This window comes from Cupressus sempervirens, chromosome 11 (genome assembly GCF_028749045.1).
Source record: "Cupressus sempervirens isolate cs-2001-9-10 chromosome 11, ASM2874904v1, whole genome shotgun sequence".
Taxonomy (NCBI): Eukaryota; Viridiplantae; Streptophyta; class Pinopsida; order Cupressales; family Cupressaceae; genus Cupressus; species Cupressus sempervirens.
The window spans coordinates 360983741-361272098 of record NC_143128.1 but is presented as its reverse complement, the minus strand read 5'-3'; the positions used below and the strand labels follow the sequence as shown (position 1 = coordinate 361272098).

The window sequence follows — 288358 nt, the reverse complement described above, 5'->3', positions numbered from 1 at the left end:
TGCATCCATCGGGATGACTTACAGAAGTCAAATGGGAGAGGCACTACATTACCTTTATCTTAATAATCCTTGTTTCTTCTATTGTCACTGTCATCTCTTCTACCTTTATACTTGCTTTCCCTTCTTTCATCCTTGTCTTCTCTATTAGGACACCTTGCAGAAATATGGCCAACTTTGTTACATGAAAAATATATTATAGGAAGTTTACCTTTGAATTTTCCTTTGCCTCATTGAAGTCTTCTAGCCATTAATGCTTCAAGCTCATCAAGATCATCATCAAAGATATTAGTATCACTATTCACACACTTTCCTTTTCCTTTCTTCTTAATAACCAATTGAGATTTGAAAGTTGATTCAATGGTAGTAAAAGTAAAATTAGCAAAATTTGACAATACAAAAGTAGTAAGTCTTCCAACTAATCCTTCCAAAGTCATATTATTACCAAGGGCATATCCCAGTTCTTGTATTCCAGAGACTCTAATAGCATATATGGGAAGTAGGGTTCTCAGTACCTTGCTAATCATAGTTTCATCATCAATATTTTTAATGGAACCTCTTATAGAATTTACCAACTTCTTTGACTCTTCCACAATATTGAGAAATAATTTCACCTTTTGTTATTCTCATCTCATCAAAATTTTCTCTCAAGCTTTCTAATTTTTCTCTTAAAACATTTATGTCTCCTCCATGGGTAGTTTGTAGTGTATCTCACATTTTCTTGGTTTTATTGCACTCCTTTATGTCATCAAAATTAGTATAGCTTAGGGCTGATGAAATCTCCAACATTTCATCATTGTGTTCTTGGTTCTCTTTCAACTATTGAGTTGTCAAAGGTTTTGGTATCTCTACATATGCATATTCCACATAGTGTATTTTTCCTTCTCCAATTCCTATCAAATTTTCATCAAACTTTGTCATGCAAGGAACTTCTTGTTCAACCTTGGCATTTCCTTTTTGTACATCTTGATCTTTGGCTTCAAGTACCTTCAAACTTTTCTTTACAATCACCTCATCTTTGATACCAATTATTAGAATGATTTAGAATAAGTGAATTAGTTATCCTTGGGTCTAGATGTACCAATTAAACTATTAATCACTTCAAATAATTTAGATTTAACCGTTAAGTAGCTTGGTCTCTATAGTAAATAATCAATGACATAAAACTTGTAGTCCAATGTCCTAATAGTAACAAACTTGCAAAAAATAAATAATCAGTGACATAAAACTTGTGGCCCAAATTCTTTATAGTAATAAACTTTTAGAATGTACAATATTAACAATAAAACATCTCAAACAGCATTCACACAAGTATGACACCAGGATTTGATGTGGAAACCCAATTTGGGGAAAACTACTAGTAATATGCTACCAATTTTCACTCTTCTAAAGTGAGCTCTATGAGGAGACAACCATGTTAAAGGTTGTAAAATACATAGTTAAATGTGACCATGTTAATGGATTTAATCACCTTTTTAGAAGTGATATGGTTAGAGGACTTTAGAACATTCCATCAAAATGTCACCTTGATTAAAGGATTTAAAAATGACTGTTAGGTCAACCTCAATTAAAGGATTTCAAAACTAATACAATGGTTAGAAAGTAATAGTAGGTTGATCTAAATAAATACAACTCACTTTTCAAATATAGATCATAATACAATTCATATTCTGATCCACCACTTGACTTCCATTATTCATCTTTGTCTCTAATCTTCTTGGAAATCCTTCAAGTGATCACACTCCACCTCTCCATAACTCTTCTCAACCTCCTACTTAAGTTCACCAATCAATAACATCAACAAACATCTACTTTTTCAACCTTGTTAGGTTACCCTTATGCCTTAAATAGGTAGCTATAATCTTTTGTCACTTAAACACCACCGTAGATTTTAAGGTTAGATCAGATTCAATACATACAATGAATATATCCACCATTTCATTATTTCTTTTCCCTTATAGACACTTCTCCAAACTTCTCTTTGAATCTATGCCTAGAAACACTCAAACATGATTTCCCTTGAATTAAATGCTCTAGGTCATCCATCCTTATCTTCAAAATGCTTTCTATATTCCAAGAATTCAACTACATTAGCTAGAAATCACTCACATACTATAAAAAATGTTGTCACTCAACCAACACTATCTTCTAACACTCGATTATCACTAGATTGCTTAGTCAATGCTAACTATTATGCTTGACACACTTTCTGACACTTGGTCAATACTTATGTTTGGTCAACATTATATTCTTCCCAGCTTATACTATTAGTTGGTCAACATTGACATCACCCAACATATACTTATAGTTCCTTAATCTTCTACTATTTTTCTCGATCAAGCCTATGCATTTGGTCTTTAGTTTATATAACTTGTAGGCTTCAATACCACTATCTTCTCCAATTAGGTTATGATTAAACAATCGCAATATCTTTTCTCAAGGTCTAGTTGATCAAATGCCCATTATAGTTTCACATAACTCAACCTTTCATCTAGGTCCTTTTGTTATCTCCTCTTCTCAAATCCTCTTCATCAATCATCTTGATATGGCACTCTACTCATATAGAAACAATCTTACCAATAAGGCTTGACATTAATGACAATATACCAATTGTTCCCATTGTACTTCTAACACTTGTACATATGTTTTTATGTCGGTTGAGATTTGGAGATAGTTCATATTGGGCATACTCTTGGGATTTGGAATGGTTTATGAGTTTGATCTTCTTGTGAGAGGATTACATCCATGATTAGTTATATCATATGGTTTGGGTGTTGTTGTGGCTTCTTGGTTGGGGTTTATGAAGGATATCTTACTTGCCACTATTTACATTTAGAGGTGTGTCTAGAAGGACATGATATAGGTTATGATTTGTATGGTTTCTCTTTGGTCTTGGTTAACTTCCTAGATGTTTGGTTTCAATTACATTAGATTTCAGATTGGAGATTATGATTGTTGGTTTGTGTTCATGTATTTTATGTAAGAGATGACATTTTTATTCATATATCTCTTTCCTTTTTGGTTGTGGATAACTTGGGAGAGTTTTGGAGACTTGTTATGAGATTTATCCTTGCAAGTTATTGGTTTATATGTTGTGGATGTCCTTCTTGTTGGTCTCAAAAATGGTTTTGACATTTGAGTGTCAACACACTTAACCAATTTCACTATACATGCCAAGTACACTATGTATGTTGAGCTATAGTATGTGTCGAGCCTAAATTTCAATAGGTGTCGAGTGACTTCAAGTGCCAAGTAAGAAATAGATGTCGAGTGATATATAGGTGTCAAGTCATAGTTGATGTTAAGCAAGTCAGAGTGCTTCATATGCCGAGTGAGCCAGAATCATACATGTGCCAAGCAAGATAGAATGCAAGAGATGCCAAGCAAAGTAGGATAGTATATGTGTTGAACATGAGTAGTCCAGTATGTGTCGAGTAACCTAGAATCAGCATATGAGTTTGTGCCCTCACAAACTCATATGTAAACCATTTTTTTGGAGCTGACATAGAAGGATTTCAAAGGATAACAAGGATAAGGATGAATCTTTTACATTTCCTATGTAATCAGCATTCAGCCAATTAGAAAAATGGAGAAGGCATGCAACCAATGAGAAAAATGCAAGGAATGAGTGAGAATTCAAGATTCAATTTGGATCATAGATCCATACCTAACCCTAAGTCTTCACAATCTTTAAAAGGAAGACAAAAACCCTATTATATGTGTGGAAAATAACAATGAATGGGTAAACTATAGAAAAATTTAGTGTGAAAATGTGAGACTTAGAGGAACAAAGCAACAATTACATATCCAGTTGATCAGAACAAAGCAAGGGATACAAACATAAATCAGATCCAACAAGTATCACATCAAAATGAGCAGACCAAGTGCCTAAAATTAGCAATTGAATATTGTAAACAATCAAGTCAAAGGTTTCTAATACTCTCTAGCAATTGTATTAGATAGTGAAAACCCTATGTTTATAGGTTAGCTTAATAGCTATTTTGTAGATCCTTTGAAGAGGTGACTAAATCCTTTAGCAGGGTGACAATTCATGTAAAGTGTTTGTAAATCCTTTAACTAGGTCACTATTAACACAGTGTAAAGCCTTTAACAGGGTAGTTCTTTAATAGGGAAAATCATCAAAAGTGGTCAAACAATTATTGCTATAGTGATTTTGTGGGTATCATCCCCACCCCAGTTTTACCTTCTTATTCCTGGAGGGTTTCTAGGTTACCAAATTCCTAGTGTCATGTGTTGATGCATAATTTTATTTCATGTTTGCTTAAATTTTTATATGCATATAGTTTACTTTCAATTATGTGTTGAAAAGGATTTTAAAGGATAAAAACTAGTTACTTCTAATTCTCCCCCCCTCTCAAAAGTACTCTTCCCATTTTGAATATTTCAACAATTAGTATCAGAGCACTAGGTTCTCACAAGGAGAAGCCTAACAGCTTAGAGAAAAGATCTAAAGATGGAAGTCTTCAAACTTGGTAAGATCATAGACAATCAGGTGATTGATGTCCATCTCGCTCTGAATAAATTGGAGGAAGCCAGAGAAGAATTAAGAAAGTCCTTAAAAAGAAGGAATGATATAGCCATAGCTGAAAATGACATACACTACAAGGAGGTTGATGCCACACAAGTGTTTTCAAATGGAGATTCCAAGGAATTTGATGCAGCAATAGCTGAACTGATGGAGAAAAATAGAGCGCAAGCTGAAGAAATCAAAATACTCAAGCTTGAACAAGAATCACAAGCCATAATGTTTTGTGAAGTGACTGAACAAAAGAAGAGAACCATTGAAGACAAGGCCATGATAGAAGATGACAAGAGAAATCTTACCAATAGATTGGAGGAAAAGAAAATTGAGTTTGAAAGAATCTCAAACATGCAGCTGGACACCTTAAGTCACATGATGAATGCTTATCATGAAGTCAGCATGAAGGACATTGAGATCTCCACTCTAAGAATGTATAATAAATAATTATTGAATGAGTTGAAGAGAGAAAAGGAGATAACAGAGAGCTTCAACAAATCAAGTGAATCCATCAAGCACTTTGAACAATTGCTGAAATCACCAAGATCCAATAATGACATTTTAGGACTTGGTTACACTAGCATTGAGCAAGGAGAATCATCCAAGACTACAGAAGAAAAGAGTAACAAAGGTAAGAACACTAAACCTACTTGTCATTTCTATGGTAAAAATGAACATACCTCTAATGTGTGCAGGAGCAAGAATGGTCATTAGAATGATAAGCCTAAGAAAGTAAGCTTTTGTCACAAGTGCAAAAAGCAAGGAAATCAAACACATGAATGTAGAACCAACGCCCTGAGGACACCAAGATTTGATGGTCACTATTACAACTACAAAAAGTATGGACATAGAGCTTTTGAGTGTAGATCAAAGCCTATGTGGACACCTAATCAGCCTACAAGGAGAAACAACCATGCAAACCACCACAACTAGGATTACAATACCAGGCAAAACTATCATTACTATCAAGAGTATGGACACATTCTTGAAAATTGCATAAGGAAACATTTTAGAGGGAATTACAATAGGTGGTTAAGCCAAACCACATATTTCAGTTGCTTGAATACTGGACATATCAACGGGTGACCGCAAGAAATTGGGTTGCAATTTTGCGGAAGTCAGATCCATGAAATTGTACTTCTTAGATACGGGTACCCAATTTTTAAAAAATCAGGTACCCATTTCTAAAATTAAGCTTCGGGAACTCGAGCCTAATTTCAAAAATCGGGTACCCGATATTTAAAAGTGGATCGGGTGCCCGAGGTGCTCAAATATCGGGCGCCCAATTACTTTTAAAAATTGGGTACCTGATTTGTAAGACTTTATTTAAACCCATTTTTTGGCATTTTAAAGTTATTTTCATGACCTCAAAAACGATAGCCTGATTAGAGACGCATACAAGAGCCCAATTTTGAGCCCTACCGACCACCCCCTTGCTGCTAGTTTTCGATATACCAGGTATTTTAATATGTTGTGTACTATTTTACTTTATTTTTTTCAATTTTCAATTTAATATGTATGTTAATTTATTATTTTTTTCATTTTTAATATACGTAAAAATTTATATTTGCATTGTTAATGAGTAGATGTTTAAATTTTTGTATTTGTTAATTAAAATATAGTTTCGTAAATGTTTATTTAAAAAATTATTATTTTAGATGTTTTGAAATGTATTTAATTTATGTATTTATTACAATGTTGAATGATTAGATTAGATGTATATTCACTGTTTAAACATGTAATTTTACAAATAAATATAACCTCGACCTAGAACCATATAACCTCGACCTTGTTTTAACTATAACTTCGACCTAAATTCATTGTTTAAACTATAATCTCAACCTAATCATATAGTTATGTACAATAAAACCCTAAACATATATAACTAAGTACTTAATCACATAACAACCCGCCAAGGGATCCAAACAAAAAACTTCTAGTATTTAAAATGATTTTACTTCAATTATATTGTACTTTGTTTCATGGATCAAAAATGGATGATGTAAACTATTTTATAAATGTATATTCTTTCAGCCTTTCATAACCTGTGACATGTATAGTGGATGATTGTGCATTCTGAATTAATTTGCCACGTGGCATTCAGAACAAATGTATATAAATTATTTAAATGGATTGAACTAAAGTAGTTAATATTCTTTCATGTGGATGTGCTATTTATTTTACTTTTAGTACTTATAATTATTTAAAAATGAAATGTAAATGTGCTCATTAAGGAATGCAATCTCTTATGTTTTTTATAAATGTAAATTATTGTATGTATGTTATTGCTTGCTTAGTAAAACTTTTGATTATTTCTTTGGATCCCTTGGCTGGGCATCATTTAGGATTAACTATAATGTCAATTTGTATTGAATTTAACTCTAATCATAACCCTTACTATCATCTTAACCTTAATCTTAATTTGCAAAAACCTACACCAGGTAATATATAAATAATTAAATAACTTTCCTATCTTACCTTGAGTACTAATTTTATAAATGTCAAATCCTAAAATTGTAACCTTATTTATGATTTAAACTCAATTATCCTAGAGGAGCATCATATCTACATCTACATGTCATGTACATGTGAATCTAAAAACATTTGTACATATCTAATTACATCATTTATTGCATAGGAAGGATTTAAAATTTTCATTATATATATATATGATATATATATATATATATATATATATATATATATATATATATATATATATATATATATATATATATATATATATATATATCATATCAAAAGAATCATATAGAAATATGTCATTTACAACATGTCCATCATATCAAAATATCAAAAAATGAGTGATATCAAAGCATTATATCTTAATATTTAACACTAAAATAAACTAACCCCTGGGTTAACCATAAATCAAATTGAATATATCAAACTAGATTGAAAGGTAACCCTGGCCCTTAACTAATTAATATTATATTTATAAACCAAATTGAATTAAACCATGATCATAAACCTAATTATATATCCCAACTTAATAGTAGAAACCTTGAATTTAACCTTAAATCATTTCCCCAGCCATTAACAAAATTGAACCATTACCCTAAGATTGAACCAAGTTAAACGTTGACCTTAAAACTAAACCAAATCACCCTAAACTAGAACTCAATAATATATTCAACACTTTAAAAAAAAATTCAAACCTAATTTTTTTGAATTAATGTTGGTTTTTTAATCTAAAAGCTCTAACTATAATTCTATATCTAAAACCAAATTTAGCACTTTAAAACTTAATTCAATTTATTAACTCTTGTCCTAATTGAAACCTAAGCATGTAAACCTAATCAAACAGTACAAATCAAATTGAACCCTAATCCTAAAACTAATTAAACATTGATATCAAGGTCTCAAAATGATACATCATAAAAAAATTAGAAGAGACTTGAATGAATCAGGCATCTAATTAAGTAACCCTCCCTCACCATCAAGAGGTGGAGGTGTCCACATCAGTGCAAGTAGGAGCCTGAACTACACCCTTGGATGCCCAAGAATATATCTAAAGAAGTGAATAACATGTCTTTCCACTGGATGCCTAAACCTTTATATCCTAAGTGAGTATTCATCATGTAATATCTAATTAGGAGGGTATTGAAGCACTCTAACACCCCAATCCCTAACTAGATAATTATGTTAGGGTGGACTAATTTCTATTTATCTTGGGTTGGAAGTGCCTAAAAGTTTTTTTTGGAGACTGGAGATTCCCCTATTTGTTTCCTATTTTCCTGTATGGGTAGCCTAAATGTTTATTGCCTTTGCAGAATGGAAGGCCACATAACAAAATATTGCCTTATTCTATAAGAAGAAATACCCACCCCCTAGTGATATATAGTAAGCTCTTTTTCCTAAAATTACTATCAATTTTTTTGGTTAGAAGACGATGATAGTTCAAAATGATTTAGAAGATAGGGATAAAATGAGAACCATCATTCCTAGAATGAAGATGCATTATTCCTTGATAAACCCATTTCTATCATAAATCAGCTCCATCCAAAAAATTAGTAATGAGAAATCCCTATGTCACGTAATCAATGGAGGGCTCATAAAATTGATCAAGTGATCAATAGAGGGCTCATAAAATCCATAGGTCAAGTAATCAATGGAGGGCTCATAAAATTGATCCCCAAGGGGAGATAAGAATCTCATTGAAAATAAGATATAGGACACTCCTAAATACATATCATATCAAATTATTGCCAAGGTCTTAGCGTCTAGACTAGAAGATATCCTACCCAAGATCATTAACCCTACACAAAAGTGTTTTGTTAAGGATATTTATGAATATTGGAGAACTTGATAACCTATTGGAAGACTTTGGATTGAGAAACATTTACAGGATAGAGTGTAGGCATGCTCAAGTAATTAATAATGAAAATGTCTACAAAAGGGTGGAATGGAGTTTCACTATGATGATGTTGCAAGCCCATGATTCCATCCAATATTATGTCAAATGGTGTCCTCTCTTATGATTGGTGTCAGTGTTTTAATAAAGAAATTAATGGGGTTAGATCATAATTTTTAGGACTCTCTAGATCAATTATGCAAGGGTGTCCTCTTGCATCCTCTTTATTTTTTATTGTTGTTGACTCATTACATTATCTCCTTAGAGATAACCAGTTGTCTCTAAAAGTTAGAGGATCTACTCTCCAAATAATTAATAAGTATCTGACGTATAGTTTTTTGATAATATTTGTATTCTTTTTAAGCTAGAAGAGTGCAACATAAGTCATTTAATGATCAAATTGTACCTCTTTTCTTTGTATCGGGTAGTAAGATTTATGTCTCTACATCTATCTTATTGGGGCTAAATATTGAGTCCCCTTCCTTGTGTAGTAAATATGGTATTGGATGGAGATTTCATAATTAAGTGGTTAGGTAACTAGGGATTCCATTTGTAGTAAACCCTAACATATAAATGAAATGTGTCTTTATATCAACAAGAAAATCTTTGGAAAACTCAACAACTAGAACTCTAATTATCTCACTTTGGTTGGTAGAATTCAAGTAAATTAAAAGAATCTCTCCTCATATTGGGTGTAAGTTTCTCTTCTTCCTACTCATTTTATTTAAATCAGTTCGGTATTCTATATATATCTATTGGAAACATTTTGTGGTCACATGGAAAAGGAAATATGAAGAATCGTGCTACCAGGAGTAGTTCACATAAAGAAAAGAGATTAGTAAGTTGGAATGAAAACTTTAAGGAAGTTCAAGGGATTAATTTGGCAATAAAATGGATAGCCAAAGCTTCATAAGGTAATGAATTATGAATTATGATTAGAATTAGGATTATTATATGGTTAGGGATAGGGTTCACATGTATTAGTTCATTACCTGACATGATCTACACTTATAGTTTGCATTAAAAAGTGGATAATATTTAGGATTCAAACTACAATCATAAATATTTTTTAATGAAATCATAATTCTATCTCTAAGCTTTCATTCTAATTGTAACCTTAACTCTCATCCTAACACCATCTATTATATATCCTATAAACAATAAGACCATAATAAATATCTGAAACCTAAATATAATTCTAACTAAAACCATAATCCTAGGTAAGTTCCCTAAAATTAAAGGACCATAATCATTATAATAATCTTAAGCTTAGCCATCATGAAAACCGTTAACATAACAAAATTGTAAACCATAATCTTAACTTTGTTTCATCCTGAGATGAACATATATTCCATAATGAGTTCATATAATCCCCCAATGTCACAAAATAAGTGTACATGAAAGCAAAATTAGCTTGGTGGTTCTTTTTTTAAGAAAATAAACCTTGAACTAACCTAGATATATTTTTTTGGACTATTATTTTATGATTAGACTTAAAAATTTGGTATTTAATGTTTAATTTGACTTAAGTGTTTAACTTTATTTATTTAATTGATATGATTTTAATAAAGATATGTGCATTTATATAGATCTAGGCAAGATAAATTTTAGATTTAAATTATATTAAATAGTAATTTTGTCATGTTTTATGTTTTATGTTGTTTAAACATATATGTAGATTATATTTGATGGACCCACCGCCACCTCCTCCCCCTCCCATACCCCCGCCTCCACCCTCTCCATCTCCACCTCCACCTCCACCTCCACCTCCACCCACACCTCCACCACCCACCGTAGATGAGCTACATGAGACCATGAGGCATAACCTCAACAACCTCATGTGTGATATAGAGTCTATCTGACATGAGAGACACCCCCCCCCCCCCCCTCACCTACTATATCTTGTAGATAGCATGCAAGGCGTGATTGACTCCATCCATCATTTTGATTCAAACATTGATTCATTTAGATCATGGAGGGAAAGCATGTGTGCCTTCTACTTTGACGGCTAATCATACAAAGAGGTTTATAAGCTACATATAGGTAAAGGGAATTTTCAACATTATTTTGTAAACCCTAAGATGGGTGAAGCAATTAGTGATAAGAAGCCTCGCATGGTGTACACATCCATGTATAGCAGCACATTTTTGGGAGCGATGGTGGATGGTATTTGACCATCCACCACACGCTAACCATGAGGTGCCCATGTACTTAGGAATTTATGGGCTAAGTTTGAGATGTTGGAAATGATTGAAAAGATCATGAGGAAAATTGTTGGAATGATCATATGGAACTGGTAAAGAATGTTCTCAATCATTGTTTTGTCATTGATGTCAAACTTGCTACTTGCAGGAATGACAATTGCTTTAGTGATCCAAATACTATCAATTGGTTGATTGACAAGGAGGAGGCAATCAATAAGATGTAACTAGAACACCTAGAGAAAGGTTGAAGTTATGATGTTGGAATGAAGTCCAAGGATCAGCTAAGTCATTGATGAAAAAGTGTATTGATGGCATACTCTAAGACATAGAGAATAGGCACATTGAAACATATCAAAGATGTAAAGTTTTAGCTAAGTCATTTGTAAAGACTAACTGAGATCATTAAGGATCTGAACATATTCCTAGTTGAAGCCGAGCAAGTGCCAAGTGTCAAACAGAATTAAGTGCCGAGCAGAATCAAGCGCCAAGCAGAATCAAGTGCCGAGTAGAATCAAGTGTCGAGCAGATACAAGTGCTGAGTAACAAAAATATGCTGAGCATTAGTAAACCAATAGTGCTGAGTTGCTGCATTATTTCAAAAATTGAAGATTCGCCAGATCTAAGCCGACAAGGTTGTTATCTAGAAATTTGTGAATTAAATGGAAGATAAGAATGATGAGCTGGTGGCACAGAACACCATGTAGAATATTTTTGGAGAATACAACTGGACTCTAGAAAAAAATTTCTAAATAAGAGCAAGATATGAGGTAGATACATTGTATCCTACCTAATCCATTTGAAACCCTAAAGTTGGAAAGGGAGAACCGAGCGGCAAAGGAAAACCAAATTTCTATTTAAGGAATCATAAGGTCATGAAGAGATAGAGAAGAGGTCAAGCATGAAAGCATAAAGTGCTAAAGGAGGTGCTAAGGAGGAAGAAAGCACAATTACTCTGCTTCAACAGATGACCACAGATATGGATGCATTGGTATGATGAGTAAGAAGACTCAAGGAGACAAAGCTTGAGATGACAAGCTCTAAGAAATGAAGTGATTAAATGCCAACCAAAAGGACTGAACTGAAGAGTGATCTGAAATTTGTAAAGTATGTTGTAAGTTGTATCAGATCAACAATCCATTAGTGTTACTCTCTATCAATTGTAACAGATAGTTTAAATCTTATGGACTTAGGTTGGTTTAATAGCCATGTTGTAAATCCTTTAACAGGGTGACATTCCAAGTGCATGTTCTAAAGTCCTTTGATCAGGCCCATTCCTAACAGTATGGTGAAATCCTCTAACAAGGTCACATTTAATAGTGTGTTGTAAGCCTTTAACAAGGTAGGCTTTTAACAGGGCATCACTTTAGAAGAGTGAAAATCAAGTAACATGTTACTGGTGGTTTTTTCCAAATTGGGTTTCCACGTAAATCACTGTGTCATGTGTTGATCTTGCATGTTGATTTGTTGTAACTTGCTAAGATGGTTGATTTGAGTTTGGATGGATGAAAAGTTTATAGACTCATTATAAGTTGTGAAAAAGTATTATTAGGGCATTTGGACCTTGAATAACTAATTCACCCCCCCCCCCCCCCCCCCCACTCTCAGTTATTCTAAAGAATTCTAACAATTGGTATCAGAGTCAAACTGTTGATTCAGTTTAAAGGGACTATAAGCAGGAAAGATCAAAATGCCTAAGAGAGAAGTCCCCAAGCTCAACAAAGACAACTTTATTGCATGGACAAGTTTGATGAAGCTACATCTTGGATCCATAGGAGATTATGCCCAAAATTCAATTTTTATTGAACATGTTGATCCAACTGGTACTCTTATTGCAGAAGATTTGAAAAATAAATAGGAACACAATCAGACAATGCTGGAAATTGCCTCTACACTCAACTATGCTGAATTTGATGATATCAAAGAATGTGACACTACATTCAAAATGTGGAAAGCCCTATCAAACATCTATGGAGGAGATCAAAATGTCGAAAGAGCAAAAAGAGAAAGCCTCAGAGGAAAGTTTGATGATATGAAAATTGAGAAAAATAAGAATGTTGCTTAGTATGGCGCAAGAATAAAGGAAGTGGTAAGTGCAATAAGATGTTTGAGTGGTCAATTAGATGAATATATTGTTAATAGTAAGTTTTTAAGAACCTTTCTCCCTATCTATGCTATTAGAGTATCATCAATACAAGAACTAAGATGTGTACCACGAAACAATCTAATTTTTGAAGGAATAGTGGGTAGACTCACTGCATTTGAGCTATCTAAATTTGACAACTACAGACTTGAGAATATTGAATCTGTTTTCAAAGCCAAGCTATCACTAAAAGATGTTGAACAGGTGAAATCAAAGAAGGGAAGAAAGATGAATTATGTATCCAATAACAGTAGCACTGATGAGGAAGATGTGGAACAATTGAAAGCTTTGCTAGTTAGAAGATTTCACAGAGGCAAAGGAAAATTCAAAGGTAAGATGCCTATCATTTGTTTCAATTTTAATGAAGTAGGACATATTGCTGCAAGGTGTACATAGAAAAAGGATTACAAGGATGGCAACAAATACAAATATAGAAGAGAAGATGATAAGAGAGATTACAAAGACAAAGGCAAGAAGTGTCATATTGCTGAAGAGAATTCTGATGATAATGATGATGAAGTTGTTTATGTAGCCATGAAGGACCAATCTGATGAAGAAGAACCTACATCACTGGTAACATGTATGAACAAAAATGACAGATGGATCATAGACAGTGGATGCTCACATCACATGACAGGAGACAAAAGTATGTTTGTTAACTTTACTCAGTATGATGGAAATAGTGTTAGATTTGGTAATGATGCTCCATGTCAAATAAAAGGAAAAGGTTCCATTAAGCTTACAGAACAAACTTCATGTGATAATGCATACTATGTTGAAGGATTAAACTAAAATTTGCTAAGTGTCTCACAATTAGGCAATATAGGATGCAAAGTAGAATTTGGAAACAAAACTGCAAAAATCTATGGTACCAATGGTAAATTGATAGGAAAAAGAGATCAAACAAGAAGTAATCTGTTTTACCTTGATATGGATGATGTTTCTTATTTTGTTGCAAAATTTGATGATGAATGGTTATGGCATAGAAGGCTATGTCATGTCAACTTTGACAATCTGGTCAATATTAGTAAAATGAAGAAAGTCAGAGGTTTACCAAAATTGAAGAAGCCTGATAATATCATGTGCAAACAATGTTAGCTAGGAAAGATGACAAAGTCAAGTTTCAAAAGCACAAACTATACATCTAAAGAAGTACTTGAGTTAGTTCATACTGACTTATGTGGTCCAATGGAAGTACAAAGCTATAGAGGAGATAAGTACATAATGTTGTTTGTTGATGACTATTCCATAATGATGATTGTTATGTTCTTAAAACAAAAATTTGATGCTTTTCAAATGTTTAAGTGGTATGTGGCTAGAGTTGAAAAGGAAACAGGAAAAAGCTTGGAATGCTTGAGATCAGACAGAGGTGGTGAATTCACATCAAATGAATTTGAGATATTTTGTAATGACAAAGGAATCAAAAGAAAAACATTATCTCCTAGAACTCCCCCACAGAATGGAATTGCTAAAAGAAGAAATAGATTTGTGATTGACTGTGCCAGAACATTAATGATGGAAAAGACTGTTGCTCTAAAATAATGGAGAGAAGTTGTAAGTGTAGTTGTTCATACACTGAACCGAGTACAAGTCAAGAAAGGTACAAATACAACACCTTTTGAATTATAGTATGGTCATTCACCCAATGTAAAACATTTCAAAGTATTTGGTTGCAAATGCTTTATTCTTAAAGATGCTAGAAATGAAAAATTTGATGCAAAAAGTGATGAAGGCACATTCCTTGGTTACTCCACTAGAAGTAAAGCATATAAGTGTTTGAATACTAACACTAACAAAATTGTGGAAAGTGCAAATGTAAACTTTGATGAGCATACAAAAGTCCAAGCTAAAGAACCAAAGAGAATGAATGAATACAGAACCTTTGTGTATTCTTATGAAGGAATGCCTGTTGATGAGGATGTTGTCAATCAAATTGAAACTCAACAAAAAAATTCAGTCTCAGCCGAGTCACAACCAGTAAATGTCGAGTTACATTCAGAGGCTGAGTTGCAGAATGAAGGAAATGAACAATCTAATACTGAAGTCAGTACACATGAAATAAATGAAGAACAACCTGACAACTCAGTGCATAGTGACCCTGAATCAGAAAATCAAACATGGAAACAAGGACAGAACCAAGATTATCCAAATATGTAAAAAGACATCACCCTGCTGAACAGATTATTGGTGACAAAGATGCAAGACCAATAACAAGGAACAGACTAAGACATGAATCATGTCTAATTAGCAAATCTGAACCTAAAATAGTATATGGTGCATTACAAGATGATAACTAGTATAAAGCTATGGAAGAAGAAATTGATCAAATAAAGAAGAAAAAAACTTGGAGTTTGGTTCCCAAACCAGTTGACAAGAATGTGATTGACACCAAGTGGGTCTTCAGAAACAAGCTAGATGAGAATGGTGAGATTACTAGAAACAAAGCTAGACTAGTATGCAAGGGTTATGCTCAAGAAGAAGGACTAGACTATGGGGAAACATTTGCCCCTGTTGCTAGAATGGAAGGAGTAAGAACTTTATTAGATGGATGTAAAGTATGCTTTTTTAAATGGTATACTAGAAGAAGAAGTCTACATTGAACAACTAGAGGGATTTTTTGATGAGAACAACAAGGATATGGTTTGTAAACTACATAAAGCACTCTGTGGTCTGAAACAAGCACCTAGAGCATGGTATGAGAGACTTCACAAGTATCTAGTGCAAATAGGATTTGAAAGAACTAATGATAACAGCAACATGTACATAAAATCAGACGAAGGTAAGGATATTATTGTATCTGAAATCTTTGTGGATGACATAGTGTTTGGAGGAAAGGAAGTGCTTTGCAAAGGCTTTGCTGACAAAATGAAACATGAGTTTGAAATGTCTATGTTTGGAGAGATCAAATTTTTTGTTGGATTGCAAGTACATCAACTAAAACATGGTATATTTGTTACACAATCAAAGTACATCAAAGAGATACTTAAAACATTTGGATTGGAGGAGTCCAAACCAGTCAGCACACCAATGACAACAGGAAATAAGCTATCCAAAAATGATGAATCAGCTGAAGTCAATCAAACAATGTACAAATCCATGATTGGAAAACTATAATATGTTGTACATAGCAGACCAGACATAGCATTAGTAGTTGGAATAGTGGCTAGATTCTCTGCTAATCCCAAAGAAAATCATCTCATAGTAGTAAAAAGAATAATGAGATATCTTAAAGGAACTGATAACTTTGGTCTATACTACAAAAAGAATGAAAATTTTGAACTCAATGCATATACAGATGCAAATTGGGGAGGCAACATTGATGATAGAAAAAGCACAAGTGGAGGTGCATTATTTTTAAATAAAAGGCTAGTTACTTGGAATAGCAAGAAACAAACATGCACATCCCAGTCCACTGTAGAATCAGAGTATGTGGTAGCTGTAGTCAATTGCACAAACATTGTGTGGCTCACACATCTATTGATAGGAATGAAAGAAGAGGTAACAAAATCTATGATATTGTATTGTGATAATACAAGTGCTATAAACATATCCAAAAATCCAATAATGCATGCAAAAACTAAGCATATTGCAATCAAGTATCATTATGTCAGAGAATTGGTAGAAGACAAACAAATGAAGTTGGAATACATTCACATAAAGGAACAAACTGTAGATATCTTCACCAAACCATTGCCCAAGGATGCTTATGAATATCTTAGAGGCAAGTTGGGGGTAATACCCGTAACTCAAGTAGTTTAAAGCAACAAGGATGCTACCTTGCATCAACAAGAACAAATCATTGAAATATCAGAAGAATGATACAGAGGATGACAGCAGGAGCAGAAACTCCAAATTAGTCACAAGCATGGTGATAGAGGGAGAAGACATCAAGAAGCCAAAGCTTATACTTCGCATGTTAAAGATGTTACATCTTTGGCATTTATGTCAAAGAGGGAGAAATATGCAGAAACCTGATCAATACAAAGCAAGAGGGAGATAAATATGAAAGAGGGAGATATATGAGATTAGTAGTAAGGATGCAAGCAGCCAAGAAAAGTAGCAGATAACGTATACAATTTGGATGGTAACTAAGTTGATCAATTGATCAGTTTGGTTTTGCCATCAATGCCAAAGAGGGAGATTGTTAGAAATGATTGAAAAGATCATGAGAAAAATTGTTGGAATGATCATATGGAACTAGTAAAGAATTTTCTCAATCATTGTTTTGTCATTGATGTCAAACTTGCTACTTGTAGGAATGAAAATTGTTTTATTGATCCAAATACTATCAATTGGTTGATTGACAAGGAGGAGGTGTTAGAAATGGAAAAAGAAATATGTAAATAAGCAATACCAGGAAAGAATCTAAGTGAGTTAATGCATGAAAAGATATTACCATAAAATAGGAGAGAGAAAGCTTCAAGCTCCAACACCATGAGACAAGATATTTGGAAAGGGGAAAGCAAAGAAAACCCCTTGTGACATTATGAATGAGGCATGAAAATCCTAAGAAGGAAGAGAGAGAGAGAGAGAGAGAGAGAGAGAGAGAGAGAGAGAGAGAGAGAGAGAGAGAGAGAGAGAGAGAGAGAGAGAGCAATTGCTCATACAATAATTGAGAAGAGGAGGAAACCTCATTAGAAATGAGAGAGAAGGGTCATCTCTTAAATAGAGATGAGAGAGAGGAGTTAGAATGTAACTCCCATGTCTATTAATGCCACCATTCATAAGTGTGTGAGGCCAAGTGTGAGATTCCTCTTAAGGAAGAATAATCTAAATTACAAATTACAATATATATTTGTCCTCACATATTCCACTAGATGACAAAATAAGATGTAGTGGAAAAAGGACAAAAAAAAAATATATTAGGATACCTTGGCTTATATCCTAATATATTATAACAATAAATAAAGAAGGTCTAACCTTGGTTTATAAACACACCAAGGAAAGATTACAATTTCTAACACCCCCCTTTAATCTTTACTTGGGGTAATTATATCAAGGGGTATTAAACCCACAATTTACAAAAAATCTACAACTTAATCTTCAATATGAAGTAATTTGATTGTCTTCAAGCCATATGGTACATTTGCAGATCCAAGAGAATTACAAGAGTCCTTTGAATGTGATCAAGTGGAAGCATAGACACATCTTCATATGTGAAAAATCGAGAAGGTTCCTTGATGGATCACCTGAAAAAAAAATAGAGAACAAAAAAAACAAGACAACTATCCACAAGTAGAATTACATTGAATGGTCAAGTTAGTAAAATAATGAAGTTATAATAATTTAATCAAGGAGGAATAAGAGAGATGAGAATAAATGAATGTGTTCACCAACATGCAATGGAGTTAACATGATATCTAAAATAAGTCATAAGCTCAAAAATGATCATAATATGGGTCAAAATGACCAATCTTTATGCAATAAATCTCTCATGAAAGAAACATACTAATGCACAAATGACCACAGACAAGGCCAACTAATGAAACCCACATCAACATTGCGTCAATCACATGGATATAGACAGTCCACTAATGAGTCATCCCACTACAGGTGAATGGGTCATGACTCCATCACCTACATGACCCACGATCTAGGCAATAAAGTATGCAGAACATTATCACATTGTATATTTATCAAATAAATATAAGAGAGACAAAAACAAATAAGTAGAACATGTGCCTCAAGCACCAAATAATTCAAGTTATAGTTTTTCTGAGAATTATAGCTGAAGTGGACCAACGGAAGAGTTTATGAGGAGTAACAACATATTGCCTTCAAATAAGAAATCCATCATGGACAAGCAACATCATTGCCATGAGGAAAAAGATCAACATGGGTCAAAACAACTTTCTCAAATAGAGTCTCCAATATAGGAGTGCTCCAAGATATGGTAGCCTCATCACCTATACACTCAAAAATGAGCAAAGTGTAGGAAGTCATACCATGACTAAATCAAAACTAGGAGCATACACCAAGGAGATAAAGAGATTGAAATGGGAAATCCCCATAAAATATCATCCTCACATTGAGGAACAAAGTGGAACAAATGGAGGGAAACTCCATTGAAGTAAGTGTACACCAATTATAGGTTGGAGGGATACTCCACGGGCCAGATAAGGCAACTACGAGTCAGTTTAAAACTATCGGGTCCACCATAATTAACCTTGATAAATTGGCTCCCGATGCAACTTACAAAAAATATCATATAAATCAATAGTATAAAACCATAAAGTGCCAACATGGGCATGGAACGATGCTATAAAAGCATAAAACTGCAACCATGTGTAGATAGATCAATTAAATCAAATCATTAAATAATGAAGGCAATAGTGTAAGATACTCATAAACCTTAATAATTTGAGATAAAAAGAAGTATTTGGAAGAGCAATAAGCATAAATTATTAGATATCAAAAACTCCATGCAAAGCGAACATAAGTGTGGATACAGAAAGGATCAAGAAAAATTTTGTTTGAACAATTATAATTTAGTAAAAACAATGACTTTGATTTCTTTTGATCAATCATTAACAAAAAAAATACTCCCTTTGTTTAAACGAATTATCAAAAAATTATTATTATTTTTTTGTAATAAAACACTCTTCTAATTTAAATTTTAAAAAAATACTATTAAATTTCTAAATTAATGATAATTACAAATATTTAAAAGTAATAAAAATTAAACTAAAAAAATTGGCATTACAAAAGACTGTGAAAACAGACAGATGGACGCATCAAGAACAAAGGTTTTAAAAAAACTAAAGCATCTCCAATAATATAATCCAAGTGCCATTTTCTAGCAGGTGAGATAAGGTTATGATTTAAAGCCATGGAAACAAGAAAAATCCTCACATATAATTCTGAACTCAGATTGATAGAGCAGAACCAAAAATAGTGCCTCTGACAAAGGAATCAAAAGTAATATTCTAAACAAAGATGTGGCAGACATTATATGACAACTGTAGGTGATGTGCAGAGAATAATGTCCTCCAAAGCATGATAAATGAAAACACTTGTCAACCACAAACTTGAAATAACAAAATTAGAACTCTTCTAATGCAAAGCGAAAGCCAAATCATACAGTGAAATAAGCCAGTAAATACACGGCAATCAAAGACAGATTAGAAGAGATAAAAAAAATTCAAAGCAGACGAGTTAAATGTAATCCTGCCCGATGTAAATAGGTGTAAGGGATATGCACAACATAGCAAGCGAGGAGGCCATAGATATAGATGACAGGCTTTCTAAGATGCACATAATAAACTCTATTTGTAATGCCAGACTACAATGATCTAATAGATATTATGTAGTCTGTGTATTTGTTTATATTTGTGGTTTTTTTGCTATAAAAAAAAAAAATTCTTAATTCACCTCTTTTGGGATCAATGATCGTTGCATAAACTATGTAAACTAGGCCAAATGTCATTACAATCTCGAAGACAAGAGCATTCCCTTCGCCTATACCATGAGACAGTCTGAACGCTCTTGTATGCAGGCTGCCTGTTGTGAAGCGAAGCAACAAGCAAGCAACGACTACTCCAAGAAGCTGTGCAATCCAATACAAAATAGCTCTAAGCAAGGTCATATTTCCTCCAACAAGAGCACCAAAGGTTATAGCAGGGTTGACATGGCCGCCAGAAATATTGGCCGTGATCACAATGGCAACAAATAGATCTATGCCGTGAGCTAGCGCAATTGCAACTAGACCAGCGGCATTGTATCTGCACCTTCAGTAATTTTACGGAAAGCCATGACGGCGCCTTCTCTAGCAAAGACAAATATAAGAGTCGAAATAAACTCTACCATGGCAGCTCTCAAAGTGTGAAATAAGAGATTGAGATCACGATTAGCCTTTCTAATATTGTAGAACTCAAGGTGGAATATGACAAAGAGATAAGGGAGAATCGCGATAGAATTCAAAGAGAATTTGCCACTACTCCCACTTCCTCTTCAGTCCTGGACATCATCATGCGCTACGAGATGGACAGCAATGGCGAGCCACTCACTCCGACATCGGCCTGGGGGAGATCAGGGGTTCAAGGATAAAAAATGAGCAGTTGAGGGGGGGTCTCTGGCGGCGAGAGGCACCGAGTTCAAACATCCTAGAAATCCCACCATGGCCATGAACGAATGTGATGCAGAAGCTCGCAGCCTCGAAACGGGTTGTTCCTTTCCAAGTTCTGAATAAAACTAAATACCCAAATGCATACAAAATAGCAAAAAACTGCTATAGAGAAGAGAAGAACATTAAAAAATGGCTAGCGGGATGCACAATGAAAAGATGAAAAAAAATCAATAGAAAAGAAAATTATTATTATTATCAACAATATATCAAAACCTGCACAAATTAGAGCAAACAGAAGTTAATCGGGTTTGGCGGTAAACCAGCCAAACCGAAAAAGAAAGAAAAAAAAACAATTTCTTCCAACTTAAGAAGATTAAAAAAGAAATTAGTGAAATCTCTCTCAAGAGTCTCCTTCGAATCGTACCTTCATGCAAACACTCAAAAAACAAAGATTAAATCGCTCTGATACCATGTTAGAAATGGAAAAAGAAATATGTAAATAAGCAATACCAAGAAAGAATCTAAGTGAGTTAATGCATGAAAAGATATTACCATAAAATAGGAGAGAGAAAGCTTTAAGCTCCAACACCATGAGACAAGATATTTGGAAAGGGGAAAGCAAAGAAAACCCCTTGTGACATTATGAATGAGGCATGAAAAGCCTAAGAAGGAAGAGAGAGAGAGAGAGAGAGAGAGAGAGAGAGAGAGAGAGAGAGAGAGCAATTGCTCATACAATAATTGAGAAGAGGAGGAAACCTCATTAGAAATGAGAGAGAGGAGTTAGAATGTAACTCCCATGTCTATGAATGCCACCATTCATAAGTGTGTGAGGCCAAGTGTGAGATTCCTCTTAAGGAGGAATAATCTAAATTACAAATTACAATATATATATTTGTCCTCACATATTCCACTAGATGACAAAATAAGATGTAGTGGAAAAATGACAAAAAAGAAATATATTAGGATACCTTGGCTTATATCCTAATATATTATAACAATAAATAAAGGAGGTCTAACCTTGGTTTATAAACACACCAAGGAAAGATTACAATTTCTAACAGGAGGCAATCAATAAGATGTAACTAGAACACCTAGAGAAACGTTGAAGTTATGATGTTGGAATGAAGTCCAAGGATCAGCTAAGTCCTTGATGAAAAAGTGTATTGATGACATACTCTAAGACACAGAGAATAGGCACATTGAAACATATCAAAAATGTAAGGTTTTAGCTAAGTCATTTATAAAGACTAACTGAGATCATTAAAGAGCCAAATAGATTCCTTGTTGAAGCTGAGCAAGTGCCAAGTACCGAACAGAATCAAGTGCCAAGTAACATAGAGATGTCGAGCATCAGTAAACCAATAGTGTCGAGTTGCTGCATTATTTCAAAAATCGAAGATTCACCAAATCTAAGCCGACAAGGTTGTTATCTAGAAATCTATGAATTAAATGGAAGATAAGAATGATGAGCTGGTGGCATAGAACATCATGTAGAAGATTTTTTAAGAATACAACTGGACTCTAGATGAAGTTTTCTAGATAAGAGCAAGATATGGGGTAGATACATTGTATCCTACCTAATCCATTTGAAACCCTAAAGTTGGAAAGGGAGAATCGAGCGACAAAGGCAAACCAGATTTCTATTTAAGGAATCATAAGGTCATGAAGAGATAGAGAAGAGGTCAAGCATGAAAGCATAAAGTACTAAAGGAGGTGCTAAGGAGGAAGAAAGCACAGTTACTCTGCTTCAACAGATGACCACAGATATGGATGCATTGGTATGATGAGTAAGAAGACTCAAAAAGATGAAGCTTGAGATGACAAGCTGTAAGAACTGAAGTGATTAAAAGCCAAGCAAAAGGACTAAACTGAAGAGTGATCTAAAATCTACAAAGTATGTTGTAAGTTGTATCAGATCAACAATCTATTATTGTTACTCTCTAGCAATTGTAACAGATAGTTTAAATCCTATGGACTTAGGTTGGTTTAATAGCCATGTTGTAAATCCTTTAACAAGGTGAAATTCCAAGTGAATGTTCTAAAGTCCTTTGATCAGGCCCATTCCTAATAGTATGGTGAAATCCTCTAACAAGGTCACATTTAACAGTGTGTTGTAAGCCTTTAATAGGGCAGGCTTTTAACAGGGCATCACTTTAGAAGAGTGAAAATCAAGTAGCATGTTACTGGTGGTTTTTCTCAAATTGGGTTTCCACATAAATCATTGTGTCATGTGTTGATCTTGCATGTTTTATTATTGCATGTTGATTTTCTATAACTTGTTAAGATGGTTGATTTAAGTTTGGATGGATGAATAGTTTTTAGACTCATTATAAGTTGTGAAAAAGTATTATTAGGGCATTTGGACCTTGAATAACTGATTCTAAAGAATTCTAACATGAGATGGGTTTGAAACTCAACTATTTTGATATGAAAGCATTTCAGGGGGTTGGTAGAGGGATGCCTCAGGATAGGCCTGGGGCAAAGCTGAGTGATAGAACGAGAAACCACAAGCGAGCTAAGCCCCTTATACCTCTTCCTGCATTTGTTGTGCCTGCTCCTCACCATCATCAAGCAGTTTCATCTGCTTTTACCCATTTGAGTGCCCTTTCGGACAGTTTAGTACAGCAGTGGATGCAGGCAATACATGCTTCTCCACTTGGACATGTTTGTACTAGTTGTGGAGGCTTATGCACAGGCCCCTAGAGAAATCCTAGTGCAGCACATGATGGCCATTATGATGAGGGTGCAGATTTTGATGATGATGTATACTCTACCCATGGTGAGGTAGTGACAAGATAGACGTGTCATCATTTTTTGACCTCATGCAGCAGGGAGAACCTGGAGAGAGTCAAGAGCAGTAGGTAAAATTTTAATTTTAATATAAATATAAAGTACACATAATTATTTACTTTCTACATACATGTGTAATTGTATTAACTATATTAATTTGTACTTTTGAAATAACAGAGAATGGATGATACTGTTCCTCCTATGACGCAATATAGCCTTTTTTTGAGACCTACAGACATTGGCATCCCTTATACGGTATGCACTTTGAATTACACTGTAAAAATATACATTCAAATTTGAATTTAATAACATGTGCTCATATGTTCTTTTTATCTGATTTTGTAGGGATTGTCTGCATCTACACAGATTGATGTTAGTACAAGTCCTACTCCAGTTACCATTGAGGCATAGCCTCAAATACATGCGGTATGAAATTTTGATTGAAGACAAATAATTTGTATTATTTTTATGTATGTACATTATTATTAACTTATAATCTAAACAATTTTGACTCACATGTATATATATTTTATGTGTTTTGATTTTATGAACAGGAGCCATATCATACTCATCCATATAGGCCTTGGTATAGTCTATTTTTGACTCCATCTCATGATTATCGTGCTAGCATACTTGTAGACACATCTGTGACATTGGCTACCACTCAGGTATGATATATATATTATATATACATGTTAAATTTATAGTGTATAAAAAATGTAGTGTAAAAATTATGTACTTTGTAATTATTCATGTATATTTAATTTTGACTAAACATTTATGTATCCATAATTTTAGGACTACGTCACCATGAGTGTTGCTAAGAGCACAGGACTTAGCCAGATGGAGGTACCTACATCATCATTTGAGGTCAGTATTGTGATTTATGTACATAATGTATAGTTCATTATGCTCTAAAATCAAATTTAAAAAATGTATGTATTGTAAATTATAGGACTTCACCACTACTGCATTTGGTAGTTTTGGCAGTGCACCTCCTCCCGTCTCATGTGGTATTTATTTTATTATGTAGTGAATATTTAATTTATTTTCAAGCTAGATTTTGAGATCGATTTCAATTAAGCATGTACATGATGAGACGTGCCTCATGTTACACAGGGTGATCCATCTACCTCACAGGGTGTCCGACATGACAAGACAGCTCATATTACACATGATGATCCATCTTAGTCCTCTTTGCATGGAGTAAAGAGGACATTCGATCAAATAGATTATGTCTTGTTGGAAACTATAGATTGTGTTTTTATGATGTATATTATTTATGATGTATACACTTTGTGTTAGGATAGTTAAAACTGTATGTTAGACCATGTATTTTTTCACTTCATAGATCATGTTATGATGTATGTTAGACCATGTACTATTTTTTTATGACTTCTTATCATGCTTGTGTATGTAGTATATATTATTATGTTTCACCATGTTTTAAGTATATTCAAACCATTTTATTTATTCTGACATATTTTATTCATGAACATATGACACATTTTGTAAGTATATATGCAAGATGAACAATAATTTTAACTATCTATAGAGCATTATTGGATAAATATCACATCAAATTTATGCATTGAGATTTATACAAATAAAATTGACCTACTAGATTAAAAAATGTATTGATAACGTACCTAACAATGTATCATAAGTGATCTTAATGTGTTATTTGGTAATGTAAGACTCATTATCACCTAATAAGACCTATTATGTGGTAGTAAACATATGAATACCTATCATAACCTATAACAGACATAATGACCTATTAGGACTCCTATGTCCCCTTAAGACACACATGTATGGATAACGTACCTAACAATGTATCATAAGTGATCTTAATGTGTTGTTTGGTAATGCAAGACTCATTATCACCTAATAAGACCTATTATGTGGTAGTAAACATATGAATACCTATCATAACCTATAATAGACATAATGACCTATTAGGACTCTCATGTCCCCTTAAGACACACATGTATGGATAACGTACCTAACAATGTATCATAAGTGATATTAATGTGTTGTTTGGTAATGTAAGAGTCATTATTACCTAATAAGACCTATTATGTGGTAGTAAACATATGAATACCTATCATAACCTATAATAGACATAATGACCTATTAGGACTCATATGTCCCCTTAAGACACACATGTATGGATAACGTACCTAACAATGTATTATAAGTGATCTTAATGTGTTGTTTGGTAATGTAAGACTCATTATCACCTAATAATACCTACTATGTGCTAGTAAACATATAAAGACTTATTAAAATGTATAGAAAGTATTATGACCTATTAGGACTCCCATGTCCCCTTAAGACACACATGTATGGATAATGTACCTAACAATTTATCATAAGTGATCTTAATGTGTTGTTTGGTAATGTAAGATATAATCAATACAATGAATACAATGAGTAATGATCTTTAAATTATCATGTGCAAGTGACTTGTTTTTAATATTCCAATCAATAGTAATTTGAAACTTCAAAAAAACATTAATTTAAACATGCTTGAATGTAAAAGTAATGGAACAAAATAGGAGGTCATTACTTAAATGGACAATTAATTTATAATTTATCAAGTGCATGCCTTTAACTTTCAAATAGAAGTAAACTCTCATTTTTGAATTAGTTTGTACAACATATTTCACAATATATATAAGACAATGTCAATGATATATTTATAGTTCAGTGAACTCAAAACATAAAATTGGTTCAACACATCTCTTCAAATGAGGTCCTATAAAATAAAAATGTAAAGAAAAAATGCACATGTTAATAAACACATAAATTAATATTCAAGGTATCTAAACTATGTAAATATACATGTGTAATTTGTATGTACTTACTATGTGAAATTGCACAAGATGTTGATGTTCAATCCACTTTAACATTTAAATTTGCATAAATTGTAATTGAGACTTGAATAAGAGGTATATAAGTTCTCTAAATTGGTATTGACAACACAAACATACATGTAATTAAATTATATAAGTACATATATATATATATATATATATATATATATATATATATATATATATATATATATATATAATACAATAATGAAAAAACTTATATGTGTTTGATTTAAATGTAGTCATCCTACTATACCATCTACATCCTCTCTCTTTTGCAATGCATCTATGATTGTCTCATTCTCGTCCATTGAAATTGTCCATAATACCTTATTGGCAGGTCTCCCTTTGTATCTTTCTAATTTGATATTTGTTTCCACAACCAAATGAGAATAGTGTAAAATCTTCTTTTCGGTTTGGTAGTCTTCAAATGCTAGCAAACCATTTTTTCTTGTTAGGTATCTATGTAGCTAGGGGCCAGCTACAACGATAGACCCGATTGGATACTCAAAACCATCATCGTCTACTTGATGACATGTTAATTTTTTCTTAGGTTCCACACATCTAGCTAGCCAATACTCAGTATGTTCATCATTATCACTAGGTGCAATAACAACATAAACATGTCCTAAAAAATAAGATAAAGTATAGAAACACTTTAATCACATGAGTGTACATATGCAAATTATATAAATTGAAGCATGAGATCACAAAAAAATCTAATTAAATTGTGCATACCAGGTTCTATGAGGTCTGAAATACGATCATAGTCTTCTGATGCAAAAGTAACATTCTGGCCTTCATTTACTACATCATCTTCAAAATGCATGTCAGTAGGTGCTAATGATCTTTGTTGCCAATCTTCAACCCATTCTGTATTTTCACATTCTTCCCATTCACCTGCAAGACAAAATTGACAAAAACAAGCAAGCTCCCTAGTCCATATAGTCCAAGTGTTAGAATCTGAACTCCTAAATGAATGTCATTTAGTTGACCCACTAATTGTATCACAATCATATCTTGAAGGGATATTATTTTCTTCAACTAGGTAGAAGAAATGTTTGATTATAGAGTTCTAATTTGATCTCGTATATAAATATTTGTTACGCCATTCGACAATCTCATGTGCATTTTTGAATTTATCTTTTTTCTCAAATTTTAATTGCTCTCTACTAAGGGCTCTCTTCACGCATGCACCAACACCATCATGTTCTCCTTTACCATGTCCAGCCTCAAAAAAACTCCACACATGTTGGATGTTAGTTTGCCTATGTGTCCTACTCAACCAATAGAACATTCTAGCATTCTTGAATTGTCCTATACAATTATTTGACCATATCCAATGTTGTGTCATTTGAATTTGTCTCTCTTTTAAATTATTATAAAAGACCTTGAAACAATATTGGACAAACTCAGATGAATGGAGTTTATTATCACTTAAATAAAAATGGTACTCTCTCAATATTTTTCGATCCTCCTCTGTACTATCAGGTGCATGCCTATAAACTATATGAACATAAATTGTTACTTGCACTAAATTGTAATATTGTGGTTGTACCTCTTCTTGTGGTGCAAGCGTGTAGTTCTCTGCAAAGTCAACAATTGAAAGTATAGTACCAATTGGAAATGTATTCTTACATATGCAAAATTGTCCATCAAGCCATCTAGAATATTGAGAGTGTTTAACATATTTTGGTATGATCACACTCTTAAACTCATCCATAAATGCATGACAACTAACTTTATATGTAACTAGATCACACCTTCTTCCAATCTTTCCATCCTTCAACAGATATTCAATAGTTTTGAATCTTTTTACCTCAACTAATTGTTGTCCAAAAGTAGTCAAAGCATTTTCATGCAACCATTCATCTAACAAAGAAAGATTGCCGCACATATCACATGTACTAGAAAGACATGCATTGAAAAGAAAGTATTGATCATTATGTGGCTTACAAAACAAACCTGATATGAAATCTTTTATAGTTTGAGGTGGTATTTTTATACCACATTCTTGCAACATTTCTTTACTATGCATGGTACCACGTATAGATCAAAATACATCATAATGGTAACGAAATTGAATATGAGTTTTACAACAACATGTGATTCTTGCCTTGTTAATCCTTACATACCATGGTTTACACTTTTCAAAAGATCTTTGACTAATGGTAATATTTAATACCTTACCATCTACAAATTTTTTAAACAATTTAGTTTGAGTCATGTCCAAAAGGTGTTTAGGATGTGGATCACGTATTTTTGACCCAATTCTCAATTTAAGAACATCTCTTGAATTAGGTGATACTCTTGTATTATCATGCCAAAAAATTTCAATCAAACTTTTGACTTCACTAGTAAGTTTCATATCACATCTTGGGAGTCTACCACTAGAAGTCCATAAAATATTTGTTGGATCACATTCAAAGTTAGACCTTCTCTTTATATCTCTTTCTAAAGTCTTACGATTCACATTAAGATATCCGCTTATGTTGCTAATCAATCTTTTGTCAGATGTTGATTTGTTAACTAAAGCTATTGTTATTGCTCGTCGTGTTGCATTCTTATCTTTAGACCGACTTCTCTTTTTGATAACATCAAAGGCACTAGCAAAAATGGATATAACTTGTTTTAAAGACTCATTTTTATTCTTCGATTTTGCATACATTCCCAACCTTCTCATTACTTTTCGCATTTTAGACATTTTAGTTAGTTGCAACATTAGCTGACATTGAAACCCAAATTTCTTATTATAAAAAAAATGCCTATACAATCCATTAGCATGTGTCCTAATTTGTCTCCATGAAACCAATCCCTCAAAATTATCTAACACATCATTAGGAATATGAAAATTATGTTCAAACACTGTACTATCATCCTAACATGATTTTTTAGTAGTTGGTGTTTCTATGTCTACATTCATGCAATTTTTATTTTCAAACACTTTACTATTTTCACTGTTATTTGGGATTTGAATATCATTTTCAAATTTTCTTGATATTTCTTTCGGGGTAGGCATTTCAATTGGAGTGTTTTGTGCATGATCGTTTGACAATTTCTTCTCATGAAAAAAATTTGAATCGTTTAAATCGTAACCTGCTTTTAAAAAATCACCAATTTCATCACGAGAGAAAATTTAAGGGTTTGGAGACACACCTGTATTGAATGCATGATTAGAATGTGCACTTGAATTTTTTTGTATTGGGTTCTCTTCTTTGACCTCTTCATCCATCGTGGTATCCTCAATGTCTTTCTCCTTTGAAACATTGTTCAAGTCTCTAATTCTCTATCTTCTCTCTTGTTGACGTCGTGCTTCATTCTCTTTATTTGCTGCAATCTCCTCATCTGTCAGAACTTTTGCTTTCTTCTTTCTTCATTGTTTTGATCCCATGTTTGCACCAATTTTGAATTTGAATCAGTAGCTTGCAAATTGTATAAGAGGACAAGAAAACAGAATAAGCATGACAGAATTCGTTGTTGCAGATCGAAACTGTTATTCAATCATTTCAATCATTGAAACTTGGTCTATGGGGCAACTCTTGGGGCCCAACGGGTACATTAGAAATGGGTACCCAATTTTTTAAAAATCGGGTGCCCGTTTATAAATCAGGTACCCGATTTGTAAGCAATCAGGTACAATGGTTGAAAGCAATTAAGCACTCAATTTTTGAATTACAAATTGGGTGCTCGATTCTTGAGACATGAGCGGAAATTTGGTATGGCTCCCAATTTTTGCATGGGGTTTTACCTTGGGGAAAGGCATGGCATAGGCTTGGTCCCACCAAGCCATGCCTTTATGATCCCTTTTTTTTCTAATGCATTTAATCGACAATTTTTGGCATTGTCGTAATTTTTTTATAGTTGTTCCCATCAAATTTTTCGATGAAACAAAAATCTATTATAGGTCTTACTGTTCTAATTTCAAAAATGTAAATTTTATAGAGTTATTAGTTTATTTTCTATTTTTCCATTATTTATTAATCAAAACTATTTCCTAAACATTGAAAAGTGGCATTCACTAAAACTTTAATAAATTTTTTATTTTATAATTTTTCTTAAATTAATTTATATGTCATCAATCTACATACAATTCTTTTGATGTTAAAAAAAAAATTGAAAAAAGTGAGAATTTGATCAAATTATGTGGTCCGTACACGAGAGGTTTTAAAATTTACCTTTATAGCCAATTAATAATTAATAATAATAAAATTATTCAATTAAAAATTAAGGAAAAATATCGTCATCAATATTAGGTGTATTAGGTAACTCCCTTTAAAAGGATTTGTGAAAATTCATTTATTTGTGTCAAATTATGGTGTCCATACACGAGCATGGTATGGTCCTTAAACAGGCATTTTGAAAAAGTAGTTTTGAAAGATCCATACCAAAAAAATACTCTATCATATGGGTACACAAATAAATTAAATATTCAAAAACTAGATTCCGAACACTAAAAATTTTATTTCTGGAGTTTTTAAATATTCAATCACTAAATACCTCAAATTTTGACATCAATTGACAAAATATTTCAAAAACAGGAAAAACACTTCCACTTTTTGGCCAAAAGTGAGACCCAACTTCTTGCACTGACTCCAATAGGTATTGCCCAACAAGGGCCAAGGCACCCAAGTCAGAAGTCAACAAGGGTAAAGAGAAAGTTGATGTGGAACACATCAGGGTAGAGATGAAAAGGACATGGCAAAGAAGGGATGGATCAAGCACATCCAATGGAGGGATCACTTCACCCAAAAGGTCAAGTGGTCACACTTCATCCAACTAAGAAAAAGAAATATGTATGGGACTGGTATGCAAAGTTGTATCCTACATTAGTCCCAAAGAACAAAGTAGAACTACAAAAAAGAAATCAGCATGAGAAAAGATGCCAAGTCAAAATTTTGAAGAAGCTGTTGAGTTACCCTTGGATGCTTAACAAAGCTCCATTACATGTTGAGTTGCCAGTAGCATAGTTGATGCTGAGTTGAATTATGTTGAAACTTTTAAGTGTCGAGTTTACATCTATATGCATTATGCAATAAATGCTAGGTTTTGAATCATATAAGGTTGAATTTTGCTCATCTTTACACCATTCGAACACAGAGCAAAGACAAGAAGAGCGAAGAAGTGATCAAGCAGCAACCTAACATCCATTTGCATAGATTTCAATAGCAATTCAGCACAAACTCATTGATTTAAAGGTATTTATTAGGTGCCGAGCTACACAGTGTTAAAATTTTATTACATATTTAAACCCTAGTTTGGTAAAATGGCATCAAGCTCTAAGAACCCCAAAGGAAAAGAGATTCATGAGGTTCAATTAGTCAGCAATGAGGTCAAACAACCTCAATTCAAACCCATTCCTAATGTTGCATCTAAGAATGACCCAGCCAGTGCTTTATCTGTTAGCTCATCCAAAGTAGTCATGGAGCAAGATGTGAGAAAGTGTTATAACTACAAAATTGGTTCCATAGGTGATCTTGAAATCTTCCAAGCCTATGAAAAGTTATGTGATAATAGGATACTAAAAGATGAATTCCAAATAGTTGAGAAAAAGGGTTTGACAAATGCCCTAGTTTTTCTCACAGTGTTTAAGACTGAATGGATTCACATTGTTTTGAGTCAAATTCATGATGGTTGTCTATGGCTCAAGATAGGACCTATTAAGATTACCAAAAGGATAGTACATAGAATTATGAGATTCCCAACCCTAGATCAGCCAAAGACCTTGAGAAGCGATAGAAGGGAGGTTATTGAGAAGAATATAAGAGCCAAATGGAACAATAGGGGAATCATCATTGACACTGTAACAAAACCCCCACTTGACTTTGTAGTTAGAGTGATTTCACACAAATTCTACTAATCAAGTAGAGTGAATAACATACCCTATATAGATGTTGATGTAGCTTACAAGTTGGTAAAGAAAGGTCATACCTATGATCTAGTAGAACTAATGCTTTAGCAAATAAATGAAAATTTGGGAGTTATAAGAAGATCCAAGGGAGCACAATGCAAATTTGTATCAGTATTAGTCTGCATATTCTTCTATGTGATGGAATAATTCCCTTCAGTTGGGAAGGTAAATTGGAATTCCAACAAGTCCTCAATCGCACAAATCAATGAGTTCATTGATCAGATGGGAGATAATTTTGAGGCTCAGATGACTAGCTATTTTGAAGACTTTAAGAAGTCCATGAAGCAAACAACGAGAATACTAGTTTCATTGGTAGAGAAACATGTCAATGACATATGCTTTTTGGTTGACATTGACTACATTCAAACTATAGTGCCAAGAGTAAGATGGCTTAGGCCACTAGGTTATGAGTTGGATGTGGAGCAAGCCTCAGCTGCAATCACTATCCTACTTGTAGAAGATATTGACAAAGCTACCAAACTATTTGGCACATATGATGTGGTCAAGTCAAGGGTTGAGAAAAACTTGAAGATAGCCTCTATAGTGAAGAGGAAAGGTAAATTAGTAAGGAAAATCAAGAAGAAATTCAGGGCAAATATTGAAGGAGAAGCAGATGGTGAAGAAGAAGAAGAAGGTGAAAGTGAAGAAGAAGAAGAACAAGGGAAATGCCCGATGGATTTGACACAAGGCCTAGGAGAAGATAAAGAGGAAGGTGTTGAAGAAGAAGAAGCTAAGGAAGCACCTACTCAAGTCGAGCAAAAGAAGAGAGAGGCTAAAACTTAGCTTGTAGCTTAGCCAAAGGCCAAGAAGGCAGCAAAGCCCACTCAAGCAAAACCAAAGAAACCTATAACAAGGGCTACTACAAGGGCAACAACACAAAAGGCCAAAGAGGAAGCAAAAGAGAAAAATAAGGCCACTAAATAGACTGGTGAAGTGTAGAGAAAGAGAAGAAAATATGTAGCACAACCAGATTATGATGAGGAGTGAACAAAGTTAGTGGACAATAGCCAATTTAGAGTAGTAAGTTATCCTCCTAAGTCTACAATTGATAAACTTTGTGAAGAGATTAGGAATGCAAATTTAAATGATTTAAAGACTCTTGATTTTAATAAGTTTAGTAGAGAAGAGCAAAATAAAGTAGAGGAATCTGTGTATGCCATGATGGTAGAATTCAAAAACACACCTCTAGAACTTGACAATACCATGCCCAAGGAACTATATGAGATAGTTGAAAATAAATGGCATTATTGTCTGAAAATGGAGGAGGAGATTAGAGAATCTACCTTAGCCCAAGTGATGCTTGACCTAACAAAAGGTCAAATAATAAAGAAAAATAGAAAACATAGTGGTAAATGTACACCTAAATACAGAGCCTTTAGCATCCTTCAAAACAAGATTGAGGATGTAGTGAGAAAATCCACATCATTGTGGAAGTCAATTTACAAGGTGACTGATGACAAAGATGAAGAGGCAAAGCTAGTACCAAGGAGAAGGTAGAGGCAAAGGAAATAGAGAAGCAAGAAGAAGAAAAGAAAAAGAAAGGTGAGGAAGAAAAAGGAGAGGAAGAGAATAAAGAGAAAGAAGAGGAGGAATCAACTAAGGGAGAAGACATGGCAATAGCTTTGCCCAAGAGTAGCAAAAGGAACAAAGTGTGCAAGACACACAAATGCCACCTCCTAGTCCTCCTCATGTATCCATTACACCTATAGAAACTATAATAGTGAAGGATGTTACTGACACATCATGTCAAAACATTAATCCCCTAACTACAGAGGATCTCTCCAAGATCCTTCACCAATCTACTTTACAAGCACAGTTATGCACAAACCCCGTATTGGTGAGTGTAGATGAGCTATAGAAGGCAGTAGCAAAACCACAAAGAGAAAAGGTGAAACCAAAGGAGCCACCTTTCACCTATATAACTACTTGAACTAAAATTTTGATGCTTCCACCACCACCTCCACCAAGTGCAACAAATGATAATGTTTAGATGTCGACTGCAGAAAAAGGGGAAGACACAAGAACATTAGGATAGACTTCTTCATCTGATCCTAGTGTATAGATAATAGGTACACCCCCAAAAATTATGATTGTTCAAAGTAAATTAGAAGAGGAAAAGGAGGAAACAAAATATGAGGAGCAAGCTACAATCCAAACATTGATCGATTACTAAAAACTGGCACTCCTACACAAACTCTTCAAAAATTGACCACTAAAACGATATCATTGCAAGTCCAAACACCAAGTTTGAGCTCTATAAAGGTTGCCAGGATATTTCACTATGGAGATCCTGAGCTAGATGAAGAGATTATTATACCTCCTTATGACTCCAAGACCCATAACTATTGAGCAGATAACTGAGATGCAGAATGCACTAGATAGGCGAAAAAGGTAGGAGATACTCAAAAAAGAATATAAACACAAGCAAGCATTGAATGACATTAAGGACATCTTCATGGATGCCTTCAGCTTGCAGTCACTAGAAGAATCAAAGCCCATAATGGAGCAACTATTAGATATAGTTGACCAAGTGACCAATGAAGACCAAGATACTAATGCTAAACTCATGGAATGGTTAGAAAGAAAATTTCAAGGGAAGGTAAATAAAAAGATATCAGGTGATATAGCACTAGCACAGGTAGAGTTGGCTAAGAAACTTGAAAAATTCAAAACTATAATTAAGAACACTTTCTCATTATACAACAAATTATGTGATTTTTCCAACTTCACACAAGAAACTAGCCAATGTATATTGAGCTTGGAGAAAAAGCTTAAGATTTCTAACATGCAGTTACCCTTAAATCCAACTTAAAGTGAGAAGCATTTTGCACAATCACTTCACACTCAAAGGGAGTTAGTTGTACTCATAGCAGAGGAAGCCAATATAAAGGCTAAATTGATGCAAATTCAATCCTCTATCACCCAACATTTGGAAGTCCTCCACAAGGAGCAAGTATATGTAGAGACAATTCTAAAGAAAGATCCTAATCTTTCTACACTTGATAGACTCATACACCTTGCTGCAGAGATTTTCATCCAACACAAATCACTAGACATTGCTTTGGAGAATTGGGATGTAGCTCTGAAAATAATAATGGAGGTAAATAGTAACTTTTTGGCTAAGTATGGAATTACTCCTTATAACCCTTTGACATTAGTGTCAAAAGGGGGGAGATATAAGGGAGATATAATGTATATATTGATGAAGATATAACTAAGGGGGAGAATACTATAAATTTTGATTGCATTCTTTCATTAAGAAAAGTTTGTAGATAGCCAAAAGGGGGAGATAAGTAATAAGAAAAAGTGAGGGGGAGATACAAAATTTTGGCAATCATATGGAAGATAGCTCTATTCCATATAAGATCTGATACAAAATGCAGGAATTCCATAGCTTTGATAGATCAGATATAGAACATAGGTACAGAATATAGGTACAAGGCAAAAGATAAAGAGTATTAGGCACATCAACATAGAATTTTGGTTTCAAGAATTAATAAGGCACAATCATCTCAAGGGGAGTTATAAGGTATATTGTTCCTTACAAAATTTTGAACAAATTTTGAAATTTTTGCATATATACCGAGCAGAATGAAAAATGTATTCATAAGGTCAATTTAATAATGCATAGTTAAGTGTTTTTGACACTCATGTAAAAGGGGGAGATTGTTGGTCTTAGAATGGTTTTGACATTCGAGTGTCAACACACTTAACCAATTTCACTATACATGCCAAGTACACTATGTATGCTTAGCTATAGTATGTGCCAAGCCAAAATTTCAACAGGTGCCAAGTGACTTCAGGCGTCAAGTAAGCAATAGATGTCTAGTGATATATAGGTGTCAAGTTGATGCCAAGCAAGTTAAAGTGCTTCATATTCTGAGTGAGCCAAAATCATACATGTGTCGAGCAAGATAGAATGCAATAGATGCCAAGCAAAGCAGGATAGTATATGTTTCGAGCACCAGTAGTCCAGTATGTGCCGAGTAACACAGAATCAACATATTAGTTTGTGCCCTCACAAACTCAGATGTAAACCATTTTTTTGGAGCTGACATAGAAGGATTTCAAAGGATAACAGGGACAAGGATGAATCTTTTACATTTCCTATGCAATCAACATGCAACCAATTAGAAAAATGGAGAAGGCATGCAACCAATGAGAAAAATGCAAGGAATGAGTGAGAATTCAAGATTCAATATGGATCGTAGATCCATACCTAACCCTAAGTCTTCACAATCTTAAAAGAAAGATGAAAACCTCATTGTGTGTGTGGAAGAGAATAGTGTATGGGTGAACTATAGTGAATTTTAGTGTGAAAGTGTGAAAGACTTAGAGGAATAGAGCAACAATTACATATATAGTTGATTAGAACAAAGCAAGGGATACATAACAGATATTAGATCAAGCAAGGATCACATTAGAATGAGCAAATCAAGTGCCTAAAATTAATAATTAAAGATTGCAAGTAATTAGGTCAAAGGTTTCTAATACTCTCTAACAATTGTATTAGATAGTGAAAACCCTATGTTTATAGGTTAGCTTAATAGCTATTTTGTAGATCCTTTGAAGAGGTGACTAAATCCTTTAACAGGTGACACTTCATGTAAAGTGTTTGTAAATCCTTTAACTAGGTCACTATTGACACAATGTAAAGCCTTTAACAAGGCAAGCCTTTCATAGGGTAGATCATCAAAAGTGGTCAAACAATTATTGCTATAGTAATTTTGTGGGTATCATCCCCACCCCAATTTTACCTTCTTATTCCTGGAGGGTTTCTAGGTTACCAAATTCCTGGTGTCATGTGTTGATGCATACTTTTATTTCATGTTTTCTTAAATGTTTATATGCATGCATTTTACTTTCAATTAAGTGTTCAAAAGGATTTAAAAGAATAAAAACTAGTTACTTCTAATTCACCCCCCCTCTCAAAAGTACTCTTCCCATTTTGAATATTTCAATAGATATTATGTGGATTTAATTCTATGAGATGTTGTAAGTGGACTAGTCATCAATTTGACATTATCTATCGTAGTGATATCTTCTTGGTGTATATGTGGTAGGTATTGCACTTAAGGCTTGTGATTACAAGTTATAGATTGGATATGTTGATTATGTGAGATTCACTTGGTATACCTTTAGATGCATGGATAGTTAGATGGGTTGGCACTTGTTGTGGATGTTATTTCATCTATGGATTTTTTTTACAACTACAAATACATATGTTCACCTTTAGATTGGGTGTTGTTGATTGGCATTTTCATTCGGTCAAAATGTTATGATTATTATGTAACAAGTTGGGTGGATTTCTCTATGGATGGCTTCTATATATGTTTGGTGGCAGTGGCATAATAGGTGGTGGGATCACTCATGTTTAATATGTTGAATATTTTGATTTTTTTTGGGTACCAAGATGGATCACATGGTGTACTTTGATCCATGATAGTGTATGTGGTTATGATGGATTATTTACTTGACCATTTATGTGACTATAGATTGACCCTATGCAATGTATACAACCAATGGAAGATAGTTCAGATTATGTTTGGTGCACACAATGCATAATAATGTTTAAATTGTAGTATTTTATTATATTATGTAATATTGTACCTATATAGATGTGCAACATGGAGAGACTCCCATGGAATATTCTTGATGAGTTGTATGTAACATTGTGATAATATTTGATGTAATTATTTAGTACTGGGGAAAAAGAATTAAATCTCCAATATTAAATGTGGTTCAATGGAGGTTTGGTAGCACATGATTTACGCAATACCACTTGGTGGTTTTGCTGGAGCTTGCTACTATAAAAGCAACCATAGGGGTATTTGTAGAAGCAAGGCAAGAAAGAAAAGTTAAGAATGACAAGGTGAGACATGTTAGCTAAGGGAGTATTTGTGGAGGTTGGAAGCATGGCATGGGATTTGTGGATTCATGCTTGTTCACATGGATTTCTTGGTTGTGGCTATGGTTTTAAAGACTTCCATGGTTTTATTGCAATGTTATTCTGCGAAATAATACATGGTGATGGATGCTTTTGGAGGCTGGTTTTTTTCCCTCAATGAGGGTTTCCTAAGATATATCTTGTGTCACATTTTTGTGGGTATATTGTATATTATCTTGCATGTAGATTCTTAGTACTTATTTATTTCAGATTATGTGGAAATGGTTATATTTTAGGCAATAAGTTTTCTTACAAAAAGATCATATCCCTCATAATTCTATCCCACAAACATGAAAGCATAGAGAGAGAGAGAGAGAGAGAGAGAGAGAGGGATTATATTGCTCAATAAGGTTTGTGTGTCTTACTATGAATCACAAAAAATAAAAAAATAAAAGAAGGATTAAATGGTCTAGAAAGTTTGCATTAGAGATTATATTTCTCAATAATGTTTGAGTGTCTTACTAAGAATCACAAAAAAAAAGGATCAAATGGTCTAGTGGGTTTTTATGCCCAATAGTCATTCTCATACACCTGTCATAAGCTTTTGCATGCATGTGTATGCATGTTTCCACTTGTGGATCAATTCCTTTGTATCACCGCATAGTGTAAATATGTCTCTGCTCCCCATGAATGGACAAGGGCATGTTATCCATAGAGATATATGTATGAAAATGTGTTTCCCATAGGATGGAAAAGTATTATTGATGCTCATTAGGGATTGGTATGTTGCACTGTAAAAGTAAAAATGCATAAAAATTAAACTATAGTAAAAGGATGGTGTATGTATGCATCCTCCTTGCAATGCCATTTAGTCATAAACATCATAAGGAAGAGAATCAAGGATATCTACTTCTAGCAACAAGGAGATATCGTTTAAATGATAATGTATGCCACATTCATAGCAAAGATAATTGACTCTTGTAAGATAACAAATATATACATATATTATTAAAGGATATGTCACTTATGTGAAGAGACCCTTGAAAGGAATTTATATTGTTAGCAAGACATATACCTTCAAGAGGAGTTCCATGGACAAAATAAGTTCAAGACAAAAGAGGGGAAGAATAAGAATGCACCTATTTAGCCCCTTGTGTCCAAGTGGATTATGGATCCTTGGATGAAGGATGAAAAACTTGAAATCATATGATAAGGGAAAATATTTATAATGAACACAACTTTACAAATAGAAAATAGGCTATGATAAATAAATAAAATGCACCTCTTGTATATAAGAGAGAGTTGTGATCAGGACACAATTCCTTGCAGGAAATAATGTCACATGATAAACATATTCTACTATACTATAGAAAGTCTATCCTTAGAGAAAATAGAGAAAGACTAGACAAACACTCTTTGCTCCCAAGGATGAGAAAATTATGAGAAGTCCATGGAAGATTATATTAAAAAAATTGTAAGATATAATGATGAACTATAACTAGAAACCACAATCCAGTTGTGCACAAAAAAAATACCCTATATCAAATAAGATGTATAATAGAATAATTAAACATCATAGAGAAACATAAGGAAAGAAACATCACATGATATGAAATTCCAAACACCATAATATGATATAAAAGATATCACATATGAAGTAAAGTATACCTGATCATTAATGACAAACATTACAATCCAAGATATAGAATGAATTGTTAGACAATGACAATCATATATTGCATAAAACAAAACCTTAAATACCCAAAGAAGGTAATGTGTTGTAAAATAATGAAAATATATAGAGAAATGAAAGGATACCATGTTATACCTAATTTAGTGAACATGAGAGGAACAATGAAGAGATAATAGATTCTTGAGAGAAAAGAGAAAGAAAATCAAATATATGCCCTAATTAAGAGATCCTTCATAACAAAGATGTGCTTATAAAAATAAGATTGCACTCAGGATTTAAATCCTTACATAACACAATAAATAAATGTAAGAGAGAATTTTATAAGAGAATGTAGGTTCATAAAGGATATTGGATGCATTGAAAAAAAGACGATGGGAATGGTGTATCTCTCCACGTGGTTTCAATTTATACTAGACATGTCATTTCAAGAAAATATAAGATTGCACTTGAGTTGTTAATCTATGTAACACAACAAATGAATTCAAGAAAACATTCCATCATATAAATAATAGCAAGTCACAAAATGAGAAAAAATGGGTCCTTTAATAGATCAAAAAAAAATGAAATAGGTAACTTCCCCTTCATGTGAGAAGACAAGGGAAATGACTATTATGTTACTCAAAAAGTAGGACAATGAGCATACAAAGGATAGGATAAAAATGTCGCGTAGGGAGGAACAACATAGTACGGATGTAGATATATTAATTAGAGTGATCATGAAAAAGATATCATTCATCATTATAATTTATTCAAAACAAGTCATAAGTAATGAATTCTTTATAAGGAAATAATGATATTGACTTGTCTTATGAATGTTATGAAGCATGGAAAAAGATCTTTTTGTGGTTCCACAATGCATGTCTCATTTCTCCTAGAAATAGGGACCCCCTAGTAAAGTTTTGTCTCCTAGACCCCCTAGTCTAGGACTTGGATCATTTTGGGACTCCCCCAAGAGTCTGGGTCAAGCCTTTGTCTCTAACTGATAAACTTAGGGTGTCATAATTTGAAAAAAATTGGAAAATTCTAGTTATTTTTGTACATGAATGCACACTAGCGCACTTAGCATACATGTGAACCTATCCATGCTTGTAGTAGTCAATACTTTGGTGGTATCTATCATAAGCCTCCCTAATAGGACCTCCTTGATTTGATAATCTTTAGGAGTCAAATCCTCAATGTCAGCATGTGGAGGAGGGATTGCTAGGTGTCCAAGCAAGTCCTAATCTTGGTTCTTCATAATGAAGGCTAGTGTTTGTGCATCACCCATAGGTGGCTCAAGCTTCTTGATGGATTTTACTAGCTCATCCATTCCCTCCTCAATAGTTACATTCAGCTACTTATTCTATCAAACCATGACCTCCCTCTTCAGCCAAAAAGGTGTAGTGCCCATTGGAGACATATATTTGACTAAAGAGGGATCCCTTTCCCTTATCCATCCTCTCTAAAGTCTTTTCTCATTGAGAGATATCACCAATCTAAGTATTTGTACCTACTTGGGCTAAGGTCCCAACCTTGGTATCATGAGGAGTTTGTTGCAGTTCCTCATGTATTTTCCCCTCCTCTGATACTTTATCAGCTTGCATTTTTTGGGGCTCTTCTTCCTCCTCTACCTGTTCTTCTAAGTCTGTCATGAGAGGAAGTGGTGTTGCTGAGCTTTTATCTAGGAATAAAAAATCTTGAGATGGTAGTGGTGGTAGGTGAAAAGGTCCTTGAGGTAGAGGCGATAATTGGTTCCACTCCTCTCATAGGGATTGACTTACCCAAAAATTGGAACATTGCCATGCTAAACCAATTCTAGTCTATTTGATCAATCCTAAGTCCTATTTTAATAGAAAATTCTTATTCTAATAATTGCTACTTGACCTAAGTGCCAAATGCATAAAATCCCTAATCTTTATTAATTATACTCTTTATTTAATTCCTAAGTATTGACTCAAATTAGCTACATTAAACCTACTAATTATGTTTAATTTAATTATAAGTCTTCATACTTTAATTAAATTAAAATTACCTTTTTTGCTAATGTAAAAGGGAATAAAATGTATTTTATTTAATAAGACATGTCCTCATTTTAATTTATTGAGTTTAATTATTCAATTAATTAAGAATTTTCATTTATGAGGTCATATTCTATTTTATTAAATTAAATATACTCTCCAAATTCTCTCTTCAATTCAAAAATGGAAACTCTAAGTGAACTGGAATTGGAAATGGAATTAATTTAGTTAACTCTTTCTGACATTCAGAAGAGAATCAATTAACTCTCCATGACACTTAGAATTGAATCAGTTAACTCCATTTACACAAGGAAGTTTCCACTACAACTGAATCTCATTTCCAATCTCGATCATCCATCCAAATTGATCTCAATCGTTGATCAATTCTAGGTTCTATTTAAAGAGCCTTCAATTCCTCATTACAGAGGTTGATAATTGATAGTATCAAACTTATGTTGAATTAACCACTCAAGCATTACTTTCATAGCATTGTTATTCTAGCATAATAATCTCATTCTAGCTTTAAAATGCATACATTTAGTATAATTTTCTCCCTTTTATTTCTAGATTAATTGCATTCATTTAGCTTTAAATTTTTATATCATCTAGCTTAAATAAATCCTTCATTCTAGATGTATGGTTGCTAGCTTCTCATTCTAAGAGCAATAGCATAATCAATCTAGTTAAAAGGCAACAGATCGAATTGTTGGACATCTTAGATGAACAATCTCATGTTTATTCCAGGATGATCTCTCAGATAAGGATCATGTTGAAGTGTGTGTAAATATTGAGGCCCACATTTCTTGCATACATATTTGGTGTCAACCGTTCAAACAAAAACTTAGAAAAATGCATCCTCATGTTTCATTACTTGTCAAAGTTGAACTGGAAAAGCTTCTAAAAGTTGGTTTCATCCATGCTATTGATTATGATGAATGGATATCAAACATTGTTCTAGTCTCCAATTATGACAAATCTATCAAAGTTTTGACAAATTTTTGAGATCTAAACTTAGCATCTCCGAAGGATGATTTTCCAATCCCCAAAATTGATATTGATAATGGATATGATAGTATGATATGAAATGTACTTACTCATGGACGAATTTTCTGGTTATAATCAGATCAAAATTGCACCAAAAGATTAGGAAAAGACTTCTTTCACTTGTGCATGGGGAACCTTTTGTTATAATGTGATGCCATTTGGTCTGAAAAATGTTGGTACCATGTATCAAAGGGTAGTTACTATAATTTTTCATGATATGATGCATAAGACCATAGAGGAAAATGTTGATGATACCTTGGTTAAGAACATAAAATGCAACACTCACCTTCAAGATTTGGGAATCATCCTAGATCATATGGATAAATTCAGTCTGAGACTTAATCCCAAGAAATGTGCATTTGGTGTAGCATCTAGAAAACTACTTGGGTACATTGTCTTGGCAAAAGGAATCAAGGTCGATCCAAAGAAAGTTCAAGCAATCATGGACATGCCTCCACCCTGTAATATCATTCAAATGAGGGGCTTACAAGGAAGACTTCAATCCATTTGCAGATTCATCTCACAGCTGGTGGATAGCTCACAACCTTTTACCAAGACTCTACATAAAGGCATGAAATACAACTGGAGCCAAGATTGTGATCAGAGACTAACACAGATAAAGCAATACCTTGCTAATCCACCGATCTTTTTGCCTCCTATCTATTGGAAGCCTCTTGTTTTGTACATCTCAACAATAGAGTCATCTCTTGGTATCTTGCTAGCTCAAGATGACAATTATAATAAGGAAAGAGCTATCTGCTATCTTAGTCACACACTAATTTCTTATGAAATGAATTATAGTATCATTGAGAAGGATTTCTTGGTAGTCATCTTTGCTTCCCAAAAGTTGAGACACTACATGCTCACTCATACTACGTGACTGGTTGCTAAAATTGATCCACTGAAGTACTTGCTTAGCAAGGCAACTCTTACAGGAAGGTTAGCTAAGTGGTTCATGATACTAAGAGAGTTTGAAATTCAATATGTTGAGATAAAGGATATTAAAAGACAAGAGATCATGGATTAATTAACAAAAGCACCAATGCAAAGTCTTCTTCAACTAAACATTGACTTCCTTGATGAATCAATTCTAATGCTCATACACCAAACTTGGGTGATGTTCTTTGAAAGCTCCTTCACACAACAGGGATCCGATGTCAAGCTCTTATTCATAATACCATAGAGATATTCATTGACTAAGGTGTACAAGATTTTATTTTCTTGTACAAACAACATTGTAGAATATGAAGAACTAATTAATAGCATGAAGATTGTAGTTGAATGAAGAGTGGATAATTAAATATCTTTGGTGATTCATACCTCATAATCAACTAGGTCAATGATGCGTACCAGACAAGGGATGAGAAATTGATCTTGTATAAATGTATGGTGGATGACCTAAAGAAATACTTTGCTCATATCGCTTTTCAACAAATTCCTCAGGCAGACAAAAAAGTGGTTGATGCAATGACTACTCTTGCTTCCATGTTACAAATGCTAGAGAATGATCTTCGACATGAGTTCCTAGTGGAAATGTGACTCTAGCCTACCTATAATTCCCTTGAATCTCAGATGATTTGTTCTCCCACTACCACCATATATACTCTTATCTATGTCACCAAAAAATTCCAGACAATCTAACCTGGAATGAAAAATGTCACCTTATCTACAATACTTCACAATATGTTATTATTACTAATAGCTATTTTAGGAGAGGTCTTGATAGAACACTCCTTAGGTGTCTAGAACTCAATGAGTCCAAACATGCATTAATTGATGTACATGAAGGCATTTGTACTCACTCTAATAGCTTGACACTAGCTTGTAAACTTATTAGAGGTAGTTACTATTGGCCGAATATGGAGCAATAGGCAATCAAATATGCCAAGTCCTACAAACAATGCCAGCTCCATGGAAATCTAATTCATGCTCCATCTAGGGAGTTGATTCCATCTATCACATTGTGGCCATTCCAACAATGAGCCTTTGATCTTGTGGGTCAAATTCACCTGTCTTCTTCAAATGGACAGAAGTTCATCATTACAACTATAAACTACTTCACTAAGTGGGTAGAGGTAGTCCCTCTCTATAGTAAATGGAAAAATTGTAGCTCTATTCATTATGAATTACATCATATGCAAGTATTGTGTACCTTCCTCCATTATTACTAACAATGTAGGACAGTTTAAAAATAAGGATCTTAATGAGTTGTGCAAAAAGTTCAAAATTGCATAACATTGGGCTTCTATTTATTACCCCTGGCGTAATGGGAAAGTGGAGGCATCCAACAAGACAATCCTTAAGATCTTGCATCGCACAATTAACAATTCTGGAAGGGACTAGTACCTTCAAATTAATCTATCTTTAAGGGTTTACAAAACAAGTATCAGAACTCCAATGGGTACAATGCCCTTTGCTTTGGTATATGGAGCGGATGTTGTGCTTTCAATTGAGGTTGAGATTCCTACTTTGAGAATCTCCATGAAGGGCATCATTATTGATCATGACTATAGAATATCTCATCTTCAAGAGCTAGAATTGTTGGATGAATGTTGGCAAGTGTTGTATGATCATCTTCAAGCTTATCAGCAGTGTATGTCTAGAAGCTACAATAAGAAGGTTAAGCCACGTGACTTTCAACTAGGTGATCTCGTTCTAAGAGAAAACCCCAAGAATCAACAACAACGGGTACAAAAAAAGAAGTTTGAACCCAACTGGCTTGGTCCATACATAGTTACTACAGTGTTTGGATCTAGTGCTTACCAACTTTCTACAGTCAAGGGAAAAGCACTCAAGGAGCTCATCAACACTCTCCATCTAAAGTGGTTCTATAGCTAATCTAATTCCAAAAGCTCTTTTTATATACTTAAAAGTCTTGAAAAAATCATTATCTTGGTGAAAACCTAGCAAAAGGAACCTTGGTAATACCAAAAACATTTGAAAAATCAAAAAATACAAAAAAATTTGAAAAAGAAAAAAAGTGTCATTGATGAAAACCTAGCAAACAGGCATCATGGTAGCAAAAAATGATGTTTTCCAAGAAGGTGAAAACCTGGTAAATAGGCATCTCTTGTTTCTAATGCTACATCTCATAGCACATCTTCTGATTTCCTGTATAGTTGCTTGCCTACTTTAGTTTGCTGCTTTCACTCATGTATCCATGGATTGAATCTTTTCATAGCTTGAGGGAAACACCCTACAGTGTCATAGGAATCTCTTTCACAATAGTCACCAGTTGTTCTAACTACATCTACCTAATGTTACTAGTGTCACTTTTGAGATTCCTCTCATGGAAGATCTCTTTCACAATAGTCACCAGTTGTCATAACTGCATCTACTACTATCACTAGTGTCACTTTTGAGATTCCTCTCATAGAAGATCTCTTTCATGAAAATACAAGTTGTTGTAGCTACATTTTCCTACTATCATTTGTATCACTTTTAAGATTCCTCTCGTGGAAGATCTCTCTCATAATAGTCACTAGTTGTCCTAACTATGTCTATCTATTATTGCTAGTGTTACTTTTGAGATTCCTCTCATGGAAAATCTCTTTCATGATAGTTACTAGTTGTCCTAACTATGTCTGCCTACTATCGCTAGTGTCACTTTTGAGATTCCTCTCATGGAAGATCTCTTTCACAATAGTCACCAGTTGTTCTAATTGCATCTGCCTACTGCCACTAGTGTCACTTTTAAGATTCCTCTCATGGAAGAACTCTTTTATGATAGTCACCAGTTGTTCTAATTGCATCTTCCTACTATTACTTGTGTCACTATTAAGATTCCTCTCATAGAAAATCTCTTAAGCTTTAGTCACTAGTTTTTCTAACTCTGTCTACCTATTTTTGCTTGTGTCACTTTTGAGATTCCTCTCACGAACGATCTCTCATGTCAATCACCAATTGTCTTAATTGTGTCTATCTACGATCACTCATTTTTCTACTAAGGTTCTTCTTATTGAAGATTCCTCTTTGACTTCAATCACTAGTTATTCTAACTATGTCTATCTACTTTTTTCACCCTATTAAGGATATTTATTTCATATCTATTCTAAATATTGACACTTGACATCAATCCTACAACACAAAACAATGAACTCAAAATGATGAATTTTTTTGGGATATGTTGAGCTTTTCTTTGTTTGTTTTGCTTTTTATTTTTCATGTCTCTTTTAACAACTCAATGATGTCACTTTCAAGAAGAGAAGCAAGGATTGGGGGAATGATCTTTTCTTTTCTTTTTGTTTGATGGTTTAGTTCCAATGACCTTAAGCATCCATATAAAAGGAGTGCCCACTATAAGAGCCTTTATCTTGTATGGGATGACTGTGTGTACCTCGACTCATTTTATATGGACTCTTTACTAAGGTTGGTTCTCCTCCTTTCTTGTTTGAGTGAATTCTCTGTGCTAGAGTAAATACTGATACTCATCCTGCTAAGTGAATGTATGGGTCACTATGAGTATACCTAGCACACTTTTGTCTTAGGTTACGAATGCAAGGGTCATTACAGATAGAATAGTTACTGATTACTTAGCATAAGAAGGATCTCTCATGTATCTAGTGTGTCTGCATGCAAGAAACATTCTAGTCATCCTAGCATTATGCTCTAATGCTTATGTTTTCTTGCTACATTAAAAGGGACAAATGTTCTGGTCATTCTGGCTTTCTGTGCCTCAAATGCTTACAGTTAATCTCGACAAAACTAGAACATATGTCATATTCATATTCCCATGATTGCAATGTCAATGGGAATTGTATGACATTTGGGATTTAGCTAAATGCTTAGTGATTATAATTTTTGAAGCTTGGTAACCAAACTTAGGGTTGCATCTAGCATAGGGCTACATTGTATAAGAAAATGGTTCGATCATTGATTTACTTGCATCCTTTTAATGAAGGATTGTTGGTTTCTTCAAAGCATCACATTTCTTCATGACTCCACAAGTGTTTGGTTCTTTGGTTCATCCTCTCAATCTTCATGTAATACCTATCACTATTAACAAAATGAAACACTACATAAGATGTTAGTTCATTTACATTTTGTATTTCATACATTCTATCATGATTCATCTCATCTACACTACATTCATACATCATATCAAATTTGCATTCATAATCATAGCATTAACATCTCATGTACAATAAACTATAAAGAGATAAAGATGACACATGCAAAGGTACTCAAATCAAAAATCTTGTTTATATGTGTGAAGTCATCTATGTACATCACTGCAAGACTATACACTACTCGAGAATTGTCAATCTCAATATGATACAAAATGGTCTTGGCACACCAATCAATATAGCCAAAGAAAAATTGGAAGAAAGTAATCTAACTCTATCCCTCTCCCTCCTCTCTAGCTAGTAGAGGAGGAGGAGGAGGCATATATGGTCTTGTTAGAGGCTGTGCACCTCCTAATTCTCACACATATTGGGAAAATTAGGGCACCTTCTCTACCTCATCCGTTATTACTGCAACTTACACCACATAGTCATATGTTACTCTCACTAACTACAATCGAATCTCATCCTGATGTTGTTATGATCTGGGAGCCTTGTGCTCTAGCTACTCTTGTAATCTACAGATCTCTTGATCCTACTCTTCTATCTGGATATCCCTCACAACAAGTTGCATATGCATCTCTCCCAACTAGTGTTGTGTTGTCCTTACATGCTCTTGGGATCTCCCTAGGGCATCCTTGGTCTATACCAAGATATCCCCACCCTGTGGCTCAATAGTAGGCTAATTCTACATCTCATCTCCCACTACCTACTCTACCTACTGGCTTGGATACTCTTTTGTGTGAGGCCTCTATGTGTCTCCTCTGATGGCTCCTAGGGATCCCATCTCAACTTGAGGACATTTGTGTTTTGTCCCACTGCAACCAGCATCTGGATCTAATCTCATCTATTGAGGAGGAATAAAAATTGGTCAAGTCCTTTATCTCGGTCTCTTCTATTATAGAAATTGTGGTGGCGGTTGTGGTGCTTGCACTGGCTATATGGGTATGGCCATCCCCACTAGGTTTGTGTATCAAGGGAAGCGATGACTCACAAAGTGTGCCTAGTATGCTAGCATCATCCCCCCATTTGCTATAGCTGGCATATATTTCCACTAGGTGACCACTAGGTTACACACATTGATCATTGATCAACCCTAGTCTAATCTAGCTAACCACCAATGATCTAGGTCTATGAAAAATTGTGCATATGAGAAATACTCTTACAAGATGTCCTACAGTCAACCATACTATCACTAGACTCATGTCAATGTGAATCTCTCAATGATCTACACAGAGTGACCAATTAGTGGTTGAGATGAAAATATGTATCCCAGCTCTATAGGTGCATCATCCCATGCCTTTGTCTCTCTCCATGTTTTCCACGCCACTACTACTAGGTCATCTAGCTAACCTATCCACTGCTCAGTCTTCCCTAGAGTTATCTAGGTCAATTGGCCTTGATATCTACATATGTATGGCTCTATGGGTTGTCTCTCATCTACAAAAATGGGTCTCATCATGGGAAAATGCTCCCATGCCCACATCTAAAGAACATAGACCCCGACTACCATGCTCTTCCTCTCATGATAAATGGTCTCATGCATCTCATGGAAAATATGAGTGAGCATGCACTGACCCCATCTGTATCACTTGGGTATCTCTAGCATCAACTGCAAAATTCAACCCCATCTACACTCTAAACCATGCTAACCACTGTCAAGCATCAGAAAACAACTAATGAATATGCTCAATACTATTGCTAACCTATGGGTGGGACCATAGATATACACTAGCTCATCCCAAGTGATGGATCTACCCATGGTAAGATCCTCCTTAAAAATGACCCTTAGTGCCTCTGTACCTATCTATGGAATTTTCATACACTACTAATAGCCCATGGAATAGTATGCAAAGAATTCTATAGATGTCCTCTGGTTTTTTAGTCATCTCTCCCTAGGGTAGATGGAATGTGTTCATTTACAAATAGAAATGCTCAACCAGTGTTGTCAATAGGTCATGATTCACCAGCAATGAGGGAATCTAGCAAAGATATGAAAGACCTAGAGCATCAATGTGTGCCATATCTACCTCATCTAGTTGTCTAATGAGTGCACCATAAGGGGGATAGTGTGATCTAAATGTGACATCTAGAAAGCTAACCTGCAACCACAAAAACAACATGCAAATGATCAGTCTCAAATAGGCAAAAATGACAAATGAAAGCACAAAATATCAACAAGAAAATCAATTTTCAAACATTAAATTTTGCAATTTACACCAGATTTTCATGTGAGCTTTCATATTCTCATGCGATATTTCACATCTTCGCATGAGGAAACACACTCTTGTCTGAGAAAATTCTAAATACTAAGTGAATAAACAACCCAGTTTAGGATTTCTCACACGAGAGATGGGTATCTTCCACATGAGGAAACCCACAACACCCGATGAAGAAGTACTGGCTCGATATTTCTTCGTGTGAGGAACAACATCCTCACATGAAAACTAACATGACAATATTGAAAACACCATTAAAAAATGCTAAAAACACTCAAAATATGTGAAATTTCAAATGCGAAGCGAGATTATCAATGACTCATCGGAGGTCCATAGTGCACTAGTCGGTTGTGTCATCTAAAGTGCTCAAATTAATGCTTACGCATGGAAACCACCATCTTTCTCCTTAGAGCTCTCTTCTTCACAAAAGACAAATGCACAAATGAATTGAAAATGACCCTTTTGGGCCTTATATAGATTTTGACCTAATTTTTCAAAGTGCACTGATTGGCATGCAAATCACCCCTGGCTAATTTGGCTGCTCTGAACTCATTTTTGGGATCAAATTCAAAATATAACACACTTAAATAGCTCAAAATCACATTTTAAAATTTTGGGACTGATGCAATCGAACACTTATGCAGTCCATTTTTTGATACTTTGTGAATCTTGGAATATTTTTAAATAACATTTTCTTCAAATTTTCTAAAATTTCTAGAAAAATCAACTTAAGTCAACTCTAGTCAAATCTAGTCAAACTTGGTGTTTTGGACCTCATAATCACTCTGAATTGACTCCATGATTTTCTTCAGATCCTTCTAATCTCTTATATATTCTTCTAAACCTTGGGTTTCTTCAATATCTCTTAATATACAACTCTGCATCACTATTTTGGTGTGTCATTTTTTGATTTTTCTCCCAAAGGGGGCAGGATGATTACATCATTGAATCTTTCAAAGATGATTTCAACTCAATTTGAATCTTATGTTCTCATCATTTGGGTCATCTTTTTCCCCTCTATCTAGCATCTACGTGATATGTCTCATCTTTTGATTAGCTGATCATATCTTATAGCAATCCTTATCAAAGTTTGATGGACAGGTATTGGGATAGTCTAACCATGACTCCTGAGGATCAAGCCTCATTCTAGGGATGATTCTACGACTCATGATAGGTCTTCTTATCTCTTCCATGGACCATTATTCAGGTGTTCTATCTAGATTTTGGGGGATTAAGCTCTATTCTGGAGATAATTCCAAATTCTTGCTAAGGATTAAGCATCATTCTAGAGATAATCCTAACTCTTCCAGAGAATTAAGCCTCATTCTGGGGACAATTCTAATCTCTTACTTTTGATCACTATTCAATGAACAAGTATCGGGATAGTCTAACCCTGATTCCTAAGGATTAAGCATTGTTCTGAGAATAATTCTATAAATCATGATTAATCTTGTCATCTTCTAATGGACAGGTATCAAAATAGTCTAACCCCGACTCCTAAGAATTGAGTCTCATTCGGGGAACAATTTTGTGAAGTTTGACAATCTTGGTTCCATCATTTTTGGTATCTAGGTGTTCTATCAAGATTCCCTAAGGTTAAGCTTCATTCAGGAGATAACCTTTAAAAGCTCATCAATTTTGGTATCTAGGTGTTCTATCTAGATTCCCTAAGGTTAAGCTTCAATCTGGAGATAACCTTAAAAAGCTTATCAATTTCGATGTCTAGGTGTTCTATCTAGATTCCCTAAGGTTAAGCTTCATTTTAGAGATAACCTTAAATATCTTATCAATTGGTTTTTGTGTTATCAATTTCAAAACCAATCTCATCACATATCAGTATCTAGGTGTTCTATCTGGAACCCCTAAGGTTAAGCTTGACTCTAGAGATAACCTTAAAAAGCTTATCAATTGGTCTATGTATCATCAATCTCAGAACTAATCTCATTTCTTGATCTATGCTTCATGCTTTTGATTTCTTTGAATCAAACGTGCTACTCACACATTTATTCAAAGAGGGGCAAATTTAATACCCCAAAATTGGAACATTGCCATGCTAAACCAATCCTGGTCTATTTGATCAATCCTAAGTCCTATTTTACTAGGTAATTCTAACTCTGAGAATTGCTACTTGATTTAAGTGTCAAATGCAAAAAATCCCTAATTTGTATTAATTATACTCTTTATTTAATTCCTAAGTATTGACTCAAATTAACTACATTAAACCTACTAATTAAGTTTAATTTAATTATAAGTCTTCATACTTTAATTAAATTAAAATTACCTTTTAGCTAAAGTATAAGGGAATTAAATGTATTTGATTTAATAAGACATATCCTCATTTTAATTTATTAAATTTAATTATTCAATATATTGAAAGAATATCTATTTATGAGGTCATATTCTATTTTATTAAATTAAATACACTCTCCAAATTCTCTCTTCAGTTTCGAACTAGAAATGGAATTAATTCAGTTAACTCTTTCTAACATTCAAAAGAGATCCAATTAACTCTCCATGACACTCAGAATTGAATCAATTAACTCCATCGACTAACTCCATCGACACAAGGAGGTTTCCACTCCAACTAAATCTCATTTCCAATCTCAACTACCCATCCAAATTGATCTAAGTCGTTGATCAATTCTAGGATTATATTTAAGGAGCCTTCAAATCCTCATTAAAGAGGTTGATAATTGATAGTATCGAACTTATGCTAAATTAACCACTCAAGCATTTACTTTCATAGCATTCTTATTCTAGCATAATAATCTCATTCTAACTTTAAAATGTATACATTTCGTATAATTTTCTCCCTTTTATTTCTAGATTAATTTCATATATTTAGGTTTAAATTTGAATATCATCTAGCTTAAATAAATCCTTCATTCTAGATTTCAAGTTGCTAGCTTCTCATTCTAAGAGCAGTAGCATAATCAATCTAGTTAGAAGGCAATAGATTGAACTGTTGGACATCTCAGATGAACAATCCCATGTTTATTTTGGGATGATATCTTGGATAAGGATCATGTTGAAGTGTGTGTGAAGATTGAGGCCCACATTTCCTGCATACATCCCCCACCATCTCAGTGCCTATCAACATGAAATCAAAATCTAAGAGGTTAAAGAAATCTATCTCTTGACCCTCCATGTCTGCGATCCACTATTGTTGTTCATCCTTTGAGTAATAACCTGAATAGGTTCTTTTGGCATAGATGGTAGTGTTGTAGTGGAGCTTCTTCTTCTTTCCTTTTCTATGACCCTAGCCAAGTGAGTCCTCTAACTCAAGGGGACATATTCAATTTGTTCCCCTTCTTCTTCTGCTTCAACTTTGGGAATGGTTCCAAGCACCTATGGGGGAGGAGTTCTATTTTTCTTCAATCTTCTCCTACATGTCCTTCCCATAGTGGGCTCAACACTGACCTTTTTAGTAGCTGAGGGGGAAGCTTCTTCCTCTTGACCTACCGATGGGACCCTCTATTCTTCATCTTATTGTTCTAGTTCCTGTTCTTGTCCTTTTGGAGACACTTGCTTAGTCTCTTGGACTTGAGCTGTTGACTCATCTTGAGGCTCTGCTTGTTCAAGATTTTTTTGTGGTTATTGAGGTAGCTAGGCATGAGTTATTTTCTTCTTACCCTTTTCTCCTCTCTTCCTTTTCAATCCTCTATCTACTTCAAAATACTCAACTTCCCATTCATATTGATGAACCATTTTTCGCCTCACTAAGGATTGAGCCAGGAAAGTTGGTAGTGTAACCTTTACACCTTTGCCTTTGATAGGCAGTATTATGGCTTTTAGATGAATAGCATGTGGAACTAGATCAAGTTTGAAAGGCTTCTTGATCCATTCCTTCATTAGTTGGACTATGTGGTGAGCTCTATTGTTGATCTTTGCATTCTCATCCCTACCAATCTTTGCATTCATGATAGGCCTATCATATATTTTGTCACAATTGTACAATGGATTCAAGACATCTTTAGTGTCTTTCTCAATAGCATTGAGCGAGATCTTCACTTTCAAGGCCTTCCCTACTAGATATAGAGTCATTCTACAATAATCCCTTGTTTGAATATCATAGTTGTCTATTGCATTCACCCAATGGTCTACAAATTGCTTCCCTATCAAATGCATGACCATCCCTATGTTGTCAAAATAAGGGCGAGGAGAATTGTACTCTTCTAAGAAATAATGATCCCATTCTCAATCAAAGGTCATGATGTCTTTCTTTTGCTTGACCTTGAAAGCACCAATGTCTTCTCATGCTATTTCCTCACTCTGTCATATGTAGATGTGATTTGCATGGCTTCTTTGGGTTCACTTGTGTGCTTGTGACCCTAAGGTATATGAATGTTTTGAACTGAATGTAGTAGGCATCGATCTCTATGATTTTGGTTGCTACCTCTATTAACGTCTATTTTCCATAATCACCCTCTATGAATTAGATGATTGTGAGTACAAAGCTATCATTCACTATCCTATACTCTTTTCTTTTATCTGAAAGCTTCTTTTTCACTAGCTAAGGATATACCACATAGGGCCATGCATTAGCATCTTGCATGCTACCCTTTTTGTAAAATCCTAGGTAGTCAAATGTTTTGGCTACCAATAAGTACACCAAATATAATATCATGTAGAATTTGGGCTCAGCCTTAACAACTACCAACTACTCGTCTAGGTTATCACTCAGCATTGTGGCCTAGTCAATTGCTATCATAGCCATTTGGATGGTTTCTATGAAATGAACCACCCAAATATTGAGATGTCTAGCTACTAGTAGACCCATGAATTTGCGTAAAAGCATAGTGGAATATCCCACGTCATCCTTCATGTATCTCCAAGTCATGTCTACTTTGCTAACTCTGTGGCCCACTAGTGTTCTATCAATAAAAAATGATGACTAGATTATATCTTTGGCTTCCTTCTCCTGATCTTGATACCATATTTTTGCTCCTTCATAAGATATGTGCACATATTGATCGGCTCTGGGCAAGTGGAATACTTTATCAATGTTTTGAGGTCAAAGGTTTATGATGAGAGCCATGATGATTTCTAAAGATTGGAAAGAAGTAGGATGTGATGTTGCATTGACCAACCCTGATCGAATGAGTGCTGACACCATTGCAGATCTTTCTCTTCACTAATTGCAGATGGTGAGGAAGGTGTTCTAGTCAATATTCCCAACTTGGTGTCTCTAATCTCAACATGTCCATCCTAGAAGTGAGATTTCCTTAGTGTACCTTGACATTTGAACACTACAAGTCTGGAAGTAATCTTTTCTACAAGTGAGTATGATGAATTCATCATTTTATCTACACAAGGAAGGAGACATTAGTTCAAAGAGCTAAAAATATAGCCCAAAACAAACCCTAATTGACAAAAAACCTAGCCAAAAATACTTGAAAAATAATCAAAAAAGAGTCCAATCCTCCCATAAGCCCTAATATGAAAAATAGCACACCTAGCACACCCTTACAAGTGTGTTAAGTGCATCATATGACATTTTGGGATCATTTTAGCATAGTTGCGCACATGCGCACCTTGGTGAGGTGAGCACATGCATGGTGCAATGCTTTGAAAGGGGGGGACTTAACTCCTTTTTATTTTTATGTACTAAGGGTGAACACATGCAAATCTTGATGGGGTGCACATGTGCACACTCTTATGTGCATGAGGGTGTGTGCACCCTTATCGTGTGCTTGAGGGTGTATTGAAAAAAAGGGTGTGCATGTATACACCTTGGAGGGTGTGCACATGTGCACCTTTTCTTAGGCTTAGTTTTTCTATCTTTAGTTTCCAAAAGTTGTGCATGTGCACACCTTTTCTTGACTTAGTGTCTTTGGTTCATTTTAGGGTGTCTTTTAGATTTTAAGTGAACAAAGGTGTGCACATCCATGCCTTGAGGAGGTGCACATGTGTGTACCTTTGGTGTTTAACATTTTTTCTTGCAGGGACAAGTGCAACTTGCAAGGGAGCAGAGGTGTGGTTTCCAATGAAGTGCAGAGAGAAGTGAGGCAAAGGTGGAGGGGGACTAAAAATATATAGACCTGGGCCTGGGGTGTGCATCCTCTAGAGGTACACACATGTGCAAGTGCACATTTGAGCATCTTCAAAGGGAAAATGAGTGCACACCTATGCATTCAATGCACCTACGCACCTTGGATAGGTGTGCATATGTGCTAAGTGCACTAGTGTGCATTCATGCACCAAAATACTTATAATTTTCCAATTTTTTCCAGTTCTAACACCCCAAGTTTACCAATCAGAGACAGAGGCTTGACCCAGACTCTTGGCGGATCCCAAAATGACCCAAGTCCCAGACTAGGGGGTCTGGAAGACAAAAATTTACTAGGGGGTCCCCATTTCTAGGAGAAATGGGGTGTGCCTTGTGAAACCACAAAAGGTCTTTTAGGTGTAAGTAAATTTAAATGTAAATAGAAGAATTCAATATGCATACACTCATCAAATAAATAAATAAATAAATTTCAAAGTCAAGGATCTCACTTTTTCTATAGAATGTTGTTGAGAGATCTTAGGTTTCCCAATTATTTTGAAGAAAAATAGGCTACCCATATGAGGTGGAATAGGGTCAATGTGATTAATATCCTCATGATGCATAGTTGGATTTGTAAAAATAAGGTCATAATGACCATCTTTTTCAACAAGACCTAAATTGATTTAATATGTGCCTATAAAGGAACAAGAAAAAACATCAAGGATGTGGTCTTTTATTTCTTAGGCACTCTTAGGAGAAGGAAAAAATAACCCATCAAGGCCTCATATATAAAAGGAATAATGAAATTCATAAGAAGTGCTTGATCATAGGAGCAATACTCATGCTATCATCTAGTTGTATAAAAGTTCTCTCATAAGGAAGGAAGTAATTTGTGTCCTTATCTAAGGGTTCATTGCAAATAGTAGAATCATCCAAGGATGAAAGGAGGTACACATTGGGGGAGGAAAGATAACAACTCAAAGAAGATTTATAAGGGAGACACTAGTCAATATCCTTATCCAAGGGCTCAATCCAAATAGTAGCACTATCAGGGTTAGCAACACCATGATGTACTAAAGGTTTATCAACAACATGTTTGAAAATATTATCGTTAGGAGGGGGATGATAATCAATGGAAGGAAAAATGAAGTGTCATTATATGCCTAAAATTTAGTGTCTTGAAGATCATAAAGAAAACTTGAAACAAAACAACCCCATTGAAATGAAATCTAATAACTATGAAAGTAATGTTTTTGTATTTTTATAGACATTTAAACAAAACGTAGTGCAATATAAGAACATAGGATGTAATTTTTTTATTCAAGTAATTTCACATATATATTAAAGGAACATAATGCACAAGGAGATCTAACTAGATGCACAAAGAATCAATCTAACACCACAAAGAAAAGGTCACTAGTCATGTTCACCAAAAATTTTAGTCGTGCAATGGAAGCACTTAAATAATATGTTAAATATAAGATTTCCACTTTACACTAACATTCAATACAAGAAAAATGTGGGCTTATAAATATAACTTTGAAATAACCCAAGTAAGATTAGAAAAATCCAAATAGATGAAGGGGTACCAATACTAAACCCTAATTATATCAAGAAAATAGGAAAGAAAGTCCTCTATTGTGCAATGTAAATTTATTGAAGATGTGTGATGTGAAATTGGATTGATTGACTTAATGAAAACTGCAAGATAGGTATAGGTGCTAAATATATGTAATAAGCCCAATTAAATTATGAAAATAGGTTTAAGCTAAAAGATGAAACAAATTATGGAGTAATTACCTTGAAATGTGTAAGGGAATATATCTTTTTGTTCCAAATATTGTGGATCTAAAACTTTTACTCAATTTCTGATTATGGATCTATAATTATGACAGAAAATCCAAAAATGTTATTTTTCTCAAACCTCCAAGAATAGGTCCTAGGAAGTTTGAGAAAAACTTAATGAAGATGGAGATTTTCTTATGAAACTAAATAAAAATGTACCAAACTTCTTTAGAAAGGTCTCATAATTTTGACATCCTACTCATGTACATAGTAAAACTTGGTTTTTGTTTTGGTTTGATGAGGGCTTTCCTTGGTCAAGCCCTAGATTGAGTAATCAACCTTGTAATTGAGATGTAAAAGTATTGATAAAGTAAATGATAGTATGTAGAAAAATTGAATATATCAAATGAATGATACAATTACCTTTGTAGATGCAATTAAATTTGATATATGCTCAAGTATGTGAGAGAAATATCCTTGGCTCAAAGAAACCAAAAGGAAATCATAGAATCAAAACCTCATGAATAGGAATTTATATGACATGCCATGATGAAGGATGAAAAATATTTAATGATTGGATGACAGATCTCCTCCTTAGAAGCCAAACTCTAGTACCACCTTGAAGGAAGAAGCTTGATGCAAGAAGGAATGCTTGCTCTTCTGAATACTTGAAAAATCCTTTATTTTTGTCTCATGTATGCGTGTGTGATTGATTGTGTGTGTATATGGATGAAAATAAAATTCCCAATTCTCCTTAAACACTAGTTTTTAGGATATAAACAAAGTATGTTGATTTGGGAGAAAGATTAAACAATTTAGAAACCTAAGACACTTAGAGTCTTATAATTAAAAATCATCAAAGAAGAGGTCAACCTCGGTAAACCTATTCTTGAGGAAGTCTAAAAATAGAGGTCCTTGAGGTCTCAAAGAAAGTGCAAAAATATTCAGAAAATAATGACGATATCAAAAGATATGACCAAAAAGATGGTAAAATAACACCTAAAGGGTCATTCTGAAAAATGAGAGATGACCTAGAAATATGACAAAGATTAGAGCCAAAGAAAGAGACCAAAACTACACTAAGGAGGGCTAAAAGGTCTCAAAATGAAGTGCTTCCATTTTAAGATGGCACATCGCTTCACAAAAAATGTTGCACAATATTATTGCCTCTAAATAACTTTTTACTTGGGATAATTTACTCAATATACCCATAACATATTCAATTCTATACAATTATAATAAATAACCATATTTAAATTTTTAATTAAAAACTATCACCTGCTATTGGACTTCAATAAAAATATTATTTCTAATACATGTTTCTACATAATGACAAATAATACTAAATGATATTTTTAAAGCTTAAATTTAAAATTTCATTCTTTGTTTGCTTATGTAGAAGGTAAAAAAAATCAACGACTTCTATGATATGTGTGTGTACATATGTACATACATGCATATATATGTATATATATGTATATATGTTTGTATATATGTACATATACATATATACATACTTACATACATGCATATATTTCAATCTTTTATAATCAATTATTTTTTGATGAATAGTCCCTTTTTATTAAAGTATAATATTAAAATACATATTAAACAAAAGGCCAAGAGATATGGAATCACCATGTGAGAGACATACAACCCAAGGCAAGAAAAAAAGAACATAAATCATTTATTTATTTTTCAAATGCTATAGCAATATCATATTTTTATCTTAAATAATATTCAAACAAATACCAATTTAATGGAGCTCCTTCAGACTTCTTTACACCTTCTAGAGGTCTTAGACAAGGAGACCCCCTCTCACCTATTCTTTTCATCATTTTGGTTAAATGTATTAGTAGGCTTATTGAGCGTAAAAAGAAAGATGGAAGTCTGAAGGGGATCAAGCCTTCATCAAAATGTCATCCTTTCTCCCACCAGCAATTTGTGGAAAATACAATAATGGGGGGGGGGGGAGGCTTCTATTAAGGAGGCTAAGGCTATGAAGGAGATCCTTGATATTTACACTAAAGGGTTGGGACAGCTGATTAATTGGGATAAGAGCTTGATATTATTTGTTAATACTCCAGAAGCCAGATAGATAAAAATTGCTAGGATCCTTGGCTACAGAGTGGGAAAGCTTCCCTCTACCTATCTAGGGCTCCCTTTAGGCTCTTCTCCCCCTGACTCTTCTTGGAATGGGATATTGGATAGATTCAATAAAAAGTTTTTTGATTGGAAAGGTGCTTTTCTCAGCTAGGCAGGTAAACATCAGCTGGTCAAGTCTACTCTATAGAACCTACCTATGTATGCTTTAAGCTTGTTTGGGATTCCAGTGAGATTTGCTGAGAAAATGGAAAAAATTCAAAGAGACTTTCTTTGGACTAGCCTTTAAGGGAGAAAAAGGTATCCTCTTGTTGCTTGAGAGAATGTTTGTCTTCCAAACAGGTATGAAGGTCTTGGCATAAGTAAGTTAACCCATCTCAATAAGGCTCTCCTAGCTAAGCAAATATGGCGTATTTTCAATAGCACTGGTGAATGGAGGGATATCCTAGTAAATAAATACATTAGAAGGCCTTCTCTTCATTTTATTTTAAACAATGAGGACATCCCTAAAGGATTGATCATTTGGAATGGTATTCTGAAGGCCTGGGATCTGGAAAGGGCCAAAGTTTCTTAGAAGTTGGGCAATGGGGAGGATATTCAATTCTGGTTTGATAGTCGGTTATTTCAAGGTCCCCTTATTAAAAATCCTATTTATATATTTTGGGTGAATGAATGTACACGACAATTTGGGTTTAAAGTAAACAATTATAGGATTGGCCAAGGATGGAGATGGAGAAATCTCTCCCTCATATCTGAGGATCTGAAACTGATTATGATAGTGTTAAACTCTATGGTTCCAAGTAACAAAAGAGATGAAATGATTTGGGGGGATAATCCCAATGGTAGTTATTCTATTACTTCAGGCTATAACTCTCTTTGGTGTTTAAGGGAGAAACCCCCTTGGGTGCATGCTTGGCTCCCTGGTCTTATCCCAAAGATTAATATATTTTATTGGCTAGCCCTTCAGAATAAAATTATCACTCAAGATAATCTTATAAAGAGAGGACATGTTATGCCTAATAGATGTATTTAATGTAAAAACCAGCTGGAGTCAGGAAACCATCTATTCATTCATTGTGTTTACTCTAGAGAGGTTTGGGAGTTCCTAACCTAGGCTTTTGAGATTTCCTGGTGTATGCCAAACAATCTTCTGGATATTTTCACCTAATGGAAAAGTCTATTTAAATCTTCTGCTTTGCAGGAACTAAGCACCTAGATTCTACCTCACTTTTGCTGGAGCATTTGGAAGGAAAGGAACAACAGAATTTTTAGAGATAGAGAGGAGCCAATTCTAGTTTTTGGGAGGAAGATTTATTAAATCATAAAGCAAAACTATCAAGTTAAGGGGGGAGTTATTGAAGTTGGTGGCAGAAAGATGGAGAAGGAAAAATATAGGAAGCTAGATGGCTTCTTCCCCCAGATGGATGGTACAAATCCAACTTCGACGGTGCCTCTAAAGGAAATCCAGGTCTCTTGAGAAGTGGTGGAATAATAAGAAATAATTTTCGTGAGGGAGTCGCAGCTTTTTCTCTTCCATTGGGAATCCAAACCAATCATTTTTTTGAAGCTAGAGCTACGTGCCATGTGGTTAATCTGGCTTTTGAAGTTGGAATAACTAAAATTTGGTTAGAAGGGGACTCTAATAATATAATTAATTGCATAAATAGAAAAACTCTTCCTTCTTAGTTGATTGCCAATATAATTGAAGAGACACGTGATACTCTTGCAAAATTTGAAACTATCCATGTCACACATGTGTTCAAAGAAGTGAATCTAGTTGTGAATTGGTTTGCCAATAAAGGTGTGGCATCTAACAAGTTGATTACATGGCAGTCAAGAAAAAATATTTCAGTGGAAGCCAAGACCCTTATCGACTTGGAAAAAATTTAGGGGTGTATGGTGGAGATCTAATTGTAATTATGACTATTAAAGGAATTTGGGGAATGAGTACAAGTCATAAAGGTTTTTTTGGATACTACAAGTAGTTGAGTTTATATTTGTCTTTTCAACACGTTTTGTGGGTCAAAATTTTCATTTACTACTTGTGTTTTTGTAAGGTGAATTATTTTGGTGCTCTTCAAAAGAAATATGACAAAAAAATTTCTGTGAAGGAGTTGTAGAGCTCAGAGTATATGAGAATTGTAGGAGCTAAAAGTTAAGAGATGGTGGGAGAACACTACAAAAAGGAGCCAGTGGGGGAAGTCGAGAAATGGAGAAACAGGGGTAAAGTTTGGAGAAAGTTGGAAAAGGGAGGGGTTGCAAGTTACATTGCAAAACTTCATGGGTTTGATCCTGAGGTCACCAATAGCATGGTGAATTCATGGAAAGATGGCAAGGTAAAGGTGAATGGTGTCTCATTTATGATCACAGAGAAAGTTATCACTACAGTTACTAAGATTCCAATGGAGGGTTTCAAGTTTTACAAGGATAAAAACCTCTCAACCAATGCAGTGAAGGATTTTGTGAAGAGCACTAAAGAAATGAATGAACTAGTTAAAAGTGAGACTTTTTATGTTACAAAATCCATCAAGAAGATCTGAAGGTATGTTTGCATGCTGTCATTGAATATATTACTCTGGACCCTAGGTTTGATCGAGTAAGAACCCATAATTTTTTTCTTCTTAATCATTTTTGCCATTATAGTAAAATTTCTTTCCCTTACTATTTATTTACCTCCATAAGTAAGGCAATTTCTAGTTTTAAGAAGAAACCTACTGTCAACCCTGCTCTACATGAGGGATTGTTACTGCTAATCCATGAGCACTTTCATGCTCGGATGGTTAGCAAAAATCCCTCACTGGAAGCAGATGCTAACAATGGTAGCTCTAGCTACTCTTCTAATTCTGATGACATTTAGAGCATAAGCTCAGAGGGGGAGGGGAATATTTCTTTTAATAAGAAAATTAAGGGTCAAGTTAAGAAGTTTCCCTCTGGTATAACCCCAAGAAGAAAGAGTCCTAGGGATCATGGCCAAATCTTTGGAAAAGATGAAATGGATTATAATGAGGATGAGGAGGACATGAATTTTGATGACAAGGGCAAGGAGAAGGAAGAGGAGAATATGGAAGAACATGCAGCGAAGAAATGGAAGAGGGATGATGTGGATGATGAGAGGGTTTCAAATTAGGGGTTGGATGTTACAATTCTCCCTCTCTCCCCTATTCATCCTCAAACCCATCCCAAGGAGAAGGAAAAGGCTGATACTAGTGGTAAAGAGGGGGAAGTGCTTGTCAAAAATAGGAGAAAATCTTGGAGGAATTTCAATGTTAGGACTACAATGATGGGTATTTTTAAAGAATTTATGAATCCTTAGATTCTGGTGGATAATCAGGAATAGCCCTGGCTTGAAGAACTCTTTGACCCTACTATTTTGGCTATCACTGATAATGCTATGGAGACGGGAATGAACCTTTTGAACAATGCTCATAATAGCATGATTGATAATTTTAGATCAATCAAGTGGCTTTACCATGAGCTGGAAGAGGTCAGAGAGAAGGTTGGTCAGTTGGAGGGTAACAAGAAGAATATAGAAAATGAGAACCAGGAGGATTAGGAGGAAAGAGTCAATTTGGCTGAGAGGAGAATTAAGAATCTAGAAAATTACAATCATAACTTGGCTAGTTAGATGATTTCTCTCCTTAATTCAATCAATGAAAACATTCTCTCCTTAATCGGTGTGCTCAAAGACAAAGGTTTTTTGGTGGGTGAGGACGGAAAGGATAGAGGCAGAACCAGGTTTGATGAAGACATGGCCATTGATATCACCTTTACCAGTTTGGACCAGGATATGCAAAAAACCTAGGAGAAAATGGTCGAGGAGCACCAGAAGATTTATGATGCTACCCAGGTCATGCAGGATCTCAAGAGGAAGAATGAAGAGTAGCCCTCTTGTTCTATCCTTTTGTTTTTTGATGTATCTTTTCTGGCTTTTGCTTTGTTCTTGTTAGAATTCTTTAAAATAACTGAGAGGGGGGGGGGGGGGTGAATCAGTTATTCAAGGTCCAAATGCCCTAATAATACTTTTTCACAAATTACAGTGAATCCATAAACTTTTTATCCATCCAAGCTTAAATCAATCATCTTAGCAAATTACAGTAAATTAATATGCAGGGATAAAACATGCAAGATCAACACATGACAATGATTTATGTGGAAACCCAATTTGGGAAAAATCACCAGTAACATGCTACTTGATTTTCCCTCTTCTAAAGTGATGCCCTGTTAAAGGCTTACAACACACTGTTAAATGTGACCTTGTTAGAGGATTTCACCATACTGTTAGGAATGAACCTAATCAAAGGACTTTAGAACATTCACTTGGAATGTCACCCTGTTAAAGGATTTACAACATGGCTATTAAACCAACCTAAGTCCATAAGATTTAAACTAACTGTTACAATTGTGAGAAAGTAACAATAATAGTTTTTTGATCTGATACAACTTACAACATATCTTGTATATTTTAGATCACAATTCAGCTCAATCCTTTTCTTGGCTTTAATCACTTCAGCTCTGACAGCTTGTCATCTCAAGCTTCATCTCCTTGAGTCTTCTTACTCATCATACCAATGCAATCATCTCTGTGGTCATCTGTTGAAGTAGAGTAACTGTGCTTTTTTACTCCTTAGCACCTCCTTCAGCACTTTATGCTTTCATGCTTGACCTCTCTTCTCTCTTAGCTTTGTGACCTTGTTATTCCTTAAATAGAAATTTGGATTGCCTTTTCCACTTGATTCTCCCTCTCCAACTTTAGGGTTTCATATGGATTAGGTAGGATTCAATGTATCTACCTCATATCTTGCTCTTTTCTAGAAACTTTGTCTAGAGTCCAGTTGTATTCTCCAAAAAAAAAATGTTCTACATGGTGTTCTGTGCCATCAGCTCATCACTCTTATCTTCTATTTAATTCACATAATTCAAGATAACAACCTTGTCGGCTCAGATCTGACGAATCTTCAATTTTTGAAATAATGCAGCAACTTGGCACTATTGGTTTACTAATGCTCGGCATCTCTGTGTTACTTAGCACTTGCATTTTCTCGACACTTGTTTCTTCTCGGCACTTATTTCTACTCGACATCTGAAGTTCACTCGGCACTTACTAAAGTTGAACTTGCTCGGCTTCAACTAGGAATCTGTTCAGCACTTACTAGCTTGCTCGGCTCTCTCTCTCTAATGAACTTAGTTAGGCTTTACAAATGACTTAGCTAAGACCTTGCATCTTTGATATGTTTCAGTGTGCCCATTTTTTGTGTCTTAGAGTATGTCATCAATACACTTTTTCATCAATGGCTTAGCTAATCCTTGTACTTCATTACAACATCATAACTTCAACCTTTGTCTAGGTGTTCTGGTTACATCTTATTGACTGCCTCCTCCTTGTCAATCAACCATTTGATAGTGTTTGGATCACTAAAGCAATTGTCATTCCTGCAAGTAGCAAGTTTGACATCAATGAAAAAACAATGATTGAGAACATTCCTTACCAGTTCCATTACTTTTTATATATGATCATTTCCAACAATCTCCCTCATGATCTTTTCAATCATTTCCAACAGTTCTATTAAAGATAGTTCATTTTTCTGGCCTTTTCGTTGGCCTCTATTGTTGGCTGGGCCTTGTGCTTATTATTAACTATTAGACTTTTTTTTTTTTGGCTAGGCTTCTATTTCTTATTTTTAGCCATGTTTATGAAGCTACTTTTGGGTTTCAGGGTCCCTGTAAAACCTATTTATCTTATCAAAAACAAGTGTACCTCTAATGAAATTATTACTAGAATCAAGGAAAGTAGGGAAATAACTATGATCTACAAAAAATAATACAATGGATTACAAATTATAATGTATACTTCAAAAAATCAATTGAAGTCTAAGTAGCTCTTTTTTTCAACATTAAGACATTTCACTCTATTCGAGCAATTTTGCATTAATAGACCATATCTAATTCCAAAGCTAAAAGGATATGAAGACCAACCAAATACTTCCTTTTATTTAACTTCAACTTACCTAAAAATATAATAATTATAAAACAAACTTAAATCTCTAGAACGTCCAATTTGAGTACTTAAATCTAATACAATTTTAAATTATTGAAGATGTCTAACAATAAAAACTAACATAACTTAGTATTAAAAATAAAGTATAACTGTTTGGGATAGGGATTTGGCTCGATTTGTGAGAGCTTCCTATTATGAAGCATGAAGTCAAGTCTCCACACAATCCACATGTTACTAGAGGATGTGTTGTGTTGATTTCATTAGTCATTTTAAAATGTTTATCTGACACATTGTATTTTATAAGGGGTGTATACCCATTCCAATAGTTTAAAATAAAGTATAACTATTTCTATTTACACTTCTATCACATAATAACACATTAATTTGTTATAATACATTGCCCATATCTTGCGTGTATTTGACAATATAATATCTTATACAACTATATGTGTCATGTTATTTGTTAGAAATATTAATCTTTCCTTGGTTGTATTTAATTTGGGATATTCTAAGGATCCCTAAATGTAGTTTGTCTTATTGTACACATGTGGAGGACATTTCATTTACTTGTCCTCTAGTTCACATGTGAAGACAACTCATTTTATAATTTCTTTAATTAAGGAATTTAGTCTATCCTCCTTAAGAGGATCTTGACACTTTGCACACACTTATTATGAATGTGGCATTCATAGAAATGGGAGTTACACATGCAACTCCTTTCTCATCTCTTTAAAAGAGATGCTTCTTTCTCTTTTTTCAACACACATCACCTTGATGTTATTGAATTGAGCTATTTTGCTCCACCTCTCTCTCTCTCTCTCTCTCTCTCTCTCTCTCTCTCTCTCTCTCTCTCTCTCTCTCTCTCTCTCTATCTCTCTAGGCATTTGCTTTCATTCATAATACTCAGAAGGGGTTTTCTTTGCTTTCCCCTTTCAAATCCTTGTCTCCATTGTTGATTTACTTTGGTGTATGCTCTTGGATCTTGTTGATCTCATGGTAACATTATTTCTCTCTTAACTCACTTGGATTGTTTTCTTTGTCTTACTCTAGTTTATCATTTCTTACATGGTATCAGAGCTTGGTTACTCGTCCTTGTTTTGAGTTTTAGTGTTGAAGGTTGTCATTCATTGGAGCACACTTTATTTGGAGACATTATTGAGAGAATAAATTTTGGTTGTGATTTCTAGCTCATTCTAACATCTTGTGTGCAGGTTTTTAAAATTATTTTTATCATTTCTTTTCTTAACCCTCTTTGGAAGGCTTGCCGCCAAAGGGTATTTCCATTAAAAAAATAAAAAAAAATTCTTATATTTTAACAAGAAGGATTTATCATTCTTATTTTCATAACATTTTTTTCATTATTATAGTGTGCATATTTAAAATTAAAATATATATTACTTCCCTAATATTTTCATTGCAGAGAACACTTCAATAATCCTAACTATGATTATATTTTTATTTGACTTACACTACTAGGTTAAATCTATTTTCATATATCTTTTTTAAAAAATTAATTAAACAAATTTCTCTTATCTATAACCTTTCTTTTTAAATATTTACTCTTTAATAATTTTCTTTTAGAAATTACATTCAAATATGAACTCCTCTCTTTTTAGAATATTTCCTTTCTTTTCCCTATTGTTTTCTCTGCTCAATCTCATCTATCTAAGATTGGGTCTGTGTTCTTGTTCCGGTGTTTGATTTTTTTGAAAGCTTAGTGCTCTTGCTTGGTGTTGTGCTTGCACTTGCTATCTCCAAGCTAGGTGTCATGCTTGCGCCTACTTTCTCCAAGCCTCCCTATGACTTTCTCACCCTTTGTTTCTTTTCTTTATTTTTTTTTGTTCTGCCCTCCTTCCACCTCCCTTCTCATGCCTTGCTCTTTGTTCTTTTGTTGTTGTTGGAGCCTCACATAGACATGCTCTCTCTTGTGGTTGTTTTCTTTCCCATGCATGTTCTCTCTACCCTATTGATGCCCTCCTTCCATCTCCCTCCTCTTCCTTGGTGTTGTTTTCTTTACCTTCATGTTGTGCCTCTTTACTACTATGGTTGCTACTCCATTTCACCAATTGTGCCTTCATTTCACCAACTACGGCCCAAGCCTCCATTTCCTTGTTGGTCATGTGCTCTCTCATCTTTCCTTTGTTGTGGCTTTACCGTTTCTCTTCTGTTGTGATATTCTTCGTTTGCTTCCTCTAGTTTTTGTGCCTTCCCCTGCCTACCTATTGTTCCACCCTCATCTCTTTGCATTGGCAACTATTACACAAAGCTTGGTCAACTTTATTCTTTTTGGTTGTATTAGGAAAAATTTCTTTATCCATTTACTTAGTTGGATTTGTCTGCATTTAGGTTTTTTATTAATCATTCCATTTTAATTTTCTATCTTAAGTTTCTTGATAGTTATTTTTTTGCTCATTTAATTATTTCATATCGTTTCTTCATCAATTTTTATTCCTTATGTTGTAGGAGAACTCTTTTACTAAAACCTTTTTTTGTAAGGTTCTTCATCATTGCTTTATTTATTTTTCTAGCTCTTAACTTATTATTACAGAGCTTTTATTTAATGCTTCTTTTAACTTCATGTTCAATTGTTATTTCAATAACTCAGTTTTCTTATTTCTACATTTTTTTAACTAAGTATTCATATTATGCTCTCTTGATTCTTTTAAGTATTCCCACAAGGGGATTTTTCTAAGTATTCTTGTTCATTTATAGTTATATTTCCATTAGGGGGACACATTTTGTCCATAAAAATGTCAACCTTAATTCTTGAAATCAAACTTAATAGTTCTAAGTACCATTCATAGAAAACACATATTTCATTCATTTTTCATTTTAGACAAATGTTAGACATAGCCCTTGATCCTTCTATTGAACCTGGTTCAGCAGCTATCCAAGATGAAAAAGATAGTTGGAAAATTAAAAATGAAGAAGCTTTAGGTTTATTGGTATTTTTATCATTCCTGATTTATATGTATTAATTACAAATTGTTCCAAATCTCATGAAGCCTGGACAATTCTACAAACCACTTATGATAGTGCAAATGAATCCTGCAAAATACAGTTGCAGGATCAACTTGAAGACCTTAGGTATATAGACTTCAAAACCATGGATGAATTTTTGTTAAAATTTTTTGCTATTAAAAGTCATTTAGTTGGTTTAGGCGTTCAGTTAGCTAACAGTTGTTTGATTCATATTATTTTTAAAAAGTGTCTTCCTAGATAGTTTCGGTAATTTATAACTAATATACATACTCAGCTTGCAATTCCTACTTTAACTGGTCAATTGATGTATGTCATTATTCAAAACTTATTATGATAGGAAGAAGCTAAGCTAATTCAGTTTAGTAATCTTAAATCAAGTGAACATGTGTTTATGTCTAGGGATTCAAATAATAACTTTTGTTCAAATAATAATAATCATCATCATAATAATAACAACTCTAATCATTCAAATAATAAATCTAATGTCAAACATAATAATAATAACAATAATCATAATAACAACCATAATAATTCCAATAATAATAATAATCAAAGGAACCATTCAAATTCCAAACCTCATTGTACTTATTGTGGCAAAGATGGTCATGTTGTTAATAATTATTTTAAAAAGAAAAAGATAAGCAACCTATCAATAACCATAATCAAAATTCTCTTCCATCTCGTCATGCTTTTACTGTTAGTTACAATTTTTCTAAATAATTAGAATGGATTATTGATACGGGTGCTTCTCAACATATTACATCTCATAAAAAATTGTTTGACTCTTTGCAACTCGATCCTTCTAATATTCCAATTCAATTAGCTGATAATAATAGTTGTGAAGTTGAAGGATTTGGTAATGTTAGTGTTCCAAATGAAAAATCACATGATGTTCTTTATGTTCCTGATTTGAAATGCAATCTTCTTTCTGTTGTTAAATTATGTCAAGATTATAAAGTTGAATTTCATAAGGACATGCACTTTTTTATTGATCTCAACACTAATGAAGTTGTTGCTAATGCTAAGTTAGGCCATGATAACTTATTTAAATTTTTTGGGCTTACCTCTTTAAGACACTCTTTGCATGAAAATATTGCTTTTAATATGGAGCATGAAAGACTTACTAATTTGAATATTGATTGTATCTCATCTAATATGGTTGAAAATTTACCTCCTATTGGTCTGTCTAAGATTGCATGTACTGGGTGCATGAGTGAAAACATGCAAAATACCAAAGGTTATGAAGCTTATAATCCTATTACTAACAAAGTACAAATAACACAAAATGTTTTTATTGCAAAAAATGATGTGCATGATTCTTCCAATGCTCAAAATGAACAATTTAGAGGAAGCAAAATTATGTTAGTGGAGGACCAACCTCCTTCTCTAAACCATACTCCTTATATATCTACCTTTATACCTCTTATTATTTCTTATGTTGATAATGGTAATAATGCCAATGTTAATGCAAATGATACATTCATACATCATGACTCTTCTTCTAGTAATAAATCTATTAAGAGAAAAACTAAATGGTTTCAAAAATTACTTAGTAAAAGAGATCAATTTCTAGAATGGGTGGACTTCAACCTAGGAGGATTAATTTCTACAAATATGATTTGATGTTTTATCTTACGAATTATAATGATCATAATTCATCATCTTTGGCATTTCTCTCTAGTATGTTGTAAAGCCTAGAAATTATGTTCTATTAACTATTGACTTTTTGTGACTTTGGTATGATCTTAATTGTATTTGTATGATTTCATACCATGATATTTTAGGTATATTTATTTGTGTATATATATGGGGGCCCACATATACATCCTAATAAATATACAAATTATTGTGTCTTTTGTGACTTGTTAATTATGAGTACATTCTTATATATTTCACATATGTAAGTGTTTTTTTTCAATCATTTGTATTCCTTGGGATTATGGGTTATTATACACTATTTCCTTCAACAATTCTTTTGTTCTATTGATTGGCACATAGGTGTAGTTTATGCTTTTCTAGCATCATTCTATTCCCATGTTGGCACTTTATGGTTTATACCATTTATTCTTGGAGTTTCCCTCCAATTTTAGTTAATCTGATCCATCTTGAAGGAATTTTACTCTTATTTGAAGGCAATCTATTGTTAATACTCATACTCCTTCCCCTTGGTATCTTTGAAATCATGATGTATAATGTTTCTCATACTTCATTGCTTAAATCATGAGTCATGCAGGTTATGGATTGATCACCCATTAACTTGTAGTAAAATGACTTATTAGTGGATTGTCTATATCCATGTGATTGATTGATGCATTGCTAATGTTGGGTTCATTAGTTGACCTTGTCTATTTTCATTTGTGCTTTGTATATTCCTTTCTTGAGAGCTTTGATAACATATTAGTTCTTAGAAGAATATGATTTATATTGATTACTTACATTTATATTTATCACTCTATTCCAATTTACTCTATGTGAGTTTACTTATACTTACAAATTTTCTAACTTGACTATAAGATAAAATTCTCCTCGTGGATAGTTTCCTTGTTTCTTGTTTCCATGTTTCAAGTAATACATCATGGCACATATGAGACCTCTTGAAGATGTATCACACTTGAAGGACTATCCACTTCTCTTGGCTCTCCAATGATTTACCCATGCTAATATGAGACCTCTTGCACAATTGAAGATGTTTCAAAAAAATCATGTTGTTTTATTGTAAATTGGGTTTAACTCCCTTTGATGTAAGGTCCCCAAGTAAAGATTAAGGGGGGGTGTTATAAATATTAATCTTTCCTTGGATGTATTTAATTTTGGATATTCTAAGGATCCCTAAATGTAGTTTGTCCTATTGTAAACATGTGGAGGACATGTCATTTACTTTTCCTCTAGTCCACATGTGAGGACAACTCATTTTATAATTTCTTTTAATAAGGAATTTAGTTTATCCTCCTTAAGAGGATCTTGACACTTTGCACACACTTATTATGAATGTGGCATTCATAGGAATGGGAGTTACACATGTGAACACATGCAACTCCTTTCTCATCTCTTTAAAAGAGATGCTTCTTTCTCTTTCTTCAACACACATCACCTTGATGTTATTGTATTGAGCTATTTTGCTCCACCACTTTCTCTCTCTCTTTTCTCTAGGCATTTTCCTTCATTCATAATACTCACAAGGGGTTTTCTTTGCTTTCCCCTTTCAAATATTTGTCTCCATTGTTGATCTACTTTGGTGTATGCTCTTGGATCTTGTTGATGTCATGGTAACATTATTTCTCACTTAACTCACTTGGATTGTTTTCTTTGCCTTGCTCTAGTTTATCATTTCCTACATTATCATTAGTGGAAGTATCACAAACATGGAAACTAATAGGCTTAAATAATGATATGATCAATAAAATATTGTCATATGTTCTTAAATTAAATGAATTAAACCAGGCACTTTAGTGATGATATTTAAATAGGATCACATTGCAAGATCATCTCTAATCCATAGTTTCAAATAATACATATATTAACCAAGTATTCCTATTATCTTACTTTAAAATATACATGTGATGCTATTATTACTTTAATTAACAAAAATAGGGATATGTGATCAAGTATGTGAGAGCAATATTCTCGGCTCAAAGAAACCAAAAGGAAACCATAGAAGTTAAAACCTCATGGATAGAAATGTATGTGATATGCCATGATGAAGGATGAAAAATATTTAATGATTTGGGTAATATATCTCCTCCTTAGAAGCCAAACTCTAGTACCACCTTAAAGGAAGAAGATTGAGGCAAGAAGGAAATTTTTGTTCTTGATGGCTTTAAGATGCTTGAACAACACTTCCTTGAAATCTCATATATGTGTGTGTGATTTATTGTGTGTATGGATGGATGAAAGTGAAATTCCCAAACCTCCTTATATACTAGTTTTTATGATAAAAAAACAAAGTAGCCTGACCTGGGAGCAATATTAAACAATTTAGAAAACCTAAGATAATTTGAGCCCAATAATTAAAACTCACCAAAGAAGAGATCAACCTAAGTTGACCTTATCTTGAATATGTCAACCTAAAAATTTATTACATTTATAGATTCAATTAAACTTGAAAGGATGGCCAAGTATGTAAGAGTAATATCCTTGGCTCAAAGAACCCAAAAACCATAGAAGTCAAAACCTCATTAATAGCAATGTATGTGACATTGCATGATGAAGGATAAAAAAATGTTTAATGATTTGGATGATAGATCTCATCCTTAGAAGCCAAACTCTAGTACCACCTTGGAGGAAGAAGCTTGATGCAAGAAGGAACAGCTTGCTCTTGACGGATGCTTGAAGATACAACTCGAACAATATTTTCTTAAAGTCTCATATACGCATGTGTGATTAATTGTGTGTTTGTGTGGATGGATGAAAATGAAATGTCCAAGCCTCATTATATACTAGTTTTTGGATTTAAAAAAAAGTAGGCTAACCTAGGAGTAAGATTAAACAATTTAGAAACCTAAGACACTTCGAGTCCCGTAATTAAAAATCATCAAAGAAGAGGTCAACTTGAGTTGACCAAATCTTGAATAGGTCAACCTTTTCTTGAGGAATTATAAAAGTGGAGGTCCTTAAGGTCTCACAGAAAGTGGAGAAATATTCAAAAAATAATGAAGTTTTTGAAAGATATGACCAAAAAGGTGGTAAAATAATACCTAAAGGTTTATGTTGAAAAATGAGAGATGACCTAGAAATATGAGAAATATTAGTGAAAGAGAAAGAGACCAAAACCTCACTAAATAGGGCTAAAAGGTCTCAAAATTAAGCACTTCCATGTTAAGATGGTACAATGCTTCAAAATATTATTTCCTCTAAAATAACATTTTACTTAGTATAATTTACACAATATGCCAACAACATACATTCAATTATATACATTACTAATAAATAACATTATTAAAATAATTAATTATAAAATTATCACCTATTATTGGACTTCAATAAAAACCTTATTTCTAATACATGTTTCTACATAATGTCAAATAATATGAAATGTTTTAGATTACGGTAAAAGCAAGTCTTGAAGGGACCCAAAACCCTTTACAAAAAACTAAAGATAAACATCAAAGCACCACTAGGTTTTACAAGGATCTGAAACCGAAATTTTAAAAAACATCTAAACCAGGTTTTATAGGGACCTGAAACCAAAAGTTTAAACCATACAAAATGACCAGGTTTTACAATGACCTAGAACTAGATTTTTGAATAAAATGGAAAGGAAAAAGAGAAAACCAAAAAAATTGCCCAAACCATAAACCAGCACACTCGATCCATAACTAGCACCTATAGTAGCTCCTTGATAATATTTGCCACCTCTTTACCTACTTCTATAGTACTTTGGATGATGTCAGGTAGCAAAAGAATATGATCCTCAAGAGTGTCAACAACATTTTTCCTTATGCTCTGCCTAGTTCTCCTCCTAGGCCCACTAGGACTCCCCACTCCAACATTACTAGGAGACATAATCTCTTCATTACTCTTCTTTCCCAGACTAGCTACCATTGCACAAAGACTAGAAGTGACCTATTTTATTTTTTGACCACTTTCATTTTTAAGGTGATGAAGCTCTTATTCATACTCTTTAAGCTTATTGGGTATGTTACCAATTTGCACTTCCAGCTGGGTTCTCATAGCACATTCAGCATCCAAATCTCTCTGCATAATTCTTATTTTCTTCTTACGAATCATTAATTTATTATACAGCCACAAATCACCCTAAAGAGAAGTCTTCACCTTAAGCTTCACAGTGTGAAGGAAGGAGAGCTAGCATCATGGAAGTCATCCCTCCTATCAACCACATTCCTAGGCTCAGAGGTACTCACAGTATTGATCTGGCTATTAGTATTAATGTCAATATTCTTCATCCTTTCCTCATTTACACCTTTACTTTGGCTATTATCTTTACCAATAGGGTCTTTATCTTCATTATCCTTTCCCATTTCCTCCTCTATTTTATCCTCACTGGCATTATGAGAAGGGTGATCACTCTATTTATCATCATCCTCCCCAAGGGCTTCCAATCCCAAATTCGAGATTGTATTTCTATCCTGACTTTCCTCCACATTTTCTTTACCAATAGACACCCCTTTACTCCCAAAGTAACCATCTAGTTTAGAACTAAAATCCCCCATTTCTATTTTCTCATCATTGTTCGTTTCCATTTTCTCATTATTGTCTAAGTTCTTAGACTTCGTAATTTCATCAACATGTTTCTTAGTCCTTTCCTATTTTAAAACCTTCTTGCTAACACTAGCCCCTTCTTCTACCTTAATTCTCTTAGGGTGGGTCTCAGTTCCAGTCCCTTTCCTTTTCACATGAATCGAAGAGGGATTTATAGCCTTACTTTTACAAAAAAAATCAATAAGTAAAATTAAACCTTCGTGAAGCACAAGATAGGTCTCTTTCTTTCTATGTGCATAAAGGATAAGAAGCAAAGAGTATTTCAGGAAAAAGAAAAAAAAGAGAGAGAAGGAGAACCTACCTTTGTGCCTAAAATGATTTAGGAAAAAAAAGTGAAATTTATGGACTCTTTTTTCCCTACCATCAAGAATAAAACACTCACAGATACAAGACAACACATCCCTCCAAATAACTTTGATTTTTTTCAATTCATAGAAATCCCCATTTTTCTCTAGATTCTTCTCTTCAGCTTTTCTCTTTGGAAATTCCTTGAAGGCCAAATTGGAGATGCTAGTCTCCTTAATCAATTTGATCTCTTCCATAGGAAGCCCCATAACCTCAGCAAGAAATTTTTTAGTCAATTTCATTGTGACTCCATGCAAAGTTACCTTATCTTCAAACTAGTTTTTGAAGAATGCTTCTGTAATGTGAGGTTTATACCCATGAAGATGCTCCAAGTAGGTCATCACATTACCTTTTTGAAAAAATTTCCACACAGAGGCCTTGTCCTTCCATACCCTACAATTTCTCGACTCTTGCTTTCTAGGTTCCCTGCCCATCTCTAAAACTTGAAAATCTCTGTAGAACACCAAAGTAGCACAACCCAAAAAAAGTAATAAAGTATTGAAGATATGCAAATCATAATAGTGAAAAGGTACTTCCTAGGGAATTTCAAACTGTCCTCCATAAATCCACCACTCTTCTTCATAAATTTCCCAATCTTAGGAAATATTTCCTTCTCTAGCATGTGTCCTGTCATTATTAACAATTGTTGTCAGCTCCACATTCTTGCATAGGTCAGCATGCCACCTCAACTTTCTTTCATGATAGACAACTTTGTTGGCAATCCAATCAACAACAAAATTACCCTCTTAAATAATATTGGAGAACATAACATTATCAAATTTATTAATAAGGTTTTTGATTTCCATCATACTTGCTTCAATAGTCCAAGTGAGCAAATTCTTGTTATTGAGCATATTAATAATGTTAAGTGAATCTCCTTTCATCCAAATATTCTAATAACTAGTTTCCATAGCCAATCTCATAGTACATAGCATTTTTGTTGCCTCAGCTTTATGGCTAGTAGAAATCCCAATAGGGATAGCAATAGCATCAACAATTCTATAAGTATGGTCCCTCAACACCCCTCCACAATTAGCTTTGTCAGGATTGCCTTTAGCAGCACCATCAAAGTTACCTTTAATCCAACCCATAGGGGGAGATTCCCATTTAACACTCTATCTCTAATCACCAATTTTGATTTTATAGCCTTTAGTCTACATAGGATTGTTGATTTGGAAGGCATCACTAAATTTTTTGTGAGAATTGAAGTTTTCCTTGACAACTCTAATTATGTTATGACCAAGAACCCACTCAGGCATTTCTTTGTCTCTAAAAAATCTATTATTTATTTATTTCCAAATTCCCCACCAAAGATGGGGAAGAGTAATTTTCCACAAAAAACTAGTGTTAGCCTCCTTAGATAGTCATGTCCAGCTCTGGAAGCATTGATCAATATTATTGTGTTGAACTCAATCTAAATTCCAATAGTTAAGGATGTAACTCCACACTTTTAGACTATAACTACAATTTAAGAAAATATTATTTATATCTTCATTGTCCTCTTTACATAGGTTACATCTATTAACCACATTAATCCCTCTTTTTTGTAAATTGTCCAAAGTAAGAATTTTGTTTTGAAGCAAGATCCAGAAAAAAATAATTAATTTTAGGAATAAAACCTTTTATCCAAGATTTTTTCCACAAAGGTCTAAAACCTTTTTCCTCAGTTCTAAAAACGAAGGAGATTTTAAAACAACCACTCGAATCAACACCCCAAATAATTTTATCTTCAATCTGAGGATAAAGGCTAAAGGCATTCAAGATTAACTAAGTATTATAAAAGGCCTTATTAATTTCAACAAGGTTAACCCATTTATTAGTAGTCTAGTAATTCTCTACAAGAATACCAAAAGTTTGTTTACATCTATCAATAATAGTTCTATCCTCAAAATCCTCAATCAGAGGATGATCCAGAATCCATGCATCATCCCAGAACTTGATCTTTTTCCCATTACCCACTTTCCAAGGACAACCTTTGATTAAAATGTTTTTAGCTCCCTACACAACTCCCCATATAGAAAAAGGAGATAAAACATTAGGATAAGAAAGAAAATTAGATAATAAAGGAGCATTAAAGTGGTATTTATGTTTCCAAATAGTACTTCATTCCTTATTATCATGATAAACTCTCCAACCCTTCTTTGCAAGAAAAGCTTTATTCATACTTCTCATAGACCTAATTCCAAGACCACCATCTACTTTGGGCTTACAAATTTGATCCCAAGAAATTAAAGCCATTCTCTACCTATCCTCAAAACTAGACCAAAGCAAGTTCCTTTGGATTTTGTCAATAGAATCAACATATTTAGCTGGAATCCTAAAGAGACTCAAAGCATAAGTTGGGATACTTTGGAGACTAGCCTTAAGGAGAATAATTTTACTAGCTTGACTCAATATATTACCTTTCCATCCTGCCAACTTCTTGTTGAATTTTTTAACAAGATCATCTCAAAAAGAATCCAAAGGATTAGGCCCCAGAGGGAGGCCTAGATAAATACAAGGAAAAGAACCTATGGAGCACCCAAGAATTTAGCAATTTTACTCCATTTGGAAACTAGAGTATTGATAAAATACAAGGAACTCTTATTCTAGTTAATCAATTGACTAGAAGTAGAAGAATAGAGATTAAGGGTCATTTTGAGATTCCTTGCTTCCCTAACCTCATCCTTACCCAAAAAAAATGGTGTCATCCACAAATTGCTCGTGGAAAAAAATAAGAGGATGAGAAGAGGGTTGCAATCCTTTGATTTCCCCTAGAGAAACCAACTTCTCAATATATCTACCCAAACAATCAGCCATAATAGTGAAGATGATAGGTGATAAAGGATCTCTCTGTCTCAACCCCCTAGAAGGTTTAAAGAACTCCAAGGAATATCCATTAACCAGGATAGCTATCGAAGTAGTAGAAATAATTTGTAAAATTAGCTTCACCACATTGATACTAAAAGCAAAAGACAATAAAATATTATGAAGAAAGGACCATTCTACTCTATCATAAGCTTTAGCAAAATATAACTTTCATAATAAAGCCCTAATTATTAGAAAGAGATAAAGAATGGATATTCTCATGCATAGATATAATAGAATTAAGGATTTGTCTACCAGGAATAAACCCATTCTATTTCTCAAAAATAAAAGAAGGTAGCAAAAACAACAACCTCAAAGTGAGGACTTTTGAAATAATTTTATAAAAAGAATTTCATAGATTGATAGGCCTAAATTGATCTAGAGAGTCAACACCAATTTTTTTGGGAATAAGGCATAGGAAAGTAGAATTAATTTCCTTCAACGTTCTTTTAGCCCCAAAAAATTCTTTAACAGCATCATACACATCTTTCCCAACCAATTTTTATTCCTTCTAAAAAAAAAACATAGGAAAACCATCCAACCCTAGTGATTTATCCCCACCTAAAGAGAAAATAGCCTTATAAATTTCCTCTTCCTTAGGGATAGAGCTCAACATTCTATTTTTCTCTCTAGTGACCAAAGAATGAATAACATCTAACAGCTCTACCTGATGAGTCATGTCAATATTAGGATCTGATGTCATCAAAGAAGAGAAAAAGGAGACCATTTCCTCCAAGATTTCCTTTTCCTTAGTTAACTTCATGGTACCTTTATTAAGATTTGAAATATGAGTTTTAGCTCTATGTTTCAAAGTAGATAAATGAAAAAAATTAGTATTTCTGTCACCTTCATCCAGCAAAATAGATCTAGATCTCTGCCTCTAGTAAATTTCTTCTTTAGTAACAATATCATGATACTCCACCATTTTCTCATTTTCTTCCCTCACTAAATCCAAAGAGTACCCTTCCCTCTAAATCCTATCTTGGATTAATTGCAAATCCTCTTTGATTATAGATTTGTTATCAAAAATTTTACCAAAACATCTTTTATTCCAATTTTTTTCTTTTTAACATTTTTGAGTTTAGAAGCCACCCAAAAAAGAGCAGTTCCTTCAATGTTAATGTTCCACCATTTAGCCAACCGATCTTCAAACTGTGGATGCTACAACCACATTTTCTCAAATCTAAAAGGAAAATTATTTTTGATATGGATATTCTCAGTAGTAAAAATCAGAGGAAAGTGGTCTGAACCAATCTTTTAAATAGCCTTAAGATTACACACAAAATCTTTAGTCCAATCTACAAAAATAAGAACTCTATCTAAGCGAGCTTGGATACACTCATCACCTATCCTTTTGTTACTCCAAGTGAACTCAATACCTTTTAGATCTAAATCTATTAAGCCTTCCTTGTTAATAAAATCCATAAAATCCAACCTACCATCCAACTGACTGACATTTCCCCCCATTTTTCATGCTCATAAAGAGGAACATTAAAATCCCCCAAAAAAATCCATCTTCCATAGTAATTTGTACTCTTTATGTTAGAAAGAGTCTCCCACACCTTTTTTCTTGCATTCTTGATGTTAGGTGCATACACATTGATAATATACCAATCATTATTCCAGTCAATACTTTTAATTTTGATCACCATAAAATGTTTATTATCATTCAACAAGGTTTTTTTTTTTTTTTTTTGGATAGATAAATGGCCAAGGCCATGATACTTTTATTAATTTAAAAAGGTAAATAAAAATAGCTTACTCTATTCAAACGGGCACTGGTAGGAAAGAACGGAGAAGAAAACCTCCAGTCTTGCCCAGGACAAATGTCCTATATTATTACAAGTTAATAGGGGCATACCCTAGTGAACTAATGACCTATATTATCTATACATAAGTACAATCGATATAGGGGCATACCCCTAGAAAAAAAATCTTCATTTTGATATCAAAGCTTCTATCAAATGATATAAGACCAAAGTTCCATTGAAGAGGAGAATCTGATACTTGCAACTGCCTACCAACCAGCTAATCATATTAAATGGTTATAAATAAAGAAACACAACGAAGCTAATCCATCTAAGGAATTAGAATGGTTAATGCCATCCTTGAGTTGATTCAGTGCACAAATTTATCTAAAATCATGTAATTAGCTATAAGTTATAAAAACTAAGATAAACTAGATAAGAATAGACATGTTGTTAGATACTCTTTACTCGACTAAATGGGAGAAACATAATAGGAAATGACCCTGCAAGCTAATTGTTAACTAATATACATTCAATTAGCAGAAATCAATCAAGATAATACCAAATAATCATAACGAAGCAAGATAAAACCATGTAAAACTAAACTAGATATTTTAGAAAAGGGAATAACAAGAGAAAATCTACTTTAGAGGATCAATGAAAAACTAAAATAGAGTCAACTAAAAATCTTAATGAATAATACAACCAAAACTAATGAAAAATAAGCAAGGAAAGGATAAAAGGACTGTAAGCAAAAAAAGAAACAGAGGAGATCCTTACAGATGGGGCCAAGATAAGGGTTTACATCATGAGACCAAACCAAGCCCCTGATATCTAATAATTAATAGAGCCATGCCGTTAATAGGAATTCCTGGTTCGGGTGGCACATAATGCATCATTAACTTGCAGATGCAAATATCTTTCAAACTAACATGGTACCAGGAAACATTCAATTGTATCAAAAGGAACCCATTGAATAGACAGAGCAAATATTGAATATTATGAAATAAGCAGAGATCTCTTTTCAACAAGAAGAAAGTCTAATTAAAAACCTCCATGCTTAAGGAGTAGCTAGACAGGCTAAGATAAATCATACCAACTGTATAAACTGAAGAGATACCTTCTAAGTCATTAATCAAAAACCAGAAAGCATTCTAAAGGGCAACCCTCAAGAAATTGATAAATATAAGTTAATACTTAAAAACTAAACACTAAATTGTACTCCAAAAGATAATGAATCCTTCACAATGTTATGATATCTCCTAAGCCTGCTCTAAGTTAGTATCCAGGTCCTTAACCAAATGGAGATTAACCTAATCAATATATGAACCGAAAAAATAAAATTAATTGACATGAATCTTATAAGCTAAGGGTTTTAGACATGTAAGAGTAATTACAAACAGAAATCATGTTCACCAGCCATACCAGGATGGATTCAATGGAAAAATTAAATAACACCCATATTAAGAATAAATCCAAACCTAAAGTATTAAAAGCCAACCTAGTCATAGCCCGAAAGGAACTGTCATCAAGAGCAACCCAAATTGGGAACATAAGGGTACCAAATCCTAAAACAAAGCATTAACCCTCAGAAGCCATAAATAGAATAAATCCATGATAATTTCCATATATTATATATAGAATCAAAATGTTCACATAGTCAAAAATAGATGAGTCTTGGAGCTTAAAATAGAGTTATACAAAGATTATACATATATATCACACTGAGGGGCTAAAAATAGAGTGTCGAGAGCATACTAACAAACTCGCTTTATCTGTATAAACCATAGAGCCCGAAGACAAAAGGACTGAACCTAAGTGACTATCATATTCTAGCCAGATCTTTGCCTTCCTTCCACATGACCATAATCACATCTGTGATGTCACTGAACTGCTCCACCTAGTAATTTGGAGGGAACTCAAACTCAAATTTCCTTCTGCTAGTCTTTTATGCATTTAGAATGCAGAAGTCCAAATCATCCAAGTTTTCGAATGTCACCCCTAGCTAGATGTAAGCATTGAAGAGATTGAGATAATTATTGAGCCAAATTACATTATCTTCAGCTATGATACCCCTCTACCGAAGAAGAAAATGCAAACTGGCGTTCATTTTAGGCCATTCATGATAGAATGATAAGTTATCTCGAATGACCAGAGATTGGCGATGGGGGGTTGTGACTAAGTCCGAATGACCTAGGGGAAGATTCATATATTTTTTAGGAAAGGGAATCCAAAATTTTTTGTCTATGTTGTATATCACTTGTTCTAACCCCTTTCTCCAAGTAGGGACAAACAAGTCACGACAAAGCCTTACTATGTTATCTTCTTGCACTTTGACTGTAATTAAGCAGCCAATAAATGACCCAATGATATCACTATTTGTTATCCATGTGTATTGATAGTCAACTACTCCCTCACCCAGAGCTTTGTTGATTGCAAACCGAGTCATATCATCTATCAGGTGTAGAATTCGATTCCATCTTTCTGGTTTCACCGCCCCATAGAAGGCCATAGCTCAATTCTCTAAAGCATGAAAGAGTACAATATTGGACTCCATACTTAGCGATGACATAAAGATGCAAGACCCAACTGATAACTCTCAGAAATAGCACAAGGAAACTTTTGGAGATAAGCAGTTAAACTACAAACTCTAGTTCGCAAAAGCAGGTAAACAAGTGATAATTAAATGTAAAGCATCGGCACTCATGATTTACCATGATGGGGGTATAATTACTCAAAACTCTAGGTGATCGCACATATGGAGCTAACACAAAAATGATGAGAGAGGTACCGGAGCCATACCACTTGAATAAGCAATGCTTATATGATAAGCCAAAGGTAGGCTAATATAAAAAGATGATATAAAGACTAAGAAGGACGTGCATGAAAAGCCCCAAAATAAATAATCAATCTAAAATTATTAATTAATTAGAAAAAGGTATAAATAGATGAAAATTTAAGGAGTAAGGGAGTAACCATTGTTTAAAAACAAGGAGTTAATACCATCTGCTCCTAAATTTGCTAATTGATCTACGAGTTGATTACCTTCCCTATAGATATGACCAACCTTATATTCATCTAGCATGTCTATTAGGGATAATACCACTTCTAATTGGGAATTGAGGAGCCAATTAGGAGTTGATCTTTTCCTAATTTCATTTACAATGATTTGAGAATCACCTTCGATAATGACTTTAGAAAGGTTAAGCTTATGACATAACTTAATCCCTTGAGAGAGGGCCTCAAGTTCTGCTAAATTGTTAGAGGTAGGCTGAATTGACATTTCTTTTTTAGCTATCCAAAGTCCATCCTCATTGTGAATAATGCATCCGATATCGGTTGTACCCAAGTTAGGTCGAGCTACTCCATCAAAATGCAGTTTTACCCAACTAGGAGGAGATGGCTCCCATTTACAATTTTTCCTAGCCTCTCTATTGACCTTAGAGTAGAAAAGAGGAATGAGCCATCCCAATTGGTGAATGAGCCTTCCTCTAGGTGCAACTTCCTTAAAAAAGATTTAATAGTTTCTACAATACAGGCTTCAATTTTGGATATAAGGTTAGCAGGTTTGAGTTACAGGTTGCAAAAAATACGGCAATTTCTTTCCTTCCAGATTTCCTAGATCAAGATAGAAGGGGAAATGTTCCACAATTTACTATAGACACCATTGACAATGTTAGAGGGCCAACCCAAAAGCAAATTAGTAAAGGATTTTGGGAAGGGGCAAGACCAATCCAGCATCTACCTGAACCACTCCCAACATCTTTGGGAGTAAGGGCAAAGATATAGAAGATGATCCACGTTTTCTATACTTTGTTGACAAAGAACACATCTAGAGGGGCCCTGAATGCCAAGACTATTTAATCTATCCATAGAAAGAATCCTATTTTGTATAGCAAACCATAGAAAGAAACCCGCTTTAGGAAGGCAGGAGGGATCCCAACAGAGTTTAAGTGGGATATCCACGGATACCAGTCTATTAGCTTCTAAGATGGCCTTATATCCATTTTTGACACTGTATTTCCCATCATTGGATGTAGCCCATATTAAAATGTCTCTTTTAATATAATGCTTAGGTTCCCTATCTTCCAAAATCTTCTCAAAATAGTTAATTGACTCTTCATCAAAATCCAAGCCTCTAAGAGATTTCCATTTCCAAATAGGAGAGCCTTTTGAATCTGACATAATTTTATAATCCCTAACTTTGTTGCCCCAAAGTTTAGCTAGTGTATTTTTAATAGTCAGAGGAACTTTGTAGGAGGAAAGTGGAGGTTTACCATCCTAGGAATCTTCCCAGAATAGGGCCTCTTCCCCAAACCCAATATCCCAAGTTAGGAATTTATTGATCAAATTGTGACACTTAATCATAAAGTTCCAACATTCAGAACCTTTGGAAGGAGAGGTAATTCTAAAGATTGAAAGCGGGTCCTTTGCAATAAGGTATTTATTATAGAGGATCTTAGCCCATTTACGGTTACTTTCATGGTATAGACACTAGATGATTTTTGCTCCTAAGGCTTCGTTTTTCCACTGTAAGTTTTTAATCCCTAAACCTCCTAATGCCTTGGGTTTTTAAATGTTTTCCCACTTGATGAGAGCCAATTTATTGTCATTGTCCTGATCATTCCAAAGAAAATTCCTCATTTTGGAATCAATTTTTTAAGATTCTGCTTGGAAAGAGGAAGGCGCAAGAGAGAGTAGGTTGGGATGGTATTTCCTAGCCTTGATGAGCCAACTATCCTCCCAAGAGCATAGCTTAGAATCCAATTTTTCCAAGGTGTTATCCCACACCTTCCCTAATTTTGAACCTTTCTCTAAAGCTATGCCCAAATATTTACATGGAAAGGTTCCTTTCTTGAAGCCCATAATCCTATAGATTTGTTGTTCCATGTCTGACATGGTGTTAATGAAAAAGATGTCAGACTTGAGAGCGTTAACATTCTGTCCTGAGGCTTCCATATATGTATTAATAATGCTTTTCAGGGAGCAAGCTTCAAAGATTGTACTCTTCCCTGAAAGAATAGTGTCATCAGTAAACTGTTGATGGGTTATATTAGGCAGGGTTTTGGTAACTGTAATGCTTGATATTCTCTGATTGTTGTATGCATCCATCATGGCTCTCCCAAATGCTTCTACCATGATGATGAAAAGAGAAGGGGAAAGAGCGTCCCCCTGCCAAATGCTTCTCAAAATCTCAAAAAATCCTTTTGGTGTGCCATTGATGAGAACTGAGATTTTAGGTGTTGATATAAATTTGTAAATTAGATTAATCCATTGGTGAGAGAATCCAAATGCTTCCAATGTCTTGCACAGAAACCTCCAATCAACCATATCATATGCTTTTTGAATATCCAATTTCATGAGCATACAGGCTTCCTTATTATGACATGCAGAGTGGATAGTATCTTGAATGGTGATGATGCCATCAAGGATGGATCGTGGCATGAAGCCAGTTTGTTCCTCAGAGATAATCTTGGGTAATATCTCTTTCAGCTTGTTTGCTAGAACTTTGGAGAATATTTTATAGATTGTATTACATAAGGCTATCGGTCTATAATCACCTGGTGATTCAGGATCAGACTTCTTCGGAATCAAAGTGAGAAAGGAGTAATTGATTTTGGCAAGGATAGAACCTCCATTTTTGGAGGCTTTGATGGCTTTCCAAAGGTCAAAACCTATAATATCCCAACACTTTTGGAAGAAGAAAGCCTAGAATCCATCTAGTCCCAAAGATTTATCAAAGTTCATGTCAAAAACCACTTTCTTAACTTCTTCTAAAGTTATAGGTTTGTTTAGGTTTTTGTTATCTTCTTGAGTAACTACTTTAGGAATAACTTTCAACAAACTAGATTGCACGGTATAATTTGAACTATGCTGATTATTCAAGATATCCTGGAAAAAATTAACAAAGGTGTCTGCTATTTCTCCCAGTTTTTCAATAAAGTTACCTTGTTGATTTTTCATGCATGTGATTTTTTTCTTAGATCTATTATATAGGGTAGAGTTATGAAAAAAATTGTGTTGCGATCTCCTTCAGCCAACCATCTTTCTCTCGATTTCTACCTCCAAAAAATGTCTTCTTTGGAGAGAATAGATTCTTGCTTTGCTAACAGTTCCTTTTCGAGGTAATAGCTTCTATTATCCATACCCTTGCTGATAACTTCAGAGTTTAAATCTTTAAGTTGATTTTCTATATCCAGCTTTTCTTTGAATATGTTGTTAAATTGCTCTCTACTCCATCTAAGAATACATTCCTTTAGCATCTTTAATTTATTAATGAAGACAAACATTTTGGATCCTACGCAGCTATCTTGGGCCCACCAAAGTTTAACATTGTTGAGAATGTTTGGATCAAGAAACCACATCTTCTCACACTTGAAAGGGTTTCTAGTTGGTTTGAGGGGCTCAATGAATTCAAATCTGACAGGGAAATGATCAGATCCAGCAATGGGTAGAATTGAAGATTGGACATTTAAATTGATAGTGTCTAATTCACCTTTTATCATGAATCTATCCAGTCTTTTTGCAATGTAGGCAAAGTCCTTTCTCCTATTTTTCCACATATAGGTACCATTATTGGTAGGAATATCAATTATATTATGCAAAGTGCACCATTCTTTAAAGTCTCTGGATGCTTATGGAAGCACTTGAGAGCCTCCTATCTTCTCATTAATATCTAAGATCATGTTAAAGTCACCCCCTAATATAAAGAGTTTTTTTTCTAGGCTATCCAAGAATTGACCAATTTCATACCAGACTAATTGTTTATCAGTGTTGTTAACTGGACCGTATACATTTAAAATAGTGAAATTAAGATTTGATTTTAAGCTTTGAACCTTACCACTAATCCAATTTTTTGAACAATTAAGAATTTTAATATTGACCTTGCTTGGGTCCCAGAGGATACCCAAACCCCCAGAAGCCCCTAGGGATTCCTGAAAAACATAATGCCATACTCCAAACGTCCTACTAAATTTATCTATTTCTACTAAATTTAATTTAATTTAGTTTCTTGAATAAGAATAACATCAGAATTAAAAGATTTGAGGTTATGTTTTAATAACCTCTTTTTACTAGGGGCATTGAGGCCCTTAGCATTCCAAGTGGTGAGTTTCATACCTAAGTGGGAAGGCACTTCCCCTTCCCATTGTAAAAAAGATGATCTATCTTCTGTTGATCCTTGCTGAGACCCTTTGATTCTCTAAGTTCCTTTAGTGACTTCCTTCCTCTTTTACCTTTTGTCTTGCCACAACATGGGGACTTAAGCCCTTCTTGTGACATGTAGATACCAAGCTATTCAATATTGATTTTTGTTGTCTGAACTATGTCAATCTTTCTTGCTAAACATTGTTCTTGATTTTCTGAGTTTCTCTCTGCAATAATCTGATTAGCTAGATCCGATTGTTTGGTGAATGTTGATGCCAATTCTTCCATTTGAATGTTAAGTATATCTCTTATAAGATCTTCACATGAGTAGTTCTTGCCTCCCAATCGAATAATCCTCTGAACAAATTCCTCCTTCTTAGATACTAATAACTTATCAATATTGTTTGGACAAAAAACTTGGACCAACTCATCAGTAAGCTTATCATACTTTGCACTTTCATCCTCTCTCATATCTATTTTAGCATTTGAAGGATCTAAAGGGCATTCCTTGTTCAGAAACTCTTGAAGCTCAAAAATTGGTAGATCATCTGCTTGGGCTTTTCCTTTATGTACCTGTTGGATCCTATTGCTAGGAGTGAAACGTGAGTTGCTATTGACAATAGGATTCTATCGGAATTTACTAAGCATTCTAGGTGGCTTCACCATATTGTCTATCACTGGAGGCAGAATCAGATGTGAATAATTGAGATCCTTTTGAACTTCTTTTTCACTGCTTGCCCTACATGAGGTGAACAACATAAGGTTTTCCATCTCCTCTAGATGTCTTACTTGGTTATCCTCTGAGCATCCTGCTTGGTGGAGAGTAGGGACTTTTTCCAAGTAAGTCTCTTCATTTATTAGATTTTCATTGCTTTCTGATCTTTTTTCATAAGAAGTTTCTATAGCTCCCATACTTAGTGTCTCCAAATCTTGAGTCATGTCTCCTTTATGGGTTATGTTAGGGGAAAAAACTATTATATCTCCCTTGGTAGAACTTGTTATCTCATTCTAGTTCCTTTGTGCTAAGGGCTCCTCAATGGTATCATATTCAGGATCAATTCATGAATGGATCTCCATAACTTCATTAACCTTTAATTTATTATCCATCTCAAGTTCAGAATGAACAGCTTCTAAAATTTTCTCCTGAACTGTATCTTTGTTTGCCTAATGTAGTGTCAGACTGGATATCATCTCCATGCCTTCAAATTCTTTATCTTGATCGATCTATAGTTGTTGTATATTATTTCAGAGTCCCTTTCAACTAGTATCTTTACTATCCTTATCTATTTCCTTTTTCTTTTTTCCTTTATGTCTTTTGTGGGTCTTGCCTCTCTCATTTGCTTTTGATTTGTCTTTGGAGTCCATTAATTACTTATTTAAGCCTTCCTTTTAAACAATCTTCTAATCCTTTATTAGTTGTATCTTCAATACAAAGAGGTTCTACTTGAGCTTGATTATCTTTATTCATAGAAGGGGATATCTTCCCTCTGTGGTCCCAGATCCTTTTGTTCTTCATTATTCTCAACCAACGAAATTTACTTCTGAGATCAGAAGTGAGAGGAAGGATCTTGGGTCTAATTTTATGAAGGTCATCAAATTTTAAGATATCAAAAACTTTCCCTTTATAAGTATGGAAGTTAATATCATATGATGCCATTGTTAGTAATAACTTTCTTTTGAAATTCCACAGGATGATTAAAGCTAGTATTAATGAGTACTTTAACATTATTACAACAATAAAAAGATGCATCTATGCCTCTGATTTTTCCTATAGTTGATCTTATGGAATTAATAATATCTACTTGACATAATTCTGGAGGGAAAGAAGGCATGATGAACCATGAGGGAATCATGCATTCTACCTTTCCTATTTGAAATTCATGTGTCCATTCTATGAATTTGACATAATGACCCTTAAAAAAGAAATAAGAGACTGAAATGAACTCTCTTTTGACAAATTCTTCTTCACATTTCAGAAATAAAATCCTATCTGAATAATAGAAAATACTTACCTGGTCCTCGTGATATTCCTCCAGCCAGTTGAATAGAAGAGGGACATCATTCGAGGGGCCATTCCAGATTGCAAAAACTCCTCCCTTAAGGAATTCCTCCCATGTATCCTCAACTGCTAAATCTAAAATTTTGATAGGCTTGTCAAAGATTTTAAGTGGAGACAAGCCAAATGATATTTTAGGGTTCGATGGTGGAGAGTTTTTCCTATAGTGTGGAGGGATATAGGATGACGGGGATACTGGTTTAGATGAAGGCTTATCTATTTGGGGTGTTGTTGGGGTGATTTACTTGAGGATTTGAGAAAATTAGGGTTTGCATATTTGGTGAGATTGAAGATCCAAATTTAATTATCTAGGTGCTTGATGGTGAAAAAAGGGTTAAGCGATGGGGTTTTTGATAAGCCTGTGGGTACAAGAGGAGTGTTCAAAATACCTTCCCTACCAATGATACCATTTTGATAAGGCTGATACCCTCTCGTCCGTAGCTAGTTGAAAGATTTGCCTACGAGTTCATCAAATACTGCAAATCTATTAGCTGTCGCCACTACAAATCTAGCATCGCTATTTTCTGGGGGAACCTTGTGGAACTATCGTTGATAAGTAGAAGAATATCTCTATCTTCCATTATCGCCTGCATTCCTCAAAAACCTCTTCTTTTTCCTTTGCAGAAGTTTCTAGCTTAGATTTTTTGTGGGGTTGAAGTCGTTTGACATATTCGCATTATAAGCAAAGCAGAATAACTATTTCCCATTCAACAAGGTACTTGAGAACAAAGATCACTTCCAAAAAATTATTGTTCCCCTAGAAGCTCCTTCTGAGCTACAAGCCATTATGCAGTAATTGTTAAAAGATTTAGTCTTTTTAGCCTTTTCTTTATCCATTTTGGTTTCTTGGAGCAATAAAATATCTAATTTATGCTCTCTAACAAAATTTCAAACAATATATAATTTATGGATAAAATCCAGAATAGTTGCATGTTTCCCATCAATAATATTCCAAGTGATAATATTCATCATAATTTTTTAGGGGTAAAATCCAGAATAGTTGCATGTTTCCCATCAATAATATTCTGTAAACTTTCACTTTTTCTAGTTTTTTTAGATGTTTTCCTTCTAGGTTTCTTTGGAGCACCAACATTTAGTTCAATTTTGGAAACAACTCCAATTTATTGCTTTGAGTCTCCACTCCTTTAGAAATGGTATTACCTTTCTTTTCTATTTTTTTCTTTAATTATGTTTCTATTTAGGTTCTTTCTTTATAGATTTCCCATCCACTTCTTTGCATTCAAATCCATCCTTAAAGGATATAATCTCTTTACACAGGGGAGACTCATGAAACTGGAGTACAACAATTTGTGTTTCCTCTAATGCCATAGATCGACTCCTTTCCTCAAGAATTTCACCTTCCTCTATCTTTTCTAATTCTTCTAGATCTTCCCATTCTAATTCATTTTTTTGATAGATAACCAATTGATTCATAGGATCTATAGTTTTCTCTTCACTTTGCATAGGAGAGATCAAATCTATGTTTGTCTACATTATTGAATCCTAATTATCAAGGATATCTTTATCCTTAGTCACCTTCTTAGGTATAGCTTTAGGTTTCTGGATCTTTACTCCTTTTTTTTTCTCCATATTGGCTAGCTTAGGTTGATTATTTCTTTTGTAAGGATAATTTTTTGCCCAATGACCTTATTTTTTATAGACAAAACAAGAATTTGGAAGATCTTAAAAGATTATCTCTTGTATCCTTTTACCAAGTTTTGAAATCAATTCCACCTTCTCAAGAAGGTTCTTCAAATGAACAACTTTCACATATATTCTAGCACACTGAAGTTTTGATTTTGAAGTGATGACATTGTCAACTACAAGTTCACCAAAAGAACCAGTTATACCCTTGAAAATATCTTCATGTCAGAACTCCAAAGGTAATCCAAGAATTCTTACCCATATTGAAATAGTTAGGAAGAAGGCATCAGATAGATCCATATTTGGCTCCCATTTTTTTATAGTAAGAGTACTATTACCAAACGACCAAGGTCCACCACAAAGCACCATATTCAAATCTTCCTTATAGTTAAAAACAAAGGAAAAGAAATCATTCATCATAGGTGTTATGTCAACTTGACCATAGATTTGCTTTTGATCATCTTTCTCAAAGCATCTATATCAGGCCTAGCCCCCATAAATTTCCCAACTAGAGTACAATCCATAGCCAATATAGAGAAATCAACAATTGAATCTAGAATAATGATTTGAAACTCACCTTTCTCCCAATAGGATTTTGATGTGATCAGAGGGAAAGATGATTTTCCTCCAGGATTTCTCCCAAACAATAAAGACCACTTCCTTTGATCATCTGGTAGCTTCTCCTTCATCTAGTCATCTATCCTACAAACATTTTCATTCTCTTCTACATTCTTTGAAAAATACTTTTCTTGCTCTAGGTCCCTTTTGATCACGTGACAGGCAAGTAGGGGAATAGAAAGAGCATTCTCGACCCCACAGCTTGTGGAGTAGGAACCTATAAGTCTATCTTTTTTCTCCCAATGTTCCATCAGATCCTACAAAACCTATCAAAATCCCTGCCCTTCAGTTCCTTGTTCCTCTAGGATCAGTCCCTACCACTAAGTTTCCTCCTTCTAGTTTTCCACCTAACAGAGCTCTGACCATTGTTTCAAATTTTTGTCACACCTTCCCTTTTCAGTAAGATTCATCATCAAACCCTTGTTATTGTGCCCTAGCTTTTCAAATTTTTGAAAAATAAGTTTTATAAAAATTTTGTAGGAAGATTATTACCCTAAAATAATACGAAATGTTATTATTAAAGCTTTAATTTAAAATGTGATTCTTTCTTTGTCTACGCAAAAGGTGAAAAAAATCAACTACTTCTATGTTGTGTGTGTGTACATATATATACATGCATACATATATTTCAATATTTTATAATCAATTTGTTTTTATGAATAGTCCCTTTTTATTAAAGTACATATAAATAGATACCAGAGGATATATAATCACCATGTAAGAGTCATACGACCTAAGGCGGGAAATAAAGAACACAAATCAACTATTTATTTTTTAGATGTTATAACAATATCACATTTTGATCTAAAATAATATTTAAACAAATCCTATTTAAATAAAAAGTATATCTCTAATGAAATTATTACTAGAATTTAGGAAAATAGGGAAATAACTATGATCTGTAAATAATAATACATTAGATTACAAATTATCACGTATACTACAAAAAATCAATTGAATTTTAACTCTCTCTCTCTCTCTCTCTCTCTCTCTCTCTCTCTCTCTCTCTCTCTCTCTCTCTCCAGGTAATAGGTCAAAGCCTTCAGTATCACTGATTATTTATTATTATTTGTTGGAATTTTTTATTATTATGTACTATGCTCAAGTTGGATCAAAACCAAGACCTTCCATATGAGAGGCTTGCAATTTACCATTTTGTTACATAGGCTCTTGCCTAAAGCAACTCTTATTTTCAACATTAAGGCATTTCACTATATTCAAGAAAACTTACACTATTGGACCATATCTAATTCCAAAGCTAAAATGATATGATGACCCACACAATGCTTCCTTTTATCCAAATTTAACTTACCTACAAACATTATAATTATAAAATAACCTTGAATCTTTAGAACACCCAATTTGAGTACTTAAATCTAATACAATTTTAAATTAATGATAATGTATGATAATAAAAAATAGCATAGCTTATTATTAAAAATAAAGTATAACTATTTGGGATGGGGCCTTGGATAGATTTGCAAGAGCTTTCTATTATGAAGTAGGAAGTCAAGTCTCTTCCCAATCTACGTGGTACCAAACAATGTGTTGTGTCGATGTCATTAGTCATTATAAAAAGCTTATCTAGCATGTTATAGTTTATAGGGGGTGTATACCTAATTCCAAAGTTTAAAATAAAGTATAACTATTTCTCTTCATACTTCTACCGCAAAATAATACATTAATTTGTTATAATATGTTGCCTGATTGTTTTTTGCAATTGACAATTTATAATATCTTATACAACTATTTAAACAACTATATGTGTCATGCTATTATTAGTGGAAGCTACACAAACATGGAAACTAATAGGCTTAAATAATAATAAGCTCAATAGAATATTTTCATCTGTTCTTAAATTAAATGAATTAAACTAAGTACTTTTGTATGCAAAAATTGGTGACAAAGCCTAAACAATCAATCTAAGCTAACAAATACATACACAATGAAGGATTACAATTCAAGATGTAATGTTTACCTTTCCTTACCAATTGTAACATACCTCCATTATCCTCCTAAGCTTTGGTTTCCTAATTTGTCAGCCCTCATATCATGATAAGCTCCTTCCTTCAGATCATGATAAGCTCCTTCCTTCAAGATGCTTCAAGGTTTTGGAGATTATGAAATTCAATGAAAGATTATTATTCAATTGATCCTAGAATACTAATGCAAATGATGAAGATGGATGGATGAGAAAACCAAAAATTATAATAGAGATGTAATGAACCACCATGGAGTTGATGAATAATTGCTTGATTTCTAAATTCTCAAATTTTAAGTGTTTTGATCTAGTTTTGTTAAGGAATGGAGGTTCCTTTTATAGACTCTAAGAGGACCCTAGCTTAGGTGGCAACATCCTACGATGGAGAGGTAATCTAGGATACATGAACAGATGTGATTGACTCAATTAAAGGAGTTGAGAGAAATGAGGATTTCGTTGAGTTGTGAGAGAAATACTAGGAATATGAAAGACACATGGAAAACATCTCATCTAGACTTCTTGAGAGGAGTCTTCCTATAAAGAGTACTCCATAGACAAGTGTCTCATGAGTCATTCTTGACTGCATGAGATGGATTGGCTAACTCCAAGTTAGTAGAAGAGGTGGAAGAAGACTTTTTTACGCAGAGACATGTGTCCTAGAGAATAAGTCACACAAGGCCATATACCCTTTTCTAGCCTCATAAAGTAAGACACATGGGTGAGAAAAAATAGGATTATTAATAATTAATTATAATTAATTATTGGTGCAAATATGATGAGACACGTGACATAGACTGACTAGGTGGACTAATAGACTTAGTCATTTAAGTAAGTGGATAATTAAGCAATTTAAATAAATCACTTAATAGGATTATTTAGAAGACTTAGGATCTAGTGTAACTGACTAGGTGAATTAGCTTAATAAATTAAATAATTTATTATTAATAATAGAAGAATAATATTAATTAAACATTTAATATTTAATTAATTAATAGAAAGTAAATTAACTTAATAAATTAAATAATTTATTAAAGTTAATAGAGGAAATATATTAAGCAAGAGCCTACAACACAATTGTGAGCCTCCTATGTGGAAGGTCTTGTGTTCGAATATACTCAAGATTAGTACATAATAATAATTAATCACAAGGGCTTCGACCTCTTACTAATCAAAAAAAAGAGGGAAAATGTTAATTAAATATTAAAATATTTAATTAATTGACTTGACAACTTTTAAATGTATACAACTTTAATGATAATATTTAAATTGTTTCAAATTGCAAGACCATCTCTAATCCATAATTTCAAACAACACATAAATTAATCAACTACTTTCTATTGCCTTACTTTAAAATATACATGTGATGCTATTATTTTTGGAAGCAAGACAAATAGGGAAACAAATATGTTTAAATAAATAATAATTCAATCCATAAGATATTGTCATTTAAACATAACAATATAAAATTGAAATTAAGTTCTTTCTTCTTTTGAACATAGATAAATTAAACAATGTCCAACCAATTTCACATTACAAGAGCATCTCTACTCTCCAAATTCAAATGATAATACTATACCAATTTAGCCTACCACCTAAGTTGTTGTTATTGAACTTGACTATATATTGAGCTATGTATTTTAAGGTGTTGTTCATATATTGTACATAATGGTTTGGATATAGACGTATAAGTACAGAATCCAAAAAATAAGAGAAATTTGATCATTTTCATTCAAATTTACATACAAATACAAAAATACTATACTTTTGTTGAAATATATTTTAAAACTATTTTATAAGGTACAAGATGTTTAAATTCTAGATAGTACTTGATACAATACATTCAAATACCACACAAGTCGTGGTAGCTCCTAATACACTATCTGAATAAACACATTGCATAAACATAGAAGTGCAAGAATAATAAGGGGAAATGCTTTCATTGCCTAAATGGAAGGTTTTTTATCTAAATTTTGAAGAAGACTTGGTCCCAAATCTCCAGCTTTGAGTAGACCTACAAAATGGAAAGAGGGGGTCAGTTCATATGAACTGAGCAATGGAAACCATTCCAAAAATCTCTACAATACTAAGTTTTCCTACAGTATGTTCATTCAAATAAATACACTAAAAGGTGCAAAGAAAAGAGTGATATCAAAAAGCAAAGTGGGTTTTATGCTGATAAGTTTGTTTCATGTGCAGATATAAGTATGAAGGCTTGAATTTTTTGAAGTATCATGAATAAGTTACACACATGAAGCCTTTCAACTGAATCATGTCCAATTGAAGACTAGATATTTTGGGGAGACTGTTGAGAGGGCATACATTCATTATAGGTATGAGACCTTCTAGTTGAACCAAAGTAGCTGACTGAAGATACTAAGGAGATCATAGAAGGAGTGTGCATAAATTACAAGCATGAAACCTTTTGGTCAAATCAAAAAGGGGAAAAGATTGAAGATAATGAGGAGATTGTTAAAGGGACATACACAAGTTCAAGTATGAAACCTTTCAATTGAATCATGAAGTGGTTGAGGGTGTACAATTGGAAAAGAGGTTGTTAAAGGGACACAACATTCATTGTGAAACCTTTCAACCATTAAAAGTTTCCAATAAAAAATTACATGTTAGTTATAAGATACAGAGTTGCTTCACATGAGGATCAAAATGTATTAAAAGATACAAATGAATATAAGGTTTAAATGGTTAGATAATCATACTCATGTTCTCAAAGTTTCAACTTGACTTCTCAGGGTATTTTTCCCAATTCATGTTTTGTTTTGAATAATTTTAGCAAGATCAAAGGCTGTAGCATATTATTTGACTTTAACACATAAAGTGAATGGAAATGTGTGCTATAATAAATAAAAATGGTATTAAAATATGATACAACAAGAAGCACAAATTCAAATGTATGAGAGTATAAGAATATTTTAGATCAGTTCAACATTATTGAAAATAGTTAGATAAAATGGTGAGAATGGAGAAAGATTTCAAGGCTTTAATGGTGTATTGTAAGCCAAAGTTCTAAACATTTAAAAACAATAGTCATCATCTCAAAAGAATATGAATGAGATGATATTCAATACATATAATACACTATATAGAAATATGATTAGAATACATTATAAAAAAAGAGAAGTGCATAGAGATGATAGAGGGATAAGTTTCCAATTTACAAAGCTACAAACAAAGATCTTTAAGACATGTGCTATGTCATAAAGTGGGCTATTCAAATGAAATAAATAAAAATAAAAACCAATAATATTATGTGCAAATTTTTGGGCAATTAAAGCATAATTATTAAAAATGTTTTCTACATTATGTGTAGAATAGGGTGAATTAGCCAGCAACGCGGGTAGAATTGTCAATATGTCAAAAAGGAAATAAATATCAATTATATTCTGAGGATAAATTTTTTTAATTTATTTTTTATAATTTCTTACAAATATTTAATAGAAAAAAGTTCATAATAATAATATCATAGACATATCACATATTAGGGAGACAAATTTATGTAGGTGATACAAATAAGAATTGAGTGGATCAATAAAGTAAACAAAATATATTAGATGCCAAAGAAATATATAACCAACATGTAATACAAATCTCACATGAATACATTCTCCTTTTTTGTAATACTGACAATCACGTGAAGCACAAGTCACATATAAATCAATAGAAAATCATATCAGCATATCTTATATGTGGTAGTTTCTTATCAATATATAAACATGATTTTAAAGAAAAGCGTGATTTTAAACTCAAACAATAGCAACAACTATTTTGTATGAATGAACATACATAAGGTAGAGTACAAATTTTTAGAATTAATATGAACAAATCCAAACCCTCGTGCAATATCTAGAAGAGACACCATTTTCAATGGGAAAATAAAGACTCTTGTACCACACCAATACAATGAAAAAAGCAATCATATATTCTCAGAAGTGTAAATATTATTTCTAGTAGAGATACCTCTAAGTTGCCACAACAAAGAAAAGGATCTTTACACAGATAGATAGCTTGTTTTTTCTTCTTTCTTGTACATATATATTCTTCCATCTTACAGCCCAAGCACTAAAATATTTACAACCTACATATCATATGATGTCCAAGTAAAATCTTCAAAGCATGGTTATAAGAGTAGGAAGAACCAAAGCCTCTTATGATATAAAGGAAACACATGGATCTTTGAAACGAATATAGAAAAAACTTTCAACGTGTATAGGGAGTTCAAGAATGCTATGAACAGAAGAGAAGCCAAATTGTATAAAGAAAAGGATACACTCAAAGTAGAATATATGAAGGGAAATACAAAAATTGGGAAAGATTCAAGTCACAAAGAAGCTCGTAGTTGTACATCACAAGTCTTCTACATAAGAGGTCGCCTATTTCCAACATAAATAAAAGTAATATACAAAGTAGATACAAGACAAGAAGACTATGAGAAGGAGAATTTTTGTTTATAAAATCTCAATTAAAAGCAACTACAATCAAGTATGCATCAAACCCATCAAATATTTAACAAATATATACAAAAATAAAGCTATTAAAGAAAAGCTAAAAATACACAAGAAGCCCAACGGTATAGCAACATTGAGGACCCAGGAAGACAATAAAGATTAAAATATTTCTTATAAGCATTTCCAACAAAAGAAAACATTGATTTTCAGATGAGAAGATAGGAAGCAGCAAAGTGTAGCTATGAAAATGGTAAAACATTAAGTCCATATTTTAAATCATTTAACTTCTGTGAGAGATCTTCTAGTTTTGCTTCAATTATTTTGCAGGTTTGCACCCAAATCCTAATGAATGGACAATAAACAGAGTGAAGTCTCTTGAAAAAGTCTCATAATGCCAAATGAAAAATATCTTAGGGTGTTCCCTTTTTTGCATATTTAGATCCCTTAAATTATTAGAACAAATGTAACAGATTTCAGGTCCAGCCTTGAGAAAGGGTATATTAAAAGTTAGATTTCTATCTACCTTTATATGTTTTGTGATTTTTTTAAGCATTCATCACCTAACATATATCGATACTTTAAAATCTAACTTCTATTACTTTGATTGATATACATCTTTTTATCATTTAGTAAATATAATTATTTAACAGATATTAGAGATAATTTATATTTCATTTATTTTAAATAATAATATTTATTATTTTGAATAAATTAATATCAATAAATATAATAATATATTTTAAATTTCACTTGCATAAAATTATTGTGAAATTAATCATATCAAAATGTTATAGTTATAAAATGCTTGATAATTATTAATTATTATAAATGTAAAATGCAAAAAGCATATGATCATGAGTTATAATTTTGGAGAATTGAGAAAGACTTTGAGCTCATCATGTAGTCTTATTTATAGCACTTGAAGATTGTTTCAATCAACTGAACATCAGGAGAAGTTATTTTTCAATCAAGGGGCAATTTCATTTTCTCATGCATTTATGGAGCACTTAGGTGTTATTTTTGGTGAGAATAGAAGCATTTGAGGCTAGTCTTGTTGGAAACTTACAATTGGAACAATTCTTGTTTTGTCATTGATGTCTAATCTATTGATGAGACATATTGCTACCTAATCTAAATGTCATATCTATTTGATTGATGAAGAGGATTTGAAAAGTTTCTCATAACAATAACACCTAGAGGAAAGGTTGAGTTATGAAAAGGAAGTTACAATGGACATTTGATTATAGACTTTGATAACGCAAAGTGATTGTTTATGTCAAAAAAGCTAAGCAAAGTTGAGAAGAAGTATAAAATACAGTTAGTGTCGAGTAATGCTAGTGTCAACCAACCTATAGTTCATGTCGAGAAAATCTAGTGTTGACCGAGCATTAACATCAGCCAAGCAAGCTAGTTAATGCCAAGCCAAAAAACTTTACAACAATCGAGTCTTCTAGTGATGACTGAGTACCAAAATTTAGGGATTGTCGAGTGGTAGTATAAGAATGAACTCAAGAAAATTGTGAGATCAAGATGACTCAATTGATTTCTTGGGAAATGTAAACTGCATTGAAGATTAGATTTATGAGTTGTGTCATTGAATTTAAGGCAAGGATTTGGTAAATACCTAATAGCCAAATTCTAGAGGAGTTTCTAGAAGAAGATGGATAGATGTAGTGAATCAAGTTGAATCTGATCATAAATGATAGGATGTACGATGGATGTAGAAAATGGTAAAGCATAAGTTTTCTATTTAAAGATATACATAGTCGAAAAAAATGCATGAAAGAGAAAGTATGTGAGTGTGCGAGTGTGTGCATGTGTGAATGTGAAGCTTGTATGTGAAGTGAGGTATACAAAGCAAGGTTGATCAAAAAAGCATGAGTGAGTGAATGCAAAGCTAACAGAGAAAGCTTTAAGACATGGTGTTGTTATTAATAAGTGCATTAGAGCATAAGGCTTAAGTGCTGATGAGAAGAGTGGACTGATTGCTTGAAGGGTGTCCAAGCAAATCAAGATCAGAGATGTCAGTGGAAAGCTTATCAGCAAGCCAACATAAGGACCAAATAGAGATCTGAACCTACAAAAGTGAGTTGTAATTGCACATATCAAAACCTATTATTTTCTTTCTAGTCATTGTAAATAGTTTGTATTGAAATCCTTTTAACAAAGGTTGACCTAACATTCATTTGAATACTTAACAATCTATGTAAATCCTTTAACTAGGTAACATTCTAAATGGAATGATCAAAGTCCTCTTACAAATCCATTCCTAATAGGGTGATTAAATCCTCTAACCAAGTGACATTTAATAGTGTGTTTTGTAACCTTTAACAAGGTTGACTCCTAACAAAGCTCATTTCAAAAGAGTGAAAAAGAATGACATTTTGATGGTGGTTTTTCCTAGATTAGGTTTCCATGTAAAATCCTAGTGTCAAAACTATGATGAATCCTTTATGTGTTTACATTTGATAATGTTTCCATTATGCAATGCAAGTTATGTTTATGAAAATTTTACAGTATAGACCAAGAAACAATAGGATAAGCAAAACACTGAAGTGTTTATTGTTTTATTGTTCAAGTAGTACATATTGACCTTGAGTAACTGATTCACCTCCACCCCCCTCTCAGTTATTCTAAACATTTCTAAAAATTGATACTAGAATACAGTGCTTACAGAAGAAAAAGTTTGAATGTACTCAAAGCTAATGATCATGACTACTAAGAGAGATGTACCCAAGCTGAACAAGGAGAAATTTCATGCACGGTAGACCTTGATGAAGTTGCACATATCCAATATCAGTGATGTTAATGTCAATTTTCTGGAAGGTAACAACTACTCTAACTATTAAAAAACTAAAACAAAAGCTATAACACAACCAAGAAAAGTTGGAGATTGTTGTAGCCCTAAGCTATGTCAAGATTGATGACCGAAAAGACTATGGCAGTGCAAAGAAGATTTGGGATAGATTGAAGACTATATATGGAGGTAATGACAATGTTCTAAGTGCAAAATCAGAAAGCCTAAGAGGTAAATTTGATGACATGAGAATGATGGAAGGTGAGAACATAGTACAATATTGCACAAGAGTTAAAGAGGTTTTTAATGCTATTTGAGGTGCAAATAGAGAAATCAAAGATGAAATAGTGATAAGAAAGGTATTGAGGACTCTACTCCTTATCTATGCCATTAGACTTTCTACAATCCAAGAATTGAGATGCACACAAGTAACAGCTTGACCTTAGCAGTTGTAATTGGTAGACTTACTTAGTTTGAGATGTCTAACTTTGATAACTATACATCTAGTACTATTGAATCTACTTTCAAGTCATAACTAGTTCTTAGAAAGAAGAAAGGAAAACATGTGAAGAGTGAAAGTGATAGTTTTGATGATGAGATTGATGAACTTGAAGCCCTCATTTCAAAAAGGTTTGGAAGAGGAAGAGGTGTATACAAAGGTAAATTACCTATCATTTGTTTTTCATGCAACAAAGTTGGTCATATTACTGCTACATGTCCTAACAAAGATGATAAGGATGAAAGGAAGGTAAGAAAGGATGACAAATGTAAGAAATCTTTTCATATTGTTGAAGAAAAGATTGATAATGAATATGAGAGTAATATTGATGAAGTTTTCTACGTTGCTATGGAAGAAGATTCTGATGAAGATGAGAAAATTGCATTAATTTCTTATGTGAACAAAAGTGATAGATGGATAATCGATAGTGGATGTTCCAATCATATGACTGGTGATAAAGATAAATTTGAAGATATTGGTCCATACAATGGTAGATGTGTTAAATTTGGTAATGATATTCCATATGTTATAAAAGGTAAAGGTATTATTCAACTAACTGACAAGATAACATGTGATAATATTTACTGGGTTGAAGGACTTAACTACAATTTGTTGAGTGTTTTATAGCTAAACAAATTAGATTATAGAGTTGAATTTGACAATAGAAATGCCAAGATACATGATGGTGATGGTAAGCTAATTGAAATTGGTGAGCAAACAAGAGGTAACTTATTCCATCTAGACCTATCAAATGAGACATGTTTGTTTACACAACAAGATGTTTGGTTATGGCACAAAAGATTATGTCATGTGAACTTTGACAATATGGTGAATATCAGTAAGATGAAGAAAGTAAGATGGTTGCCTAAACTAAAGAAGCCTGAAAATTCTATGTATAAATAGTGTCAATTGGGAAAGATGACCAAGTCTAGTTTTAAGAGCAAAACATATATTGCTAATGATATTTTGGAATTGATTCATACTGACCTATGTGGACCCATTGGTGCTCAAATTTACTATGGAGATCAATTTTTCATTATATTTGTGGATGACTACTCTAGAATGATTATTGTGATGTTTCTTAAAGCTAAATCTGATTCTTTTTAGTTATTTAAGTGGTATTTAACCAGAGTTGAAAAAGAAACAAGGAAAAGTCTAAAGAGTTTAAGATCTGACAAAGATGGTGAATTCATTTCATATGAGCTCAATACATTATGCAATGATAGAGGAATCAAAAGATAGATATCAACACCAAGGACCCCTCCTCAAAATGGAATAGTTAAAAGGAGAAACAAATCAATAATGGATTGTGAAAGAATAGTAATAATGGACAAGAATGTATCACAGAAATATTAGAGAGAAGTGGTTAGTATTGTTGTTTATACCCTAAATAGAGTACAAGTCAAGAAAGGTAAAAATGCTACACCTTTTGAACTATGGTATTGTTATGCTCCTAACATTAAATATTTCAAAAATCTTTGGTAGTAAATGTAATTTGCTAAAGGATAATAGGAATAAAAAGCTTGATGCAAAAAGTGATGAAGGCATATTCCTAGGTTTGTCCACTAAAATCAAATCTCATAAGTGTTTAAATTCTAACACTAAAAAAGTTGTGGAAAGTGCAAATGTGAGAGATGATGGGTTTGTAGAAAAAGGTAACACTTCATGTAATGAATAACCTGAAGACTATAGTACATTCATCTATGCAGATGATGATGTTCCCAACACTCAAAGTGAATAGACAAGTCAAGTTGCAAGTTCACATTAGATAGGAAATGATGGAATGCAAATGCAAATTGTCGAGAAGAAGAGAGTGGGTGTTGAGTAGCAGATAGTGGGTGTCAAGCAAAAAAATAAAGATATTGAGTCTCAGACAAGTAATACTAACCATTAGATAAAAAAATTTAAGCATGTAGAACTTCAAATTGAACCAGAGCAAGGAAGAGAAAATGAACTTGAGATTAACTTTCAACATAAACCTGTAGAAGGTAAGAGGAGGAAACTACCTATGCTAGGAAAATATGTGAGATGACATCACAAACCTGAACAAATCATTGGTGATGTTGAATCAAGTGTTATGACAAGAAGAAAACTCAAAGATAATACATGCTTCATTTGTGAGTTTGATCCCTAGTCAGTAAAGGATTCTTTACACAATGCAGATTGGATCCAAGCAAGGAACAAAGAAATTAACCAAATTGAGAAGAAAAATACTTGGACCTTAGTGCCAAGACCTAAAGAAAAAAATGTCATTGGGAAATAGTGGGTTTTAGAATGGAGAAGTAACAAGAAATAAGGAAAGAACGGTATGCAAGCTGGCTTATGCTCAAGAAGAAGGAGTTAATTATAGAGAAACATTTGCTCTAGTGGTAAGACTTGAAGGAGTCAAAACTTTGCTTGCATACTCAACCTAGAAAAACTTCAAGGAATATCAAATGGATGTCAAATATGCATTTTTAAATGGTATACTAGAGGAAAAAGTATAGTCATTCCATCATCCGTCTTAATTTTGGAAATTCTATTAGCCATCCTATGCTTGAGGGTAGTCATATGAAAGAACTTGATATTCCTGTCACCTTCTTTAAGAAAAATCTTTCGGGATCGTTGTCTCCAGAACATTTCCTCCTTAGTGATAATATCATGAAGTTCAACCAACTTATCACTCTCCTCTTCCCTAGATATCGGCTCATAACCATCAGCTTGAATCTTGTCTTGAATGTCTTTGAGTTCCTCCACAATCTTGTTTTTGTTCTCAAAAATGTTATCAAAGGTGGTTTTATTCTAGATTTTGATGTTTTTCTTAACATTTTTCAATTTAGCTACCACTCTAAACAAAGCAGTACCCTCAACATTAATGTTCCACCACTCCTAAATGAGACTCTCCAAATTAGGATGTAGGGTCCACATTTTTTCAAATCTGAAGGGAAATTCTTCTTGAAGAAGTATTGGTCAGTAGAGAAGAAAATGGGATAGTGATCCAACCCAACCCTAACCTAGGCACTAAGGGAACATTTATAATTCAAAATCCACTCATTGCTAATAAGAGCCTGATCCAATCTGACCTGAATAAGATCCTTACCTATTCTCCTATTCATCCAGGTGTACTCAATCCCATGTAACTCAATGTCATGAAGCATTTGAGAGTCAATAAAATGCATAAGATCTAATCTATTAACCCGATTGGTCTGATTACCTCCCCATTTTTCAGAATCCTCAATCACCAGCCACTTATCCTTAGCAAAAAAAATTCTTTGAAAAGAAATTTCTTCCCACAAAGCCTTCCTTCCCCATTTGATATTGGGGGCGTAAACATTAGTCAGAACCCAACTAAAGTTGTCTTTTGTATTAAGAAAACACACATTCATCATATTTCTACTATGATAGATAAGATCCCCCTAAATCCATTTATTAATCCAAAAAATAGCCAAGCCTCCAAAAGCTCCATCAGAATCACTGCCAACAATCTTTCCCCCCTTAAAAATAGAAAGACCTTCCACCTTCTCCTTTAGCATCTTAGTTTCTTGGATAACAAAAATGTCAAGTCTATTATCCCTAAACATGTTTCTTAAAACATCCTGTTGTGAGGATTATTTAACCCTCTAATATTCCATGAAATGATCTTCATAATTTAACAAAATGTTTGGAGTCAAGGATAGTTCTCTGACTACCATCTGCAATGTTCTTAATAGCCTCCACTATTCTTATAATCTGATTCGAACATCTCCCAACAGGGGAAGGAGAAGACCCAACATCACCATTCTTGACAATGGCTCCACCTTTCTTAGACTGACCAAACTTACCCTTAATAGGTTTCGAATCAACTTTGGAACCCTTCTTATTGCTTTTCACTAGGGCAGTATCCTCATCTTCTTTTTTATTATTTTTCTTCCTACCCTTAGAAAAAATTTCAACTGTTATCCAGTTGGCCTCAAAATTATCCTTTTCCAATACTGCTTCCTCAACATGGGAGATAGTGAGAATATCCTCAATGACTCCACTAACAAAGGAATTATTCTTCAGCACAGGAACCCAAGCAGAAGAAACAAAGATTTGATTCTCCATAAAAAGACTATCCAAAGCTTCCTGATTCCTCTTCGAACAAACAATCTCAGGGATAACCAAGGGAACCTAAGAAGGGGAAGTCCCCTCAGTCACCATCAATGGTGAGTCCTTATTAAGCTCCTTCGAGGGGAAAACCAAACCATTATTCTCCCCACCAGTCTTTGTCAGGTCTATAATCTTTCCAGCCTCCTTAGAAACATCTTTCTGTGCTGAAAGATCAAAGTGGGGGGCACCTTTCATTCTAGTCACAGAGCAACTATCCTTTTGGGTTTGGTCCTTTGGAGGAGCAGACCCCTCAGCTACAGCCACCATATCTTTAGATAGGTCTTTCTTAACCCAAATTTTCTTACTCTTCTTTGCAGTCTTTTTAGCTTTTCCTTTCAGAGACGGGCATTGCTTTGCCCAATGGACCACTTTCTTGCAATGGAAGTAAGCAAAAGGGATTGATTCATACTCTATCCTTTGGTCCCAAACACCTAGTTTTGATTTTAGCGCAATGGATTTTGGAAGATCCACCCCACAGGAAACCCCAACACAAAACCGGGCATAGTTCAGTCTCCTCCTTGAAATCGTCACCGGATCTAAAGAGAGGAGTTCTTTGAAAGTATTGGCAATGCCCTTGAAAATATCTTCCACCCAAAACTCAAGAGGGAGACCCTGAAGTTTAACCCACACAGGGGCTTGAATAGCTGAATCATCCAAAGAGTAAAGATTTGGAGCCCATTTATGTAACAGCAAGGTATGCTTCCCCATAACCCAAGGACTGCAACACAAGATATCTCTCTTATCCTCATCACAAGAGAAACAAAAAGATAGACAGCCCTTGGCCATAGCAGAGATGTCCACTTGACCCTTTAAACACCATTTTTTTCGGACAAAAGTATGCACATCTTCAATATTTGGTCACGCTCCAATGAAGCGCCAAACCAAGGTGGAATCCATACAAGAAATATTTCTATCTATGATCTGATCAAGAATTTCAATGGAGAAGTTACCTGTATCCTTCGCAGAGATATCTTTGACCAGCGAGAAAGCAGACTTTCCAATGGGTCGAATCCCAAATAGACTAGACCATTTTTTATTCTATTCGAGTCCCCTCCTGTCTGTTTGGGTCCCCCACTCGTATCTGCCAAGTACCTACCATCATCATCATCTCCAGAAACACCATCCCCATATTTGCCAGGGAAGTTCCCAAACCGCTCGCTAGGTACAGAGGAATTCAAAATCTAGTTCCTGCCTAAACTCTCTCCGCTCCCACTTCTGCTCATCTTACCCTCTATTCACTAACAATACTCCAATATGATTTCTTTCTTTGCAACTTTCTCTCTCAAAATAGACTTTATGGATATTCCCCCCTATAGGTTTGGAAAGGTCAAAACGAAGGTATTATAGATTGCAACATATTCCTTATTGTTTATATTGAATGGTATTTTATTTAAGAAGGATTTGCAAGGGGTTTTGCTAAGATGTATTAAACTAGATCAAGTGGATCATTTTTTACATTAGTTTCACAAATGGCCAGCTTTAGGCCACTTCTCACCAAGAGATAGAACTCCTAAAGTGATGAAGGCAAACTATTATTAAGCAAGTGAATTTCAAGATGCACATTCTTGGGTAATAAAATGTAAACAAAGTTCAATTTTTGTTGGTAAAGAGAAATTGGCAGCACTGCCCTTGCAACCTATTCAAGTTGACCAAGCATTCATGAAATGGGGTTTAGACTTTAATGGCGTCATTAACCCACATTCAAGTGTAGGTCATAAGTGGGTATTGATAGCCACTAGTTATTTTACAAAGTGGACCAAAGTAGTTTCTTACATATACAAATGAGACTATTGTTTTAAATTTCTATGATGATTTAGTTTGTAGATTTGGTGTACTAGATTCAATTATTTCAGATAATGCACTTGTATTTATAGGAAACAAAATTTTAGAATAGATTGTTAAGAAAGGTTTGTTTCTGAATACTTTGTCAATTTATTACCCACAAGAAAATGAGCAAGCTGAATCTACTAACAAGAACATGGTTTTCATTATAAAGAAGACATTAGAAGGGAATCAAAGTTCTTGGCATGAAAAGTTGAAATCAACACTGTGGGCTTATGGAATAACTCCTAAAAGATCAACTGGTATGTCTCCTTATACACTAATTTATGGTAAAGAAGCAAGATTACCTACTTCAATTGAGTTTCTAGCATTAGATTTTATGCATCAATTGGATATGATTGATGAGGAGACTATGATAGTAAGGCTGGCTCAACTCAATGAATTAGAAGAGAAAAGGGGAGATGCTTTGCAAAAAAATAAGCTTCATCAAGCTCAAATGAAAAGAACTTTTGATAAGAAGGTGTCTCCAAAGAATTTCTAGCTAGGAGACGTAGTATTAAAATGGTATGAATTAAAAAGTAGCCTTGTAAAGTATACTAAGTTTGATGCCATGTGGGATGGTCCATATATCATAATGACTAACACTACACATGATGCTTTCTATTTGTCTACTCTTGAAGGAGAGGAGTTGGGAATCCTAGTCAATGGGATTCACCTCAAACATTACTTTTGAGATCATTTTCAGATTTGTAAATAAGTGTAGTTGCACAATAGAATAGAGGTGTGATTAAGTTTTCAAATTTCAATAAGTGATGTTTAGTCATGTTCAAATTTAGGTTCCAGTGTGTTCATTGTTAGTTGTTAGTAATAAAGTTCAAGACTACGACACATTATTATCAATAAGGACCATTAATGTGTGAGATACATAAAACACAAAGCATGGAATAGATTCTGATGCCTTGAAACATATACACCCTAGGAGTTCATAGAAGATTCATAATGACATGGTTTAGTTTTTAACCCTTTAGTTGTGTAGAAATCAGAAAAACATTCATGCATATTGTTGGTATAAATTATTTTGAACCAATCTTAGAAAACTAGCAAGTATTAAATCTGATTTTTGAGTTATAATTAACTCAAAATAGTATTTTTAGGCATACCAACAATTTGATGCATTATTCCTCCTCATACTTGACTAATATACTACTTTAAAAGAAAAAAGATACTAAAAAATACAAGGTGTTATCACTCCAAGACAACCAGTATATCACCCAAACATAACTAGAAACAAAACATTAGGTTGTTGTTATGTCACAAGGTATAGTTTAAAATTCTATAATTGATTTTTATAGTTATTTTCAGTATGTCTTCAACCAAATCCACAAGTTGTCATAACAACCAGCAAGTGCTAGTCTTCACAACCAAGATAGAGTTGTTATGTCATAAGAAAGAGACCATAAAAAGGGAAACAATATTCATCTCTTTACTATGATACAACTATATCATGATTATCAAAACAAACAGTTATAGAATCCTATGGCAACCTAGAGATTTGATTGAAGCTTTTGATTTAAGTTTTAATTTTAGTGTAGTTTTGTGCGGCATGTTTATTTTTAGCAAGAGTTGTTTAATTTTCTAAAAAGTTTGAGAAGCTTTAGTTTTCCAATACTGAAGAGGACTATGTTCCCAATGGATGTGAATAAGGAAATTGGTTTATTTATGTTTAGTAGGTAAACATCACTAAGAGGTCACCATAAATATTACCAATTTAGCCTAGCTCCTAAATTGCTATGATTGAACTTTCTTATATATTGAGCTATGTGTTTTAAGTTGTTGTTCATTCATATTAAATAATGGTTTTGATGCAGAATTTCAAGTATAGAACCCAAAAAACAAGAAAAATTTGATCATTTTTATTCAAATTTACATACAAGTATAAAAATAGTATATTTTTAGTAAAATATTTTTTAGAACTATTTTACAAGGTACGAGATCTTCAAATTTTAGATAACACTTGATACAATGCATTTAGATACCACACAAGCTATGGTAGCTCCTAATACACTATCTGAATAAACATATTACATAAACAGAAAAGTACTAGAGAGATAAGGGGAAAAGAATTTATTACCTAAATGGAAGGTCATTGATCTACATTTTGAAGAAGACTTGGGCTCGTATCTCCAGCTTTGAGTAAACCTACAAAATGTAAAGAGGGGGGCCAGTTCATATAAACTAAGCAATGGAAACCATTCCAAAAATCTCTACAATACTAAGTGTTCCTATGATATGTCAATTCAGATAAATGCATTAAAAGTGCAAAGGAAAGAGAGATATCTAAAGGCAAAGAAGGTTTTATGCTAATAGGTTTTTTCATGTGCAGATATAGGTATGAAGGCTTGAAGTTATTATAGGATCATGCATAAGTTATACACATGAAGCCTTTTGACTAAATCATGTAGAGTCAAAGACTGAAGATTTTGAAGAGACCATTGAGGGGGCATACATTCATTATAGGTATGGAACCTTCTGGTTGAACCAAAGTAGTTGATTGAAGATATTGAGGAGATCATAGAAGGAGCATGTATAAGAAGGGGCAAAGATTGAAGACAATGAGGAGATTGTTAAAGGGACATACAAAAGCTCAGGTATGAAATCTTTCAATTGAATCATGGAGTGGTTAAAGCTGTACAATTAGATATGAGGTTGTTAAAAGGACACAACATTTGTTGTGAAACGTTTCAGCCATTAAAATTTTCACATAAAAAATTACCTGTCATTCATATGATATAGAATTATTTCACATCAAGATCAACATGTATTAAAAGATACAAGTGTGTATAAGGTTTAGATGGTCAAATAATCATTCTCAAGTTCTCAAATTCCAGCTTGATTTCATAACGCATTTTTCTCAATTCATATTTTGTTTTGAATAATTTCAGCAAGATCAAAGGTTGCAGCATATTATTTGACTTTGACACATAAACAAAATGAAATGTGTGTTATAATAAACAAAATGGTATTAAAATGTGGTGCAACAACAAGCACAAACTCAAATGTATGACAATATAAGGATATTTTAGATCGTCAACATAACTCAAAATAGTCAGATATAATGGTGAGAATGGAGAAAGGATTCAAGGCTTTGAAGGTGTATGGTAAGCCAAAGTTCTAAACATTTAAAAACAACAGCCATCATCTCAAAAGAATATGAATGTGGTGATATTTAATACATATAATATAATACATAGAAATACGATTAGAATACATTATAAAAGAAGAGAAGAGTGTAGAGATGATAGAGGAATAAGTTTCCTATTGACAAAGCTAGAAACAAAGATCTTCAAGATATGTTCTATGGCAGAAAGCGAGCTGCTCAAATGAAATAAATACTAATAAAAACTAGTAATGTTGAATGGAAATTTTTGGGCAATTAAAGCATAACCTTTAAAATCATTTTTCGGGTTATGTACAGAATAGGGTGAATTAGCCAGCAACCCATGTAGAATTGTCATATGTCAAAACAAGAATAAATATCAATAGTTTTCTAAGGACAACATTTTTCTAAAAAAAAAATTACAGCTAGTTACAAATATTTAACAAAAAAAAGTTCAAAATAACAATATCATTAGATATATCACCTATTAGGGAGACAAATTTATGCAGGTGATATAAAGATAAGTATTGAGTGAATCAATAAAGTAAATAAAATATATCAGATGCCAAAGAAATATATAACTAGTAGGTAAATCTATATCTCACATGAATAAGTTCTCCTTTTCTGTAATAATGAAAAATTCAAGTCACGGTGAAAGCTCACGACTGTACATCAGATTTCTTGTAGATAAGAGGTCACCTATTTTCAACATAAATAAATATAATCAACAAAGATACAAGACAAGAAGAGTGTGCAAAGCAAAAGCCTTTTTAATAAAATGTCAACTAAAAGTAGCTACATTCAAGTATGGATCAAACCCATCAAATATTTAACAAATATATAGAGAAAGCAAGCTATTAAACAAAAGCTAAAAATTCACAAGAAGCCCATCGGAATGGTAGCATTGAGGAACCAAGAAGACGATAAAGATTAAAATCTTTCTTATAAGCATTTCCAACAAAAGAAAAAACTATTTTTTAGAGGAGAAGATAGGTAGCAGCAAAGTGTGCCTATGAAAAGATAAAACAGAGTCCCCGTTTTAAATCATTTAACTTACGCGAGAGATCTTCTAGTTTCGCTTCAGTTATTTTTCAGGTTTTGATCCAAACCCTAATGAATGGATGATAGATAGAGTGAAGTCTTCTGAAAAAGTCTCAAAATGGCAAATGAATAGTATCTTACAGTGTTCCCCTTTTGGCATATTCAGATCCCTCAAATTGTTAAAACCGATGTAAGATATTTCTAGTCCAACCTTGAGAAAAGGTATATTATTCTTTCAAGATTCTTATAAAAGTCAGATTTCTGTCCATATTTATATGTTTTGTGATTTTTTTAAGCATTTGTCACCTAACATATATATATAATTTAAAATCTAACTTCTATTATTTTTTATTTGTATACATTCTTTTAGTATTTATTAAATATCATTATTTAATAAATATTAGAAACAATTTATATTTCATTTACTTTAAACAAACATATATATTATTTTGAATAAATTAATATCAATAAATATAATAATATATTTTAAACTTCACTTGCATGAAATTATTGTGAAATTAATAATATCAAAGTGTTATAATTAACACTGATGGTTCTTCTCGTGGGAATCCTGCTCCGGCTGGTATTGGCGGAGTGGCTCGTTGTAGTTCTAGGGATGTTAAATTTTTCTTCTCAGTTCATAAGGGTGATTACACTAACAATCTCATGGAAGCTCAGGCTATTTTATATGTTGTGGAACAGTGTTGCTTGCGGAGATGGAGTAAGATTATCTGTGAGTCTGATTCCCAGGTGGTGGTGAACATGCTTTCTTCACAAGAGCTTGAGGATGTTAGTTGGCAGCTGGCCACTGTTGTTAAGCAGATTCTTTTCTTCTCTTCCTCTTTTCAATTCATTAGGTTCACGTATATTCCTCATGAATGGAATAGAACTGCTGATTGTTTAGCCAAATGGGCTTCTAGTCATGATCCGGGTTGGAATATTAGGGATAGGAGGCAACTGTCCTTTGAGATGGTGCAAGAATTTGATGATCTTGTTGCTCAGGATCGAGCTCCTTGTTGAGCTCTCCTTGTTATATTCCTTTCTGTCTTAATAAATTTTTACCCCTCTTTTTGCATAAATGCAAGATGAAAAAAAGGATATGATCATGAATTATAATTTTGGAGACTTGGTGTAGTGATTCCTAATAGGGTCCTACTTAATTTCTCTCAAAATACTCAATTAGGGTTTATATTACATTTATTTCATTCAAAGAGAACTTTGACTCTTTATCATCATCATATATAGAAATAATAATTAACTTATAATTCATACTTAAGCTTTAATTCCTTACTCTTCTCCTAATCCCTAACTCTAAGTGAATAGTATAAATACCATGATTGAGGTGCAAAAACAATCTCCAAGAGGCTCCTCCATGAACAAAGCTCATTTTGGGAATTTTCTCCTCATTGTGATTGAATTACCCTACCACTCCTCTCATGAACTCCTTATCCGCTTAGTCACGTAAGCAAGTGATTAAATAATTAAATTAGATAATTATTTTTACAACTATAATATATCTATTATACAAATAATTTTATATTATATATAATGAGTTTATTGACCACTCGTATTAAATATCTCATATGACCAAATTAATTCATAAATAACGATTTTTTTTAATGAATAGTCCCTTCCTTATATTAAAAAAATTACAATAAAGTTACATATTCACAAAAAAAAAGGGGCCAAGGGAAACATGATCACCCCATGAGTTCATACGGCCACAAGCCGAAAATCAACTATTCATCAAAAAAAAACTTTTAGAAAACATAGAAATCCTCATGTTGCCAATGCAGCGCCAGCCGAGGGAGGAGGATCCTTATCATTAGAGCCCCACCTGAGGGTGGGGTGAGTTGATGGCTTAGGGAGAGCCCATCTATCATCAGCAGCATCAGCATTATCTTCATCTTTCTCTCCCTCGGGCTTGGGAGGAGAAATGGCTGAGTCCAGCCGGGGAAACATCCACTTGGGGTCTAAGTGTGCAGAGGGCCAACCGGTAGCAGGAGCAGCAAGAGGAGCCATTGGGGACCACCTTGAACCAGACCTTTGGGGAGGTGAGGCAAAGCGGTGTCGACAACCAAATCCTCTAGAAGAGCGGCGCCAACCAAAAGCACCACTGTTGGGAGAGCGGTGCGACTAAGAGCGAGGCGTGTACGAGTGGTGAGCAGAACTAATACGTCCTCAACGATGATCGCAAGGAGGAGTACAGTCATCGGAGGCCAAATCTGGTAGAACACGAGGTACCGTACAGGGGGCATTTCCCCAATGAGCCAAAAGCTCCTGTAAGTGAGCCACCTCCAAAGCCACTTTATCTATTTGTACTTGAATCTACAACATGACATTGTTATAAATACATGTTTTAGCGTACATAGCCATATTAATGTCAACTGTGAACATTATTAGCATAAATAACTGCATTGCAATCTTTCCAAATGGTAAATAAGATCTCCAATCTGAAAGCATGCCATATATGGGTGTACTTGAAGGGTATCTGAGTATTATCACCCAGAACAACCATATGCCAAGAAAAAGGTTCTAGGTGGAAGGAGCGAAAGAGATCATGGATACATGCCAGTAACACTGAGCCCATCTGTAGAACCAAAAAATGTGCAAAAAAGTCTCTGGTTGACCATAGAAAGGGCAATGGGGGTCAAGAACTCCCAGGTGCCACAGTCGAGGGCCCAAAGGCAATCCCTAGAAAAGAAAATGATATTATTTTATAATAATCATATTCATAAAAAAATTATATGTAAAAAAATATGAATATATATAAAAATCAACTTTACATACCTTTTAAGAAGGGAAGTTCTTTAATGTATTAACCTTTGCTAATTTTACAGTTGTTTTACTTTTTATGCTAAGTACCTCTTTCTTTGTAAATTTCTTCTCCATATCTTTAGGAGAATGTAATTTATATTTATTTCCCATTTTTTTCCTCCTTCATTTTCTCCTTCATTTTCTCTTTTAGTTTCTCTTTATTTCTCTTCTTTATTTCTAGTTGAATAATTTACCCTCCTCTTATTGTATTTGACCTAGGCTATACTATTGCAGTCAGTTGTACTTAACTAGTTATTAAACTTTTCTACCTCAACCAATTATATGTAAGTATTTTTTATTTTATTTTTAACTTTTAATTTTTATAATGTTTATTTATGAGATTTTTAATTTTAAAAAAAATTTAAATTATTTTAGTTCAATTTCATTGGCTTATAAAATTGGGTCTTATAGGAGCAGATTTTGAGGAAGTACTACCCGATATTTTAGATTGTAAAAATATTTTGTTATGTAAAACTATTAAATCAATAATATGTTACTATATAATTATTTTAATACAATATGTTTCTAACTTGTGATTAGTATTAATACTTTAAGATACAAAGTTATAATAGTAGATAGACATTTATATTTAATTATAAATTATTTTTAATTAATTTTTTTAAATTCAAAATTAGATTTTTAATATAAAATTTTAATTTAAAAAATTAATCAAATTTTATAATATTAATTAAATATTAATAAAATTATATCAAATCTTTAACTTTACTACTCTATATAATTAAGCTATTATAAATTATGGCAAATGCATGCCACTATGTGTCACTTGTTATTCCTTACAATGTTTATATCTATTAAGATGGCATCTCTTGATGAAGAGATATATTTCTCAAATATCTTATTATTTAATTTTATGGTGTTTATATTACAACAATAATCTTGATGTAGTTTTAAAGTAATTTAGGGTCCTTGTATGGTAATTTGTAGTTGTTTTACATGTAATTATTACTCTTAGTAATTTAGTATTTAGTTATGCAATGACATTTCAAGATTAAAATTCCATTAATTTTATATTGGAATAAAGGTCTTTACATAATTAAACAAGAGTTGTGCTACAACTGGAGTCCCACCTAATGCAAAAATATCTAAAGTTAATGTGCCTATAACTTAAAGAAACTAAATTTGTGATATAACTTTGAAAAAATCTGTGGTGTATAAAGTTTTTGCATCAATAATAAAATAATTTTGCCAATTAAATAAATGATAATTAAATAGATATAAAATATTTATATAACTTGGTTTATCAATTTTTTTTAGGGCAACCATATATACGTAAAAAAAATTAAAATTAAAATATATCAAAAAAAAATTACTAAGAAATGTAGAAATATTTCATTTGCTTGTTCGTGGCATAAGAAACATTGTGAATTTTTTATAAGAAAAATTAAAAAAATACTAATGAGGAACCAATTAGGAAAAAGAAATAGATCTTAAAAATAAAAATAATTTTTCTAGAATGGAGGCAAATTAATAGCAGAAAAAGGGTACAAGAAATATTTTGAATTTTTGAAAATAAAAATTAAAAAACCACTAGCAAAAATAGGAGGAACCAATGGGAAAAAAGAAATAGCCTTTAAAAAATAAGAGAAATGTGAAACATTACAAATGTAATATAATATTTCTACAATGGAGGCAAACTAATAGTACAAAATGAGGCGGAAACATAAGTCTTGCCTATATAGGCGAGACTAATAAATAATTTACATAAATTAAATATTAGACTATCTAAGTTATTATTTTTTGAAATTACATATAGATTTCTTTACTATTAGAAATGAATAATTATAACTTACTTTCTTTAGAGACTTTAATGTTTTATTTTATTTATTATTTATATATTTACATTTTAAAATTGTTCTTTATTTTTTTGATATTTAATTACTGAACATATGATTGTAATTAATATTATTTATTTGTATAATTTATTTAGTAACAAACACTATTTCTTAATATATAAGTTCATATCAAGAATTTAGTTACCTATTCAAATGAATGTGTAAGTTGGAACAATTCATATGTGTTATATTCTTGTGGTCCTATATACAACACTAGAAGATTATTTCAGTCAACTAAACGTCACGAGAAGTTATTTTCCAATCAGGGTAGCTTCATTTTCTCATGCATTTATGGAGCACTTAGGTGCTATGTTTTGTGAGATTAGAAGTAGTTGAGGCTAGTTTTACATACAATTCACTTTGGGATGCTATTATATGTAGTTTTCACATATTTGTGAGCAAATTGACATATGATATTTTGGCTTATTTTTCACATGCAAACTAGGGTTTTTGCATTTTCAATTGGCTATTAGTTGAACAAGTACTTGAAAGAAAATTTGATGGGGTTCTTCACAAATTGAAGTAGTTTTGAGTCTTTCTTTTCATGCATTTTCTCATATTCAAGTTAGGGTTTTTAAGCTCTTTTTGTTATATTTTCACCTCATTTTGAGGTCTCTTTTTTCTTGTTCAAATTTTTCGCACATTGTAAAGATTTTAGTTGATCGTGAGAGCACTTTGTAGTAGAGATTTTTTAGCATGGGTAAGTGCACCGAGTTGTGGTGCCAAAAAGATGACACCCTTTTTATCCTTTCTATTTTCAATAAGTGCGCACGCGCTATAGTGCGTGTGCGCTATAGTGCGCACGCACTATGGCTTGGGTGTGCCAAGCCATAGTGTGTACGCGCTATTTTAAAAAATTAATTTTTCAAAGCGCGTACGCGCTATTTAAAAGTATATTTAAATAGTGCGTACGCACTATAGTGTGTACGCACCATAGTGTGTGCGCGTTTTTTGAAAAAAAAAATTACAAAGCGCGTATGCGCTATTTGAAAGTAAATTTAACAAGCTTTAAATACTACCAAGCCTAACATTTGGTATTGCTTTGGGAATCCAGACCAAAGCTTTAGAGTCCATAAACTGGTCTGAGACGTGTTTTGCTGCAAACATACAAAAAATGATTGATTTTTCTTGTGTGCTCTCCGTCTAGTTTCTTCGTGGTTGAGCATCAATAAAATCAGGTTACATGACATTGTAGGTCTCTTTGTTAGCTACACAACCATATAATTTATTTCTAATTTGAACTATTTTAAGCCTTTCATCTATAATTTCTTTTGAATGTATGTCCATTTTTTGTCAAAAACCAACATGTACTAATTGGGCTATAGATTTTAGCTCGTTCATCGAATTTTGAAAAAACTTAGTTTTTTAGAAACTAGACTCCATTCTACACACTTTGAAAAAAAGAAGTTTTGATTTTAGATTAGTTTTCAATCATTTATACGGGGAGCACATAGATATTTCACATTTTTCGAATGTGTCCAATTAAAAAATTCATTAAAAAAAATACATATTATAAAATTACCCAAAAAATCTAGGATAAACTACATAGTGTTAGGTAACTTTTGACCAGAGCGATTAAAGAATTTCAAAAAAAAAGTTAAAATTTTAGGGGGACCACACTTTGTACTATGTTATGTTTTTCTGAAAAAACCAGCACCACTTTTTGTGGCCCCCTTTTTTGAGAACCTAAAACTAAACCATTTTGGAAAAAAATGAGTAGTTTAGAAACTAGATTCAGAGGACTATGACTTTTGTTTTTGTCATATCTTAAAATTTTGAGCGTAACTATCTTAAAATTCTTGTTGAAGTCCATAAATTGCTGATTTCAGGAAAAAGGTGTCCACTTATACCCCCCTTTTGGCACCACAACTTGGTGCACTTACCCGCATTGATTATATAGATTCAACAATTCCTTCTCATTGATTATTGTGAAATATTGTGGATGTTTTGCTTTTGTGATGTGTTTATCCTTCATTAAACTTATACTCCTTATTGCATATTTGAATCTTGATAATTGTAATTGCATATCTTTGTTTGTTTCCTTGTTCTTTTTGCATAAAATTGGTAAAGTCTAGGTTTTCCTATCAAGCTAAAGATCTCAGGTCTTTGGATAGAAACACTTTTTCTAATTGCATGCTTGTCTAGGTATTGTGAATCATTCGTATCATGGGTAATTTGTGTTGAGTTAATTGAAGTTGCATACAAATAATTGGTGTATCACCTCATTTTGGCTTTAGTGTCCATTTACATCATTCACTTTCTATCCTTTTTCCTAAGTTCAAATTACTTTTAGGTGATACCAAAAAGAAATCGGCCAAATTCGGAGATTCTCGTTGTAGGACAATCAACCATCCAAGAGAGTTTTCATGTTTCAACATGATAGTTACAATTTGCATCCCGCTATAGGCACAATCCTTATTGACAAAAAATACTTTGATCCGACATTTTCTATTACCCTACATTAAACTATCTAATATTGTTCTAATTATATAACAAACATAATTTTTTACCAAACTCAATTACTTGTTTTGAAGAAAAAAATTCTTAAAAAGATGACTAACAACTTTCAATACAAGATCTAATCAAAACTTATTTTTACCTAAATCAAAACTTTCAATACAAAATTTAACATCAAACACTAAAATTAACAGTAGTGGTCATTTGCTCCAAATTAAGCATACACACCCTAACTAATACTCTTCAATATTTATTTAAATTTAAATTATGTAAAAATATAAATCTAATAATATTATTCCTTATAAATTATTAATACTAAATAAACAATTATCTTTTAAATTAATTTCAAATCCTATCTATAACTAGTCTTAATATCTCAAAAAAATTCCTCGTAATACCTCTCAACTATATATATTTAGCCAATAGGCTTTATCTTTGAGATTGCTTGCAATTGGAAATTGTCTCACACCTTAAAACAACTATTAGAATACCATTTACCAACCCAACACAACAATCAGAAAACCATTTTCCAACCATATTTTAGTGTGTTTGTTGGATATCAGCATTAACTCTTTTATAAATTCAGCTTGTTCATTGGAGTTATTAGATAGGAATGATTTGAAGCTTGACATGCCATGCACTTTCCATGCACGATACTCTAGTGAACAAGCTTGGCTGCGAGAATATAAAAATAGGAATAGGAATACCTATTCTGGAATACTTATTCTCGAATAGAAAATGGGGTTACATATTTCTATTCTTGTTTGGTTCACCCAAAATTTGATACGGAATACGTGGACTCAAAAATTTATGTTTTCTAAAATTAAAAAAATTAGAATAGGAATACGTATTCCTATTCCACCTATTAAGGTGGACTAGCAAATCCTCATTTTTGGACCAAAATTGGAATACGTATTCCAATTTTATTCTTATTCCAATTTTGACTTGGTGCATCCAAATAATGAATTCAAAATTTTAAGAATATACATATGCCTATTCCACTTGTATTTCAATTGCCAAACAAGCCCTAATATAACAAGGGACTCTTAAGAGTTTAAAGAGAGTATCCGCTGAATCCTACACCTTTCGAGAATTAACTCAGTTGATTGTTCAATGAATGCTTTATGTGATTTCTTGCCTTAGTTCTAGTGACCTAGTTCAGAGATGGAACGAGGCATTTATGGCATTATCCCACATCGTCTACCATTCTCAAGTGGCTCCTCTAACATCACGTGTCAATATAATCGGCATTTTAGTCGTGATTTTTTTTAGCCTTGTGCTCATTCAATATATTCATTGTAGTTGGGATTAGCATTGCTTTTCATGCCTCAATTTTAGAGTTTTCTGGTGTAATCTCCCTCATTCTAGTATGCACATTTTGACTTGAGTTACGTATCAGAAAGCCATTTGCCGACCATATTTAAGCTTGTTTGTCAGATATCAACATTAACTCTTCTATGAAATCAGCTTGACTGGAGTTGTTAGATAGGAATTATTTGAAGCAGCTTTGATAGATATCAACATTTACTCTAACATCATCATCATCATCTTGCACAAACAGCGAACATTGCTACTTAAGTCTGCTTGAGTTGTCTTGCTGTCCCATAGGCTATTTTTAGCCTCATGGACGTTAAAATTTTATCTTATCTTTATCTTTTTATCTACTATAGACGTGTACCCATTTACTCTCCATTTACGATACAAATGTCATGCTAATGGTACTTTGCATTCAAATATCAAGGAATGTATGGCATGTTGATGTATGACATGTTGACATCAGAAGTCTGCAGAGCAACAGAACAAAAAGCCCTAAATTAGTATGGATAGAGACACAACATTTTGTAGATTAGGCTACCTGGATCAGAAGTTCTTCATTAATGTTTCCCAACTCTTCTACATTCCTAAGTTTTCAATTAATTTTATTTCAATGCTTTTTTTCCTGCAACTTTTCTTTTCAGCTTAATATTTTCCCTTTCTTCCCTATGATAAGTTTTTGTTTTCATACCGTCTAATCCATTTTTTAGATGCCTTATTTAAAACATAATTTTATAGAACTTGTATACTATGTTATTTCGTTTGATTTCACAGTTTTTAAGTTGCAAACTTTTATGTCTTCCTGAACTTTGTGCTATGGAAAACATAAACACACAAGTATCAGCAGCTTTCACAGAGATTTTTTTTTCATTCCCCATTGAGGTCATGTTGAGTTGTTCAAACAAATTTTTAAAAGGCGATATTGGAGCCCAACAAAAATGTCTCAATTGTGAGCATTTTTGTCATCTAACAACTAAAGATTCATGAATATACTCAGGTGCATTAAAAAGAAAATAGAAATCAGTTCCAAATTGTTGAATTGAATAGCAATTAGTTACACAAAAATGCTTACAATCTCATCTATTGCATGGTCGGTCGAGGTGCTACTCAAATGTGAAATTCAACAACCTGAAGCATCTTTATCCTAATTCCAAGTAAATGATGAAAGCCAAATATCTTTCTTCTAAGATCCATGCAAATAGATAGATACACCTCCTAAAGAGATTAAAAGCTTAACGTCAAATCTGGTCGGACATATGATATGGGTATGCGGATTCAAGCTGACTCCTCTCTTGGGCATGTCCACTCGAACAAGCAAGTTGGTGCCTACTAACAGAAGAAGATGCATTTTATTTAGTTTTATCCAAATCTGGGGGCTAGCACAAATATAATGGTGTCGACGTTGCTTCTATTCATTCGGATGATGCACCAAAATAGATGAAGCACCATATTTGACCTGATCCATTGTGGATGATCCACAACTCCTGCCTAGCAATTCCAGCTAAATAACCACCCACCCAAGACTGGTTATGATGCATCTTGATCTACTGCTAATGAGACTCAATCAACGCCACCTCACCGAGAACCAGGGACTCCACATCTGAAACTCAATCTTAAATTGATACCCAAGCTTTTTATCATGTACAACAATAGTGTTTTTGTGAAGCTTATCACACCAGAAACTTAAATTTTTTTTCAAACCAAACATTTTTAATATTTCAAATCACAGGTTAATAGTTTTCATTTGAATATTTCGAATGATAGGTTTAAATAACTTTTTTTTAAATTTTTTTAATTAAATATTTAGAATTAAAGCTAGACATATATATTGCATAGTTTTAAATAATTTATTTAATAATAAGTTCCTAGCTATTATATAATATTGAAATAATTTTCAAAAATTTATGATTACAATGTCAAAAATTTAGAGATTCATGTAAAGCTACATATAACTTTTTAAATAAAATAGTTATTTAATTTAATAAATGTTAAACGTATAATGTAAAATTGTCAAATGTGTTAAATGAAAATCTTAATAATAATATATTTAGCATTTAAATAAAAATTGTAATTATGATAAATTTTTTAATTATAATAATCTTTCAATTTAAAATTATTTTTATTTCTATTTTTTATATTGTTAAATTTACTATTATAATTTTAAATTTTAAATTTATTGAAGATCTTAACTATATTTATGATCATTCATATAATAATATTTCAAATCTTTCTTCTTTGTATTTTTTTTTTGTAAGCATAAGAAAGATTAGGGTGTATAAGATGGTTAGTATCAAGATTAGAGTTAGGGTTTTGATTAGGGTTACAGCTTGGGGTTAGGAGTGGGAGTAGGAGTAGGATTAATTTTAGGATCTTAGTTAGGGTTGAGCCTTGCATCGTTATTGTTATGGTTAGAGTTAGGGTTATTTAGAGAGTTTGGGATATGATATTGTTTACAATTAGGATCAGAGTTTACAATAACAATTATGGTTAGGTTTAGGATTTATATCGTGATTATAATTAGGGTTAGGGTTAGGATTGTGATTAATATTAACATTTAGGGTTAAAGTCAGGATAAGATTAACATCTAGATTTCTTATTCAAATGATATCACCTAACTATGTTATTTTATCAAGTTACATGTGTTTGCGACTTACTTATTCAAATGATATTACCCAGTTATGTGTACACGTTTTTTTTTGCAAAGTTTGACCTTCAATTCAAGTTCACTTTTATTGACAAACACAAATGGAAATCATTTAATAAACAAACAAAACAATTTCCCATATGTCATGTTATCTTTTTAATGCTTCTTGAATTATGCTAATGCTAACTTTACACCATTCAGTCACCTATACTTCCTCTTATCAATTATCACCATTTAGATTTTACATACAGGTTTTTGTTGTCTAGACACAAATAGGAGTCAAATTATTTTTTTCATATTTATACATCTCAAACCAACTCTTCATTTATAGTTTGCATTCATGCATTTAAACTTATCTTTCATTAAAAAACTACTCATGCAAATTAGCTATAACATTTGGATCAAACTAACTACCATTTAATAGTATAGTTGCTGCTATTGTTTCTCTTTTTCAAATATAACATTTGTTTTGTTTTCAAAGTCATGGAAAATCCTCTCCAACCTCACCACATAATAGACATCTTGAGTAGTACATCAAAGGTCATTAGTCCACAACTATATACAGGATCTAATGGGTCTATCAATTGGAATGGGTATCTGCAAATTGCAAGAAACCAATACACAACAAGTCAAAAATTATAGTTATTGCACTTATCTGAGGGGATTCATGCTGACTAGTATTACAGACAAGGGAATGCACCCATTATTCGTCATGCATTTCAAGACTATCTTAATTTTCCATAGAACACACTTCACTTGTGTTGTCCTCTACTGGTGTTTATTAGTGTTTCCTCTAATATAATTCTTTAAAAAATAGGGGTTTTTGAAACTTCTCCTATTACTATAATGAACAAATCAACCTTATGTTCCTCCTCTATTATATCATATGCTGATTGAAGTTTAAGTTGTAAAAAATTGGTTATACTTTGAATACAATTGTGTCTTTCATATATATCCAATACTTTTTCACTTTTCTTCTTCCTTTACCCTTACATATTTTATATTTCTCAAAGAGACACCAAATTATTTTGATTATATAAAGTAAGCTATAATATCTAATAGATAGCTCATATACATTTAACTACAATGGCTTTTTGTCATGGTACAATGTTGTATACCAAATTACGTTTACCATATCTTTGCTCATCTTTGCACAATTTTTCCTATATGTTTATGTTTGTCACTATCTTTTTTTTTGCAAAAACATAAAATTTTACCCTAACTATAAACTAATTGTCCTAACAATTATTTTAGCTTGTGCATGCATTGCAGTCTTTTGAATCCATTCGCACACTTTAATTGATAAACATGTGCTTCAACAAAGCAATTTCAGTTTGTATTTTCCTTTCATGTCTTCATATCTCTAGACATTTTCCTCACGTATATGTTTTGGTTTGCAAATATTGTTAATAGATATTGTTAGAATAAGTGCATGGGAAACAAGATCCCAATGGGGGGGGGGGGGGGGGGGTAAATCAGGATCTTAAACATTTTTACTTCAAAACCAATTTCATTCATTCATAACTAATTCATCTCACATATCTACCATTAAAATTGAAATGCTGAAACATAAATGAAATACATCACATCCATAAAATTTCAACCATAACACAATGATTTAGTTACCCAAAAACACGTCAAGATGAAGGTAAAACTGGGGTGGGGATGAAACCCACAAATCTTCATTTTTGCAAGAATAAAGTTAACATGTTAAGGTTATAATGTTTGACCATAAGATATGATCTACCCTATGAGGGGTCTGCCCTATTAAAAGCTTGAGATTATTAAGTCTCACCTTGTTAAAGAATTTTACACTCACAATAAAGTAAGGGTTTTTTAAGGAGGTTTGCATAAGCCTGTTAGGACTACTCTGTTAGGATATTTACCTAGTCTCAATTACAAAATAATTCTGACCCTTAGTATGCTCTGCAATCTAATCTTAGGTCTCCTCTTTTCTATGCCTTTGATCTGATCTCCTTATATGATAACTCTATTCATTCCTTCACTGCTATGATTACTCTTTGCTTGATTTGCTCTCAAACTTCACCGCCGCTCCTTCACATGCACATGAGGATGCTTTTCCTTATCTCTTCTTCCTTCTTCATATGCTTGCAATCTCATGATTTTGGGGTTAGAATCCTCCTTAAATAGACTTCCTGTGAAGGTTCTAGATCTAGATCGACGGCTTACACTTCAACATCTTTCGGCATTTGCATCCCTTTTTATGATTGGTTGAATCATACACCTAGGGATCATTACCTTCTGCAATGGCATGTGATCAACATCTTAGTTGGCTCTTCAAATACTAAATGTCATAGAAAAGTCAGCCAAAATGGTTTACATATGAGTTTGTGTCATTACAAACTCTCATATCAAAACTAAACTACTCAACACTTGAATGCTCTGATGCTTGGTCATGCATAAACCTTTATGTTCTTACTCGTCTTTTATATGTCTATCTATTTGGCACCTAATAATTTGTCAATATGCTCGATCTTCATTGTATTACTTGACTCTTACTTTTGCTTGGTCTCTATTGAAAACTTGACAATCACTATACTACACTATATAAGCATTATATTCTCATCCTTTACTAGATAACTCAGTCATAGTGATGATCTTGTAATCTTTCCTAGTAAATGACTAAATGTTTGGACACTAATTAGCAACATAGGCTTAGAGATCAATAATATCCCCCTTTGACATTAGTGGCAAAAACACTTTGTCATGAAATCATTGTGTTAAAAAATGTATTCTCCCTTGAGACCAAAATTTGATGATGTACAATCTAATATATGCTCTTTGATCTGCACACATGTTCATTACCTTACTCTTCTTCTTTATTTCTTATTTCCCCCTATCTCATTATTAGGTAAGTGCACCAAGTTGTGGTGCCAAAAGGGGGGTATAAGTGGCCACAATTTTTCTGAAATCAACAATTTATGAACTTCGACAAGAATTTGAAGATACTTACGCTCAAAATTTTAAGATATGACAAAAACAAAAGTAGTAGTCCTTTGAATCTAGTTTCTAAACAACTTTTTTTTTCTCAAAATGGTTTAGTTTTAGGTCCTCATAAAAGGGGGACACAAAAAGTGGTATTGTTTATTCAGAAAAAACATAGCATAGTACAAACTGTGGCCTCCCTAACATTTTAACTTTTTTTTGAAATTCTTTAATTGCTCTGGTCAAAAGTTGCCTAACACTATGTAGTTTATCCCAAAATTTGTTTATCCCAAAATTTTAGGGTAATTTTATAGTGTGTATTTTTTTTAATGAATTTTTTAATTGGACACATCCAAAAACATGAAATATCTGTGTGCTACCCCTAGAAATGATTGAAAACTTATTTTTTTCAAAGTGTGTAGAATAGAGTCTAGTTTCTAAAAAACTAAGTTGCTATGAAATTCGATGCATGAGCTAAAATCTACAGCCCAATTAGTACACATTAGTTTTTGATAGAAAATGGACATACATTCAAAAAAATTATAGTTGAAAGGCTTGAAATAGTTGAAACAAAAAATAAATTATATGGTTATATAACTAACATAGAGACGTACAATGTCATGTAACCTAATTTTATCAATGCTCAACCACGAGGAAACTTGAAGGAGAGCACACAAGAAAAATTAATCATTTTTTGTATGTTTGCAGCAAAACACATCTCAAACCAGTTTAGAGACTCCAAGCCTTTGGGTTGGATCCCCAAGAAAAAACCAAGCCTTAAGCTTGGTAGAATTCAAAGCTTTAAATAGCGCATGCACTCAATAGTGTGCACGCACTATTTAAAGAATTTTTAAATTTAGCCTTTAATGTGTATGCACTCTTGAAGCCTAAATTTCAATAGAGAGGGAAGGAGAGAGGCAAAGAGGGTAGAGAATGAGAGAGATTAGAAGATGGGAGAGAGTCGGAGGTGGGATAGGGAGAGGAGGGAGAGAGAGACAGAGAGAGAGAGAGTAGGGGATCAGAGAAGGTGGGATAGGGAGATGGGGACAGAGAGAGAGTAGGGGATGGGAATGTGTGTGTGTGAGAGAGAGAAAGAGTAGAGGAGGAGGAGGAGGAGAGAGAGAGAGAGAGAGAGAGAGAGAGAGAGAGAGAGAGAGAGAGAGAGAGAGAGAGAGAGAGAAGGGGATGGTTGTGTGTGAGAGAGAGTAGGGGATGGGGGAGAGATAGAGTGGGAGATGGGAGAGGAGAGAGAGAGGGGGGAGTGAGAGATGTAAAGTAGGGAGAGAGGGAGAGAGAGAGAGTAGGGGGTGAGAGAGAGAGAGGGATGGGAGTGTGTGTGTGTGTGTGAGGGAGAGAGTAGGGGATGGGAGAGAGAGAGAGAGAGAGAGAGAGAGAGAGAGAGTAGGGGGTGGTAGAGAGAGAGTAGGGGATGGGAGAGAGAGAGTGAGAGTAGGGGATGGGGGAAGAGAGAGAGAGCAGAGAGGGAGAGAGAGTAAGAGATAAAGAGTAGAGAGGGGGAGATAGAGAGAGAGAGAGAGAGAGAGAGAGTAGAGGATGGGAGAGAGAGATATAGAGAGTAGGGGATGGGAGAGAGAGAGAGAGAGTATGGGATGGGAGAGAGAAAGAGAGAGTAGAGAGGGAGAGATAGAGTGAGAGAGAGTAGAGAGAGAGAGAGAGTAGAGGATGTGAGAGAGAGATTAGGCAGTGGGAGAGCGAGAAAGAGAGAGAGGGGGGGGATGGGAGAGAGAGAGAGAGAGAGAGAGAGAGAGAGAGAGAGAGAGTAGGGGATGGGAGAGAGAGTGAGTGAGAGAGGGAGTGAAGGTGGGAGAGAGAAGAGGGGATGGGAGAGAGAGTAGGTAGTGGGAGACGAAGTGGGAGAGTAAGAGCAAGAAAAAGAGAGAAGGGGGATGGGATTGTGTATGTGAGAGAGAGTAGGGGATGGGAGAGGAGAGAGAGTGAGAGAGAGAGGAGGGGATGGGAGAGAGAGAGAGAGTAGGCAGTGGGAGAGAGAGAGTGAGAGAGTAGGGATGGGAGAGAGAGAGAGAGAGAGAGAGATTAGGGGTGAGGGAGAGAGAGTGGAAGAGGGAGAGCAAGACAGGGAGAGAGAGAGAGAGAGAGAGAGAGAGAGAGAGAGAGAGAGAGAGAGCAAGGGGATGGGAGTGTGTTTGTGTGTGTGTATGAGAGAGAGAGAGAGTAGGGGATGGGAGAGAGAGATAGTGAGAGAGTAAGGGGTGGGATAATGAGAGAGAGTAGGGGATGGGAGAAGAGAAAGTGAGAGAGAGAGAGAGTAGGTGGTGGGAGAGGAAGTGGGTGAGGAAGAGCGCGAGAGAGAGAGAGAGGGAGAGCGAGAGCAGGGGGGATGGGAGTGTGGGTGTGAGAGAGAGAGTAGGAGGTGGGAGAGAGAGAATAGAGGATGGGAGAGAGAGAAAGAGTGAGAGTGATAGAGTAAGGAGTGGGCGAATGAGAGGGAGAGAGTAGGGGATGGGAGAGAGTGAGTGAGAGAGAGAGTAGGCGATGGGAGAGAGAGAGTGAGAGAGAGAGGGGGGATGGGAGTGTGTGTGTGTGTGAAAGAGAGAGAGTAGGGGATGGGAGAGGAGAGAGAGAGAATATCCTAAAGAGAGAGAGAGAGAGAGAGAGAGAGAGAGAGAGAGAGAGAGAGAGAGAGAGAGTAGAGGATGGGAGAGAGAGTAGGCAGTGGGAGAGGGAGTGGGAGAGGGAGAGTGTGAGAGAGGGGGGGGATGGGAGTGTGTGTGTGTGAGAGAGAGTAGGGGATGTGAGATAGAGAGAGAGAAGCCCAAGAGAGAGAGTAGGAGATGGGGGAGAGAGAGAGAGAGAGAGAGAGAGAGAGAGAGAGAGAGTAATTGTTGGGAGAGGGAGAGCGAGAGAGAGGTAGGATGGGAGTATGTGTGTGTGTGAGAGAGTAGGGGTGGGAGAGAGAGAGAGTAGAGGATGGGAGAGAGAGAAAGTGTGAGAGAGAGAGAGAGTAAGCGGTGGGAGAGGGAGTAGGAGAGGGAGAGTGAGAGAGAGAGGGGAGATTGGAGTGTGAGAGAGAGTAGGGAATGGGAGAGAAGAGAGAGTGAGAGAGAGAGTAGGGAATGGGAGAGAAGAGAGAGAGTGAGAGAGAGAGAGAGAGTAGGGAATGGGAGAGAGAGAGAGTAGGTGGTGGGAGATGGAGTGGGAGAGGGAGAGAGAGGGGGGATGGGAGTGTATAAGAGAGAGAGAGAGAGTAGGGGACAAGAGAGAGAGTAAGGGGTAGGAGAATGAGAGAGAGTGTAGGAGATGGGAGAGAGAGAGTAGGTGATGGGCGAGGGAGTGGGAGAGGGAGAGAGAGAAGGGGTGGGAGTGTGTGTGTGTGTGTGTGTGTATAAGAGAGAGAGAGGGGGCGATGGGAGTGTGTGTGAGAGAGAGAGAGAGAGAGTAGGGGATGGGAGAGGAGAGAGAGAGAGAGAGAATAGCCCAAGAGAGAGAGAGTAGGGGATGGGAGAGGGTCGGATAGGGAAAGATAGTTTTTCACATAGTGTGTGCACACTATAGTGCACACACACTTTAGAGGGCATACGCGCTATAGTGTGTACGCACTATATGAAAACAACAAAAAATGGTTATAACGAAAGTTTGGGTCCCTGTTGATCCATATTCTATTTTTGTCTATTGTGTGTTTTGTTGTTCTGACAAAAAACACGGGTTTCATGCTATTGGAAGTTAGCAAACACCATTTTCGATCATTGAATACACTATTTGAAGGCTTTTTGAACATTCTTTCATTCTATTTGAAGCTAGAAAACACCAAATTCAATCATTAGATACATTGTTTGAAGGCTTTTTTAATATTCATTCTATAGAAAAGGTTAGTGCAATCCTTTAAAAAAAAAAATTACTATATAGAGACAAATTTTATTATAATTTGACAAGTTGTTTAATATATAATGAATTCATTGAAATTTGTATGTTTGAATGAATTGTTATTTGGAAATGGTTAGAAATTTGACAAGTTGTCTAAGATATATTGTGTATTCATTGAAGTAATTGTGATTTGTATATGTATTTGAATGATTTGTAATTTACAAATTGTAAGTAATTCAGATGTTTGAATAATTTGACATATAGAAATCATCATCATGCCAAGGAAGAAACCAAAAACTCACACAACGGAAGAGAGGGAGAGAGATTTGGAAATTAAAAGAGATAAAATGAAACTACTATGCGAACAAAGAAAATTGCAAAGAAATAATGAAGAATTATCTTTCCAAGAGGAACAAGAACGATCGATACAAAGAAACAAAGAGGAAGAATTGGAAAGACAAAGAGAATGAATGAGATTGTTACGTTCAAGAAGACAACTGAATTGTGAAGCTACACCATCTTCCAATGTTGGAGTCATATCATCATCTCATGTTGAAGAGACGCTAATTTGTACATCTGACAATGTACACACTCCATCATGTCATGTTGAAGGCACAAAATCAACATATCAAGTAAGTGATATTCCATCTTTTGCATCTTATTGCCAAGGAACATCATCTTATTGTCAAGGCAATACTTGATACATTAAAATGTAGAGCAGATCCAATTGGTTTGTTAGATTGAATAGGGAGAGAGGGGGGTGGGGGCGGGGGGGGGGGGGGGGAGAGAGAGAGAGAGAGAGAGAGAGAGAGAGAGAGAGGTGTAGAGGCACCTTGAATCATAGGTCCCTCACCTTTTCATTTTTGTTGTGTTATGCTCCAAGTGAGCCTTGTAAGTAGAATAAGGGTCATTGGACCTAGGTGTGGTAGTTAGGGTATTGGATGTCATTTAATGTCCTTAGAAGAGTCACTATGTTGGCCTAAAAATCAAGGCATACCTTGCCATAGGGCAATGAGTAACCTAAGGGATGAATCATTAGCTTAGGGAAGGGTCCCTAGCATGGAATTGCTAAGGGAAAGCCTAGATAACAAGTTAGAAGTGTTAAGAAGACCAAGCAAGAAAAATTGCAAAAGTTGCTATATTCCAATTTTGCAAGAAATTGTTGATTTGCCTTTTAAAACTTGAAGGATTCCAATGCAAACCATAAGGATGAAGGGGAAAGACCTAGGAGGAGATATAAAGACTTTCCAAACCCTAAAATGAGAGAAGTTAATATCATTGTGTATGGTCAGCATGATATTTGAAGGCAAAATTACTGAGTTTCTGAGTTTTAAGGCATTTTTGACATTGTTTTTGTAGACTGTAGTAGTTTCCATGGTAGATGGGGTTTTTTAGAACAATTTTTCTTTGGGAAGTTTGGTTTGATTGTCTTTCTTTTTATAGTTTTAAAAATCTTTCTCTTTTCACCAGTCTATTGTCCTGTTTTCAATAGCTTGTATTAATAATGGTGTAACTCACTATCCCACTGTTGGAATTGTACGACCTCTTGGGGATAGTGAGTATACACAATGTAATATATTGTGGCAAAAGCAAGGCCCTTCAAAAGTTGGTAAGCAATTTTAACCTTTTGCCCTAGGCGAGCTAGAACATGTCAGACAAGTGCATCCAATAAAGAAAAGGAACATCATTGAAGGATATACATATATATATATATATATGAACATTAACCAATAAAAAATATAAAGGAATATGAATATTGAGTATTTCATAGAACAAAGATTTTTCCAAACCAAAGGCAATAGGTCATTCATAATAGTGAGACAATTAAGAACCAGATATATATATATATATATATATATATATATATATATATATATATATATATATATATAATTCTTACATATGTATACAATATTATTGATCAAAGCATAATTAACAAAATGATATTGCACATAATCTCCATTACAACAGCATGGAAGCTTTGTGCTTTTAATAGTTATATTCTTTGGTTCCAAAAATGGACATTGCAGATATTGATCACTAATCCTTTACAATAGAAAATATTTACAAAAAATGGCATGTACTTATATGAGGACATTATATATTACAGAAATCCTACACCGAAGTAGCTGGCTAGCCGCTCAAAAAATAGTAACTAAATGCAAATGGGATCATAAAGATACCTTAATAAACTAGTATCCCCTTTACTCAAGCAACATCTTGGTCATTGATGCAACAATAGGCAGTAGAAGTCTTCAAACAACAAGGAATGGTAGAAGTTTTCAAATTCCCTCAACACCCAAGGTGAAGGGTCCTAGTGCCAAATACCTATCATAAATATGGAGATGGGCTTATAGGAAGGTTATCACAACTCCATACGACAATTTATCATAATCACTAGGTCTACCAAAGTTCTAAGCAACAAAAACTCAAAATGCACTAACATATTCCCTTAGCCAAAGAGGGATCAAACCCCAAAAACTGGATACAAATACCAGGGGTGGCCTACAATAACTGATATGGCCAATTTTAGTCCTAATCAACATGAATCAATGATTCATTTCATCAAAGACAACTTATAGCATCAAGTTTCTTTGAAAACCAATTAATTGGCTTATAGCCCTCCTAGAATGAGAATGAGGCCTAAGTTTGAATTCTTCCAAACAACATGGTGACTTGACTAGGGATTTGGATACCTTTTTGGGTTTTATAAAACATGTCAAAGCGATGGAGAGAAATAGAGGTTGTTGTTGTTGCAATATTAGATCATATTCCTAGGCCTAATTACGGGTCCATTTACTCTACAAATGTATTTTCTACAAAGGAGAAACTCAATCCAACTATTAAGATATGTGGGGTTATGTAAAATAAACAATAATCCAAGGTTTTAGCCTCTGATGAATCCAACAACTCAAACTAGAAAGGACTGTTAAAAATGTTATATAGTGTACTCATGGTGATGCACACCTAGGGTATGGTAGCAAACTCAACTCCTTGAACTTCCTGAAAAACAACTTGCAGAATCTGAAAGCACATTGTTACACCTTGCATTCCACCAAAATGCATCAATTTCTCATGTTGGAATGTGTCAAAATGACCCAGCCCTAGCAAAGTGTTGATTTCTAGGCTCACTAGTACATTTGGGCTCATTTTTCGACCTTTATTGGTCAAAATTTTGACCCATTTTTCGACCAAATTCGACCAATGAATTGGTTGATAATTTTTTGGTTGAAAATTCGACGAACATACTGGATGGTCAAAATTTTGACCAATACGTTGGTCAAAAAATGTCCAGATTGTTGAGCCATTTTCTGCCATTCATTGGTCGAACTTTCGACCAATGCTTGGTAGAAATCTGCGGGGCATTGGTCAAAATTTTGACCAATGCATGGTGGAAAACTAGATGGCACTGGTTGAAAACTTTTTGGTCAAAAATTTGACCATCTAGTAGGTTGGTCGAAACTTCGACGAATACGGTGGTCGAAAAATGTTGGCGTTGTTAGTGCATTTTCTACCATTCATTGGTTGAACTTTTGACCAATGCTTCGTAGAGCGATATCATGGACCCACTTCCCGTGTACTAGGTATGAAGATTTCTAATCGTGAGATCGAGCCAAGATCAAAGGGTGGCATTGACTCACTATGAAGAAGTGCTCAGAAGTTAAGTATAGCGAGTTAGCGAGTGTGGCCCACTACTGTTGAAGTAAAATTGTTGTCCACAAGATCAAGTCTGGATTGACGACGCTCGTTGACTTGCTATAAAGAGATGTGCAAAAATTAGGTATACCGAGTTAACGAGCAATGGACCCACCATCGTGTTCTTAAAGGTTGTTTCAATTGTCTACCACACGATTAAAGTAAGATCAGTGATCATCGCTAGCTCGTTGTGGAAAGGTGCTGGAGAATTATGTATAATGAGTTAGCGAGTTGATGACACATGTGTGTAGTCATGCATGGGCCCAGTTTGAAGCGCCAGCCTTGAAGGAAAGGTAGAGGTGGAGGTGTTTTATTGGCTTGACTGCCAATGTGTTAAGAAGAAAGCTGAGTTAGCTTAGTTGTAATTCCCAGATCGTAGGATTTTTCAAGGATCAACGGCACAAGTTTAAAAAAGAAAGTGCGATGCCACTCTTTTTTCTGTTCGGCACATTTATGATAAGTGAAAGCTTCGCGTGTGGGAGAAACAGAGAATAATATAGATATTTTCATTAATTCCAGTCCCACGCGAACAGAGATTGCAAATTTTTTGAGCACAAGAGCCTGATTGATTGTGTCGTGTTAAGCTTGGTAAAGACGTGAAACTATTCTTCTGTCATTCAAGAGAAATTTTAGAAGTTCAGAGAAGAACAAGTTTAGCAAGTCAAGTAAGTACTCATATTATAACCTCTATGGCATTCCAATTCTCTCTATATTGTCAAAATGCCTCCTAAGAAATCATTCTGGGCAAATTAATTATATGGATAAGAATGTCCACGATGATTTATTAGAATTACTCCCAGAATCTACTGTACAGCCTGCACAAGTTAAAAAGTTAATTTCCTTAAACCCTAGGCTTAAAATTGGTGATGGCCTATATGACAAGGGGAATTGGGTTAGGGATGCAACAACTACTCAAACTGGCCTTATCTTCTTTAAAAAGTGGTTTTCGAAAAGAAAGTTGTTTGCCCCACATGCTAATGTCTGGAATTTTGATTTGGGAAAGTTAGTAGTCCCAAGTGTTTTCATGGATTATGATTTTCTTGAAGCCATTGCTAAGAATTATGACCAAGCCATTAGGGTTGTAAGAAGAAAGGATGGTGTGCCTCTGGTCTCGATTACTCCTGAAGAAATTAGAGAGGTTTTTCACCTGGAACCATTATCAGACTACCATGTGCAAATCAATCTGCTAGAATTAGAGAATGAATATAAAGCAAAGAAGGATGTAATTAGGGGAGGTGCACTAAGGGCACATATTGGTACAATAGGAACTTTGCCAATAATTACTGCAGCCTCTAGAGAGCCTTTTAAGAAGAATCTTTTCACTTCTCAGGCTGTAGAGATATACAGGACCTTATGCCAAGTTTTTAGTGAAGATGAGCAAGAATTTATGCCCATTGGTTTCATGTACATGATGGTTCAGATTGCTTCCTTCGATGTAGATGTTATTTTTTATTTTGCTTCCTTTTTGGCTGAAGAAATTCACATTTGTTTAGTTGGGATTGCGAAGGGCAAGGTGGAAAAAACTTTTGGTCACTACTCTCTATTAATGCATATGTTTTTGTTCAAAGGAGTGACATATTTTGGTAATGAGATGGAACTAAACAGAGAGGAGAATGGGGAAATACTACCAGTCCAGTTGTGGAGTGTAGATATGACCTGGGATGCAAGTAATGCTAGTTTTGTCAGATTTGATAGATATTTTGTTGCTAAATTGAGATGCCTAATATTGAGTGACAATCCCAGAATCCCTAGGGTACTAATGAGTCTCATCAGGCCTATGGATAACCCCCATGACTTGAAAGTTTCACATAATTGGGGAGATATCATCCCCTACCCTATTTCTACTATTTTTAAAATCTATGGTTTCAAGGGGAACCCTCATGTTTTGCCTTACCAAGTTCCTTTGAAGGTGGGAATGGCTGAAGTTTTATGGCAATTAGGGGGAGTGGAAGAAATGTTTTTGTTGAAAAGGTAATTAGGGTCAATTTTCCCTACCTGCATAGTGGCCCATCAGTTTGTGATTACAAAAGGGGGATGGATCTTTTTGCATAAAATTTTGGAGCAGTATATGATGGCTGTCTCTCATCCTTGTTTTTGTGATTCTGAGGGATTTTTCAATCAGATGTTGAGGCATAGAATCAAGTTGGGACTGGTCAAGCACGATTCTTATTATCCAGAGGATATTATAAGGAATGAATTCTCATTGCAGAAGCAAGAAACTAAAAAGTAAAAATGGAGAGTTTATTCTCGGGTCTTAGAATTCATTCATTGTTTTGATAATAAATATGATCCTTTGGATAGTGCTATTACAGAGGCTAACAAAATAAGTAAGCTCATGAATACCTTCCATGAAATAATGGAGGTCATGAATGAAAAGAAACAATTTTTTATTGATTCATATCCTGATAAGGCCAGAGAGGTCATGAGGAGGTTGGCTTTCACTCCAAATGTGAGAACTGATAAAATAATTGTACAAAAGAGGCTCAGATATACTATAATTCAGAATAAAAGGGTTCCTATAAACAAGGGCAAACAAATAATAGGATCTACCAGTATAGCCCAAGAGGAGAGACCTAAAGAGCCTAGTCCTAAGAGGCAAAAGGTAATGACAGAAGAAAGGCCTCAAGATGAGGAATATTCACCCACCCTGTCCCTTTTGAGGATTGGAAAGAGCAGCTCACTGGTGAACAGGTTGAACAAATGGGATCACAGAGAGATATTTTTATTGCTCAAGCAGAATTAGATGAGGGTAACCCTCCAGAACTTCCTCTCCCAATTTTGGATCTAACAATAGCTGATTATAGAGGCAGGGAGTTGGACCCTGTATTAGAGCAGGCAAGTCATCAATTTTTGATTGATGATAGTTTTGTGAAATCAAGGGCTTTTCAACAGTTTGCATGGAGGACAAACATGAATGTTTTTGAGGAGAAATGTAAAAAGATGAAAACAGAGCATCCAGAAATGGATGAAACTTCCATGCAAAACCAAATTAAAGAAGAAATGATGAAGGAATTGCAGAATATAAGCCCTGAGGAGGGGAGGAAAATGATAAAGGCATCTAACATTTTATGATTGCCCAATTGGGATATTGAAGATACATTAATTTTCAATTCTGTTTCAAGTAGATTGGAGTTGCAAGACCCAAATAGAAGAGACTTCCAAGGCACTTCATTCATTGAAGATCAAGCTGCATTGGTTAGTTGGTCATTGAGAAAGGGATCTAGAGCCACACCATCACAATCAAATGAGTCTGGGTTGATGGGAAATATACTTGTAAGAAGGGTTGCTGACACTTCACATGTACAGGCAGCATATTGGAATGTGGATTCTTCTAAGTTTGTGTTGGCCACTGCTAAGAAGGAGGAATAGGTTATGTCTGAGTTACAAAATAAATATGAAACACTTCTTGAGGCCTCTAATAGGGAGGTAAAAAGGAGAATTGAACTTGAAAACAAGGCAATGGGAAAATCCACAAGGCCAAGAATAACATACCCCCGTCCTCCAGTGGAACCTTTTAAATCCACCCCCTTGTAGAGATACCAGACACACCTCAAAGGCCTGAATATTATACAGTCGGGGAATTTGAAGAAGAGAAGAGAAAACTATGGGCCTTACATGTAGAGTTAAATACGCAGTATGAGGATAAGCTTAGAAAGGCTCTAATGTATTTAGCGGACAAAATTGAGTGGCCCTTATTCTTTGATCAGTTGGTAAAAGTAATAGATATATGGGAGGAATTGAAAAAACATGATGATACCCTGAAGCCTATTGTTAATAAATGGGGAAGAAGGGAAAAGGAAATCACCCTTCTATGTTATTCAGTTATAAAGTCTTCCCATGACCATGTTGAAAAATTGTATGATATTGCTAATGACCTGTCAAATTTTGATAACAGGAGAGTTGCTCTGCAACTGAAAATTGTTTCTTATTTGAACAAGTACTAGAATCAAAAATTTGATCTATTTCCTTGTGCCTTGGATAGAAAGAAGAAATTGAAAAATAAGCAAGAGTGGAGTAAAGAATTGGATGACCTTTTCTGCACAAGGATAAATAAAGTTATTAATGAAAAGGGGCATGCCTGGTGGGCCACCACGACAGAGGAATTGGTTAAAGTCCAATTATTTTTTGATTCTTTGAAGCAAGAATTTGTTGGTTTTGAAAAGGAGGCTAGTTATATTTTAAAAAAGCAAAATGATATCCTACAGTTCAGCTGGCTGGATGATATACAATTTGACACTTAGATGGCAGATCTTCTGTTGGACGAGTAGTTAGAGGAGGACAGTTCAAATGATGATGAGAAACTAGAAGGCGAGGTGTAGTTTCTTGACACCTCTACACCAGAACTGAAAAAAGAAGAAGGGGAAAAGGTAATAATGCCTGCTCAAGGTGAAAGCAGTGAGAACCCGTAGGAGAAAATCGATTTGGAGGTATCACAAGATCATCCTTCTTTGGCCAGCTTAGTAGCCACGTATTCTGAGGAGCTGGAATAATGAGAGACAAATTAGAAGTTGATGATTCGCAACAAAAACTGGAACAGGCCTACCTAAAGGAATATTTGATACGCTTGGCATTTTGTTGTGATTGTTTTTGTCTTTTGTATGATGCTTTGTTCCTTGGACACTTTTCAGATCACAATTGCCCTTTGCTTGTTGCAACTCATGCTATATAAATGAGTTTTCAAGGCATTGTGATGGTCCGAGACTTGTGCAATTTTTTGTTTCTTTCAAGAAGAGCACATATTCAGTCGGTCCAATAATATGCAGAGGTTTTGAGTTTGCTTCCATTGTACTTTCTAATAAGCAAATTGAAATAACATAAATGGCAATCTATTCTGGGCATTCAATTGGTTTTCTATTGGTTATTGTATTAGTCATATGAAAATGATAATACAAAGGGGTATTTACACTATATCTGTGGATCATCAATTTTTGTCTCCAATTTATGGGTTTGTTTACTTTGAAGTCATTTAAATAAGGTTTATTTGGCTGAATGCAATCTGGATGGGTTGTATGTTGGTTTTATTGTTGCTTTTAATTCAAGCAATTATATAAATGCTTCAGTAAATTAGTAGGGTTTATGAGTTCATAAAAGGGATATTGCATAAGAATGGAGATGGGTGATTGCAGTTGATTAATTCTTATACAAGTTATTTGAATTAGATCTCCCGCCAATAGTCAATTTTTTGCCCAATGGATAAGGCACTGGTCCTATAAATCAAAAGTAAACAAGGATGAATTTTGCTGCTGCATATCAAATCATCTTACAAAATCAAAATTATTTTCAATCCTATTCAAGAGTTATAAATGTTGGTCTCAACTCATTTATATCTAATTCCTGAGTCTTAGGTAGCTGCTATTTCTAGGAATATTTGTAAATTTTAGGAGAATTATGACCAGATCTGTTGATAAGGGATGTGTATAAGTTTAAGAGCATCGAAGAATTGAAGTGAGCTGTGTATGTATGTGAGGGTAACAGAGGAGAATTAGAATGAAACTAAGATAATTTCATTTTTGAATTCTACTGCACCGTGCACTTGTACAGATCCTTTCTTGTTCCTCTTTGTGCCCACCACTTAGCCCACATTATTGAGTGTCCTATACAAGAAAGTCTTATAGCAAGAAATTTACCCAAGATTCTTGGAGTTTTTCCACTATAAGATATGATGAAATCATGAACTAATTGCCTATTATTTAAGAAAATGAGAAACACTATAAGACACTTTGTAGTGCTGCAATAATAGCCAAATCACCAAAGTAGGCATGCTTTTTGGATCATATTCTCTCTCAGACACAGATGTAACATGCATTTTGGTTGCAGGTGATTTCTATGAGCTTGGGGTTCACTATCAATTCCAACACCTTCGACAAAAATTTTTGAACAAGTCAAAAGTTGTTCCACTATAATGATTACTAAAAAACTTTATCATTGTTCAAGTCAAAAGTTTATCATTAGCAAAAATGGTAGATAATTTTGTTCATGGTCTCAAGGAAAACAAAGACTGCTTGAAAATAGCAAGAAACAACACAGATGACTTAGAAATAGTCTATCACAATGAAAGACATATTTTGCCCACCATAACACTAGCAGTGCTCTAGTGTCTCATTTTTGGTAACAGAGACACCCCCCAAACATCTTCAAACATGAAATGATCTACTGTTTATTAGACTAGTGTCTAATCCAGGCTAAACCTCCATCAACAATTACCATCCAACACTGCACTTGCACCAAGTTTCCCACTCTCCTACATTTGGTTAATATAGTACAAATAAATTATCACAACCTCATTGTCTCCCACCAATAACAGTGACTACAGGTGGTAGGAGAGAATCTACATTGGAAACTTCAAAATAAGTACAATTGACTGTGCCTAACCAATCACTGGTTTGAATGCACCAGTCTATTATTCCTTACTCAACCCACAATGAAAATTAAAAGAATGCGTGGACAAGATAACAAAAATAATAAAATGTTCTCACATTAAATATTAGTCAAAATGCATTTGGCACATCATAGGAACTCACTGTTCCATGGGACAGAGACTGAATTGCATAGAACAGGATTATTTTATTGATTATAATTTTTTTAGAATGCCTTGTCTCACCACCCCAACTCTACTTCTCCCCCAAAAACTCAACAAATCCCTTCTAAATAACCAAACAACAGTAAACAACCATTGCTGTCTAACTATCTGACTGTTACCAGTTAGTTATAAACTGAAATTTGTTGTCTAGTTGACACAAAGTGTCAACTTCGACAACTTACAATCATATATGCCTTTAATATATTTCACTAACCTTTTCAAAGGTTTTATAACTTCACTAACCCTTCAAAAGACACCTAAAACCCTTGCAAGTTGTAATAGGCCTAAAGACAAATAAAACCCTTACAAGCTTTTCTTTGCATTTTTTCTACATTTGATACTTTTCTTATAGGTGTACATGTCTATCACAAACATCCAACATGTCTGTCCTTAGACTTCATGGCAAAAACCCTACAAACAACACAAAAAAAATAAGGACATGAACCATCCAAACATCTCTAATAGCTTGTGGATATCCCAAAGATGCATAAGTGCATGACTTGTGAAAACCAAAAAGAGAAGACTAACTTGTATAACAAGTGAATAACCAAAATGATTTTATGTCTGTGTTATGTTTGACAATGACAATGATATTTGGATTCAAGTATGAGGAAATTTGTATCAATCAATTCATTAAATATCATTTGAATACAAAGAATATTTTAAGAGATTCAAGAGCATAATTATAAGCCAAATTTGTGGAAGACCTAAATCAGACCTAAGTGAACAGACATGTGAAGGCTTATTTTGAATATGATGAGCAGATCTAAGGTAGAATTTTTATGAAGGTATATTCCAAGTTTAGAGCATTTATTGAAAAACAATATTTCAAATCTTGGTGGATTATTCATAAGTACAAGGCAGATTTGTTGAAGACCTCGAAGGAGATCTAAGGCAAATCTACCTACATTATAAACACTTTGCATTTCAAAGGTCAGTTCCTTCTGCATTGCAGGATTTGAGGTTGGTGTCTCTTGCTAATTGAGTATACACATTTGTTTGAAGTTATATACATACATACATGTGTGTGTGTGTGTGTGTGTGTGTGTGTGTGTGTGTACATACACACACAATTCACCTACAAGGATTTCCATGCTAAATAGTATATGCATCTTGTCTTCTTTTGTTAGACATCAACTATGTGAATGCTTTCTACATTGCTTTCAGTTGACTAAATATATATAATAAAATATGTAGGTTTCTATGCCAAACTAACTCCAATTTGGACAAATATCTAATAATTGAGATTTAAACTAAGCAAGAACTATATGTTCAAGGAACCAAAAGATGACTGCAATAAGACTATTACAAGCGAAAAAACTTCAGTCTCGTTAAAGAGAATTGGGATGTGTGTTTGAAGACTTAACAAATTTGAGCTTCACTTGGTTTCAAGAATACTATAATATTCTCTACTTAACAAGGCTAACCACGTGAAGGTGGAAGCTCATCTGGCCTCACCCCCCTCCCCCTAACATCAATCTAAAGTACCCATTATCATCTAATTACATACTTCATTCATTAACTCATCCATTTATGAACTATAACATTCAATCAATACAATCACTTAACATTCATTAATATGATATAAAAATCATTAATACACAATACTAATCAAAACTTCATTAACACATAACAATATTCATTAACATAAAATAAAAATTTGTATTAATATGCATCATTCATACATAATTACTTAAAACAAAGTTCTTTCATTATCCAACAAGGTTTATCAAAGAAGATTTTTAAAACATCATTTCCTTTTTTTGTTTTTCTGAGCTCTCTTAAGAAAAGCGCTCATAGGGACATCCATATCTGCTTCATTCTCCTCCTCATCTGGCACATGTAATGTCAAATTATGATGGCTCCTTCTCTTTGGAGGAGCAAGAGGTTGCTGCACTAAAGGGGGCTCTGTTGCAAGAACAAGTGAATGCGATAAATTGGCATACTCTTTTTCTTTTTCTAACTGTTACAAGTTTGTAATTAAGTACGAGTACAACATAAAATGCATTTTTCTTACCTGACAATGCCACATCATGTACATTAACATTTTGATCTGCCACTGCGTCAACATGTTGAACACTTGGAACATGGTCCAGTCCTTCAACATGATGTTCAACATGCTCTGAAATATTCAAAAAAAGGATACACGTCAAATTCCAATTGAAGATGTTAAATTGTATTCATAATTGCATAATTAATTTCCAATAGCAAATTAATACCTCCACCACTATAATGCACATCATGGCCTTCATCAGGAGCAGGTTCTGTGGTAGGATATGAAGGCTGCAGTAAAATGTTATGCACATTATTATGTAGTCATTACGTTTAAAACTAATACCAAAAAAGAATCTTCTCAACTATTTAATTTCATTTACTTTTCATCTGACCAATTTACCTGTGAGATATCATTTGGTGCACTGGATTCTTGGGCAAGGCTTACAAATTCTTCACGTAGGCGTGCAACCACAACTTTATAGCCTTCCTTCAAGGCAATTTTTCTATCTTCATCTATGACCTCCACATTGAAATTTGTGCCCTGTGGTTTTTGCTTGATAACGTCAGTTTTCCATGTATGGTTTCATTAAACAAAACTGTTTGCAACATTATATTAAAAAAAAAAAAAAAAAAAATTCATTGCTCTACTTACAAGTCGAGACTGCAGATTCATATAGCCACTAGAGCCAAGTTTGTGTTGGCCAACCTTTTCTATTCTCGCTTTTGTAGCCACGGATGTGTCCTGCAATCTATGAACAATTTCAAACATCTTAGTTTATATATTTACAAATATCAATAATTAGTGCATGATTACAATGTACTTAATACTATAATGACATACCTCTTTTTGCCCTGTGCTGCTTCATTATCTCTATCTTCACATAGCCTTTTCTCCTTTGCATCTTCTATTATTTCATTCCACTCCATTGGTGGAATCATAGGAGGACGGTCATACTTTGGGTTATACTTAAGACCCCTTCTATATTGATCTCTCACAGTCTTTATATGCTTTGCTGCTCTTTTCAGAAGTAGGCCAGTGTCAAAAATGTTTTTCCCAAATTTCTCCTCAATGGACGCAATCAGCTGATTTTTTAATTCCCCAGCTTGTAAATTCCACACTTTTAAAAACAAATAGATTGTTAGATCAATAACTTTAATATATTACAATAAATAGAAGAAAATAAAAATTATGTAGCAATGATATGAAACTACGTACCTTTTACGTATGGTGGGTCCAAACAGTCTCAATGTCATATGAAAAAGATGTTCAAAGAAAGCATTATTACCTACAAAAACATAAAGGATTTATCAGTCCAAAATGAGTAATGTAAAAGTAAACTAAATTTACACTTTAAAAAATATCAATTTTAAAGCACCTGGAAGCTTTCGTTCTCTTAATGGAAACATAGTTTTCTTATTCAACAACAATGTCCCTTCATACAAACCAGTACTAATCACATGAACTGCTCCAAGAAATGGAGCAGCTTCAGTAGTACTGCTCTCTGTTGCTCTATCAACTGAAACATCATAACAATTAAATGACAATTTTAGTACTGCTCTCTATTGGTCTACCTCCCTGCCTATGTCCATGTCTCTCTATGTGTGTGTGTGTGTGTGTGTGTGTGTGTGTGTGTGTGTGTGGTGTGAGTGTGTATGTGTTTATGTGTATGCAAGCTTTTGTAGACATCATCTAAGCACTAATGTGCTACTTCATTGTTCATCAACTTGTAGAAAGACATTACAAAATATAGCACATTACAAAATATAGCACATTACAAAATATAGCAAAACAAGGTTTTACCAGTTTTATTGGGCATAGACGATAATGTTTGCATGGTCCTTGTTGCCGACAATGTAGTAGACAATAGTGGACCGCCAACCAAAGGAGGAGTCTGCACTTCATCATGAGCTAAAGAATAGAATATTGTTAGCAAAGACATTTGCAATGGATAAAGATCAAATGGGATACTAGTGAGAAACGTCGACAAAAAAAAAGCTAAGTGTTATAATGTTCATCAAATAAAACAAAGTGTTACTTACACGAAGGTACTGTGAAACAACCCTGACCATGTTCAGCATGTGATGTTGCAACTGGCACATATGTCTATAAAAGAACACATAAAATTAGAGATCATGATCCATAAGATACTATAAAATATTAATATCTATTGAACTTCTATTACTGCTTTAGTCAAATTACTGCTTACTTTCAAAGATTGGATTCTACGGTCCAATTCTATTCTCAGTGCCTCTTTCTCCTCACTTCTATCACCCTTGATGATAATTTGAACAAGCTCATCAGTGTATCTTTGTGTAATTTTTTGGGTGATGAATACAGGGTCAGTACTAAGGCCAATGTCATGTAGATATGACACCCGTATTTCAGATTGCATTTGATCAGTGATCATTGTAGCTTTTTCCTATCAGTTGTGACATCAAATATTCGTATACTTTCATCAAAATAACTCCAAAGCCATAAAGAAAAGAACATAATAATAAGACATTTGTTTCTATATTAACATTAAAATTTACAATAATTAATGTTTACCTCTACTGAAGGTGTCTGACATGGTGCATCCATATTGCCCTATGAAAAAAATTAGTAAGTCTTACAAATCAGCAGCGAAATTAAAGTAATAGACTTACCAAAAAAAAATATTAATAATAAAGTAGATTGTATATGTAAATCATTTGTCTTAAGTTAAAAATTTAGCGTAACTAATGTTTATATCTAAAACAATATTTGGCATGTTCTACTTAATATTTATATGTGCACATATGGTTTGGAAAGAAATATTTGGTCATACAAGACCCCATCATAGTTGACATTGATCATACCTAAAGATTTCATTGATCATCATGATCATCATCCATGTCATCATCATCATCATTATCATCATCATCATCATCATCGCCATCATCGTATTCATCACTTTGATCGTCATCGTCACCACCACCATCTTCATCACCATCATCATCCTCTTGATCACTATCATCATCATGACCATCATCGCCATGATCATCACCATCTTCGTCACCATGATCATGATCGTCATCAGCATCATCATCATCATTATCACCATTATCGTTAGCATGACCAAAATCATCACCATCTTCTTCTTCTTCATCACTAGGTAACTGTTGTTCCTGATAATCATTTACTTCCTCTTGTGCTTCTTCAATATCTTCTTCTTCGATCACATTATACTTTGCCAGCCTTCCTCTTGGGTCATGTCTAACAAAAAATGACCAACCTGGTTTGTTTGGAACACTAAAGTAAAACACTTGCTCGCATTGACTTGGAAGAACATAGGGCTCATCTCCGACTGGCTCAAATGACCTTGTATTAATCATAGTAAATCCACTGTCGTGTTCAATAACAGTCCTATCGGAATCATTTCAATTCAGTCATAACCTAAACCATTTGACGACAAATAGAACTATTTTGAATGAATTAAAGTCGCACTCAAGTATATCACCCAAAATGCCATAGTATCAATTTTCAGATTGTTGAGGATTTATGTCAGTTCTAGATGAAATATTGGTGACCACGAAGACAACACTTATCTCGGAATCACACGTTTTCTTCATTTCATCCAACTTTTTTGTGTGGAATTTATAGCCATGGTAGTACATAGCTTTGTGTTGTTTGACCTGCAATTATTCAAACATGTCAAGAATCTTCTCATTGATCTATGAGTTAATATTAAACTTATGTCTCATGATTAGTAATCTTATGCATACCTTTGTATCTCTTAAGCCATATATTAGATCAAGTACCATTGGCGTAACATTGGGATATCCATTACGATGAGCTTCTTTAACCAACAATGCAACACCATCCCATGTTAATGAGCGACCATTTTCTTGAGACTGTTCAATCCACACTGTCATCCAATCAAGATTGTTTGCAATATACAAGTGTAGTGCATCCCACTCACGACCAACTATAAAGAAGACAATTACACCAGTTAGAAACAACTTATATATATTGATGATGGATAAGAATTGTTAAATTACAAAAAAAAAACTTATAACTACCTCTCACCCTCCTCAATCTACCTTTCCCCATCAGGTACTCCCCTTTGAATTTGTCATTACAGTTGGGATCCCAAATGTGATCTAGATGGATACCTGCTGCAAACTTTGGAAGATATTCACTGATATACACCATGGTCTGGTATATCATATATCCCTCTATCATAGAACCCTCAGGACGTGCTCTTTGTCAAACCAAGCCCTTCATAAATTTCAAATGCCTCTCAACCATCCACATTGATCTAGCTTGTACAGGTCCACACAATTCAATCTCCTCAACTTGATGTATGAGGTATTGTTCTTGAGCATTGAAAAATGTTGGAGGTAAACACTTTTGCGTTTCACACATAAGCTGTGGAATTTTTCTCTTCCAATATTTTATATCTTTTTTATCAATTTCTTTAGATGATAACCACCTAAATGAGATTCAACACGCAAAAACACATAGAGGAGATTTCAAATAAAATTATACAATAGATTTCAGATAAAAAGCTACAAATCTAAGAAAAAACACTCTTCTAACCTCATGTATTTTCCAAGATCACATATAACTTGTTTAATACTGTTGTCAAACTATTATGGAAGGGATAGAGGTAGGACGAACTGCAATCATTAAAAAATGATCATTTCAATATATTATTAAATAATGCAATTGGTACTACATTCAATCTTACAAATATACTGTAAATAGAAAACATGACTTACCTTGAGGAAGGTATGCCAATCATGTGTCTTCAACCCTGGCCCAAAATCACCTTTCTTTGATAGAAGAGTGCTTATATTTGCAGCAAATCCTATTGGAAATTTTGTTTTTTTTATGACTTCTTTTAATGCATCACTTTGTTGCTCCGTTAATAACCAAGGAAGGGCACTTGTATTTATGTGATCTCCATTCCTATTTGATTCAATGAAAACTTTTAGTGCACGATTAGATTCATGAATGTCAGGACAAATTTTAGCAATTTGTTCTCTATCACACCTTCCATCCAACATTTTCCATAGTGTCTCTGTTACATTCTTTCCAATATGCATAGCATCAAACAAATGCACGATTGGGAGATCCTTGTAGTATGGTAACCTACTAAATTGAGTAGGATAACTTTTCATTCCTCTAGGAAGTTGGTCATTGATGCCTTGAAGACCTTCACGAGCATCAGTTACAGCATTAGTAAATATAAGACAATATCGAAATACAAATTGTAAACTTTGGATGACAAATTGGACATTACCTCGACGATTTAGTCGATCGTATTCCAACTTCCATAAACGAGGTGTCATTCTTCGTGGCCTTGATGATGTCTCTTCTTTCCCATTGAAAAGATGTTTTTCAACAATTCGACACCTATGATTATTGTGGAGAAAGTGTCTAAACTCATCAAACACCTACTTACCTAAACTTCTTGAATGATGACATTTCATCTTTAGACCACAAACTGGACATGCAAATTTTCCCTTTGTCTGAAGACCTAAAAGATCATGTATAATTGGATCATGTACAATTATCATGTGCAACTTAAGCATTTGATAGTAATGTGTAAGCACTATAATAGACCAAAAATATGTGATCTTAACAATATAACATACTGCAAAAATGAGTTAGCCCAGGGGCATCATGTATTGTCCATACAAGCGTTGCATGGAATTGAAATTGTCGATGTCCTATCGATCTAGAGATGGCATACATAGTGATGTCATTCCATAACTTCAACAACTCATCAATTAGGGGTTCAATATACACGTTCATATCTTTAACTTGGTATTTACCTAGCAATTGAATGAACATAAACATTACGTAATTATTATAACCATTTTCATGCACTATTTATAAATTAATTTAGATAACTATAAAAAAAAATACCTGGCACAATCATTGACAACATTATGTGCTCCCTCTTTATGGACATCCAAGAAGGAATGTTATTGTTAATAACAAAAATAGGCCACACTGAGTAAACAGATCTCATATCTCCATATGGATTGACACCATCCGCCGCCAACGAAAGTTTTAGATTACGAGGTTCTTCTTTAAAGTGTGACCATGTTTCTTCTATCTCTTTAAATGCAGAACCATCGGTAGGCATTTGCATAATTTCATCCTGACTTCTATTGCGTGCATGGTAATCCATAAATTGTGCCAAGCTAGCGCACCTGAATAACTGTTCTAGACATGGAATAATGGGAATGTATCGAAGAACCTTGTGAGGCACTTTTTGTGTTATTTGATCTGACCGATATCTACTAACATGACAATTAGGACATTCTGTTGCAAATTCATGTTGTTTATGATATAGAATGTGATCATTGGGACATGCATGTATTGTCTGATACTTCATTCCAATCTGATCCATAATGTTAGATAATTCTCGGTACGAACGAGGCAAAATGTTTGATGGTGGTAACAAAAACTCACTAATCAACCTACAACAACAAATATGCATTGTTAATATAATGAATATTAATTGTATGCTAACCTTGAAGATGACAAAAATGAGATAGCTTAGCATACGTGACATTGCTACATTGGATATGCTATTCATAACCTTTAAGTTCACCAACAACACTATAGCCGACAGTAGAGTTGTTTGGGAGCTTGGGTATAAGGGCTCGTGTGCCTTCTCAAGTAAAGGTATATCAAGACCATCTTCATCATTATTATCAGATTTGCTAGTACCATCATTGTGAGCCTCTTCATCACTTGCCCCAATACCATCTTCTTCAATCATGTCCTCTGGCACATTATCATCTTCTTTCGTGGGAGCGTTATCCTCAACTTGGATATTCACACCTCCATGTTCCTCTAGTAGGAAATCCACATTCAGCAATGGACAAAAATCATGGCCCCCTTCAACATGACCATATTGCCTACAATGACTCTGGGCTATTGTGATTAGAATTCTTCGATTCTTTAAACCCTTACACTTTTTGCAAGGACAATAACATTTATCAGATTTTCTTTGGAATTGAGCCCACAATGTAGCCATTGTCTCATTATTTTCTTCTAGATTCATATTGTCAGGCATGGTCTTTCTTCACAGGAAAATATACCTACAAATAAATTGGACATGTTGTGATTAATGTTTATATCTGCACATATGGTTTTTGTTAATTAATGTTTTCAAATGTAACTAAAATGATTACAAACATATCAAAAAGGACCTTCACAGGGTCTTATTACATCAACTATTCTAACATGGTCATGTTGGTTATCTTGAGACCTTAATGTCTTCTCATGCCTTGAACCTTGACCTTGATGCTCCTGCATCATTCTCCCAAGCATCAAGGAAAGTTGGATCATCATGGAATTGACTAGGTAGACCTTCTAGGAAGTTGCAATACTTCAACCTTGTAAGTGTCACGTCAATGCAATGGGTACTAAACAAACAATTTAAGTTGATGAGAAATGGTTGTTATGAATTCAAATTGTAAGTGTCACCTCAATGCATTGGGTATTAAAAAAATAATTCAAGCTGATGAGTATGGGTTTTTATGAACCACAACTCATGAAATATGCATTAAGTCCATACCTATTGTTTACAATGAGTATGGGTTTTTTTTCTAAGAACATACCTATTGTTTACAGTTAGTAAGTTTCTATATCCTCTAACAAATTTGAAGCAATGAGCCAAAGTCACACGGTTGAAGATGATCATTGTCCCCTCAAAGCACCATCGTTTGATAAATTGTTGCATTGAAATATGATCTAGAAAGGGCCTTTCCACATAGTATGTTGGCACTATTTGGCAATCATCGATCATGTGGTTATTGCAAAGAGGCTAACGACCAAACATGGAATCATGGAGATAGTGCATGGATGTACAAGGAAATTTTTTTGCTCTTTAGCTACTAATCTTGCTTTGTGCTTTTCAATTAAAACATTATTTTTAAACTTGATCTTAATACTTTTTATAATCAATGGCTTTCTTTCCAATGTCTATCTCTCGACTCAACACATTTTTTCATTTTTCTTTCCTTCTTGCTTCATCATAAATACTTGGTTCACAAGCACTTATGGTGTTCTTCTTACTAAGATTATGAAGTGGACAATGACTTTCAATCTAGATAATCAAATGTTTGGCTCAAATTTTTTGGGTAAGTGTGATGATATGTAGTGCACTATAAATTTTATCTTCAATGAAAGGATTAGCACCTCTAATTTTCAAATGGCGATCAACTAGAACTAGCTAACAATCTAACCTAAAAAATACATTTTATGCCAAATTCCAATCACAGTTAAAGACATTTAGCTATTGGAAAATGGCAAGATTATGTCTTATTTCAGATATGCAATAAAATGGGCAAGAAATGTGGAAGAACGTTAAGTTTTTATCCACCAAAACATGAGTAAAATTGTATAAATTGAATGTATTTTTAAAAATAATGTCAATTCCCTTCAAAAGAAATATTTTGCATGCAACTTACTTGCTGAAGATATTTCAAGTTCAGTAACTCTTTAATCACAGGATCCACAATAGTTGGAAGCTTTGACCTGTCTGTCAGTTGTGGCTTGGCCTGCAGCAACAAAAAATTCTTAGTATGTGCATCTCAACATTTAAACAATACATCAAGCAATTCAGGTTAGTTACAGTCTGTAAATTAACTGGCATTTGTTTCTTCTTTAACATATTCGACAATCAAGTACAATAAATAGGAATACAAGAGCAAAACTTGGAATTCTACTAATGTCATCAATGTTAATCTTGGGTACTAGTACAAAGCAAGTAAGAAATCTGTAGTTGTACCAACCAAGATATTTACAAGACTTGATCAAAAAAGGTTCATTTAACACAAAACAACTTCAAAAATATTGTATATATACACTCTTTGACGCTGTCAAAGGGAACAATTATTTTAATGATGTTTTACATAAGAATTGCTAGAGGAAATGATAAGCATGAAATATATTCAAGTTTTGACACTAAGGAATTGAAACATCCACACTCAGGAATTGCCTGGAGTATTTAAAGAGTGTGTATCCCACAAATGAAATTGGTATAAATGTTACAACCACCAAATTTGGAGGGCATGGAAATTCAGTCATCACTATCCTATGTAGTACACTTAATTTCATATGTTGGAATCATTTTGTGACTTGTACACATGATAGTCCAATAGTTTTTAATGTCATCTTCATCACAATTTTTCTATGATAGTCTAATGGTTGCAGGTGGCATCTTCGTCACAATTTTTCCATGATAGTTTTGTTGGTCTGAATTTTTGCATAATCGAATTCCTTTGTCCAAGGTATAGAAGAATTCATATTGGGATCCACCTATGGTGAATAGGGTTTCTAGCCAAGTCATATTTTGTAGGTCTTTGAAGCAATTTTTTGTCAAAACCCTAGGTCTTGTTTTCTTTTAAATTTTTTGGGTGTGAAACTAAAAATATGCGAAGATTCCCATCCTTTTCAAACTTTTCGCGCCCTGAGTCACATCTTTTCTTTTGTGTTTCTGACCGCCCGATCCCTAAAAGATATACGGCAATCGCTATCTCGCTATGAAAAGATACAAGTATTTTACCCTTAGCGACATAGCAACCACCGCTAAGTTGAAAAGCGGTAACGTCAAGTGGAAATACAGTGACCGGAGATTGTATTGTTTCAAAGATATTTCATCACGTTTACAACAGACATGTCAGAACCTGAAAAGGAATTACAACATTGAGGTACAAAAGGCATCAACAAAAATCTTATCTTTTTCAATTAGTCACTTTGTCGCTATCGGAGAAATTGGGCACTTCGCCGTTAGCGACATGACGCCTTCACCAAAAATAATGGCCGGCAGTCACTTTTAAATTTTTTGATGATCGTAAGTTTTTTCAGGCTATGTGGTGCACGTGTTGTTTTATTATGTGTCTGATGCATTAACGAGGGTAGTTATGACTTCACTCGCCTTTATCTTTTCGACCCTAAATTTTGATGAGTCACCAAAAATCGCTATGTCGCTATCGAAGAATTGGTGTCTCTCGCTATTAGCGACATAGCGCCCAGACGGAAAGTAGTACTGCGACAACTTTTCAGAGTAAGTGGGTCCCAGAAAGTACTCCATCAGATATCAATTATAAAGCTTTGGAACACGCTGGCATCTAATGGGCTACACGTATACGTCGGGAAAAGCAAAGACGCCAAGATTCGCTATGTCGCTATCGGGAACTTGTTCTTCTCGTCGTTAGCGACATAGCACCCGACCGAGAAATAAACAAATATGGGCCCCAAGCAGCAGGTAATATAGCTAGGATTTCATCACGTCATCAATGATTGGACCCACGCCCTATTCACAAAATATATGAAAGACTGATCGTCAGACCTATCTCAGATCCATGATCATCGCTATCTCGCTATGGCGAGTTGCACGAAGGTTAAGAATAGCGACATGGCGACAAGGGGCCCACCATATTTCTTTTGAGCAATGCATCAAATGTTATCGGCATGATCAAATCATGATCAATCATGGGTGCTATCTCGCTATGGCAAGGTGCTCACTCTTTATGTATAGCGAGATAGCGCCTAAGTGACACGTGTCCTCAGAGTTCTGTGGGTCCAGTTCAGAGGCGCCAACAATGAAGGAAAGGTACACGTGGAAAATTTTCATTGGGTTGACTGTCAGCTTGTCAAGAGGAACATGAGTCGTCTTCGCTTGCATCCCTGGATCGTAGGATTTTTCGTAAATCCACGGTGTAAATTTGAATATAGAAGGTGATGCCACCCTGTGCATTTATGAGAGATGAAAGCTTCACGTGCGAAGAAAAATAGAGTATAACACAGAAGGTTTTCTTAATTCCACCATACTCGAACAAAGATTCAGAGCATTTCTAAGCAGAAACAGTTGTTGAGGAGACCGTGCTGGATTCGGTAAGATTGTGAAGCAGTTTGTTCGCAGAAAGATTGCAATAACACTGAGAAGAACTAGAGCAAAATTCAAAGTAAGTACTTGCATTATAATCCTCCTGTTGTTTCAATTCCTTCGAGAGTTAATTAAAATGGCTCCAAAATAGAAAGCATTTTCTAGTCAAGAGAACTATTTGGATAGGAATGTCCACGATGATTTGCTTGAACTGCTCCCTTCTTCCACTATTGAAACTGTAGAAGTTAAGAGGCTAACTTCATTAAACCCTAGGCTGAAAATAGCAGATGGGTTGTATGACAAAGGAAACTGGGTTAGGGATGCAACAACTTCACAGACTGGTCTTGTTTTATTCAAAAAATGGTTTTCAAAGAGGAACCTTTTTGCCCCACATGCCAACATCTGGAATTTTGGTCTAGGGAAAATGGTGGTTCCCAGTGTTTTCATGGATTATGATCTTTTGGAAGCTATAGCTAAGAATTACGACCAAGCCCTTAGGGTAGTGAGGAGAACTGATGGTGAAATCTTGATTACAATCAGCGCAGAGGAGATTAGGGAAGTTTTCAGTTTAGGGCCTGTCACTGATTATCATGTGCCCATTGATTTGAAAGGGTTAGAAAATGAGTATATGTCTAAGAGAGATGCAGTTAGGCAAGGAGCGTTGAGTGCACACATAGGTAGAATTGGAACACTGCCAGCAATAACAGCATCTTCCAGGGAGCCTTTCAAAAGGGCATACTTCAATTCTAGGGCTATAGAAATATATAGATCATTGTGTAAAGTTTTTGGGAGAGATGAAGAAGAGTTCATGCCTGTGGATTTTATGTATATGATTACTCAGATTTCCTCTTTTGGTGTGGATATAATTTTTGATTTTGCTTCTTACTTAGCTGAGGAGATTCACATTGGACTGATTGGAATTGGTAAGGGTAAGGTGGAAAAAACTTTTGGCCATTATTCTCTGTTAATGCACATGTTCTTATTCAAGGGAGTAACATATTTTAGTAAAGAAATGGAATTAGACAGAGAAGAGAGTGGGGAAGCATTACCAGTTCAATTGTGGAGTGCAGATATGACTTGGGATGTAGAGAATGCCAATTTTGTCAGGTTTGATAGGTATTTCACTTCAAAGCTAAGATGCCTCCTATTAAGGGACAATCCCAGAATCCCCAAAGCATTAATGAATCTCATTAGGCCTATGGACAACCCAAGTGGTTTGAAAGTTTCACATAATTGGGGAGATGTCATTCCATATTCTGTTTCTACTGTATTTAGAATATATGGTTTTAGAGGAAGCCCTCACGTACTACCCTACCTAGTGCCTTTGAAGGTAGGAGTTGCTGAGATATTGTGGCAGCTGGGAGGAGTGGAGGAAGCCCTTCTATTGAAAAGACAAAAGGGGTCAATTTTTCCTACTTGCACAGTGGCTCATCATTTTGTAATCACAAAAGGAGGTTGGCTTTCTCTTCACAAGATTTTGAATCCTTATAAGATGGCCACTTCTCATCCTCGTTTTTGTGATTCTGAAGGATTTTATCATTTGGCTCTGAGGCAGAGAATTAAGCTTGGTAAAATTGAGCATGAATTTTATTTTCCTAAAGACTTAATAAGGAATGAGTACTCCTTGTAGGAGCAAGAGACTAGGAAAGAAAAGTGGAAAGTCTTTTCTAAAATTTTGGATTTCATTCATTGTTTTGATCCAGATTATAGTCCTTTGGACGATGCAGCTAAAAATGTAGATAAGATGAGAAAACTTATGAATAATTTTCCTAAAATAATAGAGGCAATGAATGAAAAGAAGCAATTCTTTATTAGGTTCTACCCGGATAAGGCCAGGGAAGTGATGGGAAGATTGGGTTTTACTCCCAATATAAGGGCAAGTCAATTAACTATCCAAAAAAGGCTAGGATATACTATTGTTCAAAATAAAAAGAATACAGTGGAGAAAGGAAAACAAATAATTGAGTCCACTAGTAGGGTTTTGGAAGAGAGGCATACTGAGCCCTCCCCTAAGAGGAGGATTCTCATGTTGAGGAGTATTCACCTTTACAGACCCCTTTGAGAACCGGGGAGATGCAACTCACTATTGAGAAAATTGAACAAATTGGATCACAAGGGGGAGTTTTTGTCACTCAAGCAGAGATCGATGAAGGGAACCCCCAGGAACCTCCTGTGCCAAGCCTTGAGCTAACTGTAGCTTATTTTAAGGGAAGGGAATTGGACCCTATTTTGGAACAAGCCAGCCAACAATTTTTGTCAAATGACAGTATTGTAAGGTCTAGGGCTTTCCATCAATTTGCTTAGAGGGAAAACATCCACAATTTTGAGGAAAGATGTAAGAACATGAAAACAGAGCATCCAGAAATGGATGAAGCCTCCATCCAAAACCAAATAAAGGAGAAAATGATGCAAGAATTCCATAACATTACCCCTGAGGAGGGAAGGCAAATGGTAAAAACTTCTAACATACTATTGTTGCCTAATTGGGATATTGCAGATGCATTGATTTTCAAATCTGTTTCTAATAGACCGGAGTTACAAGACCCAAATAAAAAGGAATTTGCAGGGACTGCTTTTAGTGATGATCAAGCTGCTCTTGTTATGTGGTCATTAAGAAGAGGATCTAGGATTGTATCAGCACAGCCTGATGGTTAAGGACTGATAGGCAATATTATTGTGAGGAGAGTTGCTAATACCTCACACGTACAGGCAGCCCACATGAATGTGGATTATTCTCAGTTTGCCTTGGCTACTGCTAAAAGGGAGGAAAAAGGAAATGTTTGAATTACAAAGTAAATATGAGGCAGTTGTGGATGCCTACAATAAAGAGGTAAAAAGGAGAGTTGAGCTTGAGAACAAGCTACTGGAAAAATCCACCGGGCCTAAAATAACATACCCTCGCCCCCTGTTGAACCTTTCAAATCTACCCCCCTCATTGAAATACTAGACACACCCCAAGGGCCACAGTATTACACTGCTGAGGATTTTGAAGAAGAAAAGAGTAAATTGTGGGCCTTACATGTAGAGCTGGAATCTAAATATGAAGATAAAATAAGAATAGCTCTTACATATCTAGGAGAGAAGGTTGAATGGCCACTAATCCATGATCAATTGGCCAGGGTGATTAACATCTGGGAGGAGTTAAAAGCAGATGATGAGGCTCTAAAGCCTATTGTGAACAAATGGATGAGAAGGGAGAAAGAAATAACCTTATTGTGTCTATCTGTTATAAATAATTCTCGTGATCAAATTGATAAAACCTTTGACATTATTTCTAATCTTTCTAATTTTGATAGCAAAAGGATACATTTACAGAAGATAATAATAGGCTACTTAGACAAATATAAGAGCCAAAAATTCAATTTATTTCCTCATGCCCTAGATAAGAAAAATAGTTTAAAAAGCAAAGAGGAATGGGCGAAGGAACTTGATGATTTATTCTGTTTAAGAATGAATCAAGTCATAAATGAAATAGGGCATGCACGGTGGGCCACCACAATAGAAGAAATGGTGAAAGCCAAAATATTCTTTGATTCTTTAAAATAGGAATTTGTTGATATTGATAATGAGGTTGATTATATAATAAAGAAACAGAAGGATATTTTGCAATTCAATTGGCCAGATGACACATTATTTGACAGGTGGATGGCAGAAATGCCTTCTAGTGAACAATTTGATGTAGATGAAACTGACAATGATGAGGTGCAGGGTGAGGAAGTCCAAATCATTGATACCATCACTACTCAAACCCAATCAGAAGAAGAAGACAAGAAAAACCTATCACTTTTAGTTGCAGAACTGGGACCACAAGATGCCAATACAATTAAAGAAAAGGAAAAGGTAGAAGTTGTCCTTACCATGCAGAATGAAGGTGGTGGAAGCCTGCAGGTGGAGGTTAATGTGCCCTCCTCAGAACAAGCTTCATCGTTGGCTAATTTAGCAGTTACATATGAAGATGAATCAAATCAATAGCCAACTCAACAACATTAGAACATGTAACAGAAGCTGACCCACCGAAAGGAATGATTTGATTTCGATATCTTCTGTTACCCATAGTTTTGTCATTTTGTGATAGGTGTATGTAGATATTCCTTGTAAAAGACACCTGTCAGTTTCTCTTAGCCTGAAGCTTGTTGCATTTCACACTATATAAGTGAAATTCCAAGGCAAGAGAAAAGGTCCGAATTCTATTTGCTAAGTGATACACTTAGTCTGTTTTTGGTCCACCATTTTGAGCAAAAATTTGTGATGTATTTTCTCTGTCAGATCTTGAGAATACATGAATATAGAATGATCTGTGTTTCTTTCTGAAGGTCATTCTGAGTCTATTGTAAATTGTATACAATTTTCAAGGAAAATGAATACAAATTATGAACTGTCCCCATATCAGTTCTTTTTGAACTTTGTCTCCTTTTGATTACTTGGTTATCTTGATGTTGTATAAGTAAAGGCTTGTGCAATTGAATGCAGTTCAATTAGGTTGTATATCTATTTATCATGGCTGTTAATTCAATGGATTAAGTAAAAGCTTTGATGAATTTGATAAGGTTGTTGCACTAGTGGAAAGGATTTTGAATGACGATTTTTGATAAGAATTGTTGATAAAATTTGTTGTAAGGCAACAAATTAGATCTAGAGATTTGTAGTAGACTCTGAACCCCAATGGATTGGGCACTGATCAAATTTAATCCATCTGAAAGAGAAATGTGTCACACATGATTGTCAAAATGCAGAATTATAATCAACTTTACTTTTATTTCCTGAAGATCTTCAAAGTTGGCCTCTACTTGTTTGCATGGAATGTTTTAGCTTTAGTTAGCCATTATTGCTGAGAATATCTACAGACCTATAGAAGATTTTTGGCCATATCTATTATATGGGATGTGTTTATTAAAGAATCAAGAATTGTACATGTATTGGAGAATTTGAGATGAGAATCAGAATGAAACTAAGATAATTCTCATACAGTTTTCCCAGTCTTGTATCATCCCTGGGTATACCCACCCTGGTTTTGCAAAGCCAAAAGAGTAGAAAACCACCCTTGGTTTTGTAGAAGTTTGGCCCAAATGGTGTGCACATACAATTGATAATAAGAATTGGCTAGTCTTTAGACTGTGTGAGTATTGTCATCTTGGTATTAAGCATTTTGTTGCTTAGTAGTTTTAAAACACCAACAAGTTTGTTATTCATCCAAATGGAAACCCTTGTAGGAAGACCTAATTGCAATGCAACAATTAAATGTAATGTTGAAATATAGGAGAGAGATTCTTTTGGTTGAACTAGAAGATAAATCATCTTCTAACAAAATGACAGAGACTTTCAGTGAAGGATCCAAAGTACATCAATTCAATTATAGTCTAGTAAATTTAGGTGCCATCTTCATCATAAGTTTTTGAAGATAGTCCAGTATTTGTAGGTGTCATCTTCATCAAAAAATTTCCATGATAGTCTATTAGTTTGAGGAGTCATCTCCATCACAAGTTTTCCATGTCATACTTGTAGTTAGAGGTGCATTGAAGACCTTTTATCACTACATGAGCTAGTAGTAGATGGTGATTATTCATTATCATCATCATCATCTAACATAGAATCACATGAATATCATGTTTTATAGCCCACATGGCCTAGGTATTGAGGGTACAACTCCAAGCACTAAACACACCAGATTTCAAATTATTATCTTTATGTGTTGATGTTTAAGTTGAATGTTCTAGATTTGAAGAGAGAAACACACTCAATTTTTTTTTCTTTTTGTTCTTTTTTTGAATATGAAACTGTTGTCTAAATGATACAATATAATTATGTATTATTAAAACAAAAATACAAGAAAAATATGATACCAACACAACTATATTTATAAAACAAAAAATTTGTCATTATTATTTCTTCTAAGCTTTTACAACTACAGCTTTTGCATATACATTTCCTTTCTTTTCTTTCATTACTATAACAAAAAGTATAATAGTTGTTACAATAGACCAACATTCCAAATGATAAATCTGCATCTACACACTTTCAATAAAATGATACAACAAGTACATTACATTCTTTTTGCAACTAGACTCTTTTTAACACTTATCATCAAAACATCACTGAGAAAAAACACTTGAGCGGAGACTCTCCCATTTATATTACACAACAATGGCTGAACTTTGGCATAAAAATAATAATGATAGTAATTTAGTATTCACTTCCATCTTCAATATTATCATAAAAACCTACAACAAAAATACACATGTACCTATGGAAATATGCTCGAAGAGAAATCCCTCTCCTCGACCACCGGAGATGCAGGTGTGATTGGAGGTCGTGAATGGAACAACTTTTGAAGTCGAGCACATCGGGAAGAATGAAAGAAAGACCATATCGAGAGTTTTGAACTACTATTCCGCCCCCCCTATATTGATGCAAATGCAGGGTCCCCTTTCATATTATTCCCAGGGCTAGCAAGCGTCATTAATCAAGTGGGTGGAGAAAACCTGAAATGAAACTGGGCTCAGAGAAAACCATGTGAAAATGCAGAGATAACCATGCGAAAATGCTCCAAAAATGTCAAATGAAATCGGGCTCGAAAAACGTAATTGAGCAAATGTTTTTTGAACTTTGCAAATGTATAAGCCCTGTGTTGGTCAAAAATTCGACCAACGCAGATCTTATATGTAAAGAAATGAAATTTTTTCCTTTACATTTCGACCACCCTAAATTTATTTAGTTGGTGGTCAAAATTTTTGGTCGAAAAATGATGTTAAATGTAGTAGTGGCTGAATCCTAGGCAAGAAGCAAGAAAATTTGATAACTTTTAACCTACAAAGAATTAGAACACGAGACTTGATGAAAAATGAGATAGATAAAATTCTCCAACTTCTAGATCCACTAGCACATTCCCTCTCATCCATACAGTTCTATACAAGGGTATGGAACACATGTTTTGCAAGGAAAAATGTTGATTTGTATTGATTTCAATGCCAAATTACAATTGTGCTTCCTATCATCAGCCTATAATGCTTTCCTATCATTAGCCTATAAGGCTTTATAGGACTTCTCTAATGGTTACATGGTCAATTTAAACTACCTAGCTATTGGAGGAAAGGATTTGAAAGTATTTGACACTTTTTTGCAAAAATGCAAATTTGAAGACAAAACTTGGTCCAAACCTAAAGCAGGTCATCCAACATGGAGCTAGTTATTAAAATAAAATAAAAAACCTAGAATCCTATTCATTTTTTAGGCGTATTGATCATATTTGGTCTTAGTAACCGAGGGGCTCATATTTATGCCTAATCCTAGAACTAGGCCTTACAACTAGATCAACATGCCAACCTATCCTAAGTGAACTATCTAGGATCCTTAGGTGCCTTCTTTGATGAGTCTAGAATGGGTGCTCCTACACCAATCATCTACTTGACTAGGACATGTTTGGGAATTGACAATCTCCATTTAAACTCAAGTCTCCATTTAAAGGTGGCAATGAGCTTTTTGTTGTTCTGTTAAGATCATTAATATATTTCGATGAGAACTTTGAGGGATCGTGCCCAGCTTGAGTATCCTGGTTTCCCAAGTCCTATAAGTGCAAGGCAATTGATAAATAGGTATTTATAATTGGAACAACTGTGGTGTTGGAATGAAGTGTGTGACTAGATTCTTTGCCTACTAATGAGCCAATTTGAGGCTTCACTTCACATTGCTTCGAGGATAATTCTATAGCACATGTTACTTCTCTATCTGAAAATTTTGTGTCTATGTACATGTGCACTCTTTCCCAATAGTTGTAGATTTTTTCTCTTCATCCTAAGTAATTGGCGTACCTTGGATGGCACCAAGATAACCATTTTCTTCTTAAATGTCCTTTTCTCTCAAATTAATCTCTCTATTAAGTAGGTTTTTAATATCTTCCTCTGTATATTTAATATATGTAGTTGTAATTCCTCTATATATTAAGCTTTCCTTCATAGGAATGAGAAGGCACAGGGAGTTAGGTCAACTATCGGTCACTGTATTAAAAAGGTAGTTCTTGGCCATGCCATTGATGGGAATCATTTCAATCTTATTTTCAGAATCGGTACCTCATTATTCTTGAAAGAATAATACATATTGTTTTCAATGTCTTTGAAATATCTGTAGCTATTAGGCAATTACTTATTCATCACCTTTAAATATTCATAGGAAACTAAGGTATTTGGTTACCTAATAGATCCTAGGAATCTTAACTAGGGTCCTAGAATAGTCCTAGATGGACCCATTTGACCTAGTATGTAAAGAGCAAAAATTGCTCAAAAGTTGCAATGTTGCTCAAAAAGTTGCTTGAGCACCTTTTGCAAGTTTGGGAAGTTTTAACTATCCATGCTTGGGTATATGAGCATGGGAAACATATTTTTGTAGGTTAGAAGGTTTCCAGTCAAATTTGCATTTTTAAGCAACTTTTGCAATTTTGCACAAAAAGTGTAACTTTTGCAAAGTTCACTAGATTTCACTTCTAGGACTTAGAAAAGGTTCTAAACTATTAAAAAAAAACTAAAAATACCTAATCCTAGGCTATCTTGACCAAAAACTAAAAAAGACCCAATTTTGACTAATTAGAAACTTTTGTTCATATCTTGCACAAAGTGGCCTAGGCATTCATATCTTGCTCATATCTCTCTCATTGTTCATCGTGGAATCAAATTATCTATTTTGTTAGCCTAGGGTGGCTAGGTAAACCCTAGTCCCAAGCTCCTCCCATTCTTTTGAGCACTCAAACGTTCTTGGACACACTGAACCACATCGTCCTTGAGAGTCACTAAATGCCATAGGACAATGATCTTTGACGGGGCATATCTTGGAGCTCGTCTGAGGTATAGATGTGATTCTAGGTGCTACAGGACCATGTTATGGAGACCTACAATAAAATCTCTTTCTTTTTGGAGATCTGATTCTGTTTAGATTTTGTGGCCCCATCTCAGGTGATGCTAAAACTTGTAGTGTTGGCCAATACAAAGGTGCCAGCTATCAAATCTCTCTCACCATTCATCGTGGGATCGAACTGTCTATTTTATTAGCTCTAAGTGGCTAGGTAAACCCTAGCCCCAAGCTCCTCCCATCATGTTGAGCGCTAAAACATTCTTGGGTCTTGGGCACACCGAACTGAATCGTCCTTAAGAGTCACTAAATGTCATAGGGAAACAATCTTTGACGGGGCATATCTCGGAGCTTGTGAAAGGTATGGATGTGATTCTAGGTGTTACAAGACTAACTTGTAGAGACCTATAATAACACATCTCACTTTTTGGAGATCCAATTCCATTTAGATTTTGCGGCCCCATCTCGGGTGATGTTGAAACTTATAGTGTTGAGCCGAATCTCTCTCACTGTTTGTTGTGGGATCAAACTGTTTATCCTGTTAGTTTTGGGTGGCCAAGTAAACCCTAGCCCCAAGCCCCTCCTATCCTGTTGAGTGCTCAAATGTTCTTAGGCACACCGAACCGAATCATCCTTAAGAGTTATTAAATTCCATAGGGCAGTGATCTTTGACGGGGCATATCTTGGAGCTCGTATGAGGTATGGATGTGATTCTAAGTGCTACAAAACCATGTTGTGGAGACCTACAATAACCTCTTTTTTGTTTTGGAGATTTTATTTTATTTGGATTTTGTGGCCCTATCTCGGGTGATGCTAAAACTTGTAGTGTTGGCCAGTACAAAGGTACCAGCTACTGAATCTCTCTCACCATTCATCGTGGGATTGAACTGTCTATTCTGTTAGCTCTGGGTAGCTGAGTAAAACCTAGCCTCAAGCCCCTCCCATTCTGTTGAGCACTCAAACATTCTCAAGCATGTCAAACCAAATCGTCCCTAAGAGTCACTTAATGCCATAGGGCAGTGATCTTTGATGGGGCATATCTCGGAGCTTATGCAAGGTATGGATGTGATTCTAGGTGCTACAAGACCATGTTGTAGAGACCTACAATAACCTCTCTCACTTTTTAGAGATCCAATTCCATTTAGATTTTGTGGCCCCATTTCGGGTGATGTTGAAACTTGTAATGTTGGTGAGTACAAAGGTGTCAGTTGTCGAATCTCTCTCACCATTCATCATGGGGTCAAACTGTCTATTCCATTAGTTTAGATGGCCTAGTAAACCCTAGCCCCAAGCTCCTCCCATCCTATTGATTGCTCAAAAATTCTCAGGCATGCCAAACCAAATCGTCCCTAAGAGTTGTTAAATGCCATAGGGTAGCGATCTTTGATGTGGCATATCTCAGAGCTCGTATAAGGTATGGATGTGATTCTAGGTGCTATAGGAATGTGTTGCAAAGAACTATAATAACCTCTCTTTCTTTTTGGAGATCCAATTCTATTTAGATTTTGCGGCCCTATCTCAGGTGATGTTGAAGGTGCCAACTGTCGAATCTCTCTCACCATTTGTCATGGGATCAAACTGTCTATTCTGTTAGCTCTAGGTGGCTAGGTAAACCCTAGCCCCAAGCTCCTCCCATCTTGTTGAGTACTCAAACATTCTCAAATGCATCGAACTAAATCATCCCTAAGAATCACTAGATGTCATAGGCCAGTGATCTTTGATGAGACATATCTTGGAGCTCATGCAAGGTATGGATGTGATTCTAGGTGCTACATGATCGTGTTGTAGAGACCTAAAATAATCTCTCTTTTTGAAGATCCAAATCTTTTTAGATTTGGCAGCCCCATCTTGGGTGATGTTGAAACTTGCAATGTTGCTCAATACAAAGGTGTCTGCTATCGAATCTCTCTCACCGTTCGTCATGGGATTGAACTGTTTATTCTGTTAGCTCCAAGTGGCTAGGGAAACCTTAGCCCCAAGCCCCTCCCATCTCATTGAGCATTCAAACATTCTCAAGTATGTCAAATTGAATCATCCCTAAGAGTCACTAAATGCCATAGGATAACAATCTTTGATGGGTCATATCTCGAAGCTTGTGCAAGGTATGGATGCAATTCTAGTTGCTACAGGATCATGTTGTAGAGACCTACAATAAATTCTCTCACTTTTTGGAGATTTGATTTCATTTAGATTTTGCAGCCCCATCTTGGGTGATGTTGAAACTTATAGTGTTGGCCAGTACAAAGGTGCCAGCTGCCGAATCTTTCTCACCATTTATCGTGGGAACAAGCTATCTATTCCATTAGCTTTGGGTGGTTGGGTGAACCCTAGCCCCAAGCTCCTCTTGTCTCATTGAGCGCTCGAACATTCTCGAGCATGCTAAACTGAATTGTCCCTAAGAGTAACTAAATGCCATAGGGCAGCAATGTTTGACGAGGCATATCTTGGAGCTTGTGTGAGGTATGGATGAGATTCTAGGTGCTACAAGATTGTGTTGTGGGGACCTACAATAACCTCTCTCACTTTTTGGAGATCTGATTATGTTTAGATTTTGCAACCCCATCTCGGATGACACTGAAACTTGTAGTGCAGGGCACCTAGGTGGCAACTAGATATGTCATCTCATCCAATGAGGAGATTCATGATAGAAGGTAAAGGGGTGATTATACACCTCATTTTGAATTATTTTTTTTATGGTAATAAGGTAATCCTTGTTTGTAAGGTCAAGGAACTTGAGGTCGCCTATAAACCCAAGTTGCCTTAGTCCTAAAGATTTTTCTTTTTGTTGTTGTTTTTGTTAATAAGTTGACTCAATAAGTGTTTTGAGAGTCATTAAACCTTATAGGTCCTATGTGTTACCAAAAACCACTTGGTTAAGTTCTAGGAAGAGTTAGTGCAAAAATTGCATTTTGCAATAAAAGTTGCTAACAACTTTTTGGCAATTTTAGCAATTTTTTGGAAAACGTTAAAATTAACCTTGTAATCAATCAAACCAACCAGTAATTGGTTGGAATAGATGTCAAATGATGAAAATACCCTCTATGAATTTAGAGGATGCATAATGTGTTGGTGATTATTAAGTTCTTTTTATATGGCAAGGAATCACTACTAATGTCAAACTTGCATATAGGATAATTGAGTTATTGTCAAATATCATTACTTCCTATTTAGAACAACAAACTCATACTTTGTTAGAATGAAACACCACTTTAGCTACATGTTTCACTAAATGGAGTCAGTGGAAGATGTTAAGGATCTTCTTGGTTGTCTTAATAGCCATTTCATGAGTTTGAAACATAATCACTTCCCTCTGTGAAGAGTTGTCTGAAAATGAGCAAATTACATGTTGCAAAGAAAATACAGTCATAAGATGTTCGAAGATTGTTTTCACTCATCAAATGTTGAAGAATCTCTTGGAAGGATGAAATAGATGATACATGAAAGTTTGTGAGATAGTTATTAGGTGTTCCTTGAAGTGTCTAAGGTGTTAGTTTGAAGCAAGAAGTTGATTATGATTCATTTCTCAAATTTGCTCATTTTTCCCTTATTGCTTCCCAAGTCTTGAATAGGGAAAGTGATCAAGTAGTTTTGTGAAGTTGGGTAGAAGTTTGTTCAATGTTGTAACCAAGTTGGAAAGAGTCTTTGAAGACACTTAGGAAGGTGAGAAATGTAGTTTTCCTTAAAAGTGTTCTTGTTGGGAATCCACTAGCTTTTGGTGTGAGCACTTTGCATCATTTTGGATGCAAATTACATTAAAATGAAATGTACTTAAAACATAAACAATAAAAACAAGGTATATATTATGATAACCAATAATGTCATACATTAACAAACATATAATATATTATGATAACCAATAATGTCATACATAAAAAAACATATAATATATTATGATAACTAATAATGTCATACATTAACAAACATATAATATATTATGATAACCAATAATGTCATAAATGAACAAACATATCATATATTAACGAATAATTTCATAAGTCTAATAATTTTATGCATCAAATATATGTCATACATCAAATATAAACTGTCATATATACATCAAATGTATATCGAATATGTACACTAACATAAAATTCAACATATATGTCCACTAATACCTATACATGTGTGTCTATCCCTATATCTTCTCCTTCCCAAAAGGAAAAGAAACAAATCCCTAGAGGTCTTCAGTCATTGCGTGGAGGGAGATAATGGGGATGATGGGGTCTTCCTCATACACTCGATCATCCTCTTGTTTAGGCTCTTCTCTAACTAGAGCTAATACAAAAAAAGTAGCTATGAATCAATAATTATTATAAATTGAAATCCAATATATGTACACACAAAATTAATTATTTTCTTACTACCATCAAATAGTCACTCTATACATCCACCTCAAAGGCTCGCAGACGATTAGGTGTAATAAGGCCTTACAACAATTCAATCAATATAATCACTTATAAATAACATTTGAAATTTCAACACTAACTATTATAAACAACAACTAAAACTAAGAAAATTCTTTCATACCTCGGTCAATGGCTTTGAACTAGCCATTGTTATAGCAACTCCATGATCGATGGATTGGTGAAGATGAGGAGGAGTCTCAGATGTCAACAATTGTATGTCATATAATACAATTTACATGTAACATGAAACAAATGTACCTCTATGAAGCTCGTATCATGCCTAGGCTCAGACTCCCTTGTGAATGTCAATGGTCTAATGGAGAACTAATGCACATGGATAAAAAAAATTGTCAATTCTTCATATGATTACTTAGTAAATATATTATTAATTTAAATGATTAAATCGATACATACCTCTCAACTCATCAACGAGACGTAAAATGAGGCCAAGGAATCTATACTAGGGCCATCAACTCTCTTACCCTGAATTTTGTCAATACATGTTAATTAATTAGTCATTCAATATACATATAAAATGTGATCAAATTAGTTTATTATAATTGTATTTTACTTGTGTGTCAATGCCAAATGTGTCACTTAGGAACTCATCAATGACTAGCTCATCATCCATACTATCTCCAACATGACTACCAAATGTGCATAAGGATCCACATGATGTGCACATGTGACTGTAATGCACAAAAGGCTCCTCCTCAACTAATAGATTGGTGCAATCAATGAGGGTCTGCGTCAAAGCACTATTAGTCCCTAGAGTGTTGGTCTCTACATGTTCCTTCACAACTGAAGGAATAATCACATGCTCACCATGTGGCTTGAAAACAGGTGCCCTAACTACATTAGGGTCACAACGTGCCCCCAACCTCTCAAATGATGACCCCCACCTTTGCCCTGAGATTCTAATATATCAAAATAATTGGGAATCTCTCCAAGGACAAATTCAGAATACAATTTCTTTAAGAAATATATTGGAGCCTCATGATTATTGCAGGGAGGGACATCAAAGACCATCCACCATCTATCCCAAAAGTTATTTCTAATATCATCATGTATGAACCAATGGATGGGGACCTTTTAGTTGTATGTTTAATAGTGTATTGTTCTCCAGGCTTTTTAAACAATGCACAAATGCTACCTTTTTCTATTTTCTTCTTTTTTTAAACATCTTTATAGGATAATTTGTTTGCATAGTATCTTTTTTCTTCATCCCTCTTAACACACCAAATATCCAACTAACTACTAACAAAAGCTACATGTGTCATAATGAACTCAAGGGAGGATACCAATTGTGCTCTCATAGGATTGGTTTTTCCACAAGCTTTCAACCTACCAATGAGTACTTCTAATTCATTTTTCCCTCTTTCTATTTCATTCATTATGTTGTCTTGGGTTCCAGGAGGAAGTCTTTCAATCGGTGGAGGTTGCAAAATTTCTTGCTCTTCTTGTGGAGGGTTTTGATTTTCATCTTGTGGAGGGTTTTGATTTGGATCTTGTGGATGGTTTTCATTTTGATTTTGTTGATCCAGCTAGGAATTTGGCAATTCATTATTCACATTTCCTGATAAGAAACCAATTGCATTCTAAATTAATAAATAAATTTAAAGCAAAACTGAAAAAAACTACAAAACAATGCAAAAACATATAAAACAATACAAAAACAAGAGTAGAAAACATACTACATGATCCTGATCTTGATCTTCGGTGTCGAGGAGGCATTTTGAGGAGGCGGGAGAGAAAATTCTTCAAGTTTTGCAACCCATGTGTATGTTGTTGAGGAGAAAGAATGCAATAACAAAATAAAATGAAATAGGCCGCAAGTTTGCAGTCCATATATAGAAAGTTAAAATTTTGCAAAGCGCGTGTGTGTTTTTGGAATTTAAAAAATTCATTTTGTGTGCCATGTTTTTGGCACCACAACTTGGTGCGCTTACCCTATTTTGTTCCCCCTTTTTATCCTTATTCTCCTTTTTTTTGTCATTGATGGAACATGGGATTTCAGGGGTTAATTGATACTTATCCAAGAATTGTTGATGACTTGCCATAATATTTACATAGCCTATATTCCATGTTTCCTATACCTATTCCAAAATTTGGAATTGAATCTCTAGCTCGATAGCTAGCTTAATAAATCCTAAATGTGTGAAAAATTTGTCTCTTTCTTTAAAATATCTCTAGAAATAGAGATTTCCTTATGAATTGTCTCTATATGTGGCAATAATTGAAGTTGAATCAATGTAAACTTTTGCCTTATCTTTATGTCTTCAATCGTGAGCTTAGCTAACCTCTTTTGACTAAATGTTAGTTCACTATAAGAGGGTGAGCTTGAACTTGCATTCTTGCCCAATGTGAGAACATTAGCTCTCATGCCTGCATGTAATAGCTCTAATGAGCATGTAGTATCTTTTGTAAAAAAATCTATATCACAAAATTTCACATATAAAGAATTGATGGTCTGTAAAATCCTTTCCAATTGTGTAATAGGTGTAAAAATCTCAACTTGTCTCTGTCCAAGTTCTTTTTAGACTTTCTATAATACTTTATGCTCCATTCTCTTTCTAGATTGTTGTAATAATTTTTCATTTGTCTCTATATCATCTATTTGAATTTTGTTAACTGCATACACTAGTTGGTCCAAAATTGTATGTTGATTATTTACATTTGTACTTCCAAATGCATTTGTAAAAATATCTTTGACAATATGAAGTACCTATCTTCTCTTCTGCTCTCTCTTAAGTTGTTCTTTCTTAGACTTATGACTCAATAAGATTTGCAATTCTTGCATTTGTTTTGGTGTAAGATTATTCAAATTATATTTAAGTAATGTAATTATCTCATCAAGACTTACTAACTCATCATCTTCCTTGTTTGCCTAAGTCACATCCTGATATCTTTAGGGTGTATCAATTGGCAATGATAGTTGCAATTTCTTCCCCATTTCACTTGATCTCACCCTTGGTTGTTGCACTAGTGTAGATATCACCTATTGCATAGGTGTCACTTGTGTAAGTTTTGTAGTCTTTGCACTCGGCAATTCAATAAGAGCTTGAGTTGCCTCTTTCTCTTTCTATATGACTTCGTCCTCTGTTGTTTTAGTGCATGAATCTTTCTCAAAATTTGCTTTATTGTTCAAAATTTGCATGTAAATTGGTGGTGTATATATAATTAGTGCCTTACCAAGTTTCTTGGCACTTGTGGCCTCTATAACTGATGTGACATTAACATCATCAGTCTTCCTAACTTCAAGCTTTGGATATTCAACTATTTGTAGCAAAATTGGGTTTGTACAAAGTTTGCTTGAGTCCTTCACCAAAATTTGAATTTCTTCTTTAGTCAGTATATTAGGATCAGGTGGAAGGGTGTCTGTGTCATCCTTAATTCTGATAGTGTCTTTATGTTCATACTTACTGAAAAGTTGTTGAATTTCCTCAGTTAGCTTGAGCACTTCCTACTTATATTTATCTTCAAATTCTATAGCATCTCAGCCTTCCCTCTCCTCTATTGTTGGAGTAAGCACTCCAAATGCTTCTTTCAAAACTCTTATACTTTCTTTCTCAACTTCATGAGATTTATTCTTCAAAACTTTGTATGCCTTGTTCCTTGGCATAAACTTCTTGAAAAAATCTTTAAGGGCTATAGACATGTGTGTCTTCCCTAAATATGGAATAGCTTGTGCCAATTTTGTCTCTCTTGTTTCTTTTTCAATGGAAAATGGCCATTTCCACTTGACATCCACTCTTTTGTATAATCCCACTAGAAATCTAGTTCTCAATTCCATGGGTGTGTGCTTGAACTTGATCATCATTTCAATCATTGCGCCTTCAAATTTAACTTGATCATCATTTCCCAAAGAACAATACTATAAACCTTTGAGTCCTAAAATATTTTATAACTCTATCAGATTTGCACATACCTAATTTGCAGTCATTAGAGGGAGTCTATTCATTACTTGTAGTTTGTTGGTCTCACCATACTTTGTCTTTTCTTCATCTTCCTCCTTCTCTTGTGCAACAATCAGTTTCCTCTTTGGTTTAGCTTGATATTTTGTTTGCTTCCTTTTCTTTGATGGACTCCCAGGTAATAGCTTGGTAGGAGGTTGTGTTGACCTCTTTCTAGTGATGATCACCTTCCCTTTTGGCCTCTTTGGTGTCACCACTTCTTGCACATTTTTGTCAAGGTCAACCTTCACCTTAGGTTCAATTATTATAACCTTTTTTCTATTTTGTGGCCTTTGGCTTCACAACTACAAGCTCTTTTCCTTTGCCTTCCTTACCCTCTAAGGGTTTTCCTAACCCTTCTCCTTGTTCCTTCTTACTGGCCTAGATGACTTTTCTTTTCCTTTTATTTCTAGCCTTAGGTGTCACAAATTCTGCAGTCAGCTCGGCAATAACTGTTTTGTATGTACCAAACTGCTCGAAACCAACATCAATTTCTTCTACTAAGAGTGTAGTAACTACTATAGTCACATCATCTACATTTACCGCATAGGGCATTGGCCTTAGCCATTCTACCCTCGGTAACACTGCCTGTGCATACAAAAAGTTTGTGTCCACAATAACACATATTTCATCATAATGTCTATCTACAACTAATTTTAGAATTCTCACCTTGTTTTTCATTTTAACTTTGAATTCTTCAAAGTAGTTGTCCATTACTACCTCAAAATTCTCTACTAACCTATCTATTATGTCACTTAGTTTCTCCATGGTAGTATTATTCCTATCCCATCCAATCCTTATAACAGTTGGAAAATAATTTTATACATATAGCCAAACTTACAAGATATGTTCTTTACTTTTCTCACTATTTCTAGTTTCTTTGCGAGTTGGTGAAGTTTTAGCTTGATGAGATTGTATGAGTGATCTTTCTTCACAATTTTGTAGCCCAAATCAACTACAACATAGGACACACTATTCAATTTTCTCAATTGATAGAACTTGTGTGCAATCACATGAACAACAAATTCAATTAATGGATCCTCAATGCTATCTATTGATATTCCACGACCATTCCACTTCACCTTGGTCAAGTTTTCAATCTCGTTCTTAGTTTTGTTCCTTATGCTCTTTCGTCGATTTAATGTAGTGTACCTAATTACCCTTCGAATGATTTCCTTAACGATCTTGATTGCCCCACCTTCCAACCAGACTTTCATGTCATGAACTCAACTAAGCACAATGTTGATCTATTCAACTTTGAAAAGTTTTGAAAATCCTAGGGCACGGGTAAGCCCTTTGTCATTAACGATCTTGAATTCATCTTTCATAATTCTATCAACACATATCTTGTCATATGTTGCCCTCATTTCAAAATCTCCAATTTCTCATATCTTACATTGGTAGCATAATGTGATGTCTTGAACAATCAAGACTCTAGGTGGAATCAATGATAAAGGTCCAACATCATAAATAATGTTATCAATATTCACTAAATTTCTGAAGTTGGGTGGAGGTCTCTGATCATTCCTAATGATGTGTGCACTGTTATCCTTAATCATTTCACTTCTAGATGTCATTGTGAACTAGGGTTTTGAGCAAAAACTTTTTAAAATATCATTATTTAATATTTTTCTCAGCACTGGAAATGATACTTTACTTCACAAATTTTTTAATAACTTGTTAAGATTCTCTACTCTGGTCATTGAAATTGCTTTGATCACCTTTAAATCTTCTCATGAGTTCTTTGATCACTTGGTGAGTGATAACGAATGTTTAAATTTGATAAATATGTCCAATCTTTCATTTTAGATCATCAATCAATGTCTTCGTACTCAATTGGTGCATGACATCTAGCTCGATCTTCACTTTAGCTTGATCAAGGTTATTCACTCGGTCAGTACGTTATCTTTCTTGATAACTCGGTCTATATGTAGACACTTAAAATTGTCCTAAACACTATATTAATTGATTTAATATCTCCCTTGACACTATAATTAATTATATTTTTCATTTTCCTCTACTTATTTAATTAATTTTATTTAATTAAACAAGTTCACCTCCCTAATGTATTTAAATTTAATTTGAATACTTCCCCCTAACGTGTTAAATTTATTTAATGCATAGTGCTCCATAAATTCCCTTTTAAATAAATTCTAATTTATTTAATTTCCTCCACTTTATTAAATTCTATAATCATATGATTACGTTAAATCTTGTTTAATTTAATCCTAATCCCACCTAAAACCTAGTCTACACCCATCACTCTCATTCTTCTAAGTCTACCCACTAGTTAATCCCACTTAATTATCCTAAACAACTTCCTAAGCACCTTTTAGTCCCTAAGTGTTTGCTCACAGATGTGTGAGCAACTCAAGATCCAAGAAAGCCTCCCTTTTATTATTTTATCCAAAAAGTCTTACACTCTTACACACTTGTCCCACTTTCCTTTCTCCAAGGTTGCTCACACATGTGTGAGCAAACCTTGAGTCATTTCTATCACCAAAAAGGCTTTTATTTACCTTTATATGGCTTGTCCTCTTAGCCCATGTGTCTCCCTTGTGGCACCTTTGTGGATGCCACATAGATGCCACCTCCTCAAGGCCTCTCTCAAGCCTATAAATAGAGCCCTTGTCTCAAGCATTTTCTATCCCCCTCATTTGCATTGTTATCATGCTAGTATAGTGTTAGAGCTTTCTTAGAGATTTGCATGCTTATGTTAGAATTCTTTAGAATAATTGAGAGGAGGGGGTGCATCAGTTATCCAAAGTCCAAATGCCCTAATAATACTTTTTCACTACTTTTAATGAATCCATACACTTTTCATCCATCCAAACTTAAATCAACCATATTAGCAAGCTACAGTAAATCAACATGCAGAAATAAAACATGCAAGATCAACACATGACACAGTGATTTACGTGAAAACCCAATTTGGGAAAACCACCAGTAACATGCTACTTGATTTTCACTCTTCTAAATTGATGCCCTATTAAAAGCCTACCCTATTAAGGGCTTACATCACACTGTTAAATGTGACCTTGTTAGAGGATTTCACCAAACTGTTAGGAATGGGCCTGGTTAAAGGACTTCCGAACATTCACTTGGAATGTCACCCTGTTAAAGGATTTACCTCATGGCTATTAAACCAACCTAAGTCCATAGAATTTAAAATATCTGTTACAATTGCTAGAGAGTAACAATAATGGCTTTTTGATCCGATACAACTTACAACATACTTTGCAGATTTTAGATCACTTCTTCAGTTCTATCCATTTGCTTGGCTTTAATCACTTCAGCTCTGACAGCTTGTCTTCCTCTCAAGCTTCATCTCTTTGAGTCTTCTTACTCATCATGCCAATACAATCATCCTTTTGGTTGTCTATCCAAACAGTATTTCTGTGCTTTCTTCTCCTTAGCACCTTCTTCAGCAATTGTGCTTTCATGCTTGACCACCTCTCTCATCTTCTTTTGCTTCATGACCTTATGACTCCTTAAATAGAGATCTGGTTTTCCTTTTCCGTTCGATTCTCCCTCTCAAATTTTAGAGTTTCAAATGGATTAGGTAGGATATAATGTATCTACCTCATATCTTGTTCTTATCTAGAGACTTCGTCTAGGTTCCAGTTGTAACCTCAAAAACGTTCTACACGGTGTTATGTGCCATCGGCTCATCATTCTTATCTTCCATTTAATTCACAGACTTCTAGATAACAACCTTGTCGGCTTAGATCTTGCGAGTCTTTGATTTTCAAAATAATGCAGCAACTCGGCATTATTAGTTTATTGATGCTCGACATCTTTGTGTTACTCGGTACTATTGGTTTTCTGATGCTCAGCATCTGTTTCCTAGATAGCTTAGCACCTAAACAAAATTGTATCACTCGGCATCTGAAGTTCACTCGGCATCTGAAGTGCACTTGATAAACTCTGTATCACTCAGCATCTGAAGTTCACTCGGCACTTGATAAACTCTTTATCACTCGGCATCTAAAGTTCACTCGGCACTTGAAGTTGAACTTGCTCGACTTCAACTAGGAATCTGTTCGGCACCTACTAGCTTGCTCGACTCCTTCTCTCTAATGTACTTTAGTTAGGCTTTACAGATGTCTTAGCTAAAACCTTATATCTTTGATATGTTTCAGTGTGCCCATTCTCTGTGTCTTAGAGTATGTCATTAGTACATTATTTCATCAATGGCTTGATTGATCCTTCTACTTCATTCCAACAACATAACTTCAACCTTTCTCTAGGTGTTCTAGTTACATCTTATTGATTTCCTCCTCCTTGTTAATCAACTAATTGATAGTATTTGGATCACTAAAGTAGTTGTCATTCCTGCAAGTAGCAAGTTTGACATCAATGACAAAACAATGATTGAGAACATTCTTTACCAGTTCCATATGATCATTCCAACAATCTTCCTTATGATCTTTTCAATCATTTCCAACAGCTTATTACTAACCCTTTGGTAGATGTTAGATTTCTTGCATTTATTCTTGCATATTTCATGATAGCTTATTATTGTTAGTTTAGTTCATTTCCATATTCACATCTTTAGAATCTTGTGAGATTGGCTTACTCATCACCATTTCTTGAAGGTATTCTACACTCATGTTAGTTTACATTCATATTTCATATTGCATTTTCATTTCAATCACTTTGGGATTCATCATAGTTGTGTTTGGGGAGAGCACATCCATATCCCTCATTCTTGAGCACACCAACAAGGCTTCTTATGGATGCTCTTGTTGAGCTGCTTTGAGGTTGCATGAGGATTCTAGTTTTCGATTGCGTAGTTTTAAAACTCAAGTCTAACATTAGTTGTATTTTGACTTGTTTTGGATCTTTGATATGCATATGTGCAACTTGTTGGAAATTTGTTCAGTGCTCCCCTCGAGATTCATGACAAGGGCTTAACTGCCTTTTGTGTACTATAAGTTGAGTGGTTGTATCAAGCATTGACAGATCGGTCTTTTGATGTAATGGCAACCCCACTCTAACAAGTGGTATTAGAGCATGGTCACAGGTTCAAATCCTTAGACCCTCGGGTAACGCTGAGGGGGAGATTGTTGGAAATTTGTTCAGTGCTCCCCTCAAGATTCATGACAAGGGTTTAACCACCTCCTGTGTACTATAATTTGAGTGGTTGTATCAGGCATTGACGGATTGGTCTTTTGGTGCAATGGCAACCCCACTCTAACACAACTAATGTTTGCTTGTTTACGTGTGCTACTGACAAGTTCTTGCATACACTATACTACAAGGCTCAATCAATATAGACTATACCATTGATGCTCAATACTTCATGATTTTCAAATTCTAACAGTTCTTAATGCTTCTTTATTCATGCAAATATGACTTTTCATCACTTTTATGCTTAGAAACTGAAGTAAAATATAACATTGAATATTTAGTTCCTACATACCTTCTTTCTTTAGTGAGATGTGGTGTGATCACCTGATCCATTAGATTGGGTGATCATGTTGTCTTCAACTTTGCTGCTTCCAGCTCTTACTATCTTTATCCAAGTTTTCTTTCCTTCTGGTTTGTCATTTGCTTGGTGCTAGTGCCCATGTTCTAGTTTTGTAGTTTCTATTGATCTGTCCAACATTGAGACAACTAAAACATATTATCTCTCCATTTAACCATTTCTTATAATTTCCTCTAAAATGTGTTTTGATGCAATTCTCTGGAATGTGTCCATATTCTCCACAATAGTGGAAACTGTACCATGTGTTGTAAGCCCAATTGTAGGAATTGCCTTTCCTTGTTGTATGAGTTTGTTTCCTAGGTAACTAGTTTGACCTTTTCTTAAGTTTGCACTTATGAGCCCTATGTCCATACTTTTGACAATTGTAGCAGTGACCTTGGAATCTAAATACCTTTCTTGTTAAATTATTATTCTTTGATCTACATTCATGTGCTTGATGTCCTACTCTCTTGCAATTAACACAATTACCACTTGGTTTAGGTTTAGGAATTTTCTTACCATTTTTGCTTCTAGGAATATTGGATATGTGTCCAATTTTCCCATAGTAATGACATGTAGGTTTGCCTTTTGATTTTGCACTCCTTTGTTCTCCACTTTTAGATGATTCTCTTTCTTCAGTAGATGAAGATTGCTTATTGTATCCAAGTCTAGAGTTGTCTTTTTCTTTAGGTGACTTCATCATGTCTTCAAAATGCTTGATCACTTCAATTGATTTATTCAACCATTCCATTAGTTCCTTTCCACGTCTTACCTCACTTTTCAATTGTTCATTCTATAAACTTAAATTTGTGATCTCCAAATCTTTTTTATTTGCTTCTTGATTTGCAATCACTGATTGATTTATCATTTCCAGTTGATTGTTTGTAAGCTTTTGTACTTCAAATGATTTCTCTTCAAGTCTGCTAGTCATCTACCTTTTCTTCTTCTTCAACTTTGAGTTTATCCTCCATTTCTTTCTTCTTTTGTTTGATTGCTTCACATAGTGCAACTGATTGATTTTCATGTTCTGTTTTGAGATTTTTTACTTCTTTTACTAGGGCAATATTCTTCTCTAGCAATTTTTTCCTTGCTTTATCATTGTTACCAGTTTTTCCACTGTCCAAAAATCCTTCTATGTATTGAGTGCCATTTAGTTGAATATCCATCTCTCTTCTTGTCTTTAGAGATTTCCTTAACTCATTTTGTTGCTTCCAATTGTTGCAACTCAATTGGATTTCAATCATCTGATCCTCTCAAGCTATTGGGCTTCCTAACAAGAGAACTGGGATCTGATACCAATTATTGGAATAAATAAATGGGAAGCAATATACTAAGAGGCGAGGGGATCAAGATCTTAAACTTTTGTATTTCAAAACCAATTTCATTCATTCATACCTAATTCATCTTATAGATCTACCATTAAAACTGAAATGCTGAAACATTAATGAAATACATCACATCCATAAAAGTTCAACACATAACACAATGATTTGGTTACCCAGAAACACTTCAAGATGAAGGTAAAGCTAGGTGGGGATGGAACCCACAAATATTCATTGTTACAACAATAAATTTAACCTATTAAGGTTACAATGTTTGACCATAAGATATGATCTACCCTGCAAGGGGTCTTCCCAGTTAAAAGCTTAAGAGACTATTACGACTCACCTTGTTAAAGGATTTTACACTCACAATGAAGTAAGGACTTTTTAAGGAGTTTTACATAGGCTTGGTAGGACCACTCTTTTAAGAGATTTACCTTGTCTTAATTACAAAATAATCGATCTAGTACTTGACCCTCGGTATGCTTTGCAAGATGATCTTGGGTCTCCTCTTTGCTATACCTTTGATCTAATCTCCTTATCTAATAACTTTGTTCAATCCTTCACTGCTCTGATTTCTCTCTACTTGATCTGCTCTCAGACTTTGCCTTGGCTCCTTTACATGCACATAAGGATACTTGTTCTTATCTCTTCCTCCTTCTTCACATGCTCATAATCTTATAATTCTAGGGTTATAATCCTCCTTAAATAGACATCTTGTGAAGGTTCTAGATTTAGATTGATGGCTTACACTTCATCATCTTTTGTCATTTACATCCCTTTTCCTAATTGGTTGAATCACATACCCAAGGATCATTACCTTCTACAATGATGCGTGATCAACATCTTAGTTGGCTCTTCAATACTAAATGTCATAGAAAAGTAAGCCAAAATGATTTACATATGAGCTTGTGCCATTACAAACTCTCATATCAAAACAAAATTACCCAACACTTGAATGCTCTGATGCTTGGTCGTGAATAAACCTTTATGCTACTACTCAGCTTCTATATGTCTGTTTGCTCGACTCTTACTTCTACTCAATCTCTATTGAATACTCGACAATTGTTATCTTGCTCGGTATAAGCATTGTATTAAAGAGATTAAATTTCCACAATCCATAGCAAATAAACTGATATATTTCTGGATTCGATTGTGTAAAGATTTTTTACCATCAATCGAATCCAGAAATATATCAGTTTATAAGCATTGTATGCTCAACCTTTCCTAGATAACTCGATTGTAGTGATGACCTTGTAATCTTGCTTAGTAAATGACTAAGTGTCTAGACACTAAACGACAATATAGGCTTAGAGATCAACATATACAATGAAAATTACCTCTAAAATAGAAATGGATATTATGCTCCTCAGTAATTTTGTATACTAACATCATTAAAAATATTTTTACCTTAAAACCAATTATGTCTTTTTCAGCCACATTAAACATTTATGGAAAACATTACTCTTCATCCAGGAACACGCTTGGCATCACAAATCATGTAGTTGAAGACATTAATTTTGGATTGCATATTCCTAATATGCTTTCTTACCTCTATTTCTTTTGCATGTGTATGTGTTTTGCTTTCAAACTATGGGTACTTAATACAATTAACATTATTATATTTTCTTGCTTAGTAGACAACAATAATGGATCTTATATTACTTAGACTTCATGGCATATGTGAAAATGTGAAAGGATGTTATTTGCCATTGCATTCAACACATGGATGACAACATACTTAATACAAAGAAGTATATATAACTAAGAATCTCCGAGAATGCATCATTTTAGCATGTAGTTAAATTGATGTTACCTTCCATTTTCTTTGGTTTATATTTGTAGTGGGAGACCACTATAGGTACTAATTACTTTCCGTCCTACACTTCATCATAGACATGCTTTCAACCTTGTCAAATTGACCTACAACTACTCCTATTCTACTATGACCACTACATTCTCGTGCAAAGTGGTACTATAGTATATTGCTTAGTTCCACCCCTACTAATATAATGTGGGCTATTAGGATATTTACAAACATATATTTCTTTAAATTTACCTTCTTTCTTTTTTTACTACAATGTTTGTAATTCTAAATAAGATAATGATATCCTTGTCTTAATTTATAGGGAAAAAACAATCTCTCCAAGTTATGTCTCAAACTTTTACGGAAGATTCAATCAAACTCATCAACAATGACAACCTACATGTGCTACCACATCTCCAAATCTTTGGCATTGCACCATTTGGACAAGGAACCCAAGCAACAAATAGATACAAGTTAGAGCTCTTTGATGGCCTTCACCTACAAAAATCAACCTTGCTAAGGAAGTTTAATGATCTAATAACTTCATATGAGATCTAAAAAGGTTCTATAATACATGTCACCTACTATTCACTTCCAACCATTTGTGGGTCATGGTAAGTCAACTTCTACTATGATTCTATTTAATGAAACCCTTCTTATTTTATGATGCAATTATGTAACCTTATTAATATTATTACCTTACCTGCCTATTTAGGTGGATTGAAATCTCAAACTTAGAGGTTCTATGCATGGAACATGATGTCATTGGTGTTCCCATCTTCTTATTTAAAGAACTAGAGAAAAATGTAAAACAATATTCTATTAGTCTATTGAGCATGGGGACATATGTTGAACATTTTGATACATCAACACATATGACTCCTACTAAATTGATGTTTGGCCTTGATGCATCTCTATGGAAAAAAATGTCAGACTTTAACAATCACTCCTTTTAAATATTTGAACCCGTATCAAACAATGTGGGCTATTAAAGGTCATGTGACCACGAAGAAGGATAAATACCAATTCAAGTCAAAAAATGGAAATGGTCATATGTTAAGTTTTGACATTATTGATACTAAAAAGACTGAAGTCTAGATAACTTGCTTCAATGTTGTTGTAGACCTCCACTTTGAGAAATTTCAAATTGGGAGTGTCTACAAATTGTCTGGTGGTACCATCAAATCTACAAACAAATTCCACAATAAGTTGAACAATGATTTTGAAATCACTTTAATTGAATATTCCCAACTTTCTCTATGTGAAGATGACCTCTTAATTCCAATACTTTGATACACTTTTACACCCATTACATAGATTTTGAATACAAGTATTAATTCTACACTTGATCTCATTGGAATTGTCATTTATGTGGATCCTACCTCTACAATAAAAAGGTGAGATGGAACTAAGGTTATTAGAAGGAGTCTCAAGATGATTGATGTTTCTACATCCACTATCAGAAATAATAATGAAAGATGGTGCACAACTACAAGAAATGTATCATCTGCAAACTCAATTGTGCTTGTTGTAAAAAATGGTCATGTGGTAGAATACAATGGTAGGGTTGTAAGCACACTTTCCACTTTGCAATTACTTATAAAACCTTATATTGAAGAAGCCAACCAAGTACAACTTTGGTTTGTCGAACATGGCCTTAACTATCTTACACCAACACCCACCCTCATAGATCAACCTCTAATTTTAACACAAAAAACTATTACCATGATTGAAGAGTAATGTCCAAATTCCTCCAAACCTCTCCAATGCATTATCAAAGAAACCCTTGATTTTGTTGTAAGAAAGAAATTTTGTTATCTAGCTTGTCCCCTTGTTATAGTAGGAAAGCAATATAAGAAAAGGGTTGAACAAAATAGGGACTACAAGTGGTAGCCCAAAGTGTCTCACCACATTTTCAAATTGTGATTATAGATATGTACTTCGTGTCAAGATCGAAGACCTTACTGGAGCACTGTGGGAAACTTCTTTCGATGAAACTGTAACTAAACTCCTTAGTATGCCTACAAAAGAGCTCTATATGATACAATTCAATGATGTTGAACTTGACTGTGCAGAGTTCATCATACACACTGCTTAATACAACCAGTTCCTATTCATAGTTACAAGCAAAATGGAAACTTATAATGAGGAATTGTGTAAATTAAATCAACAATCCTAAAAGTTTCTAAGTTATAATTCTTAAATGAGACCAATTTACTCTTCAATGAAATTTTGCCTCCCATGTCAGCATCCAATGAATAAATCATGCAACTCACATGAAGACACAAAAATTACATTTTTCAAAGAGTTCTAACCATACATGTAGATAACTCTTTTAGAATAGTGTATTGTATGCACATCATAACTTATTCTATTGCTCCTTATTATCCATTCTCTTTGTTTACCGTCTTCTCTTTTTTTATTGACTACTATCGCCATACTGTCTACGCGTCAATAGGGTCAAGTCCCCTTCAAAAATTTCCTTTCCCCTTCTTGTAAATTGAATATATAGTTGTTGTTTGTTAATTACATCTATTTCGTTATGGCTTTTACTGACATCTATTTGTTCTCCAAAAAAATCGTGTGATCTCTTATACATGTGCTCTATGCTTGATTTATGCTTGCACACTAATATTATTATCTAATATATCTTACAATTTATAATACCAAATACATTACAAAACAATAATCAACCCTTTACTCTTGGGAATTTCAGGATTATAAAAAAAATTCCAACAACTACTACTATTACTTTTTAGCCTACGTGATTTTTCCACCTATACAATTTGCACAGAAGGATTAATACTCTTTTTATAATTTTTTTTGTTCTTGTACTTCCATTTGTTTTTTGTATAGTGGTAATATAAATACATTGTTATTGTTATTGTACAATTTAGGAAATGACTCCTATTGCTCCTCATCCAAAAAGATAACCTATCCAGACTAATGGTGTTGTTATGCAACCATGGAAGAGAAGTCACCTATATTATGTGTACCATAGAAGAAATTAGAGCACATTTTTGCATTCAATGCTACCAATATTTACAGACAACACCAACCCAATCATTCCCCCACCACCCCCAAGGTTCACCAAGTTCACCTACTCCACAATATTTTATAAATATACTACCAAATCTTGTTGATTATATCACTCATTGTCAATAGTCAACAACCCACATGGATTTCCATTCGTCGTCTACATATATAGATGCAAACCACATATTTAGAACTAGGATAGATGCCCTTTCAAAACTACAAAAATATACTACCTATGAGAAATGCTACCCTGGTATGAATGTATGTACAATGAATGTACTTGTAACTTGTAAGAGATATTTTTCTAAGAGGGGAATACATTGCTTCTTAGAAGCCAACAACATGGACCCCTCTTAGCAGCCAATTGTGTTGAGGGTTCTCACCCAAGTAGAAGAGATGCTTATTGCACGTGTTACTCCCATCTTGCAAGTAACCTATGCTGATGATGGGAAATACAAATATAGTGGCCACACAATTAGCTTCCCCCAGGATATACAAACAATTACAAAATATTTACCACACACAATTGACTAATTAGATGTCTTAATTGTTCGAAGACTTAATTCAATTGGCAAGCATTATGATTGCTATGTTAGTAGAAGTCATGTTCACAATGCACTCTTGCATGAGATCAAATTTGACCCTTACTACAAAGATGTACAAATTGACAATTTGGAATTATCAATGCTCCGCACTTGTAACACAAATATTGCACAAATGCTACATATGATTGACGATTGCAGTGAACCTTTAGATTCAATGAATGTGCTTGAAGAAACTATACAATGTGATATAGAAGGTGACTTCCAATATTCAACATCATTTATGATGAGCCTACCAAACAAATGTTGTCAGCTCCAAATCATTAAAGATTCTTTACAAATAGAACAAGAGATAGATGATTGACAGTTTGGCCACCCATAAGTTCAACCCCCATTAATGAGTACAATATAGAGGGTTTATTTGACATAGCCCTTCCCACACTTTTCCCAAATGGTATTGCACTACCCATGTAACCTCAAGATAGAGAAGTGAAAATGCATGAATGTGTAGTGCATCTTATTCATTACCATGATAATAAGTTTGGCCAACACCCACGCTTTAGATACTTCCTCTTGAATCTTATGATGCATCATCATAGCCAATCTATTGCATCTATTTTTATTAAACAAAAAATTGAAGACGATACACCATCCACAATTAAAGACCTTTCCTCCCACTTGACTAACCTGCCTGACAATCAATTGGTAGAAAAACTAACGCACTTTGTGTCTACCTTATGAGGGACAAGAGAATTTTGGAATGCATGTCGCACAAAGTTGACAAGTTTGATTACCCAAATAGGCATGCCAACATTTTTCTTTACGTTGAGTACAATAGACACTAAAGGGCCTGATTTGCCTAGTGTTATTCCCCAACTATTGCATCTTCATCACTTACCAACAAACAATGCATTAATAATGTGATTAATAAACCTCATACAACATCATTATAAAAACACCCGCATAAATTGTTATTACTTTTTATTATTAATGGGTAGACTTTAAAAACACCCTCTAAACGGGCACACATCAAATCATTTACAATTGTCTCTCTTGGTGCTTTCTCTTTGTGTCTTGGGTGGTTTTGTCTCTCCCCCGTGCTTGTTTTTGTCTTTATTTTTATTTTTTATTTTTTAAAATTATTTATTTACTTCTTTTGACTTGCGTTGGCGCGTGTGCAGTCCCTCTCTTCCTGGTCTCCTTAAATTGTGACCCTATGCCAAATCTGCTTCTTACATAATTTGACACCTCTTGCTCTCTCTTCCTGATGATGGATCACGTAGTGTGATTCGAAACGTTGATGAAAAATCTCTACACAATCTATTCCAGAAAATCAACATTATAACATCATTATATCTGCACCAAAGCTTCATAATTTTTTTGTGAAGAGATAATTGAGATGCTCATGGAGGCAACTAATTTTTGGTATCACTCAGAATACTAAGGTAGAGGGTCTGCACACGTACATGGTGTCATTGGGTAAAAAATGCAACAGATATGGACACACTTGATTGGGAAGATCTTGACGTAGTAGAAAAAGCCAAAAAATTGTTATTTTCACCCCCACATAAATTGTTATTACTTTTTATTATTAATGGGTAGACTTTAAAAACACCCTCTAAACGGGCACACATCAAATCATTTAAAATTGTCTCTCTTGGTGCTTTCTCTTTGTGTCTTGGGTGGTTTTGTCTCTCCCCCGTGCTTGTTTTTGTCTTTATTTTTATTTTTTATTTTTTTAATTATTTTTTTACTTCTTTTGACTTGCGTTGGGGCGTGTGCAGTCCCTCTCTTCCTGGTCTCCTTAAATTGTGACCCTATGCCAAATCTGCTTCTTACATAATTTGACACCTCTTGCTCTCTCTTCTTGATGATGGATCATGTAGTGTGATTCGAAACGTTGATGAAAAATCTCTACACAATCTATTCCAGAAAATCAACATTATAACATCATTATATCTGCACCAAAGCTTCATAATTTTTTTGTGAAGAGATAATTGAGATGCTCATGGAGGCAACTAATTTTTGGTATCACTCAGAATACTAAGGTAGAGGGTCTGCACACGTACATGGTGTCATTGGGTAAAAAATGCAACAGATATGGACACACTTGATTGGGAAGATCTTGACGTAGTAGAAAAAGCCAAAAAATTCTTTGATAAATATGCCACAATTATGAACCCTTGCTCAAAATATGAAATAGAAAACATGCAAAATAGAACTCCAATAGAAGATCCATGCCTTCTAGATACAACTGAATTAACTTTTGTTGATTACAAACAATTGGTTATTTATGTTCAAAAGCACACTCGATGTATTGAGAGGATGTGCCTATGTAAGAAAGGTAGAGATATGCAATGTAAATATAAAAGCTCCTTGGAAAGAATGTGAACACTCATCATTACACCTTAATGAATCATGACACATATGCTTTGAACCATCTAGAAAGGGCGAGAGGTTGAACATTCATAGCCCATAAATGTTATCAATATGGAGAGGGAATATAGATTGTCAACCTATTACATCCCAAGTGTTAGTTCTCAAATACATTGCCAAGTATGCATCCAAAGATTAAAAAAATTCTAAAAACTGTGTTTAGATGTTTGGTAGAATTTGTTCAGATTCAAATCTAAACGATAATGCCGTCAAAGCATACCAGAAGTTTATGGCCAACAATATTTCCGAAAGAGACATTAGTGTACAAGAAACATGTGACATGCTTTAAAAATTGCCTCTTGTGAATTGCAATTGCCAATTTATGACTTTGAATGTGGGGAGAAAAGTGTTGCATTGCCTTAAACAAATAATTGATGGTAGAAAGATATAATCTACCTAGATAGAAGCCTACATAAAACGTCCAATTGACCTTGAACAACTTACACTACTCGAATTAGCTAGATCATACTCATATGCTCCTTCTTGCAAAGGAAACAAATGGAGAATAAGAAAGGAAAAAAAATAGTGCAAGTATTTCCATTTTTTTTTTTTCAATTTCAAAAGAAGATTTTGAACATTTTGAAACATTTTGTTGGAGCGAACTGATTTTGTACATACACTTTTGAGAGGTACACGTACATATAGGTTTAGACAAAGATGACATTATTAAGCATTGGAATCTATTACATACAAAAATGTATAATGTTTGGCATGTCGATCGTAGTGATCTGGTTGAAGATGGCATGGAAGAGGATAATGAATCAGTCCGCAACATGTATATACATGATTCATTGCAAATGAATAAGTGGGAATTTTAGTCCCAGTTGGGCCTTTCCAATAGTTCTAACTTACATGACCTTGGGGTAAGTGCACCAAGTGTATAAGTGGACACCTTTTTCCTGAAATCACCAATTTTTGGACTTCAACAAGAATTTGAAGATAGTTACGCTCAAAATTTTAAGATATGACAAAAACAAAAGTCATAGTCCTCTGAATCTAGTTTCTAAACTACTAATTTTTTTCCAAAATGGTTTAGTTTTAGGTCCTCAAAAAAGGAAGCCACAAAAATTGGTACTGTTTATTCCAGAAAAACATAACATAGTACAAAGTGTGGCCCCCCTAAAATTTTAACTTAAAAAAAAAAAAAATTTAATTGCTTCAATCCAAAGTTACCTAACACTATGTAGTTTATCCCAAATTTTTTGGGTAATTTTATAGTGTGTATTTTTTTTTTAATGAATTTTTTAATCAAACACATCCCAAAAACGTGAAATATCTGTGTGCTCCCCCTAGAAATGATTGAAAACTAATCTAAAATCAAAACTTCTTTTTTTCAAAGTGTGTAGAATGGAGTCTAGTTTCTAAAAAACTAAGTTTTTGTAAAATTCGATGAATGAGCTAAAATCTACAGCCCAGTTAGTACATGTTGGTTTTTGACAAAAAATGGACATACATTCAAAAGAAATTATAGATGAAAGGCTTGAAATAGTTCAAATAAAAAACAAATTATATGGTTGTGTAGCTAACACAAAGACCTACAATGTCATGTAACCTGATTTTATCGATGCTCAACCATGAGGAAACTGGAAGGAGAGCACACAAGAAAAATCAATCATTTTTTGTATGTTTGCAGCAAAACACGTCTCAGACCAGTTTATAGACTCCAAAACTTTGGGTTGGATCCCCAAGGCAAAGCCAAACATTAGGCTTGGTAGAATGTAAAGCTTTAAATAGCGCGTGCGCCCTATAGTGCATGTGCACTATAGCGCGCACGCGCTATTTAAAGTCTTTTAAATTTACTTTTAAATAGCGCGTACGCGCTTTGTAAATTTTTTTTTTTTTGAAAAGTGCGCACACGCTTTAATGCATACGCACTATAGCACGTACGCACTATAGCACGTACACACTATAGCACGTACGCACTATAACACGTACACACTTTGCAAAACTAGAATGAGAAAAAAAGGTGTCATCTTTTTGGCACCACAACTTGGTGCACTTACCCCTTGACATGTTGGGAAAATGTGAGTTTGACAACAACCATCTATGGAATACCATAATGTTCCTTTGAATTTGCACAACCATGCCATTCAATTTATACATAGAAACAAGATGACAGGTTCAGTTCTTCACTCATCTGCCTCTACCACTACCAATAGCAACAATTTATCACATTAACAATAAATTACACTTTATATCATTACAAACCACTCTACATCTAATCTCTCCATGCAACCTTTATACATGGTCATACAAGGAATTGTTAGAACTGGAAAATCCTGCCTTATAAGCTGCATAAAAAATGCACTACAAAATTCAATGCTCGATGCAATAAACCCACTCCTTGTTCTTGCACCAATAGGCATTGCCACTTGCAATATCCATGCATCAACAATACATGCAACCCTCAAAATTCCAATTCAAGAAATAAAACCACTATAGGGACAAGCATTGACAAAATACCAAGAAGACATGAAAAATATTCATTACATTTTAATAGATGAGATGAGCTTCGTAGGTCCCAAACTACTACTAAAAATTGATTCCAGACTATGTGAAGCTATACTCCAAAAATAACACCTTTGCTTTGATGGCATTTCAATGATTCTTATAGGAGACTTAGCCCAACTTCCACCTATTATGGACAAACCGATCTATGCATCTCACAATACAGTTGTAACATTGGCAACAATATTTAGGCAAGGCGATGATCCACTTCAAATACAATTTCACCAAACATTGCAAAATATGCACAACGCAAAACCAATGCTACATGATTGGGAGTTGTTAATGACTTACACAAATAAAAACCTCACTCCAACTAAACATATTGAGTTTAACCAAGCAACACATTCGTTTGCTACCAATGAACAAGTTTCACTCCACAACAAAAAAATACTAAAAGAAAAAAATGTTCCTATTGTATTTTGCACTACGATAAATGCACATCGTAGGCTTGAGGAATTTGCAAATGATGACCAACTACCTAGAGAAGTTTTATTATGTAAACTTCAACGTGTTATGCTTCTAAGTAGCCTCTGGATTGCTGCTGGTCTTGTAAATGGATCTCTTGGAGAGGTCAAAGATATATTGTATCCAATAGGCTCTAACCCTCCTTTGTTGCCTTCATATGTTATTGTAGAGTTCAGTAACCATACTGGTCCACCTTGGGATCCTAGAAACCCAAAAATCATTTCAATACAACCCATTTCTCAAGGCAATTGTACCCAAACACCCTTTACCATAGCCTGGTCTATCACCATACACAAATCACAAGGTCTTACCTTAGGTAGGGCTACAATTGTCATAGGTAGAACTGAAAGACAAGGTCTCACCTTTACGACAATCTCTAGAGTCAGATCCATCCAAGGCCTTTGTGTAGAGCCTTCCTTCTCTTTTGACCTCTTTTGTAAGATGTGAAAAAACCCATACAATATCATTAGAAAGAAATAACAAGCACGTTTGCACTCAATCTCGCATACAAACCATATCTATGAAGCAACTTTACAGAAAATGGTAATGTTTGACATTCTAAATCTGTTCATTTTTCATTTGCTAGTTCCTTTTTCTAGCTTCCTAAGTAATCCATTACACTTTTGTACAGGTTGACAGTTGTCAGATTCAAAGGAGTTCACACACATCAAATACTCAAGAAAATTTCAAGTTTGTCAAGTTACTTTGAAATGCTTTAAAAATTTCACTAATTCTATTTTTTATATAATTGACTCATATGTACTTTTCTTATCAATTAATCTCATCTTCCTTTTATGCATAGGTTTTTGCTACCTTGCCACAAATAGGACTCCAATTACTTTTCTATTTACAATTGAAAAAATATTACAACAAATGTACATTACAATTGTACAATTTGTGAACCTCTAAAGACGTTACTCGTGTGTATATCCCTCTATTATGTATAAAAATATTAATTCTATGCTAACAATTTGAAATCTCTTCAATTTTTCTTTTCTAATAAAATGTATTGACGTACCCCTTGCACCTCTTTCTCCTGCAAGTGCTACTTATATATGAACTATAAAAAGAGTACACCTGCTAATATTAATCAAATCAACTCTAAGCTAAACCCAAATTTAAAAACAGCAAATAAATAAATTAAATATTAAAATCAGTTCGTAAAAATAAATATTCAATTCAAGGTATAGATCGACAGTTATGTACAAATCACCCCTTACACATTGATCATGACATTAAAGACATTAATCATTACTTAACAAAACATAATCATTCTGTAAAAGACCGAGAAAGGGCGGCAAGGAAGGACTGGCAGCATTCCGAGGCTTGATTTATGCTGTGAAAGTGAAAAGTTGTTTTAGCGTGCACGTCAAGGTGATTTTTATATCAGAATAATCGGATTCAGTTTTATACTCTAGGGGCGAGTAATCAAAGAAGCAGGCTGAATTGTCAGAGGGGCATGGCAAAGCGCTATTGATCTAAGAATAATGTTGGGATGGAAAGAGAAATTGGTTGATAAGCTTTCCGCTATACTTTCCGATTCCTCAAAGAACACAGGACCCAATTCCTCAGATCCTTGCACGGTGCCACTACAGCCTCAGGTACATTCATTTCTTACGACATTTATGAACGAATTAATGAATGCACCATTTTTTGTTGGGCCATTTGATAGACCTTTGGTCGATCGGACCGAAAAATCGAAAACAGGATCAGGCAATCAACTGATCTTTGGGCATCTGTGGAGTACTTTACACGTTGCTTGTACAACCAATTTTCCCACCCAATAGAGGTGATTTTCAGTTGAATTGATATGTCACATTTGTTATTTTTTCGTCTGTGGTTGGAATTGGTAAATATCATGTGGTTTATTATTAAGCTCATGATACCGTAATTCACTAGAGACTTGCAACAGTTATGATTTGGCATGCTTCATTAATTCACAACGAGGGTTGTTTGTGGGAACTCCAATGGATTTTGTGTCATCTCCATTAAGCTTACTGATTTACAAGGTTACTCTGTCTACTAAATCGCTGGAGATTTCAACTTAGTGTCGAAGGTTGTGTGCCTTAAAATTTGCTTTCTTAACGTTGTTGTATGTTGGTATTCACGTTCTGAGTTAGTGTCCATATGCCCAAAACAGGCTTGAGTTTTGTGCGAGCAGAAACGTAAACCCACAAAGTTGAATAATATTGCAGCAAAATTAGTTGGAAATAAATAATGAAGAAATAAATTAGGCAAAACAGAATAACAGACAAGGCAGAGAGTTACGTGGTAAAACCATGAAAATATGTACAGGAAATATCCACGGGGAAAGGTGTGAAAAATTTAACTATTGCAATCACTGATTATTAATCTCCTATCATAAACGATTATTAAACTGCTGAAAATAAATTCTCAGCTAATATCGAAAAATAACACAACTGCAACTTCACTTATAAAATATGGAAAGAAATGCGCAACACAATGAACACAATAATTTCAGACAAATTGTCCTTGGAAAAACCCCTAAGGGAAAACCAGTTCTACAGATGAGAAATTATATTAAACTTCAGCAAATCAAGAGATACAAAATTCCTTGCCTCTTACTGGCAGAATTCCGACAATCTCCTAATTTATCCCGTTGATATTCTACACTGCTATCCCACGCTAACACTGCGCCCTTGCTAACACTGCAAGACTATTTGCTAACACTGCAAACGTTTCTCCAAACTTCATATTCTCCAAATGCCCCCTTGACCTCCTTTTATACTACTCCTGTTGGTAAACCAACGGCCGAGATTGATTTACAATCGACGGTTGAGATTAAAACAACTCAACAACCCTAACCAAGTTGATTTCTAGTTGTTTCCAAAAGTGGTCAATTAATTAACAAATATTTGTTTCTAATCTAACCAATTAGTTAGCAAAACAATTATTTGCTAAATAATAGCAAATGGACAAATAGTTGTCCAAAGCTAACAAAACTAATACTCCTTCTTAGCGAGGAAGCTGTTCTGCAGGACACCTAACTTATCTCTGAAGAAGATAAATTTTGCCTTCCCCAATGCCTTAGTCAGAATGTCTGCTACCTGCTCCTCTGTAGGTATGTACTATAGCTGAACAACTCCCCTTTGTACACAATCTCTGATGAAGTGATATCTGATATCTATATGTTTAGACCTAACATGAAACACTGGATTCTCAGACAACTTGATGCAACTCTGATTATCACAATGTATCACAGTAGTCTCAACCTTCTGACGAAACAAGGCTACTAACAACTTCTGAAGCCATATAGCTTCACATGTCGCCATGCTAGCTACTATGTATTCTGCTTCTGCTGAACTTAGAGCCACAGACTTCTGCTTTTTGCTGAACCAAGATACAACTCCTGATCCCAAGCTGAAACAACACCCTGAAGTGCTCCTTTTGTCTGTTGTACTTCCTGCCCAATCTGCATTAGTATAGCCCATCAACCTGATACCTTCACCTCGAACATATCTGATCCCATACTCGATTGTACCACGCAAGTAACGTAGCACATGCTTAGCCACTATACAATGCATTCGCTTTGGTTCAACCATGAACTGACTAAGAGAGTTAACTACAAATGCTATATCTGGTTTAGTGTTGACCAAATACTTAAGCGAACCAATCAACTATCTATATAAAGTGGGATTTACATCCTTCTCCTTAGATGTATCTACCTTCCTCCAATTCGTGATCATGGGTGTAGAGATGGCTTTGCAATCCTCCATCCCAAATTTCTTCAAGATTCAATGCAATATTTCCCTTGACCAAGGAAAATCTCCCCATGTGTCTGCCACACTTCCATGCTTAGAAAGTAGTGCATAAGTCCTAAATCTTTCATCTCGAACTCTTCTGCAAGGTTCCTCTTGCAATCCACTATGAGCCCTAGTGAACCTGTAAGAAATAGGTCGTCCACATAAAGAACAAGAATGAGAATCTCACCCCCAACCACCAAGTAGTAGAGGTTAGCATTTGCTTCACTCTTCACAAAGCCCATTTTCTGCAAGTATGTATTAATGCGCTCATACCACGCTTTAGGAGCCTGCTTGAGTCCGTACAATGCTTTCTTCAATCTGCACACGTGGGTCTCTTTGTTATGTGCTACAAAGCTTTCTGGTTGTTTTATGTATACCTCCTCCTTCAACTCACCATTAAGGAATGCTGTCTTGACATCCATTTGATGGATTTGCCATCCCATCTATGTTGCAAGTGAGATTACAACTTGTATAGAAGTATACCTGGCAACAGGAGCAAATGTCTCCTTATAGTCTATTCCCTCCTTCTGAGAGAACCCCTTTGCCACGAACCTCGCCTTGTATTTCTCGGTGCTACCATCTGCACCGTGCTTTATCTTATAGATCCAACATGATCCAACTAAAGCCCTATTTGTTGGTCTAGGTACTACCTCCCACACATCATTCTGCATTATTGAAGAATATTCCTCAACCATAGCATCTTGCCATACCTGATGTTCTGCAGCTTCCTGATAGCTAGAAGGCTCACTATCTACCAACTGACTAACTAATGCTACATAGTCATTGAACTTGGTTGGTTGTCTTCGCTGTCTAGTACTCTTTCTAGGAGCTCCCACAAACTCCTGAGTATCCCTTTGTGTATCTGGAACCACATGGTTCCCACTGCCAACTGTAGAGGATGAAATGTCAACCTCTAAGTCTTCTAGATGCATTTCCTGTTGCATCTGTTGCTCCATACTCTGTGAATCTTCACTAACTGAGTCTACACTCGTACTGGTAACTGTACTTGAGCTTTGTTGCTCTTGTCTTGGTCTTGGAGCTTCTATTGGCTGCTCACTCTGATCATTTGCTGGCAAATGTCTGGATCTCCTGAATGCCTTGGCCTCCATGAACTTGACATCATGTCTGACAATTATTCTTTTAGTCCCCGAAATGAAAATCCTATATGCCTTTGAGGTCTTACTGTACCCAACAAAGTACCCCCTCTCTGCAGTCTGATCTAACTTTGTACGTGTATCTCCAGGAATATGACAATATGCCAAACTCCTGAATATCATGAAATGACTAACATCTGGCTTCTTCCCTGTGAAAGCCTCCTCTGGTGTCATCTTCCCTAGCACCTTGTGTAGAACTCTATTCTGAATGTAGACTACTGTATTACACGCCTCTGCCCATAAGTAACGGGGCATATCCTGGTCATGTAGCATAGCTCTTGCTGCCTCCGATATAGAACGGTTCTTCCTCTCAGCAACTCCATTCTGCTGTGGATTGTAAGGAACAGTCCATTCTCTCTTGATTTCTTCTCTGGTACAGAACTCCTGGAAGACATTTCCTTTGTACTCGCCTCCATTGTCTGACCGAAGAATCTTTATCTTCTTTCCTGTCAAATTCTCCACAAGAGCCTTGAACTCTTGGAATCGACTGAAAACCTCATCCTTAGTCTTCAAGAAGTATATCCAGGTCTTTCTAGAGAAATCATCAATAAAAGTAACATAGTACTCATATCCTCTGAGAGATTTCGTCGACGTCGGTCCAAAAACATTTGAATGCACTAGATCAAGAACACCCTTAGATCTGGTGTCACTCCTTGGAAAAGATGCTTTCGCAAACTTCCCCAACACACATCCCTTACATATATCGTCATGCTCTGTGCTCACCTCTGGAACACCTGTCACTGTCTCATGAGCAATCTAAGTGCTCCATGATGAATATGGCCCATCCTCCTATGCCATAGCTCTCCAAGATCTCTAGGATTATTGTTGCTCATAAGTGCCTTAGGAGTATCAAACTGCAATCTATAAAGGCGACCACTCCTAACTCCAATAGTTATGGGTGATTTCCAATCCTTGTGCTTAATCAACACATTTGTCCCTCTAAAGAGTACATTATACCCCCTATCCTGAAGAACAGATACAAAAATTAAATTCATACCGAAGCCTGGCACATATAACACATCATGAAGTGGAATTATCTTTCCATTCTCCCTCTGAAACTGAACAGTCCCTTTCCCAACAGGGTTGAGTTTGGACAAGTTTCCCATAGAAATCTGAATATTGGTGTCCTCCTCCTTGTAACTGGAGAAGTACTCTCTAACTCCTCTCATATGAAATGACGCCCCACTATCTATATACCAAACACACTGTGAGGTTGAGCTAACCATACAAGCTATGAGCGCAAACTCATTTTCCATTCTACTGGAGAGTTCTTCCGCACTTGCTGAAGCTGCCACCTGCTTCTTGCCCTTCTTCCTCTCTGGGCAATCACTGACATAGTGGCCAAACTCGTGACATCCAAAACACTTGACCTTAGAAAGGTCCTTCTTCTTCTCACTTTGTGAATTTGATCCTTTGCTAGATCCCTTCTTTGCTTTCCCTTTACCCGCTAGGGCAACGTTCTCTTGTTCCACCTCATTTTTCTGACTCTTGTTGGTCCCATTGACAAGACTTAGTCTAAACTCCTCCTAGGTGAAATCAGTCCATAGTCGATCCCAACTCGGTAAAGTATCTCGTCCACTGACAACTTGAACAAAGACACTCCATTGTTTAGTAAACCCATTTAGGGCTATTCTCACTAGCTCGTCATCACTAGGGCTATCTCCAACAGCTGCTAACTCGTCCTTGACAAGTCTGAGCCTGGTAAGGTAACTTGTGACGTCTTCTCCCTGATTCATTCGGGTATTCTTTAGCTTCTCTCTGAGAATCAACTTCCTGTTGGTGGTAGCATTCTGGTATAGATTCAGAATGGCGTCCCACATCTTCTTCGCTGTATCTAGCTCTGCGATATGTGGAACAATATGATCCTTGACACCATCAAGGATAATCCTCCTCGCTTTGGCATCGTCCTTCCTATATGCTGCAAGCTGTGTTGCATCCGTTGGTACAGGTACAACACTGGTAGCATAATCCTTGATACCATTCTCTTCCAACAATAAAAAAATTTTGGCCTTCCAGACACCAAAATTTGAGGCACCATCCAATCTATCCTGATCTCTCAAACCAGCTAAAGCCATCTCAAGGGTTTAAAGCAATAATAAATCTAAAGAGATCAAAATTTCTTTCCTAGGGCAAACTCTTCTACCCTTAACAATTCTCTGATACCATGTGAAAAATTTAACTCTTGCAATCACTGATTATTAATCTCATATCATAAACGATTATTAAACTGCTGAAAATAAACTCCCAGCTAATATTGAAAAATAACAGAACTGCAACTTCACTTATAAAATACGGAAAGAAATGCGCAACACAATGAACACAATATTTTCGGACAAATTGTCCCTGGAAAAACCCCCAAGGGAAAACCAGTTCTACAGATGAGAAATTATATTAAACTTCAGCAAATCAAGAGATACAAAATTCCTTGCCTCTTACTGGCAGAATTCCGACAACCTCCTAATTTATCCCGCTGATATTCTCCACTGCTATCCCATGCTAACACTGCGCCCTTGCTAACACTGCAAGACTATTTGCTAACACTGCAAACGTTTCTTCAAACTTCATATTCTCCAAATGCCCCCCTTACCTCTTTTTATACTACTCCTGTTGGTAAACCAACGGCCGAGATTGATTTACAATCGACGGTTGAGATTAAAACAACTTAACAACCCTAACCAAGTCGGTTTCTAGTTGTTTCAAAAAGTGGTCAATTAATTAACAAATATTTGTTTCTAATCTAACCAATTAGTTAGCAAAACAATTACTTGCTAAATAATAGCAAATGGACAAACAGCTGTCCAAAGCTAACAAAACTAACAAAAGGTATCAATATTGTTATGGCATAGAAAAAAATAACAATCTTCATGCAATTGCTGCTCTTAAAATTAATGTCCAAAGATATATAATATCTTCAAGATAACAACCACCATCGAGTGCAGATAATTTATTTAAAAAAAAAAAAAATGGACAAAAGGAATTATTTCTTTGAGGAAAAATAGGTCCATATATCACCTTTTGTGCAAGCCAAGAGAACCCAAATTTCACTTCAGTTTCTCTCTCAGCAACGGTTTTGTAAACACGTCTGCATAGTTTTTTAGCATGTGAACTTTTTCAAGAGTTACTCTACCTTGAATCATGCAGTCGAAACCTTTTCCATTTAATGCTTCAACCCCAGCAGCAAATGCTAACACAATCCCCACGATAACTAGTAGCCTTGATACCATTTCTTGTACATGTGAGAAACGTAAATTCACAAAGTTGAATAATATTGCAGCACAAATTAGTTGTAAATAAATAATAAATAAAATAAAATAAAAAACTAAATAACAAACAAGACACAGATTTACATGGTAAAATCTCAACAATATGCCACAGAAACATCCACTAAGCAAGGTATCATTATTATTATTGTTTGGAGAAAACATTTACAATCTTCATGAAATTGCTACTACTACAATTACTTTGCCTTAAAGGAAACAAATACATAGAATATCTTTAAGATAACGACCTATTACTGAGGCATTGTTCTAGCCTCTCCCTCACTTTCTTTTGCTGACATGTACTGACTTCCACAATTCTACTTGGACCACTATTGCACTCTGATACAACTTTGACTGCGAGTGGTAAGAGGAAGTACAATGGGTTCAACCCCAAACACCTTTGATCCTCAAAATGGACCAAACTAGGACCCAGTCCTTCAAATGCACAACTCTTCCAATCTTAGACAGTTTACACACACTATCCCACCACACCTTGTGGGAGTCCTTTGAATCAAATCAAATCTTACTGCAAATAGGGGGATCAAATTCACAATCACCTTTTGACCCTATCTTTAAATGTGGAAACAAAACCACTTGAACACTATGTCTCTTATACTAAAAACTTGCACACAAACGCCAAACCAACTTCTAGGGAGTGAAAAGGCTTACATTCATCTTAAGACGACATTCCATGACCATTTCAACAAGGTCCAACAACCCATTAACTTTCTAAGGCTAAAATGCACATTTAGACCAATGTAACGTGACTTGTCGTGAGTTGGGCGAGTCTCCCGAGTCTGTGAGTCACCAATGGTCTGCCAGGTCAAAATGACCCATGACTCGGGCTCGACGGGTCAAGTGATGTGACTTGCCTGACTCGACTTACTCGCGGGTCACGACCCACTTGACTCGGCCGCGGTAGCAGGCTTCTTGTTGAGTAAAAATAACATAAAACCAATGTTTTTTTAATATTTTTTTCTTCTTCTTTGTTATTCTTATAACCTTAAAAGGTCTTTCATAACACTGTATTGTGAGAAGAAGAAAGAGAGAGAGGGGAAGAAGAGAAATAGAGTGTCATTATTTTGCAACTAGCTGAAAGAAAAAGGAGAAAAACTTGCATTTGTGACGTTGGAGCTTGCATTTAGATCATCAAGGAGTTTATAGGAGCTCTTCTCAACACTTCCCAAAGCATTTCAAAGAGGTAAGAATTGATTTTTTAGATTTTGATGATTTTTTTCTCTATACTTATGGGTTTTTTGGATGAATTTTTTTTGTATGTTTATGGGTTTTTTTTATACTTTAGATCTTCATAAAATACAATGTTTAAATGGTAATAATTGGTCAAAAATCTCTTATTGCGGCAACCTTTACATTTTTCCTTACTCATAATGGCTCCTAGAGGTAAAAAAACCCAAGCTCTCTAAAGGCAATAAAAAGATGAGTGTTGGAAGTACACCATAGACTTTTCAGGTAGAGTAGAACTCAAACAAAATGCCTATTTTGTAAGGTCGTTAATAGTGGGGGATAAATAGATTGAAATACCATATTGCTGGCATACGTGGTCATGATACTGAGCCTTGTAGAGCTGCAACTGTTGAGGCTCAATGTTTTTGTTATGTTGCCTTAGAAAAATATGAATAAGAAAAGGAATTAAAACAAAAACAATTAGCAGAGTTAGCTTAGATTGGTTTCAATTCCCTTCCACGCTCATTTGGAAATGTTTCTGTCTAGTTTTACACCCGGGCTAGGTTCAGTATGTTGTGTTGGAGATGTTTCTTCCCTTCCCCCCTATCATCCTAGTGCTTCTGCTAGTCGTACTTCTTCTACATCTATTCCTTGCACTGCTAGTGGTGCTGTAGCTGCTGCCCCTTTTAGTAGTATTGGCTTTACCTTTCATCCTAGAGTCATTAAAATCTAGGTTGGACAATTTTTTTGTACCGCGTTCCACTCCTGGTGCACAACCTTCACTTGAGAGCTTGGGCTGAAATAGGGAGATCCATGAAGCTGGAATAAGAGCAATTTGCAAGTTTTGGTTTTTCTGCAACATTCCATTTATAGCAGCTAGGTACTTCAACTTCATTTATATTTGATTGTTTTACGTTTTTAACTTTTAAATTTTAAAATTTAAATTCAATTTTATAGTTTTAACTTGATGTTGAAAATTTGAAATATGCTAATTAAATTTTTTTTATAAATGTAATAGGACTCATTATTGGCAGGGGATGGTTGATGCGGTTTCCATTTGTGGTGCGGGGTTTAAAGCCCCCACTGAAGATGAGTTGAGTGGCCCCCTTTTACTAAAAATGGTTGAGGAGATGAAACTTGAGTTGGAGGACCATAGAAAGATTTGGAGCCAAAATGGGGTGTACCATTATGACGAATGGATGAACAGATAGAAGGAATAGGACCCTCCTAAATTTTCTTGTTTCTAATGGAGGTAATTCATCATCCTCCACTTCTTGAAGTCTAAAATTTAATGTATTAGTGAATAACTAAAATTTTGTTTTATTGACTATTGATTCTCGAATGATAATCATTTTGTTTAATTTTCATTTCTAGGATCCACCATGTTTTTGAAGTCTATAGATGCTTTCTCACATGTCAAAAATGCAAAATTCTAATGTGAGGCTATTGAGGAGGTCATAAGGGAGGTGGGGGAAGAGAATGTTGTCCAAGTGGTGACTGATAATGCAGCTAATTATGTTGCTGCAGGTAAAGTTTTAATTTCTAACTTTCTAAGTTCTAAAAAAATTATTTTAGTTTTTCATTAAATTTTGAAAATTAAAAGTTTTTTAATACATAAAAAATTTTCATTGTTTACTAACTAATTTAAAATTGCTGCAGGAAAACTTTTAATGACGAGACACTCAAGAATCTTTTGGACTCCATGTGCGGCCCATTGCCTTGACCTCATGTTAGAGGATATTGGCAAGCTTAAATGGGTGAAGTCATGTGTTGCTAAGGCCAAAAATCTTTGTAAGTTCATTTATAATCATGCCTTGGTCCTCAACATTATGAGGGAATACACGAAGGGAAAGGAGTTGGCTCGTCCCGGTATCACAAGATTTGCCTCTAATTTTATCACACTATAATCCTTGCTGAGTTCAAGGTTAGCTTTGAGGTGCATGTTTGTTGGTCTAGAATGGAGTTTCTCCTCCTTTGTCACTACCCATATAGGGATAGATGCAACAAAATGCATTTATGATGAAGAAGGTTTTTGGGAGCCATGTTTGAAGATTGTGAAGGTAATTTAAATTTTAAAAGCTTGAGTCTTAAAATTTTATAATTTAATTTATCTCATACATATTTTTGTTTTATTTTCATTGTGCAACTTTGCAAAGTTTCATCATTCGCAAAATTGTTTTTTGTTTAATTGTTTTGTAGATCATTGAGCTCTTTGTAGCCCTTCTACGAGTTGCTGATGGGGAGAAGCCCTCTATGGACTACATATATGAGGGCATGGATAGGGCCAAGGAGGCTATTAAGGCCAAATATGTAGGAGTTGAGGAAAACTATGGCCCTATTTGGGACATAATTGATAGGAGATGGCAAAATCAGCTTCATAAGCCCATCCATGCAGCAACATATTACCTCAATCTGGCATACCGTTTCCATGAAGATTTCAAGGTAGATGAGGAGGTTCTTAGTGGCTTATACACAGTGATATCGAAGATGGCCACTAATGCCACAGATATATTGCTTGAGATGGATGCCTATAATAATGCATCAGGGCCCATTTTTTCAAATCAAATTTGTAAAGAAGGTCGTACAAAATTGCAGCCACGTAAAAATTGTAGCTTAAGCCTTATACAATCCAGTTTGTAAATTTCTAGCTTTAAAGTTCAAATTTTGAAATGAGACTAATATTTTTTTCTTTTCCTTTTTTCAAAATTCAGATAGATGGTGGCAAATGTTTGGGCCTTCAACCAAAAACCTTCAACAAATTGCCATCCACATAATGAGCCAGCCAAGTAGCGCTTCTAGATGTGAGCGCAACTAGAGCATGTTCGAGCACATCCACTCGAAGAGGCATATCAGGTTGTCTGTGGAGAAAATGAATAGGCTAGTCTTTGTGCATTACAACCTGCACATTAGGACCAGGGAGATTTTGGATAGTGACACCTCTCTGATTACTTTAGAGGAGGTTGATCCAGAGTCTGAGTGGGTCACTAAGGCTACTGATCCTGTCTTTGATGATGAGGACCTAGAGTGGGTTGACAAGGTAGATAGAGAGGCTAAGGCCGTGGTTATGGCAGCATAGGACCAGAGAGCTCTAGTTGTTCCTAGTGGCACCTCACAGGCATTGGCAGAGCTAGAGACTACAGTTGATCCTAGAGGCACCTCACAGGCAGATGCTATGGCTAATCAATCATCTAGGACCTACCTTAGACGCCTTACTAAGAGGCATTTTATAGATTATATTGAGCTTGAGCTTGAGGTTGGGGATGAGGATGAGGATGAGGATGAGGATCACAATGACGATGAGGATGATGACTAGGAGCCATAGCTATAGTCTTGTTTTAACTTTCTGTTTAACTTAACATATGATTGGAATTTGGAACATTTGATGATGACTATTGATGTGTTGGATTTCATAATACATATACATTTTGATGGGTTGCATGGATTTATCATTTTATATATCTATGTTTTACTTTTATAATATTTCCTTCAGCTATTGTTTAGTTATTAGTATTTAGCAATTTACCTTTGTAGTATTGTACTTATGTAATCGATGTATGTTTAACTTTTAAGTATGTGCATTATTGATCAAATTATCTTCTATTTAATGATGTTATTGTGTCTTTAAGCTTTATTCAATAATGGGTGCATGAAATGTTCTTTAAATCTTAAAAAATTTCAAAATTTTGAGGTTTTTTCACTTTGCCGAGTCATTGCCGAGTTTGAGCCAGGTCATGAGTCAAGTTACCCTTGTCGAGTTAGAGCCGGGTCTGAGTCATGTTACTTTGATTTAGACCTACTAGGCAATTAGCCCTATGAAACCAGTTTTGTGGAATAACTTTCAAAACCCCAAAACAACCTACCAAAAAAATTAAGGTTTTAGATATCATTTTGGGACTTTAACTAGACTACAAAGAATTAGGACTCAATTCCACTCCTGTACCCCTTAACCCTCACAGTGCTCACAAATCTAATAGGCCTAATAGGCTTGGTTTACAAAACAAGTACTAATGGATGGATTCATGAAATTGAGCCAATGGTTTGGGCAGCCTTCTTCCCACCTATCTTCACCAATTCCATCAAAATATTGGGTCTTGACACTCCCCTATGCAGTCTTTGTGCATAAAACCTCCAATTTAGACCAAACACATGGTTTTGTTTGGCCTAGGGCTTGGTGGTAAAAATACCAAACCAACTCCTTTAGTCCTGGCCTTTTGGAATCGTGTAAAGTACATCCCCAACTTGCATGCCTCCCAAGGGCCATTGAATTCCACCAGTGGAAATGTAATTTAGGGTGACATTTCTCCTGAACCCTTATGGAATGAGGGTTTTCAAAGTGTTTCTACAAAAGGAACTGTGACTTTCACCGAACTAAGCTAAATCACATTAAGCCAAACACATTAGTTAGAGAACTCACCAAACTATACAACCATGTCCACTGATCTAGCCTACCAATCTGTACAAGGCTGTACAATACGGTGAGACAACAAAGTTGCTCGGAAAAACAATCTTTTTATTCAAAAAAGTCACCAAACTTGATACAATTTCTCCAATTGTCACATTCTTTGATGCAACATGCTTAAATAGCCTTTTCCCAACTTCTCCAACTAATTTTCAAATGGTTGTGACCGTTTGACCCCAAAATGCAACTATTGAGCAACTTTTGCAATTTGTAATCAAAACTCATCAAATTGACTCTCAACCTTCCAAATGAGTTGAATTATGTTCAAAACATCCCAAACATCCCAAAACACCCTAGTTGACCTTATTTGACTATTCTAGGACCCCATGGTTTAATTGAATGTCCAAGTTTATAAATGTACTTGGAATTTAGTAGTCTTACAAAATGGGTTAATCACAATGTTTGTGATCCAAAAATGGATCCAAAACCATATTCCCTTAATGCCTATCTTCTATCCCCTTAGACCCCTTGTTCTTTAGGGGGTACCCTGCACCTATGTTTTATCATCAACCAAACTTGCCCAATCTGAATTTGTGAACCCACTGAGGCTGGAATCATGACCCCTAGTGTAAAGAAGTCCATAATGAGAGGTGCACTTCACATAATGCAACAAACACTTTGGTGCTGCCCAATGATTGACCTTGGGGGCCTTAATGAATCATGAAATGTAGTTCACTGCAAAATTGAGATCATGTTTAGTGGCAGTTGGACAAATGAGATTGCTTACTAGTTTCTTGTAAGTGGTTTCCTCAGTAGGAGGAAAACCAAACTTGGTTGACAACTTCAATCCCTTCGCCATAGGCATGGAAGTAGGTTTACAATCTTGCATTCAAAACTTGTCAAGCAAGTTCTTAGCATACTTAGATTGAGAAATAAAGATGCTACCGTCAGTCTACCTTAGATTGAGAAATAAAGATGCTACCGTCAGTCTACCTAACCTCAACACCTAAGCAATAATAAAATCCTTGCACAGGACTTGTTTGATTTCTGCAATCGAATGTGCTGAATTGCCAGTAATGATCAAGTCATCCACATAGACAACACGAAAGAGAACATCATCACTACATTGTTTGATACACAAATTACTATCAAAAGGGCAACTTTAAAAACCTTGAATAACCTAGTACTTATCAATCTTGATGTACCACCCTTGAGGAGCCTGTTTGAGTCTGTAGAGTGCTTTCTTGAGTCGACATGATTGGTAGTCTGTGCTAGCAGTCTTGAAACTAGGGGTTGCGTCGTGTAGGCTTCTTCCTACAACTCATTGTTTAGGAAGGCACTCTTAATATCCATTTGTTAGACTTTCCATCCAAATTGAGGTACAATGACGAGAAGAAGACAATTGTACTCATCTTGGCAGTAGGAACAAAAGTCTTCTCATAGTCAGTGCCCTCTTGATGTGTGAACCCTTGAGCTACTAATCCAACCTTGTATTTATGTAAGGTACCATCTGCATTATTCTTGACCTTATACACCTCTTTGCAGCTAACGGGCTTCTTTCTTGGAGGAAGATCAAAGAGAATCCAAGTGTTGTTCTTCATAAGACTCTAGTATTCAACATCCATAGCCTATTCTCACTCTTGAATCCCTTTTGTCTCTTTAAATGTCTGAGGCTTATAATACTATGAAGGTTGGCCATGCGAGAAATGTTAACTCTATTTTTCTACTTCCCCTTATTTCTAGAGGATCTAACCTCAATGAGCTCATCAGGGCAAAGAGCACCGATGATCTTAGCCCACCATTTAGGCCAAAGAGTTGATGTGCAAACATTAGATGGAGGAGGAGGGGATTAGGAACAAGTGGAAGATTAGCATTGTTTGGAGGAAACTTAGGTAGTGCAACATCAAAGACAAAATCTGCATCATTCCTTCCATCATGTGAACCCAATGGAAGACAGACACCCAGAAAGAAGCCTTCAAAGGTTGATCCTAAGAATTATTCTCAGACATGAAAAGCTGAAACGGTCCTCGCTCTTCATCAAAGACAATATCATGATTGAAGATAAGAAGATCAATGTCTACGCTAATTAGTCGGTAAGCCTTATGGTTGTCATTGTATGCTATAAACACAAGCTTCTCACACTTGGAATCCAACTTGGAGCGTTGGGCATATGGAATCCATATATATGTTAAAGAGCCAAAAACTTTCAAGTGGCTGATGCTAGGTTTGTGACCAATCTAGGCTTCCTAAGGAGTCTTCCCTTTAACAACATGTGTGTGAGAGACTGATTAAGAAGATAGACTATAGTAAACATTGTTTTTGCCAAATATTTGTGAGGAACATTTTTGTGTTCCATCATACACTTGACCATTTTTGTAATGGTGCACTTGCGATGTTCTACACTGCCATTTTGTTGAGGGGTTGTATGGTGTGGTTAATTGACATTTGATGCCATGTGTATTACAGAATGTGTAGAAAGGAGTAGAACAAAACTCCCCCTCATTATTAGACCTAAGAGATATAATCGAACAACCAGACTCTTTTTTTTGTTAAGGCCTTCAATTTCTGAAATACAATAAACACATATGATTTCTATCTAAGAAAGTACACCCACATTTCACGACTGAAATCATCAACAAAAAGTAAGAAATACTTGCACCTAATAACAAAAGGAGTATTATTTGGACCATATACTTTAGCGTGGACCAACCATAGAACCTTAGAGGCTTTCCATGAGTCACCATCTTTGAGTGATATCCAGTGCTTCTTTCTAGCCCAACAAGCTCCACAAACTCATTGATTTTGAGTTTGGCTTTTAGGTAGGCCATGTACTGAATCTTTTCAAACAAGCTGAGCAAGATAGTGAATGTTTAGGTGACCATATCGCCAATGCCAAAGACTGCTGATAGAAGATGATTTTGCTATGAAGGCATGCTTTAGAGAATCACTAGTATCCACAAGTCTGTATAAATTATGATCCTCAATGCCAATAACTACAGTAGTGTATGCTACGCGGTCAACAATTGAATAGTTGTGTGCATTAAATACCACATCAAGATGAGGAGAATGTTGCATGATTTGACTCATTGAGAGTAGGTTTAGTTCCATGCTAGGAATGTAGTAGACATTGAGGAAGATGAGATCCCTCCCCCTAGACTGTATCTAAACTTTGCCCTTTTTGACAATAGTATACTCTTCACTTCCTCCAAATATATACTCTTCACTTCCTCCAAATATGTTTGAATTAGTGAAGGGAGAAAATTTTGTAAACCAACCATGCCAATGAGTGAAATGCCGAGTGACACTAGAATCTTTATAATAAACAAAGGATTTCACATGGTGTGTAGGTCTTTTAGCCACAAAGGCATATAAAGCAGACTCTTTATGCTCTATATGCTTAACAACATTGGCTTTAGGGCGAGACCCTCTGTTTTATTTCTGTTTGGAAGCCAATTGATCATGACAATCCTTAAGCAAATGGCCATATTTATGAAAATAATTACATTGAACCTTCTTCTTCGTTGAATATTCTTGAGACTGACTAGGGCCCTTCTGCTGAGAGGACTAAGATTTTCCTTTATCCTTGTGAAATTTTTGTCCTTCATCTTGTCACCACAAAATGGAGGCAACACTATGAGACTTTTCCAATTAAGTTTTGTGTTTCTCTAAGGTAACTCACTATTTTATTGGCAAAGATTGATCAATCAATCATTCTCAATTCATATAATGAGTCTTTTTATTGAAGGCTCTTGTCAAGTCCTTTTTTTTTTCAATTTGTTAGCCTATACTTGATTTTTGAGGACTTCAAAGTCCTTTTTGCATTTTCAAGTGTTTGTTTGGATTGTTTTTAGTCTTTTTCTTTCCTTCATTCTCTTGCTTTCGATCACGCTTTCGTTTTGAGATATCTTGGGGCTTAATCAAAGTTGTTAGTCAAAATTTATCAAGGTTCAAGTGTACAAAATGTGGGTTTAGAACCTCCAATGCATATTTAAAATATTAAACCTTATAATTTAATATTGAGTTGCACCTTTTGAAATATATGACTTAAACCACTTTATGTTATGTATTTAAGTTACTTTTTGACTTTAAATTTATAACTTAAGTGATTTAAGTCATTACAGTGCACTTTATGTTATATTTTGATTTTGAGTTTCACTTTAATTTATAACTTCAACATTTAGGTGAAATTTCACTTTTTGAACTATTTACACAAACTTGTAAAATATGTTAGTGTAAATATGTAACGGACCCTCTAAAGTGAGATTCACTTAAGCGAATCAAAAAGACGTGCTAAATAGAAACTTTAAGTGATGCAAGTCAATTACATGTTATTTTTGAATGGAATACATGTAATTGCCCTTCCAAACCACGTTTTTGGCTTGTTAACCACTTGTTTCTTGTCAAAACAACTAGCTGGGCAGTTTTACATGCAATTTAAAATATGTAATGTATCTTCCAAACCCTGTTTTTGGTCTTTGCATGCAAAATGCAAACATGTATTTGCATCCAAGAACCACAATTTGCCTTGGAAATGAAGTTTTATACAAACAAAAACATGCAATGAGTATTGCCAACTCGGATTGGCCAAAGAATTGCTATCTACTTGGGCATCCAAGTTTGTTGAAGCTTGGTTGTGCAATGGTAAGTCATTTAAAACATACAATGCATCTTCTAAACTCTGATATTGCTCAAGGCGTTGGAATATATGCATTTGCATTACATGCGATGCCTTCTCCAAACCACACTTTCCACTTAGAAGGAAAATGTCACATGTAATGAATCTCCTAAATCGTGATTTTGGCTTGAACTTGGGTTTCATGCACTTATAATGCATATTTTAAATCTGCGTTTGGACATTCAAACCCCAATTTGAGTCTCTAAAGGAAAAATGTTGCATGTAAAGGGCCTCTTGAAATCCGAATTGGGCATTTCATGCAAAAATGTTGCACGTATAGGGCTTTGAAACCACAATTTGCAGCAAACTTCTCCATTTTGAACATGCAATGCATCTCAAAAACCTTGATTTACTTGGAGTAAACATTTGCATCATTCTATGCACATGTAAATGCATTTGGGAGCCACGATTTTCATTGATAAGACATTTTGAAACAATGCAAATCACTCCAAGAAGTGAGATATGTACTTAGGAAGGCATTTGCAATATCATTTGCAACATCATTTGCTTCATCTTGCGCATACATTTGCATCAACAAACCACGGTTTGGAGCTAGAGTTTGAATTTTTCAAAGCATTTGATCTTTACATGGAAACACACTCTCAAAACCCAATTTTGGAGAAGAGAGTTGTATTCCAACTTCTTTTTGCCTAGTTTTACTCTTTGCTCTCCAAGTAAGTGTAAAATTTCGGTTTTGAATGCATTTTTTGATCATATTGCTTATTTCTTGCATTCTTTTTCTCTTTGTCTTCCATTTGTTTGAATGCAGCCTTAGATTTTTTTTCCATGTTGTTAAATAAGTTTAAAACTCTCTTTATGACTTTTTGCATCAATTTGTAAGATATTCTGATCAACTCATTTGATGCAGAGCTGCACCTTGGCTTAAGTAGCCTTATCTAGGGGAGTCACCCATAATTTACCTCTGAGATATTCATGAGCATCCTTAGGTAAAGCCTTAATGAAAATATAATCTATTTGCTCCTTAGGTAAAGCCTTAATGAAAATATAATCTATTTGCTCCTTAGCGGTTGCATACTCCAATCTCACTTCTTTGTCTTAAACTAGCTCTTTCAAGTAATGATACTTGATAGCAATATGCTTGGACTTTGTGTGCCTTACAAGATTCTTTGATATATTTATAGCACTTGTGTTGTCACAACAGATAACAATTGGATCAATGATCTCTTCCTTCATACCTTTCAACATTCCTCAAATGATAAATGAATTTGCATGCAAGATTGAAGTGTTGAAACTTATCAAATTGACTCAAAGCAAGAGATATGTTCTTCATTTTCGTTTTTGGTTTTTGTATATACTTTTGTTGCCTATTTTTGTTTGTTTTTTGTTTGTCTGAGAAGGAAAGTAGGAATTTTCACCAAAAGAATGCAATTACCTTCCATGCTTTCATTTTCTATATTCAGTCCATCTCCAAAATACATCTAAGCTCCATATTCCCAAATATGTAATCGCACTTCCAAAACTTGATTACATATTTACACCAAGTAAAAATAATGAGTTTATAGCCACATATAATTGCATCTCCAAAACCCGATTTTGTTAAAAATCACATCCTACATACATCCATATGCTTCCAACTTGCATTCTTAGCCATTCAAAGCAAAAGCCTCATTTTACCTACAAGCAATCCACTATCTAAAATCCGATTTTGGCCATTATTGCCCAAAATACAAGCTGTTAGAACAATTTCCAGCCTTCTTAAGTGTTCAAAAAGTATCTAAATCATACCTAGAACACTTATCCTCCATGGATTTGTTATCAATTATCTGAATCTTGAAACCCTCATGGATTCAATCCCATTGAAGGATGTTATCACTCTTTGGAATTCTCATGTTGCAGCGAACTCTTCAAGTCAAGATGAGGCAAAATTTCTTCAAAGAATAAAGACGTCTTGTTAAGAAGGTATGCTTTGAATCAAACGAAGCAATGATTCATGTGGTCTCCACTTTCCCAATGGCTTTCCTAGAACCTGAGTTTGTGTAGGAATGCGCCAAGCATTTTGATCCAAAAAATAAAATAAAAAATAAAGAAAAAGTCAATTAAAGGTGCTGCAAGGAAAATTGTTCTGAGTTTGCATTTGGACATCATTGAAAAGGTGTTCAAAGTGCTGAAAACTCTAGAATGTGCAAATTTGACAAAGGAGATTTCACAACAACTATGGAATGAGAAAAGCTTGATTACATCAAGATTTCAAAATGACAACTGACAATTCATCAAAGAGAATCAGAGGTTGTCAAAAGATGCAACACCATGGTTATCAAGGTGAATGAAGTAGCACAAAATACGGTAACTCCCAATCCTGTGATCATCCGTAAAGGCCTTTGCTGGTAATCTATAGGATTGATTCATAAAGAATCAATAGTTGCAACATTTTCTTCAAGTGTATTTTCATCTTTGTAGTTTTAGAAGATAGGTTGCATGTAATCCATGCACATGTAACCCAATTACAAGTACCTTTAGTCATGTAATTCAATAATTCTTCTTTCTTAGTTTGACATAGTGAAGATGATTGAGTTTCTCCCACTTTTTTCTCCATTTTTCTCTCACTCCTTTGCCTATGTAAAGGAGTGCCATTCATTGTAAATAACCATCTTTTTTATATGCAAGAGAGCTCTGCCAAACTTGTGCAAGTATAATTGTGATTGTGTAGTACAAATTTGAAAGAAAAGTGAATATACAAAGAGCATTTTTTTTCAAAGCTGTGTCTGGAAACAATTGTGGTAGAAAAAATTGGAAGTTGTGATTGCAATTTCCATTTACTATCTTTAATCCATGTTATTCTTGTGTGTCTTAGAGAAAATTGAGTACTTGAAGCAATTGTGGTGGTATAGATTAGAAGTTGTGACTGTGGTTTATATTACTGTCTTATATTCATGCAATTTGTTAGAATTAAGTTACTTTCATGTTTGTGAACTGAAATAACTTATAGGATCGTAGTGTAGAAATATCTATTTCTAGAAGTCTGTATGCCCCAATAGTAGAGATTAATCTTTGAAGAACTGGATAGGAGTTTGTGAGCTTCATAACCATTCTTATAGTGTAGAAAAACTAGACATAGATCTAAGCCGATATGCTCTCAATCAGCCTATGAATTGGTGTGAGTTTATTATTATCATTGTAATACCCTTTTAAGCATCTCTTAACTTTTTTCTTACCTTGAGTTGATCCAAGGAACGGCGAGAAGGGGGAGCCTTCCCTTTAAGGTAGGAGAGAACACTATAGCTGGTAATCTTATTTTGTAACTAAATTGGCATAGACTGTCAGTTCCAAAATATCCACCCAACAGAATTAATTTAGCTATAAAGGCTTGCTCTGAGGAGGTCGAGGTGGTACTGCTACCAAATTGTTGTTTCCAACAATCCTGTTGTAGATATTTGGTGCACAACTGTGGAAATTTTAGATTAACGTTAGTGGAAGTAATGTTGAGAATCTCGATAAAATGCTCATTAGATTTAGGTAAACTCTTCAAGGTGATGATTACCATATCCTCTTCCTCTAGCTTTTCAAGCTGATCTTGAATGTTCCTCTAGCTTTTCAAGTTGATCATAAATGTCCTTAGTCTTCGTGAGATGCTCTTGTAGGGACGTGAGTTCATCCATCACGATAAACAATAATTGGTTCTTTAGGAAGAACGCTTAGCTCTTGTCGGATGTCTCATGCAGCTTCTTTAGATGCTTGTGGATGTTTGATGCTGACTTACCATAAGGAATTTGAGGCAATTGATCATGTGTGACAGAGAGCTTGAGAAGCATAATAGTTTCTCGATTCCAATCACCAAATTTGTCATGGTATGCTTGGATTATGGCAAGACGGGTCTCTGTTCCCAAAACAAGCGTATCAAGGTGGTGATATTCAAAGATTTTCCGCATATGTAGCTTCTAGGTGTTATAATTTTGCCTTTGAATCTTTGATTACCTTCCAATATTAAGTTGGTCAATGACACTATCTTGCACATTTCCTAACCCACAAATATCAAGAAATAAAAAAGAGGCTATAGAACAGACTCTAAAAAAAGAAACTCGATACAAAAAATAGAGGCAAATGTAGGCACAAACTTCAAAAAATAAATTACCTTCCAATGTTAAGTTGGTCAATGACACTATCTTGCACATTTCCTAACCCACAAATATCAAGAAATAAAAAAGAGGCTGTAGAACAGACTCTAAAAAAAGAAACTCGATACAAAAAATAGAGGCAAATGCAGGCACAAACTTCAAAAAATAATAAAGTACAGTTGGCATAGATTTCAACAAATGTTTTTGGCCAACCCAAAAAATCCAATGAAGACCTAGAAAAAAATCTCAAAAAACCCACAAGGAATCTATAATCAAATATAATTTCGTCTACTATGTAACTCAAGGCACAAAAATTGAGACACAAAATTTTGACGTTAGGTTTTGAAAGACCCACCAAGAATCTTCAAATGTAGGTGAAACACAAGTACGATCCATAGAAGTGTCTACAAGACAAAAAGTTCGAAGAAGAGCAAAAAATACAATTTACAGATAAAGAAGTCTGCTTGAGTTGTCGCTTGTAGAAAAGATAGATGCAAGAAAAAAACATGTGATGTGCAGAGGGAAAACTGTGTCCTAGATGCCTAGAACAGAGGGGGGAAAAATGAATGTCATGGGTTGGTGAAAACAATCGAAAGTCTTCAAAATAGAGCTGTTGAAGCTCACAAAAGAGACCAAAAATCCATCAGAAAACCCTCTTCATGGCACACGATTCTACAAAACACTTAGGTCCTTCAAAAAGAACAATTTTGTTTTCCAAAAAATTGAATTTTTGAATTTTTTTAAAGAAAAATAAAGCTTTGTATGAACATTTGGATACCATATTATTGAGAAGTATTTGGTAAATTATTTGTTGTATTAACAAATGATCAAGACAATCATTATAAAGAATTTACAGATGTAGTGAATAACAAGTTTCTAATGAGAAATTAGATAAGATCGTAGAAAGGATCTTATCTACCTATTTTACTTAATGTACAAAAGATGACCATTGAAGTATAATATAATAGTACTCTAATACAACTGCCATCAAATTTGGAATTTTATTTTTATTCTAAGTTGCTGATTCGGGTTCGGGGACGGATTCGGGTTCGAGGTTCGGGTTCATGGGTTCGGGCAATTTTTTTTTCCCATTTGGGTTCGTGGGTGGGTTCGTGAGTGTGTATATATGTATATATATAAACACACACACATACACATATAACACAAGAGAAACATGCATAGTTGCAAAACAAAGTCATTTCATAGTATGAATAATTGTTGCTTGATCATTGATCAATGCCAAATGTCAACAATAAACATTAAATACTCGCTCATTAATCGATCTTGATGATTGTAAAGAAAATTATACATTGAATTACTAAATTGCAAAACATAGACTAGTTCATCAAATAATAAAGTTTGAAACATCATGATAGATGACAAGTGTTTAGTAGTTTATCAATAATCATCGTATCAAATGCCCTTCAAGGGTCAAATGGATCATCATAAAATGAGGGATCAATGGCTTCATCCCCAATTGCAACTATATCTAGATCCTCATCATTGGAATCCAAACTGGTTCCACTAATCTCATATGCTGCTATATCATCCTCCTCCTCCTCAACGTAAGAGATTAGATGAGTGAAATATCTTTTATTAAGTTCCTTTTAGAGGTACATAAGAAAAAAAACAAAAAAACACTCTTTAAAGTTGTTTTAGCCCCAGGTCCTCTTGGGTTCATTGTGGGTTCATCTGGGTTCGCTCCAACAAGGACCCAGCCAAACCCATAGTCCAAACTAAGGACCTAGCCCAGACCGCAGTGGACCTATGGGCGAATCTGGACCCATGCGGACCCGGACCCGAATCCAAGCAACAAGGGACGAATCCGGCAACTTAGTTTTTATTTTAAAGAAATCAGGAAATATCTCTTGAGGAAATATAATTTTTCCATAAGATAAGATTTGTTTTATTTTTTATTTTCCAGCATTGAGCTATACAATTAATTGATGTCTTTGTTGGGAACATCCTAATGATTTTGTTAGGGTGTATTCCAAATTCCTATTGAAAGTTATTCCTCATCAATGTTAAAGCTTTACAATTACATGTAAATCCACACCCTTAGCCTTGCACAATTTTCCTTCCTAGTTAGCTAACACCTTTCTTAAATTTGCTTGATATCTACAAAAGCTACTTTGCCGAGAACATAAAACAAGAAAAATAATTGCAACATGTGATGAGAAATAGGTGTAAGAGATCACACATAAGTGATGAATCTTCTATGCATCACAAAGATGCTTGATAGTAAATTTTATTATTAGTAAAATAATGATGGACAAGGACTAGATTTTTCAAAATTTTATGATCTCAAGGCCAAAAAAAAATCATGTGTCATTTAAACATATTTGCCTAAAATAAAAAATGCAAAATCTTGAAATAGAAAACATAGAAAAATGTTAGAAAAGCCTAGCCGTACCTTATTAAACCCTGTTGTACTTGATGTGGATTGTAATCTCCCCTTCTAAGACTTAACTCTAATTTGCCCTAGAGTTGTCAAGTGAGGTATATAAAGTGTAGATTGCCAACTTTGTATCTTGAATTACAACTTGCAGCCAAGTTAGTTACAAATAGACGAGTAAAAGTATACTTCAACAATGTTCCAAAGAGAATTCTAATCATTATAATATATGAGCAAATATATGTAATTCGACAATGCTATTAAAATAACAAACACCACTATAATTAATATAATATACAGGTAGGATTCTCTTAAGATCTTCTCCAATAACCATCTACGTCATGAATTGCCTTGGGGAATCACACAAGGCGCCTCAAGCCTATCAATCAAGCCCAAGAGCATAGAATGACACTCGCCATTCAGCCTTCCGGTCCCTCTTGGGTCACCACTACTCAATTGTACCTTATGCTACTTGCAATCCTTACAATTAACTTATTTGCTCTTCACAATGGGATGGTTTAATGGTTGTAGGTTGTAAAGGAATATTTTTAATCATTATACATGCCTCTGCATCATGAATTACCATGGGGGATCACACAAGACTCCTTGAGCTTGTCCATCAAGCCAAGGAGCACGGAATGACACTTGTCTTTCGTCCTCCTAGTCCCTTTCGGGGCACTTACTCAAATGGACCTTATGCTACTTACATTCCTTGCACGTACCCTATTCCCCCTCCCTAATGGGACAACGGATTGGATAAAGTGTGAAGAGTTATTAATATCTATTATGCACTAGTGACAATATCTTAACTACCTATGATTCCTACTTATCAAGTGCTACACAAGATAGCAAGTCAGCAAAAACAAAATTCTTTGCATTATGCATCATACCTAGCACCTAACATAGCCCGCTGACTTTCCCTTAGTAATTCTGAAATCAAATAATCAATTAAGACAATCAAATCAAATAGTATATAAAGATCGATTGACTTGCTGTTTGCCTTATAGCAGTTTGATTTTCTCTTATATTCATATACCGATATCTTTTCCTTTTTCTTTTATTCCCTCTTTTTTCTCTTCTTGTGTTCTCCTTGATGCTATGAATATCTCAAATCTGGCGTTCGTTATTGGGACTCATTAGAGTCATGTTCACCCTCTTCTGACATTTTTGTCTTCCACTAGTTGTCAACTTTCAAATATGAGACTAGGAATCCTTGTGGGGTTATGGTTCTGGGGGTATTGCTTGTCTTGTCAAGGACATGATTCAAGATATGGTCTCCCTTGTCCTCTCAGATGCCTTTGCTAGATTCATGTGGGTTTGTTTTTGTTGCATTGCTGCACATGTCAGGGAAATCTTTTTTGGGGTCTACTACTGTCCCCTGGTGTCCTTCCCCTATGTTATTCACAATTTTCATGAGGAGGACCCCTTCTCTGACCTTTATGACAACGTCTTTCAGTTTTCTACGGTTGGGAAAGTTCTTTTTCTTGGGGACTGCAATGCTAGGGCTCAGATGACATAGGGTCCCATGCACTCTAGGGCTACTAATTCTTTATGTATTGAGGATGTGAACCTGGTCCACTTGAGATTCCATAGATCTTCAAAGGATGCGAATGGTCCTCTAACTAAGCACAACAGACATCATTTACAACTTAGTGAGTTCTTGGACTTGGTGCTTCTGAACAGGTTATCTTGCTTTCCTGGTTCACACTTTTTCACATCCAGGGCTCTTGGTGGTGGTGCTTGTTTCGTGAATAACATTCTTTTCGGACAATACCTTATTCCCTCCATTAGCCATTTCTCCATCTCCCCCCATTCCTTTGGCCAACCATGCTTTGCTTCATCTCTCCGTTTCTTGCAACATCCTCTCCCCCACCCTTGCCTTCCCTCTACGTATATTGTTTTCTTTGATGACAAAGACCCCAACCTGTTTACCCACTATCTCAAACAATTTCTCCTCCCTTTCTTCGTTTTCTCCTCCATGGGGTGTGCCTCTTCCATCTTCCCTTGTTTGCCCACTTCCCTTTGGGATGCTGCCTTGTCTTCCTTCCCGCATACCTCTACCCCCCATCTCCCCCCTCCTAGGCTTAAGAACATTTTTCCTATGAACAAGTAGTACGATGAGGACTATAAGCCTCTCATCAAACCCTACGTTCAACTTCGTTTTCAATCACCCTTCTTACACCTCCCTTTAACACTCCCACTGCTATCTTTTGTGCTTTAAGAAGCACCTCCACATCGCCCAACATAGATGCTCCTTTCTTACCTCCCTCCATTGTGCGCTTGAGCTCTTTTGGCATACCTTCTTCCTTAGCCATACCTCTTTCCCCCCAACTCTTGATCACAATCTGTTGGTTTTCCCATATGTCTGAGCTTTACGATGTCCCTGGATAGCAACCTTTCCAAGTTGCTTCCCCCTTCACTGTCACCTCTTCACCTAAACCACCAATAGAGAGGCTGTTAGATATATGCATCCTAACAGAGCTGTTGACAAGGAGGGTTTATAAGTTGAGTTCTTTAAACATAATTGGTGTCCTACTTGGTTGATTTATTTTACCAGATTGTTTGCACGGGTTCCCCCCTCTTCGCTACACTGCATCATTCATCTAATTCACAAAATGGGTCCCACATCAGTCCCGATAACTACAAGACCATTATGGTTGTGCACACCTTCTGCAAGTTATATGCCACAACTCTTCATATTCTCCTTCCTAGGGAGTTGGATCATCAACATATCTAGGCTTAGGGGCATGCAGGTTTCAGACATGACATTCAGATAATAGATCGTATATTCACTCTCTGGAGTATAATTGAGGAGGCGCATCATTGCTCCTTGAAGGCTTATTGTTTCTTTGTGAACATTTACAAATCCTTTTACCCTGCCTGCAGGATGACTCTTTCAGTGGCTTTGGGACATTGGTGTTTTTGAGACTCTTCTAGCAACCATCATGAGACTCTACAAGATGGTTGTGGGTCGTCTTAGGACCCCCTTCAGGTTTTTTGACTTTCTTAAGAGCACTATCAGGGTTGCCTCTTGTCACCTACCCTCTTTGGCTTCTACATTGATGAGCTTAAGAGGTATCTTCAAGACCACACTTTTGTTGTCGGTAATTATTGTGTAGCCGACGGGACGTATGTCGTCGGCTACATAGTATTTACCGACGACATATGTCCTGTCGGCTACACAATAATTAGTGGAAACATCTTCAATGCAAGAAGGGAGCCATTCCATACGGTAGGAACTGGAGAGGGAGAAGAAGATTGCAGTACACCGGTAGACGCGGAAGAAGGGTGACAGGAGGTTTTCTAAAAATAAAATAAAATGACGACAGATTGAAATAGTTTAGAATGAGTAACGCATTATGCCGAAGGGAAGGGAGAGATATAAATAGGTAGAAAACGCAAGTAGTTGCCAGAAAGAGTGTGGGATCAGAAGAAAATCACAAAAATGGTGTGTTCCATAGGCTTTTGTGTGGGTTTGAGAGTGCTAATTTGGTCTTGGCAGCGGGGGTGCTGCCCCTCGACCCCGCCTTGTAACGTGACAAGGAGCGTGCTTGGGGTGCTGCCACAGGACCCCGCGGGGGCGCTGCCCCTTGACCTCGTTGGCAACAATGCTCCCTAGAGCCCCAATTGGTGTGGTTATGAGTCGTGGGAAGTGTGACTAGTTGATGAGACTTGGAGCTGCTGCAGGCATGGAGTGTCTATGTGCTAGAGGCACTTGGAGTAGGTGTTGGACGTGAGGCTGTCTTGATGGATGCATAGAGAGCTCGAGAGGAGTTGATTATCCAGTTGGAGGCAGTACGACACTTGGCTTAGGGTACCTAGGAGTTGGAAACAGAGAAAGCGACACGGGTGGCTATCAAGGTTAGTTAAGGAAATGATATTGTGTTAGCAAAGGTTGCAGATGTTTGGAGACCAGTTTGATGTAGGCACGGAACGAATGTGAAAGTGGTGTGACAAAAACAAATTTATCTTGTTGTAGTTAGTCAGTTAATGTATTTCGTTTTGTTAATCTGTCTCGGAGATTTTGTAATTGTCATTCGAAGACCACTTTTTCTTTTGGGGGAGATGATGTCGTTGGTAATTATTGTGTAGCTGACGGGATGTATGTCGTCGGTAAATACTATGTAGCCGACGAGCCCTTCAGGAAGGTTCTTGTTATGTAGCCGACGGCCCTTCGGGAAAGTTCTTAGGAAAGTATTTATACACCCTCTGGGATCATTGTAATGATTATCAGAAGCATAATGTAATATCTTTGGCATATGCGAATAATAAAAGGAGTACTGTTGTTCTTGTCTATTGTCTGTGTGCATTAATCTATTTACCCATACGATAAACAACTTCCTTGGGGATGGTTGTCTTCTTCACCAGGCTATGATTTCTTTCCTGCCTTTTGCAGATGATGTTCTTTGGAGGCTTTATAGCATCAACTTGATAGTCTCACATCCTCTTGCAAGTTATGGCAGTTGACAGTGAACTTGGAGAATACGAAGGTGATGGTCTTCAATGTTCGTAAAATTTATCACCTCCATTTCATCTTTAGGGGCCTTGATAGGGGTCAAGCTTTTGGGGCCGTGCTTTACCATGAGGCTCACCCTTCAACCACAAATTAATAAGGGTTATAGTTCATTAGCCATCCTTAAGAGATAGTGCTTCTGTCACCATTTTCAAGACACTTTGTCCAAGATGACACTTATGGATACGCCTATTAGACCTACTGTCCTATATGGCTCTATTGTGTGGGGTCCTTTGTTGGAGTCTGATTGGGCTTCCGTTGAGCAAGTTCAGATTCTTCCCCTTCGGCATATTATTTGGTGCAAGCAATCCATCTTGCACAATATTATTATTGCATAGTTTGTGGCTTGTCTCTTCAAGCTTGAGGCTATTTATGATTTGGCATGATACCTCCGCCGCCTTTGGGGCTTCCTTGATTTGTCGGAAGGTCGTCACAGGTATTTGTAATTGGCCTAATTCTCTTTAGAGTCTATTTTTGCTTCTGCTCTCCCTTTTGGTCGAGCTAATGGTTGGTTTGTTGAGGCCTCTGCCCTTCTTGGCTCCACTGGAATTAGGATGGATCACCTATCCCCCTTCCACTACTCACTTGATGCATCCCTTCATCTTCTTCCTCCCCATGTGGAGCTGAATGGGTACATCAAAGATGACATTTATAGGCAGTTCATTCATACTATTTAGGGTGACCCCCTACACGGGTCTTCGCCCCAAGATGGCCTTTCATGTGGAGAACTTTTGGGAGTTGAAGGACAAACTGATTGTTCACCCTTCCTACCTTTCCTTGCACTGGTCCCACTCCCTCAGGATCCCTTTGGGCTCCTTTCGAGTGGGCTCCCACAGGCTTTGTTCAAGACCAATCACCTTATAGACAATGATCACAAGATTTGCCAGTTTTTCAGGATTGATGAGATTGAGTTCAAGGTGTACTTCATTTTTTCGTTCTCCTCTATGCTATAAGATCAGAGGAAGATTTTACTACCTTTCAGGGAGGCACGGTCTCTCTCCACCTTCTTTAGATATGCAAACCAGTTGTGTCTTCCCCTCTATTTTCCAGAACCACTAGGCTTCGCGAACACACGCTCCAGCATCGACACTCCACGATGTCTCCCTCTTGCCAGCTTATTACCTCCTTTAGTGGGACTCACTCGGCACGTGGTGCCAAGCAGCCGCTTTGCACTGCCCCTTTATCTAGATCTGTGAGGTCCAGGTTGACATCTTCTCCAATGCAGCTTTCTTCCTCCAGGATCACCATGAGGTCGTCTAGGACTTTGACAGGTCCTAGTGACTATCCATCGGTTCAGAAGTTTTTCTCAGCTGTTAGGGACCCTTAAGGGGGATCTCGATGGTTCTTTCTTTCCTCCATTTCTTTCCCTTTGATTTTGTTTCTGCTGTTGTTGTTGTATCTTTCTTGGAGGCCGTTTGGTGTCCATACTGTGCACTGGCCCCCTTTTCATTGTTCTTGTCAGTCCCTTCGACTCTTTGTGGTCTTTAGTTGGACATTAATAAATTTATATGATCTTATTTCTCAATATATGTTAAGTTTACTTTATTGCTCCACACTATCTTATTGAATGATCTATTATATTCTCTTCATATACAGATTTTCTGGCGAATATATGATCTTCTAACTCCACATTCACTGATACACGTTAATATATATCTGATTTGCTCTTCAGTTTCTCTTCTTTATACTCAAAAAGCTGCTGTCAATCCTACTGATTGTTCATTGTGTTCTTTACAAAATCTGCATATAAATATAAAAATATTGTGTAGATCTACTTTAATTCATTCCTCTTTTCTTTATGTCAAACTTAATCTTGCTTTTACACCTATCATACCTCTTATGGAAGCAGTTGACTCATTCAAAGGAGGGACGACTTGTCCCAAGGGGCATGACTTCTTCAGGGAGTTATGCCTCTTCTTATCGTAATTAATTTTAACTCATTTAGTCCAGTGCTGATTAATTGCTCCTTATTTATATCTTTAATTGCTGCCTTAATTGTTTGTTTTCTGGTCAGCTAGGCACATGAATGACATTAATTTAATTGATTTCCCTTATGTAAAGAGTCAGCCCTAAAGCTAATAATCTTTAATTTAATTGAGATATTAAATATGTCTAAAACTCAGTCAGTCCTCCTGCAATCTGGGATATTAAACTCTCATCCCGGTTGGGGCATGGCATGGATGGAGTTGTTCTTCTATCTTGCTCTTCTACCTCTTGAACTTCCGATTCAGCATGTCTCTATATCTTCTTCAAGAACCTAAATTGGTATTTCTTCATTAACATTATCCATCAAGCTGCCATGGTTCTGCATCATTTGATTCCTTTGTAGTCAGTGGGTGCATTTTTCTTACAATAGCTTTTGGAATTTTGTCAATTTGTTCCCATTGAATGGCGACAAATATTGCAGGAGATTGGATAAATTACCTAGAATAAGTGTGTCTCCTTTATATTTTAAGAGGCGTGGCTTACCTAGCATGATACAATTTTGGGGTTTATGTACAATTAACTTGAATATACAAAAAGTAAAAATAAAAAAGAAAATAAAGAGAAAGATGGGTTATATGGAGCTGTAGAATACTAAAAACACAGAGAAGTGCCTAGCATTGTTCACAAGCTGATAAATAGTGAAAGAATTCACCCCTTGCAAGCAAACATGCAAATAGGAATATGTGGAAAACATTTATGTGCATTGTGCTTTAAATAGATGAAAACTTTGGAAAACACAGAGTTTTCACATCAAAACTAGCTACACATTGGCTTTGCAAATCTTGCACTTCAAAATTATAGAACATAATTGGTCAAGGATTATGAGACTGAATTTTATTGGAATTGATTGCACAGAGAATAATACACTCATTCAAAATAACAGTAAAGCTGATTTTTGTAAAGAAAGATCAGTTATAATAATCTAAATCATAGTTCCATGGAGTTTCCTAATTGGGGGATATGGGGGGACAGTAGTGGGGGCGGGGCTGAAATACATATGGTACTTATAAACATAGTTATACAAAGACAGTATAAATTTAAGAGTTACAAATGAAACTTTGACAAACTAGTAAGTTTAGGAACTACTGAACTTTAGAGTGAACGATAACAATTTGCCATTTAATAATGAAAATGTCCATTTGAAATAAATATTCTATTCAGGATTATATGGTGATGATTACAATGTGTACAATGATGATTATGTGCATAGGAACAAAATGGAGTGTAGTGAGGCCTCTAATCATCCCCAAATTCCTCACCACTAGAATTGTTGGGCTCCACGTGGTCAAGCTAATACATACTAATACTAAACAATCCTGTTTGTGTAGCATCCTCATTAATATGTGCTGTCACCTCTGGATCTATATCCCACCATGGTGTTGGACTCTCCTCATAATAGTGTGATGTGGTCAATAAGGATTCAAGGGTGTTTTATAGGGTTTATGGGGTTTAGATGGGGCCTATATGCCATTAGGGTTAAACCTTGGTCATAGGGATAAAAAAAATTGAGTTTAAAAACATTTATTTGGCTATCAGGTTGTACGTGTCTCCCTAGCATCTCTGAGAATTTTGAGACTCCTAGATGTTCCTCAGACATCTTGGGGATGTTGCATTTTGCCCATGTCTTTGCATCTTGGAGATGTGCCTATCCTGAAAATGTGGGAGTTTTTCGGGTGGGGGTTATGTGTCCCTGTAGAATACTATCTTAAAGAAATGCTATTTATGACACATTAATTTCGTATTCCTTACACAATAAAAGAGCATGTAGAAAATTCCTCTATGCAGACATCTTGCAAGTGCTCCAAAAGACAAAGAAAGAAACCTTTATTCGTTCAAGTCTTTTATGCCATCTGAGTTGCATAAGTAGTTGTGGAGCCTCCTTTAACTATCAACATAGCTTCCAATCGCCTTCTTAATCCGGAACATAACCTCCCATGTACTTGACACTTTTATTAAATGCCCCCTTAATGAATTGATTTACTTGTAAATTAATTATTACAATATGCATATAGTATAAGATTGACTAGATGCTATACCTTATCTAACACTAGAATGATAATCGATTGATTGAAAACTGAAGTAATTACAAAGGGAAGAAAGATTCCTCAAATAAGGAATTACAAAGATGACGTTTCTAAAAGAAACAATTGCAAACTCAAAGTAGAAGAAGAACGATATTAAACTAGCTGATTGACACACAAAAGATAGACAGTTACTCACTAAACTAACTAGATAATTTAAAAGACTTAAAACGGCCATTATAAGTCGAATAGTACAAAATAATTGTATTACCCTCTCTTATTGGTCAATTTTTTAACTAACTGTCCTACAAAAGGCTTGACAAAGTTTGCAGGTCATTTGGCTATGAATACATAGAAGGCTGAATCCTTCTCTTTAGAATGTTTTGTGATACAAACCTGTTTCTGAGACCCTTTGTATATGACCAAGTTTACCACAAAAGTGACGTGATGTTCTTCTTCAAAGTCTCATCAGATTTGCTAAGTCTTTTCTCCTGAGTGGACTTGTCTTTGCCTTTGTCCTTGGCAGTAAACACTTGTTCCACACTGGCCATGTCACTTCTACCAAACTGTTGTCTCCACCTGGGTTGCTGCAGTAGCTTATTCAATAGCTATTTAAAATTCAAATCTGCATTATGGATGTAGTGGTAAACTTTTTGATGAAGCGCTAATAGTATTGTGGTAAGCTTTTCAACATGATGACCACCATATCCACTTCTTCCTTCTTGGAACCAGTGGCCTCTAGCTGATCGCATATATCCTTGTTCTGCCTAAGATGCTCTTACAGCGACATCTTATCATACATCATGATTGAAAATGACATATTCTTTAAATAGAATGCATTTTCCTTGTCTGATGTTCCATGGAGACTCTTTAGGTGCTTCCAAATCTTCGTAGCAATCTTGTCAAATGACACTTTTGGAAGCATGTCATCGGTGATAGATAACTTTGACAACATAACTGCTTCATGGTCACACTCGTCAAACTTGTCCTGGTCTTTGCCTGTTGTTGTAGGGTGAGTAGTGTTACTAAGAACAATCTTGTCTAGGCATCGATACTCAAAAATAGAGAGCATCCCTTTCTTCTAGGGATGTAGTTCTTTATGTTGAAGAGCTGATTGCTTTTCAACATGATGTTTTGAAAACCTCCATCGCATGGTCTAAGAAAGAAACAAGGCATGGTTGTGGTAAAAAATGCAACTCAAAACTGTGTGAATAACCCTTGTAGATGATGTGAAAACTTTGTTGTGACTCCCACTTTTTTTCTTGTGTGGGCAGAGAAAGACATTGCTCAGGTTCTTCTGTAAAAATAATCGGTGATCTTCAAGCCGTGATTCTTTTAGATAAAAGAATGATTAAAACACCTTTAGCCAGACATGCGCAGTCCTTCCTTCAGAAAGTTTTGAAAAATAAAAGATTGTGATAAAGATTATGGGAATCTATTCCAAGTAAAACACTGTGAATTTAAAAATTCACCTAGAAACCTGTGGGCTTTTGTACTCTGATACCGCGAAATGATGATTGATTGAAAAACAATGTAATTACAAAGGAGAGGAAGGCTTTTTAAATACGGAACGAGAAAACAAAGAAATAAAAATGAACACCAAGAAAATTTATGCTGGGAAAAACCCTCCTCACTGAGGGAAACAACCCAGCCCACTTAAAAGTAAATCCTTTGTTTAGATCCTTAAAGTTAATTACAAACAATCTGCTACTGATAGACACTTCAATAACTTTAAAAACAGTGTTCTCAATATTATGTCTTCAAGCAAGATATGATGCCCAATAAAAGATTACCGCAAACTATATCATTTAAATGATAAACTGCTCATACAGAGTACATGCTGAAGCAAATTTTATACATAGATAATGCTGTAGATACACTTCACTGAACTTTTAAGAAAGACCTTATTTGTTTCCTGAATTGAGTGCTACCTACAATAAACCATACACATGCTACCATATACGGTGATCAAAATTGGAAGAGCGAATGTTTGAAAATATGTGATAAAAACTTTTCATACTCCCAGATGAATCATGGTGATGTTGCATCTTTCACCGTTATTAACAATCAAACCAAGAAACATATTGCTTGTAAAAGAGACGATAATCCATGAGTCGAATGCTGCTTCAGTAATAAGAAAAGACCACTATATCCACAATGAGGTGGAAATGAAAAGGGTGCCATGTCATCAATGGCAAATAATAAAATAAGCTGGAAAATATATAACTCGTGAACAAGCTGGAACAAGGAACTCATGAACAAGTTGAGATATATAACTCACAAACCAATATACTGAATATATATGTGAAGACATTGCACATAATATCATATTAACACAACCTTGAGAAACGAAGAATGCATCACACAACATTAATAGGACGTAGCAGAGAATGCTGATAAAGGTAGACATCAAATGATAACAAGAAAGCATAATGAGCTCTTTTAGAGATGAGCATCAAAACTGAATCATGAATTTTGAATCAACATGAGTAGAAAACAATCTGCAATCTTTAATAGCTGCAATCTTCAATAGTGGTAAGATCTTTATTGCAGCTACCCTTTTTCAACACTCTCTCTTAGCAAGAGGGAGATCTTTAGAGAGCCATCTCATGGAAAATACACATAGTTGCAACCAGGGAAAATATCAACACAAATCTCATCATAGATTTTCTTAATAGGATTGTTATCTCAGCATAACAATAAAAAATCACCATAGCTACTACTAGAGGGTGAGAATTGATGATACGAAAAAGTGTCACACACATGAATTCCACCGTGCCTACACGTAGAGGGTGGATTCACTAGGTCTACATGCAGAGGGTGGACAAGATGAGGGCTTGCACCTCAATCTTTTCTCAGAGAAGACTGCAATTCCACCATGCCTACTCGTGGAGGGTGTATCCACCATGCCTCCTTGTACCGGGTGGAATGAGGGCTTCAACCTCAATCTTCTTGTAGAGAAGACTGCACTTCCATCATGCCTATTCGCAAAGGATGGAATGATGAATCTCACCTTGAACTTCTCTCACAGGGAAGTACACATTATGAGATGAAGCAGTGGCGCTGAGATTCTTCCGTAGCATCATTCTCCACAATGCCAAGTTTATCTTGGAAGTAGTTGAGCTTCACCCTAGGAAGAGGTTTAGTGAGAATATCAACAATTTCTTCTTCAATAGAAATGTACTTAAGGTTAACGACCTTTTTTTGGACCATATCTCTTCGATAATGGTATTTGATTTCAAAATGTTTAGATTTGTCATGAAAAACATGATTGACTGAGAGCTTTATACAACTCTGATTATCACAAATAATCATAATAGGATCAACAAGTTGACCAAATAAACCAAGTAATTTGTGAAGCCACACAACTTCCTTTGCAACCATACATGCTGCAACATACTTTGCTTCAATAGTACTTTGAGCCACACAAGTTTGCTTCCTGTTACACCAAGAATTCATAGCTGAACCCAAGCTGAAACAACTTGTAAGTACACTTTCTGTCAAGTTCACACCCTGGCAATAAAGGTGGCCACCCAACAAATAAATAAATACATAAAAGACCATAGTCAAGATTGAAAAATATTAAAAAGATAAAGGTGGCAACATCCTCCACACCCATGCCTTAGTATATTAATGTCGTTCTTTTATATTCATGCTTGCCTGAGTAACTTAATATGTAGGTATATATATACACAGATATATATGTATACACTACAAATGAAACTTGCATACATATATATGTAGATAGACATACATACATATGTACATATCTTATACCCACACAAGTATGAGTATAGATATGATATTGTTATACTAAGACATGATAGAATTCACAAGGTACACTGAGATCATCCACAATATGAAGGTAATCTTTCTTAATTGAGTTTTCTTATAATCTTATATAATTTAATTGGTTAACTCATGGTCATCCAAGGTATACTCTTGCTTGCCTAGCCATTTACTCGGCCATGGTGGTTTAGGACTCATACCTAGTTGCCCAATGATAGGTGGTGCCCTCGTGCCCAAATCTTTTTCTGGCAATGCCTTGCCCCCTTCGCCACGTTACTGCAATAAGGAATTTTCCTTGAAAATATCATATTTGTCAAATCATAAGTTCTTTAACAAGTTATTGTTCATAAAGCGTCATAACGGCTAACTACCATTCCAGTTCCTATAAATGGATAATCCAACATTCCAAGTTTTTCAAGTTATATGATATAATAACATCATATCAATTAACCATCTTACCATTTCACATGATCGTAACTAATTTTACCTATCAACTAACTTCACATGAAACCCAACTACTATATGAGAAGATTTTAAATTAGGCAAAAATTGGGATGTAACAGTAAATAATCTGAATTCAAATAGGCACGCTGATTTGGATATTGCTATTGTTGCATTCTATATGTGCCATGTTCAGATTTTTTAGCTCTTCTTGGATAGGTCATGTGTTGGGGACAATTGCTGACATAGATTGTTTTTTACTTAAATATGGTGATACAAATCGTGTTGTCAAAATTACAGGTGTAGTTGAGAGTAATTGAAGCTTTTTAAAAAAAAAAAATCAGTTTCTGTATAACCTTGAATCATGGTATTCCATCCAACCACATTACATTGAGGCATTCAATCAAGAATTTAACTTCTCTTGTTTTTGCGTCTTGGTTTAGCATCAAACTATGCATTCAAAATCTTGAACAGCTTGACTGTGATTAGGCAGTTACGCGTTTTGGATAGACTATATGTTTTAAGCTCCTCTCTTTGGTTGGTGGTCATGTACTACTAAATCTATGGTTGGCATCTTTTTTAGTGTGACAATTCTCTACAACCTTTTCTAATGTGACAACTCCCTTGGTGGATCAAAAATTTGTCATTAGGCCTCAATGTTGTTTTGTAGGTGATCTATCTATTGCAAGTTGGGATCTAATTCTTTGTGATTGTTGATTCCATCTCATTTCTCTACATTGTTAAATCTCCTTTTTTTTGGTAAGTCAGAAGCGGCTTCAAAAGCTTTTTCTGGTCTGTCATATGCCTATGGTGTCGCCTTAAATGTAAGTGTTTGATTGGTTTGAAGAAGCAATTTGTTTCAATGGATAAATAAGGAAAATTTTGGAGACTATTTTATAAACATGGTTACATGGAGTGCTTAAAGTAATCTTGGGAGCCACTCACTATTGATTATACATTTGATAAGATGTCCAAAATGAATGATCCTTTTCAAGGAGATTTGGAATTGCACCAACTTGTTCATATTTAGAAGTATTTTGGAATTCCAATTGAAGATATATGGCTAGGAGTGATTAATTTTAAGTGATTGGCATGATTATCCTCAATGGATGTACTGACAATTAAGTCTTATTGTTCTAAAGTGGCGATGAAGATTCACTTGATGGTGATGTTGTTATAAATGAATGTTTTGGCGATTTCAGTAATGTATTAGTACTAGAAGCCTTCAAATTATGGAGGTTGGCAGCATCGGAGAATGGAGGAACTTCCATCATCTCAAGTTAGCTTCTTGCTTTGAGATGATGCTTGTATGAGGAGCAATTTTAGTTTTTCTTTCATGCTTCTGTTTTGTTTTCTAATGCTAATAAAATTGAAGAATGCATGTTTTGTGAAGCTTCATTTGGAGATAGGTTTGAGACTTGATATTGCACTAAATATGGATTGTTGTCAAGCAAGCTTCAAAGTATATGATCGAAAATTATATCCTTTCACAGTCATTAGACAATGATAAAGATCTGCCGCATCTCTTAGTAATCATTGTTGAATAATTCAAGACTTTGTGATTCAAGAACACAACTCAAAGCTACACCTTTTTGATGGACAGCTTGACAAAGCCTTGCTTGGTTCAGGGTTTGCTACTTTAGATGAACATTTTCTCAAAATATGTATTCATGTAATCAACATGTTTTATTTCGTAAGCCTTAAGGGCAAGGTGAAGTTGATGTTTTAAAGGATCAATGTAATAAGGTGGGGAATGTTGGCGTAACCATATTACATTATGTCTATGACATTGTTGTTTTTAATTAGTTACTATTGGGTAACTGCTAATATCTTCCAAATGGATGTTGGATGTAACGACTTTCAAGGTATAAATTCCAATGTTGTTTATCAATATGAACTATCTAGATTTTATCATACACTCACAAATCTTTGAACTAATGAACAAATCTTTGAACTAAAATCCATCTTTGCCTCCTTATTTTGATGATGATGCAAGATTGATTTTATGAAAGCTTTCAGCTTTCTTTCATTTCATTATTTGATGAACTTGATACATCTTTTCTCTCGTTTTGCAAGGTAAATTTTGAAGGAGAGGTTTGGAAGGCAAAAGATAAAACTCAAACCTTAAAGATCAAGCTCAAGCTCAAGGATTTCAAATGAGAAGGAGATTCAAATCAGATTATCAAATTACAAATTCAAGTCAAGATCAAGATGGAATCCAAGAAAGCAATGAACAAGGAGAAAGATAAATTAGAGAAAATTTTCACCAACTTGAATTTCCTTAAAAAATTCAAGTTCATTTTGGAAGGATCGAGCTACACAATAACTTCATCACTTCAAGAAGTTTATGTTTCATATGTGCAAGTACAATCAAGTTCGAATCATGGCAATGAGAAAACTTCCAAGAATGAAAGATGGAGAAAATTCAAAGAAGATGAAGCAATTTTGGGAATATGCCATCACAATTGAAGGCTTTATATTGTTGAGTATCAAGAGATATTTTCTTATCTCCAAAGAATTGATCAAGTCTTCAAGAAAAAGATGTTGGTGGGGCACCTAATTGTCTTTTGCCCTAATTGTCTTTTGCCAATCATAAAATTCAAGTTACAAGCACATTCAATTATAGTGCCTTAATGTAATTGGATGATTGGGTGGCAACCCTAATTAAGATTTGTAGGGATTATTTATAGCCGTTGATGTGGAATAGTTCTTGACCCTTCATTGTAATTGAACAAGTATAAAAGGCCAAGGCCTTCTCATTTGTGAAGGGTAGAAGGTTAGTGTTACATCCCAAATTTTGCCCTAATTTTTGATTTGATCATAACTGTTGGATTAACGAATTATTCATGTTCATGTGAAACAAGTTAGTTAATTATATACGTTGTAACAACTGCTAGCAGATTTTTTTTTTTCTTAGTCATGTGAAACAAGTTAGTTAAATTATATATGTTGTATCAACTGTTAACAGATTGTTTCTTTTCTTGATCATGCAAAATGAGTTAATTAAATATGTTGTACCAACCGATAACAGATTATTTCCTTCATGTTCATGTGAAATGAGTTAGTTAATATAGATGTTCAGGAAAATAATCAAGTAACCTATAATTGTCATTAGATGATTGACAATTATGTTGATTAGAATTAACGATAAATATATTTTTGAATTAATGTCTTGGCAAGAATGTATTGTTTGGGTGATTGCAAGAAGAAGACTGAGGAGAGGGGAAGCATTGCTAAACGGGATCATCGGAAGGGGATGGTCGATGGGTTCAGTCATCAGGATCGACAGGTATGACCTAAGATTACCTTTTAAAGGATACGAAGACATGACCACAGGTTACATTATAGGACCACATGAGCTATTAGGAAAACAATAAATTAAAAATTTTAAATAATTTAAATTAAATATAAATCATACCTTGAAAGATTTATTTTTGACAATCTCTTATTTAATCATTATCATAAACTCTTAAATACAAATATATATATATATATATATATATATATATATATATGAAGTGGCACCAATAAATAATAATTATATAATCTATTGATGTCATCTCCTTGATACACATATATAAACGTACATAAGGGCTTATAATAATAATAAAATAAAGATTGAACCCTTCATCTTTTAATTCTTTTCCCTCCTTGTTTCATCTTTTCAAAAATTCAAATTTATGAAGTAATCAAAAGAAAAACTTCTTGATGACCGATGGTAGCCAAAAGGTCACGGTTGACCATTAAAAATCCATCTTTGAGATCGTTTGAGAACAACCTCCTCACTCCTGCAATATCTTCCTTCCTTCCAAGAATTCTACTACGTTTTCATTTTAACCCTGAGATTTCCATCCTTTTTGTAATCCATTTTTACCTCTGCAAATCCGAAATCGTCTTTTAGATTTCATTTGAATCCGCAGTGCCGGAACTGTATTCAAACCTTACTTGGTGGGGAAATCAAGTACACTAGTGGGCGGAGAGAGAGAAACCTGAAATTGGAAATCAGGTTATGCACTTCTTGACTTATTTTTCAGTCGGCTTTTTATTTCCATATTCCTCCAATCTGAAAACAAACTATCAGTCTTATAGAATTAGCATTGCCATTCCTAAATCCTTGGAAGCTGTATATGATATTGAGCCGGATGTTTATTGGAGAGTATAGTTGAATTCGAAAGTCATATTCTTGGTTTACAATGATAAGTCAAAGAATCTGTATATGGAATATTGAGACTTCGAATAATCAGTAAATCATTATCTGATCTCATGCATATTCTATTTGATACTTTATTTTTCTTCCTCAATCTAAAATGAATTAATCTTTTTAGATGGTTAGGACTGAAATGTTAAGGTTAATCCTTTATGCCATCTGCTGATATATGAAGTATGTATAATTTCTTTTCAACTTAACAATAATACTCTGAGATCTCATCAATAAATCAGCCTTTGGAACAGAGATAATCATGTATATTGGAAGGTATCCAAATGTTGCCATCTTGCATGGAATTAGATTATAGTGACACCAAGGAAATTCACCTGGTAGAAAGGCCAAAGATTGGTGAAGAGGTGTAAAATCTAACCTGCAATCAAAATCAAGAATGAAATCAGATAACTAAGAAATAAAATACATATAATAGCTCATACATGTCCTAATGATGAAACCTGTTGTCAAGTCGAGAGGTGGAGATCCGGTTTACGAACCCAATTTTGAAATCCTTGGCCAAGGTAGAAATAGGTAGATGTGTCGATCATGAGATCTTTTTTTGTTTGTCCAGATGCTTCAGTTATTTAGTAATAACTATTGGGACATTCAAACCATCAAATGGTTGGACTCAAGAACATCCCAACCCCGATTCCGAGGTAGGGAGGGCCGTTCTATTAAAATAGGATGTGAGGGGATAAGTATGGTCCGCAGTTGGGAGGTTAAGCCTATGTCAATGCTTCTCCTCTCACCAATGTCGAGGCTTGGACAACAAGATAAAGTGAACACTTCATCATTTCTGTATGTTCTTTTGCCTTTGAAAACATAGAAGCAAATGGATTAGATTCATATGTAAGAATATATTAAATGTTTAATCTTATTGTTGCTACTTTATTTACAGATGAACATGTTAGATTGGCAGCAATGTGATCATTTATTATTTCCTTTACATTCGTAGATTTTAAATTTACAAATAGTTTGAGTAGCAGTTGTTTCTCTCTAGTTATAATTAGTTAATGGTAGTCATGGTCACATGATTTGAAATTAGTTGAAGTTAAATATTTATTTCACAATAGTTATGAAAATAGGTATGTTACAGTTAGAAGGTTAGACATTTGAGAAGTTAGCTAGTAGTAAAAGTAGAGTAGGAGAGGAGACTTGAAGAAATTGTTTCCATAATGCTATTAAAGTAATTGATGATTTGTTATTGGTCTTTGTCACCAATGCCGAGGCTTGGACAACAAGATAAAGTGAACACTTCATCATTTCTGTATGTTCTTTTGCCTTTGAAAACATAGAAGCAAATGGATTAGATTCATATGTAAGAATATATTAAATGTTTAATCTTATTGTTGCTACTTTATTTACAGATGAACATGTTAGATTGGCAGCAATGTGATCATTTATTATTTCCTTTACATTCGTAGATTTTAAATTTACAAATAGTTTGAGTAGCAGTTATTTCTCTCTAGTTATAATTAGTTAATGGTAGTCATGGTCACATGATTTGGAATTAGTTGATAGTTAAATATTTATTTCACAACAGTTATGAAAATAGGTATGTTACAGTTAGAAGGTTAGTCATTTGAGAAGTTAGCTAGTAGTAAAAGTAGAGTAGGAGAGGAGACTTGAAGAAATTGTTTCCATAATGCTATCAAAGTAATTGATGATTTGTTATTGGTCTTTGTGGTGGATTACTTAATATTGCTTTGAAGTGTTTAAATTCTACTTGAGATGTTGATTCTAGATTGCGGCTTCGTAGGCTATTTGGATAAATATTGACAATGTGAAAGTCATTCCTGCATCCTTTGAAGCTTGCATCCTCCTATGCTTAGTTGACATGGCAAAGCAAAGATTAGTTAGAAGCTCACTCCATGATCAACATTATCGCACATAACTTTGTTTCCTTTACAAGTTCTTTGGCTGGAAGTAATTGAAGAAATAAAAATCAAGTCCATATCTATTGATTGAACAACACAAGTCTCTTTGTGATAACCAACATATCACATCTTTAAACTAAGTGAAGTCCACAATTAAGAAGGAACCTTGAGGTTGTCTCATTTGATCATACAATTCATCTGCATTGTTTAACATATGAGCATCCTTATTCAAGAGCAAGTTGGATATTTTGTGTTTCACCTTGGAACATTGAGTCTTCAATTCTGTATGTTGTAGTGGAACAATACTCACATCAACAATTAACACATCATATTCACACAAGGGTGGTGGTGGTAAAGGACAGAAAAACCTTTTTATATGGCTAGTGTACCAAATATGCATTGGTATAACGAATCTTGATGATAACAGCTCATGATGGGAGGTTTCCTGAGAGTTTGGGTGTGACATATCATTAACCTATCGTGCTCTTGGGCTGTGAATGTCATTGCAGGGCTGGAGAATAAACTCATGTGTGTGACTCAATGAGGAACCATTAATTATTAATTTATTTTCCTCGGAAACAAATTTGAAAGGATTCAAAATGACAGATTGGACTAAGTGGCATCATGACAAGGACACATGGGAATGTGGCTATGATAAATGGATAACAGATTGCCTTATGCTATTTACATCCTCCAGTGGCCTTTGGTGACTCGTACATATTGTCTTTGAGAGCAGCATTGGTAGACTTAGATAATGGACACCCTCATTAGGCTTGTCTCTAACAAATGGCAAATGTCTTTTTTGAGTGACATTTTGGAGAAGCGTCTTCAAGCCATCCTTAATTCCTCTCATTGGATAGTCATCCATGTAGTGGCAACCATTCTTGGGGAGGGATTCCTGAGGTATGCCATTTACACCACGTTGCCGCTGATATATTTGCTATTTTCTTGGTGGTTTCTTAGAAATGGGGGCAAACAAAGCTGGGGACCAAGATTTTATGCTAGAAGGTTCTCAAATGTACATTTCTTGGCAAAATTAAAGATTTTATTACATTACCATGAGTAAAGAATTCATTATGAATACTTAGCAGTTTGAGAAGGGTTCCTAGTGAAAAACTTCTCATTGAACTCACCAACACCATTCAGGAATATATCAGCAGTGAAATGCTTAAGTAGTTGAAGGAAAGAAATTAACAGTATTCAAGCATTTTACACCAACAACATAGTGTGCATATTTTTCTCTTTGATTCTTTTTAATTTTCAGATATAATCACCTTTATTGAGCTAGTTTTGTTGCTTGGATTTTCTTGTGAATATCTTTAATTCTGGCGAAGATTTTGAAGAACAATCTTGTTTTAATGATGAAGACTTTCTATTAGATAAATTCAAAATGGAGGTTGGAGGCATTGGAGGAGGGAGACTAAATGGTGCCTCTCACTAGCCATTAACATTGAGGCGACTTTTTGTATAGTGGCATTTCCTTCTGTTTCTATTTTGTGAGTTATTTCCTTCTGCAATCTTCTGGTGTAAAACATTGTATTGAACAAAAACACTGGCATAGTGCAGTTCATGGATCTTGAAATTGTTAGTACTATGCCAGAAAACTAAATGAGGTGTACATATGAACATATAATGTTTGTATCTAGGTTTATGGTAAACCTGAACCAGGAAGTGTTGGTGGGGGGTGTGCTTTCTTGGGATTAGGATCACAGCCACAAGAGATGGGCTTACTGGAGCTGAAAGTGTTAAAGTTTGAAAAGAAGAGAATGTAATATCATCAAATTATAAGCAGTTGTATAGGAGAATAGCTGACTATAGAGATCCTCTGACTATTAGACATTTGGAAGTATGTTCAGCTAGTGATGAGTTCACTGGAAGTGATAGCGAGATAAGCTCTTGCATGTAGGTGATCATGTGCAGGAAGATCCAAAAAGCAGCATCCAGACCTAAATAGACATGTCCTGTTCATGTAATATACTTTCTTCCCATGTTCAGATAGGCTAGAATAGTGTGTGCTAACATAGAAGTGAGTTATTGCAACTCAATAATTATAATGGGTATTAAATTTGTTATAGTTTGGTTGATTTGTTTATGATTTCTGAAAACAACTTGTCTATGTAAAGTAAGGTATTATAACTCTTCCATAATATAGGATATGAAAAATCCTATGTTGTATTTCATATTATGAGGAGAGTAAAGAAAAATAGAAGCATATATGTGTGCAGTTTTTTTAATTTTGGCTTCTGTTGTTTCTGCTCATTTCTCTCTCATATTTGTAATCAAAACTGCCATCTTGTAGGACAAAAATATTTAAACCTCTACTTGATCAACTGAACTTTACACAGTGAACTTCAACTGTATGCATGTAATCTATCTCTAAGCTGTGAAGCTCTTCATCTGCAAATTGATGCCTTCAATAAACTCTGATTTCTATTCCACAAGATGAAAGCTAAAAAATGCATTAAAATGTGAAACTGTGGCAATTTCAGGGTACAGCTGTTACAGAAAGTGAATTTTACGGGCCAGATACATCATCTTTATCGGCTTTTCTTTTTTCCCTGCTCCCTGCAGCTGGAACTGGTTCTAGTGACAATAGTTCAAGTCAGAATGTTGAATATGAGGTCTCTTCCTCTACAGATTTGCGGAATTCTCTTAGACAGAAGAAACTGACTCAAGAGTCTTTTAAGCAAGATGAAACCTCTGATTACAAGTTGGTATTTGAAACTTCTGGTACAAGAGAAGATGACTCGGGAGTTTACGAGGAGGATAATGAGTGGGAGGTTGTGACTGAGACAGACCCAAAACCTTGTGATTCATCAGATCAATACTGGGTTTCACGGAAGGCGGTTGCATCTCTGCCTGATCTTTCAGACGAGTCTTTATTCTTGTCGGATAATCTTCGAGAATTTCTGAATGCATGTCTTCCTACTGTGGTGAAGGGCTGTCAGTGGGTATTGCTGTACAGGTAAATTAGTGTTCTACATTGGTGTTTAAAGTTCACTAAGACTCGTATTTCTTTTTAATCTGTAATAATATTTTGTCCTTACATTTGGACAGTACACAGAAACATGGTATATCCCTCATGACTCTTATTCGCAAGAGTACTGATCTTCCTGGACCATGCTTACTGGTATAATTTGTTATCCCAAACTATCAATAAAAGGATTCTAGTAATATATTAGTTTGAATTTAGAAAATATTTCCAAATTACAATTTTTAACTCTACTGTATTAATACTGTGTTCCTTAATATTTTTAAAAATCTAAATGGACGGGAATCAGTTTGTCTCTGTATTCATTCAAGTTACTAGGAGATGGTTCAAACTTCAAAGCAATGATATTTTTTCTGCCTACATGGCTTCAACATCTGCTACAAAATATTTTAAGGTATTACGTAATGGAAAAATAATTGCAGTTCATTGATCAACATTTATGGTCCAAGTGGATACATGACTCAACTGCAGCATTGTCGGATCTTCCTTTTTACATATATCAATTAACAATTTTGGAAATATTAACATCAACACTATTAAATGCAGATTTAAAATACAACATATTTATTCAATTATCTGAAACATTAAGGAAGACAATGGGAACTTCCAGCTGGCCAATCTGCAAGTGTAATAAAAAATGAATTCTGAAAGAATCAAAAATAATTTGGGTGTCCCGAAAGATTGAGAACAGAGGGCCTGAAAAGCATTTGCTTCCTCTCAAGAGCCATGAAACTAAACAAAAACAAACCAGTGTTTCTGGGAAATGGGGAGACTTGGAGATCACTGGCACAGCTATATTAAAAAAAAAAGGACATGGTGGTACTTGGAGACAAGAACCTTCTTTTTGATAAAACCTTAATAATTTCCAAGAAATATCATAGATTCATAAAATAGTGCTTTGAAAACAAGAACAATGGAAAGTTGTAAGAACATTGGAGATTAAATCCAAAGGCAAATACTAAAGACTAATAGTAATATCATTTAGTCATTTAGTATTGTGTCATATCGAGTCAAATAGTTCAAAACTCAAATTGCATATCAGATATCTGTGTATCATAATTGTTGAGATTATCATGACATCGAAATTTGAAATTCAAAAATATATAGTTTGATGCTAAATCACTGATATGCAAACAAAAATAAAAAACTTATCTACTATCATCTACTATAAACATTGTCTTTGGTTCGTCTTAGTCCAAATGGAAATTTGTTGGGCTTCCAAATGCCTAAAATGACGGTCAAAATAAATATTTTGTATTTAATTTGCCTTTTTTTCCAGAGATTCCTCGGGGACTTTTAATTTTGTGGCCAGAGACTTGGAGACTTCAACATGAAGACTCCAGGCATTTTTGAAAACTCTGGAGACTTGGTAAGTCTCGAAGACACGTCTCCATGGGGAAATGCCTCTCCTGGTAACACTAAATCAAACTAATCCATGAGCTGGAAAAGGACAGAGATGCGTCTCCTGTAACACTGAATCAAACTAATCCATGAGCTGGGAAAGGATGATGCCATATAGATAAAAGATAAATTTAAATTTGATTTAGACTAAACCCTGTTGTTACATAAAAGTAATTTTCAGTCACTTCCAGTCATTGTTCTCTCAAATTTGATTTTCATTTGAATGGGTAAGTACATAAATGCCTCTTGAGTATTAGTTGTTTCTAGATACCTCAGTAGAACCTGATGATATAGTTTTCACTTTTATAGGTAACTGGTGATATGCAAGGTGCTGTTTTTGGGGGATTGTTAAATGGGCCTCTGAAACCCACTCCAAAGAAAAAATATCAAGTATGTTATAATCATAAATTTGCAACTCAGGACATAGTTTCAGTATTTGCACTCTACGTTTGATTGTATCGTAGCAGCTTTCTCTTTTACATCTTGAATTGTCTTGATGTTTTATGACTTTCTTAATATTTGTTTATCTGAAACGTACAATTCTCTCCCAGGGAACAAATCAGACATTTGTGTTCACAACTGTTTACGGGGAACCCAGATTATTTCGATCCACAGGTAGTTCATATTTTTTTCATTTTCTGCAAACCGTATTTTCGGTCTGGTTTAGTTTTAAAGATCTGATTTTCTTGCCAAAATGTCTAAGCCCTAGATATAGTATGGTAAAGTTAGTTGGAAACTTACAACCCTACGAAATATTTTTCCATTAACCTTTTAGATAAATATATCTTCAAATTAGTTCTGGCTAACTTATGATCGTACAAAATATCCCAAAGATGGATGAATAAGGAATCTAGCTCACGGATAAGTGGGTTTGGAGGACCAAACATTGTATATATTTGATCCCGTTACCAGATAAATTCCCGAGGCATTTAGTTCCATAAGGTGTTGGCCAAAGAAAGGTGAAGGATTTACTTTGATATTCTTTGTTTTTGTTAAATTTGCAATTGCCATGCACCAAATCAAAAATAGCTTGGCGTTATAACTGAATCATGTAATTGTTGAGTCCTTTAGTGCATATATATTCTATCTTCCTTGAGTTTTAGGATGTGGATGACGGTATAACTGCACATTATACAGATGTGATATTCTACATTTGTGAGAACTGCATTTAGAAGTATCAAGTCTCACTCCATGGAACTCAGAATGTGATAATTTTGCAGGACATCAGAAAAACATATCAATTTTATGCATCTATTTTTTGGAGATGGAATGTACCAATCAGTTTATGCTAAGAATGTATGTCCTGGATAAATATTTTTCCTACAGTGGCTTTCAAAGTAAAGCTGGAAAATAGTTGTGTAGATTATTAATTGATTTTCTGGCAAAATATGTAGCGATTCATGGATGTTGAAGCCAGTGCCATAAAGGCTAGACAATCATATTATTCAACAGTGAAGCATGAGATACAACATTGTTGATCAAGTACCTCAAGTCACACAAGAATAAAAATTGAGGGATAAGAATTATTTCAAAACATTTTCAGAACTACAATCTGCAGGTTTAATACTATAGGAAATGGTGATCCCTAGAATTTAATGGCCTATAATTTTATGGGGGTCCCCCCCTTTTCATATTGGTAGAAAGGGAAACTAAGAGAAAAGGGTTGAAGTAAGACATAGCAACAACGATTTATATGAAAACTTTTCCTTAAATTAGCAATACCTGTAAATAGTCAACACATTCATAGGCAATCTCTGTTAATGATTACAATTCTCGATATTCAAGAGTCAATGTCAATGTCATTGGAAAAGAATTTTCTGACTTCTAAAATAAATGCTCAAAAAAATGAAACATAGCTTGCTTCTTGTGTAGATTTATTGACATTTAACCATCAGAAATTTGGAGGTTTACTGTAAGATATGTCCAATTCTTTTTGTCTGAATTCCATTTGATTATTGATTTGCAGTGGCATCATCTTCTTTCATCAAATGGAAACATTCTTATCTGTTTCTGCCATGAATGCCCCTGTACCCGAGTGTCAAAGAAAAAGAAATATTTGAAAAGCAGTCCAGGTCCAGGTAGGATGATAAAATATAAACAATACTGCTGAGTGTCATGAAAAATTTAAACTACTAAAAAACTAATAACACATCTAATCTGCTTACAGTTCCGCTTTTGGTTCAAATGGATCTATTTCTGATTTGGATGTTCCAAGTGAGGAATAATGTAATGATTTGCATACATGGCTTTGGAATTTGGTCATGACCGTTAAATGTTCTCCTTTATTGAGTAGATAATATGAAATTATGCGATCTATCATATCTCTTGGCTCTCTAGCATTATGAATTAACAATAATCAGAATTATTTGGATCTTTAATTCTGTTCTGAGTAAAAATTACCAAAAGAAGAGTTTACAATATAAGCTTCTGCCCTATGGGCCAAAAAGAGCAAACATGTAGTGGCAGCTTGGATATAAATGAACATAAATTCAGGATGTTTTTTGGAATATTGTAATATCTGAACATTAAATGGAATGACATGGAGCAGGTGTGAAAACAATACATCATAACTATATTTCAGAAGTAAACAACTATTAAAACCATTTCATATGATGATAACTGAAATAACTTTCTAAACTGAAATAACTATCTAAACTGAATTCTAAGATAACTCAAAAAAAGAATTATATTCATTTCAATATCTTCTACGACTATACATTAAGTAATATAATTGTACTTGCAAGTAAAAGATTCAGAGTACATACTGAACTAATTGAAAATAACTGATGGTGTTGTTCAAGCCTCGACATCTGGTAAAGAGGAGAAGCATTGACATAGGCTTAACCTCCCAATCTCATATCTTATAAATCCCCACACAATCTTTTAACAAGAAAGGCCCTCCTTACCTCGGGTTAGGCTTGGGGCACTATAGTCCAGCCATTCGAGCATACTGATGTTTAGAATGTCCGCCCAGTAATAGGTGAGCATGCTTGATTAGCTGACACCACCGATATCTTGTGATCAAAATTGGCAAGCATGTCTCTAATCAAATTTGGCCAAGGATTTAGATGGGTTTCTACTACCCGATCACCACCCCTTGGCTTGACAACAGAGTATTCTTTGAACAATCATGAGCTGACTGGGATCTCTTTTAATAACTAATTTAAAAAAGTTAAATGTTCATACATGGAAGTTCTGATTTTGTTGTTGCTTTTCCTTTGCAGGAATCCTCTCCCCTCCTCCCTCTTTCATTGGCTTCACTAGCCCAAGGCGAGTCCTTGGAGACTATTACCTCATACTGAGATTTTATCTTATGTGGTTCTTGGAAAGAATTTCCAACAGCTGATACACATCGAGTACTGAACAAGTACAATAGCATAACCTGTTTTTATAGACAGACTTTGTTATAGAACTCTCTCATAAAGAAGATACTCGGTCTCCATAAAAAATAATATTAAGAGCCTCTGCATATCGAGCCTTAGAGATGGACAACTATAAAGATTAATAGAGATGTTTTCAATGCAGCCGCAACATATTCTCATAGTAAAAACATGGCGAAAGAGACTTAGAATGTAAATAGAACATAACCTGACCGGAAAGGAAAATGTCTATGGAAATTTCGGTTCTTTCTGTGCTGAAAATGTGCGGCTCTAAATGGCCCGCTCTCTGATAGTACTGTGAGAAGGAAGAATGATTTAAAAATAGTCGATTGTATATGCTTGGTCTTTCTGTAAGATGCACAAAACAAGACCACCTCATGCATTGTATCCTGCTGAGCCATGTAGCTCTTGACTTGGTTCCAAGATGTCAGTTTTTTTAAAAGATCAACGGTTTCATAAAGGTCTCTGAATTTGAAAGGGGGGTGCCAAGTGGAGATGGCCGCCTCTTAACAAATGAAATTATATGTTCTAAATTTATCATAGGTTCTATTTCTTTAAGATATATATATATAAAATTTCAAATTTTACAATATATGATATTGTTATGCTATTTGTTATATCTAAAATCACACCTATAAGTATACATACATCTATATACGTGTGCAGTTAAGAGAAATATGGTTCATTTCTAACATCATATTCTCTTTGCATATGCACGTGTATATATATATATATACATATATTAATAAGTACGATTTATAGATATCGTCCTAATATCATGATGGCATCATACACACACACACACACACATATATTCTTAATGATAAGACTGCTGATGTCTCATAACAATAGAGAGGTAATAGTTCTAAACAAGAATTTTAGATTTTTACTTTTTCTAATGTTTGACCAAGCAGCTCATGACTGTCCAACTATGTACTCTATTGCGAAGTCGCTAAATCCTTAACAAGGTAGTTAGAGGTCAAACCTAACAAATCGACAATTGGACAGTGGACTAGGATAGTGCCCCATCCCATTTAGCAATGCTTTCTCCCCTTAGTCTGCTCCTGCAACCATCAGAGCAACATTTCCACAATAATAACAAGTTCCTTTATTTAAGTCAAACATTAGAATATATTACTGATAAATGTAATGACTAACTACCATTATCAATAAACAAGTAAACATGATAATCAACTAACCAATTTCTAACATACAAAATTATAACAATCATTTTCACATGAAATAAACAGTTAACTTTAATTTCCCTTTTCACATGATCATGACAATGAAATTTTAAATTAATTATTTCAACGGCTATAACTTATTTTAATTAGGTTAAAATTTTGGGATGTAACAAATATCCAGTAACAAAACAGAAGACCAGTCAAAAAAACCTATTGTAGGTGAGATTTCTGACAAGTTGTCATTAGATTGAACAACTTCAACTTCAATACCAGTCACTGTAACAACAGCTTTCTCCGTAAGTGGTGTAGGAGCACTTGTTGGACTAGTCGAAGACATGAAGACACTAAGGGATACAAGATGTGTTCTAGGGTCACTTGGACCTAACTATGATGTTTTAAGGCCAATTATGACATTTCCATGTAATGAAATAAATGTAATAGTTAAATGTCTTAATGGTCCTGATAAGGACCATAGGACCAAATCATGTAAAATGGCAAAGATTGTGCCAATAGGCTCAAATAGGTGCGTGGAGTCATTAATAATCTAATAAGATCCTATAAGGATTAAAACCAATGTTCTAAGTGTCTAGGAGTTCCTTAATTAAGTTTTCATAATTTGAATTTTCAAACACCAACGGTTAGTTGGTTTTGGGCAGGAAAAGGTAGTTCTAAGAGTTCTGTGACTTGTAGAGGTTTCTTAGGCACATGGACAGTTTGATATCCACAAATGTACACCATTAAAGGTATAAGAGACGAGAGATTGAGGTGTATCAATCAGTTTTGTATGCATTCTTCATTCAAGGTTTGAAGTTATCTTTAGAGTGGATTATTTAATTATATAAAAACCTTCTGATATATGTTTTGGATGTGTACAATTCACTTTGAGGTTTTAAAACATTCATTTTAATACTTATGTTTTGATTGTCCCACAAACAACATTGGGAAAATGACTGTTTTGAGGGTCTGACATAAACAAAGGGCCATTCTACTGTATATTTGTCCTCAGTTGCTTGTAGAATGGGCCATATACAATGTATTTTAATGTCTACTAACCCTATGTAATGTAGAGAACAAGTTTTGATTGGTGATCACCAAAGATATGGTAAATTAACTTGCTAAATGCATTGAAATTGATGCTATGAGTATCGCAGTAGAAAAACTAGCCTAATAGGGGGATCTATCTTTCTTGATTATGTTTGGGCATGTTCATGTGAAGGTGAATTGATAACCCTTTGGTTTAGGAAGTCAGTTTCAGCAAGGTTTTAAGAAAGCCCTAGTTTTTGGCTTAATTTGGTGAGGGTTTGGTGTTTAGGCAACTTAGAAGTTATGGCTGACCAAAATAGTGCCATAATTCTTGGTTTGGCAACAAATTAAGATATTGTACCAAGTTTGGTGGGTTGGTTCAAGGTTTGAGGCATGGTTTCTTTGGAAAAGTGTCCTAATTAGGCCCAAAATAGTGATAAATTGTCCACTTCCGTACGATATCTAAATCTGAAATAAGTTGAAGTACTCCAAAAAGGGTATTGGAATCAATCTTCAAATTGCCTAGTGTTTTGGAAGAGTTGGGAGAAAAAGGGGAAAAACAGTGTTAGGAGACCTAATTGGTAAATAAGCCTAGTTGATGGCTTGAATTAGGGTTTGCATTCGACATCAGTACTTGGGAGTTCAAAACCTATTTAGTCACCTTTGTTTGGGTCTAATAAGGTGTACTAATACATCATAACCAATGGTTAAGGGTAAGGAATAAGATTTATTGTGAGGTTTTCATACCATCACCTCAAAAACTTTGGGGACCCCCTTTTTGGGGCAAGCCTTGGCAATTATTGCAGATTTTTGTAATTTTTCAGTTGCCTTAGCAATTTTTTCAGAATTCTCTAGAGTTTTTGAATTGGTAATTTTATACCTTGGATGCCTTTGGGCCAGGAGGAATTTGAGTTGGTTTATTTTTCATTCGATGCAAAACTTGATTTTCCGGAATATGTAATTTTGTCCTTAGGCCAAACAGAATTCAACATTATTATTTTTCTATGGTTAAAATAACATCTGGCAGGATAAAATTACAAATTTTGTACGTAGATGGATTTTTTTGAAAATTTGAAATAATTGTATGAGCTTGAGCATTTTCAAAATGAATTTTTAGATTTAGTCATTTTAGAAAATATTGAATTTTTTTTGGTGAAAAAGAAAATTTTGGATTGTGAAATTGAAATTGGAGTTTGAATTTTGACTGCTAGGAAAAGGATTTATTTTGTTAAAAAAATTGAAATTGCATTGCAAAATTTGAAATTGGATTAAATTACAAAATCACATTAAATTGGTTGAAATTTAGCCTACAAGATTTTAGAAATGTTAAAGGAAATTGGTAATTTGGAATTGAAAATTGATTTGGCTTGCTAAATTCGATTTTAATGATATTTTAATTGCCAAAACATTATTAAATGAAAATTTTGACATCTCCTAGGCTTACCTTGTTTCTATTTTGCAATTTTTGATCAAAGCTAGCAACTAAATGAGCCAATTTCACTATAGGGCTAAGTGTTTTTAATGTTGCATTTGAATCTGAGCCATTAATTAAGGGACTAATTTAATTTTGCTTTTCCTCCAAGCAGGTCGGCCCACTTGGAGAAGTAAAAAGTGTGGTATAAGAGGGGCTTCCCCTCTTATTTTCTCATTCCTTTTTTCCTCCTCCTTGGATGTGCAATTTTCTTCAAAGGGAGGCGAATTTCTTGCTTGGGCAATTTTTGGGGTGGATTCCCCATTTCTTGGCGGCATTTTTCTCCTTGCTTGGGCAAATTTCTGCCTTAGGACAATTTTTGGAGCAGATCTGATTTTTTCCAGCTTGGGCTATTTTTTTGAAGTCTGATTTCTCCATCTTTGGCAGCATTTTCTCCTTCCAGAATTTGGTGATTTTATTTGGTGAAAGGACAATGTGCTTTGAGGTTTGATTTTTGGCAAGTATGGGCAATTTCAAGGAAATCGAAATTCTGATTTTTGCTAGGGCATCATTATTTGCAAGGAGGATTGAATTTCCGAGATCTGATCCAAACTTGAAGAGGGCCCGATTATTGGTAAAGACAAATTTAAGATAAATTCTATTCATTGTTAGAGGTGAAGATTGGTTTTAAAGGCGGATTCTATTCCTTGTTCTTGCTTGGTTTGTTTCCCTTATTTTCTTCTTGCACTCCTCATCCACCACTTCATCATTCCATTGATAGGTTGAAGTTGGGAGATATAAGTGCAGATTTTATGATAGAACATTTGGAGAGGCAAAAAATAAGCTAGACCACCCTAGGATTGAAGTTGGGAGATATAAGTTTGGTCCATCCTAAGGTAACAAAGAGGTAGAAATAAGTGGTAGTCCCATCCTTAGGATTGAAGTTTGGAGATTGATAAGTGTAGAGATAGGACTTGGAGAGGCATAAATAATCTAGATTCCATTGATAAAAAGAAGGTTGGAGATCGATAAGTGTAGTTCATATCATTTAGAACAAAGGGTTAGAGTGTTTAGGATGGTAGATGTTAATGCAAGCAAGAACCCAAATAGAACGAATGCCAAAAAAGACAAGGAAGACATGATGCCTAAGACCACCTTCTTCTCGAAAGTGAGGTGAATATGTGATACCAATGTCGGTATAGTGAACATGGTACAATTGAAGGATAGATTGAAGGAAGGACAATCCCCCATGGCGAAGATCTGCAAGAGTGAAATTGTACACGTCGCGGCTTTTCCTCCTACCTAGCCTTGTTTGGAATCGGTAATGGAATGTGCATTCCGGTTTGATATTGTGACCAAGTCCATTTTTTAAGAAGGGAAGAGAGTGTTGGCTAACATCAGCGGACAGGTGGTCGAAGAAGTATTCAATATTCCCTAGCATAAAGGCATGACAATAGTAATGATAGATCAGGTGGCCAAGTTATTTCAGGATAATCAGGAGGCTTACTTCATTCATCTAAAGCAAAATTGGTTACACGAGGGCAAGAAGGGAGTTACCAAGTCGTCAAAGCTCACCAAGTCAGATTTCAAATCAGAGTACGACGATCTTATTGTGCTTCTCAGCCGAATCATGGGCGTGGCTCAAGGTATGCAATTTGAGAATTGGATGTACTACTTTATTGATGAAATTGAAAATGAAAAGAGAAAATTTGATTGGGCTAGAATCATAAGTGAAAATCTAGAGTTGCAACTTAGGACAATGCAAAATCAAAAATAGTTCTATATGGGAACCTATCTTCTTTATTTGATTGCAAGCCTATCTAAAAATCCTAGACTTAAGGCCTTAGGAGTGATTGACAATGGGCCGGGGCAATGTTTGGTGCATGAGTGCTATCCACAACTTCATTTGTACAACACCAAAGATTATAAGATGTTTTATGACACCTTTGCTATGACGACTGTAAGGATATTACAAGGGACGCCTGCTAGAAGGCTCTCAATGGAAGCGAAAGTAAAAGTTAAGAAGTATGGGAGTTGGTTCATCCAATTTTCACAATTCACATATATTAGAGTGGTAGGAAGTACAGTTTGTCCTAAGAGACTTCCAAGGTACCCACCCGACAAGATAGTTTTGATGGAGTTGGCTAGGCAACTTGAGCATTATGACAAAATGATGAAACTTAAAGGTGAGACAGGGATTACCTTCTCGTTTGGAATGGGCAATGATACTTGCTCCAATCCTATCGCCTTTGCAGCTGCCGAGGAGTTAGAATGGTATCATCTAGGATAGTATAGAGCAAGACAAGGATTCGATCCTAATGGTCTTATCAACGCATCTCACAAAAACACATTCAAACATATTTCTACTCTAGAAGATTTTTGAGCCAATGCATCGGATGACTTTCATGTGAGGAAGCTAGCTTTCTCAAGGTTGTTAGTGGACATGATGAGGGCAATCAGATGGAGAGGCCTTGATATTGCCAATCAATTGGAAGAGGATGAAAATGTGCTAAGAGAGGATTATAATACAGTGGATGTAATAGAATTGGGTCTAGTGGATTGGGATGATTATTAGGATCCTTCCTTAGAGGTAGTTACAAGGACAGTTGATCTACACATTGAGTTATGGTACAATGAGAAGTTAAGGCAATTACAAAGTCAGAAGGTACACCTTACTTATGAGAAGATGAAACCAGAGAAAGTCTAGCGGAGTCAGTCGGACAAAAAGGTGGGGGCAATAGCCAACAACAAAGAGTAGTTAAGAGCAAGAAAAAAAGTTTGGAGGTTGAGAAAAATAAAGAACATCAGGAATCTCTGGCAAAGAGATGGAATGCAACACCGTTAAGGGAGAGCATAATTGTGGCTAGAAGCCAAGATGTTAATACAAGTGGACAAGGAGCCGCGGTAGAGGTGAGTTCTTATTCAGAATTAGGCAGTTACACTAACAGTACCAAGTACTCTCCTCTCTTGGAAAACCAACATGGAGATGATTTGACAGTCATTAGTGAAGAAGAGGATATGCCAATTGATATTGAGGAAATAAGCTAAGTGCCCGAGGCCGTTGGTGATGCTTTGTTAGTCAAACCGAATCTAGATTTGGGGAGATGCACTGCATTGCTATGGATAAGGCAAATGCTTATGCCAAGAGGCGAGGTGGTGATTGTCCGAACAGTTGAAGATATCAAAGGGTTAGTGGAAAAGGAGGATAGTGAGAAACAAAAACAAATTGCAAAAACGGTGACAAAGGTAATCCAGAGCGATGATGAGGGTCACCAAAAAGTTCAGATTGCTATACCAAAGGTTAGCAAGGTAGTAGATGAGATTGTAGCTCAGGAGTATGAGATAGTAGAGCATAACTTGGGAAGAATCATGGATGACATGGAACGTGAGGAGATCTAGGAAGCCATGGTTTCAATTAGAGAAAGGTTAAGATAGACAAACGAGAGGATTGTAAAGTTGGAGGCCAAAACCAAGTATTGAAGAGATTGCCGACCTATCCAACGGTTGCATCAGGAAGCCCTTCTGCAAGACAGTGGGAGCAATATAGAAGAGATATCGGCTCAGTTGCACGAAGTCAAGGATTGGATCAATGATATAATTCAAGATGGGCGAAATTTCTTGCCTTCCTTTATCTTGACATTCAGGTCATTGGTGGCTATTAGAGACAAATTCAGAACGTTTGAAGGTGAGTGGGAGGATTCCCTTCCAGTCAAGGGCTTAGCCACTCCAGGCTACAAGCATTTATTGAGCTACCAGAGAGATATTTGGAGAGAACCAAGTTGGTGGATGAAGGAGGAATAGGTATGGTGGAGTCTTGGTTTGTTTTCTTGACCATCAAATTGATGATACTTGAAGAGATACGAAACGAGATTGCATAGCATAGCCCAGGCGTTGGCAATTTCATTTCAACCATGATGAGTGATGTTGGGGTTGCACTTGATTTTGAAGATATCAAGGAGGAGAATGTCAGTGAGACAAAATTTGGATCGAGATTTGGATGAGTTGGGGAAGGTTGCCATCAAGAAGAAGCATTTGGGCACCCTTGCCTCCCTCAATGCCTTTTTCAAATATGTGAAAGAATATGAGAAGGATCATGAGAAGACACTGCAAGCGGCGAGCAACATGATGAATTCAGCTGAGCTCAAGATGAAACACACGCTTTGCCCTCCCAGGAAGGAAGTCAACGACAAGCTAGCCAAGTTCATTGCTTTGGCTAAAAAGATGAAAGAAAAGGGTAGAATTATATTAGAAGATCATTTGAAGCCCAAGTGGCAATTTCTCTTTTCTTTTGGGTAGAGTAGTTGTTTGATTCTGATTGGCTACCATTTTGGTGCCTTCTCATTGGTTGCCACTTTTCCTTTTTTTCATTGACCCATTGATGAGGTGGCATCTTCTCATTGGCCGATGGGGTGGCAACCATAATTAGGGTTTCTAGGATTTGATTTGGATCGTTGATTTTGCCTCTTAATCTCTGTTGTTGGTTGTAATTTTGACCCCTATATAAGGCCATTTGCTTTCATTTGTAAAGGGTTGAAGAAAATTGTTGCTTAAGATAATACCAAAATTGCTTCTCTTATCATTGTTGTGACTTGCATGGTGATAAGAACACTTGGTGTTATTGCATGGTTTCTACTTCCAATAGTTAGAGTTAAATTTCATTGAAGTTGTTAAAGTAGGTTTTATTTCAAGAAAGTTGTTAAGACTAAAAGTAGATGGATAGTTGTATGGTGATATTAGTGGATGTTTGATAGGGATCTATAAATTAGGCCACTAGCATTCTAGCATTTGGTTAAGAAGCATTGCGTGGTAATCTAGTCTTTATTCCCTTGAATCATTGCATCTATGGAGGTAGAGCCGTTGGTAAGCTTTCATCAAATTTGATCCCCGTCCATTTGCTAATCTTTCCATTCATAGAGGTAGAAGGCAACAAGTAGTTCAGTAGTTGGAGTTCATTCTTAAAAGAAAGTTAGAAAATCAGAACACCATTGGCAGACATACCCTCCATCATCACCATCAACATCATTTGGCGCTAATGTACATTGCAAAGCTGATTCATCACCATCACATCAAAAGTCCAAGTTATCCTTGAATGAACAACGTAAGGCTGCCTACGTGATTAGCCAACAAATCACATTAATATAACTGAGTTAGTATCCACAGGTGTAAGGAACCTTGGAGTTTTTCTCATGTTCGTCATGAGTATTTACTTTTCAAGAGAGGGATTGAGTGTGATATTCCATATCAAGTATTCAGTCGCTATATTTTATGTAGTGGTACAAAATTGACATCAACAAGATTGAGTGTTTAGACTTTGGAGGCATTTGGGTACACTAGAAACACATAGAAATTTGATACAAGATTACAACATAACCATATACCATTACTAGTTTGCTATGGCTCACATTTAAACAAATATTACGTACATATTTGTGAGCCTGTCTTTCAAAAAGGTTTTAGAAAATCACTACAAAAGAGATATAGCATATTATGCCAATTTGAACTATGTTGTCCATGGCAGAGAGCCATTAGCCCATTTGAGATTGATCCCATCTTGAGTAATCTCATTGTATGGATTGGACATCCATGCTTCCCACGACAATGTTGGCGGATGAGGGGCGCCAGACACAATGCTAGGAGAGTTGTTGCTAATGGGAGTAGTTGAGGATAATGGCTAAGGAACATCAGTGGTAGGAAGTGTGCTAGCTAGGGCCTCAACCATCTTCTTCTTGATCTGTTCAAGTAATTGCTTCAAGGTTTAGTCAAAGTCAAACTCCACTTTTTGTTTGGCTGTGAATTCATAGGGCACTCCTTCCCTTCTGAAAATAGAGGCTCATTCATTGATAACCTTCAACAGTTTTTGCTCCTTCAACTTGTAAAATCATGATAACCTGCAAAAAGATATTGTAATATATGAGTCTTTGCAGAGACTAAGTAAGAATCCTAACTCTACCCACCAATATGTCCCTATTCCTAAACTTCTAGATGTGCCATAGAATGAGAAGAGAAATAATAGACCAAAACATATTGGCATTTTTATCAACTCCATATATCTAGAGATAATTTGGAAAATAGAAACATCACAATCCAATGATAATCCAAAAACCTTCCAAACCTCCTTGGCAAATGTACATTCAAAAAATACATGTATTATAGGTTCAAGGCATTGGCAATAAAAGGAGATGCTCAGATCTCCATTGGGCCTAGAAAAGAGAAGTCTAATGCAAAAGAAGACACCATATGAAGCACAAAATTTTGGGTTCAACAGGTGAATGCCAATGCTTGGACAAGATTTTACTTCAGCTTTGGAGATCATGGTGAAGATTCCATTTTTTTTTTCTTCAAATGATCAAAGATATCATAGGGATTGGATAAATAGTTGTACACAAGCTTGGCTTTGGTAGAGTGTAAAGGGGTACCATTAGGTCATTTCAGCAAGGGAAACCTATCAACGACCTCACTATAGACTCTGAAAGCTTAAGCTCAATGCAGGCCTCCTTCAGGATAGAATAGATTCTCCACTGGGTATGAGGGATGCCAAATTTCATTGATAATTCCTGCCACTTTATGAGTACTCTCTCAAAGTGATATCATTGAAATTGCTAATGCCACAGATTCTCCATTTCCTAGCATAACACCTTGGAACATAGCAAGAGGCTTATCACCGTTATGAAGATTCCACCATATAGATTTCTCACCACAAACTTAATGATTCTGATCAATGATGCAATTTCTCAAAACCAAGTGTCTAACTTCTTGTCAACTCTTCCAAATAGATTGGAACATAGGGTATCCTGCCACCTTAACCTTCATTCTTCTTGAAAGCAAGTCATATGCAACCCTTTCCATGATCTTGCATGAGAAGTTACACCCCTACAATTGTTGTTCCTAATCAGCCCTCTCCAAGGCTCATTACCTTGGGTAGCCTTCGAGATCCACTTAACTGCCGAAGTTACTCCTTGCCATCTCAGGTCTTTAAGACCTAAGCTACCTTGCTCCTAACTTCAATTACATCGGTCCCATTTCGCTACATGCCTCTTTTTATTCCCTTTACCATCTAACCACAAGAAATCCCGAATGACCTTTTGTGCAAAGTCAATACGAGCTTGATTGAAAAACCACGTGGAAGCATAAAAGACTGTATAGGCAGACAAAATCTTTTGAAGACTCGCACCCTCTGAGCCAAGGAAAGAAATATGTTATTCCACTTAGCGAGCTTACCCTCAATTTTGTTCCCAACCCATTCCTACATTGCTTTCAAATTAGGATTAACAGAAAATGAGATCCTTAGGTTTCGTACTTGATGATTAGGTCCTCCCTATGATAACTCAAACCTATTACACTAGTCTGGGGGGGTTTTCTTCCCACCCTAGATGAGTAGAGATAGAGAACAACCCCTCAGAATGTAATAGAGGGAGTCAATTGCTATAACAAATAAGGCAGGAGCAAGGGGTCGTCCTTGTCTGACAAACTTGGTTAGAGCAAAGGTACCTGACCTTACTCCACTAATCTTTACAGTGACATTAGCGCCTATCATAAGGGTGAGTACCATCTAATTGAAAGAGTTTGGATATCCGAGACTTTCTAGCATCATTAAGATGTATTTCCACTTTGTTCTATCATATGCTTTATCATAGTCTATTAGGAACATGCAAGCTTGCTTGCCAAAATTTCTTGCCCAGTCCATCACTTCACAACAAGTGATCAGACTTTCTAATATGAATCTCCCCTTAACAAATCTAGTTTATGTGGAGTTGATCACCTTGGGGAGGATATTCTCCAATCTTAGAGCTAAAAATATAGCAAATATCTTGTACGATACAATGAACAAAGTTATGGGTCTCGACTTTTTAATTAGTGTTTTATCTCCATCTTTGGAGACGAGCTTGATGAGGCCAGAGCTGATGTCGGATTCTATAGACCCACTCTTGATAGCTTCCTCATACAACATCATTTGGTCTTGCCAAATCCTATCAATTATTGATCTAATAGAACTCAATGGGTAGTCCATTAGGGCTTGGAGCCTTCTTGTTAGTCATCTTGAAAATAACATTGGTAATCTCCTTCCTTGAGATAGGTTGTTCTAGTCTATGAGCATCCTTCTCACTTACTTTCTTGGGGATAAGCCTCTGAATCTTCTTTCTCATCTATTCCATGGAGGCCCCATTGTCTTTAAACAAGAATAACTTGGAGTAGATGTTGGCAAAGGCCCGTAATATGTCACCTTGGTCACATATCTCATTCCCTCCTTAGATACAATCAATTTTGTTCCTTGCCTTCTTACATTTTAACTGTTGAAAAAAAATTTTAGCGCCTTTTTCACCATGATCCAGCCAGTTGAGTCTAGCTCTGGTTTTGGTTCCCTCAATCTTGGTATTTTGTAACTTCCTCAAACAATCTTTGGATTAGGCTAGTGTATCCAAGGGTACTAGATTTAATTCTTGGATCTTATTGGACACCAAGTTCCGCTTCACAAAATTTATTATGGAGGTAGCTTTCCCAACTCCTATAGTCTTTGGCTTTCTTCTTTCCAACCACTTGAAACAAACTCTTCCAGTTGCGAGTCATGGTCTCCCACCTCATAATAGCACTGGAGTGCCTCACAATATTGCAATTGAACTATATAATCACTTAAGTAGCTACCTTAGTATCCTCATCTTTAAGGAGGGATATATTGAATGCAAAACTATTTGATTTGTGTCCAAGAGAGGTCTTATCAATTTAGAATGTAGAGGCTGCAATAGGGTAATGGTCAAAAAGTTTGTAGGGAACAATTTTCACTTTTGCCGCATTTTGATCTTTTCCTAAAATTGTAAGATTCCTTACACACACATAATCTATCAAGCTTGCAATAGATCTGTAATTCCCCCACTATTAGGGTTAGTTTGGGACAAGAAATACCTACAAAATAATGGTTAGAATCACAACAATAACAAAACTAACTATATTATTCTACTCTCTAATTTAACCCCAATCTTAAGGACGTGTCCAAATCAGGCTTCCTAGCTCATAGCTACCTCATCGTCTTCCTAGGAGCACACCCCTTAAGATTCTTCTTGGACGGGCATCCTCTATCCAAGGTCAATTATATATGCATATGTTGACATCATCGGAATATTTCAGCACATTGATTCTCGGCCATGGTGGACAATGGAGATCTTAATATCTCACATGCTCCATGCTTCAAGTCTCATTAATATCTATGGTGTTGAGCTAACGCAATATTATCCACAAGTATGATTCATTAATATAAATAAATTCATAAGCATAATTAAACAAATATAATCCATAAACATACCTTTCTTACCTTCTTCTTTTCCAAGAGTCACAACTTTTCATAATACAAATCCTTTGAAAAGTCACAACACTTCATAGTTATATTCCTTTCGAAAAGTCACAACACTTCATAACTAAAATCCTTTGGAAGACGCCCAATACTTTATAATCACAATATTTTTGAAGAGTCACAACTATTCATAATAATGGCCCTTTCGAAGGTTCACATTTTTTCAATATCATTGATACCTTTTCAAAAATTCACTTCCTTATTTTCTTCATATTACTTTCCTCTTCCATTTTTCCTTTTTGAACTCCTCTCTTCTCCTCTTCTTTTTTCCCACTCTAAAATAAATTCTCCTCCCTTTTATATCTTAATTTTAAGGAGTCATGTCTATTTGTTAAAACATCTCTTGACTTTTCATTAGATTTAGTTAATTATATTATTTTATGTTATATTATTTATTTACTTATTTATGTTTATTATTATTTGTTATTAAATTCTATTTAGAAAGTTAACATACTTTCTAAAATATCCTCTCTTGTATTTAATTTTATTTCGTTATTTACTCATTGGAATTTTATTATTTTTTAATTATTTAAAATATCATACGAAATATTATTTAATTGATAATATAGATTAAATAATTATTATTTCTTATTTTATTTTTTAATATTAATTTTAATATGACTTTATTATCTTTATTTATTTAACAACATTGTATTATCTATTTATTATTAAAATTCTATCTTAAAATGGGGATATGACATTTTCTCTCTTGAAAGTTGGATCATGTATGCCATATACCTTTGAAATTTGCTTTTCTCCCAGCCAATGGATCAAACAATTTGAATTTACTAATTAATTTGGTCCAGTAGAACCTTACATCTCCCTTCCATTCAAATTTAGCACCACCCGACTTGTCTTGAGGTCTTTCCACCTTGTTGAAATCTCTTGCAAGAATCTAAGGGATATCCTTCAACTACCATATCCACCTCTAGGGAGCTATCCTTTCAAGTTGGTCATTAGGAACATAAATAGAGCCAATACCCACTTCTTTATCTCCTACCTTAACAATCGCCCAAACCATCCTATTGCAAGGGGAGCATCCCCTCTCTGTTATGTGCTTAAGCCATCTAGGACCCACAAGAATAGTCACTCCACCTTTACCTTTTTGATGAGAAGTAAAAAAAGATTTGGCATCATTCCATAAGCACTTAAGAGAGGTATCTACAAAGAATCCAACAACTTTAATATCTTGGAGGAGAAGAAAGTCCACCCTAGTTTGGTTTTTTAGGAACTTATTGATCACATATTCTGTTAGGGGGTTTTAAACCTTTGACATTCCAAGAAACAAATTTGGCATCCATTTATAAACAAATCAAGGGTCAGTGTCCATTGGAGCTTTGAAGCTTTTAAAACACTTGGGGAGCTTTCTTCTTTGAATCTTAGTAGGCTTAATAGTACTAGCAGAGTTAGGGGGTCTACCTTGTTTTCTCTTGGGGTGGGGTCAACATCCTCACAAAATACTTCATATTCGACCAATTCTTTGTTTTTCTCAGCCCTACTAGTCTTAGGTTTCCAATTTTTCTTCTTAGCATGAACATCTTTGGATACCCATTCTTATCCCCCTCAAGGACCTTCTCTATAACACATTGATCATCATTGCATCTTCCCGAGGTCACCCTTTCCAGTTGGAGGATCTTACTCACTACTGACATGGGGAGAGACAACATTTTTGCCACTAGTAATGGTTGAGTAACATTTTGGAGCACCAAACTTAGGGGAAGGAGTTGTGATAACAATAAGCTCATAATTGCTTAACTTGTTCTCAAGATTGTAAGATAGTTTATAGCCTTGAGGCCTCCAAGGCTAGAGGAATCCTCTTTACCCTTCTTCTTCTTGGGAATATCGATCTCTAGAATCTCCCCAGGTGTCACACTTGAGGCATTCTCAAGCAATTGGTTATCTCTACCCAAGCGGGTAGATGGGGAGGTTGGAATGATTTTATGATCTCAGAAAGGCAACACTGGAAGGGTTGGCTTTTGATTCCTAAACTTATGGCCAAAAAGTCTTTTAACTCTTTGTAGAATAATTTGCTGGGCATTTTGCATTCTATGTTTCAGTTTGGGAATTTGGGGCTCCAAACTGAGGTTAACCAAGCTAGGCCGGCAAAGCAATCTTAGGCAGGAAAAATCTGCTCCAAAAGGTAGAGGAGGGCAAAATTTCTATTGAAAGCCGCTTTAAGGGCATCTACAAAAGCACAGAGCTCTTTAGAGAAAGCCAAAGGGGGAATGTTAAGGGTCAAGTTCGAGATCTAAGGGATACCATCAGTAGGGCTCCCTTGCCGAGGTTGACAGATAAAAACCTCTGCATGACCAACTTTAGACTTCGACAAGATAGGATTCCTATTTTTAACTAGAGGACATTCGTGCCTCATATGGCCTTCTCTTTTGCAAAGAAAACAAGAATTGAGACTGCTTAGGTATGAGATAGGGCATGACAAGGAACAATGGTTGAATCGAAAACAACTACAAAGGGAACATCTTTACTAGGGTCAATGGAAATGAGAATCCTCGATTCTGTATGTTGCAACAAAGCATCGGTTTTATCCATCATATTCACTTCACCAATAGGTTGTAGGGCTTGAGATGGAAGGTTCCATAAAAAAAGAGGAAGGTTGCAAACATTCATCCACCGAGGAGAGAGTTCTAAATTCTCATAATTTATCGCTTCAGGTGACCAAGGCATGACCCTAAAGCAAGCACAGGCAATTCTCCAAAACTGGTTGTTAATTACTTCTTTTTGAGAACTAGGGTTAGCAAAAATATTTAGAAATAACCCTTTTTTAATTATACACAGATAGGAAAAATTAAACCCAAATTTGTAATTAAAAAATGCATCCATTCATTCAAATATGCTTTAGAAGGGAGTTTTTTGATATCTTGGGCCACAAGGAAAATGACCGAATTCCTAACTTTATTCATCTTGGCCTCAATAGCAAAGTCAAGTTTTAAGAATGCAAGAAGAGGTAGAGGTTTCTTACCTCGATTTCTTCCTCCTTTGTTCAGTTGTCTATCTCTGCTTGGTTATTGTTCAAATTTCGCATTTCGGGGCAGGTTACTTCATTGCTTAGAGCTTGCTTGAAGGACTTAGGGTTCACAATCGAAGGAGAAGTCTTGCTTCACAGAGCAAAGGAAGGACTGGATTTAGAAAGACTTGTAGACTTCAAGCCCATATTAATGGTAGTTGATGATAGCTAGGCACAATAAATGTCTTACATGAATAAATGCCAAGGAAATGTTGTGAAGAGGACGGCCTTCCGCTAGCAAGGAAGGCCTCCTTGAAAACTCCACTAAGTCATACAGCCCTCATCCTCGATCCACAGGCTTTTATGGCTCATGAACATGTTAAACATCATACCTCCAAGTATTAACACGATTTTGGAAAGGCATAAGAAATATGAAGTAACTTGTATTTGTATTTAATAGTGCTTGGAGTATAGATGCATTTTTTATAAAGGAATGCAAATAAGATAAAAATGATAAAACTCCTTGCAATCCCTTATATATAAATAACATCATTGGTGGAGTTTAACTAAGCTCTTACAAATATCTCAAAAAGAAACAATGTGAAGAGATTTAAAAAGACCACTAATTGATAAAAACTCATCAAAGATCACATATTCCCTTGCAAATATGTATACGTGTAGTTTTAATTCTATTTTGCCAGAAAAAGATACCCAAGATGTTATGCAATGACCAACTAAAAGCTCACTTATGCAAGATTATAAACAATAAATAAAGACATGCAATCAGGTTTAAAAACCCACCTGTAGTTGACTTATTTCCTTCATATCTCTTGCAATATAATTCTGATTGGGGCCTAAGATAGTTCGAAAAGAGTGGAATTAAAAATGCAATCAATCTAGGACAAAATTAAAACTAAAATCAAACCGAATGATCAAGAAAAATTAAAAAAAGACTCAAAGGTTACCAAAAATCAAGCATATGCAGTTAGGGAAGAAAAACCAGTCATAGTAGGAAAGATGAAGGAAGCTTGACAGAAACCTTCAAAAATGATATTCAAAAGACGTGAAACTTAAGACGATACAAGGGATAATTGATTGCCTTTGAAAAACATTGTTTATAACACCAAAACTCAGAGAAAATGCTTATGAATTCATGAGAAAATTGAATAAGGTTGTCCAATTTTGTGAATTCAAAATTAAGAACAATAGTACTGTCATGTGATAGCTTCCATATCGTGTTTGTTTGCTATTAATACCAATATGTCAATAAACATTAAGTAAAGTTATATACAATTTGATAATTGAACATGACATTAAATTTATTAAAGTTAAATAAATAAATGAAATTTAGTAATTACAATTTACCTTCAACAACACCAATTTGGAGAATTATCTGAATATCGATTGTGACATTTGATAGTTTGTCACAGACATCTAGATCTCCTCACCCGCTTGGTATGTTTTGTTTCACCCAATCTATTTGAGTGCTAATTTGTTGCATCACCAAGTTGAGGAAGTGTACAGTACATGGTGTCCAAAAATTTGGTCATATCAACGCGCAACCAAAGCACTTGTACCCCTACAATTCGTCGCATTGTCTGTAATCCCCTGAACCACATTCTCACTACCCACCATCTCTATGGCTTCAATGAGAATTCTAGAAATTAATTGTGCATATTTAACTTCCCCTTCACAATCAACTTGCCAAAAAAACATTGGCCCCATTGGGTGACATTGTAATAACATTAATTAGTGGACGCTTTTTGGTCTCTCCATCCATCACAAACAATAGAAATACCCGAAGTTTTCAGAGAATCTCTAATTGATTGTAAAGGTGTAATGTCCCTGGTTGGAATTTCCCTGATTTCTCTTTTGAATCTAAAACTTCATGGAATAGGAATTATAAAATGGCTAAACCCATGACTTAATGCATTGAATATAAATCTCCTTATTATGAGTGACCAATGATCTTGTTTCTTTCTATTAGCTTTCTTAATCTCTTATGTCCATTTGAAGTTCCATAGTTCCAAGAATCACGGCGATTCATGCGATTCACGCGATTCGGCGATTCGATTCAAGCCAAACGATTTTTTGTGAATCGGTGAATCGAATCAGCGATAAAGGGTTTATGAAATAAGTTACTAAATTTCAAGGGTTTTTTAAATTTTCCGATTCATGGCCGATTCGATTCCGATTCACGGCCGATTCACGATTTGATTCGGCCTTGCCGATTCCGATCCGATTCCGATTCTTGTTACTTTGATTTGAACTATATCAGATTTACAGTCCACCACCTTTATAATGCACGAGTAGATCTTATGTTTAATTCTAGAACTCACCTCCCAGACCTAAGTATTCAAATACTGAACTTCATATACATCAGGCTTTAACAATGATACGAACGTCCACATATGATTAAGACTGAACCCACAACTCAAGAATATCATCATAATTTAAGCACTCAATAATATAGTTCAAACCGAATTGTTGATAGCCTCTCAGAGTATTTGAAGTTATTATATTTGTTAGGGATCAATCCTTCCTTTAATTACTTTGATTGATTGGGTTTGAACAGTAAATTATTACTGACGAACATATTGTTGATTGTCTCGGCTTCACTGATTCTTTCTTCAACACTCACTCTGGTATTCTTCTTCCTTTCTATGTGTGCCTGTATATATATATTTTTATCACTGATATTTGCTTCTTATGATTGTATATTCTACTCCTTTAAATTTTGGTTCCAATCCTTTCTTAACAATCTGATCATAGTCTGAAAAATTTTCTTTAGTATTTTAGGAAACTCTTTCAATGTAAAATGTTGAATGTTTTTCCTCCAAGTATCACTGTAATGTCCTTCTAGTTTGAGGAATGAACACTCTAATTGCCTTTCTAGTCTACAACCATGTATGTCCCTTTAATACATAAAGTTCTCAATGCTTAGATATTAATTATTAACTCTGTAGCTTTACTGCAACAGACCCTGTAGATGTATCAACTGAGTATGAATTTCGTCTATGTGGTCTTCCTCTCACTGCATCTTTTATCACTTTTCTATGCTTGGCTATCATTCAGGTCTCACTGTTGATTCTTAGAATTTGTTAGCCTTTCACTGCCTTAGTCCTTATCATTATTTCCGTCTCTATGAAATGTTGCATATTTCTCCAATTACCATGCTGATTCTAATTCTGGTTCTTATTAGCTCCATATCATCTATTCTGCTGGTAAAAATCTCCATTCAGTATTTGATCACTATCTTGATTATTCACAGGATGTGATCTTTATTTTTTTATCTTCAGTATTATTAAATGCTACTACCTTTTTACTCTGTCTTTATGTCCCCTAGCATTTGATTGGGACTGCACAATTCACTGACCTTTCCTTTGGTTACTGTCACGTTGACACTTCCAACTTAATCAATTTTTGCACCCATTCTCTCTGCTTGATTTTGAGATCACTTGGAGTATGTTCCTCCAGGCGATTATTAAACTTGTTGAGTATGCTGAGTGCGATATCTCGCCAGGTAATTATTGAAAGTTAAATTGATTATGGTCTCCTGTTTCGTGATGGCTTGTTGATAGATTTGTACACATACATGTCTAGTATTTCCTGAGCGATGGTGGTCTTGGTCGTGTTATGAAAAATATGTTTTTCACGTTCCTTTCTTTGGTGCCCTTCCCTTGCTTTTATATGAATCTGCTGATGGTGATTGGATGTTCTGTGCCTGTCATAGCTGGGTAAGTATTCATTTATAATAGTTCTCTCGAATTATATATGCTCACTTGGACTTTCATCCTTAATGTTCTCTGATTTTTATTCCAGACTGTCGTGCCTCTTATTTTTTTGTGCCTCTCCGTCTAGATCGATATTACCTGTGCCATCGTGATTCAGATTTCTTTTTCCCATCCCTGCCATACTAACAAATGCCACATGAACGAAATGCTTACTTAAAACCCCCCTTCGTTGATGGTGGCTCTTTCCGAATCTAGTCTTCCATTTTCTCACTCTGGCCTGCGTATGACTATGTCATATTACCATGTTATCCTTTCTCTTGTCTCTCCCCCGGAATTTTCTTCGTTCCATCTATATAAATATCTTTAAATTGAAAGGATGCAACCGACCAAGCATGGCTATATTATTATATAAATTCTTTATTAATATAATATATTATTAACATGATCTTTTAAATGGTTTGTAACATAAATAATAATTATATTGTTATATAGATCATATCCATTTCTAATATTAGAATTATTAATTTATAATAGAATATAATATTTAATTATATTCATCTTATTATTATATTAATAATAGATGACTGATTCCAAAATATATTATATTATATGTTACTAATCTCTTTAATATATTTATTAATATAATAATAAATTACATTATAATTTATTATTATTTATTCTATTATTAATTTACTTATCATTAAAGTCTATAAATATGGGGACATGACAAAAGGTCTCTCTATATAAGTCCTCTTTTTGCAACATGGTGGTACATACCTTTTCATACCCATGACTTTGGTAGCTAGCTGGTGCACTATTGATGGCTACCACCATCTCCTTCCAATATGGTAATCTCGCCAAGTTGAAAGGAATACCATTGGCATAAAGGCAATGTGCAATGACTTGATCAATAAGCTCTTTTGGCACCGTTTTAATTGATGTGCCCAATGGACCTCTTTTGTGGGCAGTATTTTCCACTTCTTCCTCTTCCACTTCCAGTGCAGGCAAGAATTGATGTCTGGAGGATATATCTAGTTCAATGGGTAATTGCATTTTTTCTTTTCAGATGGACCAACATAAGAATTTTTTTTTGATCTTTTACCTAATCTATCAGCCTCTTCTTGTTCTTTTACAAATCTTGCTAGTTGTGCAGGAGTCATCCCCGTCTTATATTTGTGTTTGGACATCCCTAACCCTTTACTAGAAGGGCCCATAAAGTGAAGTTTAACTCGAGAATATAAGATATTAAATGGTTTACGATTACAATAATTACACTTCCAAATATACGACCCACCCCTTGCAACTTGTGATATTCTTGTGGTATGTCTCCATAGAGGAGATCCTACATCATTTTTGAATTTAATGGCATTGAGCTCTCTCACTGAACTTTCACTACCGACCATACTTGGACAATGAAAAAAATCTGGTTTCCTGCTAATATTAAAAAACTAAGAAAAAACCTAAAAACGACAAGCTTACAAGTGCAAAAAAAGATACAAAAACATTAAAACAGAGAGCTAAACTTGTTTCTTTATTTCTTTAAGATTAATTGGGGGAAAAATGAAAAATTTCTTCCCAAACTTGAAAAACTTCGTCAATAAGTCAAAAAACTTCATTAAAAGACTCAAGAATGGGATCAAATGCTTACTATTGACGCTTATATCTCCTTTGTGGATGCTATTTTTCACCCCCCTAACTAGCCACTTTGAAAATAATCACCTCCCTTCAAAATGCCAAAATGGAGACCAAGAGAGAAGAGAGCAAAGCAAAAATCAGAATAAGAGACACAAACAATGAATGGCCTCTATTAGGGCCATTTTAGTGTTCAGGTGCAAAGAAAAGCAATAAAAAACACTTTTGAACATGTTTTAAGTGATATAATTTTCACTTTATAATTTTTTTTAATTTCCCTTTGTTTAGAGGCTCCTAGATGTGCACAAATGAAGGCGGAAGCCAACAAGGAGCATAGCATATCCCCGTTGATGCGCATCTCAAAGCATTGCTGAGCATCCACAGAGAGATGCTATGCTCCTTGTGGGCTTCATGATGCGCATAGCCAAGCATTCCATAGGGAGATGCTACGTTCCCTATGGGCTTGGGCTAGATCTGTGCCCACATTCACTTTAGAGTGCATCAAAAACTGCATCCCAAATGAGCGAATCTTGAAACTAAGCTTTAAAATGAAGTGGCAAGATATAAAAAATCATTGAGAATGGGTCTCCATATAATGATGGAGAGGCTTTGAAGGGATTTTGTGCTGTAGTGAGGAACACTTATGGCCAAGTAGAAGATGCTTCTATTATCTGTCAAGTTGTTGATCAGGGTTGGGCTTGTGTGCAACAATTCATGACTTCTGAAAGCCATGTTTTTAAGGCTTGGGTACAGCTTTAAAAAACTCTATAAGCTCTTTAAAATAAAATTATAAAAATGTAACTTTCTTCATTGCTTTAATATATAATTAGGATTCTGGTATATAAAATATCTATGTTCCATGACGTTTTAGGGATGGGGAGGCTAGGAGATGCATTTTTGAGATGTTTCCTAGGGAGCCAAAAATAGGGGACGACAAGGGATGATATTATACAAAATATATGTGTGTGTGTGAATTTTTCTAAGTTGCCGATTCGGGTTTGGGGACGGATTCGGGTTCGAGTTTCGGGTTCATGGGTTCGGGCAATTTTTTTTTTTTCCCATTTGGGTTCATGGGTGGGTTCGTGAGTGTGTATATATGTACACACACACACATATATAACACAAGAGAAACATGCATAGTTGCAAAACATAGTCATTTCACAGTATGAATAATTGTTGCTTGATCATTGATCAATGCCAAATGTCAACGATAAACATTAAATACTCATTCATTAATTGATCATCATGATTGTAAAGAAAATTATACATTGAATTACTAAATTGCAAAACATAGACTAGTTCATCAAATAATAAAGTTTGAAACATCATGATAGATGACAAGTGTTTAGTAGTTTATCAATAATCATTGTATCAAATGCCCTTCAAGGGTCAAATGGATCATCATAAAATGAGGGATCAATGGCTTCATCCCCAACTGCAGCTATATCTAGATCCTCATCATTGGAATCCAAACTGGTTCCACTAGTCCCATATGCTGCTATATCATCCTCCTCCTCCTCAACGTAAGAGATTAGATGAGTGAAATATCTTTTATTAAGTTCCTTTTAGAGGTACATAAGAAAAAAAACAAAAAAAAACTCTTTAAAGTTGTTTTAGCCCCAGGTCCTCTTGGGTTTGCTGTGGGTTCATCTAGGTTCGCTCCAACAAGGACCCGGGCGAACCCAAAGTCCAAACTAAGGACCTAGCCCGGACCCGCAGCAGACCCGTGGGCGAATCTGGACCCAGACCCGAATCCAAGCAACAGGGGATGAATCCAGCAACTTAGGAATTTTTAAAAATCTATTAAGATAGATATGTCATCGTGTAATATCCCTTGCTAAATGACAAAGAAAGATGATTTTTTCTACTAAAGGAATATTGTCAAACAAGCTGCATAGAACTTGGAATGTACCACAAACCAAATATATAATATATGATAAGCCAAACACAATCAAATTTGCATTGTATAGAAAATTGACATTTTGTCGAACACTTGCCATACATGACTCAGAAAATACAACGTTTTAAGTATATACTGCTGCAAATGAATTCTGATTTTTATTTCAGACCCTTAGTGATTGACAAACAAATTTATTGATGTAATATCCAAGTTATTACCAAACTCTAGTGGATGCCATTTATTTTCTGCAACACAGTACCTTAGAAACTGACTATTCTACTAACAATGAATGCTCAAAGACCTGATTTATCAATGTTGAATTTTAGAGGGATGTCTACCGAAGATGTCTGATTCTTCTTGGATATTTGTGAGCTTTTTAATGCAAAACGACCCTTATCCTTTTTTCCACCTCTAGCCCTAGATTTGCAGATGAAAAACAAAATAAATGCAGCAGTCTTCCGCTCCAATTTGTGATGAAAACAATTAGCTTGCTGATAGAAAATTGAATGATGAAATGCCCACAAAAATCTGATCTTGCAATGAGGAGCAATGAGCAAAAATGTGGTTCTCATTTGGTCTGGTTGACCTCCATGTCTGAACTGATATACACCTCTGAAACACCTCCAATCACCTCCAAAATACCTACAAACAAGTTGCCTCTCCAAGAACAGATGCAAAATGTGTATTAAAATAGTATGAATCTGAAGCATGCCCTCATGTTATTCTTCCGTATATGCTGCTGCAACATGACTTGATATGCTTCAATGAGAACTGAAATACTCCTCCCTCTCAATTGCGACCCTTTGGAGGATGTCTCCCCCCTGAGTTATGTGAATCAATGGGATTGAATGTTCTCAAAGACCAATGGAAAAACTGCGGAAACCCTTGGCTCCACTAAAGATCATAGCGAACAATGTCAAAACCGGATGATCAACAATGAGGCTCTCACTTCTATTTATTCTTTTTGTCCACTCCTAGAAGAAATAATATATTATTTAATTCCACTTTTTAGAAGATTCACCTTTCCAATATAATAATTAGTTGCTCTTTTTATAATATAAAATTTAAATATTAAATGCAATAATGAAATTAGATTTAATCATGCACAGTTATATAAAATCAAATGAGAGTCAAGGCAACTACACATACGACCCTGTTTTCAACTCCTTTTGGCCTATGAGGGTCCAATAATTGGCCAATCCCTGTCAAAACAAAATGCGAGTGAGATGGGGATATTATAGTCTACCCTCCCTGAAATTGCTTGTGCCAAAGCAATCTCAACTCTGGATGTTGCAAAATCTCCTCACTTTTCCCAAGTAGCATCCTCACTCTTCTTAGCTTCTTCCTAGAATCCAAAATAGCCTTAGGCATTAATATCAACTTACCCTCATCATCCAAGTGTGGTAAAGTAGTGGAAGGGATCATATGATGTCCTAACGTCTTCTTGAGGCGTGATACATGAAAAACATTATGTACTCTACTACTTGCTGACAACTCTAGCTCATAAGCCACCTCACCCACATGCTTAATGATCATAAAAGGTCCATAATATCGTGGCTTGAGCTTCTCTGCACCACTCTTCTTGAGAGTAGATTGTCTTTAAGGCTGCAACATCAAATACACCATATCCCCAACCTCAAAAGAGCACTCAACTCTCTTCTGATTTTGTTCCTTTTGGATGTTTTCTCGAAGAACCCTCATAATATCCTGATTCTCCGACAACAAATCTCGAGCTTCAGGCACTCTATTGTTACTCATTAGCAAGTCAGGTGAATTAGGTGTCTCATAACCATAAGGCCTGAATGGTGTCATTTGAATAGAAAGATGATAAGTGGTATTGTATCAATACTCACAAAGGTATATCCAGTTAACCCAAACCTTTTGCTGCCTTGCAATGTAGTTCTTGAGATATCTGTCCACCCATTTGTTAACTATCTCTGTCTAACCATCTGTATGTGGGTGATAACTAGTACTCGGAGTGAGCTCGGTTCTACAAACTCTAAAGAGCTCTTTCCAAAAATGACTCATAAATTAACTGTCTCTGTGACTAATAATGCTACAAGGCAAACCATGTAATTGGAATTTCTTACGGAAAATTAATTTTGCTACATGTGTGGCTGAATATGTAGTAGTGATTGGAACGAAATGAGCATCCTTAGTCAAATGACTAGTCACCACATAAATGCAATCTCTACCCTAGACTTTAGGCAAGCTTGTAATGAAATCCATACATATGCATTCCTACTTCCTATCAGGAATTAGAAGAGGCTGAAGCAAGCTTCCAGGGTATGTGTGGTCTTGTTTATTCTCTTGGCAAACAAAACACTCTTTGACATATCAAAAAACATTTGATTTCAACCCCATCCAAATGATCCTCTCCCAAATCTTTTGTAGCTTTTGAAGTACCAAGGACGTTAAGCAAATCTCTACACCATGTTCTTCACCTTTGGTTGTTGAGTAAAAAAGATTCCCTTTTGTAAATAATAAGATCATTCACAACTGAGTATTGACCATCCTGAATGGATTCCTCAATAATGCTTGAAGCCCAAGAGTCCTTAGCATATTCTGCTATAATCAAATGCCTCCAACTCTTTCTGAAACCTTGGCTATGGAGCTCAAATTTAGAGAGGGAGATAAAGCATCAACAACAACATTTTGCATTCCTTTGACAAAACAAATGTCATAGTCATAGGACTCTAGGTTACCCACCTATTTCTGTTGATGCTCATTAAGATCTCGTTGCCCTAGGACATGTCTCAAGTTGTTATGATATTTTTTAACATGGACTTGCTACCCACTAAGTACTTCCTGAACTTGGCCAATGCCTGCATAATGGCCAACATTTCCTTACATAAATGTTGTAACTCTTTTCTTGTCCTCTGTGCTTTCGACTTTTAAAAACAATCAGATGCTTGTGCTGTATCAGAGCTTTTGTCCCCTCTCCTGAAGCGTTACAATGCAACTCAAAAGGTTTTGTGAAATTCAACAATGCAAGTACTGGGCAATTATTCATAAATCACTTGAACATCTCGTTTAAGCATTCATGTGCCTCAAGTTTCTAAACAAGAGCTCCTTTCTTGGTCATATTTATGAGTGAAGTTGCATGTCGTGAATACTCATTAACAAATATGTGGTAGAAACCACAAAATCTTAAAATCCATCTAAGCTGTGTAAGATTCTCAGGAGCAGGCCACTCAATGATTGCCCTAACCAATTCAAGATCCATACGCACTTCCTCGATAGTGATGGTGCAGTCTAAGTACAACAACTCGTTTATGCGCAAGTCACACTTGGATTCCTTAACATACAAAGACTCCTTGACAACGATACCCACAACTCTATCAAGATGTGCAATATGCTCCTATATTTTGTTCTACACCAATATGTCTCAAAGAAGACTAGCACAAACTGCCTCAATTGTGAATGGAACACCATGTTTATTGTAGAGTGGAATGTAGCAACTAGCAAGTGCATTGGTTAGCCCAAATGGCATAACCAAAAACTCAAAGTGCCAACAATGACAAAAAAAATGTTGTATTCTCAATATCCTACTCCCTAACACGAATCTGATGATACGTTGGCGTCAAATCAATCTTGGAGAAAATTGGGCACCATATAATTCATCTATTAGCTCGCTAATCCTAGGGTTAGGGTACCTATTTTTGATAGTCTTCTTGTTCAACAACCTTTAGTCAATGCACGTTTGTAAGGTATCATCCTTCTTGACCAAGACCACAGATGAAGCAAATGGGGATTGACTTGGTCTAATGTGTCCCATATAAAGCAACTCCTTGATCTTTTATTTCTATCTCTTACTTGAGCTGCTTCAGATGCTTGTAGGGAGTGGCTATTACAGGATTAGCACTCATCTCCATCTCGATGATATGCTCAATCCCTCTATCTAGAGGATGACTTGGTAGAATATCACTAAACACCTTAGTGTGCTTAATCCGCAACTCTTGTTTGTTTGGATGGTAAAGTGGTTTATGTTGTTCTTCTTGTGTTGGCATCAACACACATTCAACTGCCCACTCAATTGTGCCATGTTGAATGAGCCACTCCATCCTCCTGAAAGATTTAGACCTACAACTGGTGTTTCGGAGGGATTTTAACACACGTGTCTTTGCATCTAGATTGAGGAAAAACTCGCCAATGTCACAAAGCCATGTCATTCCCAAAACCATATCTATGTCTCCCATGTTCACCACATTAAAATTTGCCTTAAAGTTGTTTAACCGTATGGGAAGATTTGAGATCATCTTGTTGCACTTGAGAGTGTAACCATCAGCAACACTCTAATTCCTCTGAAGCCCTTAGTGCATATACCATGGCTCTCAACTAACCTAGCATCAATAAAATCATGTGTGACACCCGTATCAAGCAAGGTAATGAACCTTTGCCCAACAAGGACTCCGCACATCCTAAAAGAACCCTCATGTTTTATGCTAGTTAGATGTGCTTCCTTAAGTTTGACTTCTGTATCCACATCTCCTTCACGCTCGGGCTTCTCTGATTCAGGTTCCTTGCTATTTGTATGCTGCTCAAACTTTGAGTCCTCATAAAAAGACCACATAACTTAGTTAGCCTTCCCCTTAGTCCTCAATGAACAATCATGATTTGAATCATATGACCCTTTGTAGTAGAAGCACAATTTCTCCTTACTCAAGATCATTAAGTGTCTCTCGATCAAGTGGAAATGCTAATTTTCCTTTTGGGTCTTCCTTTTCCTCTTTGTTGGGAAATGTTTTATTGTCTTTATAGGAAGATGATCCCTCAGCTGAAAACCTGTTCTATGGGGCTGCAAGTTCCATGCTCCTAGCCTTTTTCATGGTTTTTTTGTTGTGTTGGGGGTCAAAAGCTTTTATCCAACCTTTTAGAGGTTCCAATAGGCCTATAGTGAACAACATCCCTAACTACCTCTCCAGTGTGTTGGGAATCATGACTGATAATTTCTGAAAGTTGCCAATAACATACTCCAAGTTCCCAATTTGTTTGAGCTGAGCCCCAAAATTATGTTTTAGGGTCCTTCCTATCAAAGTGCTCAATCAACCTATCCACGAACTCCTAACAAGAAGTGATGCAATTGTGTTGGAGTGTGACCATCCCATGATACCACCATTCATGTGCTACACCTTCTAAGTGTAAAGTGACATATTTAGTTGCATCGTCCTCTACCATAGGTCGAAGATTCAAGGAGGTTTCTAGCTTGTGAACCTAAGACTGAATTGTAACCTTTCTGCCGCCATCAAACATGGGTAGTGTGAGCTTACTGGTGGCTTGCTTGAGGTCTTTGTTTTGGCCTCTTGACCTCCAATCTCTTCTTGCTTTGTAATGCTCTCTCCTTTGACTTACAAGTCTTTCAAAGCTTACGCATTCCCAAGCCTATGGTGTCAACAATTCCCACTCATCATTTGCTGCCATAAGCTATCAGCAAATGCTGGCTCACCTTCTTCAACATTTTCTTCCTCAGGTTTACTCCTTAGAAAGATAGGCTTATAGGCCTATCAATGATACGGGTGGGAGCTCTCTGTACAATGCTTCTGTTGTCGTTAGGTGCATGGTTTTGTCTTATTTGTGGGCACATTTGCTAAATCATGGTAGTAAGTGGTCATAGAGATTCAGCCACTTCTTGTTGCCTCACTGTAATGTACCTAAAGAATTCTCTTGCTTCAATGTCTTCATTGTTTTTTCCACCATTTCATGTTGATTCTTCTCCTCCCCTATCACCCATGCCTTTTAATGGTATGTTATCAAACTGATTTTCCTCTTGTTCTGTTCTCCTTTTCACTGTAGTACCTAGAATGACCTTGCTGTTCTGGTTGCATATGAAAACTTCAACCCTCCAAGATGGCAGGATCAAAGCTCTGCACCACTGTAATATCCCTTGCTAAATGATGAAGAAAGATGATTTTTTCTACTCAATGAATATTGTCAAACAAGTTGGATACAATCTGAAATCTACCATAAACTATTTGCAAGCCGAGTATATAACATATGATAAGCCAAACACAATCAAATTTGCATCATAAAGGAAATTGGCATTTTGTCAAACATGTGTCATACATGACTCAGAAAATACGAAATCTGATGTATATACTGCTACAAATAAATTCTGATTTTTATGTTAGACCCTTAGTGATTGATAAACACATTTATTGATACAATATCTAAGTTCTTGCTGAACTCTAATGGCTGCCATTAATTTTCTGCAACACAGTACCTCAGAAAATGACTATTCTATTAACAATGAATGGTCAGAAACCTGATTTATCAATGCTGAATTGTAGAGGGATATCTACTGAAGATGTCTGATTTTTCTTGGATTTTTCTGAGCCTTTTTATGCAAAAACGACTCCCCTGCTTTTTGCTGCACACAGCCCTAGATTTGTAGATGCAAAACAAAATAAATGCAAAGGTCTTCTCCCCCAAATTTGTGATGAAAATGATTAACTTGATAGAAATTGAATGATCAAATGCCCACAAAAATCTGTTCTTGCAATGAGGAGTAATTATCAAAAATGTGGTTCTCAGTAGGTCTGGTTAATCTCCAAGAGCAGATGTAAGATGGTACCAAAAGACCATGAATCTGGAATATACCCACATGTTATTCTTCCATATATGCTGCTTCAACACAACTCAATGTGTTCCAATGAGAAGAACTGAAATATATCTCTCTCTATTGCAAACCTTCTGAGGATCTCTCACCCCCTCAGTTATGTGAATCAATGGGAGTGAATTTTCCCAAAGACCAATGGAAAAACTGTAGAAACTTTTGGCTCCACCAAAGAACATAGCAACAATTGTCAAAACTGGGTTATCAATAACGAGTCTCTCACCTCTATTTACTCTTTTGATCCAGCCCTTAGAGAAGAAATAATATATTATTCAACTCCACTTTCTAGAAGATTACCCTTTCCAATATAATAATTAGTTGCTCTTATTATGATATAAAATTACAATATAAAGTGCAATAATGAAATTATATTTAATCATGCACAATTATATAAAATCAAATGAGAGTTAATTTCCAAGGTACTGCATAGATGCCCGTCTTCTTAACTCCTTTAGGCCTTCAAGGGTGCAATAATAGGTCAATCCCTGTCAAAACAAAATGCTAATTGGAAGGGGACATTACACAATAATGGATTATTAACAAGACAATATGCAAATAAATCACCGATTCATGAGTTAGAATAGTAGTATAACAACATAAATGATAATAGTTGCAGCATAAATCAGTATACCATCATCATAACAATAGTCTCAAACATCAAAATCATTGTCTATCAATAAATAAAATCCAAATCAAAATGTCTCAAACATGTATCCAGAAGTGTCAAACATCAAAATATAACAGGCTACAAGCACAACCTATGAAACTAAGACTCATTCTAGCTATCAAATACCGAAGGCTCAAAATCATTTAAGTCACTATCTCCCTCTGGTAGAAATGGATCATCCAATGCATGTTTAAATTTTTAATTCAATGGTCTTTAAGTTTTTATATACACACATACAATATTACTTGAATTGTTTTTTATTGTAATAATTAAATATTTAAAATCTATGGAATTAAATTTATAATTATGATACATTTTTATTCAGAATTTTTATCATATGTTTATTATGATGAATATAAAAAATAATAATTAAATATTAGATTTATAATTTTAATATGCTGTAATATTAATGATTTATTACATAAAAAAATTAGCATATTTAATCTCAAATTTTATCATGTGGGCTCAAATTTGAACCTTGTGGGCCCCCACATTGTCAATTTGGCAATTTTTTTTTTTAAATAAGTGTTTTTAAAATAAATTTTTAGTGCCAAAAATTATCCAAAAATTTCAGAGATAACCTTTTTTTTTTTTTGTTTTGGGATGTTTTATGAATGTATTGCGGTCCCCAAATGTCAGGGGAAGTTTCCTACAGTTTCCTATTGCTTTTTAAAATCGGGGACAGCTAGGGGATGTTTCCTTTCTGTTCCATTGACCCTGAAATATTCCAGGGGCAGAAACAAGTTCCCTAGGGACATGAAATGCATTTCCATTTAACATAGTAAAATATTAAAAGGATTAGAATCATACGGCGTGCCCTACACAGGGATAGGGGGATTTTGGGAATGGCTTTGGTCAATCGAAGTTGGGTGAAAGTTTCTTCATTATTTATGTTGCTCTTCCAACATGAACACATCCCTATGGTTCCACACATTCATGCTTCTGAGGTTGCAGATCTTAAGCAGATGCTATTCAGGGTATTGAGGCAGATATTGATACTGTGAATGCACAAGATTCCGCTGATAGAGTTGGTGGAAATCAGTCTCCTGTTACTAGAATGGAAGAACAAACCTTGTTTCCAATTTTTTCTACTCACTCGGCAGTTGTTATGATGGTGGAATATAGTAGTTTCTACTGGGCATCAGGTTTGGAGGCTTCTGCATTTTGGGCTATGTGACATGGGTTGCAGTGGCACTTAAAATTTCAATTTGTGAATTTCATGCTCCTCTGTTTTGGTAGGTCGAATGGCTTGGGGAGAATTTTGGAACCTAATGGCATACTATGCAACACTGATTTTTTAGGTATTTTATATGGTTGTATCAAGCGATTTACATACCCTTCTCTAGTTAGTCATTTTGATTAGTATTTGGAACCACTACTTTAAATTTAATGGGTTCTAATTAAGGTTAGTAGCATTAAGTTTTCAGTTGGCTAAGTTAGTTTTCGCAGGCAGCAATTTTGTATGCAGGGAGAAAATTTGGGCTTCTCAGAGCCTTTTCATCTATTTTCAAAAACTATGTAAATCTTATTATATTAATATAATATAGGCTTAATGCCTTTTACTATTAAGGAAAGAAAATATTGAAAATTCTGTCAGATTTTTTAAGGTTTTTGTTTTCTCTCAGGGATAACCAAGGGACTGTTTTGGGAGTGTATCCAAGGTGTTTGTTCATACATAACAGAATAGAACGAGGACCTGATATGAACACATTTGTATACAGGCAAACCTAACTTTTTAGTTATCAGGTTCAGTTGTCATGCTTTTAACGTGGATGAGGTGATATTTGTAGTGAATATTGTAAGATACACATACGAAGAAAAACCCAACAGAGATGTAGTACAACCATATGCAAAGAACTGGAAACATGGTCACATTGTCCGGGAGTTTGGTCCATGGATGATATGGCCAATACTAAACCCTCCATATGGGAAGTACAATTCAACAATCGGCCGGGCAAAGCATTCTATGCACTTTCTATCCAGTCTGCAGACAGGGGAGATAAAATGAGTTCCTGAAGCACTTTAGTTTCAATCATTTTCAATACAATTACTCTCAAAAATAGCCAATTCTTTAGTATGTATGGGGAACAGAAGTATATAAGGTTTCTTTCATTAATGAATAGGAAATGTACATAGAATGCATCAGCTTCTTTCTCATAGATATCCAGGACATAAAGAGGATTCTTTGACAAAATGATACCAAATTCTACTTGACAGATAAGACTCGTTATAAATATCAATATTTCCTTAATTTCTTTTACATCTAGTTCATGTATTCTGAAGTGTTTGTTTTCTTGCCAGGCAGTTTACAAATTTTTGAATTTGCTTAGATATTGTATAGAGATTGTTGTGAATTTTCTATAGACATTTAATTTTTAACATAATATAATACATCTCCCAGTACCCTTTCATTTCTTGTCATTGGGAATTTACCTACGTGTACGGATACCTGTACCCATCTCCTATACTGTTACCTGTATGTCTCTTGGTGACATGCTTATAGTTGAGATTTTCTCATTAGTTATTAATTTCTAAGTTGCATGGAAACATATATGAGTATCAATAGTGGGACAATATCCAATATAGATATGGCTTGTTTTTAGGAAACCTTATTTTAATTTATGATATGGTTGGGACTGAGAGCATTTTTTTGGAGTGGCCTGAAAATGTTTAAAACTACTTTAGACTAGGCATAAATATAACATTAATTGCATTTGGCAGGGGCAAATAGATACTTCATCTTGTGTATGAATGATTTATTGGCGCTTGGAGGAGGTGGCAATTTTGCCTTATGCATGGATGGAGACTTGTAAGCCACTATCTTGATTCTCTTTATGGAGTTAGCAGTGAGTTGTCATACAGAATGGGCTATTAAGTTTATTTGAGCCATCATTTCTGATCGATTATGAAATCCCTGCACTGTCAACAGATGTCCAAACTCCAAAGTCATTCTTGTTGTTAAGGTTCCTCTTACAATTTGATATTTTGTATAATGGGAAGTGGGTTGATATTTTTTTTGATGTGAAGGTTGAATGGAACAAGTGGACCTTGTGACACATTTGGCAATTCATGCTTGGCACATACTCCAGAGTTCTCTCTCAGGAATGTTGAGGTGAGTAAAACTTGTTCAATACTTTCTCATTTTCATAATCTAATAAGCTCTAGTCCGATTTAATGTGACCTGGAAAAAAACATCCCTAAGGGAGGTCCAACATAATTGCATGCATTTTGCAAGGTAGGAATTGAGACTTTTATTCTGCCTGTTATGGTGTTAATATATTTGGTTTTTCATCATTTTGTTAAGGTTGATATGACAATGTTGAAGTGTGACAAAATGTTATCTGTTTCCATTTTCAACAATTGATAGGAATGCTGATTGCATTTGTCTTGTAATCGTATAACCACAAGTTTACCTTTTGAAGCTAGTGGAGAATAAAAGCTACTCTAGGAAACATTCTTATAATTAGAAGGGCAAGGCTTATTATTATAGGTCTATAAGCAGATAGCCTTTAGCTGAATATAGAAAATGCAAATGCTAGTTTTATGATGTGTTGATTATAAGTACTATAAAATGGACACTGTTTTTGATAACCGAGGGTTTTCATTTAAACACACATAGGAGTTATGAGAGTTTAAAGATAAGATTTTATTATTAGATGCTGTAGTTATTATGTGGACAAATCCTTTTTTGATCAACTGATTAGACTTCGATCAAACCTTGTTGAAGTGCATTGAAAGTGGAAGTGAAAATAAGTTAAGTCATTCAGATACCACAATAGAAAGTGAGGAGAACTATATAATAAATTATTCCAAAGCTGATAAATTTAAAGGGCACAAATAGTTAAAGAAAGTAGGAGCAAAAAGGAAAAGTTAAAATATTATAATTACTTTATATTGTGGTTACCCCATTTTACTTTTTCATATACTTCTTGCCTTTCTTCATTCCAAGCTCTCCATCCTCATAGCAAGCATTTTCTCTGATCTAAAATGTTGGTTGTAAGAATCCTGACACAGTTAAATTCAAATTTTAAGAATGACTATGGACTACGGAAATTTTATGGCTGTTGTTGCTTGTTTCATGGAAAAAGTCCTTAGACAATGTTGAAGTCACCAAAAGACTCAATAGGAGCAAGAATCTTCTGCAACACCAAATAAACTTCCACACAGGAGGTAACTAATAAGAAATGAAGGAAAATTTATTTTGCCAATATTGGTAGAACAAGTTGTACATAGAGAACCTTTGTGTATCTATGCAAGGGTTAGAGATAGGACATGCAACTGTGACAAGTGTTATAATTATATGACATAAAATGCAAAAAGTAAATGTCTTAATTAAATTTAAGTTTTATCCAACTAGGAATGGAAAGGACCTAGAGGAGAAATTGGTTAGGGAATAAAGCCATTCACAGCAACACTCCCCCTTGAATAAGAGAGGAAAGAAAAAAAAAACAAAAAACAAATAAAGATGGGTCTTGACATCATGGCTTTATTACGATAATAGATAGTTTTTATTATCTCTGTTTAGTATCTAATGGTTATCTATTGTAATCTTCTATAAATATTAGAATCTTTCTAATATTTTGTTTTTTTATTTCTAGAATATAATGTTTCTATTCTTTACGATTGTTTCTCAAGGAAACATTGTTCAGTCTCTTGTATAAATTGATCTCTTGATCACTATTAATAACTAACAAATATTTTTCAATTAGTTCATAATATGGTATCAGAGCCAATACTCTAAATTTTTTCAAAAATAACTATGATTTCTTGGTTGAAATTATCTATCTTTAATATTCAAAATTATTTTACATGCATATTTGCTTCCAACTCTCTCTATAATCCAACTAGGGTTTCCATTCTGAGAGATCTGAATTTGCCGACTTCTGGTTCGGTTTTGCAACCCATTTCTGTCCAGTTCCATATGTTTTTTCTGCACATTTTTGCCATTTTTGGTATTTTTTTGCAGCAGGGCCGTTTTTGTTCAAAACCCTGATCTTCTGTACCAGATCAATTTTTTATATATTCTTGGTGGGTTTTTTGAGATCTCGATTAGGTTGTCTATTTTTTATGGGTACCTCATTTATTGTGCATCAATTTTCGAGCCAAGGGATCCAGAAACCAACAACATATTCTATCTGGGTTTTTTGAGCTCTCTTTTGGGCCATCCTTCAAATTTTTTGGGTCTTCCATTTTTTACCTTGAAGAATGTGCCTTAGCAGATTTTCATGCTTTTTCATTGAAAAACCTGCTATGGCATCTCTGACTAATATTTTGCTAGAGGGAATTCAGAAGTTCAACAGTCACCATTATGGCATGTGGAAACAACGGATGCTAAACATCTTTGAATATCACAGTAGCGATAAGGTGGTTTTGGTTCACAACAGTCTTCTCAACAAAGGTCCTCTGCTCCAACTTTAGATGGCTTTGGGAAAAGAACATTCAATGCAACTATTGCCACAAGTATGGGCACACGAAGGTTGAATGTTGGAAGCGCTTAACTGCCTTATCCAAGCAATCTAGTTAGCAGCCTACAATGAATAGTGCGGAGCACCTTGAGCAAACAGAATATGCCTTTTACGCTTTTTGACAGCTTCGTGCTCTGGATAGATTAACCATTAAGGGAGGGTATTACGATAATAGATAGTTTCCATTATCTCTGTTTAGTATCTAATGGTTATCTATTGTAATCTTCAATAAATATTAGAGTGTTTCTAATATTTAGTTTTTTGTTTCTAGAAAGGAATGTTTATATTCTTTACGATTGTTTGTTAAGGAAACATTGTTCAGTATCTTGTATAAATTGATCTCTTGATCACTGTTAATAACAAACAAATATTTTCCAATTACTTCGTAATAGGCTTGATGAAAACTCATGTACGAAAAGAGATTTCACAAACAAAGAAAAGCATAAAACTTGTAGGAAAAACTACTTCCCAAAAGAGAAAAACATGAAAATAAGATGTGAAGGAAGGAGGACTCAAGATGCTCCTGTAAGAGCTTTATCCTCCATTGCAAGTGAAGATAGTGGAATGATGCCAAAGGTTTTGTGAAGATATCCACAACCTTCTCCTCAATAGGTAAACACTCCATGTTGAGAACACCATCTTGAATGAGTTATTAAGTGCATGTGGATCTCAATATGCTTACTCTATTGATGTTCTATGTGTTTTGTGAATTGTGTGTGGTACTCTAATTATCACACCAAAGAGTAGTGGAGTGATCAAGAGGAAATCCAAATCCTTTAGCAACTAGTGAAGCCAAAGGACCTCTTAGTTGGCAATAATTTTTTCTCTATACTCGCCCTTTGTAAGTTATCTAATGAAAATATCCATTAGTCCATTAGTGATCTTTTCTCACATTGATTTAGATTGCTCACATTGAATTACTCCATTAGGATCTACGTACAAAGGAAGTATTAAAAGATCCTCTTGATGCCTTGTTGTAAATTACCAGATCAAAATAGCAGCACAAGAAACTAGAAGCAAGCTGGAAATTGTCCATCTCATACTAAGCTCGAGGGGCTTGTTTGAGATAATGGAATGAATAACAAAATTTGCAAACAAGTGAATAATCTTGCACAAGAGTTTGATCGATATAGATCTCTTTGTGGAGATCGCCAAACGACACTTTTTAAATCGATTTGATAAATTGACCATCTTTATGATGTAGCAAGATAAATTACAAAAAAAAAATGGAATCTATTTTAGCAATAGGAGTAGAGGTCTTAGATTAATCAATTATCTCTATTTTTGAAAAACACTATGCCACAAGATGTGCCTTGCACTTGTCAATGAACTTGTTTTTGTAAACACACAACGAACCAATCTTCTTCCCTCAGGAAGAGGCACAAGATCCCATGTATATTTTTTTATCAAAGAAGAATACTACTTTGCCATAACAATATCCCACTTTGAAATAATTGTAGCATTTGAAAAGCTTTGAGGATCATGTGAAAGAGAATGGCTATAAAGGAAGAAATTTATTTTTTATGAACATGTAGTGAGAATTTATAGGATCACCAATCGAAGGTGTGACGTCTTCAAGAGTAGTGTGAGCTCATCGAGGCAATGATTGTGCATGAAGTCGTGATGGATTAGGACCAACATCTTTATCATCCTCAATAAGTAAATAGTCCTCAAGAGATAGAGTGGAAAGTGAGGGAAATTGGTGAAGGTATATACATCTCGTTGAAAGAAGGCATCTTGAGTGACAAGATCAAACAATTTTTAGACCTTCACATCCTCACAATAGGCAACAAAAGTTGAAGGTTGACTATCCTTTCCATAGACTCAACCATTTGAAATGAATGCTCAAACTTTAGCACCTAGTACCTTGAAAGAAGATACGTAAACTTGACATGTGGTCCAAACCTTCTCGAGAGCTACATCCCACATTGCCTTTTGGGACATATGATTTTTTATGTAGTTTCTATGATTCACTACTTAACCCAAAAGGTGGGTGTCATGTTTTTGAACTAAATCATGATTTTCATAGGCTGCAACACGTTGCTAAATCAATCATGCTACATTTACTTAATAGATTGGTTGCATCTAAAAGAGATCCAGATGCACTTTTAGGCATGCTTTGCAGTCTTTTCATACAACTCAATTTCCAACTCAATGAATTAGGCTTTGTACTCATATTATCTAGCTTCACAGAGTATTTGGGGACGCGGATATTTTAGGGGATGGGTATGTGTTTTTGGTACAGGTACTATGGTTTAGGGTCAAGTTTTAGGGGACGACGAGGGATGACAATAAAAAAAATAGGAGAATTTTTATATAGAGAGATTTCAAAAATGCTTATCATAAAATTGAAAAGCGTTAACCATAGACATTTTAGAAGCTCAATCTACTGAAAATAAACAAAATTCAAATACTTTCATTATAAAAATATGGCGTGCATGTAGCAAAAATGCCCAAAGGCTCCAAGTTTCATGCATGAAATGACATAACGAGAAGTCTAACTAAAATACTAATGTAATGTCCCCATTTCTAAGATGGATTTTAATAAAGATTAGAAAACATAATAATAACTTTAATAATTATTATGTTGATTAAAATAATAATACCCTATAATATATTATCATCCAAATTATTATTGTTATGATGAAAGAAAACATTGTTAATAATATTATATAATCTAATGTAATATCCCATCTATGAAAAGAGATAATAAATAACCATATCAGAATATTAATATAAATAATAACTATAAAATTAAATATGAAATTAGATAAATTATAATTAAATGTAATATATATTATAACTAGATAAGTTTTAGATGTAAACTTACTTAATTAAAACATATCTATTAAATTCTAAGGATGTGACCATTCAAGAATAGATCATGAAAGAGATATAAAACAGGTGTGCATAGTACCAATGGCAATTAAGTATCGAATGGAGGAGTATATTTCATTGACCCTATGAAAATAGATTAGATATTTACATCATATCAAAGTGATAAGCTTATGATCGTCTAAGTTACCAGTTATGATTAGTAAAGGTACCAGTATCGATCATTTGATATCAGTTATGAATCCATACCAAGGATCAATATTCTATAGTCACTAATCGTTGAATATCACTGGAGAATCTCAGATAGAAATATCCAGCATTGGCTTACAAGAGCTGTCTTATAATAAATAATTACAAACATTACAGATGCAAGATCATGTTGTAATCAAATCGATATTATAATTTGGGGGCAAATGTTTTAAAGGATATAATAATGGAAACAATATCATCACTGGAAGAGCATACTGTCATTGCCAGTTATATCAGTATTGTTGCAAGAGAGTAATCTCAAACTTACGATAGAAATTATATTACTGCAGAATGAAACCGTAGACCACCAACCACGAGAATTAGAAGATTATACTGAAGATGAAAATTCTAGGATCAATATTTTTGGCTATTCATTGCATCTATTCCAGCAATAATTTAGAAAGGCGACCTACTATGATAGGTTCACAACACTACAGAATCACTTGGATCCCTTGATCTGAATTCCAAGTGCATAGATATAATCTTTAGTGGTGGAGATGGATTAAATTTGAGAAGGAGACCATTTGAGGATCATTACATTAGTACTTATTACTACAAAAGGTTGCTTCAAATAACTAAGATATATACTGGCATACAATATTCAATGCCTGCTTAACATTTATATCTAACAAAATGATTGTGCACAAGCTATATTAAAAGAGGTTTGTTGTAGTCAAATCATAAGAAATTAAACAAATCCAGGCAACCCCACCAAGGGACATTACAACTAAATAGTAAACATTGACATAGAAGTGGATCTCCATAATCAACTATTCATAATTCAAAATTTACAATGTATCTGCAAATATATGGCTATCCATAAACAACACATGGTAGGTGTAGGAATCTAAATCCAAATCATCATTAGAGTTAGCCTTTAAGGCACTAGTAAGTTGAGGGTCTTCCTTGTCTAATAGAACCCCAAGAAACCCTCAACTTGCATAGCATCCTTGGGATTGACATCCAAACGTAAAGTTGGAGTCTGATGATGCTAAATACTTTGTTGATCCTGTAGTCGCAATGCACTGTGAATGGCCACTAACTTCTCCAATAATCTAAAGGTAAGATTGTTCTTGATTGATTAGATGAAGCTATATGTGGACCAATTCCTGTCTAAAAGAAGATAAATGACAAGTATTTTCAGCTTAGGTACTTCAATACCATGCCACAACCACCATCCAATAGGGTTACTTTGAGCTAATATAGCTCTATCCGTCCTTGCCTTTCATCTACCAAAGGCTACACCACGAAGATTGGCCAATGCAGGCCACCGGCTGTGAAGTTTAGTAGCATCATTTGCATTGTACAGATTATGAAGGGCCTTAAAGAGGCCCTCCTTCACTTGAGTTGAACATAATAGAAAAATATATTAAATGATGTTAAGTCTAAATGGAGAGATAATCATAAGAGATCTACTTTGCTATTTGAAATTTAAATTGAAAACTTGAGATTTCAGTTCTCATCTCCTCATCGCCATATGGAGGCACTCTCCTAAGTCTCGTTGCATATCATTTTGGATTGAGAGATTAGGCCTCCATGCAAAGTAGGGTGTTCACAATGTTCCACTGTTGCATCACAATGGTCCTAAGATTCTCCTCATAAAATGGCAAAGTAGGGTCCTTGCTATGAACAGTTTTCTTGATCTACCCAAGCATGCTATCAAAAGTCTCATAAATCTTTTCAAGGCTAGCATAGTCAGTATCAACATGTCTAATGACTTGCACTGTAGGGTCAATGAAGGAGCAAATTTATTTGCAAGTGCAAGCAAGTTACAAGTTGAAAAGATCTTAAAGTTTAAAATTTTTAATTCTTAAATAATAAAATAAGCAAATGCCAAACTCAGAAATAATTTTATTAAATCAACCATAACAATTTTCTTACCTCAATGTGGACCACTACCCATCATCAAGGACTATTTGCCTCACACTTCTTCCCTCTGATGTGCTGGACTCCTTCCATTTACTCCACTTTGCATTGACAACCATGGACTGTAGGCTCTCCTGAACCTCAAGTATCCCCTCCAGCATACTAAAGTAGCTAACATATCTACTGTCCACGACCTTGAGGTATTCCTTCTTGGAAAATGTCCTGAAGAAATGCGAGAAATCCGTGATGGTTGCAAATAAACATTTGTACATCTCTAGCCTCAAACACCATTTCCTTTATCTAATCAATATTCCCAATGTCCTTCAAGGTGTTGCTCAATGCATGTACGCAACAAGGGGTCCAAAAAATGTTCTTATAATCATCCTCTACCATCAATCCAACTTACAAACCTGTGCTTAATCGATGACTACTTGCACAACATTAACAGGTTCAACCTCTTCTAGAGCATCTTTCCAAATTCCAAATTGGAAGGTTGCATCCTTCCTTTTCCTTGAACAATCTATAGCTCTAAGAAAATAAGAGCTCATTGTGCTAGTGACAATAAGGTTGATGAGTGGCTGATGTTGGATATTGGCCCACCCATCCATGATGATGGAGCAGCCATCCTTCAACCATGTATGTCTCATATCCCCCATTAAAATTCCCACTTTTGAGTGCTCTCTATGAAGAATGCTTGTGCGTAGTTTTGTAACGTGTTTCCCTAGGGGGTACAAATGAGGAACCATTAGAATAGATATCTTTGCACATTTGTTTAAAATATGAGGAACGTGAGACATAGAAAGGTATAACACTAGCATAAAAGAAACCTGCCAATAGATGATTCAACCACCTCATTTGCTTGCAAATTAAACAAATCAGCAACATTTATTTCGTTTTTAGTATTCTTTCCCTTTCCTTTACTTCAAGTGGGAGTGGGTGCAGCACTTTCTTCTTTACAAAAAGAATTACTCAAAGGCATACTAGCTTCTGTCATGGTAAATCGACGTTGTATTAAATAAAGAAGATGAAAGCTCCTTATCTAAATTTATGAAGACAATGTATTTATTATGAGACAATTGTGAACTAGAGACAAAAATAGAAGCCTACCTAATGAACTAAAGACTATCTATAAAAACCACCAAAAAAATATTACAATATTTTAATACCCTCCCTTAATGGTCATCGTTTAACTACCTTGCAAAAGATTGTACATGTTTTGTGGTCATAAATTCTTCAGAATATTCTGCTATTGCTGAAACCCTCCAAACCCTCCCTAGATTTACAGAATGTTAATGACCAAGTGTAGCTAAAACTTGTCTAGAAAAACAGTGAATGTTGCCCCTTTCTTCAAAATGCTCTACAACAAAAAGACAAGAACCCACCACTGACTTTACCACTAAGATGAGTTTGTTAATAACCCTCCTAGAATCGAAAAATCTTTTGACAAAAAATTATCACAAAAAGATCAACTAGATGTTGGATGACAGAGTTGCCACTTGTAGCTAGAGACACACCAAGAACAACTGCCATGATTGATGAAAAATTGGCAAACCCTTTGAAGTTTTGCAGAAGAGTACGTCTCCCCAAAACATATTGCAAAAAACCATGATCTTTGAGGAAACAATTTTAAATAACCAAACCCAAGACTACAAGTCATCATTTTTTTTGACAAAAAAGGTAAAAACCCAAAAAAGGCATCCCACACAACTTTGCAATTTACGAAATCCAGAAATGATTTTTGTTGATATATAATAGCTTTGGTCAGATTCAAGGATAACTGATTATGATGATTGTATGCATATGTGCATGTATGTATGTATATCAATTTACTATGTGAACTGCTTTACATGCATACATACACACTTGCATAGTACTTGTGCTAAATTAAATTAATCATTCATGTCTTGAATTCACATAAGCAATTATCCTTGCATTCAATCAAAACTATTCATACCAAACTAAGTATGCAGAAATATGTACTTACAGATTATATTATCTCTTGGTGATTGAGTGAAGATCTCTTGCATAATATCGATCAGGTAATGATCAGATGCATCCACATTAAGTCATAATAGGATTGAGCAGATGATCTATTTATCTTTATACAGATCAGCGACTTAATATTAATCATGTTTGGTTAAGCATTAACTAAACTGATTAGTATAAGGTTAATAATTGTTTATCTCAACAGTCATGTCATGAGCGGACATGAGACATGTCCTCTCATGACATGCCTTTTGGCTTTGTGCCTTTTGAAAAAATACTTATACTAAACTGAACAACCAAGAGAGGTATCAAAGTCAATAAATGCCTTGCCCTTTTTTGTAACTTAAAATATAAAGGGCAGACATTACTAATAATTATTATGTTCTAAATATACAAAAGACATTCATAGTCAAATCTATAAGAAATCTAATCACCTTTCAACAATTTTTGAGGATAAAATTGAAAACCCAAATAGACAGCTGAGACAAAATTCAAGACAGATCAGCATACAAAACATTGTTTGTTAAGGGAAAATGTTAAAACTTTTCTAGAAACAAGAGAGCCCTCCGTGATAGGAGAAAACCCTTAATTTTTGAGGGAAAAAATATAAACCTTTCTAGAAACCAGAGAGTTGTCTTTGATAGCAGCAACCCCTTTCTGGAACCCAACGAGGCCTCCTTGATAGGAGCAAACCCTTAAGTTTAGAGGAAATAAATTATTAATTATCAAGGATATTTTTATTAAATTTAAAGTTTGAAGGACATGGTGGATCGTACAAAATTAAAATAGAGCAAAATAATTAATTATCATGGATCAATCAACAAATCAAAATTTAATTTATTCAATCACAATGCATGTAGGAAAGTAGAATGCTCAATCACCTCCATAGGGAACAAGAAAATTTAGGAGTGTTCTATTCCTGCTATCCTTCCAACCATCTGTAACAATGGTGAACCCTTCTGGGTCCATGACTTTTGGTAGTCCTCTAGCTCAAGTTTCATAGCCTCAACCATTTCATCTAAGAGTGGGCCAATCAAGTCAGCATCAGTAGGGGCTTTAAACTCTGCACCACAAATAGTTACGACATATATCATGCCTTGCCAATAAGGAGACCTGTCACAAATAGATTGTGATTAGATGATAAATCATTATGAATCTATGATTAGGTGATAAATCATTATGAATCTATGATTAGACAAAGTAGACTTCAACTGCAAAGTTTCAAATTCAAACTATAAATTGAAAAATTTAACTTCAAACTTAAAGCAAACAAATAAAAAAGAATTGTTTGGCTGCAACAAATCAAATGTTGCAAAAGTACCAAAATTTGCAAATTTGTTTTTTGGCAGCATCATGAACCTCATTGTTCCAACCCATGCTCTCAAGTGAGGGTTGTGCGCTAGGAGTAATGTGTGGCACAAAATAACTATTCAATCTTGACTTCCGTACTCTAGAACAATGTAATGTTTCGTCCTAGAAACGTGATAGTCTTACAACCCACCTAGAGAAAATTGTCGTTCGTAGGTCTTCCAAGTGGGATTTGTACGGTGCTGGAAGGTGTACTAAGTAGGCCGAACGGTGGAAGAATTGGCAGGAATGGTACGGAAGAGTCCGTACGTGAGATGTGATGGCCGTACAATTGTAATTTGAGAGGGGGTCGTACGGAGGTGAGTGGAAGGGATTGTACGGTGGATTTTCCATATAGAGGATAGATAGCTATGGGGAGTGGCAGGAGGTTGTATGGTCAATCTAGGTGGCCGTATGGTGGGTACAGTATAGGGGTGTCGAATAGGATGATGTGAAGTGTGTTGCCGGAATGGGAGGTTGTACGGTGTATGGTGGTGACTAGAAATGGATGGCAGGAATCCGTAGATGCATGAAGACATATTGCAGACCAAAAGATAGTGTGAACAAATAGCGAGATTTAATGCAAATAAACAATAAATGGAAATACACAGGACAAGAGAGTAGATCAAACTAAACACAATGAATATTCGCATTATGATGATGCTCCGACTTGCCAGATCCGAGCGAGTATTACATGCAACGGAATAGGGTGAGGGTTGAATCCCACTAAAACCAAACAACGCAAGTAGGGAAGATCTTTCACTTCTAAAATGGCGAACAACAGAGAATCCCAACAAAAATTCACAGTACAAAGAAATAATCCAAATTGCATACCCCAAGACTACCTACAAGCTGTGCTTAAATACCCGTCAGGGAAAACTTTTGGAGGGTGTACGAAGATAGCCAATGACAACACAAATTACGGAAACAAAACAAAAATAGGTCCGAGATATATTAAATCAATCAGCCCATTAACAATAGTTTGATTAATAATCTATTTTATAACGGGGATATTACAAACAAAATGTAATAGTGCCACTATTAGAAGCAAAAGCACTAGCACTAGGACAAAAGAGAAGCCTAGTAGAATCCTCTCCAACACAACTTGCAAATGCGCATGCGGGAGTATGGGAACCAATAGCTCTTAAGTCATCAAGTTGCCTCTTCCTAGTTAACTTTTCTTGTTCATGTATCTCTAAGAGGACATAACAAAAACATTTTGTCTTGGCAAGACAGTAATATCATGCCTAGGTATGTCAACAACATTGTTTTACCTGGCTGCTAAACTTGTCGAGTTTTTCTGCCAAGAAAATCTTTAGTATATTTCTAAGCCAGATTCTTTGGAGGCATTGTGAAAAATGAAAGTAAAGGCTACTGCAATTAGGAAATTCAAAATCTTACAAAGCTATAAAGTTAAACTATAAAAAAAAATTCAGCAAACCCTACATGTTTTTGCAAAAATTGTAAGTACATATTTGTAAAATTCTTCTAAAAACATTGTAGGGTTTGCTACTTTGCATTTTGCAATTATTCTACTTGTGCAATTTAATAAAAAACATTCAAGATTTACTAATTAAAACTCAAAATTTAACAAACAATGAACAATACGTTAACATAGAAAATAAAATCAACACAATCTACAAAGTATAACACTTACCTCTTGTAAATGAGTTGAGAAGTGTTGCTATGGTCCTTAATGCATGTGAGCTTATGGCCTCCACAAATTTTTTTGTGGTCTTCCTTGATGCTCTTCTTCCTTGCTATTCACCGCTCTAATACCATGTTAAGTTTTGCCCAGAAATAAAGATAAACAACAAGAAAAGAGCATAAACAATACACAAAAGACTCAATACATTTATCCTGGGAATATTATTCCAATTGAAGGGAAAAACCCAGGCAAACCAGCAAAATATCTCTTTTATTGATAATAAAAGTGTTCGAGTACAAAGCTTTCACTTGATCAATTTACAATATAGCAAGTAATCACATAAATAGATTGCATAACACTCTTGATCTTTCACACGAAGGTCTCTTTAAGTCCCAAAAATAAGACCCTTCATATTTCCACATATTAAACATTACATACGCATACCTCTTTGCATGACGTATGACACATGTATTTTTACATAATAATAACTTAAAGATAATCACAAATATCTCTTTCAAGTGAAGATGACCATAACGGTCATAACAAACATATTTTTATCTCATAAAATCAGAGATAAAGATCTCTATCGCAACTATAATCTCCAACAAAAACTTGGTCAAATTCTGCCTGGGTTTGGCTACTGATGTCAAAAGTCTCTGCAAATACTTCAAAGTTCGCCCTGGAGCCTTCATAGTGAACCCAGAGGCCAAATGCGGGACCTTAGTTGTATTTGGGCCAGACCGAATCCAGACCAGATCAGACCAGGACCATGTGCTTCTAGGGAAGAACTTGGCAACTTAAGAAACCTGCGATTTTTGTTTTAGAAAATCACCAAAAATACAGACAAACAAAAACCATAATTTTTGGGAAAAAAAGTCTACCAAAACACTTGATTGCAAAAGAACTCCTAAATTTTCCAAAAATCGGTCTGAAGAAGCCACATTGCACAAAAAACACACAGCCATTACAAGTTTGAGAAAACTCCTAGATGCAGTCACAGCCCAAAAATGTTTGTCACGCATTAAAATATGCAGGAACAAAATTGCAGTAAAAACAGACTTGCCATGTGTAGGATTCCTTGGGGGAACACAAATGGGATCGGCAGGTCTTAGAAAAAAGCAGAAAAAAGGTTGTCTGGCTTGAGAAGAGAGTGAAACCCTTTCCTGAAGGTCGCACACACTGGAAAAACACTTCCGTGATCTTCTGGAAAACGCATGATGCAGTTTTAGGAGAAACACGATACTGTGAGTCTAGAGAAACCATGTTTGTGTGGGCGCAAACAATGATAAATGTACATGATTTTCTAAAGTGTTAGCTGGTAAAATCAAAAAAAAAAAAAACTTATATACATGAACATTGGAAACCCTTGACAAGAAGCAGGGAAATAAGTTGATTTTATTAAAAAGTTAGTAAACTATCTTCTTAAAATCTTGATGAAATTTCTAGATTATCTCACTATTTTTCTTAGAAGATCGTTGCAAATAACTCTGGAAATAAACTCTAGGCATTGAATTCACAAACTTAAAATTCACCAAAAACTAACCTATGGCTCTGATACCATGAGATGATAATTGATTATTGTTCTAAACACTGGACAAGAATACTCCTTATATAAGTGATTACAAAGGATCTTTCCATCATGGAAATGTTCGAGTACTATAGACAGAATAGGAAGTTACTAACTAAAGCAAGTAGACGACTTAAATGAAAGTTACTAACAATGTTTCAGGACATACCAATGATTCAATTTCTTGATGCAAGTGCTAAATTTGATGATAACATAAATGCAAAGCAATCTTATTTCTTCTTGCTTTCATTCTTACTCCACATTAAGTTTTCCCATCGAGTTGAATTTATATTTTGTGAAAGTTTGCAAGTCAGAAACTAAATCTACATGTAATTATTATTCAACTATTGAAAGTGCAATGCAATTTTTTCTTCCATCAAAACCTAGAGAAAATCAAGCAATGGTTTTGTTGATTGAGGGTAAGAATTCAAAAGCGCGCCTAATGCTAGAACTTATCTAGAGAGGAGCATTAAATGCATATGATATTTATTTCTGTATGAATATATAACTTATATTATGTATGGTGTAAACTTATGATCCCTTGGTTGATATTTTTTTGGCAGCTATGGGGATTTGCACATTTATCAAGATATTTACCATAGGCTGTGTTGAGAGGAGGGGCAGAAGAGTTTGTGTTTTCTGTCACTGTCAATAGCAGTTGATTCATATACGGAAAACTCACACTGGCCATTATGCTTAGCTTCCTTACATTATTCTCTTCCTTAGATTATCATCCGTAATTTGTTATCCATTTGCTCTTCCATTTAAAAGGTGCATGATTAGGAAATGAAGTGATAAAATATATATTTCTTTCTTTAATGGTCAGTTGGATCAATATCATCAGTATTGTAACATTATCATTATATTGATATATATATTTTAATTGCCAACTTGAAGGCATTAAATTATCACTTATGTACATTGAACAAATTTTCAGGTAAAAAGTAATATGCAAATTTGTATGTAAATGTTGAGATTTGAACCTTGATCATTTTGATGTTTATTTACCTTAACACTCTGCACTTGGGTGATTCATAACCCTACTGCACAACTTAATTACAGAGTATGTATATTTTCAGTCCTATGAAATTGAAACATTTCTGCCCTCTAAAACATTAGAAAATATTAATTAGTCTTTTATATTTTCTCGCAATTTAGTTGATTTAATCAAAATATAAATTTTACTTATATTGCAGTCTCTTACAATAGAAAAGCATGCAATCATATGGCAAACCTATCCAAATTGTCTGCCCAAGCCTAATGCTTATATAATAGCTATCTTGCTTAATATTCATGTTCCATCCATATGTTAAAGCAGTAACCACGTTACCTATGACGAGGCCTGTTTTATTTTGAACTGTCAGAAATTTCTATTTACAACCCTTGAGAGGCATGACACCTCATGATTTTGTATGTTTCGATTTTATTCACTTTTGCTAGAAAGTGAGAAATGACAATCTTGAACAAGGTTGGAAATGAACAGGTATAAGTAACTTGCAAATTTCATTATGACTGAGGG

The 288358-nt window shown here is 34.9% G+C and overlaps 1 protein-coding gene across 3 annotated transcripts; it reads left to right on the top strand.

Annotated features, from left to right (window-relative positions):
* The first annotated feature begins 189159 nt into the window (after positions 1-189159).
* LOC149529562 (uncharacterized) lies at positions 189160-287807 on the top strand. Of its 3 annotated transcripts, XM_089811648.1 has the most exons (9): positions 189160-189502; positions 228765-228845; positions 234124-234599; positions 234692-234764; positions 236337-236417; positions 236579-236642; positions 272598-272685; positions 272904-272988; positions 287403-287807. In XM_089811648.1, exons 1-9 carry the CDS (start codon positions 189389-189391, stop codon positions 287439-287441), a joined length of 1101 nt encoding a protein of 366 aa, XP_089667774.1. In that variant the 5' UTR covers positions 189160-189388; the 3' UTR covers positions 287442-287807. The 3 variants fall into 3 exon arrangements, with proteins under 3 accessions (XP_089667774.1, XP_089667777.1, XP_089667776.1); XM_089811651.1 differs by lacking the exon at positions 228765-228845 and having other exon boundaries at positions 189162-189502; XM_089811650.1 differs by lacking the exons at positions 189160-189502; positions 228765-228845 and adding an exon at positions 199180-199324.
* The last annotated feature ends 551 nt before the right edge of the window (positions 287808-288358 follow it).

What these genes read in the sequence shown, in the direction of transcription:
- LOC149529562 (XM_089811648.1), top strand. Translation starts at nt 189,389, where the DNA reads ATGTTGGGATGGAAAGAGAAATTGGTTGATAAGCTTTCCGCTATACTT. An exon ending in CTCCAAAGAAAAAATATCAA is followed by an intron (nt 236,418 to 236,578) that starts GTATGTTATAAT and finishes ATTCTCTCCCAG; the next exon opens with GGAACAAATCAGACATTTGT. An exon ending in TCTCTCTCAGGAATGTTGAG is followed by an intron (nt 272,989 to 287,402) that starts GTGAGTAAAACT and finishes TTTTTTTGGCAG; the next exon opens with CTATGGGGATTTGCACATTT.